Raw genomic sequence first — 284,824 nt, 5'->3', positions numbered from 1 at the left:
TCCAGAGTATTCAGAAGGTTTGAAAATATACCACGACATATTCCATTTTCATGTCAAAATGACTCTAAGTGATAACTTTAAAAAAAATGATTTACTTTTTAAAAGCTTTGCCCAAAGAACTGCATTTGTTAGAAGAGACAGGACAATTCATCTCTTTGCTGGTGGGGAAGCTTGACTCAAGGCAGAAAATGGGACATGTTCGATTCCAGGGGCTGTCTTCACTGCTGTTTCCACTGTGTCTGGCTCTTCGATGGACACATTTCTTAAGATCAAATGCAAAACAAGATTTGTTACAAACAAAGTGGGTAATTGTACATCACCCTGCAGGACCCACACCCGTCTCTGTTCTCACTATTGTACTCAGGGCTGGACAGGTAAGTGTGTGTTAAGGAGCTTTCCGAAAAGACAGTCTCGCAGTGTGACAAACCCTGAAATATCGTGAAATACGTTCTTACTCAATAAGATCAAGATATTTCATGTTAGGAACTAGATGACATTTCATCTGTAACAACTATGAAACATCTACCTAGCCACGAAAGTAAATATGTTCATTTAAAATGTTCATACGGAAGATCTTAAACGCTGATAGGTGAACTGTGTGTCAATAACAAGTCGGACTTCATAAAATTTAATGTAGGTGTAATTTTGTTAACATTAATTTTTTGTAATTTAATAGTTTCAGTTTAAGTTAAATTTATTGCTCAGTGTTTGCATGTTCCTTTTGTCCCAAATGGAGGGGCACAACTTATTAGTCCCAGTGCCTTGTATAAATAGTTACACTTACTCTAATATTTAGAATATAGACAAAAAAAAATGTATGCTTTCCTGGCTTAGTTTTCTCCAAATAAGGAAGAAAATTGAGGGTAATTATTGCATTTGGAATCAGCTTCAGCAGGTAAATGAAAGTTAGACTTTGAGTCTCCTGGAATCCATCTTATGGCCACACATCCATGAGGGGTCAAGGTGCTCTGTTTGAGAATCTGTACACACGTCTCCGAATGCTTCTTACCCACTGACGTCGGAAGTTCTTTCCTATGTTATCAGTATCGGTACATTTCTTTTTTTTTTTTTTTTAAGATTATTTATTTATTTATTTGACAGACAGAGATCACAAGCAGGCAGAGAGGCAGGCAGAGAGAGGGGAGGAAGCAGGCTCCCTGCTGAGCAGAGAGCCCGATGCGGGGCTCGATCCCAGGACCCTGGGATCATGACCCGAGCCAAAGGCAGTGGCTTAACCCACTGAGCCACCCAGGCGCCCCAGTATCGGTACATTTCTTATGTCAAAAATGGCCTTTTTTATTCAAACTTGAATATGCTTTCTAATATACTGCTGTGGTCCTTAAAGGTAAATTTGATAAACCTCTCTTCTTTTTTTTTTTTTTTTAATAAGATGTAGTTCAAAATAAGACCTTGAGGGACACTTGGGCGGTTCACTGAATGAAGCGACTGCCTGCGGCTCAGGTCATGATCCCAGGGTCCTGGGATGGAGGCCCACATCGGGCTGGCTCCCTGTTCAGTGGGGAGCCTGCTTCTGCCTCTCCCTCAGCTCATGCTCTCTCTGTCTCTGTCTCTGTCTCAAGTAGACTTTGCCTGAGGAAAAAGGAATTTCAAAAATGTGCTTCTTAATCTGTCATTTCTTTACTCATTCACTTCTTAATCTGTCATTTCTTTACTCATTCACTTAATCTGTCATTTCTTTACTCATAAATGCACTTGTGACTCACACGTCCCTCTGCATTCGGCGTGCGGTCACCGACCCACTCCCAGCTGCTGGACAGGGAGCTGGGGCTGGGGACACAGCTGAGACCAGACGGCCAAGGCCCATCCATCTCTGTCGTGCTGCAGACGGACTCACAGGAGGAGAGGCTGTAACCGCCGGGTGGTCATGCGGGGTTTCTCTGAAAAGGGCCGGCCGGCCCCGAGATGTGCGAGAGTCCAATCTGGCGTCCTCCTGCACGAGGAGGACGGTCTTCCCGGACGAGTCACGTGTAAGCCGCCCCACGAAGGGTGGTGCTTCTCCTTCAATCCTGTTTCCGTTAGCACCTCCCAGGGAAAGAGGCAAGGGCTGGTGAGCGTTAGGCACTGCAGAAAGGCCCTCCACGTCTTTATAAGATGACATCAATCTGCTAGAAATACGGGCTGGTGCAAATTCCTCCACTTATCAGAGAATAGGGTCTGATCTTGACGAGTGATTTGTGTTGATGAACGGCTCTCGAAAGTCAGAGGAACCATCAGTGACCGTTGGGATGATTTTGTAAAACCTCTCTTGGCATTTCAGATGAATTGCTCACAGTCACTTAAAAGGGTGTTTGGAGAAATTGAGATGAATGAAGATTGCTTGAATTTTCCCAACAACGTTGTCATAAAGTTCAGAAATAGGTCAAAGAGGTAAATGCAATGACCTTTCTCCTTGTTACCAAAGCCATGTTTTAATTAAAAAAAAAATGGGAATGCAAATAAACAGAAAGAAGAAAACGAAACTCTCCCTCAGTTCCACACTAAGAGATAAGCCCTGTTTTCATCGGGTCAAGCTCTCCAGATTTGTTCATCTGTGTTTGCTGAAGGCGGAAGAAACGTGTCCCCGAGGATAGGTGTCACTTCACTGCCCTCCGGTCTTGTGCAGGCTTCCCAGGTGTTTTGCCTTTCTCTGCCGCACTTACTTTCTCTATTAAAGGGGATACATCGTAACTGCGTGATAGAACTGTTGCCAAACTAACCGCTTTAATCCATGCCAAGTGCTCAGAATCCCGTGCTTCCTGGGTGGTCGGGCGCCCGGACGTGTCCCTGATTCTCTTTCTCTATCAGTGGGTTTCCAGCTGCAGGTTTTGAGGCATCTTAACTAGACATGACCATGATCTAGGTCTTGTGACAGACATTAAAAGGGAAGAGACGAGACAAGATAGTAGGGATTTCATAAAGCTCTCATTTCAAGGGAGAAATACGGATGTTAGGGGACAGAGCTTTACAGAATTCTTCCTGCAAGTGTGTGTGTATTTGCGGTGGGGGGCCGCGCACCATGTCACCAGTGTGCTTCTCAGGGTGGGGCCCCGCCAGCCAAATTCAAGAAACACTGACCTTGTCCATCACACGGCCTCTGCCTTGGAGCCCCTTCTGCTCTCTTGGCAATCAGTGCGCCACAGACACCCCTCCGTGCCATCCAGAATGCGTCTGTTCAATCTTAACGGCTGCGTAGTATTTACTTATATGAATAGACCTTGCACTGTTTAATCAATACCCTGGTATTTGGGCTCAAATAGGGATCTTTTTTTTTTTTAATACAGAAGATTTCAAATAATTTATAGATTTTGTAGTCTTTAAAAAGACAATTCCCTGAGTGCATTACTATACGAGATTTAAAGTGTATGTTCTGGAGGAAACTCTATTCAAATATTTTCGCAGATGAGAAAAAAAGAAAAAGGAAAAAATATATATATATGAAACCACTTATTTTTTAATTGAGACTACAGAGAATCAGAATAAATAGGGTGTTTAAGATAGAAAAAAGAAAAGGTTGGGCAAGCTTGGTTTAGCTACTGGGTTTGGCATAGGTGGGAAAAAAATGAAGATACAATGTTTCTTGTCGGAACACGGAAACACGGAGACTTCTTACAGCCTTGCCATCCTGCGCAGTGCATAGATGAATGCAGTTAGCAAGCCAACCGGCTATGCTTCAGCGTGCTTTCTGTTCCCCCTTCCTCCTCCTCTTCCTCCTCCTCCTCCTCCTCCTCCTACTCCTCCTCGCTTTCTCTCTTCCTCCTTCTCTCCCCATCCCCCACCTTCAAAGTATATTTACAGAGGAACAGTCCTTTCTCTACCCCTAGATGAACATTCCAGCAATCTCAAGACTTTCCTGCTCCAATAAGATAAACATCAAGCGAACAATAAAAAAAGGACAAAATCGTTTGGTTCCTTATGATCCCAAATATAATCCCAGTTTAGTAGTTCCAATGTCTCTTCTTATGCAAGAATCAAAACTCCAAACTAGAACCAGAATGGAGCCTTTTCTGACTGCCCCCACTGACCCAGCGGCTCGGCACTGGCCGGCCGCAGCGGGGGTGGGGTAGAGTCATCCCCTCTTTACCCACAGTCCTCCCTGGAGCCCCACTTCAAGCTTCAGGCCGTCAGAGCTGGCGAGAGCCGACCACGCCGCACATCCCGGGCCTGCTGGCTGGATGGCTTCCCCCGAGAGTCTGCCTCCCCGGAGTACACCGTGGGTTTGACGGACACGCCTTTGCATATTCTTTTTGTTTGTTTGTTCGTTTGTCTGTCTATGTTCAGTCAGCCAATGTATAGTTTTGCTCCTGTGTAGAACATGAGGAACAACACGGAGAACCTTTGCTCATTCGTGATGTGGCTGAGTCACGCAGCCACTTTCCCCCGTGCTCCTGGACGCTGCCTGTAGTGTGAGGTTACGGGCATTGATGTGGCAAATAAAGGCAAAAGAAAAGTTATTGGATTTCCTTACTAAGTACAGCCCATTGACAAGTCCCTTGAAACAGGTGGAGTGACCTTCTGCTAAGGACTCAGCTGCCTCGATGTTGACACTTTGCTGAGGGCCAAAGACTATCTTACCTCGATCCCCAGGATCCTGTAAGTCGACTTTAACATATAAATGTTCCTTTAGAAATTTCCTTTGTCAACAAGTCCCCCGAGAAATGTGGTGGCCATCATCCCCCAAGCATATGGCCCCCTGGAATACACTGCAAGTCTCATGACTAAGGCTTTATTAGACAGTAATAAATGACCTTTTCCCAACAACAGCAAGCCCCCCTCAAGGTCCTGGAACCCTTGCTCCCAAAATCCCTTAGAGACCTACGCTCTCTCTAACCCCTTCCCAACTTGAAAGTATGTAATGGGCCAGGCCTCATGACCCCGGTGCAGCTCTTTCTGTCCCCAGGTCCTGTCCCAGTATTTTGGGAAAAAATCACTTTTTTGCACCAAAGACATCTCAAGAATTCTTTCTTGGCCATTGGCTTCGAACTGTAAGGTTCTCTCCTACATCAGGCGTGTGTCTCACGTTCACTTTGGCAGTGGTCAGTGCATCATCTCAGCTAAGATGGAGAGGAAGAAACCCATCTCAACCCACCACAAGGCTGGGAAGAAATATAAATGAGGGTGAATGGAGAGTTTGGGTGGGGACAGGGGTGGTCAGAGAAGAGGAGAATGGAAGAGTAGGCTCTAGCGGCAGTGAGCCCCGTGGACATCTCTGGGGAGAAGGCTGTAGACACGAGGAACTGTATGTGCAAAGGCCCTGAGCAGAGGTGGTCGGGAAGACACCAGGAGAAGAGTCCGCAGGACGGGAGGCAGACACCAAGTGAGAAGGAACGTGAGGAAGCAGATGAGTCACAGAGAGCGGCAGAGAACTAGCTCACAGACGGCTTCATCGTCCGTGGTAATATTCCTTAGACTGTGTTTGAGCCACAAGAGAAGCCTTTCTTCTTTACTTCAAATAGCAGGAAAGCCCAAGAGAGGAACTCTACCCCCGGAGCCGAGTATAAAGCTTAGTAAAACGCGCTACAAGCTGGGACACGAGCCCAGTCCATGAGCTGGCCACTCGGAATGTGTTCCAGCAATCTCATTAGCACATAAAAGAAACTCTTGACACAGGAACGGAGTAAGCAGGTGCTGTTGGGCCCAGGTGACGTCCTCTGTGGTTTCCCTTTAGCGCAGGAAGATCTTGTAGGGAGGCTCCTTCTTCTGACTTTATATGTTCTCTTCCCAAAATAGAGGCTACTGTTCTCTCATGCCTGGGCCATCTCCCTCTCCTGAGCATCTGAGTCCCAGGCAAAATGAGTTGTAAGTGTTCAAAGCTTTTTTTTACTAATGTGGGAGTAAATGTGGATGTGACAGAGGGGACCCAGCAGCGAGCTGGGGTGGCCAGCATGTATGTCTGCACAGAGTGTGTGGCGGAGTGTGGGGGTATGGACAGGGACGCTGCCCCAGGGGTCCAGCCCCAGCCGCTTGTGGAGCCTCTGCCCAGCTACCTACAGAGCCCGCGACACTCTGCCCGCTGGCCTCTCCGAGCCCGGCTCTGAGGACCGGCAACCGCATGAAGGCAGGTTCAAGGGTGTCCATCAGCTGGTTCAGCCATGGAGGTCTACCACGCTGTAGGGCTGGATGAAGAGAATGCCAGCATGGGAGGTCGCCTCCAGGACTGGAAGGAGCCCCTTTTCAGTTGCAGTGAGGGGCCAAGAGGGAGGAAACAGCTGGTGGGAGCAGCAGGGGCAGATTATGGGAGTCTGTGCGTTAATCTAAACATGCGTCCTCAGGTGTGGGGCAGACATGAGCTGCGTCTTCCGTATTCCCGTGAGGGCCCCGCGCTCACAAGAGGAGGGACCTAGGACAAGCACGCGGGGTTCTCGACCGGGTCCCACCCTGGCATCACCTGCCAGCTGGGACCCGCCGGTGCACGATCTACAGCCCCAGAAATTCAAACTTCACCAGTCTGGGGTGCAAGCTGACGTTGGGGACTTTTTGAAGCCTCATGGGTCATCCTCGGTCTCGGTCAAGGTCGGGACCCGCAGCTCCAGAGTCTGCCAGTGGATTCAAACTCCGTTTGCCAGCTGTGTGCTGAAGGCGCCCAGCGGAACGCTCAGGGCCGACTTCTCCGTTAGGCACCGTGGGCGCAGGGCTTACTGCTGTGACCATCTTAAGGGGCACGCAAAATGTTACAATTTTTTTTTTAGGTCAGAAGAAGAAAAAGTGAATAGGGTTAAATTTGCCTTTATACCCACATAGTTGTAAAATAAAATTTTTAGGATCTTTTTACTGGAGGAAGGGGCCCATGCAGGAGAACGTCCCCAGAGCTCTCCGAAGTCCTGACGCAGCCCGTGCTGGACCTCACCCGGCAGATCTGTGAAATGGGTTAGCACGGAACCACCGACCCCACAGTCAGCTATGAGAATACACAGCACGCTTCTCCTCCCTTTCCTTCCCTGGCACAGGAATCTGTCTGAAACCGACCTCACCCCTTTACAGCTACTCTCTACCACTCTTTTCCCCAAGATCGCCTTGAGGTCATGCAAAAATATTTTATTGTTACAGACTCTTTTACCTTGTATGAATTTGCGGAAGAAAGAAAGCAAATGCCATGCAAAAAAGCCAACCACAGTGCTTCGTGCCCTGCAGATGTTCAAGCAGCTTTAGTTCTTCTGAACTGGGCAGCAGGCGGGGAGGGGGCCCCTGGGATGAACTCTTGAGATCAAATCTTCGCAGCCCGTGTGTTGGCACCAGATGTATGACAGGCCGGGGATGGCAGAGCTTTCAAAGAACATCTTTCTGTCGTCACCAAATCTGTATGACCAGCAGGTGCACCTGGGGAAGCTCAGCCTAGAGCCAGATCTCCTCCATCAGCATACTTCAGAGCTGGCTGGACCCGTGCTCAGCCCCAGATGTGCGCAAGCATCAGCCACACTTGGGAACCACTGCTTTTTAGTGTCCCCCGTGCCAATATTCTCCACTGGCACCTGCAAGCCCCCTCCCGTCCCCACTTCTCTGTCCTGCTTAGCATCCCAGAGGCAGACTCTTAGCAACTGCATGAGTGGGCTCTCTCTCTCTCTCTCTCTCTCTTTTTTAAAAATTCTATTTATTTATTTGACAGACAGAGATCACAAGTAGGCAGAGAGGCAGGCAGAGAGAGAGGAGGAAGCAGGCTTCCGGCTGAGCAGAGAGCCCAACATGGGCTCAGGACCCTGGGATCATGACCTGAGCCGAAGGCAGAGGCTTTAACCCACTGAGCCACCCAGGCGCCCCATGAGTGGGCTCTCTTGCCCTCTGAGGTCTGGGTGGGTCTCACCCAGGCAGGCACCGGCAGGGAGGGAACAGGGCCTGTGTCTGGGTGGGAGGGGGAGCCGAGCCTTCATCTCCCTGCCCCACCACCACCCCCAGTTCCACTTGTGCCTTCAGCTCAGGCCCCCTCCTCCAGCTGGAGCTGTCCCAGGTTCTGGCCAACACGCCTTTCCTTGCCCCTGTCAGCAGCTGGACACCCCGGGGATCCCCTCCACCCCTCCATCGGGCTCCACGACCTACAGGCACCTTTGTCAACAGGCTCCTCACCAGTCTCACTGCATCTGCCTCTTCCAGACGGTGCCATCATTCCCGCTGGGACTCTGCGTACCTTCAGCCTAAAGGGTAACCCCCTGCAGGGAGCCCCGCAGTCCTAGTGGGGTCACCCTCCAGGCTGGGAGTGCGCATGAATCCCCAGCACTTAAATTTCGTTATAACACTATACTCTCAGCGGATTTTTCTTTCTTTTAACTCACATGTTGGCTCTGCTTTCTTGGACTGCTACTGTCTGTCCTGTCCCGACAGCAACTGTGGAGATGGTTAGCGGCAGCAGGAGGATGTTAAAGTGCCACCGAAGGAAGGTCTCGTGCTGCAGGTGCATGGCAAGTCCGTGCTGGAGACAGCTGCTCCCCCGCCCCCACCCCGTGCTGATTCCTGGCGCCCCGGGCACTGGGGGGCGGTGCATGGCATCTCACCTGGCACCTGGAATGTACTTCTCACCAGCTGGCTCACTATGGCTTCCGGATCTGAGCCTCCCTCAAGGGTACCCTCGCCTTGCTTCGAATTCTGAGTAGGGCTTCATTGAAACAATATTTTCCGTGTGATCGATGGGCCTGAAACCCCTGCCATGTATCTGGGAGCAGCCAGCTCTTCTTGCTGCCAAGGCAGCACCATGAATACCACGTGCCGCCACCCCTGAGTGGGATTTTTCCAGGAAAAATGCTGGCTTCTACTTAAGGTGCATGGGGAGCTCCTCTGGAGAGCACATACAGCTTTCCCGGCTGAATCTTTCCCAGAGAAACCCAGCCGACCGAAAGCCACATCGTCTACTCCAACAGGTGAAGGGGAGGAGGGATTCTTCTGGGAGAAGCAGTATGCCTTCCCCTTCTCTGTGACTGTCTGTGGGCAGACAGGAGGGTGGCAACAATTACATCCCTTTCCAGGAGCCGTGCGTAAACCCGGGTGTTGACCCGCAACCTGGTCCTTTTCCGTTTTGCACAAGAAACACCGGACAGGATCTCAGGTCTGCCTTCCTTCCCTATCCTCGGTCCCCTCTTGCAAAGCTTGAGCCAACAATGTCCACTCCGAGGGAGCCCAGAAGGATTGTGTCAGGTAATCAGAGCGGACACTAGCTTCCACATGCGCGATCTCTTGGACCACATGATTTAAAAAAATATTTTTGTGTTGAGTTTTCACCTTGGATTCAGATCACATGGATCTGGTCCCTTGAGCACGTTTCAGTCTTTCCCCTGCCAGTACACGATCCCAGGGAGGCTGAGCCCACATCTTCGCCCAGTCCCGTGACTAGGGGCTGATGTCAGCATGGCATACAACTCCCTTCTTATGGGCTGTGCAACTGGGACTGGCCCCTTTCCCAAAACCTGGTAAGTTCTTCAAAATGAGGACAGCAGAGCAGGAAATGAAGCATAAACAGGGTACTTCTGAGTGTGGGGCCCCATGCACCTACACGTGACCTTGTGCATGACTTTGAGGAGTTCAGTGAGGTGCCCTGGACCTTGTAAATGAAAGCAGAAGGACTCTCAGGGCCAGTGGGCCTAGCACCGGCCTTGGCACAAACAGCAGTTTGTAATGCAGAGCTATTCCTCCATCATTCGTGGTCCTTGCTGGTAGTGACCTTTGGCTCCGGGTCACAGGCAATGCTGAACCTCCCCTCCCATCACTCAGTCTACTTCTTACGTGAGTCTCTTGTCCTAGCACAAGGAGCAGTGGGTTCCGTAGGACAATGGGATACTAGATCCAGATGGGGTGGGGTTGGGGTAGCTGCCATTGCCAATGTTGATTATTATGAACATTTAGGGCTGAGTCCATGATAACTAGCATAAGAAATTAACATAGGGACACCTGGGTGGCTCAGTCCATTGGGCATCTGCCTTCTGCTCAGGTCATGATCCTGGGGTCCTGGGATCAAGTCCCACATCAGGCTTCTTGCTTGGTAGGAATCCTGCTTCTCTCTCTGCCTGACACTCCCCCTGTTTGTGCTCACTTGCTCTCTTCCTGACAAATAAATAAAGAAAATCTAAAAAAAAAATTATCATAAAAATCCTTTTTAAAATGAGTTAAAGTGTAAGAAGACTAAACAAAGAACCAAGACATAACCTCTTTGAGCGCCACATTCCCAATGGGCAATGTCAAGTCACCAGTAACCAGCGGATTGTAAAGTACCCCCTGTTACCTGCTTTTACAAATAAAGTTTTATTAGAACACAGCAGGTGCATTCATGTACACATTGCCGGGGGCTGCCTTCACACTACAACAATAGGGCCGAGTAGTTAAAACGAGGACCATTCGACCCCCAGAGCCTGAGATAGCTGTGATTTGAACATCCACATGAAGACTCTGTCAAGCCCTGCTCAACACCGTCTTGGCCGCGTGGTCGTGTGCACGGACAAGGGTGTCTTATGAAAGGAACCCCTGGCACAAACACAAGAGTCGATGGGTTCTTAACAATGATCCCCGGGCTGCTGGGTCTGCTCTATGGCAGCTTCCAGCATGAAAGAAATGAACACTCAGGATGTGAGTAAGTGACCGACCCGCCAACACCTTCTCGGGCACCACAGGCGACACACCGTGAGACCTGTCACATCAGGGATGCCGTTCCCGGTTCCCCTTGCCAAACCGCTGGAGAGCCACGCCAGGGCTGATGGGGACAAAACAAAGGAAAAAGAAAATCAAGGGAAACGGGAGCTTCTTTCCAAAAAACCAAACCTTGTCAATGTCTTATTGTAGCTTCTCCAGCTGCTGAATAGTTAAAACCACAACTGGGCGTTCTGGGGTCAGGGGTGGGGGTAGGAGAGGGTAGCAGGGGACATCCCAGTGTTCCCAGTGCTCAGGCAACACTGCGAGTCTCTGACCCTGGAGCCCTTGCAGTCTGGGAGTGGCGATGAGGAGGCCTACATTGTCCTCCACCAGGAAAGGTTAAATTTCCAAGCTGCACTTTTTGGAAGGGCATATTTAATGTGGCCGCTAAGCCCCAGAAATGCTAGAATCCCTAATCAAGGTATTTCATGTGTAGTTTTCCAGCTCCCCCCAACCCCCACCCCCTGTGTGCTTCCCTGTAGAGCTCAGGGTGAACGTTCCGTGGCGCACACAGAAGCCAGATTGCATGAGCGAGACGTCTGCTGTGGGGTTCTGGGCAGCTTTCCGTCATTGTTAGGACCAGCAGAGCCCCACGGGGTGACTTGCCACAAGGAGGCTGAAGCCAGGGTTTCCACCCAAAGTACATAGAGTTCTTCCATCTCCAGTCACTTGACCACCACCGGCTCCTTCATCTGCACACCTGGCACCCCCGCGCCCGCGCCGTCCACCATCCAGCCAAGCTCAAGTCACCAGCGCCAAAGCAGCTGCTGGTGCTGCATAAAGCACACTTTCCTCTAAGCGGGGCTCATATTTCCTCTCCGGGCACAAAGCCATGAGTGGAAACCTCCTTTATCCTGAGAGGGGGCTGTGCCCACGGACGGTGACAGCTCGCTTCTGAGTCTCCGTCGACGTATGCCAATGAGATGATTAAATTCAGGGAGAGCCACAAAAGTGATCGGCTTTGTCACACGTCTCACAGTCCTGTCTCAGTGATGGTAAGTCTCTTGTATTTAAGAATGCCAATACCTCTCTTTGAGACTCCGTCGACCTTGGAGGTCCCTAACCTACCTTTCTGTGTCCCCGATTACTGTAATAAATCCCCACCTCTCAGGAGAGGGCTTCTGACCTCCATGGACCTCCATGGACCTCCATGGACTTCGTCTCTCTGCCAAGGTCAGATGATGATAGCCACTTTCTGCTTGTCTTACGAGGATGCTATAAACATGTATGAGGTCACGTCTCTGAACGGAGCTCCAGAAGTGAAACTCAGAGCCTGTTTTTACCTCCCCTTCTTCGCCACTCTCTCCTGACCTGTTTTTCCCACTTGTGCTCCCAGAAGTCCATTCCTACTGAGCAGCAAGTCCCTGAGGCCATCTCAAAAGGCTTCCACAGGGCAGAGACCCTGCATCCTTCCCGGGACTTGTTCACTATAAAGCAAAGTTGCACCCCAGCCGGAATGCAGGAACCAGCACTAGCATGCTTACCCCAAAACAGGAAATCTTTGCTCTTAGCCATCTTAATTGTAAGACGAATAAGCCACAAGTCTTATTCGTTTTCTCCAAAGCTACCCATCTGGTTGTGCCTTTGATTCTAACAGGAACATCACCAAATACATTGTGTCCTGTGTTCTTGGAATCTTAACCCTATCCCTCCCCACTGAGCCATCCGTCCGGCTGACAAGCAAGCTATGAATATGCACCTGCACTTGCTCTATTCCCACAGCTAAGCCTGTACCAGGACCTTCTGGAAAGTTACAAAGCTGATTTAGGAGAACAACGTGAAGACGTGTTAAAACACTGAAAAGGGGGTGTATTTGGGGTTGATCACACTACCCGATAGAAACACATGTTCTAAAGCAGTAACGCTTGTCTAATAAGACGACCCTATAGCCCACAAAACTGTCAATGAATTGTGCCAAGTGGACGGATGGATGTCCATTGATACAATGTAACCAATTAGGAAGAGAATAAATGTGGAATGCGTTGTCACTATTAGGGCTGCTGGATAAAGCCAGATCGCATCTGATTGCACACAAAAGTAATTCTAAAAGTGCTGACGGGATAAATTCTCAGAGTGAAATTATAGAAACTGCAGAAAACAGAATACTTCCGAACTTCTGAAAAGATCAAATTGACCATCTGATTTCTAGAAACGATAGAGAAGTCACAAAGCTAGAGCTCTCTGGGGTATGTTTACATAAAACTAAACTATTATCTATTAGAAACAATGAAAAATGACAAGAAAATTGAGGTAACTGAATATAAGACATATAAACAAACAAGACAGAGAGAATCCCGTACATATCATGAATAATTTTTGTTTCTTTGTGTCTGAGTCGAGTTACTTTATACGCTCTGTAAAGCCAATGGCTACATTACTCACCAACGTTTTTACATTTTCCTTAATAATTTGAAGGTGCTTCTAATAAGTGTACTGAATCCTTGTCTACCATATATTTTACAATTTTTTTGTTATTGGAATATATTTTTCAATTTTTAAGAAAATTACTTCATAGTTCTTTAAATGATTATGAATTGCAAATCTGTGGGGCGCCTGGGTGGCTCAGCCATTAACTGTCTGCCTTCGGCTCACGTGATGATCCTGGAGTCCGGGGATCGAGCCCTGCATCAGGCTCCCTGCTCAGTGAGGAGGCTGCTTCTCCCTCTCCAACTCCCCCTGCTTCCGCTCTCCTGCTGTCACATAAATGAATAAAAAATCTTAAAAAAAAAAAGAAATCTATCAGTCATTTTGTTTATGATTTCTGCCTTAAAGTCCTGCCCTACTTCATTATTATATAATTCACTTATATTTTGTGATTTTGTCTAAACTTTACTTTTAATTATTTAATATATTATATCGTATTTTGTCTTGTTGCGCTGTTGAAGAGACACGCGGCTTCAGTCTTCCGCTGCCGTCTCTGGCCTGATGTCTGCTTTGCCTCCCTGCTATGAAATTCCATCTCTAGCCCAAGCTGGACTTGACCGACACACGCACTCAAACACTCAGACGAGTCTGATTTTTAGGATTTCCGTTCTGATAGATTGATTTCGGTGCAGGCACAGTTGCTCAGTGTTTGAAGCTTGGTGATAAATTGTGACACCCCTCAGGGAAAGTTCTACTTTATGCTGAACGCTCATCCATGCTTACTTAGCAAATTTAGGTTCATTGTGTAAAATTCCTCCAAAGATTCCTTTAGGATTTTGAATGGGATTATGTGGATTTAACGGATTAAGTGGGGGCAGAACTGAAGAGAACGGGACGTGTTTACATGTTGTCGGTGAGCACAGGACTGGCTGGATTTTCTGGAGTTGTCTTCGGCACTGGGCCCGGCCTGACCGCCCGGCTTCCCCCGGTGCGGTGGGAGCAAACTTGGGAACAGGAGCTTGCAGACCCATGGCCTCATGCGTCTTCACTCCCCCTCCTCTTCCATGAGGCCAGCTTGCCCGCAGCGGACACAAGACCAAGCGCCTTCATTTGAGTGTGCGGACACAAGCAAAGGCCCTGACCCATTTTTGAGGAAAAAAGACTAATTGAAAAGTGAGCTTCTGGAAATTTCAAGTTTAATATTGACCCTCAGTTCCAATCCCCTCCGCCCCCACCAGCACAGATGACCTTGCCCTCCAGCCTGCTGACCCTGGCAAGCGGAGGGACCCGGGAGTCCCGTGGGTCCTGTTCAGAGACCTGGCAGGCTTGGGATGGGGTCCCTTCTGCCCTCACGGGTGAGCCCCAGGGCGGTTGCCCTGGGAAGCTTGGGAAGTGGCCAGAGAGATGTGCTCATCCTTGTGACCTCCTGTGGTATGCGGCTGTCCCATTTGGGTGACACACTCAGCCATCGATGTGGCCCATCTCCTTGACCAGAGCGTGCGCTTCCGAAGGGTCGAGTCCAGGCTGTGCGTCCCTCCCCAGTGTCTCTGTGCCTATAGACCACTCGCTCGAAGAGCTGAGTCCTTGCCAGTCGGAGAAAGGGGCTCTGCCGCCAGATTTCCTGCTCTGATGCCCCCTCTGCAAGGTCCTAGCTGTGTGCTCCTGAGCACTATGTTTGTCTACTCTGAGCCTCGATTCCTCATCTGTAAAATGGGCTGAGAAGACGGGGCTGTGTTGTGTGCTTCTTTTAGTGTTTGTTCAACAAATGTTCCCTTCTTATGAAGACTGACAATCTAGCTTTTCTCAGGTCGGTGAGAGTGTGTGTTTGCTACTGTCTCATAATTAATGAAGGGCTAGCAGGTTATCTCCAATGTAGAGAGGATACGATGAGATTTATTACGTAAAGTACAAAGGACAGTACTAGGACGCAGGCACTGAAATTTGTTCACTCATTTACAACCCAGACAGTATTTACTGGAGAGCCACTGGGCCAGCCTCTGGGGTTAGGACACCGAAGAAGCAAAGGAAAGCCTCTACCTTCAGCAAGGCATCATGTGGAGGGGGCCAGGGGTGGGGCTTGGAGGGAGAAAATGAACAGGTAAGTTAAGCACCTTTACTGTTAGATGGACGCAAGTGCAAATAAGATGAATGTCAGGGAAGGGGAAGAGTGTTGGAGGGCCAAAGACGGAAAGGTCTGCTTGGAGAGGCAGAGCTCCGGGAAGTTGTACAGTTGTATGCGAACCCTCCACGCAGCCCAGGCAGCCCGCCATTGCAAGTTCAAGGTCACTGCCTCCCTGCACCTCCTGACCTCGGATGAGAGGTCCTGAGTGAGTCTCAGCTTTTGCATGCACCCAAGCTATGCCTGTAACTTGGAAATTCTTAGAAGAACATGGCTTCCGGGCCAGGATGGGCAAACCAAAGGGACGCAATCTACAAACTCCATTTGGAGAGGAGATCTTCATCTCAAGTGAGAAGGCTAAAGATTCCCCCTGGGGGGACTGCTGACCGAGCACTGCAGGAGGAAGGGAGAAGAGGGCCAGAGCAGAGGCTGCTCATGACCTCTCCACAGTGCTTGCACTGTGCAAAGCCCCAGGTGCGTGGGAAGAGGGAGACTCTGGGCACAAGGAGCACAGTCCGTGGTAGAGTACGCTCAGCTTGGGAGACTAAGAGGAGCCACCCCTGCTGTGGCGACTGGCTCGCTCAGGTTTATTTATGATTATTTTTACAACTCACACTCGGATCCCAGCTGGAGAACCTCTGCTGTTTGTGGTTGAGACGCAGAGCTTGTGGGAGGGGAGCCTGGCTGACGGTGGACGGGCTCCGAGGAAGGGCTGCTTGCGCTGGTGGGGGTGGGGCACACGGCGCTCTTCCCCACCTCTGCAAATGGTCCCCTCTTCAGAAGTCTGCTGAGGAAAGACAACAGCAGGACTGGAGCGGAGGTTGGGGGCTCCCCTCCACAGAGGTAAGCAGAGCGAACCCCCAGTTTGGCAGAGATAAACACCAGGTCTATGTCACCTAAAGCAGCAATTGGGTCTTCCTTTTTGAGAAAGCACAAAATTATCTTTTGAACACACGGAGCATATTTGCATCTTGTACCTTTAAACGCCATGAGGAGCTCTGGTTTCTAGCCGGGTGTGTTGGTGGCAGAGAAGGACACGCAGGGCTCCCTGGAAGGACCCGGAAACTGGGACGTCACGGCAGCAGATCACACTTGCCTCAGAGACTCAGGAGGTTTCTTGCTGCTTTCCTGACCGGGTCTGCCATTGTCTGTCAAATTCCATCTAACGTAACAAAAGAACTCACATTCCTTGGTTTTCTTTATAGCTTTTTCTTTGATTCAGGAACTCTGAATGGGATTCCCATTTTCTCTAGCCAGCCAAGTAAAACAAAGCCTGCATCGCACCTGCCCCTGCTTGTGACCCCTGCACATCCCCTGCACCCTCTGTCATGAGTGCCGCCTGCAAGGATCCTTTAGAAACTCTCGGGCAGCCCACAACCAGCCCAACGCTGGTGTATCCTGGACACTGCCTGGGATGGTTCACTTTGTGTGTCAAGTCAGCTGGGCTACAGTGCCAGGTACTTGGCCCACTATTATTCTGCCTGTTTCTGTGCAAGGGTTCTTTGGATGAGATTAATGTTTGAATTCAGCAGATTTTGAGTAAAGCAGATTGCCCTCTGGAATGTGGGTGGGCCTCACCCAATCAGTTGAAGGTCTTCATAAAACAAACACCCGCATCGTCTGAGGAAGAAGGAATTCTGCCAGCAGATGGTGACTGGACTTGCTTGTCAGCTCTTCCCTAGGCCGCCAGCCAACTGACTTACCCTGCAGATTCTAGGTCTGGGCTTCTATAATCATGTCAAGTCGGTCTCTAAATTTCTCTCTCTCTCTCTGCAGTATTCTGTTGGTTGTGTTCCTCTGCAAAGTTTTTATAAAAATGGCATGCACATTTGCTGTGAAGAGTCAAGACAACACATGAAGTACACAGGAAAACATCACAGGTATGTGTTAATCTTCGGCGAGCACTGTTCCAGACCATTCTGCGTGGATGTCTGCTCTCACTCACATATGCATGAACCACAACTTGTGTACTACTGTTCCAGAAGTTGTTGCACTGAACAATGCACGAACCCCTTGCCGTGATGCCTATTACTTTTTACTAGATGGTTCCCCATATATCATTATTTGAGTTTCATTTTAAAGAACACATAGATTTTTTTTCTAATTTTTAACTATTAAAACCTAATTCCGCGATGACCAGCTTTTCACATACGCCTCTCACATTTGTGTGCTTATCTGCTTAGGGGAAATTCGCTGACGTGGCTTGACGGTCACATCACGAGTGTATCCATTTTTCTTTTTTTAAATTTTGAGGCATGGCACCAGACCATCTGGAAAAAAAAAAAAAAAAGTGATGGTTTACACACCCACAAAGAGTACAGAATGCCTAGTTGTCCACATACTTTCTAACACTGGATAACTTTGATAAACCAAGTAAAGCCCATATCTTGTCCTGGTACTTTTTTTTATTTAATTTTTTATTTTTTATAAACATATATTTTTATCCCCAGGGGTACAGGTCTGTGAATCACCAGGTTTACACACTTCACAGCACTCACCAAAGCACATACCCTCCCCAATGTCCATAACCCCACCCCCTTTCTCCCAACCCCCCTCCCCCCAGCAACCCTCAGTTTGTTTTGTGAGATTAAGAGTCACTTATGGTTTGTCTCCCTCCCAATCCCATCTTGTTTCATTGATTCTTCTCCTACCCACTTAAGCCCCCATGTTGCATCACCACTTCCTCATATCAGGGAGATCATATGATAGTTGTCTTTCTCTGCTTGACTTATTTCGCTAAGCATGATGCGCTCTAGTTCCATCCATGGTGTCGCAAATGGCAAGATTTCATTTCTTTTGATGGCTGCATAGTATTCCATTGTGTATATATACCACATCTTCTTGATCCATTCATCTGTTGATGGACATCTAGGTTCTTTCCATAGTTTGGCTATTGTGGACATTGCTGCTATAAACATTCGGGTGCACGTGCCTCTTTGGATCACTACGTTTGTATCTTTAGGGTAAATACCCAGTAGTGCAATTGCTGGGTCATAGGGCAGTTCTATTTTCAACATTTTGAGGAACCTCCATGCTTGTCCCGGTATCTTGACACAGTCCCCTCCCTGCCCGCCACCACGCACACACATCCTCGCTCTGGGTTGCAGCCACTCTCTGTCACTCCCCGTTGACCATGTGCCACCCCAAGTGTGACTGTCATTCCCCTTGGCCTGTCTTTACTCTTCTCCCCTTTTCAAGATCTTCTCCTCACTTCCAGACCTCCCAGGTCAAGGGAGGCTGATGGATGTCTCCTGGCTGCCGCGGCCGTGTTCTCTCCTAGGTCCTCCAGCTCGCTCTCCGTTTCCATATTTGAGTCCTGGGTTTGCGGCCTCATCCTGAAAACTCCCCAAGGGCGGAAACCTGTCTCCTGGACCCAGAAGCTCGGCAGCAGCTCCTCCCTGGGCCGGGGACCAATGAATATTCGATTCATCTTGACGGACGCCTGTCCCCAGCAGCCCATGCAGGCGTTGGAGGGTTTCTGAGCTGCATGAGTGGCATTTTCAGAGGGAAGAGTGGGGGCAAGTGTAGGCTGGGGAGGGTACAGCTAAGCACACTCTCTGGAGAGTGGAGCCCTGTTCTGACCCTTTGCCATCACCACAAAAGTAACTTGCCAAATCCCCAGAATCTCTGGGCCGTCCATGCAACCTGGAGATTTGGTCTGGACTCAGTCCGTGGTACGCCCAGGGGTCCTGGCACCACCCGGCAGAGTGCGCTGAGTCTACAAAGACTTCCCAGTCGTAGGGCTTGCCAGGTGCCCCCCGGTGCAGCACCTACTGGATTTCCAGGCATCTTTTTGAAAACCACCAGTGAAGATAACCACTCCAGTGTGGAGGTAAATTCCGACAGACGTCCCTGCCCCTGTTTAAGGGACAGGAAAAGAAAACCAGTTAGTGAATGAGGCAAAACCGAGGGCATCAAACTGCAGCCGGGAAGCGTTCAGCCATCAAGACAAATGTGACCAAAGGACCCAGGAAAGCAGATGCCCCCGTCAGAGGTGGCCCCTCTGGCTGGAGGCTCCAGAGGCGGGGCGAGTGTCCCCTCCAGGGCAGCTATGGGCCCAGCGACCAACGCCTCTGTGCAGGCCACTGTCCTACCTGCTGACACCGTCGTCCTCTGCAGAGATGGATTCAGGCTTCCAATGACAAACCCCGCAAGTCTGGACCCAGCTCTGCATGTGGCCAAGCTTCCTTTTGACTATGCAAATGCTGTCCCCTGGTGGGGATTTGTGACAGCACAGCACACAGGGCACATCTCTGAAACCACCCACCTTTGTGTTTATTCTGGGGATCCTGTCCCACACAGCCGAGGGAACAGACGCCCGAAGAAGAAGAGTGACCATCACAGGCTCACACACTGAGTGGCAAATTGGGGACAAAAGCGGACAGCTTGATTTCCACCTTGTGATCTACACCGCCCTTGGTCACGATGAACGAAAAGGTTCTCCTGAGGCAACTGCACATTTCCTGGAAGAAATACTCTAGAAAAGGCCACGAGCCTTTTTTTATGCTCCGTCTCAGTGGGAAGCCTCTGGGGTTTATTGCCTCTGTGTGTGTGTGTGTGTGTGTGTGTGCGCGCGCACGCGTGTGTGTACACGTACCTTCAGGTACAAATTCTCTCTGTGAACATCATGGTGCTTTTGCTGGGTTCTTCAACTACACGCTCGATTTTTCAGAATACTAATTTCTCATCTTTACAAAATCCGTAAAGGGTTTTCAATAAATACGTCACAGTAAGCAAAGAAAACCGTATCACCTAACACACTTGATTTGTGAAAGTCACCATGGTTCAGCGTCTAAGGTTCGGGATTCAGCCAGCGTCATCGGAAGCAGGAGAAAGCAGAAGTCAGTATCCCGTGGACTCGTGTCTTTCGCTTTTCTCCTTCATTTCCCATCATGGGTCAAGAGCAATGGAGACAAGCCAATTCTGTTGTTGTCACTTCTCTTTCCTGCTGCTCTGCGGAGGTGCTGGGAGCAGAGGGACCCGGCCTGGGCTGGGGGCAGCGGGCTCCAGAGAAGGAAGGGGAGAGCTGGCTGGGTCTCTGCCCCACTCGCCCCAGCCTGGAGGGGCCCAGTCCTGGCTCCGTCTCCCGCTCCCCAGCTCGGCAGCCCTTCAGCCCCCCATTTCAAACCACATGGCAAAGGAAACAACCCCCCGTCCTAAACCTTCTCCCCGGGTCTTGCCAGTGTGTTCGATCCTCTGCTCTCCTTCTGGCTCTTCGAAATTTTCTCTTCTCTGCCCCGGCCCCGCACTAAACCACACCTGGGCTTTCCCTTCAGGATTAACAAGTCCCTCAATAAGTAAATGCAGAAAAGCAGAAAATCTACATCCAGTTGCTTTTGCTTCAGAAAACCAGCGAAAACTCTTCTATGCCCTTAGGAAATTGTAGCTCCTGGTGAGCTCCTGATAGAAACGTTGGTGTCACTTGCCAATTACTGTTTACCAGGTTGCATTAGCAGCTTGGAGTCTGCAAAGCATATTGCAAAGCACATTTGGCCAGCACGCCGTTCACTGTTTGTTCTGGAGAAGTCACGTCTATGGAACCTTCTTGAGGTCTCCTCCATAAGGCAGTGTCATTGGCTCCTTCTACAGGGCACCGGGGACTAGGACTAGGAGGCGTCCAAAGCCACATCGCAAGTATGTGGGAGGCCTGAGGCTCCGGCCGGCCCCACTGCACCCCTTCCTTCTGCTCCCCCAGCTCTGAGTCTGCCCGGACGCCGAGGTTCGGAGCGCACCAGGAGGGGTGTCAGCATTTCCGTTCCACGCGCTGGGAAATGAGTGTTCAGAGAGGCTGGATCTGCTGTCAGACCTCAGACTCCTCCCATTTACGTCCTTGTTTAAGCCTTCAAGAGCAACTAGAGCTGGAGATGCCTTCTCTGGGACTCCCCACGCCCAGGCCAGAGCTCCCACCCCGCCGCAGGCAAGAAGGCTGGACACACAGACTGGCCTCTTGCTCCCCCAGAACAGGAAAGGGGAGTCTATTAGGCACAACCAGCCTTACTCCCAGCAAGGCAGGGACAGAATTGTGGGTTTTCCCCCCTCCTCATTGCAATTCTGGAAATTCTAAACTTAGCGAATGGCTCCAGGACACAGCCAGCCTCGTATATGCTTAATTGCAATGCAACCCCAGTCTCTTGTCTTTTTTTAAAAATGGTTTTATTTATTTATTTGTCAGAGAGAGAGACAGAGACAGAAACAGAGCATGGGGGGCGGGCAGGCAGAGGGAGAAGCAGACACACTGCTAAGCCAGGATCCTGATGTGGGACTTGAACCCAAGACCCTGGGATCATGACCTGAGCCCAAGGCAGAGGCTTCATCCACTGAGCCACCCAGGTGCCCCTGCAACCTCACTCTCCTGCAGCTTGCTCTCCTGTAAACCACACCATGTTTCAAGGAAAAAATATGTGTTGTTCATTTTTTGTTTGGTTTTCAATCCAGCATTTTCAGCCTGCTGCGGTCTTGTCGAAAAGAAAACTCTACATTTCTTTCTGATTTTCCCATATGTTCACTCTTTTGTTCAACACGTCTTCACTGAGCTGGTAGAGGTACCTGTATTTCTTGCCATAAGTAAATGGGAGGTACAGTTTTGTGATCTCATTTTATTTGTTTGCTCCGTACATTGTGGACACATTTCTCGGTTGTTAAATACTCTATAAAATCGTTGCCATGACTATGTATCATTTGTTTTTACTCATGTTGATAATATACCCCATTCCGAATGATTAGAGAGTTGGATTATCTTTAAAAGTGGCCCTTACAGCAAGACTTATAAAGAACACCGCGGGGGTAAGACCTTTATGCACAGATCGCTTGCACAAGAACAGTTTTCATGTGACATGTGTGTCCTCAATGGGTAAAATCAAAGGCCAAAAAGATGAAAATTCAATACATGTGAATGCACTCATAAACTCATAGAATAGTTCTATTAGTTGGAATGGGGAGAGATTTTCTGTGAATAATTCTCAAGAAAGCAAAATTAAAGAAAAAGTTTGATGCCAATGACTATAAAAATAAAAAATGTCTTGGGTTTCCTGGGTAGTGTCTGCCTTCAGCTCAGGTCATGATCTCCAGGTCCTGGGGTCCAGCCCTGCATCGGGCTCCCTGTTCAGCAGGGAGCCTGCTTCTCCCTCTCCCTGCCGCGCACTCTCTCCTCCGTATCTCAAAGAAATAAATAAAAAGTTTTTAAAAAGAAAGAAAGAAAGAAATTTGGATTTGGCACAAGTCAAAAATGTGAGCAATAAATGGGTCAAGTTTTTCCAGCCATGCAGGCCAGGCTCAGGTCATGATCTTAGGGTCGTGAGATCGAGCCCCACTTTGGGCTCCACACTCGGCAGAGAGATCCTGTTTTAGATTCTCTGTCCTTTCCACTCATGCTCCCTCGTTTTTTTCTCTCTCTCAAATAAAAAAAAAAATAAATCTTTTTTTTTTAAAAAGAAATAAAGCTGATAATATAAATATATTAACAAATGATAAAAATGATATATTTTCAAAGAGCCTGAAGTGTTGTGGAGATGTTAAAAATGACAATAATGCACCATGTTGGTTTGGGGGCTAAGGATATCGCTGGCTGGGAGACTTTTGTCTGCGGTCCTCAGCAGAGTTCATATCGAGCTTGCAATCCTTACAATCGGGATGAGTTTGTCGTGTTTGGAGCAGATAGAATTCATACCACAGTGAAAAGCTAAGTGTGATATTGTCATATGTATCCTCCTAGTGTTATATTCATCAATGTAAAAACAGTTGCATTTCCGTGAACAATAACAGGTGGAAAAAGATTCTAGTCTATATATGGCTACCTAATTTAGTTTACTTAAGTATACTTCTACATTTAACAATCGCTCTATAAATTACTTAACACATTTGTTAAGTTTGAATAATTTGCTTCTGCTTTTGATTATTGTCTCCCTCACAACCTACAAAAGAAGGGCCTTATAGGTGACTCTTGACTTAAGGATCTTTTGTGGGAGGCAAAAAGTCTAAGAGGAGGAATTGCTAGATCAAAGAAAACTCCCAAGTTTAAGGCTGTTGGCATACATTGAGAAACTGAGTTGGAGACAATTCACAGCTATCTGTATTCCCTCTGGGAATGAACTTGATTGCCCATTTCCCTTAGTGCCGTGAAAACATTCAAAGTATGCTCAGTGTGGTGTGGGTAAATGTTATCTTTCATATTTTAGTTTCCTTGCTTTTAGTTCAGGTGAAATAACACTTATTTATATGTTTATTTGTACGTCTCCTTCTGAGAAATTTTTTTTAAAAGCCTTTGCTTAGTGTGTTTTTATATGGTTATTGATTTGGAAGAGCTCTTTACATGTGAAAGATAGTAACCTCTTGTTTTCAAATATTTTCCCCAGTTTGTCATTTCCCTTTCATTTCTATTAATGATGTTTCTCAACAACAAAGTGAGTTTTTTGTGCAGTTAACCTAAACTGTTTTTATCATGATCTCCACCTTCGATGTCATTGTGGAAAGAACTTTCCTAAGTAGATTTTATTTTCACTTAATATTTTCGTTATAACTTTACTTTCTGTTTGAATATTATTTTAAAAAGGACTCAGTACTCTTCTAATTTGGGCTGTTTTTAACCATTTGTTATTTGAGATAAGGTTTTGTTTTCCTTCATTTTTAATTTCCAAAATAATTCTATTAAATTGTTAAATTTTTATTTATTTATTTATTATTAGAGACAGTGTGTGAGCAGGGTTGGGGGAAGAGGGGAGGGGCATAGGGAGAAGCAGTGAGAGAATCTTGAGCAGGATCCACACCCAGCACAGAGCCTGACAAGAGGCAGGATTCCAAGACCCTGAGATCATGACCTGAGTAGAAATCAAGAGGCAGACATTCAACCAACTGAATCACCCAGATATTCCTGAAATTCTATTTAAATTACAGATTTCTTTGGAGCGGATTGAGATCTGTATATAATCTCCTCAGGAAAAATGTCCATATATTCTGATCTTCCACATTCCTCAGTGAATTTTTTTTTTCACTAAAGCCCGACAGTTTTCTGTCAATGTGACCACAGGATGAGATTTTTTTAATGATTCCTGAATGGAATCCTTATTCCATTATACTTTTCAATTACACATTCCTGACATATAGCAAGTATATTCTTTTTGTACGTTCTTTTCGTTTCTTTCACAACTTTCCCTTTATTGAAATTTTTCATCAGTCTCCCTCAATTTTGCAGTAATTATTTTTAGTTTTCTATGCAAATAAGAACACCATCTACACAAATGTAATTTTTCACTTATTAAACATTTTATATTATTCATTTTCCTTGTCTGATCACAAGGGACTGAAATTCCAAACCCGTGTTAAGTGATAATATTCACCAGGAGATATTTATACCTTGTTCCTAATTTCAGTGGTAACCTCAGTGGTTCTTACCATCAAATAGGGAGCTGACTCAATTTAAACAGACCTCATTTAGGTTATAATGAGAGTTTCCTTCCATTCCTACTTTATCAAGAGCTTTTAATCAAAATGAGCTCTGAATTTTATACAGTGTTTTGGGGGGAGAGGTGGTTTGCCTATCAAGCTAATTGTATTATTGTATATCTATGACCTTCTAATCTGACCCATTATATTAACCTTGTGAAGCATGTTTAAATGTTCCTATCCTGGGGCAGCTGAGTGACACAGTTCATTAAGCATTTGACTCTTGGTTGTGGCTCAGGTCATGATCTCAAGGTTGTGAGATCGAGCCCCACATCTGGCTCCGTGCCCAGCAGGGAGTCTGCTTAAGATTCTCTCTCCCAGGGTGCCTGGGTGGCTCAGTGGGTTAAAGCCTCTGCCTTTGGCTCCAGCCATGATCCTGGGGTCCTGGGATCGAGCCCCCCATCAGGCTCTCTGCTTCTCCATCTCCCTCTGTCTGCCTCTCTGTCTACTTGTGATCTGTGTCTGTGAAATAAATAAATAAATCTTTAAAAAAATAGATTCTCTCTCCCATGCCCTCTACCACTCCCTCCCTCCCTCTCTCTCTCAAATAAATAACTAAATCGTTTTTTTTTAATCCTATCTTCATAAAATAAAACCTACTCAATCATGGATTCCTTTTTTTTTTTAATGAACTCTGCATTCTGTGTGATATTTTATTTAGGATAGTTCTACATTACTTTTTTTTTTACACAATCTTTAATCCGTTTGGAATTTGGTGTAAGATATGCAGTAGAAGAAAACGTGGTGTGTGTCTGTTTAATAAAAATGTTTAGTCAACTGTCCAACAAATGGGTACTCAATAATCCAAACTTTTGGAATACCAGATTTTCATGGAGTAGGAATGGGATTGCCTTAGTCAGTTTGGGTTGCTATAATAAAGTAGCACGACTTGGGGGCTAAGACAACAGAGTTTTACTTTCTCCGCATTCTGGAGAGCAGGAATCTGGGATGGAAGTGCCCACATGATTGGGTTCTGTGAGAGCCCTCTTCCTGGCTCGTAGATGGCCACCTTCTTGCTAAGTCCTCACGTGGCCCATAGCTCTCTCCTCCTCTTCTTACAAGGCCAAAGTTCTCTTAGATTAGGGCTTCCCCCTTATGACCTCATTTAACCCTAATTCCTATCTCCAGATAGTCACAGTGGGGACTAGGGCTTCAACAGAGGAATTTTGAGGGGACACAATTCAGTCCATAGTGATGAGGTGATGACGATATTTGGATCCAACTCATAGAGATCTGAGTTAACAGACTCCTCAGTCCGTGACACATTGTCATCGGGTCTGTGTCTGGTGACTCTGATCTTCATCTTTTCTTACTTTTGGTGCCATTTCCCCAGGTCTAAAGACACACGAGCTAATGTGTGTGGCTAATCTTTCCAATGCGTATTCTTCTTAAACCCGAATATCTCATACTGTCATTATTTAACATTGGCTTGGAATTTCCTTGTGATTAGACAAGGAAAATGAGTGAGAGATAAAATATTTAAGAGATGGAAACATTACCAGTTTTGCATACATTATCCTCTACATGTCTGTTGTGTATCGAAAGTATATAAACATGTATGTATCAAAGACACTACACATCTCTAGAACATGTGTGTATGTTTATCAAAGAGGCTACACATCCTTATAAAATGTTAGATTAGTTACATATAAACATGCTTCTAATTAATTTACGTAAATGGTATTAACTTGCAGATCTTACTGTGTTCCTTATTTTGTAAATCAACATTAGGTGATCGAGAGCTTTCCATTTCAATAAATCTAAGAAGAAGTTACTGTAGGAGGCATAAGGACTAAGTTTGAACATAGAGCATCATAATCTTTATAACTATCTAAAAAAAAAAGGTGAAGGGAAAAGAAAATGGAGAAGCACATAACTTGGAATGGAAATGGGCTAGCCAACATGGTAGCCATTAACCTCATGTAGTTATTTAAATTTAGATACAATAAAATTTGAAATTCCCCAAGCATTACATTTTAGATGCAATTCCTTAGTCACACCGCCCACATTTCAAGTGCTCACTCATCACATAAGGCCAGTAGCTTTCGCACTGGACAGCTCAGAGCTAAGACTTTCCTTCATTGCGAAGCATTCTCCTGGAGAATTAGGGATGGCTCTACCTAGACAGCATCAGTGCCGTGGAGATGGGGAGGAGGACAGTGTGCAGAACATGTGTCTCATTGTCAGAGATACAGTGTCTTCCATGTCAGTTTAAATTCAGAAAAAAATACAGAATTTCTCAAGGTTATGTCCTTAGAGTCTGTTGGCTGAGTTCCCATGTATGCCTTTATTTATCCCTTCACTCGTGACAAATATCTGGGTTCCTGCTCATTTGAGGTCTTCTTCTGAGCACCTGGACCAACAGTGAACTTGTCAGGAAAAAAACTCGCTCTGCCTAATGCCTATATTCTACTGAGAGGAAACAGGTAGCGGACGGAGAGACCAATGACAGAGTAATTTTAGAAGGAGATTAAATGCGATGGAAGCTAGCGTAGGGTCAGCAGATGCAGAGTCAGTGTACGAGGTGAGAGGGTCTCTCCCAGTCTGGGGCAGGAAGGGTGCTTCTCTCTGCCATGATATTTCCAATGAAGCATGAATGATGAGGAAGTGTCCACAGGTGTGGGACCGCTGGAGACATCTCAGGGAAGAGGGGACTGGAAAGTGTGAAGGGCTCCAAGCGATAGAAAGTGCTAGCAATTGGGGAATCCACAACGTCCAGAAGGACTCAAACCCTGTGAGAACAGAGAAGACCAAGGGCCAGTCACACAGGGTCTTGGAAGCCACAAGGAGGAGCATCGATCAGGTTCTTACTCAGTGGATAGAATTCCTGTATGAGTTTAATAAAGTTCCATATAGAACCCCCTTGGTTTGAATTAATCATCTTCAAGTTTACATTGAGAAAGAAATGTTTAACATAAATAACATGGCTTTGAAAACTAGGAGAGACCATTCTGACCCAGATAAGAAATCCAGAGTGTTCAAAGAACAATGGGCATAGTTGGTCACCTGCCTTTCTTAACTGCGAAAGTTCTTATACACAGTTGAGTGTCTCACGATAACCTCTTAGACTACCAGGCCATCCTTGAAGGGAGAGATGGCCAACCACGGTCTTGCTCTCCTGGGACTCTACATCCAATGGTTACCAGGAAAGCCAGCCCTGGTGAAGAAATATGGCAAATCTCACAGGACGCCCCAGGGAAGGGATTCTGCTTTAGACGGGTGGTTGAGAAAAGCCCTTCTGAACCCATGGCATTTCCTGGAGACCAGTAGGATGAAGGAACGTAGCTGAGAAAACACGTGAGGGAAATGGAACAACGGGTCAAATGACCAGACCATGAAAGGGCTCAGGGCTCCAGGAAGCAGAGTGAGGCAAGTGTCCGTACGGCCAAACAGGTGTCGAGGGGTGCCTTAAAGAAATGCCATCCCAGTAGCAGTGAAGGCTAGAACATTGCTTGTTCTTGGTCGACACCAGGGTTTCTCAAATTTGAACTATAGGCGTTTTGAGCCAGATGATTTGTTGTCAGTGGAGGGGAATGTCAGGAGCATTTTAGGATGTTTTGCAACAACCTTGGCCTCTACCCTCCAGATTCTGGCAGCATCCCCCTTGATATGACAACCCCCAATTATCTCTAATTCTAAACATCCCCTGGGGACCAAGCCACCCCTGGTTGAGAATCACTGTACTGGAGTGTTTTAGTCTTTCCCTTCAAGGTCATGGTATTGGCCCACACTGGTCTATGATTCCGGTGGGCAGCAAAGCTGGCGGCACACTTGCCCTGGGGCCAGTGGTTGGTTTTATTTCTCCTCCTTCACTCCCCACAGCTGGGGGACCGTTGTAGCACATGCCAGGACAAACCAACGTATTGGGGTTGTTAATCTGCCATTTTAGAAGAAAGAGTAAAACTGACCCAGAGCAGGAGTCTACTGGTGTGGCCTGAGTCAGAGACCCTGGTCCACATCCCCGGGAGGCTGGTTCAGCTTCTCTTTCTTGGCAGCACCCTTAGGAACCTCGCATCAGCTAACACACAACTTACGGGCATAGAAAGAGGAGAGACCGTGAGGGCCCTCTCTGGCTGGTCTTCTTACAGTGGCAAGGGTTCGTTTGGTAGAAACCAGTGAGAGTTCACTTCACGGACACAGGATCGGTGCGATGTTAATCTGATGTGTCAACCTGGCTAGGTCACCCGGTGCCCAGACACCCCGTCCAGCATCACTCTGGGTGTGTCTGGGCAGGCATCTCTAGCTGAGTAAAGGAGAGATCCCTCCCCAAGGAGGGCGGGACCCATTTAACCCCTTAAAGACCTGAATAGAAACAAAAGGCTTCCCCACAAGTAGAGAAACTCTCTCTTCCTGACTGTCCTAGGGCTTGTCCATCCGTCATGCCTGCCTTCAGCCCAGACCCAGGGTGGAACTTCTACCAGCAGCCGCCTCCTTCTCAGACCGTCCACTCTGGATGGAACTCGACGCTTTTCACCGCATCTCCAGCTTGCCCAACGCAAGTCTGAGGTCTTCTCAGCCTCTATCATCTCCTTATTATATGTATATATACTATAGACACACACGTACATACCTGTGTAATAAGTCTACTAGAGATAACATAAAAAGCAAATGTAGTATATAATATTCATATATGAAATATATCTATTTCATATTATTATATAAATATTATATTTAGTATGTTATATGTAAATATTATATGTCATAAGATATTATTATATGCTGTCTATTATATATATATTTCTAGAGATTTTATTTATTTATTTGTCAGAAAGACAGAGGGAGAGAGAGAGAAAGAGCAGCAGGCAGAGTAAGAACCAGACTCCCCACTGAGCAGAGAGCCCGATGAGGGACTCAATCCCAGGACCCTGAGATCATGACTGAGCTGAAGGCAGATGCTTAACCCACTGAGCCACCCAGGTGTCCCTATATTATATATATTATATATATAATGTATATATACCAAATTATGAAAGCCCTAAGATCATCAGTTGTCAACCTGGAGACCCAGGAGACAAGATAGTTATTATGCATATTATGTAATTAATAATAATATGTAGTAACTATCATATATATGTGTGTGTGTGTATATATATATTACATTTATACATTTATACATATTATATTATATATATTACAAATCTGTTTATTTTATATATATAAAATATATATTATTGTTAATAATAATATATATATAAAATAAACAGATTTGGGAAATGTTTTTATATATATATTTAATATATTTATATATATTATTTGTATTTATTTATTATATATTTATATATGTGTTTATTTTATATATATAAAATATATATATTAATAATAATAATATATTATATATATATATAAAATAAACAGATTTGTAATATGTAATTGGCTACTGTTTGGGTTTCTCCGCAGAATGAGATGTAGATAGGAATGGAACTTAGGCATTCAAACCCACAAAGAACCACGTAAGGGACAGACTAGAACACGTTTGTGGCAGAGTCTCATCTCTGAAATGTGGACACCTTTGTCCCTGCCCTGTCAATAGTCCCTCCATCTTTATGTTTCGCTGCCAGCTGGATTATTTCTTATTATTTCTGAATGAGACTGTGACCACAGAAAGAAAGAGCTAGAGGTAGCCGCTATCTGGCTTTGATATCAAAAACACAGGTCATGGGAGACCAGGGAAAGAATGAAGGACAAGACAAAGACTTCAGGAAAAGCAGGGTCATACAGGAAGGACAACGGTCTGTCCTCTGCTCACGCCCTCTACACGTCCAAGCACGTACACACAACGCCCTGCCCCTGAAGGGTGGGAGTGAGCCAGGAGGCAGGAGGAGACAGCAGGGTCTGGGTCAAGGAACACGCCAACCACACAAATGGGGTCACTTTACAGATTGTGGTGGCGAGAGCCCCGAGGCAATGCCCATTGCCCTTGCAAAAGGCAGCCCTTTGGTGGCTGCCAATACTTGGCTCACTGGCTATCACACAAGTCGGATGCCCTTTTCCATCTGGCCCTTCAAAACGCGTGGCAACTTCCCAGGACACTTATGGGTCCACCGGAGCCCATGACGAAGGCCCCCAAGTTCAATGGGGTTGGCACTGCCTACACACCCTGACGCAAGGCAAGAAGGAGGACCCAACACTCCTCAAGGTCACAATGACTACTCGGAGGCTGCTGTCTGGGCTTTCTGTAGACTAGAAGCCCAGCTCTGAATAGTCCACTTCTTGTCAGCACTAAGGATTTCGCTGAGGCCCTGGAAAGTACTGCCTTGCCCAGCCCCCCTTGGTAGCCGACTGCCTCCATCACTCCCCAGCTATGCTGCTGTGACTCCAGGCTGCTCAGGGGACAAGGTAGTGACTTCTCCTCTATGTGTCAGTCCTACAGAATTTCCCTGTGGTTTCTGGAAGATGGATGAGAGTTTCCCCTCTTAAGTATTAGACTGGTTTTTCCCTCATATTTTCATATTGCTTTGGTCATTTCAATGGAAATTTGGAAGGGAGAGGTCTTACTCAGGCAGACTGAATTACCTCTCTTGAAATTCTATGCATTATCTTTCCCCAGTGTCCTCTTAACTTCAGTGTTTGTAAAAAGGTTTTGATGTTTCTGGAATACCAATGATGCTACAGACCTTTCCTCACGGTCACTTTAAGAAGAATGTGTGAGGGGAATGTATGTATGGGTAGATGACCTCAGGTGGCTGTGTTTTTACCGGAACAACAGATTTTTTTTTTTTTTTTTAATTCTAGCTCCAAGTTAACTAAGTGTGAAATCTCTGTTCTGGGATTATTTCTGCTGTTTTAGGCATAGCTCATGGATGCTCTATGGGGGATTTTGACAAAGGAAGGAAGGAAGGAGAAAGAGAAAAAAAAGAGAGAGAGAGAGAGCGGGGGGAGGGAGGAAAAAGAGAGAGGAAGAAAGAAAAAGGAAGGAGAGAGAGAGAGAGAGCGCGCGAGGTCCTCTAGTGTACCGCCAATCCACACACCTGCCTTCTTAATTTTCCCCAGTGCTGAGCAGACAGCAAACCCGCATTTTTCCTCCCTCTGAACCCCCTTCAGTTCTTTAATTTTCTTTATTGGCAGTTTACATGAAAGAAAATGTAGAGAGTTAAGAATGCACTTTAGGATCTCTTCCTCTGCCAAACTGGCTTGCAAATGTGGCTCCCGCTGGAGGATAAAATGGAACACTCTTGGCGTCGCCAATATTCCTGACTGTAAGATCACTTAAGATATTACTTTCCGCCTTAGCAATCCCTGAAAGTTGTTCTCCTCTGTGATTTGATACCGACCATTGCCAATTTGCTCTCTCTTTTTTTCACTTTTCACATATTGCCATGCGATCTACACACGCCGTCGTGCAAACCACCCAGGATTATCCGCGTCCTAACATGCAGCTCCGCCCGCTCCCTTCTCGCCGTGAGATGGTAACGCGGAACGCAACGTTGGGGAGAAACAGAAAAAACCCCAAACGCAGACAGATTGTTTCCATTGGTCTCCAGGGGCGCTGGGGTCCCAGTGAGGACCTCGCAGCGGGCCCTGCCAAGCGCACCGGCCACCTTGATTAAACGGTGGGACACGCGGGCCGACCCTGAGCAGGACATTCCAACGAACACTTGGGAATGTCGGTTTGAGGAGCTGAGATGCCACGGGGCTCCCGTCCTGAGTTCCGCTGCCAGGGCCGGCGTGCTCTCCTACATCCTGATGAGAAGAGGCCCCAAGGGAGATGAAACAGACTCTTAGCGGGCTTGAGGGGTTGGGGAATTGGGAATCTACAGAGGGCTGACCACCATTATGGGGGGGTGAGGGGTGGGGACACTGGGCAGGGCCTCATGTCCGCCTCTGAGGATCTCAGAAGCTGGGGTAGACCCCAGAGGCCCAAACCTTGGGAAGCTCCCAGGCAAGAGAGGTCAGAGGTTATGACCTTCCGCTGGGGTCAGCCCTCTGCGCCCCCCATCTGAGGTTGGCTCACCACAGACTTGATAGAACCCTTGGCTGCCTTTCCATGGACTCATTTGCTTTCCTCAGTCCTGTAGTCTCCAAAATTCATCGCTTTGGCTTATTTTAGGGGCGCTTGGCTCCTGCGCAGGGAGCTGACCTCAGTCAGATGCTGGGCTAATGGCCTCCATTCGTGATCCCCCTGGATTCTCACCAAGCCCTGCCCCACAAGGAACCTTCCTGATTCCCGTTGGATAAATGGGGACCGTGGGAGACAGAGCTGGGGAGCTGGGGCTACCCCGGGGAGGAGACAGCACGCCCTCTGCCCTCTGCCCTCTGCCCCGAGGCCTCCTGGTTTCTCAGTGTGGGACCCAGATGCTGCTTTGAAGGCAGCTTAATGGGTTTTCTCCCATATTAACCTTTTACTCGTTCAGGATTCCAAGTCCTTTTCCTCTCTCATCCTCACAATCATTTAAAATTGGTGTCTCTTTGTTCCTTAAATATTTTATATCTCATTACTTACTGTGGGATAATTGAACACGGACACGACTGTCCCGTCCTTTAATGTCTGAGCTTTAATGGCTGGTAGCGAGCACTTTTCCTGCCACACGGAAAGATCGAAATTCACCGTTTTTGGAATAATGAGGGACCGTCCAGCTTTCGTTGTTTTGATTTGTTAATCTGCTCTGTAAGTGACCTTTAATTATTTATCTTCTTTTCATTCTTACTAGTCACCCTTTTTGTGGTTGAACTTTGACCTAATGAGATCACTGCAAGTTCTGGGCTAGTACGGTGGTGGTCGACTATGATGGTTTTAATGTTTCCATCGATTGTTAATACGTTTTCGTTTTCCTTTCCAAGGGCTGATTGATATTTCTTCTGCTCCTTTTAATCTCCTTAGACTGAACCCCTAAATTCTTGGACCTCTGGTTTTCTTACACTTTCATTTTCTTTCTTTTTCCAGGCTGACTTCCTTATGTCTCATCTTTTTATTTACTCATCTTTCAGTGAGATTTTTAATTGCTTCACTCTGAAGATGGTCCTCAAGCTGATCATTTTAGGGGGAGTGGGAGATGCCATGTGAGACCTCCATGTGCTTCTTTTTGTAGGTTCGCTCAGTCCACTGAGTTCCACCGGTGGGAGGGAGGGGCGGATGGAAGGAAGGAAGGAAGGTGGGAGGGAAAAGAGAGAGAGAAAGGGAGAGGGAGGCAGGGAAGAAAGAAGGAAGGAAAGTCATAATAGCAAGAGGATAACTAGACGACAAGTATATACATATCAGGATGAACCTGAAACTCATTCACTTTCAGACTCGCCTCGGGCACCAGGCTGCCCTGGGTGGTGGTGGGGATCCACAGCCATTCAAGGACGTGGAATCCAACTCTGTTAGCCACAAACGTATGCATTCTTTTTTTTTTTTTAAGATTTTATTTATTTGTTTGAGAAAGAGAGAGAGAGAACAAGCAGGGAAAAGGGCAGAAGAAGAGGGATAAGCAGGATCCCCGCTGGGCAGGGAGCCTGATGTGGGGCTCGATCCCAGAACCCTGGGATCCTGACTTGAACTGAAGCAGATGCTTGACCGACTGAGCCACCCAGGTGCCCCAAGCATATGCATTCTCAAACAATATATGATTTAGCTTTTCCACTTTAAAACAACTCATTATAAATGGATTTATAGACCATGCATTGGTTCATGACCACCTTTGATTGACCAAGACTAAGCGCCATCCCTGTTCCTGTCCACAGCCGTGGCTTACCTGTGATTTTTGCTGAATCCTATCTCCCACCGTGTTCATTCTCCACAGTATATTTATCTGGCCTATTGGTAAAGTATATATGGATTTTCCTCAGTTGTTGCTTTTTGGGTTTGGTTTGCTTGTTTGTTTTTTGCTAAGCTGTGGACGTGCTGATTCTTGTGTCCTGATGTCCACTTCCAAGAGCGTCTAATTGTCTATCTAACTGGACAGCTAGGAATGGAAATGGTGTTCAGATTAGGTTTCAGTAATCTACCAGTCCTCCAGCACACTTACGTGTTCTTATTTTTCCATGGCCTTGTCAACGTTTGATCTTCCCCATTTAAGTTTTTTGCCAACGTGATGGGTGAGAAAGGAGATATCACCCTAGTTTTGCTTTGCTTTTTCTGAATCACAAATAACATCACACAACTTTTCATGTGATTTGTTGTTCATTCATTTCTTCTATGTGATGCCTGTTGAAGAATTTTGCCGATTTTTCTGCTGAGCTGTTTTCTTTTTCTAATTCATCAGTTAAAGTTATTTAGATAGTCAGGATATTATACATTGTCTCCTTTTACTTAAGGGCCTTTTGTTAAACATACGTTCTTAATTTAACGCAGCAAAATTTATCAGTCTTGTTCTCTGGAGTATACTGTATGCGTCTTGCTTAAGTATTCCCCACCATGTGCCAAAGCCATAAGCATATTCTCCTCCAAAAGTTTTATAGTTTTATCTTCCATAGTTAAGTCTTCATCTATGAAAGATCTTTTATTAACTTTCCCATCCCCTCTATTATATGTTTTATTTCTGCTACATTAATCTTTCCCTTTCTTGTATAAACACTGATAATCCTAATCATATTTAGGGAAAAAATGAGCATATGCATTAACAGATATTTTTTTCAAATTTCACAGTAGTCATTTGTTGGAGGACATAAAGGGGCATGTCCTAGTATACACACATGTGCAGGTGATACCTCTCTTAATTCTGCAGACCTCAGAGAACTATCAAAACCCATCAAAGCTTTTGATGGTCAGAACTCTGGCTGAAGTAGGTGAGATCGTGGGATTCTGAATGATGTCATTGACAACAGGAATTCAAGAAGAGGGTTTAGCTAGGTCTTACAGGGTGTGAGGGACACCAGAGGATGGGTTTAGGATCAGGGTTCAGTTTTAGTCTTCGTAGAGTACGTGGTTAGTGACTATTAACTGAGATAGAGAGTATCATAGACGGAATGTTTATGTCACCTCTAAGATCCGTACGTTGAAACCTTCTCTCGAGTGGGATGGTATTTGGAAGTGGGGCCTTTGGGGGTGATTAGGTTGTGAGGACTAATGGGCTTTGCGCCTTATGAAAGAGAACCTAGGGAGCTCCCTCGCCCCCTCTGCCCTGTGAGGACACCGCGAGAAGTCAGCCATCTATCTCGTCGGAAACCAAATCTGCCAGCATCTTGATTTTGGAATTCCCAGACTTCAGAGTGCGGGAGATCAATTTCTGATGTCTATAAACCACTCAGTCTACAGTACTTTTGTGACGGCAACCAGAAGGGACTATGGAAATCCATTCCCGCCCTTCCTGTCTCTTGCTAATGCTCCTCTTTTGCCAAACCCAGGTGGAAGTCGGAAAGAAGGGCAGCTCTGACATAGACCGAGCTACGTCTCCCCGGACACAGAGCAAAGAGCAGGAGCTTAGGCAGTGCCCTTGAGGAAACAATCAGATGCAGTGCCGCACTAGAGACCAAAGGCAGTGCAAGAAACACGATGGAAACATAAAGGAAACAGTCTGGCAAGATTGTTGAAAGCCATGGGATGAGCTCCTCCCCAGGGCTGGTTATACTCCTCTCTGCACTTTTGCGTATGCTGGAAATTTTTAGGACTAAAGAAGTAAAGGCAGAAGAAGAAGAGGAAGAGGAGGAGGAGAGAGCTGCAATTCTAGCAGGTTCCATTAAAAGTTAAAACCCACACATACATCAAAGTCAATATGTGTTTTGCTTTCTTGCTGTGGGAGTCTCCTGTGAGAGCACAATGAGAACTGTAATCGCTGTGGGAGTGGACAGGCAGCTTCGGAAAAGGTGTGGGGAAGCAGAGACACCACGGAAGCTTGTCCATTAGACTGGTGGGGAGCAGACGGGGAGGAGCTGGCTCGCAGAAGCGGGGGTGACCAGCAGCCCCGTTGAGCAGCACGGCTCTCGCAGACCAGATCCAAGGGAAGCAGAGAGACCGCTAGGACCAGGGACCAGGACCAGGGACCGGAGAAGAACAGCAGCCACAAAAGGTGCTGTCCTGCGCTCCCAGGTAAGAGGTCCCGTGAAGCCGGAGTGACAGTCCCTCTGGTAAGACTCCGCAGGGTTGTCTCCCTCCAAGCCCCTCACACCCACCCTCACAGGCAAAGCCTGGAGGATCCCGCCCTCTCTCATTATTGGTGTTTGGCTTTGAACTTTCCAAAAGCTCGGCTCTCTCCTTTAAGAAACAGGATGCAGAAGCCGCGGTTGTCTCAACATCCGTTATGAGTCGGACTGTCCTGAGATTGTGTTCTGAGCTCTCTGGGGGAACATGGGTCCCTGAGGTCCGGGTCAGACTCCCAAGTTGCTCAGGCTTTTCCCAGCTGCACGTGAACACGCACCGCTGCTCGTTCCGTAGCTTGGCCGCTGTGCCTGCAGGACTTGGCGTCGGACACACTTGGTTGTAGGTTCCAAAGGCTGACTAACCATCAGCAAGTTCTTTAATCAGCTGAGAAAAGAAAGAGCATCATAAATATATACGTACTTTCCAGAGCTGTTGAGGAGATTAAATGCAGACAAAGATGCAGGATACGGTTAAGACCTCCGCGAATATGAGCTACGATTCTATTTGCAGATATCCCTGATGCCGACCTCCCAAACACTGTGCTGGGCATCGGACCCCCGTTTTTTTTGTTAGTCTTCACAAAAGCTGCTGAATTACTCTGAATTCCATTAATATTCAGGGGATGCCATTTAATTTGTGAACTAATCTCTTCCATGATCATCCAGTGAGTAAATGCGGGAACCGTCGTTTAAATCTGGGTTGATCTGATTCAGAAACGATGGGGAATTTTCGCGTCCTGAGGCTGAATTGTGTTTCAGAGATCTCGCTTCCGCACGAAGCAGTTTCTAGAAAGGGAGTGATTGATGAGGTATTAAGTTCAAGTTCTGTCTGCATATCGGTTTCGCCGCTTGGTCCTTTGATAAAGACACATGTTTTTAAAGTAAAATTGAGTAATGGGGCCGTGGAGGGAGCAAATCCCATGGGTTAATACACAAGCCAAGTGAATACAAACTCATTCTCTAAAACATGCTTTTATTAGAAAATAGTTCAGACCTTCAACAGATACAGAGAAGAATATGCTCGAGTACCTATACCCAGATTCATTGCACGTCAATGATTTTCCATTTTTGTTCTTTTTTCTACCCCACATTTTCTTAAGAAGCAAGCATTTCCAATGGAGTTGAAGCCCTAACCCCGTTGTCCATCCCACATTTCTTCCCCAGTGGGAACAACCCGAACTTAGTACAGATCCCTGTGAAATAGGATACAGAAATAACAATACATAATATTTTTTCCTTGATTGGGACACCTGGGTGTCTCAGTGGGTTAAACGTCTGCCTTCCCCTCAGGTCATGATCCCAGAATCCTGGGATCGAGCCCCGCGTCAGGCTCCCTGCTCAGTGGGGACTCTGCTTCTCTCTCTGCCTCACTCCCAAGCTGCTTGTGCTCAGCCTCTCTTTCTCAAATACATAAATGAAACCTTAAAAAAAAAAACTTCCAGAAAATATTGATTCCTTGATTTTAAATTTCGTATGAACTCTACCATACTGTACCTGTTCTGTGGTTTGCTTTCATTTGCTCAGCAGGGTTTTATAGCTCATGTATGTTCTTCTAGGTCATTCTAATTGTAGTCCTTTTGTAACCTAAGGAATTTTTTATAAATTTTTTTTATTTTTATGATAATATCTGTATGAAAACATAGTATATTCAGACACGATGCTACAACGTTACTTATCCATTCTATCACCGCTGCCCTTTGAGGCTGTTTCCAGTTTTTGCTGTGAAGAGCCGTTGTGGTGAGCCCCTGGGCACATTCTCCTTGAGGTCCCTGTCTCCGAGTGTCAGATTTTAGAGTCTAGCCCTCTCCAGACTAACCGGGGCCTGACCTGGGTGTTGCAACTCCGTTCCGATTTTCACCCTTACAAAGAGAGTTGGTGACGTCTGTTTCCATGCGTCTTTTCAACGATTTTAATTTTGCTTCTTTTTCTCCCTACCTCCTAACTCTCCCCAACTGTAGATCTGACTTACTCCTCTTATTAACTAATAATATCCCGTGTTCTATTGGTACCACAGTTAATTCAACTGTCCTCCCTTGGAGGAGAAATTAGGTTGTCTCCATGTTGCATTGGACTGCGTCGTATAAGCCAATTTAGAAAAATGACCATGCTTAATTCCGCTGACATAATTGATCTTCAGAGAGTGGTATGAGATTTCATTTGAAGAAATCAGAATGTGTCGCCCACTTTTTCCTATGCCTGTGCCATCTGTGGCCGTTCAACACGTTCTAGATTGGGGCAAAGTAAAACGGAGACGCCCCCGTGTGAATTTACCCCTCATGGGCAGCCTGACAGCTCTGTGCCTGCACAGCTCAATCTTCTGGTTTCTTCTGGAGCCAACCTTCCACCCTGATAATATGTGACTTTCAACTTTATTAACAAGGGTGACTTACCAAACAAAAGCCTTCCAAGAGCAGTAAAATCAATGGCTTTCCCTTCCCCCTGACTCCTGAAGGCTGACAGAATGGACCCTGATTAATTGTGCTCCTACCATGCGTACTTCTTGGAACCTCCGGCAAGGGGTGTGTCAGACTGATCATGGCTATTAGGGAGAGCGAGGGCGGATCTCATCTGCATACATCACTGATGCTAATGGAGGCATTTTCTGCGCGTGCATTTAGCAGAAAGCAGGTTGAACTGTATTGGTGGGATGGATACAATCAGGACATCGCTATGTGGCACTTTGCTTTCCTGCCGTTTCAGGTTTGTCATCTAAAGAGCCGAACTACTTAACGATGACGGAATGCATGCCATGTTGCAAAGATAATTGCTTTTACGTTCTGTCTGTTATGTGTTAGCATAAAGCTTCCTCATGGGTGGACTTCTTACCAAATGACTTCCAAATGGGTATTTAAAGTCCCCGCTTGCCGTGAACTCTGAGCCCCCACTTTGATGCAGTCAGGGGATACGAGAACCCGTGTTTCTCCTTCAATCTCCTCAGTCTGTCACTCACTGATCGTTTTTGGAAAAGTCTAAGAAATGTCAAAAATTATGGAAATGAAACTTTAAAAGTACAAAGTATCATCTCTAGGGTTGTTTAAAATTTTTAGGTTAAACAAACAGAAAATTGCTCACTTGGTCAGATACTACGAAAGTTCGAATTCTGGATTCTGCAGTGATGTCCTCGCGGACCAGTGGCAAGTAGTTTCGGAGGGAAGCTCTTCACAGAGCCGTCCTGGGTCGTGGCGCCGTCCTAGATGATAATTCATAACAACACCTGCAACTTCCAAGTTTCCTCTTCGTTCGAAAGTGCACCCTGTCTTTGTCTAAACTGCAGGGGTTTGTGGGAACCAGTAATGGGGCTTGGATTCTATTTCTGAAGAGCTGATCCAGAGCAGAGAACCCAGGAGTCTGGGATTTTCTCTTCAGTCACATCTGGTTAGCCGTCTGAGCATAGAATAAATCCCTTTAAGACCCTGTTAAAGAACCAGAATTTAGGAAATAGCTTCCTGCGGACACTACTCTCGGGGTCCCCGAAGGACCTCTCCCCAGGCAGCCTGCTTCTCTCCCTCCCAGCTGCCATCGCTGGTCTAAACAAGCACCATCACTCCCTCATCTGAACTTCTGCAAAACCCACCCCCCGTTCCGCTCAGCTTCCCTTCCCGCTCCTCCTGTGCTCGCATCCCCGCCGTGACGTCCCACCACCCTCTTCCTATCAAGGTGGCTAAGCATGGTATAACATCTTGTCTCCCAGCATCTTCTTCTCACTCTTTCAACCCTCTCTGAATACACGTCATGTCAGAAAAACTCAGAAGCCAACCGGTAAGAAGTTGCCCTTACCAAAGAGAGGCAGGTTTGAGCAAGCCTGGAAATTATAACCACTGTAGACCGAAGCGTGCCGAACGTATTTAAATCCGCGTGTTCACAATAAGACTTTAAAGATAAGAATCTTTAAAGAAAATAATAATACTTTAAAGATGGTCATCTTCGGAGGGTCCTAGGGAACAACTCATTATTCAGAGAGTCAGCCAGGTAAGGAAAGACAAGCATGTACCCTCCCTTGGCTCTCCACAGCTATACACAACTGTACCTCAGGACAATCAAGTCATTGACGAGGGAGATTTTCCTTAGAGAATTATTCTGGCTATAGATGACAGAAGAATATGGGCAGCTGGCCACTCCCAACAGACTAACGGATCTCGGGAATAATGAGCAGTGGGAGTATCCTTGCTAAAAAATTTAACCCGAATCTGAGCAAGCTTCTAGATCCAACGACACCTTTCAGGAAACGTATGGGGTAGGGAATTAGACTCTGCACATACCACGAGAAGGTGGCCGAGAAAATCCAGACCTCGGGGGCCCGGCAGGATGAACATTCCAGTTTCCCCAGCAGATAACGGACAAGGGACAGATGGAGACAGGAAGCTGGCGATTCATAGAGTGAGAGGCACGTAGATGGCGGATCAGCCGAATGCCATTTGTTGACCTGGCTTGGCTTTTGATTTGAGTCCACGAAACCTACCTATCTACACGTGAGATAACTGAGAAAATTTGAGTCTCTAATACGGATGTTGAGGAGGACTGTCAGTGCCATGAATGTGATAGTAGTAGAGGTTCTAGATTTTTAAGACCCTCTACCTTTTAGGGATGCATAACGAAATGTTACAAATAAAATTATGGAATGTCAGTGTTTACTTCAAACTACACCAGTAGGGGAAGGGGGCTTATATGAGAATATAGACGAAACTGGATTGATCAAGGGCTAATAATTGCAACTTGATGGTGGGTCTATGGGGTCCCTTGTTCTATTCCTCATAATATTATGTTTGAATTTTCATGATAAAGTATTTTTTATTAAATCATCTCTCATTTCAAGATCCAGAGGTATCAGCACTTTAACCTCTCAGCCGGTACTTTTCTATGAGGATTTATAAATACAGACATATAATCTTGTCTAATTTTATTTTAAAAAGAGACAGTTCGATACCTATGTTTCTCATGCTGCCATTGGTGCATAAATAGTACCTCATGAGAATTTTACGTATCATTAAAGAGTCCTCCACAGTGTTATTTTAATGACTTCAAAGGGTCGTTAAAATTACCATTCTATTATACTATATTATAAAATTCTATTGTAGTATATTATAAAATTACTGCTCTATTATATAGAGTAAATTTACTATAGCTGCTTTCTATGGTTTTGATCATTTCTGTTTCTCCTCTGCTGGTATTCTAAGGAATGCCACATAGAACTTCCTCCTATGTTGATTTTTTTTTTTTTAATTCTCATTTTCTTAGGAAGTATTTCAGGTAGGCTGAAATAAAAGATACGAAGGCTGAAGAGTCCACATACTTGTCCACACGTGGCCTCTGTGCCCACTCGCACGCGCCCTCGCCTCTCCTCCTTCGGCAGGAGGTGCCATCAACTTCAAACAAATAGAGAAAACCCTTTTTACGCTTAATGTTTACTTTAATCGGGTGCAGAACATTCTCTGCGGACAACTTTCATTCTAGTAGGGACTTCCAGGGGGGGAAGTCCGTGGCCAGTTATTTCCCGTGGAACCTTATCAAGCAGCAAACTTTGGGGCATAACACCTCCGGAGCGCTCAGAAGTAAAGGAAGCTTCCAGATACACTGCAACATGCCACAGACTGTGCAATGCATCTTGATCTGCAAGACCAAAACGTGTGGACATGTTTGCACTTTACCCTCAACGAGGGTCGGTTCTCTTCCTACCAGGACCATATTGACTGACCCAATTACTTAGCATATATTCCCCCCATTCGGAAGTGTTTTTCCAAGCCCCTAATATTCGCGGTACTGTTGAGAATGGACACGTAAAGATAGGATAGGAATGGATTCTGCCTTCGGGAAGGCTGGGATGTGTACAATTCAATATTCCTGCACGAGATCAGAGGTAAACAGGAGATATTATAGGAACAGAGAAATTCACTCAATTAATATTTTTCTGGGGAGATTGGAAGGCACTGGCGGAGAGCACGCACGCCACCTGCCCTTGGAGAAGGAGCCCATCTGTCCGGGCAGACCCAGGCACATACACGGAGGCACACGTACCCAGTCCCTGACCTCTGGTCCCAGCTCCCCGCACCCGCGCCCTGCAGAAAAGTCTGCCATGGTTAGGCGGGACAATAAGGACTGCATTTTTCTTGGCTCCAAAAACTGCAGAAGCAGGGTTTTTTGGGTTTTGTTTTTTAAGCGTCTGAGGAATTCAGGACTACAATGCATGGCCTCTGATGCCAGAGTGAGAATCTAAAATCAGTACAAAGGTTTGTAAAAGAAAAAGTGTGTACCTAAATCTGCCCTGGGGCGGGGGGGGGGGGGGGGGAATTAAGTCTCTTTTTAAATTACCTGGACTTGGGCCCCTGAAGTTCTGAAGATGTGGTGTTTTTTCCTTTCATTGTTCTCTATGTTTAAAGTCATGGCTTTTTTCTTCTTCTTCTGACATTTGAGGAGAAGTCCTTGGGAAGGACAAATGAGGTAATAAAAAGCTGTCTCTCTCTCTCTGCCTCTGTCTCTCTCTGTCTCTGCTTCTTTCTTTCTGCGTCTCTCTCTGTGTGTGTCTCCAGTGTCATAGCTGACTTTGCCCGAGTGAGAGGCTCAGACACGATTCCACTCCGATCACCTCGAGAATTAAGGCAAGTAATCATTTTAAATGGTTAAAGAATAGAAAGCAAGTAGCCATTGGAGAAGACAAATAAGAAAAAAAGCCACAGACCAAAAACCCAACGGTAGACGACGGTCATATAGCAGGAGCAAGGCGTACAGAGCAAACAAGGACACAAGATAAAACCTTACACCAAGTGTTTGTTGTAAGTGATTCTTTAACACGAAGATGTGAGCAGAGCTTTGAAACTAATCAGATGCGCTCCTGTTAGATGCAGCTCCAAGCCCCACACCCGCTCCAGCTTCCGTCCGGTAGAGACCGGTGCTGTGAACCTGTTGGCATAAATACGTCGGTGTTTTCTGTTTCCCCATAAGAAACTACACCACGTATAGGATCACACCGCCATGTGCTAACCGCATCCCCTGTCCCATTTCCTCCCAGGCGATGCCCGCCTTTCTGCAGGAGGACCAGGACTTTCATGAAGGGAGCAAGCAGGAATAAGTCTCCCACCGGGGGAACGGCAGGCAGAGTCGGGATTTGGGGCTCCCAGCAAGACGAAGGTTTGTCTGTCGTGAGAGGAAATACCTTCGAGACTCTGAAATGTCATTAACATTCCCGATCCGACCTCATCGCTCTCCAGATAACCGTTCCGGGACCCAGGGGAGAGGGAGCACGGGCGTGCGAGCACAGTCCCACACCTGTCCTGCAAAATCCGCTTTCCTTTCCCAAGGGCAGGAGGTCAGACTCCCGCCCACTGGCATTCCTGCAGGAAGGAACCTGATGGGGTGGGTCATGGTCATGGCCACAGAGTGAAGGAATCAGGAGCGGCGAGACGGAGGCCTCATTCCCATAGGCCACACTCCTGTAGGAGTGTCCTTTGGCTCAAGGTCACATCTGCATGGCTGTCCCGGGTACATGGTCAGCAGAGCCGTGACCAGGCCTGTGCGCTCGGTGGGCAGATCTCGTGGCTTCCTGGTCCCCCCTATTGGAGGTTCTGCAGAGGGGACAAAGAAGCCCCAGGGTTAGGGCTTTGGTGATAAAACACCACTGGCCAGAGTGGTGTGAGGCTTAAGATGGTGGTCCGGCGTCACAGGCGGCCTGCACACGGGGGCCACACCGACCTCCCAGCAAAGCCCCCTTCGTCCACTCTGCTCCCGCACACTGGGCTCCCTCTTGTCGTGGGGATGGGGCGTCACTCCTGCTCACCCCGAGTCATGGGCTCCCTTTCCTTGCCGGCTCACGGAATTTCTCAAGCAAGTCCATCACGGCCTCCCAGGACCCAGGGGTCCCCTCGGTCTCCTGATTCTCCTACAGACCCTGAGCACTCGCTTGGCTCTGGGGATAAGGCCTGGTGGCCCAGATGGGGTGTGGTGTCGTCCCTTCCGGGCTGGGGGCGTGTGTGACTAATAGACCGCAGAGACTACCGGGTGTCACGTGCTCAGCCGTGCTCTTAACCCTCAGCCAGGGTGTCCCCCCCACCAAGCCCGGGAAGACCAGGTGTGAAAACGGCGCACACAGCCGTCCTTAGCTCAGGGGCTGACCCCGGCCTCCACCCCAGCCTGAGGCACTCTCTGCCGCCCCCAGAAACCACCGCCAGACTCCGAGCATAGTCCGGTCCCTAAGGTCCCCCAGTTATACTGGGATCCAGGATGGAATCTCCCATGACTGAACATTTAATCAAAAATGAGGGAAGTCAGTAAAATTCAATACCTTCTTGACCTGCCCCCACTATTCAGTAAGAGTGGGACATTCCTATGAAGACTAGATCAAAAATTAAAGTAGTTCAATTTTTTTACCGCCGATCTGAGTGTGAGTAATTGTGAGACCTAATACACACACACGTATACAGAGCCCGTTTTTAAAAATATCCGAATAACAAATGTAAGCAGATTAAATGGTTTTTTAAAAGATTTTATTTATTTATTTGACAGACAGAGATCACAAGTAGGCGGAGAGACAGGCAGAGAGAGAGAGACAGGCAGACAGGTGCCCCAGATTAAATTTTTTTTTTTTAAACAAAACCCATGGAATGGGGGGAGGAACCCACCTAAGTTCATGCGATTTAAAAATGAATATTTAGGGGCGCCTGGGTGGCTCAGTGGGTTAAAGCCACTGCCTTCGGCTCAGGTCATGATCTCAGGGTCCTGGGATCGAGTCCCGCATCGGGCTCTCTGCTCAGCAGGGAGCCTGCTTCCCTCTCTCTCTCTCTGCCTGCCTCTCCATCTACTTGTGATTTCTCTCTGTCAAATAAATAAATAAAATCTTTTAAAAAAATGAATATTTAAAACCAAGTAAAACAAATCAATTTAGGTTAGACACATGTCTCTTACATTTAACAATAAATGTGAAAAATGATATAAAATGACGTCACAGAATGAAAAAAGGAGCAACTGACATGAGGCACTATTGTCACAATCCTTTATGTAATGAATGACATATTCTTAAAAAAAGAAAAAAAAATTTTCATTTTATCAAACATTCACACAAAAATGGGATGTCTTGATTTTACTCTTTTTCCACAGGAAAAAAAAAATTCCCCAAGTATATTTCCTTCCTGATATCTGCAAGTTGTGTGTGTTTATGTCCTAGGATGCTTCTGTCACTTCTGTTCTGGGATGTTCTGTTCCTAAACGTGCTCAGCCCCAGCTCCAGGCCCAGTCTTTTCTCGAGAATCAGTGTGTCACGTAAGCACAGTTGCTGAGCTCCAGGCCCTATGCCCTTTGACCAACACAAGGGGAGGACATGGAGCTGGGGCATAGGGAGAGGTTGGCGGTCGGAATTCCTCTGGGCAGTTTCCCCTCGCTATTGTGCTCTCCCTGAAATGGCCAAGCCTCCCTGGTGCAGGAAGGCTGCACCTTCCTGTGCCGCCACGTGTCCATCTTCACAACCAAAAAAGTCTCCTAAGTGTCCATTGACAGATGAGCAAATTAAGAAAATGTGATACACACATGCACACACACACACACACACACACGCGCGCGCGCACACACACTGGAATACTATTCAGCCATTAAAAAGATGGAAAGCTTACCATTTGCCACGACTTGGATGGACCTTGAGGGCCCTGAAAAAAAGACAGAAAAGACAAACACCCTATGATCTCCCTTATGTGTACTTCTATAAAAAACAAACAAAAGCAAACAAAAAAAAAAACTGAATTCATACATACAAAGAACAGATTGGTGTTTCCCAGAGGCAGGGGACAGGCATGGGGGAAATGAGCAAAGAGGACCAAAAGATACAAATTCCCAGTAAGACATAAGTAAGTCCTGGGGATGTAACATACAGCGGGGAGACCAGAGTTAATAATACTGGACTGTTTATTGGAAAGTTGCTAAGAGAGCAGAGCTTGAAAGTTCTCATCACAAGAAGAGATTTCTTATAAGGATCTGTAGTGATGAAAGTGGCGGGACTCACCGCGGTGATCGTTTTGCAATATAAACAAATATTGAATCATGATGCCGGATGCCCAACATTGATACAATGCCAGAGGTGAACTGTGTTTTAATTTAAAAAATAATAAAATAAAATGGAAGGAATCCCGGGCCCAGCAATCCTGATTCAAGAGGGAGCTGAAGCTGCTGCATTTTTTCATAACCAACCTGGAGTTTAAGAGTTTTGGGTCCCAGTTCTCAACCTGGGCAACACGTTGGAAACGGCTGGGAAAATCTGTGGGGACTATTCTACTGCCTGCATCCTTCTTCTGGAGCTGCTAAAGTTCTGGTGCCCTTGGGTGACTAGGACATTGTGATTTTTACAAGGTCTCGAGGGAGTCTAATGTGTAGGCAAGGCTGAGTACTCCCTCGATAAGCTGGTGATTCTCAAAGTGTGGTCCGGGGAACCACAGCATCAGCATCACTGGGAACTTATTAGAAATTTATAAACAACAACAGTAGCAACAAACCCAAGAGTCTCATGGAAACCATTCTCAAGAACCATCGCAGCAGTGGCTTCCCCTCGTTCCCAGCTCTTAGCGCTTCGTCCTCTGATCCCACTCAAGTAACAAATAGAAGTGACCAAAGATAACACGCAAGATGCACAACTTCATTGAATGCAAGAATCATACAAGACTGAAGAGGAAAAAAATTGAGCCTTTTGCTGGAGGACATAAGAAAAAAATTGTGGGGGAAGAAAGGAATGATTTTTGATATGGATATGGAATGGTGTGCCGTAATCCTGTGTGGGATAAGTCAGTGTTTTTAATCAGTTCCCGTTTTCAAAAATCTACCAACTAATGCAAGTCCAGTCATGGTCTCAGGTATTATTTCTTGGTGGGGGTGGATAACGGAGAGAATGGAGGGAAGTCACATACAACCGTTTTTACAAAAAGCGAAATAATTGTAAATTGTAGAATTGTTAAGGCAACAGAAAGAGTGCAGAAATTTTAAATGAAAGAAACTGAGAAAGCTATGACAAGGAAATACATAGAACAGAAAAGAAAAAGGCTAGGACTGCGTGAAAGAGATTTCAAGAGAATTTAATTTTCTGAGATAAACTTGAAAATGAGGGTGGCATATTCATACATCTTTGAGTGAAATGGACTCACTTTCAAGTGCTCCCTCCGTGAGAGTGCTCCCCAGTCATTGTGATCGCGGTGGTGCGTGTCTTGCCAATTTCAGACACGTGGTCAAGGGCAGTCTTTGGTTTGATTCCCCAGCTGACTAGCAATCTCCTGTGTGTGTGTGTGTGTGTGTGTGTGTGTGTGTGTCCATTCCCAAATGCTGAGGAGGTTCCCTCTTCGCACTTGCAGTTACTGACAACCGATGTGAAGCACATTGGTTTTTTTCCAGAATGCCGTTGCCTTCATGGAATGGATTGATCGATCAATCCATCAATCAGTCTTTGGAGAGTGTCAACACAGGCTGCACAGCCTCTCTATGATTTCTTCTGAGTAGGAAGAAAGGAAACCACGAGGAAGGATGGCTAGATCTGGAAATCAGCTCAGCAGCTCTGCAGTGACACTGCTGGGTTAGGACAGTGCTGAGACAGGCCAGAGGGAGTCAAAGGAAGAAAGGACAGAGTTATCTGGGATTCCCGGGGAGGGGGCGGCTTGCAGGCAGCTGGATCCTCTGTGTAGGGGACACACACCGTGCCTTTAGCAATGGCCATGGACCTAGTCTTCTTTTGCATTATTAAAACATGCTTGGACAGTTGTTATTGCTGAAGTATTGGACAGTAGTGGACCAACTTGCTGCAGGAAATACAAGCATGAAAAGGGAACAAAACCCACCATATCTAGGTTAGGTGATCACTTAGTTTCAGCACAAAAAGAAAAAAAAAAATCAGAACAGTGAAAGAACCATGCTGGTCTTTTCATCCTTATTCTGCCTTCTGTGGATTCAGCCATCTCTAAGAGTTATTTCAAGAACTGTTTTCACACATCCACGGATTTTGTTTCTTTTTTTAAGCTTTCTGGAAGCAAAACCCAAGCTGTCGATTGCAGCTATGGAGATAAACAGAAATCTGAAAGCCATAATTTTTTGAAGTCTTCTTCTCTTTTAACTATTCTTAACAGGCTGGAGCTACGCCGACTGCATGACAGATCACCTGGGAGCTTTTCAAAAACTCCAGATGCTCGGGATACATCCGAGGCCAATTAAATGTGAACCTTGTGAGGTATGCACTAGGCATGGCTGAAACGGGTGCCTCCTGGAAGCAGCATTGTCTTGGGACCCAGATTCGCAGCTATTTTTTAGGTCATCGGAATAAGGCTTCATGTTGAAACAACTTTCGCTTCTCTCGCAAATATTATCTCAATTAATTCTCACCACAAGCTGCGGGCTGGGTTTCTTTCTCCGCATTTTACCGATGAGGAGATGAATGTTCCAATGCACCTGTAAATGGCAGACCCAAGTGTGTAACCCAATGGCCTGAATCCAAGGACAAATGACATCCTCTTGAACTAGGCCCTCTCCCAGTTTCCCCTGTGACTTAACCCCCAACGCAGAAATCCTGTAGCAGAGAAAGTCTGCATCCATATTTTCAAAAATCGAGGAGCCCGGGGAAAGGCTACCCTTGTCATCTGTATTGTTCCTTTTCTGAGAGTCCTATAACTTGCAAGGAGCATTGATTTACTAGTATGATTATAATTCCTCAGACAATAGGAATTGTATGGGAAATGGTATAGGAAACATTTAGACTCACATAATCCTATGAGATCATAGAAAATGCATGTTGATTTCTTCCCCAGCGCCTGACATGGTGTTCCTGAAACCCTTGTTATTTCCTGGGCGATAGAGACATCTTTTATTCTAGTGAAGTGATTCTGGGTGGCTCTCAGATGGCTCCTGGGTAGGGACTGGTCATGGGAAAGACCCAGCCATGATCAGAAACTTGAAATGCTTGACTCCCTCCCCATTCTCTTTAGAAGGAAGAGGGGCTGAAAACAGAGTTCATGAGTAATCATGACTATGTAGAAACCCAACATCAAGCCTCCATAGAAATCCCCAAAGTACAGTGCACCCCTCCCCACCCCTTACCCTATGGATCTCTTCTATCTGGTGATCATTGTATCCTTTATCAGATCCTTTAATAAGCTAGTAAATGTCATTGAATGTTTCCCTGAGTTCCAGGCCACCCCAGCAAATTAAGCAAATAGAGGGGTTCGCTGGAACCACCGATCTCTAGCTGGTTGCTTCAGGTTGCTCAGAAGGACAGGTGACAATCTGGGCTCGTGGTTGGTATCTGAACTGGGGAGTGCAATCCTGGGGACTGGGCCCCGAACCTGTGGGATCTGATGCCGTTTCTGAGTAGACAGTGTTGGAATTAAGCTAAATTGTAGGACACCTAGCTGTGCTGCAGAGAATTGCCTGGTGTGGGCCAAAACTGTTCATATCTGGTGACCAAAATATCAGAAATGAGGTATCTATGTAAAGTTAAAGGAGCCATAGGAAAGAAAAACTGGGCAAATTTTTCCTTAACAAACTCATAATTTGGGGAAAGAAAAATACACAAAATTGAGAGGTCTTCAAATCATCATGTGGTCAGACAGGGTCTCGGTAATGTATATCATTATCTCTTATGATAAGGCAGTATGAGCCCGATCGTGTTTGGTCCATTTTAGTAGCTGTAAAGAACTGTTAGCTTTATTATGATTATAGATATGGAAGTTACCTTAAAAAAAATCTACCATTTCTGGGGCGCCTGGGTGGCTCAGTTGTTTAAGAGGCTGCCTTCGGCTCGGGTCATGATTCTGGGGTCCTGGGATCGAGCCCCGCGTCAGGCTCTCAGCAGAGAGCCTGCTTCTCTCTCTGCCCCTCTCCCTGCCACTCTGCTTGCTTGTGCTCTCTCTCTAGCTGTCAAATAAACAAATAAAATATTTAAAAAAAAATCTACTATTTCTTTCATTGTCAACATTGATTCAGTAATTGGCCAGACAGGTAGAACTTTCCTGCATACCAAGTGCTTGTTTGCATGATAAAGAGGTATGTCCTGGGTTGAGGAGGCGGATTCTTGGGCAAGAATATTGACATTGAAGCCAATCAAAAACTTGGATGGCTCTTAGAATGATAATATGAGACACGAGTGGGAATGGTGAACTAAAGAGCTCTGAACACCCCTGCCATAAAAGCAATGACAACGTTGAAAAAGAAATGGAAAAACCAACTTCTTCAAAACTCTAGAAATTAACCAGAGGCTTGCCGTAGACTATTTACTCAAGAAAAATGGTGGATGTTACCCTGTATGTTAACTAACTGGAATCTAAATAAAAACTGAAAAAGAAAAAATGGTGGAATTGTGGTTAAAAATTGTGAGCTTTGTGACATTTTAACTTGCCCTATTACCATGACCTTCTCTTAAAAACTCCAGGTACCCTTGAAAACCACAACAATCGCAGTGAAATCAGCAGCCTAATCAGAGGCAAGAAGGGCCAGACAGGGTTGACTCTCTTACAAAATACCATTTTCAGAATTACCACTCTTCGCCCCATCTAGAAAGTAGCACACACAAGGCTTGTTTTTATTTGACTTGCCTCTGAGATCATCTAGGGCTAATAACCTCATGCCCAGTGATAAGCAACAATTGTTTCACATTGCTGCTGATTGTTTAACATTATTACTGCCCATGGTGGTAATAAAAATTAAGCAAGGAATAAGCAGGCCAAAAACTTGAAAGGAAGAACTAGGGAGTAAGAGATTTTCGTGGGATGTTTTGAAAAGCTGTGTTGCATTCCTGGGAATCTGGAAAGCCTTTCCTACACATAGGGCTGTGTACACCTGCTCAGGAAAGACAGAAGAAGGTTTAAGCTCTCACATCTGGCCGTCATCGAGTCTCTGTGCAGAGAGGGAAAGAAGATTAAGGTGGAATTGTGAGCTGTGTGGCTTCCCTACCACGCACACAGAGCTCTCAGCAAAGACGAGGGACTTATTAACTCAGGGAATTTAAGAAATCTGTATCCAGCCACTTAGCTGGACACTAAGCTAGCCTAGCAAAAACTTCAGTGATCACATATGACAAAGCACCCAGACTTCACAGAATGAGTTCTGGAGAGATTTAAACACACACACACACACACACACACACACACAACAATGGCAACACAACAAACAGCAGCAATATTAAATACTAGAGAAGGGGAGAATCTGATTTCAAGAGTTACTCTTTATTATTTAAAATGTCTGGTTTTTCAACAACGAAAAATAGGGGATGGGTCAAGAGACAAGAAAGTTTGACCCATACAGAAGGAAAAGAAGACAGTCAACAGAAATGGTTCTCAAGGAAGCCCACGTACTGAACTGACTTCTTTAAATCATTCATTTAAAATATGTTCAAAAACTAGGAAGACAAAAAAGCACAGTCAATGAAAGAAAAAAAAATTTGTTAAAATTAAAACTGTAAACACTTTATTGAGAAAAGAAAAAGACAAGTCATGCCCTGGGGAAAATATTTGCAAAATACAGACCTGATAAAGGATGGCTGTCCAAAATACAAAATGATTTCTGAAGCCCAACAACAAGAACATTGAATTTAAAAAGTTTAATTTCTAAAAAAAATTAAAAGATGCAAACAGACACTTCACCAAAGACAACATACAGATGACAAGCAAACATATAAAAACATATGTCATTAGGGAACTGCAAATTAAAACAACACCGAGATAGCATTGCACAACTAATATCACAACTAATATGAAAAGCTAATATGCTCCCATCAAGACCACAAATAGGGCAAGGATGCCTGTTCTCACCACTTTTATTCAACATTGGGCAGAGGTTCTAGCCAGGACGGTTAGGCAAGGAAAAGGAAAATAAAGGCATTCAGACTGTAACATAAGTAAGACTGCCTCTTTTTGCAGATGACATGATCTTGTTTATAGGAAATCCTAAAGAATCAAGAAAATATATGTGAGAGCTCATAAATGCATTGAGCAGGCTTAGAATATAATATCAACATGTAGGGACGCCTGGGTGGCTCAGTGGGTTAAGCCTCTGCCTTCGGCTCAGGTCATGATCCCAGGGTTCTGGGCATTGGACTCTCTGCTCAGCAGGGAGCCTGCTTTGGCCCCTCTCTCTGCCTGCTGCTCTGCCTACTTGTAATCTCTGTCTGTCAAATAAATAAATAAAATCTTTAAAACATATATATCAACATATGAAAATCAAATGTCCTTCCATATGCTAGCAATAAATAACTCAAAAATAAGAAGGCAAAGAGATCTATTTAGAAGAGTTTAATAAAGACAGTGATTTAGAGTGAATTTTTAAAAAGTGTATTACTTGAACTCCAAAAACTATAGAACATCATTGAAAGAAATTAAAGAAGCCTGAAATAAATGGAAATCTACCTCATGTTCATGGATCTGAGGATTTACTATTATTAAGATGGTAATACTCCCCAAATTGATCTACAGAATAGTGCAATCCCTAGCAGAATTCCAGCTGCCTTTCTTACAAAAATTGATGGGTTCATGATAAAACCCACAGGGAAATTCAAGGGACTCAGAAGAGCCAAAACAATCTTGAAATGAATATGAGGATAAATTTGGAGGACGTACAGTTCCATGTTTCAAAACCTACTATAAAGTTATAGTTAAACAAGACTGGGTACTACTGAAATAAGGATAAACAGATGATCCATGAGGTAGGATTGAAAATCTAAAAACATACCCTTACATTTATGATAAATGGATTGTTGACAAGGACTCCAAGACAAGCCAGTGAGGAAAATTTCAACAAATGGTTCAAGGGTAACATGCAAAGGCACGAGTTAGATCCCTACCTCACACTGTGTACAAAAATTAACTCAAAATAGATTTTTTTAAAAAGCTGAACAAAATGTAAGAGGTAAAACTACAAAAATCTTAGAAGAAAACATAGACATAAATCTTCATGACTGGATTAGACAAGTAGTTTCATAGCTACAACACCAAAAGCATGAGCAACAACAGATTTAAAAAAAGATAAATCAGACTCATTGGACTTCTTTTTTTAACTGAATTGTGCATTTTTCAAGAATTATATGGTATGTGAATTATTTCTCAATTAATAAAAAAATATTATACTGCTGAATAAAAGAAACCAAACACAAAACTTCCATTTGTTTCAATTTCAAAGGGTGAAACTGAACTGTGGTGTTCAAGGATTCATACTTGGTCGGTAAAACTATTACAAAAACACTTGTGTTTCAAAGAGTGTTATCAACAAAATGAAAAGACAACCCAATAGGGGAAAAGTATTTGCAAACCATATGTCTCTTAAGGGACTAGTATGCAAAATATATAAATATCTCTTACAACTCAAAACGAAGAAGACAAACAACCCAATAAAAAATGGACAAAGAATTCAAATAAGTATTTATCCAAAGAAGACATACAAATGGCCAACAGGTGCATGAAAAGATGCTCAACATCACTAGCCATCTGGGAAAGGCAAATCAGCCACCATTATGAGCTACCACTTCATACCCACTAGGACGGTTAGAATCAAGGTGATTGATGGTTATAACCAAGGATGACCCTATGATCCAGCAATGCACACTCGGGTTTACACCTAAGAGAAATGTAACCAGACATGGACACAAACACTTACGTGCAAAAATCCACAGCAGGATTATTTTTAATAGCCAAAACGTGGAAGCAACCCAAATAAACACCCATCACCCCATGAATGGGTAAGGAAAATGTAGCTCATCCTTACACTGAAATGGTACTCTGTTATAAAAAGAAACAAAGTTCTAACACATGCTACTGTGGGACGACTTTGCAAACAGTATGTGAGGATGCTTGGGTGGCTCAGTCGTTTAAGCGTCTGCCTTCGGCTCAGGTCATGATCCTGGGGTCCTGGGATCGAGTCCCGCATTGGGCTCCTTGCTCTTCATAGAGTCTGCTTCTCCCTCTCCCCTTCCCCTCTGCTTGTGCGCGCGTGCTCGCTCTCTCTCTCTCTCAAGCAAATAAATATTTTTTAGAAATGAAAACAATGTGTTACATGAAAGAAGCTGGGCACAAACCCGTGTGCTGTATGATTCCACTTGGAATAACAAGAAGAGGCAAATTCATTGGGACAGAATGTTGATCAGTAACCACCAGGGCTGAGGGAGGAAGGAGTGGGGAGAGATGCCAAAGGGTACAGGGTTTCTTTTTAAAGTAATAAAAATGTTCTAGAATTAGACTGTGTTGAAGGTGCACAGCTCTGGGATGATCTGAAAAACCACTGAGTTGTGCACTTTAGATGGGTTAGTTTCGTGGCGTATGGATCATTCCTCAATTTTTTTTCAAAAAGGAAAAACATTAGGCGCCTGGGTGGCTCAGTGGGTTAAGCCGCTGCCTTCGGCTCAGGTCATGATCTCAGGGTCCTGGGATCGAGTCCCGCATGGGGCTCTCTGCTCGGCAGTGAGCCTGCTTCCTCCTCTCTCTCTCTCTCTCTCTCTCTCTGCCTGCCTGCCTCTCTGCCTACTTGTGATCTCTCTGTGTCAAATAAATAAATAAAATCTTAAAAAAAAAAAAAAAGGAAAAACATCATGGTGAGCAAAAGAAGTCAAACAAAAAATTCCATTTATGTAAATTTCAGAAGGCCTAGCAAAACCATAGGGCTCAAGAATACATGCTTAGGGGGCGCCTGGGTGGCTCAGAGGGTAAAGCCTCCGCCTTCAGCTCAGGTCATGATCTCAGGGTCCTGGGATCGAATCCCGCGTCGGGCTCTCTGCTCAGCAGGGAGCCTGCTTCCCCACCGCCCCCCCAACTGCCGCCTGCCTCTCTGCCTATTTGTGATCTCTGTCTCTCTGTGAAATAAATAAACAAGATCAAAAGAAAATAAAAGAATGCATGCTTAGGCTCTAGCGAAAATTTTGAGTGTTATTATAAAATCTGGGAAAATGATTCCTTTAGGGGTTTATAGGTTTTGGGTTGAAAGGAACACGGGAAAGAGCTAATGGGGTATAGGTAATGCTTTGTTCTGGGTGTGAGTGCTGGTGATCTGGCTGTTTACTCTACGGTGGTTCGATAAGCTGTGCCTCATGTGATGTGCACCTTTTCTATTCCATGCTGTTTCACAGTACGCCTTCTTTTACTTTACTAGGAAAAAAAAAAACATGAATTAGATGCAATATAGTTTACTTAATCATTGCCATATTGTTGACATTTAGATGGCTTCCAATTTTTCCTGATTCGTAACAACATTGCAATTAACATTTTTGTGCAAAAATCTCTTTCCATAGTTTTATTAAGTCAGGATGGATTTGCGTATGTGGGGCCATAGAGGCAAGGGAATCCAGTATTTTGTAATTCGTACTAAGAGCCATCAAATGTAGTTGTTTGGGTTTTTTTTTTTTTTTTTTTTTTTTTTTTTTGATGTTGCATGTGGTTTATTTCAACCCAGCGTTCCAGTTTTCCAGGGCCTTTCTGAATTCTGATTCTGTCCCTAGATACGTTAGCGATCCCCTACCCCCCTACCCAAACCAAATCCTCTCAATCGGGCTCACCTGTCTCTCACTGCATGCCTGGATTTTGGCCGTGAGCTCGATTCTGCCTCCTCGTGGTTCACCATATCAGCCCGGGGCACTGCACTGAGAGCCCTCCTGATAAGGAAGGAGCTCCTAGGCTGGAGATCTGTAGTTGGGCTCTGCTGTGTGTTACACTCCTAAAACCATGGTGCAAGGTATCCGCATTGTCACGTCACCATGTTCCTCTCTCTCACACAAATATAAACGAACACGCCCCTGACATTTTATGCAACTCAATTAATGAGGGACCAGTAGGCTGGAAATGGTGGTTCAAAGCACAGTTTAAGGAATGAAGGTGGCTGGACTTGGTCTAAGGAACACTGAAATGAATTTGCTAACAGATAGAAAACTGTTTCGTGTCCCAGGGGATAATTAAAAAAAAAAAAACAGTCTTTGGATGTATCTTTTTACCAGACAGTAATAGACAAGGAGTCTGTAACTTCACGGTGTGTGTCCGTCCTAAATCAAGTGGTAGCAATGTCAGACTTCCCTGTGTTCGCTGGATAATAAATAACCTTTAGGGGAAGATTTGTGCAAACCCTGCCCCAGCAAGACATTGGAAGGTCATTCGGTCATCCTTTGGCTCTGTTTCCAAGTGCAGCATTAAGTTCCCTGACACCACACTTTCCAGTGGTCCTGGGGGAAAAAAATCACTGGCTTTTTGTCTTTTGCTATTTTGAACATCCTAAAAAACTTAAGTAGCTTTCCCTGTACAATCCAAGTCGCTGCACAGAAGACTTCTTTTTTTTCCCTTAAGGCCAACTCAGTTCTATCTTTTATCTGAAAACTCACCAAAAATATCCGTTCTCTTTTGCCTGAAGCCGTTGCTGTTTTGCAAGCTGTTAAGAACTAGCCCGTCTCCAGGTATGCGCCGGGGGAGTGAACGCCCACGTGTCTCCTAAATTTGCGGTCAGGTGACGGGGACAGGTGCGTGAGTGCCTTCTGTCTAGAAAGGACATAAATGCTGGTGATTGAGAAGGGTTAAGTGGGGCTTCTGCAGCCCATCCTTCCGTGAAACCAGCCTCCACAGGGCAGGTGCCTGCACTCTCTCCACAATGTCTTGCTGCTTTCTTTAAAACCACGGGTTATAAACTCGGCGCTGTCACATCCCTCCCACCCACCAGTCTGGGCCAGCAGTAGCCTTCTCGGGAGCGTAAAGGGTGCCCTGAGTACCTGGCGGGACTAATCTGTACATGCTCGGGGTCCCAGCGCCCGAAAGACAGAGCCACACAAAGGAGTCACATGCGTGTCTGTTACATTTTGCAAAACAAACAGAGAGAAAGCCTCGCTGTTCGTGAAGCAGGGCTCACTGTTCACATAATTCCTTTTGCTCTGGAGTTTATTTGCAGCCTTTCTTTATTAAGAATTCAAACACACCCTACCGTACCATTTGCATTATGCGAATATATGTTTAACTTAAAGCTATTTCGAGATACCAAGAGGAGTTGATGGTAAAATTAGATCTCCCATGTCAGCTGTGAAAAAGTCCGGACCCCAACTCATAGCAGGACCAAGCCCCCGAGGTGTCCGTCGCAGGTGCACCACACCGTGGGGCCCTTGGTCCAGTCCAAGACCAATGCCTCAGGCAGAGCCAGGAAAGGCCGCTTTCAACTCCCAGATTTCACTCCCATGAGAGGGGAGAGCTCCTGGTTACAGGAAGGCGTTGTCCCCATAAAAAGCTTTATATTTAAATACACGGTGAGATACTATTTTTACCAGCGTTTTTTGTCCCTATTTGAATAAGAGGGACAACATTGTAAGGGACAAAAAGGGGATAGGAAAGAGAAAAAGACAAAAAGCGAGATTTTCAAGCTCTCTGCAATGCTGGGTAGGTAATATCCCACAGCACACGAACAGAGGCTGTTTACCGAGGACCTCGTTCGTATGCACCGAACCCTGAGCTTTAAGCCTGACAGACCTTTGTCTGAGTAAGAGCACGTCACGTAAGATCGACCTTCTTGGCAAATGTTTAAATACGTTATACAGTATTATTAACTGTGAGTGCTATGCCCTACGGTAGATCTCTAAGATGTGTTCATCTTATGTAACGGACAGTCCCTGCCCTTTGACTAATACCTTCCTGTGCCCCCGGCCCCCAGCCCCCGGCAGCCACCATTCTCCTCACAGCTTCTAGGAGCTCGACAATTTTAGATTTCTCACGTAAGTGAGATCAAGCAGTGTTTTTGTCCTTCTGTGTCTGGCTTATTTCACTCAGCGTGATACCACGAGGTCAACCCGTGTTGTCACAAGCGGCAGGATTTCCTTCTTTACGAAGCCCAAGTAGTAATATTGCATTGTACGAATACACCGCATTTTCTACTAAGTTCATCTGTCGATGGACTTTTAGCTGGTTTATGGGTCGGCTGTTGTGAGCAAGGCTGAAGGTGAACCCAGGAGGGTAAAATCTTTGAGGCTCTGGTTTCAGCCTTTGCCTACACACCCAGAAGGGGGCTTGCTGGGTCACGTGGTAGGTCTGGTTTTCGGAAGAGCCTCCATACTGTTTTCCATAGTTGCCGCATCGGTTTACTTTCTTATCAACGGTGCACGAGCGTTCCCTTTTCCCCACATCCTCACCAATGTTTGTTATCTTTTGGGTTTTGGTAACAGTCATCTTAAAGGGAATGAGGTGTTGCCTCCTAATTTTTGATTTGCATTTCCCAATGATGAGTGATACTGGGCACCTTTTCATGTAACCATTGGCATTTATGTACCTTCTTTGGAAAAGTGTCTTCTGTTCAGATCCTTGGCCCATTTTTTTAAATGGTTATTTCACTTTATTTCATTTTTACTATTAAGGTGTAAGAGTTCTCCATATATGGTGGACACGAACTATCAGAGTTTTGCTCTGAATGTTTTTTACATAGTTAGCAAATATTTTCTCTTATCCTGAAGGTTGCCGTTTCATTTTGTTAATGCAGTCCCACTTACCTAGTTTTGTGTTTGTTGTATGTGCCTTTTTTTTTAAAGATTTTATTTATTTATTTGACAGACAGAGGTCACAAGTAGGCAGAGAGAGAGGGGGAAGCAGGCTCCTCGCTGAGCAGAGAGCCCGATGCGGGGCTCGATCCCAGGACCCTGGGATCATGACCTGAGCCAAAGGCAGAGGCTTTAACCCACTGAGCCACCCAGGCTTCCCTGTTGTATGTGCTTTTGATGTCATATCCAAGAAATCGTGGCCAAAACCAATGTCAAGAAGCTTTTCTCCGTGGTTTTCTTCCAGGAATTTTACTGCTTCAGGTCTTGCATTTAAGTCCCTAACCCATTTTGAGTTAAATTTTGTGCATGATGTAGGTAAGGGTCCAGTTTTGTTCTCTTGTATGTGGCTGTCCAGCCCTCCCAACACCATTTTTTTAAAAGATTTTATTTATTTATTTGACAGACAGAGATCACAGGCAGGCAGAGAGGCAGGCGGGGGTGGGTGGGGAGTGGGCTCCCCACAGAGCAGAGAGCCCGAAGCCGGGCTCGATCCCAGGACCCTGAGATCATGACCTGAGCTGAAGGCAGGGGCTTAACCCACTGAGCCACCCGGGCGCCCCACCCCCAACACCATCTACACTCTGTAATCTCTTGGTGCCCTTGAATAATGGTGCACCTTTATCAACACTCATTTACATATATAATTTTAAAACCTGAAATGTGGCTTAAAGAAAATAGGCTAATAGAGTACAGAGGTACCAGGAGTGGGCTGGGGGGAAACTGTTTTGGTCAAATGGTCAAAGGCCTCGCCAAGGAGGTCCCATGAGTAGAAGACCTGGGGAAGAACTTTCAGGGCCAAATGTAAGTGCAAAGCCTTTGAGGTTGGACAGAGTGTGGCATGTTCGAGAGACTCAGAATGCCCGGTGGTCATGTTGGATGGGGCTGAGGAAGGGGAATGCTGAAGACGGCATTTCAGGGTTTAAGTAAGAGAATAATGTCTCTGATTCATTTTTCAAAGATTATTCATGCTTAAGAAATAGGAGGCCGTTGAGTTGGTGCAGACAATAGATGGGTGTGGTCACCTTTCTGACCAGCGTGCATGGAAGAAATGGCCGGTTCTGTTTGTATTTTTGTAGAGGAGCTAATAAGAGTTTGATGCTGGATTGAAGACAGGGGGTGAGGTCTAGGAGGGGTCGGAGATGAATTTTGAGTCAGGAGGGAAACTCTGTTCTCCCTTATCCCCTTTCCCATAATGGATAAATGAGCAAGAGATAGCAAAAATTCACCATACTAGCCAAACAAGTGTCCCAAGACAGTGAAAAACACGTTCAACATCATGAATAATCAAGTAAGTGAGTATTTATATATTAAAAAAACCTGTCATTTGGTTTGCCCAATTGGCAGAGTTTTAAAAGATACATATCAGGATTATCGAGGAATGTAAATGAATCCAAACACTCTACACAGAGATTTGAAGTGTATTTTTTTCTTCTTTTAAAAAAATTATTTCTTTATTTATTTGACAGAGAGAGAAAGAGAGAGCACAAGCAGAGGGAGCGGTAGCAGGCAGAGGGAGAAGCGGGGTCCCTGCTGAGCAGAGAGCCCAATGCAGGACTCGATCCCAGGACCCTGAGATCATGACCTGAGCGAAGGCAGAGGCTTAACAACTGAGCCACCCAGATGCGTCTGAAATGTAATTTCAATTACCTTCATAGTACACGCTTTCTCTAGCAATTCTATCTCTTGGAAAAGAATCTAAGGAAATAATCAAATATGAGCAAGATTTATATTTAAAAAAATTAACTACAGTAACAATAAAGGGAAATTAGAAACAATATAAAGGCTCAATGATTCAATATCAGATGGTCCCACGGGTATGCTGTCATTAAAATCATATTTTCGAGTAAATGGGGTAATTATAAAATGATCATGATGTAAGCCATATTGAGTTGAAAAATATGAAAAATAAAAAAAAATGTAAATATGTAAAAAAAACTTTACATTCAAAAATACGACCATACATGCAAATAGCAGGAAGGAGAGAGTGAGGGTTAATCATGTTTTTTTCACAGAGGCCAGATGATAGCTGATTATTTTCAAAATCTCCACAATGAACATGTATTATTTCTTTTCCCCAGCTTTATAGAGATGTGATCGACAAATAAAAATTGTCAGTTTCAAGGTGTACAACGTGACACTTGATAAATGTACACACTGCGAAATGACTGAACTTCCATCATTACAAATTCTACAAACCCTAAGAAATCCAGGGAACTTTCTGGGCTCCAATATGTGGTCCCAGCAAGATGGGACAGCTTGGGAACATGGGTGGGGTCTCCTGGGAATTCCCTCCGTCGACTGTTGTGTTGGATTTTCTTTGTCCTGTGACTTACAGATTTGTGGGACTTTGCCTCCGTCTGGTCTTGGCTACGCAAGGTCATCCTCAAATGTCTAAAGGTTGGAGGTCTGCTTCCTTCATGACTGTGCTGGTACAATACTTCCTCCTGCCGTGTTCCTTTCACGATTGCAGTGGGAATGCGTGAGAGGTGGAGTTACTTTGCCAAACACAGAACCCTTGGTAGCCGGGGGTCCTATATCGGCCGCCTTCCCACACGCCAGCAGTGGGAGACTGGAAGAGAAACCTTCCAGTTTACAGACACTCAAGACCAGTAGGGACCCATTTGAAAGGCAGCCAGCGCACTGGGTTTTGCCTCTCTCTCTGGGTTATCCCACCAAATCTGGGTGCCTTTTCCTCTAAGTATGTATAAAGCCAAGAAACGAAAAAACCCGAGATACACTAGTAAACTTTTTTCTGTCACAATGGCCATATCTACCCAGTTACAGAACTCGCGCACACTGATCAGTTGATGTCCAAACACAACAGACTGCATTGTCAACCCACTGTGGATACAGAGTCTGCCTTCCAGGACTGTGAAGGTAAGCTGGGGGAGGTTTCCCAAGGGTTGTCACATTCAGGGACTCTGATCGTCATTAGACCAATTCTCAAACTTTATGTAATTCCATTTTATGAAAGTCTTTTATGAAAAATATTGCTTGCATGAGTGTTGCGTCCCTTGTGGTTATGGCGAGGTTTGGCGGAGAGAGGCAGTACTGGGGAGAGGTGGTCGCTGACGGGTGATTTAATCAGCAAGCTCATAAATTACACGTTTGCCATCTGATTTGCATGGAGGGAAATGTCTGAGGGCAGAAAAAGTGTCTTCCCCATTTTAATTTGATTTCCAAACCTAATTGCATTTGCTTAAACTCAACACACTTGCGATTTTACGAGGAGGACGGTTTCAGCTTTTTTAAATGTCTAAACTTGATGCTCTTTCCTAAAAATTAAACTCCTGCTGTAGTTTAAAGATCTAGGCATCAGAAGGAACTTATTTTGATTACATATTAAAAAGAAGGTAAACTCATGACAGCCTCTTTGCCAAACCTGATCATGTAAAATGTAGCCAGAATTTTCAAAGACAAGCAGTGGGATAAGAACGTGCCTTCTGTCGAACTTTCCAGGGATACAAGCTCACACCTTCTCCCTAAATGTACTAGTTACAGCAAAAAAGGTTTTCAAATCCCGTCTGGGTGGTTTTTTTTTTTTTTTTTTTTTTTTGCTTTACACAGTTTTCTTCTAGACCAAATTTGAAGTCTTTTTTTTGGACAAGCCTGAAATACTGCAGTCTCTCTCTCTCTAGTCCGCCACCTACTGATCTATTCAACACCTAACCGCCACTTTTATTATATAAATTACCTCGCTGAAATAGTCATAATTATCTCCTCAGTCAAACTCAAGCTCTTGAGACTGATAGGAACGTAAAAATAAAAAACAGCAATAATTATATATTAAGAACGACTAATTTCTACTGAGCATTTACGTCCCAGATGCTTTTCTAGGTGTTTTGCCTGGATGTAACTTACCAGCTCCCCCAGTAACCCCACGGGGTGGGTGAGGCGATGCCTGTCTGCGGGATGTAGAGATGGAGGCTCAGACCAGCAAGGTCCCGGGCGGGAGCTGGGGAGCCGGCGTCCTTAGAACCACCTGTTACCCTAGGCTGGAAGGGGAAGCCAGTGGGTCGTGTCAGAGAGATGACCAGAGTCTTCATTATAAACAACGGACACAGGAATGGATGACCAAGGAGCCTGGTATCAGAAACCATGCAGCATCTGATGCTTCTGGAAGCCACACTGATCCAGATGTACCCCAAGAAGAGAAGCAGAGTCAGCACGGCGACTCACCGGACGGTCCTAGGCCAAGCCAACAGTTTCAAGGCTTCAAGGAAAGGCAGAGAAGTCATGGCGCCATTTCCTCCAGGGCCGTCTGCACGTGCGTCTTCCTCCTGCTCGCGGCTCCCATCACGTTTGCTCTGGAGGCTTCCCCGACGTGCCCCTCCTCGTCCTTCTGCATCCAGCATTCATTCTTCATAAAAGATAAACTATGTCGTGATTTACTGTTGATACTGTATGTAGGTAGGTTCGTACGCGCCTCCTAAAGGATTGAAAGAGGGCGATTGAGCGTCACCATCAAGCTCTTTCTGTGTCCATACAGGGATTCCCTTTGCGGATGGTGCGATTCCGTCCCCCGATGGGCCCGGCTTCTGGAACTCAGCAAGGCCCTGTTCCTTCCCTTCTCGCGAGGCCCTGGCTTTGCTCTGCTTCCCAGCGCCCCTCTGCAAGACGGGAGAATGGGACCTCCACTGCCATGTCCCGGGGGGAAGGTCCTGGGGGACTGACACCAGTCACGGGGGTGCCTCGGGGCAGCTGGAGAGGGCGTGCTTGGTGGTGAGTGGGCACGGGTGAGGTGATGGCCAGTGCCGGGAGAGGGAACTGTCTGCTGGGAGGTCCTGGAAAGTTCCCACGCTTGCAAGAAGGGCACGAGAGAAGAGAAGCCTCATGTCGAGCCCCCTTTCCCCTCTGAGCTCCGGCTTAGGAAATGACAAACACCCTTAGAGCTGTGTGATTTGGGGCTGGCTGTTGCCAACAGCGTTGTTCTATTTTTTTTTTAAGATTTTATTTATTTATTTGACAGAGATCACAAGCAGGCAGAGAGGCAGATAGAGAGAGAGAGATGGAGGAAGCAGGCTCCCCGCTGAGCAGAGAGCCTGATGCGGGGCTCGATCCCAGGACCCTGAGATCATGACCTGAGCTGAAGGCAGCGGCTTAACCCACAGAGCCACCCAGGCGCCCCCCCCAACAGCGTTGTTCCAACCCACAGTCGACCACCTTTCCTGACACACAGGGGCGTTCTGTTCGCATTGCTTTGCTAACTTCAATCAATAGTTCAATGTGTAGTTTACGGGTGGGTTCAGGTCACTCCATCACAAATTAAGAGAAATCGCCACGGGACACTGTATGGGATGAGCTGTCGTGGAAACGGGAGTCTGATTTTAAAATTTTTAACAAGGAAATGACCACAGTGCTACACAAACGTCTCGAAAGATAAAACACGGTGACCTATTGTGATTTTTTTAGGTGTTATGGTGACAGAGTGTGGTTTCATACTAAAGCCGTGAGTACGGGTGACAACCAAATTCAACACATGCCAGCTTTTCTTCTTCATTTTTCTTTTCTTTCTTTACTTTTTTTTTTTTTTTTACATTTTTTTAAGTCTTAAAAAATGTAGGGAGTCGACGCTTTCGTGCGTAACCTGGTGCTCATCTCGGATTTAAAATATAGATCGTGGTGGGACGCCTGGGTGGCTCAGTTGGTTAAGCAGCTGCCTTCAGCTCAGGTCATGATCCCAGCGTCCTGGGATCGAGTCCCACATCGGGCTCCTTGCTCAGCAGGGAGTCTGCTTCTCCCTCTGCCTCTGCCTGCCATTCTGTCTGCCTGTGCTCGCGCTCTCCCCCTCTCTCTCTCTGATAAATAAAAAAAATCTTTAAAAAAAATAAATTAAATAAAATATAGATCGTGGTGTCGGCGTGTTACCAACTGCAACGATATTTCCCTAACAATGAAGCTTTCAAAAACCGTTTTGTATCTACATCAAGTTTATTTGTTGATTGCTTCCTTGTGTCACGCCCAGAGTCGTTGGTTAGAAAAATGAGGAACTCTAGGCGTCCCTTGTGGAATGAACAAAAAAAGAGGACATGAGTGTTGCTAGGTTCTCCCGTGGCTTGAAATGCAGCTGTTCAACAGCTCTATTTTTGTCAACCTAAAACAGGTCAGATATTTTTTCACAAATGTCTGCAAAGACCGACCCCCAGTTTGGAGGATTTTTTAAGGATCTGAGTCAATGTTTCCAGGTTAGCTTTCTAGCAGGGAGGTTAAGAGACAAGCCCATTTATTCCCTAACTAAACTCACAGCTCGGAGACCAAGAGCCCTCGAGGAATTCATTCTACCTTTAGTGTCGGGGAGCCACAGCTCCAGCAAAGGGACACATACTCTGTCTGGCCTTACTTTTGGAGCATGCAGACACAGGACAGCCACCTGCAAGGAATGCACAGCTCAGAGGGGCGAGCCCTTGCGAGAAAACCATCATGGGCTCAGTTCTCCGTGGCCGGCGTGAACTGTCTGAACTCTGAGCCGCACCGCCTGCGGGGACCGATTTCGCACTTTCTAGGTCTCCTTGGAGCGGGGGAGCATGTAAACCAACACCAGGAACTGTCCTGCTGAGACCATTCTAAGAGTCAAGGGTAAAGAGAGGTCAAGGCACTCGGCTGTTTCCAGAAGCTCCAGTTATGGTTCAAAGAGAAAAGTGCAGCCAAAAAGGGCAGATCCGCAGAGCCCAGCCTTTCCCTTGCTTGTCCCAGGCGGGGCCCGGCCGGAAGAGGCTAGAGCGACTCTCCTTTTGAAATCACTTCAAGGAAGTGAGGATTAAAGAGCCTCAGGGAAGGACTTGCTGATGCCCCTACAGCGCGCACGGCAGACTGGGTGACTGTTCCGTGAGACGACATATGGGAACCACCTGGCCAGCCCCAGCAGGTGTCTGCTTCGCGTCTTCGCTTGCGGGGGCGACCACAGCAACACAGCACAGCCCGGCTGGCTCAGCTGGTGGAGGAGTGTTTTCTCACGGTCCTGGAGGCTGGACGTCTGGGATCAAGGTGTTGAGATTTGGGGTGACTGCCGTCCCACCAGCCCTCGGGTGGTCTGTGCCTCGTGCAGACCCTAACCTCCTATTTCTGGTTAGCTAAGTTAATTAAGGTCATGCTTTAATCACCTCTTTGAAAACCTTATCTCCAAATACAGTCACGGTTGGAAGCCGCGGGGGTTAGGACTCCCACCCAGGAACGGCGGAGCACAGAGCAGTCCGTACCAAGAGAGCAGAGGCACCAAAATCAAACAAGCCGTACAGAAATAAAAATCGTTCCGTGATGGGCATCCGTTCATGGTAAAATAGACGCAGCTGGCCGGGGAACGTGTCCATGAGACTTGTCCAAATTGCCCCAAATCTGTTTCTTTTTTCCCGTCGTCATTTCATGGGCTAAATAATTTAAAGATTGTACTGGAATATATAGCGGTTTTGTTAGTGTCGGATGCTGGTGTGTTGAGGCAGTTCCTTTTCTTTATATCTGATGATTGAGTTTTTCAACACCTAAGCCCGCGGTGCGTTTCTCGTTAACTGTACGTTATTGCTTCTGAGCCTAATTACGCTGCGGTGAGACAACGTACGCTGTATGGAAATAACTACCTTAAGTGCTTCTAAATACATTGAGGTTTGCATTGTGGATGAGATTAACATCCAAATGTTATAAGCATGCCACGCGTATGCGAGAAAAATTGGATTCTTTGATGGTTAGGTACTAGCCTCATATATATGCATTACGTCTACTTCATTAACTGTATTATTGAATTTTCCAGTTTGGGAGACGTGTGCGCCTGTGCGTGTGCATGTCTGTGTGTGTGCACTTGTGTATGTGTCTATGTGTGTGCACCTGTGTGTGCGTGTCTATGTATGTGCCTGTGTGTGTGCACCTGTGTGTGTGTCTGTGTGTGTGTGCACCTGTGTGTGCGCACCTGTGTGTGTGTCTGTGCATGTGCACCTGTGTGTGTGTCTGCATGTGCACCTGTGTGTGTGCATCTGTGTGTGTGTCTGTGTGTGTGCACCTGTGTGTGCGTGTCTGTGTATGTGCCTGTGTGTGCGCACCTGTGTGTGTGTCTGTTTGTGTGCACCTGTGTGTGCGCACCTGTGTGTGTGTCTGTGTGTGTCTGTGTGTGTGTGTGTTTGGCCTACAGTTACTGACACGGGTAGTGAAATTTCCTAATATAATAATAAATTGGTCACCTTCTCCCTGTGTGATTAGTTTCGTATATTTGGACGTGATTTTAGACAATTGTGCACAGAACTGTTCCTGACAAACTGACACTTTTATCAGAATTTAGTAATTTTATACATTCATGGATGATTTGTCTCAAAAATCATTTTTTTAAAAAAGATTTTATTTATTTGACAGAGAGAGAGAGATCACAAGTAGGCAGAGAGGCAAGCAGAGACAGGCGGAAGCAGGCTCCCCACAAAGGAGAGAGCCCAATGCAGGGCTCGATCCCAGGACCCTGAGATCATGACCTGAGCCGAAGGCAGAGGATTTAACCCACTGAGCCCCAGGTGCCCCTCGAAAATCATTCTGATGCTACTATAGAAACATCAGCTTTCTTTTGATGAGCATTGGTCTGGCGTGTGTTTTGGCAGCTCTCACTCTGGGTATTTGTGTAGCTCTCTGCCCTCATCTAATGTATTAGTCTCTCATAATCAGCAGGTGGCTGAATTTGGAGCCTTTATAAATCTTAGAACGTGATTTGTGCCCTTTGACGCATGTATGGGACCTGTTGCCTTTTTGCATTATCAATTATCCGATTGTATTGATCTGAAATCATCTCGTGCTATTCCAGTAAGTGCTTAGCTTGCCGTGGCCGGAGGTTTTAGAAAATCTAGACCACCACCGCGATGCGAGCACAAGTGTAAAAAGTACTTTTAAACATATCGGACATCCAATTTGATCGGGTACATTTTTCTCCTCTGTGGAGAGATGTTTTCTCTCCCTTTTCACTTACTAATTAACAATATTCATGGAGGGGGCTCCTGAGTGGCTCAGTTGGTGAAATGTCTCCTGACATTCTGATCCACTGGGCGAGGGAGAAGTCAGTGAAGACAGAGGAACCATGGCTCGGATTGTGATCTCGGGGTCCTGGGATGGAGCCGCGTGTTGGGCTCCCTGCTCCGTGGAGAGTCTGCTTCTCCCTCTGCTCCCCGCTCCCCCTGCTTGTACGCTTGCACTCTGTCTCTCTCTGTCAAATGAATAAATAAAATCTTAAAAAGAAAAGACTAAACTCTTGTTAATAAAAATTTTTTAAAAAATAGTATTTATGGAGAATTTACAGTATCAAGGCAGTCTGCAATGTGGTTTATAGGTTTTATCTTTTTTTTTAATTTTATTTATTTACTTGAGAGAGAGACTCAAGGAGAGAGGGAACAGAAGCAGGGGCAGTGGGAGAGGGAGAAGCAGGCTCCCCGCTGAGCAGGGAGACCGATGCGGGGCTCCATCCCAGCACCCGGGATCATGACCCAAGCTGATGGCAGACGCTTAACAACTGAGCCACCCAGGTGCCCCTTTATGTTTTATCTTCTCTGGTTCTCAAACCACGCTGAGAGCACCGATGAAGATGCTACTCTCCAGTGATGAGAAGGGCCTCCAGGCGTGCCTGGCGGTAATTCACACCATTCAGTGAAATATTGCTTGACATGGGCAACCTGTTATAGATGATATTGTTCAATTATGTTTCATTACAGTATTTAATCTTTTTAAGCCTCAGTTTTTTTAAATCTGTGAAACAGGGTTTTTTAAATCTGTAAAACCAGTGTCTCCCAGGGGCACCTGGGTGGCTCAGTGGGTTAAAGCCTCTGCCTTCAGCTCGGGTCGTGATCCCAAGGTCCTGCTCAGCAGGGAGCCGGCTTACCCCCCTCTCTCTCTGCTTGCCTTTCTGCCTACTTGTGATCTGTCAAATAAATAAATAAAATCTTTAAAAAGGAAAAAAAAAAAAAACACAGTGTCTCCCAGACAGGGTTGTGTGAGCTGAAGTGCAAAACATAAAAAGTGTGAGAGAAGGAAGCAGAGGGCTCGGAGCATACCCACCCGTTCATTCAACAAATATTTAATTAACAAGTTTTGATTAATCGGGTACCGCACTAAGGGCTGGGGATGCATCGTTGACCAGGTGCACACAGCCCCTGCCTTCGAGATGCTTCCCTCTAAGGGAGGCCACCGCGAGGCCAGACGACAAAGCGCGCCGCTCACCACTGGGTTCTGATTCTGATCTACTGGGCGAGGGAGAAGTCGGTGTGAAGGACAGAGGAACCAGAGCCGATCCGGAAGTCTGAGAAAGCGTTCCTGAGGTGCTAGCATGATCTCTTCCAGCTCTTCGGGAAGCTGCATAAAGATAATGCAGTTCGCAAGTACGAGACTATAAACACAGCCCAAATTCAGGGACCCCCCCCCAACTTTCAAGTGAGTGACTTCGTGGCGATCCCACGTGGTGGTACAATTCTGAATAAAATAGCAGATAAACCTGAGATTATGGCAACTTCATTCTGCTCTTTCTGAGCCTGGACTTACGAATTCTCGTGGAAATCGTGTGCCCTTAATGTTCACCAGCAGGACTCCTGTGCCTTTGAGGAATTTTTTTTTTTTTAAATCACTATTCAAAAAATGTCCCAGGGCCTTATCACTGAAGAGAATATCTTCTTTTAGGTTATATACAATCCCCTCTTGCTATACACCGTGTTTATCTAGGGCATAGTCAGTTGTTGGTGTTTATATAATATCCTCTGCTAATTAATGGCTTTGATCCCAAGCTCTATTTTTTTTTTTAAGATTTTATTTATTTATTTGACAGAGAGATCACAAGTAGGCAGAGAAGCAGGCAGGTAGACAGAGAGAGGAGGAAGCAGGATCCCTGCAGAGCAGAGAGCCCAATGCGGGACTCGATCCCAGGACCCTGAGATCAGGACCTGAGCCGAAGGCAGAGGCTATAACCCACTGAGCCACCCAGGCGCCCCATCCAAGCTCTATTCTTTAACCAGATTTCATAACCAGAAGAAAATAGAGAAATGGACTGGCCTATCGGTCATAATTAATGCATTCATTCACCCCATATTGAACCGTCCAGCCCGGGCCACACTGTCTTCTAACGGCTAACCAGTGGGAGCCCGACCGAACACGTTTCTGCCTGCTTTGACCATAAACTCTAGGGAAGGAGGGACACTCATGAGTACAGGAGGAGACTTTTCCGTTGGAAAGTGCGAGGTGTCTGTGAGCGGAGAGATGAGAACGCGGCCGGAAGTCGTCTCGGGTAGAGCGGTCAGGGAGGTCTCTCCAGTGCGGTGACGTATGACCCGGGAGCTGAGACAGAGCCAGCAGATGAGCTGGAAAAAGTGCCTCTGGGTCTCCAGCCGAGCTCTGGGCCCCCACGGCAGCAGGAGTCTCAGGGTTTCAAAATGAAAGCATCAACTGTAGGATTAAAGGGGCAGATATCGATGGGGGAGTGTCGGGACAGGACCCAGGCTTCCCCAGACCGTGACGTCCTGCCAAGGGCTCCAGTATAGTGTGGGGGGTGGGGACACCACTGGTTTCTCCCAGCAGAACCTGCTCCGCGATCAGCTAGTCACCGATGGAGAAGGTAGGGTGAGCGGCAGCTGTTGGCAGGAACCATCAGTCCCTCAGGCAGCCCGGACGCACCTTGTCCTCTCTCTGTTTAGGGGACAGTTTAGGGGACAAAGTCCGAGTCCGTCTCTGCCTGCAGGGTGATGCTATCAGATCCGCCCAGAGGTTCCCGAATCGTCTCCTGGCTTCTGTTTGTTTCTGTGACAGTTTCTCTGCTTCAGTTCAAGCCGGTCGTCTTCTGCCGCTTGAGAGCCCGTAGCAGCAGAACGTGGTGTCTCCAAAGACAGCGAACCACAGAACTACGGTCCCTGCTTTTCTGTCCCTGCTTTCCCAGCGGTGGCTTTGCATTGCAGACTGCGCTGCAAGAGGAACTTGAACATGGAAGTTCTGCGGTTTACACGTCTGGGAACACTTGTCCAGATTCGCTCCCCGAGATGGCCAGGGACGGTGTGTGTCCCTCGGCGTCTCCTGCAAGAGCACGAGGCTGGCGTGTCTGCGCCAGCGATGTCCACCGTCGAGGGTGGGTCGCGGCCTGGGGCATCACCAGGACTCCCGCGCCTCCCTCCCCGGAAGGAGGTCCCAGATGGTGGCTTGGTGACTTGGTTTTGCCTGTCTCCGGCCAACGACAAACACAAAGGCTCGCCGGACCTGGGGTTTTCCTTGTTCTTTGGTGCCATCTGGAGGTTGGATGTTAGAGTCACATCCCATAACTGAATTCTGCAAACCACGTGCAAATGTGGGGCAAAGAGAATGAGTAATGATTCACCAATTAAGACTCTTGTCTGCATCCACACATGTGCAGTACGGGCTGGAACCGAGGAGTGAGGTCGGGCTGGACGGAGGCCAGTGACGTTGCTTCCAAACCCGGCTGCTGGAGCTCGAGCTGCCCGTGGTAGTCACACCAACGCTATTACAGTCGCTTCAACCCTCGTGAGCCGGGTGCTGGGAGGTGGGCTAGATCTGGCCCTCCCGGGAATGGTCTACGTACTTTCCAGTCCGTTGGAGACATTATACCAGCACGTGCATAACCCAGGCTCGGTACGGAGAACGCGGTCACCGAGGCACAAGGACAACTTTGTGGACACGCACAGGAGGGAACCGAATCTCCAGACTCCGGAGGGAAGAAAGGGAGAGGGTCATGCTCTGAGGCACGCCCTGCCGGAGAGGGAGTGGGTGCAGCGGGGCTGAAACGCGCCCCTCATGGGACCCCGTGTTCCTTTTTCTTCAGGTCACCCTAACATCCTACAGGGGAGCTGAAACCAGGAAGCATTTGTGTTAAGTTAACGGTTATTCCCGCGGCGTCTGTCCTACCCCTGCTAATGATGCGGCGTCTTACAGTTCACAGAGAACCTTCACATTTGGGAGAACGTGGGAGGGTTTGATCTTTTTGTGCACAGTGAGCTGACGTACGTGCACACTTCAGACGGCACTGGACGCGCGGACGGGGCTGCAGAAGTTACCACCACCATCATCATCATCACGAGAGGCAGCCGCTTCCGAAAAACACACGTGCCAGAGCATGTCCTGGGCCCTTACTCAGAGGCTGGCGTGGGAAGATGCCGCTCACCTCGGTGCTGGAAAGTGTCCAGGAAAAGAATTTCGTGTCACGAATAGTCCCGGGAGCTCTCCAACCAGAGTCACCCACGAGAACCCGAGAGAACAGAAAAATACGTACTGTCAAGGGTTAGGTTGGCTGCTTCCTTCCTAAGAAGCCTGGAATATATCCAAGTTGAGCAAGAAAACATCTAAGGCAAGCCGAGAAGACCAACGATGTCCTCCCAGTACAGCACATGAAAAGCATTGCCCGGGGTCTGCATACTCTGGGGGCCATGCATGCAGAAGTTTAATTAAAAATTTAAAAAAATACCAAAGCTGAACATATTCTGAGGAATTGTCACCCCCACTCCGGAGTCCCGTGACCTGCGTCAGCTGCCTCTTGTGCATCAACTTCTCTTTTCCCCGTCAAGGAAAGAAGAAAGCGCCAAGTCATTCACGCACATTTGAGAAGTCAACTATGTTACTAGGTTTACCGTCCAGGAAAGGCTGCGATCCATGGGGCTTCTCTGTCCCCCTCCAGGAGGAGGGACGTGGTCCAGGACGGAGGACGGCCCTCCTCCCACAAGCAAGGAAGTGGGCTTGGGGGCCCCGAGCTGGTCTGAATTACGAATCACTTCAAGTCACCATTCCTGAACACAACACTAAAATCAGGGGGTTGGTAATAGTGATGCCTCACGCCCGCGAGAGGACACTCCTGATCTTGGATGAAGGTGCCCCCTCACTGCTGTATCCCACTGGGGCCGTAGCAGAATGGATGCTGGACAGAACCACATCAGAGCCTCGGTGACACCTTTCTCAAGTCCCCTTCAGTTCCTCCCCGGAGCGACCCAGATGATAGTCCCCAAAATGCCCACGTCCTAATCCCTACCACCTGCAGAGGTCAAGGATGTGATTATATTAAGGATCCTGAGAGGGGAAGACTCTCCTGACTTTTTCAGGGGGGCCCTGAGTCACCTCAAGGGTCCTTGTGAGGTGAGGCAGAGAGAGACGTGAACACGGGGCAGAACGGGGCCGTGGGTGGGGGCCGTCCCGCCGGCTCGGAAGGCGGAGGGCAGGGACAGAAGTCGGGACATGCTAGGAGGGGGGCTCCGGAAGCTGGATTCGGGAGGGAAGGGTCTCCCCGGGGCCCCGGCCGGGACCTGGACTTGGGCTCCGTGGAAGCGAGTCAGCACTTCTGACTCCGGAATGCTGAGAGAGTAATCGCGTGTTTTTAGAAGCCACCAAGTACTCCGCGATTTGCTCCAACTGTCACAAATAACTAATGCTCCCCCCATTCCCTAGTTATTATTATTATTATCATTATTATTATTATTATTTTGATCTAACACTCAAATCTCCGCTCTTCCTCAGCTTCCTAGCCCACCTGCTGTCTTTAGGACACAGACCGTCCCAGCTCGGTCCCTAAGCACCAGCACCCCCAGGCTCCGCGACTCACCCCATCGAGGAAACGTCTGCTTGTGCAGCAGAGACGCCTCAGTACTGGTCCCACTGGTGGGGTTTGGAATATAGGGGAGCTTCGGTGGGCTGGAATCCAGAGCCAACGAGCAAGGAAGAATTCTTCAGACATCTTCGGTGCAAAGCATTTTGTTATAGAGAGGAACTTGTCGTAGATATGGGGGGCCTCGCCATTGTCAAGGTTGTTTTCCCCTCTAGTGAGGTATTAACATTAAGGCAGTGGGGAAAATTTCTGGAAGAATGTCGCAGCGTCTCACCCAGGAGAGGGGGGCCAAGGTGGGGGGAGGTTGTACGGGGTCCGCTGAGGTTTTCCTTCCGCCAGCCTCCTGCTCCCTCCCGGACACTGGGAGAGCCCCCTGGGTCTGCAGCGGGGGAACCAGCTCTGCCGATGCAGATTCTCTGGGGACTGGAGTAAGCCCAGGCGCCGCCTGACCGTAATGCTTGTATCTTGTCCCAAATGGCCAGCAGCACAAATAAATAAAGAGACAGTTGTCCCAGTAATAAAAGGAAATACAAAGAAACAGAAACAGAATTGGCCAGTAAACCTGTAAGAGATTATAGGCTTAGTTTACCTGCAAATACACACGGTGACTGCGTTTTTCACGTAACGCATCGTCCAAGATTAAAATAGTTGCTTGCTGTTTGGGGGGTAAGTGTTCAGTCTCTAAGTGCTTCCCGGGGGGTAAATGGGGGCATCCCGCTTAGGGTATAATTTGTAATTCCGTATCGAGTCTCTTTAAATGATGCGTCCTGCTGACTCCGCAATTCCAGCTTCAAGCCTGTGTGCAACGTTTGCCTGTCCCTGTAAGCACGTCCTCAGCAAATTCTTATAATAGCAAAAAAGAAAAGGCAATCAGAAGGTAGAACTCATGTAGGTGTGTCATAATTTATGCCGCATCCGTAGCGCGTGCCTTGTCAGACTTGAACTCAAGCCAGAGGACAAGAAGTCATTTTCCTCACTGTCTTTCCAACGGACCTATTGTCCATTGGTCTTAATGTCTCAGTTCTCTGGCTCTTACTTTCTAAACTGATCATCGGGATGCAGTTTAATGACATGTCCAAGTTTTGTGCTCATCCCCAAAGAAAGGCTAAAACCCGGGGTGGTCCACACAGGCTCACAGCGTCATTGGGGAGACTCGTGCCTTGTCAATCCCGCACAGTTCACAGCCATCAGGTTCCCTTCGAGACCTCTTGGAAGACCTCACGGGCCAAGGGTCCCCTTGTCCGGTGGCCTTGACTGCGGCTCCTACCCGGTTTGCATGATTTGCCTTGTGACGTGGGCCCTTGTCTCCATTTCAAACTGTCTGTCCCTTACAAGCACGACGGCCACCTTCGCTTTTGATCCGACGTTGTGTTTTTCTCTTTATAAATTAAACACGTTGGCGTACGTATGGCACATTTCGTTGGAGTTCTGTCGTGCTATGGTACAGTTTCTGTTCGATCATTTTAAAAAAGCCTTTCACCCCGTGTGTGTACGTGTAGGCTCCCGGGTCCTGTTCTCTCATACCTGTAACAGTTTATTTGTAAACTCTAGTGCTTACCAACCTAATTTTTTTTTAACAACGTTGTTTCTTGGTCTGTTTAGATGGCATCACCATGAATGGGGATAAATTCGCCAGTTTCTTTTTCCTTCCTCTGTTCTACAACCACATTTTAACTTACAATGTTACGTCGCTGGCTGGATTTTGAACTGTTTTCTCGGTGATCGCTATGCCCAGCGTGGGGCTCGAACTCACAGCCTTGAGATGGAGAGTGGCAGGCTCCACCAACTGAGCCAGCCAGACGCCCTGCTTTTGGACTGTTAAATGATGTCATTACCTGATTTAGACTAAGATTTAGTTGATGCTTTAAACAAAACCCTTTGGCTGTAGCTTTTACAAAACAGTCTCCGTATTTATCTGCCCGCCTCGACCTGCTTTTCCCTCCAGGTTCTGTGGTTCTGTCATCGCTGTGTCACCACATGATGGTCCGTATATTCTGCTCTCAAACCCTCACACCTTATTTTAGTCTTAGATCTACGATTAAGAGTATTTCTCGCTCTTCTCTGGCTTTTCCGTGTGTCTTTTTTCACGGGGGTTCAGCCTCTGAGAGCTTTCTCCAGAGTCTGAGCTCTTCCTGACTCAAAAGCCGGTCTGCGGGCTTTGTCCACGCAGGACGATTTACGTGGAGATAAAACCCTTAGATTAGCCTTTCTTCCGCTGAGTATCTACGAGCGTTGTTACATTATCTTCTGGCTTTAAACGTTGTCGTGGAGACATCTGAAGCCGCCTGGCTTTCTTCCACGCGTTCAGTGAATTTATTTTGCTTGGACGCTTGAAAGAGGCTTTCGTGGGGCACCTGGTTGGGGCGGTCGGTTGGGTGTCCTCGATGTCAGGTCAGGTCTGATCCCACGGTCGTGAGCTCGAGCCCCGTGCTCAGCGTGGAATCTGCCTGAGTTTCTCTCTCCCTTCCCCTCTCCCTCTTTCAGCTGGTGCTCTCTCTCTAAAATAAATAAATAAATAAATTTGTAAAAAGGAAAAAGAAAAAAGAAAAGAAAAGAACGAGTCTTTCTTCATCTCTGAGATGCGCTACGTTTATTCCGAGATAGCCTCATGTTGTTGGCGTGAGGTCACTTGTCCCTGCCACACGGTGAGTCGTTGCAGGGCGTAAACGCGAACTTTAACTTCGGGAATGCTTTCTTCAGTCACGGCTTTAAATACCAGGTCGGTTCTGCTGATTTGCTTCCCTCACAGGTGACCCTCCCGGCGCATGGGTGTGTCGTCTTCCCCGGGGTCCCCGTTTGCCGCCTTCTCCCCAGCCCTACGCTTGGGCTCTGAGTGCCCACCATCCACGCCCCTCGTCCTGGGCGTCCGCCGTGTTTGCCCGATGCCTGCTTGTCCCCGCCGTGCCCTCTTCCCCGTGGCTCCTGCCCTCGAGCCTCGTGTCTGCTGTCTCTCCGGGTCCCCGCTGCATCCCTGCACTTGAGTTCTCTGTGGTCCTCTCCAATTTCCTCTTTTTTTTTTTTAAGATGTTATTATTTATTTATCTGTCAGAGAGAGAGAGAGAGTGAGAGGGACAGAGAGGGAGAAGCAGACTCCTGAGTGGGCAGCCTGATGCGGGGCTCGATCCCAGGACCCCGGGAGCATGACCTGAGCCGAAGGCAGACGCTCGACTGAGCCCCCCCCCTAGGTGCCCCCACTCTTCACCTCCTAACAGCTCACCCCTGCTTCCTCCCACGGTTTGCTCTCCTGTGGACGCTCCCCCGTTCCTTCGTTCCTTCTCTCCTCCTCATATAATCATTCCCTTTGTTAAGACGAATCCTTCTATTTCTGTGCTGAAGGGTCACTACTCTGCCCCCGGCTCTGCTGCCCCGGGACGGGCTGCATCCCCGGGGCTGAGGCTGCCCTGGGTGCCTCCTTGAACTCCCCCCCACCCCCGCGTCTCTGGAGCCGATCAAGGCCGGGAGCGCTCCCGCCACCTGCCCCCTCCCTGCGGTCCTGCGCCTTGCCCACCACGCGGGAGTCATTCATGATCCAAGGACACCGAGGACCCCCCAAGAGGGATTCTTGCTGCTGCTTCCTGAGGCGGCTGTCCCTGGGCTGCCCCACGGCTCCCTCTCTTGCTTCTGTGTCTCCTGTGTGTGCGGCTTCTGCGAGGTCCCAGCCGCTTCTCAGATTCAGGCAAGCGGAGACAAAACTCCCCCTCGTCTTCCTTGTTCGTGGGGTGACTTCCAAAGAGATCTTGGTGAAATTTCTGGGGGAGGGGAGTCTGGTTTGCAAAAATGGTTTGTGCAGAAGAGCATTTTCCATAGTGCATTCTAGAGACAACTTCTTTATAGGGCGAAGGGCTACTTAAAATAAAAAAACACTGGTCAGAAAAGTTGGGAAGATACTGGACTTTCTGACTGCAGAAAGTGCTCAGAGCCTTTCTCATGCTAATGAACCTGTCCCTCTCCGGGACATACTGTAATATTTCCCTCCACACGCCAACACCCCTAATAAACCACTAGGTATGATTTAGGAAGCCCTCATCGAAGACCTTTCTCTCCGATGTCACTTGACTTCTCAGCCTTCGACACAGGGGCTGCTAGGGACATCCAGGGAGAGAGGAGTCCGTGCCTGAGAGAAGCTCCCTCCACCAGGCCTACGGCCAAACCCTGGAAGAGTCCAGCCCACCGTGTGGGACCGTCGGGGGCTGGGACAGCAGGGACAGGGCTCTTCTCCAGGAGCTGAGAGACCCGTGTCACGGTAAAGAGAGCCCAAGGCAGGAAGTAATGACGCAGACACGGGTGTGGAGGTGTGACATCGCACGTGCATGTGGGGACAGGGCTGGTTCACAAGAAGCAAAGAGGGGTCTGAGTTCAAGGTCACAGAGTGAGGCGGATTTCGTGAGGCTGAGCGCCTACGTCCTCATGTGTCCTGTCTCCAGGGGCTTTTCCTGTGGGCGAGCGGGAGTCCTGACTAGGAACAGAGAGGAAATGGGGCGACCCAGAGGAAAAGCAGAAAGAGCTCGAGTCTCTCATTTCAGAGGCTCCAAACCCTGAAAGATCACACCGGGTCTCCGTGCTGGGGATTTCGTCCGTGTGGCCACATTCCACGTGGGGACGCAGGGAACATTCCAGCAAAGGACACACGTGGTTACGTGGAGACTATTTTCTCTTCGGAAAGAGGTGGTGGAGGGTGGCAGAGGACAGGCCTGAGCCGAGGGCGCAGGTCGCCCCGAACAGCGGCAAGGGGCGGATGTGGACAGCTGCGAGGAGGGGCAGAACTGCCGGCAGCGGGGTCGTCTGTGCTCCCAGGGCCGCAACATCACGAGCCCCTAGAAGAGAAGAGTTTTCCGGGGAACCGGGCTGGCTCAGTCTGTGAAGCGTCCGGCTCTTGGTTTGGGCTCAGGTCATGACCTCAGGGTCTCGGGACTGAGCCCCGTGTCGGCCTCGAGCTCAGCCAGGAGTCTGCTTCTCCCTCCGCCTCCGCCGCTCCCCGGTTCAAGCGCTCATTCTCTCTCTCTCTCAAGTAAATCAATAAAATCATAAAAAATAAAAAAAATAAAAAAATAAAAGGGAGGGAGGAAAGGGAAGTGCTTTCAACCGTCTTGCTTACTTCTCCCAGAAGTAAAGCAGCAATTGGACGCCCCGTTCCTCGTGATGGAGCACCGGCCCTCGGCCCGCGGAGAGCCCTGCCGCTTCCTCCCACACGCTGCAGACAGCCACGGGGCCGCCTCCTCTTCCCAGCCGTCTCTCGGGACCTGCCCCCTCCTCACCTCCTGTCTTCCCCCCAAGACCTCCGTGGTGAGCAGAACTCGGGGGCGGGCCCCAAGATTCCGGCCTGCCGGTGCACACGGCTGGACGACCTTGGCCTTGAGCGTGGGCAGGTCCCGTGGGTTTGTCGCATCAGCGGGGGTCAGGTGGGCACAGCCCAGCTTCCGTCACACTGGGCCAGTCTCCGCCTGAGCAGACTCCGAGGAGGGAGAGACTCTCCCGCCGACCTCAAGGGCTCTGCCTGGGGAGGGGGCAGCGTGGCCTGGGACTGCAGATGGCCCCTAGAACCCAGCATTTCTGTCCTGCGGATGCAGGGAACTAGGTTCTGCCAGAAACCACAAGAACTTTAAAAAGGACCCCAAGGTAATACATATATGTTTATAAATTTTTTTTAACTTAAAGAAAAAGGACCCCAAGGAAAAAAAAATAACAAAATAAGATAAAAAGGACCCCAAAGTCCAGGGGAGACCACAGCCCAGCTGACACTTGATTTAAGCCACAAGATGCCCTGAGCAGGAACCCAGCTGCACCCACCTTGGCTTCTGTGTCCCAGATACAGTGAGGCGACCAGTGGGTGAGGTTTCAATGCCCTGGGTTGTGGTCCGTTGGGCCCAGCAGCAGGAAACTGATGTAACCCTGATCACCGGGGTAGCCCACACCCTGCCAGAGTTGCCCCCAGAGCCACCGGCCCGTCACCCCACATTCCAGGCCCTGAGACCCTCGTGATCCCCGTGACTTTATCCCACGCGAGCCACCGCTAACACAAGAACCCCCGGGACCCCATCGCGTCCGGAACCTAATGCCCGTCTCGCTCTTCCCTTCGCCCTCCTGCCCCATGTCTATGGGGCCACTGTCACCTTCTAACCTGCCCTTCCGGTCCATTTCACGACCCCCCAGAGTGTCCTCTCCAAGCACACGTTGCTTTCTCCTCTGCCCCCAGTGCACTTGCCCTCTCCTTCCCCAGGTCAAGTTCTGTACCTGCTTGGGGCGGATGCCTTCTGCTCTAGAACGTTCTGCTCTAGAACGGCTGCCTGACTCCCTGGCCCTCCCCGGGGTCCCACCGCCCACGTGCATCCATAAGCATTTCCCTCCAGGTGCCCCCGTTCTCTTGTCCGCTGCCCACCCCGGACTGTGAGCTCAGCCCAGCAGGGACTGCGCCGCGCTCGCCGACAGACCTGCACTCCCAGCCGCAGCCGGCCCTGTCTTGGGCAGAAGTCCAAAGCAATGTTGAGATCCCCTTCCCAATGGAGTTTCGCAAAGAAGCCTTGTGCTGAAGCTAAGCTGCCCCTCAGGCTGACTCTGCGGCTGCTTCTTGTCAAGAGTTCATTGCAGGGGCGCCTGGGCCCCTCAGTGGGTGAAGCGTCCCCCTTGGCTCCGGGCATGACCTCGGGGTCCTGGGATCGAGCCCCGTGTCCTGCTCGCTGCTCAGCAGGGAGCCTGCTTCTCCCTCTTCCCTGCTCCTGCTCTCTCCAGTTCTCCCGGTCTCTCTCTCAAATCAAATTTTTTTAAATTAAATAAATAAATAAATAAAGTCTTAAAAAAAAAAACAAACGTTCATTGCAGACCTGGATTCCGCCACAAGATGGAGACTTCATCCTGGTCCTGGGGATTTATGGAGCACCTTCTTCAACGTCTAGCCCAGCCTCTGGCCCGACCTGGAAGACGGAAGACCTGAGCCGCAGAGAGGTCACAGAGCCGTTGGCAGCCATGCCCGAGTCTCCTATCATCCCCGAGGGTCGGAGTCTCAAGAGAAAAACGCCGCCGTGTGCGTCCCGTGCACACACACAGACACGCACAGTCTGGGATCACATCATTTCATCTCTCCTGCACGAGAGCAAGCCTCGCTAGTCCTGCCTTGAGGTACCGGGAGCCGGGGAGGAGCCAGAGGAGGACGGGACAAGGTGAACAAGAAAGGACGAGAGGGGGCGGCTTCATGCGTCACGGGCATCTCAGCGGTCGGTGTTCTCCCGTTTCGCCCTCCAGGAAAGCAGCCGCGATGGTGCCCCCTGCCTTTCCACGGTCCAGGGACAGGAACGGGTCCGTGCTGGAGAGTGTGCTGGGGCCTCCATCCCAGCCAGCCCGCGTGGATCGCACCCACTCTGTGATCCAGAACACAGTTCCGCGGCGCCGGACTCAGGACGGGGCCCCGGGCTCCCACAGAATGGCAGAGGCTGGAGGAAAAGTCAGCCGGCCACAGCCGAGAGGGGGGGCCTCACGGCCACGAGACGGTCTCCCAGAACTCGAGAGAGCACCACACTTCCAGCTGCAGATTTAACATCGCAGAGAAGACACAAATCAGAAGCAAAGGGAGAGAGAGACGCCTAGAGTGAGGTCTTAGAGGGTCCCAGCACGGAGCCTCTGCTGTGCTGCCCCCCAGCAACCAGACGTGTCATCTCCGGAACACTGATGCATGACACTCTGCCGAACATCACCAACCAGGAAAGCTCCCCCTGGCTTTGGCGTCCAGAGTTTTTACTGAAGTTTCATTATGTAGACGTGACTGATGGGATCATTAGCCACGCGGCTGAACCCCAACCCCAGGCTCGGGCCTCCCTGGAGATTGGACCCCTCTCACCTGACTCAAAGCCCGAACCTGTGATGCTGCTGGGTCTTCCCGGCAGGACCCAGTCCCTTCTTGAGTCACCTGCTTAGAATAAACCACCCCATGGCGTCCCAGGGGCCCCACCGTGAATGGACAACAAAGACACTCCTAGCATGCAGGGAATTCCAAAGGTCTGGAGGCTGCCTCTCAGGAACTGAGGGGCCATGCTCACTGTTGCACATCAATTAAAATAACAAGGAGAGTGACATCAGCTGGTGGGGGGAGGTGCCCCTTTCCAATGTCGGACCACAGTTACAGGGGGAGCAAAGGTGCTAAGACAGACGCTGTGGGCCCGGGGCTGGGGGTCAGGTGGCTCAGGCCTAACAAGGTCTCAAAGGATGAAAGAAAAATGGGGGAAATCCTGCCTTCTGGTTTAAGGGACCAGAATCCTTGGACTTTTTCACTGTCATCTACCACCTTCCAGGAGGCTTCCCAGCACTGCGACCTCCAGATGGCACCCTTAGCTTCGCCCACAGTAGCTCGGTCCCCATGCACTGACCACCACGTCCAAACACAGATTGGGACACTCTGCATCTACCCAGCCTGCGTGGGAAAGCTCCTGTTTCTGTGCCTATCGGGTCAAGACTGAAGACCGTGGGGAGGCTACTCTCTCCACTGGCACTTTGTCATGAACTCGTTTGAAGAAACAAGTTGCTTTTATTCTCCTATTACCAAGCAAGAACTCTAAGAACAAAGGAGTTCATTCACTTACTCTTTATTTCAACTCTTCCCCCTCGAGAGGGGTTCAATTCCACAAGCTGTGGAATGAAAGGATAGGTTGGAGGTGTCGTTCTGAAGACCGGCACCCTGTTCCAAACCACGCGGGCATTTCGTTTCTCCTGTAGATGACTCTGGCTGGCCCGTGTCACCAGCCCTCCCGATACCCCTTGTTGTGACTCCACCGTGCAGAGGGACCTGGCCGCCAGCTGGAGACAAGGCCTCCTGGGACACAGAGAGGAGGGAGGTTACACTGAAAGGTTGGCTGTGGCCTGAAGATCCTATGGATTATTCCCTGGGAAGTCAGAACTCTAATATAAATTTATCATAGCTCGGTTCCAAAAGGAGCTTGGTTTGTGTTGACCGATCACGTCCATCTGAGACGGCTTTGTCGGGATCCCTGTTCTCCAGGCGCTGATGCTGTCATTGGAGCCAGGCCAGGCTATGACTAAGGTTCGTGTCTTGTGTTTCAGCGAGGCCCAGGCCAAGGGCTGAGGGCTGCCCTGGGGAGGCACTTGTCTAGACGTCCAAAACCTATTTCTCTGGGTCATCGCCAGCAGACACGGTAACTGCCTTTGCTCCATTTCCTAGACAATATAGGAAGATCATTAAGCAGCAGGAGAGAGCAGAGGTCAGAACTTGGAAGGATGGCAGGGAAGGTCTCGGCTGGCCCCCAAGATGAAAAGGAACCAGAAAGATCCGCGGCAAGGCTGCCATACGGGTGAGAGGTGAGGCTACAATCCTCTCCATGATTCGTGATGCCTTGAGCCAAGATTCATTGGGAGATGTTATTTTATGTTATTATTATCAAAACCAAGACCACCAACCCTATCAATAAGGACGGTGTGATCACTGTCACTGCACAATATGTAGGTATGTAATATACCAAGTCTCGGCATCATGGAGGTCAGCAGGGAAGATGTTATGATCAACACAGTGAAGGTTCCTCTGTGACTCCCGTCAGATGCTGCTGTGGATCCAGGGACCCTCCAGGGAAGCCCTCCTCTGTGCACACTTAGAGACCCTGCTTCCTTCCTTCCTTCCTGCGGCTCTGCCATCTCAAACCGTGACCCCCATGGTCACGGCCAAAGGGGACATGACAGGTGGATGGGTCTCCCCAGCTGTCACATGTCTGGTTCTGCATATGACACCTTTTACTTCCGCTCACACATCATGAGAACCAGGCACAGGACCCGGCCAAATTGCAAAGGTGCTAGAAAATGTAGTTTTCTCATGTATCCAGGAAAAACATAGGTGGCTGAGCCCGGTTGCCCCTTTCTTAGTGTCTATAACTGTTGTCATTATCAGGATGATAACACAGGTCTGCTAGTGTAGTTAGTAGGTGTAAGTGTGGAGGCACAAACTACCCAATTAAAAAATAGGTAAATTGGTTCCTCCCCTAACGACACAGGAGGTCTTCAGTCCACGCTGCTGTTGTCTTTATTAGGTACCCCATACCACTAGTGTAAGCACGTAGTTCGAGCAAAAGAAATGTCAAAAAAGCAGAAGCAGGAGACATTTGGGGGTTCCTGGGGGGCTCAGTTAGTTAAGCGGCTGCCTTTGGCTCCGGTCATAATCTCAGGGTCCTGGAATGGAGTCCCGCATTGGGCTCCTTGCTCGGCAGGGGGCCTGCTTCTCCCTCTGTCCCTCCGCCTGCCTGAGCTCTCTGCCTCACTCTCAGATAAATAAAAACTTTAAAAAAAGAAAGATACATCTAGAAAGGCAGCTCAGAACTTTCTTTTTCTGCACTTGACACTATTATATTCTTTTTTTTAAAAGATTTTATTTATTTATTTGACAGACAGAGATCACAAGTAGGCAGAGAGGCAGGCAGAGAGAGAGGGAGAAGCAGGCTCTCCACTGAGCAGAGAGCCCGATGCGGGGCTCTATCCCAGGACCCTGAGATCATGACCTGAGCTGAAAGCAGAGGCTTTAACCCACTGAGCCACCCAGGCGCCCCAGACACTATTATATTCTTAAAAATCCTTTATTTTAGAATACTTTCAGAAGGATGGATAAGTTGTGCCGGTAGTCTAGGAAGTTCTCATATATGCCACACCCACTTTGTCCTGTCACTAGTCTCTTACATCTGGATGGATCATCTGTCACAATTAACGAACCAATATGGATACACTGTTATTAGTTAAAGTCCCTAATATATTCAGATCTTCTTGGTTTTCACTGAATGACCTTCTTCTGTTCAAGGATCTCATCCAGGATCCCACATCTTATTCATGCATTATTTCTTTTTGGACTACTCTTGGCTGTGATCATTTTTCAGACATTCCTTGTTTTTGAAGACTTTGATAGTTCTAGGGGTTTGGGGTCAATGTATTGTAGAATGCTCCTCCCCTGGGATTTGTCTAGTGTTGCTCACAATTGCATGGGGAGCAATGAATTCAAAGACTACAGGAATCATTCTTATGGCTTATGACTCAGGGTAAGATTGTGTTCACTTTTGTAGGAAAATGTTGACCCATCTTCCAAGGTGGCTGCACCATCATGCATTCCCACGACCAAAGAATGAGCATTCCTGTTTCTCCACATCTTCACCAGCAATTGGTATTGTCAGTTTTTTGGATTTTAGCCTTTCTAAAGGTTTTGGAATGCTATCTCATCATTACCTTAACATGTGTTTCCCTACTGATGAATGATGTGGAGCATTTTTTCATACACTTACTCGTATAAACCATCTGGGTCTCTTCTTTGGTGAGGAGTCTATTCAGATCTCTTACCTATTTTTTTTAACTGGGTTGTTTGTGTTCTTATTATTGATTTGTAATAGCCTTTTGCATATTTGGGGCACAGATCCTTTACCACATATATGTTTTGCAAATGTGGTCTCCTGCCTGTGGATTATATTTTCCTTCTCTTACCGCTGTCTTTCCCACAGCAGAAGCTTTAATTTTAATAAAGCCGAACTTAACAAGTGTTTCCATCCACAGATCATACTTTCAGTGTTGTATCTAAAAACTCATCACAAAACCCAAGACCATGTGTGCTTTCTCCTTTGTTTTCTTCTGGAAGTTTCATTGTACTGCATTTCATTCTTGGGTCTCTAATCCCTTTTACATTAATTTTGTGAATGGTGTAAGGTGTGTTTCTACGTTTATTTTTTTATGTATGAACATCCATCTGTTTCATCACCATCTGTCGAAAAGACTGATCTTTCTCCAATGAATCGCCTCTGCTCTTTTGTCGAAAATCAGTTGACTCTATTTCTGTGGGTCTATTTCTGGACGTTGTTCTGTCCCATTAATCTGTACGTCTGTTCCTTTACCAGCACCGTGCTCTCTTGATTTCCATAGCTCGTAAGTCTGGAAACTGGGTAGAGTGAGGCCTCCAGTTTTGTTCTTTGGTGTTGTGTTGATTAGTCCAGATCTCATGCCTTACTATATAAACTGGAGAATGCGTTTATTGGTACATATAGAACAGCTTGCTAGCATTTTAGCTGAGATGCTGTTGAATCTGTAGGCCAATTTGGTAAGAATTAACATCTTCGTAATAATGTGTCTTCCAATCTTTGAATACGAAATATCTCTCCACTTATTTAGATCTTTTATTCCTTTTGCTAGTTTTACAGTTTTTCACATACAGTTCATGTATCTATTTTGATATATGTACACCTAAATATTCCCTTATTTGGTGCAATCATAAGTGGTATTGTTTCTTCAATTTCCAACTCCAGTTATTCATTGCTGGTATACAAAAACGCTTCTGCGTTTTTGTCAGGACCTTGTGTCCTGCAAGCTGGCTATCCTCATTTGTCAGTTCTCTGGCTCCAGAAAATAATAATCAGATGCATGGGTAGAAACTTTAGAACGATGATTTCAGATCCATATAAAGAAGGATTAATGATGAGGGCAATCTGCAGATAAGTGGACTGCGTCAGGAGAAAATGATCTCTTAGCCCCTGATGTGTTCAGGCGGGAGCCACAGAATCACAGAGGGAAATGTTAATGATGTTCCAATACCAGTAGAGGAATTCCAGTAAAGGCTCTGAGATCCCATCTTCCCTGAAGACTGTACCTACCACGCTGATGGAGAAGCTAGAAGAGAAAGGAAGGGCGTGCTTACTAAATACGAGCTCACTTCCCAGTCTCCGCTAACAGAGGGGGGACGGCACCGTAATCAATGAAGAGGCACTCATACATTTACTAATATCAAGTTCAGACTCTTCGAAATTTCTCATTCCATTGCAACTTCAAACCCAAGCTCTGGAAGGGGGCCAAGGCTTGGTCCTTCTCTCCCCTCCCCATTATCACAGACCTAGAGATGCCTCCTCGAGAAACCTGTGTCTAGAGCAGTTTTCCTGCGATTCCAGGAATCTTCCTGCAGGTAAGGCTGGGAAAGGGTGTGATTGGTCGGGCTGGGGGCCTAAGCTTGGGGGATGGAGCAGGTGGGGTCATGAGAGAAACGCGGCAGCAAAGGGAGGAGACCTGGGGAGAAGGGCTCCCTTTGGGGTTCTGCCTGCACAGACACACTTAGAGGAGGACAGTGGTGAAGGGCCATCTGTGTTTGGTTATGCGGGGTTCCAGGAAAGCGTGGGGGACCCAGATCCCACAAGTAGAGGAGAAAAGGCCGTCCTCGTGAGACGATCAGGCCAGCAGGTGAGGCAGCAGGGAAGAGACAGGTGATTTGGAAGGACGGTCCCACTGCCTAGACGGAGGGGACAAGTTTTGAGGCCCAAAGGGGACGGATGTCACAAGTTCTTGAATGGCAGACTGAGAAAGAGAAATACCAGCTTCTTGTATTGAGGATGGCGGGGGGCCAGGCGCGTTTTCTCAGAAGCGTGGCGGCACAATCCAAGCTTAGGACTCACAGTCGACCCAAGCCATGACTCCGAAGAACAGACATCAGACCCCAACCCCAGTTACCTCGGATGGTTTCCCATCCCCCCGCGTCCCCCGGGGCTCGCGAAGGGACTGGCACGCTGTCGATGTCAGGAAGTGCTAAGCACAGGATGAATTATTGAATGCGTGAGGCTCGTGCTTAATTGGCAAAGGGGGGGGGGGTGGTGGCTCACTCCGAGTGAGGCTTGATGGCTTCACTTGACTTTCGTCCAACACATCTCCCGGACGCTAGGAACGCACCGGGCAAGAAGCGTGTTAGGTTCCCTGGATTGCCAGACCTACACCTTGGACTCCAGCTCCTTCCAACTGTGTCTTCTCAGGGCCTGGGGTCTAAGCATCCACGCACCATCCCCCCCCCCCCAGGCCCTGCAGGTGGTTAGGGGCCCAAAGGTATTTCAGTCTTGAATGGCTTATCCGTGTCCCTCTGCCAGCCGCCACCATGCCTTCAGAGCAGGGATTTACCTTCCAGGGCCCCAACAAAGCAATACTCCTTTCTTCTCTTCTACCCTCTAGAGTTCCAGGCCAGCTGAGAGGGCGCAGACCCCGTCACTCTGAAATCGGCCACTTTGGCAGAGCGATCACTTTGAATTACAGGAGCCGGAGAAGCCGCAAGTGCCAGAAGGACCCTCTGTGCCCCATTTGTTCCCAGGTAAGACACAGACATTGTTGCTTCGTCACGATTCCCGACCCACAGCCTTTTTTTTTGACTAAAAGGCATAAAAGCGTCCTTCTCTGAGCACTTCTGCAGCTGCTCATTCTCCTGCAAAGATGCTTGCGTACGTGCAAAAATTCGGTCAGAGGTATAGGCTCTCCTCCTGTTAATCTGTCTTGTATCAGCGGAGTTCTTGAGCCGAGCCAAAGCCCCAAATTGCGTGAAGGGAATGTTTCCTCCCTCCGTAGCACGACTTACCACGCTAGCACTCCTCCTGGTCTGCTTGTCATCCCGCCAGGCCCACGTGGCTTTAACTAAGGAGAGGGTCGTGCATTTCTTTTTTTCTTTTTTTTTCATTTCACCCCCAACGGAGTGCACAGGACCAGGCACAAGCCAGCCTTCAATGATGAATGTGGTCATTGGTTCCGTACCTTTCCAGCACCTTCGCTCATACTCCCTGACCCCGACGTGCCAGCTCATACCAGAACCGGCCAAGCCGGGACGTCTCTTTTGGCCTTGACATTTGGATTGGAGGGGACAGAGCAGACAGGCTATGGACAAGAGGGGGGGACTAGAACAAGTTTCAGTGAGGACGCCAGAGGGTTTCTGCCGGAAGGTAGGAAGGACAGGAAGGGGTCAACCCAGCTTTCAGAATAAGCCATCTCAGATTTTAGCCAGCCGAATGTTGTTCGTGCTTTCCTCCCATCTCGGTGATCGGCCGTCTCCACTTTACGACCATTCGGAGATCATTGGAAGTCCATTTTGTAATTGTTCTCTTGCTAAGCTTCCTTTATGCAGAAAAATGATAATGTAGTTAGGAGGCTTTCAAAAGTCCTGGGGGAAATTAATTTGTTTACAGGATGGTGTATCGTATGGTTAAACCAACAAGGAGAAGCAGCCGGCCGTTTCTCTTCTCCGCGGAGCTGAAGGGGGGCTGAGTTGAGTCGCTAGGCAGGTGATGTTCACGGGGTCCCCAGGAGCCCCGCCATGGCTCTGTCTCCCACTGCCCCCACCAGACAAATGTTCCAGCACCATTCTTTGGAGTGGGTCATTCTCCAATGCTCCCCACCACGGCTCCTCACAGCTCCCCACCCCCACTGATGTCTGTCTTCCCAGGACTGATGGTTGCTGGGCAGACAGACGTCCCTTCTGCACTCAGTCCTGTTGCTTCCTGATCTCACCCTCCTGAACCTTCTCTCTCTGCTCTGCCACCACCCAGTTCCCGGCACTCGGGAGTTGTTTCTTCTCCCTGAGCATTGAAAGGGAATCACAACCGCATTCAAGCAGCTGGCGGGGGGGGGGGGGGGGGGGGGGGTGTTAAGTCTCAGTGCCCAGAAGAAAAACACAGTCAACGTCATTCAGCTATAGGCCTGTGTCACCCGGCCGCACCACCCACGGCCGAGGGTCTCTGCTTGGGACAGTGTTTGATGGCACACTGACACGTCCGTCGCACGTGCCGACATCATCACAGGTTGCAGACCAGCAGCGTAGAAATGTAGTAAGGCCCCATCATAACCAGTGAGGGTCTGTCTCAGAACTTCGAGAAGAATACCACTTACCAAATGTCTCCTCTTCCTGCAATCAGGCGGGGACCACATGCTCGGTTTCACGGTCCTGGCCCGTTGGACGGTCAGCCGGCTTCCCCGTGAGCTCTGGGAAGGAAATCCCTGTGCCTCCGAGCCTTGGCGGCCTCCTCCCCTCGCCCACAGCTGACCACCATGAGTGCAAACACCCGCTTGGACTCCGCACGGGTGATCGGCCTCCGCTCGGGCTTGTCTGTCTGCTTTTCAGAAGGAGGAAGGCATTTCTCAAAGTCTCACTCGTATAGACCGGTATACCGAAGGGAACACAGAGCATGGCTCTCCTGGAATTAACAAGTAGCTTCGCAATGCGCCGTACACGAATCCGGTCCATTGTCAGGAAATAAATAATTTCGATGCCGTTCTCATCAGCTTTCCCGCTGAAGTTAAAATAAGGTTGATGATCGTGAGAATGACGGTCCTAACAATGGTTCGGATAAAATGACTGAGCTCAAGCCATTCCAGCTGAGCTTTCATAGTGGGGTTGGAATGTTAATACGATCAGAGACACAACAGTAAAACCTACCTCTCAGTTTGGGACTCTGACCACGTTCCAGGCTCTGTGCTAGACCCATCGTCCACACGAGCATCTACAACCTTACAAGGTTACTTCCGGCCCACAGGAGGGGTCATAAAGGCTCGTGGACAGTCCGTGACTCCTCCAGAGTAACCCGGTCGGTCCACAGTGACACAGTTATTAGTGACCAGAATTTCGTGCTCCCAAGGTCGTTCGTTGCAAATGATCTCAGTTGATGAGTTGGAGTCTTAGGAGAAAAAGAACAAATGATAGACTCAATTTTTTCCATTCATACACGTTAGAGTAAATTCTGTCTATAAGACAAAGATGCAATACGCAAACCTTTGTTTTTAGCTTTTGTGCAAAAGTATAAAATCCGTGATTTGTAAAGAAGACCCTCGCGACCTTTGTATGTACTGTATTTTACGATGAGAACAGAACTCACACGTGAACACTCCTTCTGGACGCACATGGGGCAAAACTGACCTTTCCTCTTTAAAAATCGACAGAGATGTAGATAGACCTGCGAAAATTCTCTTTAATCACAAGGAAGGAAACAGAGTTCTAGAAGAAAAACGGGGCGGGGGGGGCTTTCAGGTTGTTAAGTCTTGCTTGGGGGAAGTAAAGTAAGTGTTAAGGGAGAAACTGCTTTGCACTTTAAGGAAAAAGACTTCAACAGGAAACGGTATGTCAAAACAGGATGAAAAGGGATGTCCGTGAAACTGAGGGGAAAAAAATGGAGGTAAGAACGCCACACGCAGGCCAAGGCGGGACCCCGGTTCGCCTCGTGGTCGGGTGGTGGGTGACAAAGACACTCCGTCGGACCTGCCCAGCTGTGTGGACCTGGCCCGCAGAGGCTCTCGGGCCCGTTCTCTGCCGTCTGCTCCCCCGCATCTCCACAGGGACCTGGAGAAATGCCGGCAGGAGGCTGCCCTGCCCAGAGACGGCGTCCGCTGGGCTTTCTACTCGTCCCCGAATATTCGGGAGCCCGCAATCTGAGAATCATTAAAGAGGAATCACAGCCAGATCTTAAGTGCCTCCTTGATGAGGAGCTCAGCTGCTTGCTTTCATCCGACGTTCGAGCAAGTTCGATTCTGTTTTTCGTGTCCCAGGATGGAGCATGCATTTCGATGGCGTTCTCTACACAAAAGGCCTTCTTTCCTCAAGGATCCACGACCGCAGAGCAGCACGGGGGGCGGGGGGGGGGCGGGGGGGCGGCTCTGGAACTTGTGTCTCGACGGCCACCCGTCTGGCCATCAGCATCTCGTCTGCAGGGAGTCTGTGGGGTGGGCACAGTCCGTCTTCACTGGGTGTGGGGGGCCACCGAGGCCAAGACCAAGCCGGCCCCCCTCCGCTGTGTGAGGACAGGCTCATGGGCTACATGAGTCACCGCCCAGCACGCGACCCCGGATGGAAATCTCAGGGTGTCTGCTCAGTTTCAGACTCAGCCGCAGCCGCTGCGTGCGTGAGAAGCTCACCACCAACGAACACCCGCTCCGAGTCTGACTGATTCGGTTGTCACCCAGAGAAGTGGAAACAATCGTTTCCTGAGGCCCCCGCCTGCATCGCCTCTTTCCGACCCAAAACGGAGCTCTCGACTTCAAAGCCAAAGCTTCAGAGTCCCTGAAGCAATATCCTGGGGCTGTGGGTATGTCTCCGAGACAGAAATGTCTCTCTTGGAAAAGGCAGAGAGGAGGACTTGATGCCATTGAGAAGGGAGGCTGGCGTGGCCCGAGGGACGCCTACCTTCCTCGGAGATGCGCTCAGGGGCATTGCTGTCTCTGAATAGAACTCCCTTAGCGGGGGAGAATATCATTTAATCGATGACATAGGTTATGAACATTTTTGTTCCTGTAAGCTAAGCCTCTGACCGTTTCTATTAGGACCTCCTGGGATGTGTAACCAAATGAGCTGGGCTCTTCCCCCGCCCCCGCTCAAAAGGATTTGTAGGTTCTGCAAATAGGTCTTCTAGGGCTCCTTCTCTCCCTCTGCCTTCATGACCTTGCTTTTGCCCCCACAAAGATTCTAAAAGCAGTTGGTCTAGAAACAACGGTTTTTAGCTCACTTTGACATTGGATTGTCTCTGGGGTTTTACGTTTCCAACCGTGAGCGTTTGAGGGGCTTGTCGACCTTCTGTCTGCAGACGCCGATCTAACACCCAGAGCCCCTGAAACCTCTGATGAAATCGTCGGAGCGTGTGCGACGCGCAAAAGGTGATTGATCCCCTCACATTCTGGAAGCGGCACCCCCCGTCTGCACTTCCTCTGCCTGCCCCCGGGAGCCTGCGGGTCCCAAGTGCCCGGCTGCTGTGGAGGAGGAGCAGCAGCGAGCCGCAGCTAGAACTCGCTAGAACTCATCGCCAGGATGGGCGGCAGGTGGACCTCGAAGGGAGTTTTAAAAAATCAGATCACGGAAGCCAGAGGGAGACCACAGACAAATCGGACCGCATTAAAAACTCATGTTTACTGGTAATAATAATAATAATAAACCATTAAATCCACATACAGGGGAAAGAGAGCGACTTCAGCTTGACAACATGACAGAATTTTGTAAGGATTCTCCCTTCGATCCAGTCAGTTCACTTCTGGAAAACTAATTCTGAAGAAATGATGGGAAAAGCCCAAAAGTCATTGGTGGCAAAACCAAACCAAACCAAACCAACCAACCAAACAAACAAAAACACGTGGACGGATAACATGATGTTTGAGAAATGGCGCAACATTTGAGTCTTTCGTGTTCTAAATAGAATACCCACTAAATATCGGTGAAACACATCCACAAACAATTGAAAAATAACATGGAAATTGCTTTAGATACGAAACTAATGGAAAGTCAGAGATGCACATTTATATTAAAACCGAAAAATGTATAAATAGTCACGGCACCCAGGAGGCTCAGTGGGTTAAGCCTCTGCCTTCGGCTCAGGTCATGGTCTCAGGGTCCTGGGATCGAGCCCCGCATCGGGCTCTCTGCTCTGTGGGAAGCTTACTTCTCCCTCTCCCTCTGCCTGCTGCTTGCCCTCCTCATGCTGTTTCTCTTTCCCTTTCTCTCTCTTCCTGATAAATAAATAAATAAATAAAACCGTTAAAAAACGAAATAAATAAATAAAATCTTAAAATGTGCATGCACACACGCACACACGCGTATCCGTACACATACATATGCAGGGAAGAGACAAAAATGTTCAAAATGTTAATGCAGAAGGACCTTCAGAAAAAGTAGGATGGAAAACATCTTTGAAATGCTCAGAAATAATCCCTTAGGTAAAGATCTCTAAAAGAATGCAAAAAAAAAAAAGAAGGTGGGGGAGAGGGTTGGGTAGAAATAATCGTATTACATGCACTATTTTGTCGGTCTGACAAGCGCAGATGTTGTGCAGTGTTACCAAACAGAGCATCAGACCACATGGCCCCGGGGAAACTGGCAGACAGGCGATCTGGTCTCCCAGCCCACCCCCCCCCACCCCCCACCGGGGACCTGCTCTAGCACCGGCCTCTGCTTCATTCCCCTGCCCTGAGCTCTAGGTCTGAGCACCCCTCTGACAGTCCCTGAGCCTCAGGACCCTGGCTAGGGCTCCAGCTTGCCTTTGGCCCTCCAGCCTGGGGCAGACTTTTAAGAGCTATCTCAATTAAAAGGAAAAAAGAAAAAAAAGAACGATCTAATTGATTTGCTAATGAGTCAACGGAGGAATCCATACAGGGTAGAAAGCAGCCTGTGCCCAGCCCCTTACCTAGAGCTGCCCACGGATGTGTCTCTTTCTCTTGCCCGGTTGCGTGACCCCTGCCCGCTCATCTCTCCCCCTGCGTGCCGAGTCTCTAGGGCACCAGGCGGGCTGCTCCGCAGAAGTGGACCTTTCTGTTCCAGTCCTGCGCCTTCTTGTTCCGTGAGTCCAAACTGCAAACAGGCCGTTTTGTGTGTCAACTGGAGAGAGCCTCTGCTCTCTCCAGTTCTTGTCTATGAGCCCAGGGGGCCTCGTAAGCCTCCTCACCCCATGCCTCAGTAGGATTATCCTGCTGATTAACAGGGCCACACTTAGAAAATGTAAACTGTAAGAAAATGTTACTCTGAGTCTTGTCCATATCATGCTGAAATAGTTGGGGGGGCGTGTCTTTATTTCTGAAATATGCTTATAAACGATGTTGGGGGGGAAAGTGAATAGATAGAAATAGAGCAGAGAGGGCAGAAGGTCGGCGACCCCTGGGTCCAGGCTGGGAGGAGGCAGTGCTCGTGCTGCAACCTGGGCTGGGGGGTGGGATTCGGCTTCTGTCCAAGCGGGAAAAGAAAGTTGAGAAAAAATTTAAGTCCTCTCCTGGACTTTGCCATGCGAGCACAGGCAAGGTTCTTACTGCAAGCCTCTTTCTTGAGTGGTAAACACGAGAGAGCAAAGAAAAACATCTGTGCCTGCATTCTATTTCGTGAGCACCGGTCACAGGAAGAGACAAAAGGCAGTTTGCAACGCGCAGAGCCCCGCTGGGTGTGAGGGTCACAGATGTGAGGATCCGGGCAGCACCTAGCGGTCCCTCGCTCAGCCTGGCCAAGCCTCCCGCCCAGACTCCAGCCAATCTGAGCTGCCGAGGCCACCTTAGCATTACATATGCACACAGGCCTCCTTGGCAGGGGACTCGCTGCAGACGCGCACTCCTGCTCCTGAGAACCGGCGAGACCAGCACCGAGCAGCTCCCCAGCAGAAGCCTCCTCCGTGGCGGGAGCGGACCCCTGAGGCCGGCCCCAGAGGTCACTGGCAGTAGGTCAGCCCCCATGAAAGCTTCCAAGGCATGTCCGCGCCACCGAAGCCGGAGGAACACTGGCCAGCACTACTTGTACCAGGAGTCCCTGCTGCTCAGGTGAGTGGGTCCCCGCCCTCCGCCCGCAGAGAAGGCAGGTGTGTGGAGGAAGGGGGTGCCGAGTCCCCAGAGCCTTGCTGCAGCTGCCCCAAGGACAGAGCCCCCAACCCACTCCCCACGCCTTCAGAACGGACCCAGAAACTCCCTTCTCCGGGCTTTTGTACTGCGGGGCTGGCCACCTGCTCATTGCCCGGGGGACCCGAATCCAAGCTACCCCAGCCTGGCGGAGCCCACGGGCGTGCGCTCTCCATTTCCCCTCTGTTGACTCGGTCGGCAACGTCAAGCGAGAGCCGGAATCCATCCGTCCGAGTAAATGAGGTGTCTGTCGGAGCGGGCTTCAGGCTGGGAAGAAGGGGGTGGAGGTAGTGCTGTTTGAATCCGTTAGATATTTACAAAGGTATATTAAAACCTCCATTAATTTGGAGAAACTGGAGAAAATTCTCCTCTAAGTAAAAACCGTCTGAACCCGGGAAAAGCAAAGGAGCGATTTTGTCTCACTTGTTGAGCCAAGACCACAACACCCCCCTCATGCTGATCAGCCGTCGTCGGGTTAACACGGTAATTGTTCCCGGGAATAGATGCGTCCACGTGTGGAACACGGTTCCCCTACACAGTAACTCTTGCCCTGCGGTATCTGCCACGTAAACCTGCTCGGCTGCAGTCTCGTTTCTAGGCGCTGCTGGCCGTTCTGCCTCCACTGTCCCGGTTTGCGAGAATGGGAGTGAGCGCGCAGGGAGGGTCTCTGGAGGGCAGCGCGTGGCTTTGCTTTCCTTTGCCTCCAGAGCGGGGGGACAGGAGGAGCGCGGGCTCTGAAATGAGCGGGTGATCTCGATCGGCCTGAACAGAGTTGCCCATCCGAGATGCGGCTGCTCAGGAATTGTTCATCAGCGCCCTCTTGTCTCCTTCTGTGGTGTCCTCTGAAGACACCTTTCCTCCAGGGAAACCATTTTTTTTTTCATCGACCCATCAAAGCAGCAGACTCCGATGGGTGTCCTTCCGGGGTTGCCCGAGGCTGCCAAACTCTCCCTCTGCCTCCCTGGGTCCCTGTCCCCTGACATGTACAAACCTCACACAGACGCAGACGACCCTGGGGCAGCGAGGGGCTAACGTGCCCCAGGCAAGCGCTTTGCTGGAAGCAACAGCACTAATCAGATTTCCTCCTTCATGCCCGATCCATTCAGCAACCTGGATGACAGCTTTAATGCTGAGGAGGCAGGGGACAGCGCTGATCCGGAACAGATCTTCCAGAATATCCAGTTCCAGAAGGATCTCATGGCGAACCTTCGCTGCAGACCCTGGACCATGGGCCAGAAGCTGGGAGCACTGAGGTGAGGGCTACGGCGGCCGTTTTTGATTATTGCGAATACGCTTCCCACGCAACCGCCCTGACCTGCCCACGGAAACAAGCACAGAGACCCACGTGAGAGTGGCGGGTGGGCGCCTCGACCTGACTCAGAGATGTCACAAGGGCCTCAGGGTGGCCAGGATCTCTGTGAGGGTCTGTGTACGAGTGTCTGGGTTTGTGTGTGTGTGTGTGTGTGTGTGTTGATGGAATTGGTGGTTTTCTGCCTCCTTTCAAACACTAGATTTAAGAAATCTAAAAACCCCCTGCTGGGCAGTTACTCCCTCTGGGGGGAGCCGGACTCTATGGGAAACCAGAAAACCATGCTATCGAGTCGCACTACAGAATCCGAGAGAGAATTCGGAACAGCTGAGGAGTGGCCGCTAGGTTGTGAGGAGCTGACCGCCACCTCCCAGTCCTCAGCTGAGCGATGCTGGGTCGCTCTCTTAATTTCTCAGCCACTTTCTTTCTCTTTAAAGTTGAGGGGATGGGGCAGAAAGGCACCTGCCACCTGCTTCCAAAAAACGTGCCCTGTTAGGCAAGCAGGTGTGTGTTGAAGACTCAGAACCCCAGATGGCCCTGAGAGCTGCCCCATCAGAACGTGCGGGAGAGACGGGCCCGTGTTTTCAACACACATTCAGGTAGATTCTTTCACTTACTGAAGTTTGAGATCCACGGAGAGGTCCGAGGTTAAACGGATGAGTGGTGACAGTGCCCCCACTGTCTCGGGTATGCGGAAGTCACGCCCCCGCCCTCGGGGCCCGATGGATGGGGCAGAGGGAGTTCACTGCATGGTCTTAATGAGCTACTCTGACCTGTCAAACGGACCTTCCTGGAGAGACAGGCAGCAGCCCCACTGATCCGGCGCCCCACGGAGACAGGATCGGAAGCTTGTTAGCGCCCCTTTCCCAATGCCAAGCACACAGCCCCTCAGGCTTCCCATTTGACTCCCATCAGATCATGGCTTTGTCGGCTTCCCCGGCAGGCAAGACGCAGCGGGCCCCTGGGTTGGCTCAGCAGATGGCTGATGTTGTTTGTAGTCTCAGCAGTTTCTGGCTAACCCCCCGTGTCTGCTGTCGGCTCCCACCCTGTGTGTGTTCCCTTGGGCAAGGGCAGCAATTTCAGATGGAAGACTGATTCTCAGAGACGTGAAGTGACTTACCCCAGGACACACAGCCTCTGAGAGCTGGCCCTGAGCTTTATTTAAAGCCAGACTTTCTGACCCTGACTCCGATGTTCTATTGAAATACTGGAACTCAGCCAAAGGAATCATGGGGACAATTTATCCTAAAACCAAAAATAAGTTGTGTGTTGTATCCAAAATTTTTTTTAAGATTTTATTTACTTATTTGACAGACAGAGATCACAAGCAGGCAGAGAGGCAGGCAGAGAGAGGGGGAAGCAGGCTCCCTGCCGAGCGGAGAGCCCAATGCGGGGCTCCATCCCAGGACCCTGAGATCATGACCTGAGCCGAAGGCAGAGGCTTTAACCCACTGAGACACCCAGGTGCCCCCAGAATTTTTAAGAATCATGCAGAAATGCTCCTGCTGATTCCTGATCACTGCCTAATAGGAGTCATCAGTAATTACTAATTAGTAATTAATGATCATTAATTATTAGTACGAGACTGAGGCTTTTCAACCTGCAGGCAGAGCACAGCGAATGATAACTGTCCCATCAAAAGGGCAAACCAGGCCTTCGGGGCTGATGCCTGGCCAGGACTCAGCCTGGTGACAGCCCCCCCCACCCCGTTTCCCTGGGCCACCAGTCAGGCTCCCAGAGGAGTCTCGTCCTCTGAGCACCTCCGTTTATCATTCCCTGGTCCCCACGTCTCCTCCCTCATCACCTTGAGAAGCTACTGGAGCAATAACTCCCTCACTGGACTTGCTGAGGCATCTGGAAAGCACGGTGACCACTGAAGCCTGACCGCGGGGGGAGCCAGCCAGGGGGGCCGACGCCGAGGAAAGCAGGGAGCCCTCGCTGAGTCTGGAGCGACAGACACCTGTCTGGGAGGGCATGGCGCTGGTTCATGGCCCTTGCAGGGAAGCAAGTGGGAGGGACCCTTACGTCAACATGGGTCTGTGCGGAGGTCTGGGGGAGGTTGTCCTCCCTGGAAGCCCAGGTCCAGGCCCACCCTCGCTCATACTCTAACCGCCGCCGCCACTCTCTCCCAATACTGTCACCTCGGGACCCCTTTACCCTATTAGTTAGGGGCTCTTTCCACGCAGCGACTCTGTCTACGTACCTCTGTGTCCTGCTCTGCTTGGCCCAAGTCAGGGCGCAGAAAATGTTTGCAGGAAGAAAATTGTAGACAATGAGATGAAACAAATTATTCCGCTTGTATAGGTCTCTGCCTTTCAGCTGCCGGGCAGGGTAGGACGTCAACCCTCACCCTCGCCTGCAATTTTGGTTCTGACTGGGATGAAGCCAGGGCATGGGCGAGGCCACGGAGCTGGGATGATGGCAGGGAGGGCACAGCGCCCCAAAACCCAGCAAGCACTCTGATGAGCTCACGTCTCACTCGGGGGAAGGGAGTCCACTCGTTCCTGCGTCTCTTAGGGAAAGGCTCAGCCGCAGTGGGTATTGTTAAGAGGCTATTGGGGTGCACACGTAAGACCTCCCTTGCACGAACGGGGCAAACTCGAGACCGAGGGACTCCAAAGAACCAAGCCCTTCAGCACTGAGCATACTCAAGTGGAGGGGGCTGGCCACCCGTCACGAGGGTCTCATCAGCTCAGTGTCTGAGGAGGTCGCCTTGAAAGTGACATTCGCCTCTAAGCGTCCTTGACTGCTGTCCCTCCCACGGGTGCTGACGTTAATTGTCTAATCCAGCTACTCCTGTAGGTGTGGATTGAACCACTTATCCCAGTAAATTCAGTGCATTTCAAGGATCGGCCCACTGAGGAGGTCAGTTAGCGTGCTAGTAGTTGGTGTAGGCTGAATCGGGTTCTTTGTGGCCGTGTAGACAGCACCCTTTCCTCGAGGCAGGACTCGTAGGCTCGATCTGACTTTCTCTTCCAGAGACGAGGCCGCAGGAGGAAGGCTGCTGAGGTTAAGGGGAGGGGTGAGGCCCCCTAGTGCTGCTGCCAGGAGCCCCCCTCCCCTGCCCCTACCTGCTCACGATTGATTCCCAGGCAACAATCTAGGAAGGGCTTTAAGAAATTCACTGAAACTCATTTCATCATTGATTCATCATTTTCTAAGAATTTAATCCATTACATTTTTTTTTTTCAGAAAGTTTTTTTTTTTTTTTCAGCGTAACAGGATTCACTGTTTTTGCACCACGCCCCGTGCTCCATGCAATCCGGGCTCTCCCCAATACCCACCACCTGGTTCCCCCAACCTCCCACCCCCCGCCTCTTCAAAACCCTCAGGTTGTTTTTCAGAGTCCATAGTCTCTATGGTTCACTTCCCCTTCCAATTTCCCCCAACTCCCTTCTTCTCTCCATCTCCCCATGTCCTCCATGCTATTTGTTATGCTCCACAAAGAAGTGAAACCATGTGATACTTGACTCTCTCTGCTTGACTGATTTCACTCAGCATTTTTTAAGAGCGCTTTCTGGTTGCTGGAGGTCAGGAAAGGAACGATTTGCCGACCTGCGTAGCCTCGCCTTGCCGTGGCCGCTTCTCCCTCACCTTTTGGCCGCCCGCTCCTGTTGCACTTTCGCACATTTAGCCAAGATAGCGGGTGGGATAAGATTGTGCTCACCGGCGTGTTTTTGTCCTCTCAGGCGAGCGAAGGAGATTGTGCTGAAGTTCGAAGGGCGGCTGACCAGGACCCGCGGCTACCAAGCAGCCGGCGCCGAGGTGAGAGCCTGCGTTCGCGGACACCCCCACGCCCTCTTGTGGTCTTGGGGCCGGGAAGTTGTGAGCCACTGCTCTGTCACTGCACACGGGCTGCACCATCAGTCACAGCAGCCACAGAGAAGTGCTGCGAGCTGCAAGGTCCCCGCATCCCAGAACCTGGAGCTTAGTCCCGGATGTGGTCACCTACTGATGGGACACAGCCCTGGGGCAGCCTAGCTCATCCGAGAAAGGGCGTCTTCCCCTGAGAAAATGATCTAGCATCCTTCCTGACATGCTCCCATCCATACACGTGGGGTTTTGTTTTTTTTCAGTGCACATCTTGTAATGAGAAAGTTCCAGATAAATCCCAACGGTCACTTTATAATCCAATGCTAAGGTTTTTGCTTGTTATTTTTTCCATCCAGTTCCTTAAAACTAAATTTTAGTATATATTGAAGTTATCTGTCTGGAGAGATGTTACAATAATTTTCATAAATGTTTAGAAGGCAAGGAAAAACCATGCCCTTAGCATCTTTTTTTAAATCTCACATTCCAGTCACTGAATATATAATTTTCACGGAGAGGATGTGTCGTATACAAGCCTTTCTCTTTTTTCTTTTTTCACTTAACCCCACACATAACAGAAGGATTTTTCCATGTTGCTCCTATCATGTTCCATAACAGACAAACGCATATTAACTTAATTAGTTATTTGTCTGCTGCTGAATATTTAAGTTGTCTGTAGTTTTTCATTATCATTACTAACCCTGCAAAGACTATCTTTGCACATATTGCTTTTCCTACTTTTTATTTGTTTATTTAAAATATATATATTTAGTTATTTATTTGAGAGAGAGACAGCACAAGCAGAGGGAGAGAGAGCCCATGATCAGGGAGAGGGGCAGAGGGAGAAGCAGGCTTCCTGCTGAGCAGGGACACTGACTTGGAGCTTGACCCTAGGACTCTGGGATCATGGCCTGAGCCGAAGGCAGACACTAAACAGACTGAGCCGCCCAGGCGCCCCCTTTCCCTACCTTTTAAAATTTCTCTCCTAGGATAAATGCCAGAACTATAATCACTATTAAAAAAATGTCATTTTTTGGCTCTTGATAAATATTAATAAATGATTCCTCAACCCTTGATAGTTGATCTTACCGTACATGACAAGTTTATGATTTTCATAATATCCTTTCAAATACTGGATATTGTATTTTTTTAAACTTTGTTATACTTGAACAGACAAAAGCTGACAGATGCCCTTTTCAGATTTTCTGAAACAAAAAGTGTTCTTCCTGAAGTTTTCCTTAAAGCTGACCACAAATTTTACATACCTGAAAAATTATAAAATCTCAAAGGATCCCCAAGGTCCTGCCCTGGCTGTCCCCTCACTTTCCTCAGACCCTGCCTAAAAACTCGAATCTAGTCCTAGGACCAAGATTACCCATGACTGCCCACGCCCGTCCCACGATGATGTGGCTTACAGATGAAATACAGAAAAAATTATCTTTTGAATAATTAGCATATGCGCTCCCTCCTTTTTTTCCCTGCGTAGTATGAAATGCTGTGGGAAAACACTTGGGAAAACTGGAAGGTCCTTCTGTTGGGTTCAGACAAACTGTCGTATATGAGAGTGAAAGTTACCGCCACTTTTTGGTCACAGTGAGACCGGTGTCTTCACACTGTGCTCCTCCCCCGCCCCACATTCAGAACTCTGCTTCTCCACCTTATTTTACACTGGAAATGCTATATTTTTATATGAACAGCTGGGGACCAGCATCTGCTCCCGCTGCCGGGTAGAGAAAGCCGAAGGCATCTAGCCCGTGGCGTACTGCCTGCAGCCCGTCTGTATATCGTCCTCGGTTTATAACCCGAAGACGGTTAACTATTTTCCAAATAAGAAATTTTGTGAGCTCCCCATTCTCTGTGACTCCCAGCGCTGAGATCCCATCCCCACTCAGAGCAGCCGCACAAGGCATCCTGGGGAGCCCTCCCCTGTTTCCAGCCCGCATCCCCCGTTCACGTGGGTCTCCACTCACTCGACTCCAGCTCTTTAGGGACGGTCTCCCTTCGGCACCAGCATGTGTCTGTGCTTCTGAAGGAAACCAGGTGTGAGTGTGTGGGACCCCTGGGATCGGAGGAGTCACACCGGCACGAGTCAGGACACCCAGGTCCCTCTGCCATTGGTTCCTGGACCCCACTCCTGGAGCGGGGTCACATGGGTGCATTTGGACATTATTTGACTTTGGCTTTCATGTTTGATTCTCAAGGTTCCTTCTGGTCCTAGTAGTCTGTGTCCTTGTGTCTCACACGATACCAATGAAGGAGGTCACCGTTCCCAAGAGCCTTCGTGATGCAATTGGGCACCTGCCCATGATGGTATATAGACTCCGTGAGCTCCTGGCAGGTCCCCCGGCTTCCACGTACCGTCTCCTGCTGTCCAGGCTCTTCCACAGTGACCTGCTCATGCCAGCCCTTACTTAAAATAATGGTAGATGAGAGAGAGAGAGAGATACAAAGATACAAACACAGACAGATTCATGGACACATGGATACACAGATAGATACACAGACAGATACACAGATACATAGATGCGCTTTCATCACACTAAGAATTAAATCTAAGTCCTTCCCATGACCCACCTGATCTGGCCATTGCTTACCTATTAGATCTCCCCCCCCCCCCACCTTCCTCTACTGTAAAAAGCCCAGCACAGTTTTAACATCTGTGCTAACTCACAGACGCGACTGGGCTGCCCTGCCCTCCTGGACAGCTTCTCTACCAACTTATTCTTCTTTGAAACATCAATTCCTTTTCATTCAAGCCTCCACTCACATGTGACCTCCCCACATGGACCTCTCCTGATCCCCTTGTTCAGAAGAGGTTTTCCTCCTCCTGATGGACTGTGTCCCTCCCCCTGTGGCACTGACTCGTCCACTGCTTCCCTCCCTCTACTGGACGTAAGCTGTGCAGCAGCTGACATCTTAGCTGTCTTGTCCGTTTGCAATCGTGGTACCGGAAACACACGTAGGTGCTCGGTACATACTCTGAATGAACTCATTTTTCACAAACTGTAGTATGTGTTGTTAGAGCATCTTTATTCCAATATGTACAGGCCATCCCAAAAAGGAAAGAACGAGCTTATTCTTTCTGATAGCCAGTAGCCCGAGCCCACAATTAAGACCTATTTCCTCTAAGCCCAGCTTTTGTTTTGTCTTTGCATTGCTCTTAAAATCTCAGATCGTTTCAGAGTTCCAGGGCTTTCCCTGGAGATGCGGGGCAAACAGCAGAGAAGTGTGTGTTCCCTGCCTTACTGAGTCTTGCCATCAATAAATCACGTTTTTCCATCTCATCTACCTCTAGGAAGCTCCTGTGGGAAGCTAGAGTAGACTTGCTTCACCAGCGTGAGTGTTGAGGGTGCAGGGCCCTAGGAGCTGCATTGGGGGCCCCTCAACTTCCTGCATGAGCCCAAAAGGCAGGGGAGGAGGCTTTGCATCTCTTACCTCCAAAAATTGTTCTGCATTAGTGTGTTCGGGCATTGACATTCTCATTGAAATTTAACCAAAATTTAAACTGAAAAAGGAGTTCTGCCTACCTCTGATGGAATCCTGCTTCTCATGCAGACAAGGAAATTGAATCCTAAAGAAAGAAAATCCCTTTTCGCACGGTAGGATAGCAGTGGAGCTGGAACTCCGGTGTGGGGCCCCCACGCGGGACCCCTGATACTTCGGGACGTCATTCGCAGTGGGCTAGAGACTCAGAGCTCTCCAACGCCAAACCCACCCCCACGGGTGTCTGAGCCCCCGCTTCTGCGTGCTACAGGGCATGAATGAGCAAAAGCTTTGATGTCCCCTGCGTGCCACAGCGTGTGCGCCATGGGGAAAATCCCAAGGCAATGGGAGGCAGGCTGTGATCAACGTGACAGGGTTTCCATGTGGGGGGTTTACAGGGAGAAGGATCTAGTCCTGTCTCCGGAGAAGCCGGGTGAAACACTAGGGGCATGGCTAGGTCTGAGCTGGGTCTGGAATTCGGCTCAGAGGATGAGCAGTTGCGCCGTCTGATAAAACTCGAACAGCTTCTCATTTACAAGCAGCCGTTCCGGCCTGAGCAGACACATTCCCGAAGGACAGTATCACGCACGTCTGCCTCAGGACCACGTGGCGTCTCTGGGTTCAGAATGCTGTAATCACATTTGCGAGCTTTCCTTCGGCAATGAGATCATTGGCTTTCAACACGAACCCAGATTGTTTGTGTGTTAAGAACGAGCAGCCCGCCAGTACTGTGGGGAGCTGACCCGGGGAGGGCACATTCTGCTTTATTCTCCTTGGAGGAAAAAGAAAGAAAAATAAGGATTTTGAACTCTTGGCAAATGCATCTTAAACACACAAGATGAATTTCCAGAGCTCACCGCTGGCAGCAGTGGCCAGGAGTGAGGGTGGGAGACAGACACGGTCGCAAGACGGGAGGCACACGAGGGTCTCTCATTCAGCAACTGTTCTAGACTCCTTGTCCCCCAAACAAGGCACTGTGATCCCGGGGTGGGGGGCAGTTTGCTGGTCACACAGATTCCTGGACCCCACTCCTGGAGCGGGGTCAAATGGGTGCATTGGGACATTATTCCTCAAGCAATTTCGGGCACTTATTTTCGTGCCCGGAGCAGAAACGGGAGGAATAAGGCAGGTGCGACCCTGGAGCGTGAGCCTCGTACAGTCAGCACAGCTCAGAGCCTGAAGCAGGGCCTCCTGCACAGAGGAGAGGAGGAGGCTGCTTTGGCCCTCGTATTGCCCAGAGTCCTGCAGAGGCGTGATTGAAGGCATCAGACAGTGTGTGGGAGCCCGTACTCCACTCGGGACCTTAGCATCCCAGGGTCACTGCCGCGTGGACCGCTGTGAAGTTCTCTAACCCTGCTCTCTCCTTTTCAGCTCTGGCGGAAGTTTGCACGTCTGGCCTGTAACTTCATGGTCATCTTCATTCCCTGGGAAATGAGGATAAAGAAAATTGAGAGTAAGTGTGGGCGCTCGGAGGAGTGTGGCGGGGATGGGGTGCCCGCGGCCTGAGAAGGAGGGGCCGGGCGTCCCGGTGCCCGCAAGGCGCCACGGGGGCCATGCAGACATGATGTGGAGCGCGGCTGGATGTGGGACCGTGGGAGATGGAAGACATCTGTCCCACCGCGGCCGGCAGGACGGCAGCAGCCCCACATCCCTGCGGCTCTGCTGTCCCGGCCTTTCCTTCCGAAGTCGACCCGGCGCGGACCCCAAAGCATCAGCTGAGAAACCGTAGGAGAGTGGGAGGGTCTTGTGTGAGCCACGGCCAAGCAAACCCGCAGCAGTCCGCGTTTTCTCAGACGCAGTAAGGTCAGCTCCGAGAGCATGTTCGGAGAAATAAGTAAGTCACGTTCACAGCGTAGTCACGAACGTGTACACACAGCACATACCTCATAACGCACAGGGAATGAGGCCAGGGATAAACCCAACAGTGAGCCTACAGTGAAGAAAACTGGAAAACTGGGCCACGGGCTGTTTAAAAAAACCTGTGAAGAGACACAGGAGGACGTAAGATTGGAAGAGGTGGATTCCCTCAGTTTGTAAGTTTCATGCAATTCCAGGAGAAATCTCGTGTCAATTTTTTGTTCTCCGTGAAATGATCGATCACGGAAGAAGCCCATCCAAAAGACTCACCTAAAAAAAAAAAAATCTTTTTACAAAGAAAAACACAAATGAACTTGCATAAGAAATGTTCAAATACATTGTAAACCCTAGAGCCGTGGAAAGTGGAGCGCAGCATCAGAGATGGTTCTGGAACAGGTGGTTTCTCTGTTGGAGTGAAACCCTTCACCGTGAGGCTCTGAGCTGTTACAGGAGATAGGGAGCCGCTCGGAATTACAAGAAACGATAGAGCACGGAAGGCGACCCTGTCTGAGAGAGGACAAGAGGACATCACCAAGGAAAGGAGCACTGTGTTTAGTGACCTGTAGAAGAAATCGTGCATACCTAGAACAACAAAGCGAAAAGCCCACAAACGGGGAGAACACAATTTTCAGCATTTCAATGGAAGTTAGCAGTTTTTTTTTTTTTTTTTCCTACACCGTGGGTGGGAATGCACATTGCAACGGGCATTTCTAGGGGAAAGGTACCATTTGTAACCAAAGCCTTCCTAATGTTTGTACTCTTTGATGAAACCCTCCCACTCCCTAACAACCAGAAAGAGGAGAGCCACAGCAAAAGCAGCACGCCAGGACCCAGTGGGTGCCCCACCCAGATTTCCTGGCTGGTCAGGCTGTTCCTGGCTGCGCTGGGTGTCAATGCTGTGACTCACCGCTGTCCCCTTTCCTGGAGAATGGTCCTGGGCTTGCACTGTTGCAGCAGTTGGGCTCACATCACCTGCCCTGCCTCCCGGGGGGGCCGAGGGAGGACCTAGACGGAGGGAGGGCCTGAGCAAGGGGGAGTCCAGTCGGGTTCCTCGTGCAAGGTGGACCAACTGTGTTGTGCAATTTGCCTTCTGGGATTCCCCAGGGATCTGGAGAAGCCAGGTCCTCGCAGAGACCACAACCTTGCACCCACCCTGACCCTTCAGCTCTCCCCCTGCACCTGCCTGCCCCTTCCTCCCTCCCGCCCCCCTCCCCACTCCCTTTCTCCAGAGTGGGGTCCCTCCCTTAGGCTCTGCTTCTAGGAAACCTGCCCTTGGAGGGAAATTATTTATTGCAGACTTATTTCCCCTAGTGAATCCCCTACCTAGCGAAAAGTCAGAGGCTTAAGTCTCAAGCAGGTTAAATAAATTATGGAAAATCCAGTTGAATAAACAATAAAATTTATTTTATAGAATATTTTTTGCATGAGAAAATACGTACAATATATTAAAAACTCAAGATACATATTGTAGAGAGACACTGATTTTATACCCAAGATCTATACATACAGAATAAGAATGGGGGGGCACACTAAAAGTTTACTAGAAAGTCATTCTAGTAGTGGTTTTAAGTTAGTGGGCTCAGAATAGGTAAGTTTTGGTTTTCCTTGTGATGCTTTGCATTTTTCTAGTTATTATGATAAACATAAGCTAAATTTGAAGTAAAAATTCAAGAGGTATCTTTTTCTAAGGATGGTACAAATCACCCACGTTCTCATCTAATGTCATTTGGTCTCGAATACGCTTTCTTTGTTTTATTTATTTATTTATTTTAAATATATATATTTTTAATTTATTTGACAGACAGAGATCACAAGTAGGCAGAGAGGCAGGCAGAGAGAGAGAGGAGGAAGCAGGCTCCCCGCTGAGCAGAGAGCCCGATGCGGGACTCGATCCCAGGACCCTGAAGATCAGGACCTGAGCTGAAGGACGTGACCTGAGCTGTGTCATAAGGGAAATGATTATTTGTGTGCTTATACGTGGAAAGCCTCATGAGCCTCTTGACCCCCCATAAATGACTATTTGGGGGGATCACCCCGATTGGTACAATCACGGCGTTCTCCGTCTTTGTCCTGATACACAAAGGATCGCAGGGCTGCGGTACAGAGAACTTTGCTCTTTGCGGATTTTATACTGTTCATTCCGTTGTTGCCGCGTTTCACTGTTCTTATCGTCCGGCCTTTTTTTTTTTTTTTTTTAGGTCATTTTGGATCTGGTGTTGCCTCCTACTTCATATTCCTCAGATGGTTGTTCGGAATTAATATTGTGCTGACGATAATGACAGGCGCTTTTATTGTCATTCCAGAGGTAAGAACGAGTTGGGGGAAAGTAAGGAGGCCCTTTCGTTCGAAACGTGCAGCCTCGTAAAGCGATCGCCCCCACCATCCTCATGGAAAGGATGACCCATGCATTCAAGCAGGACACAGCTGACCTCTTCCGTGAAGGGCCGGGTAGCGAAGAGGGGAGGCTTTGGGTCCCACCCGCGCTGTCCCCCGTGCAGCATGAAACATGATACACGAGCTCATGATGGTGTCTGTGTTCCCGTCGAATTTTATTTACGGATATTTACGGATACGGGTTTGACTGTCACATCATTCCTAAGTGTCCCGATGTGTTCTTCTGCTTTTGATTTTTTTTTTCCAACCCATTAAAAATGCAAAAACGATTCTTAGCTCTTGGGCCGCGCAAGAGGAGGTGATAGGCGGAGTCTGGCAACCGGGCCAGCTCGCCGGCACCGTGATAACACGGAAGCCGCTTCTCAGCTAAGCTTCGTCCTCACGAAATAAATGGGGCTATTTCTCATGCAGAAACCCAGTGACCTCAGAAAGCCGCCTGTAGAAGCCCAGTGAGAGGACTCCCAGGAGGGCTGATCAAGCAGGAAGCTCGGCCCACGCAGGATGACTGTGCCCTCAGTGAGGATCTAGCAGAAAGGCAGCCGCTAGAGACCCGGGCCATGCAGGGCGTTCCCAGGACGTGGGGATCTGGGCATCCGCCGCCCCTTTTCTTCTGGTCCCCTCCCCGCCCCAGAGGATCACAGGACATCCTGTTTTCTCTGCCAGCTCATCGCAGGCCAGCCCTTCGGAAGCACGGCCCGCAAGACCATCCCCAAGGAGCACGTGGCGGCTGCACAGGACCTGGACACCGTCTGGTCCCTGGGGGTGAGGCTGAGGCTTGGCCGGGCTCTCGTCTCCAGGGAGGGCTGACCGGGCGGCGAAGTTCCGGAAGCCGGGGCGGGAGGTGACGCCGGGCGCTCTCTTGGCAGGGTTACCTGCAGTACTCCGTGCTCTTCTACGGCTACTACGGCAGGGAGCGACGGATCGGAAGGGCTGGTTACCGGCTGCCCTTGGCTTACTTCCTGGTGGGGATGGCCGTCTTTGCTTACAGCTTCATCATCCTCTTGAGAAAGTACGGCTACTCCGCCTCCCTCCGTATGCCAGGGACGGTATGAGGGATCGCAGTCCGGTCGGTGATGGGTACGGGTCAGCCGTAGCTGGACCCATTCTGCAGATGAGGAGACCGAGGCTAAAAGAGATATGCTCATTTTAACCGACACGTATCCAACGTTCACTGCTTTGTGCCAGGTTCTGGGTCGGGTCTGGAGAGACAAGAATCACATGGGCTTGGCAGCTAGCGTAATTTCAGGAGATTTAGTCCTTACGCTCACAGAGACAGGAACAGCGTGGTCTCAGTGACCAGAGGCTGCAGAGAGCAAAACGCGGTCCTTCAACTGTACGTATGCCTGCAACCTAGCTACAAGCCCTGCAAAGGCCAAGCTTATCTGTGCCGTGATGGGGTTTGCACAGCCAGTTTCTCACCGAGAGGAGGCACAGCGGGTGGAAAACAGAGTGGCTGGGGGCCAGGGCTCAGGCACCATCCCCACACGTTCCGGGCTTCTATATTAGAGTTGGTTAATTGCACAGATGGGCAGGCTCTGAGCCGGGGGAACGCAGCCCTCCCTGCCTGTTGCACCTGCTGCTTCTGTCTGCTTCCTGGGTGTCTCCATCACCCGCCCCGTGGGGCATCTTAGCCCAGTGCACATACAAGTGCTTGGGGTAAAAAAAAAGACCATTAGCATCGTCATCCCCATCAAACCACAAAATTCCAAGGAGGTACACGGGGTCCTGGGGGCCTTTGGTTCACAAGAAGCTTTCTCAATTAGCTTCTGTGGGGGGGTCTCAACACCCCACCTGCAAGACAGACCGTTTGCTACTGTTACAGTTTAGGGACAGATGGAGGCAGGCTCAGGACAAAGAACTATGGAGGGAGAAGATAACCAGGGAGAGACCGTCTGAAAGACGGGGAGCTTCCACCCGAAGGGGGTGCAGAGCCCTGCCTTCTGGTGCATCTGAGCAGCACCACGGGCTGGAGGGACCCGGCTGGCGCCCTGAGGTGGCGTTGCTGCCCCTCCACGGGCAGGGCCTCCAGGAAGCTCCAGGAGAGTTTGATTTCACAACCAGGCTGCACGGCGATGGGACGGACTGGACCCCCCAACCCCGGGCGCACACAACTCAGGGACCTCCTGGCCACCACAGCATCGAGTCTGCTTGTCAAATGGGCTTACCCCACAACCGTCCAGTGCCGTATTCCCCATGAGGGGGGCTGAACCCAGCCCGCTCAGTCTCCTTCACACCAGGGCCCTGCAAGGATGGGTGGCAGCTCCGGGCAGACAGGACCCAGCCCGACCCTGCTCTCACGCTCCCGGCCCGGCCCCTCTTTCACAGGATGGCTAAGAACTCCCGCACCAGCCTGGCCAGTGCCTCCAGTGAGGACTACACCTTCTGCTGGCGGGTGTTCTGTGCCTGGGATTACCTCATCGGCAACCCAGAGGCCGCTGAGAGCAAGACCGCGGCCGTCGTGAACAGCATCAGGGTGAGTGGGCACCATGGTGGGACGGGGTTATCAGGGCTCCTGCCACCACGCCGTGGCCCTCACTGTGGAGCCACAGGGCCGCTGCAGGCATCAGCAGTCCTCCCCGCCGGCGCTCCCTGGGCAGGGCACTACCAATCCCATGGAGCACAGGAGGAGACACTGAAAAACTCCTTCTTTTAATTCTTTCACTCTGCCCCCCTAAAATTTCAATTGGTGTATTTTGACACTTTGCATAATGGGTTGGGACCATATCACAGGTAACTTGTAGGAGACGGACACACGTAACATGCTGGGGACGTGAGCTTTACCTTTAACTCTGAGGACGAGGTCACCAGACACACCGGGGACGTGGGTCTCCTGAGCAGCACAGACTGCTAAATGCTGCCCCTTTGAGGGAAAAAAAATCTAGATTGTTTCACTTATATAAATGACGCGCCCTTTCTCCTCCTCTGCCCAAGCCCCGATTTCTTCTGCATCCACTTATCGTTAGGCGAAACACTGATGTCAATAAAAGTCTCAATTCAAAATAATAAATCATGGGCGCCTGGGTGGCTCAGTGGGTTAAGCCGCTGCCTTCGGCTCAGGTCATGATCTCAGGGTCCTAGGATCGAGCCCCGCATCGGGCTCTCTGCTCAGCCGGGGAGCCTGCTTCCCCACCTCCCTCTGCCTGCCTCTCTGCCTGCTTGTGATCTCTGTCTCTGTCAAATAAATAAATAAAATCTTTAAAAATGATAATAATAATAATAATAAATCATGCCTTACCGTGCAATATTTCTGAAGATTAATGCTCAATGGCAAGGCTAAGCGTTTACTTCGGTTGTGTCTTTTCTTAAAGGAGGCAATCCTGGAGGAGCAAGAAAAGAAGAAAAGCAAAAACCTGTATGTACGAACCCTCCCTCCCTTCGTTCGCTGACGCGCTCTTTTAGTTCAGTGTAAAACTTACCAGGCGATCTCCGCCTCGTCCCGCACATTGTCAGGCAGCTTGCTTTCTCCTTCAATCGGTCGTTCTAGTAAGGTGATACGTGGGAAGCCGGTAAAGGCTAGAGAGCGGTCCTCGGGACTGGTTCCTCCCTCCGTCCATCGACGGACGACAGTGCGAGAGCTCTGAAGCTGACCGACTTCTTTCACTTAGATGATAAAAGAGGTATTTGGGGCGCCAATTTCTAGTTTGCTGAATGAAGCAAAAGTACTTTATTTAGCAACAGAGCCTTGAGGGCGTAAGACACAAGTAGCATCCAGTTCTTGCTGACAAGCCTTCCAAGGTGATGTCTCCGACCTGAACTCCTGCTCCGGGATCTGAGGACCGCCTTGGTGTGGCGAGTCCCTTCCGCAAGAGAGTCGATGACGCGGAAGGGCCGTTCCCTGGAAGGGACGGTGGCCTGTCCTCATGGGATGGCCACGTCTGCCCTCTGAGGTTCTCACTGGTTCTTTACCCCCGGATCAGTTCCCGTGATGCAGAACCTGATTGAGCAAGACAGCGGACATGGGGCGAGGGGGCGTGAGGAAGCAGGGTGTGGGACCGGAAGGACTCTCCATAGGGACACGGATGAGGGTCTCCAGTTCCCCTTTGATCATTAGCTCCCATGACCTGGGAAAGTTCCCTGGCCTTTCCAGGCCCTAGTCCTCCCCCGTGAAATGAGGGTGGGCTCCAGCCGTGCTTCTCAGAGGGCGGAAGGGAAACGCGGACCCGAGTGCACGACCTGCCTGACCCTACCCATGGCAGCGTGGTTGGGGACAGGAAGGAGTGAGGAATCCCCGGCATGGGATTAATGGTCCTCGCTGTCGCTCCGAATTTCCATCTCCGGGCACCGATTCTTTAGGTAAAACTCTCCCCAGAGAGACCAGGTGATGCTTATCTCTTCCTTTGGGAGTGAGCTTCCTCCTTGAAAAGAGAAAGGCCCAAGAGTCACGTAGAGAGACGTCATGACCAGTCCAAGGTCACCCAGAAGATAGACTTGGGTTCTGCGGGCAGGATGGTACATGTCTGCTGTGCCCTTCAGATCCTCCTGCCCCACCTGTTCCTCTAGTCCCTGCTGCCCGGGGGGCCCATGCACAGGTCCCCGGCACCCCTGACCCGTACCTGTTGCCCCGGGACACCCACCAAACCCCCATCAGCCCCGTCAGTGCGCACGCATGCAAATCAGGGCGGCAAGGGCAATGCGGGGGTTCGTGCTGAGGGAGGCGCCCTTGACCAGTAGGGACGGGAGGGATGACCAAAGCCTCCCTGCTTCTCCGTGGACGGAGATGAAGCTGTCGCTCCCTCAGAAGGCCCTGCCGTTGCCTCCAGCCGGGGCCGTGTCCACCACACACCCTTGTCCGGACCCCTCCTCCCCCTGTCTGGCCCCTAGACCTTGTGGGATCGTGTCCCAAATATAGTACTTGCACACAGGCCGTTGCCTGAGGCTCCGCTTGAGGGGAAACCCAATGTAAGATGTCCTAAAGGCCAGCTGGTTGGTGTCCGTGAGATTTCCCCAGCGTGAGGAAGGACAGGGCAAGCCCCGGTTCCAGCTCAGGAGCCCGCTCGTCTGGACCACAGCTCTGATGCGCGCGTACGCGGTGGGCCTGTCCTGGGCGCCGAGCCTGCAACAGCAGCCCCCGCCCCCGCGTGAATCTGTGTACGGCGCAGGTTCATGGCGCCAGCTTCAAGTCCGACCCGCGGTAGCTGGTCAGATTTTAAGCGGCTGCGGCTCCCTGAGGAAATGAGGAGTTTGGACCCGGGTAGAGGAGGGGGTGGTAGGGAAAAGCACAGACCCTTGGGGGCCGAGGATTCCCGCGACAGCAGGCAGGTCCCGTCGCTACCTGGCATCCGTGCGTCTCGGGGTCCTGAGTGCAGCCCGGCGGACCCGTGCTCCCGCTGCCTGTCCCCGCAGGGCGGTGACCATCTGCCTGAGGGTCGTTGCCAACATCCTGGTGCTTCTCTCGCTCGCGGGGAGCATCTACCTGATCTACTTCGTGGTGGACCGGTCTCAGAAGCTGGAGCAGTCCAGGAAGGAGCTGACGCTCTGGGAGAAGAACGAGGTACCCGCCCTGCGCCCCCACGTGCGCTCCCAGAGCGATGTGAGAGCTGCCCACCCTCTCTTTCATGTTGTGTCGAAGGGCGGGGGCTAGCTAGACTTGTCTCCCTGGAAGGACTGAGTCCTCTGCTCCTAGAGCATGAACTACAAGGGCTTTGAGCCAGAGGGACGACTCCAAGACCTGGCTGACCTGTTTTACTGGTCCCGATCGGGAAGGTTCTCGTACAACATGACCCTCAGCACTCATCCCACTGCTTGTCTTTGGGTCTTGCCGATGGCTTGGTTGTTCTCCCACGGTGCCTTTCCAGAAATAGACTTCACCTGCTATAGTGCCTGGACAGTTTCCACGGCACGTGCCACAGATGACCGTGGGCCAGCTCTCGGACACTTAAGTTGTTTCTGTTTTTCTGAATTACAAACAATGCTTCCCAAACCACGTTGGTTTGCTAAAAGAGCTCTTCCCTTTGTTTATGGGACTATCCCCACGACGGAAAGTGGCCAAGAGGAGAGTTGGGAACAGTCTTACAATTCTTAATATTTGCAATAAGACGGCTGTGCTCACTTTTCCTGCAAAGATCTGAAAGGCAGACAGACCAAGGAGGCCAGCTCGCTGCCCACGGAGGTGGGAAGGAGCGTCCTTCATGAAATTTGTAAAGCAAAGCGTGTAGGGGACATGATGCTTGTTTATCCCCAACGTACGGTGGTTGTTCAGAATCTGAGGCCATGTTAGGTTGCCTTTTCCCAGACCTCCTTGTATTTCATGCCAGTTAGGTGGTTCATATGAGGACGTGCTCGTGTGTCTGCAGATAGGTCAGGGTCTTAAGGGCCTATCCAGGAATTCTGTCTTTCTTCAGCTCACGCCTCCCAGTTTCGGGCAAAATGTCCTCTTTCAGTTACCGGAAGGGCAGACACACCAGAGCCAGGAATAATCCTCTCGATAACTCTCTTCCACGCACAGGAAGAATATCCCACCCCCCCTCGGCCCGCCCCCTTCCCTGTGTGTAACAGTTGGGGTCCCTCCGTCTGCCACCTGAAGTGAGCGGGACGGCAGGGCGGTCGGGGAGATGGGGCCGGACCGCTCCTCCTGAATCCCAGCAGCCGGTGGGAGCCTCTCGGATTCCGGATGGTTTCCGCCAGGACGAAGTGGCGGGGGCCTCCGGGCAACAGCTGACTGGCTGTTTGGGGGTTTGGGGGAGGTTTTCTGTGCCGCCCTCGGAGCGCCCGCTGACCAGGAAGCCGGCATGAGGGAGGGCAGGGCAGGCCGCGAGGCGGGGACTCAGGTGGGCACGCACGCTCTGGGCAGGTGAGCGTGGTGGTGTCCCTGGTCACCATGCTGGCGCCATCGGCCTTCGACCTCATCGCCGCCCTGGAGATGTACCACCCGCGAACCACGCTGCGTTTCCAGCTGGCAAGGTGAGACCACCCCATGGGAGATACCCATGGTGGGACCCCTGTGTGTCCGCCGCACCCCCCCCCGGGAACCCACACCCCTCGAGAGCCAGGCTTGCCCCGCAGCCCCCCAGACCTCACACGGAGCTTCCCTCAGGATGCACCGCAGGGATGACAGGAAAGCAGGATGCGGCAGGAGAGAAGGGGAGAAGGAAGATGGCCGGGGGTGGGGGAGAGGAGTGGTCGCAGGAGGGACCGGGCAGCAGGTGGCGCTGGCGGGCCCACGGGATGGCCTGAAAGGGGCCCAGGGAAATCCGTCCACCAGTGGCAGTGGCCCTGTCCCTCACAACTTTATTTACAGAAACGGGGAAGGCTAGCGTTTGGCCTGGAGGCTGCCGTTGGCCCCTCCCTGAAATCCAACCGTCATTTCAAAGGCAGGAAAACAGGACTAGAAAGAGCCAGGGGTCTGCGGAAGCCCCCGCCCTGGGTGGCTCCGGGCTGAGATTCTGGCCAGCCCCAACTGGGCTCCGCACCACCTTGACCTGCGGGAGAGCGTCTTCCTCCTCTCCTCCCTCACCAGCAGACGTGGGAGGATCAGTTCTGTGACTTGTTCTAAGGGCGACCCAATCACACAGACTCCTCTCGACATTCACGTCTAAAACTGGAGAAACGGAGGCATCAAGAGACGTGCCCCCGACGACTGAGGACTCATTCTAAGCCAGACGTACTATTTTAGTTCCATTAAGTTCCATTTAGTCCACCCGCCGCTCGTGTCCCCTTCTGTCCAAGACAGTGAGGACCAGAGCAATGGGAGAGCTGGGCAGGGGGTGGCGGGGGGGCGGGCATCAGGGAGCATTTCTAAGCACACGCCCAGGGCTCAGGGACCCCGAATGCAGAGATGGGCAGGTCCCTGCTGGGTGTGCAGGGAGTCACGGGGAGAGCCGGGGCCGGCCGCAGCAGTGCCCCCGATGCCCTCTGCTCACTCCTACACAGGTGTCGGCCCTGGCCCTCTGGAACGTCAGGACCTGTGGGCACCAGGGGCCACACAAAGCTTCACCTTGGAGTCTTGTCCTTGGGATAAAGCTGCTCTCTCGTTGTCCTCCACCTGTATTGGTTTCCTGACTCCCTAAGTTTGCACTTAGTGTCCGTGGGGGGGCTGTTGGTGAACCTGCACTGTCCATTCCCAACTCACTGTCCCAGACATGTTTCTAGTAAGATGCAAGCTACGTCCTGGGAAACTCTGGGATGCTTCCAAAGCCTTCCCGCCCCGGGGAGACGGTAGCAAGTCTTGGCCTGCTGACCAGCGGCTCCCACCGACTCACAGCTGTCCGCAGCCCCCCTGCCCGCTAAGCCTGCATTTCAGAAGCAGACTTCAAGATCCTGGAAATGTGTCTGCCTCTTGCAAACTGTGCAGACCTGAGAGGTTGCCCTGCACGCCCCCTGCCCCCATGTTTCAATCTCGTCCGTCCACGGGGGTTGTCCTCACGTGTGCCTCCCAGAGCCGTGAGGGTCAAATGAGATCCTGCCTGGAAAATCACTTCTGCCACCGGAAATCAAGGGAAGAGCCGAGGCTGCTGCCGTAGTGCCCGGCATCCTCAGCAAACCCTTTTGCTCTGACAAAGTGATTTTAAAATGCTGAGCTGAGCATGGACTGCAGCGGGATCTTGGGGGAAGGCTAGAACGGGGTGTCCAGACCCCATCCAGCCTGAGGGTAACAGAACGGGTTCTGGGATTATGTATTTTTTAAATGCCCCCCACCCCACCATGATTCTGAAGGAAACCAAGTGTGGTGGCCGCCGCTGGCTTAGCAGGACCCTGAGAGTACCCCCTCGACGGGTGGCACATGTGTCCCCCAGGGCTCTCCCACGTGGTCTTGTCTCTCCAAGCGGGCTTGTGCTTTCAGGGTCCTGGTGCTGTACCTGGGGAACCTCTACAGCCTGATCATCGCGCTCCTGGACAAAGTCAACAGCATGAGCCCCGAGGTGAGCGCTCCCCAGCCCCGCGGCCACACACGAGGGCACGTGTGCACGCACCCACACCCACACAGGTACATGCACGTTCACATGCACACACATGGACACGCATACACGCCAGGGCCAGCCTTGTGGGCGTCCTCACAGCTCATAATCATGCTCCACACATCACGTTCCAAACTCAACTCAGCTGCAGTGGTCTCGACGTGAGGAGAGGAGTGTCAGCCCCGCTTCCAAGGTAAAGAAACCAAGGCCGGGGTTTAGGGTGAGTGAGTGACCCTGCTGGGATGAGAACCGGGGTGGGGGGGTCTCCGGAGTCCATTGGTGGGTGAGGCACCGCTCCGTTCCCAACAGCACCAGGGGGACAAAGTGTCCGCAGTGATCACCGGTGATCCGAGGACAGGAGGCAGGCTGTGGGAGTCTTTTAGCAAACTGGGAGAAAATGAGCGCTGGTGGGAACAGCTCGGAGTGGATCCCCCATCCCACCCCGCACGGGTTTCGGCTCCCATCCTAGGGAAAAGCGCCCGGCCTGTGAGCGCATCCCACGTGGCGGGGGCGGGGCAGGGAGGGAGGAGCCGGGGGTTCCCAGGGGTCTCGGTCCACGCCGCTCTGCGCCCGAGCGTCCCCTCCCAGAGGCTCACAGGGCAGAAGAGGCGGTGCACAGGGCAGTTTTGTATCCGGGTGTCACACAGCTGGGTCTCACTGCCGCCCCCTGGCAGAACCCCCTGCAGTGGTTCCCCTCCACCGGGCTGAGCTTCAGCCTCTGCGTTTGTGATGAGGGGTGATGGGTCGGACCCGAGGCACTTGTAAGGACAGGGAGAACCAGCAGGTGTTAACCTAGTGTCCCCGACATTCTCTAGGGACCGACAAATGCTGTCCGTCAGGACCCTGTGTTCATGGTCAGAGACAGCTGCAAAGTGACCATCCGCCGAGCGGAGACAGAAAGATCCAGTGAGCACGACAGAAAGGGGCAGAGAGAGGTTGCTCCCAAGCAAGGCAGAGGTGCCCTCGGTGGCTGGGAAGTTTGCGAATATGTGGACAGCCTTTTTTCCTTTCTCTGTCCTCCCACAGGAAGCTGGCACCCCAAATAACACGAGCCGCTGGACAGATCTCATCACCTTCTCTGCCACCAGGACGGCCCCTGAAGAAGAGACATGGTCCACACCCGGGCCAGGGCCGGGGCTCCCGAGGCACAGCACGTGGGCCCCTGAAGAGACCAGCATTCCAGCTCCCACCTTGCCCTTCTCTGAGGCCAACAAGACCAGCGTCTACACCCAGCGTCCGCAAGACCAGTGCTGGGAGACCTACGTCGGGCAGGTGGCTCCCTTTTCTGCCTTACAAGGCACTTCCCTCCACCCCCATCATCCTTAATTCGGGAAGGTCGTCATCTCTGTTTTGTAGAAAAGGAAGATAATATCCGGTAATGGTTTATGGTTTCCCCAGATGAAGAGTGACCTTCGGCACAAGGGCCCGCAAAGTGTGAACGACATGTTGGCCCTGGTTTTTGTTTTGTTTTGTTTTGTTTTGTTTTATTTATTTATTTATTTGGGGGGGGGCGGGAGCAAGCGGGGACAGAGGCCAAGCCAGGGGGAGAGAATCCCAAGCAGACTCTGTGCTGAGCAGGGAGCCTGATGTGGGGCTCGATCCCGGGACCCTGAGATCATGACCTGAGCAGAAATCAAGAGTCAGACGCTCACCCGACTGAGCGCCCCAGGGACCCCTGCCGGCCCTGTTTTAAGAGCTTAGTCCTCATGAGAATCTGAGCATCCTCCTCACAGGCACAAATGGGGAAACTGAGGCACAAAAGGGGACGTGAGGACACAGACGGGAGCACAAGGAAGGTCTGAGCCCAGGCACCTGCTCCAGACCCTGTGTCTGAGCGGCTCTGCCTTCCGCCTTCCACACGGGATCTCGTGCAGAGAATCTCTGCCCCTGAACTGGAACCACTGACCCCGCGTGGTCTCCGGTGGCTCGGGCTCTCTCCTGGTTTCATGTAAAGTTGGCCTCAGACATCAAAATTCAGTTCAAATTAACAAATATTTACTGAGCCCCCGTGATGTGCCAGACGTGAAGACGCCGCGGGTGAGACCGTGGAATTGGCAGAGGGGGCCCCGCAGGAAGGTGGGGGGGACGGTGGCGAGCGGGACGTGGGGGCGCTGAGGCTGCTGTGTGTCCAGGAGATGCTGAAGCTTTCCATCATCGACATGCTGTTCACCGTGGCCAGCACGCTGCTCATAGACTTCTTCCGAGGACTCTTCGTCCGGCACTTGAGCGACTACTGGTGTTGGGACCTGGAAAGCAAGTTTGTGAGTGAGATGCGCAGTTCCCCCCACCACCCACCCCGGGGGACCTTCAGACGGCTGGATCCCCTCCCCCCTTTGCTGACACAGCTGAAACTCAGGCGGGAGCGGGGGAGGGGGCACAGAGCTGAGTCTTCTCGTTCTGACCCTGCTTCCTGGGGCGATCTCTCCGTGGCTGTGGGAGCAAAGGGTCCTCTGCCTGGGACTATCAGCACCTGGTTTGTGCAAAGAACCCCGGACCCTTTCTTTGATGCAGTTCATTTTCTCTTGTAGCCTGAATACGGGGAATTCAAAATAGCCGAGAACGTGTTACATTTAGTCTACAACCAGGGAATGATCTGGTAGGTACCGAAGCTGCTTCTTACCTCAGCTTGCGTCTCATCTGGGCTAAGATTTTGATTTACTTGGTCTGGACGGGACATGCCTGTAGTCAAGCCATAAGAATTAGGGAGGACGTACACTGTTCCTAAGGAAACCATTTGCTTGCATAATAATTTAGTAATGGCTTTCCGAGCATTTTGAGGAAAGGAACAATGAAAGAAATAATATGGGTTTAAGCCACTATAGGTCATATCCCCCCCCAACCTTTTTTTTTTTTTAATGAAAATAAAATCTTTATTTTCAGTTATTACCCAACAATAAGAGAAAGTTAGGTTCACAGTTTTAGCTCTTGACACAAAGTGAACTAGGAAGCAAATTTACATCCATCAGATACAACTAATGGACCAACTTTTTAAAGTTCAGGCTATCTTGAAAGCTTGCAACACACCAGATATTGCTGTATTCTCTAGTGACAGAATGCCAGCAATGGCTGACACTAAGTAGAACTTGTGACGTGTTTTTAATAGAAGGTGTTTTCTATATGTTGCTAAAAATCAAGGTTTACATACATGTTACATGCCCAGAAACAAGGTAAGATACTCAAAAGTCAAAGTCAAAAGGAATCATTCAAATAATCATTCTGAGTAAGAATCATTCAGAAGCTTCTAAGCTTAGACCCTCCCCAGAAGCTTATTCGAATGATTCCTGTTAGAGGCACGTCCCATCTATGGTTATCATGGTTCTCTTTTATTATGAATTATTATGAGTTTGTTAATTTCCTACTGTGCCTAAGTTACACACACAACGTTATCATAGGCACGTAAGTGTGCACAGGGAGAAGCAGCTTTGGCTCTGTTTTTCCGGGCATCCCCCCCTGGGGTCTTGGAACAAACCCCATAGGAAAGGGGGCACTGTTGTACCATTTTGTAAACACAAAAAATGCCAATATCCTCTTCGGATTTCTTTCCACTAGCGAGAACAGGTAGGAGGTCAGTCTGCTGTGAGTGGGTTGACATAGGCGGACTCTCAGACGGGCTGGGGCGGGGGAGACGCAGGGGCGGAGGGAGAGACGAGCTCGGGGTGCCGGGCAAGGGGACCCCGGCTGGAGGGCTGGGGCCGCACACCTGTCTGGGGCTTCTCTAGCTCTTCAGGCCTAGGGAGGGAACCCCAGAGTCGCAGACGCACGGTGGGCGGGAGGAGGCCGGACGCTAGCCCGCCTCCCTCTGCGGCTGTAGGATGGGGGCTTTCTTCTCCCCCTGCCTCCCGGCGTTCAACGTCCTCAAGCTGATCGGCCTCATGTACCTGCGGAGCTGGGCTGTGCTGACCTGCAACGTGCCGCACCAGCAAGTGTTCCGGGCCTCCAGGTAGCGGGGACCCCGTCCGCCCCGGCCAGGGAACCTAGGCCATGTGCACCCTCCTCACCTGCCAGGCGGGCTCCGGCACGGGGCTCTCCCAGTGGCCTGCCCCCCCCCCCATGTTATCCCTTCCAGAAGCCACTCCAGTGCCCACCCTCGGATTGAATCATGACCCCCCTTTTTATTTTTTCCAACTTTCTACTGGTTTAATAACCATTTAGAAAATGCACGAGGAATGAACGTCCATCAGGATATTCACAAACCAAAGATTGTAACCAGCGTCCAGATCAAGACATGAAGCAAGAATAAGCCCCAGAGGCCCCCCTTGGCTCAATTCCACAAGTACCAATTCCCTTTTTTTTTAAAGAGATTTTTAAGCTTTTTTTTTTTTTAATTTTATTTATTTATTTTGACAGAGAGAGAGAGAGAGACAGAGAGAGAGAGCACAAGCAGGAGGTCTGAGCAGCAGGCAGAGGGAGAAGCAGTTCCCCACCCCCAGCAGGGAGCCGGATGCGGGGCTCAATCCCACGACCCCGGCATCATGAGAGCCCAAGGCAGACACTTCACTGACGGAGCCCCACAGGCGCCCCGGAAGAGATTTTTAAACTATAGTAGTATACAGTATACAATTCTATGTTTAAAAAGTTGAGTCATAATAAAATAGACCTTTTCATGCAAAACTAAAAGCTGCCAAGATGACTCATGGGGGAAACTAGGAAGATTAAGGATCTTGGAAATAGACGGGAAAGAGAAACATCTCCCCAAAGCCTTCAGCTTTACAGTGTTTTACAAACAAGTTTCTCAAATTTCTAAGTAACCCTTATTTCTGATCTTCATAAGCAGTTTTTTAAAGCCCAGAAAGGGAGGTGAGGAGAATCGAAATGGGATTGAGACTATTAAAAAATGAGGCTATTAAATTAAAATTTGATTGAGACTATGAAAGAATAAGACTATTTAAAAAAATCAACTTTGAATGAGGACTGCCTCCTAACCTATGTGCCCGTGCTACTATCCTATACAAATCACTCCTAAAAACACCGTAGATTTATTGTCTCACAATGCTATTTCATCTATCAGGTTTGGAATTTAACTCTTCGTAACCACCTGGCCCTCACTCTTGAGGACTGAGGACCACTCCGATGTAAATGTAGCTTTCCAAAAGATGCTCTTTGCAGGGCACGCGACACACTGAGTAAGAGATTGTTAAAGTATGGCTTTCCCTGAAGAATAAAATAGTTCAAATTTATATTCGTTCCAAAAAAAAGTCTACAGCTTCTTTTCCATAATTGTAGAAATCTAGCAAGGGTTTCTTTCTTCCTTCCTTCCTTTCTTTCTTTCTTTTTCTTTCTTTCTTATTTTCAGAAGTTCTGAGTATCTAGCTAAAGCAGCCAGGTCTGTCTTCTCAAAGATCACAGAGTCATGACCAACTTCTAAAGGTATTAACGGTCCGAGGTTCTTTCCCATACTTAAATGCCGGCGCGCACACTCTGGGCCCTTACGTCCCAAGCTTCTCCGCCTCAGCGTTCTGTTGGGGAGACTCAGCTAATGAAGGAAGACCCCCCCAGTGTCCGTATCCACCCCCCTCCTGGTGGGTGCATGGGTCGCTCGCTATCACAGATAGCGCTGCCTTGACCACGCTCCTCAGCGTCTCTGCTGGGAACACACTTGGGGTACAGCTGCCGGCTCGGAGCATGCACGTGCTAAACTCCCCACACAGGCCCAGAAAGGTCCTCAGAGTGGTCACGCCTTGTGTCCCCTCTCCCAGCATCGTGGGAGCGTCTCGGATGTCCCACAACCTTGTCAGCACTTGTTCTTTTCTGTGTTTTCCTTTGAGCCACTCTGGTGAACTTGTAACACAGTTTGAACACGTTGGCTAGAGCCCCGTTGCTTTCTTTGGATGTAAGAGCTACTTAGGCGGCTTTATTTACATTGGTGGCTTTCAAACTTCGGACCATGAACTACCTACGTGACAATGTATCTGGTGACCAGGACACACATTCAGGCATACACTCGTACATATATGTATATTTATATGTTTTTATATGTCTCGCACATACATGCATGCATATATTTTATGTGTACACACACATACACACACACACACACACACACACGAATCCGGATAACTGTGGATACACACCCTGTCCGTGTACACACTATGTGTGCCCACCTACCGCGCTCCTCATACTTACATGTATGTGTAGGACACAGAGAAAGGTTTCACAAATGAACAATCAGTGTTCACCTGCTTACTCCCTTATACGAGCTCTGATATTTTCTATTCGCTTCTAGGCCAGTCTCTTTCACTAAAGAGAGAGAGACACAGAGCAGCAAAGGGCGCTAGCTGACCATCTCTACACTGACCGCTCATGTCCTCTTTCCAGAGCCGTGTGCAGGGCCTCGCACACTGAACAGACCAGAGCCGTCCTCGGGGACGCCCCGCGGGGGCCAAGCTCCCTGATACCAGCGTAGCGCTCAGGGCCCAGGGCTTAATCAGGCAGAACAGTCACCCTGAGCAGCCAGGACCAGAAAGGATAAGAAACTGGGCACAAGCCACATCCCAGTGCGAGAGCCAGGAGTCGCCCCAGAGGACCCTAACTGTCCTTAGACACAGGAGGCAAGTTCAAGGCTGGGAACACGACGGGGCAACCATCAGGCAGGGACGCAGGTGGACGGAGGAAAGGCGCTAAGATTTTTCGATGAGTCGAGCTCATTCGGGGAGGACCGAGGGCCCGCCACTCTCTCGGTTTGAGGGGGCAGGTGCTCGGCCAGCGCGGAGCAGAGGACCGGGCAGGGCTGGACCGCCTACGAAGTCCTTCTGGGCGCCCAGTTCTAGTTCACGAAGCTCCCCACGACCTCATGACAGACCCTCTGTAGGTAACCGCGGGAGGAGTTCTCTGTGCATAGTCAGAGCTACGGCTCCGGGGTCGGTCGTCCGGGCATGTGGGTCCTCGACCACAGGCCACGGAGGGGACTCAGCCCGCGGCGGTTCCTCTGCAGATCCAACAACTTCTACCTGGCGATGCTCCTGTTCATGCTCTTCCTCTGCATGTTGCCAACCGTCTTTGCGATCGTGCGCTACAAGCCGTCCCTGAACTGCGGGCCCTTCAGGTGAGTTATTTTGGATCCTTCTGCTCCTCCTGGAGCGACGGCCAGCTCTAGGAGAAGGGCCCCCGCACACAGATGAACTCTCCTCCCGACCGACAGAATGCGTCCGCAGCAGAGAAAGTTCTCGAACCCACAGACCAGGGCTCCTGCCTCGAGAGCAGGCGGCCGTCAGAGAGGCGCTCCTCGGGGCTCATCCTGCAAAGCGGGAGCTCCGCTAAAAGCAGCAGGGGCTGGGGCAGAGCTCCTGGGCTGTGGAGAAATTCCGGCTGGGCACCGTTTCCCTTCCAGAACTCGGGAAGCTTTTACTAAAAGATAACCTAGGTCGCTTTTGATACATTATTTCTCAAATGGCATCAAGGCAGCGAGTTCTAGACTCTCTCCTCCTAGCGTTTGCTTCAGGTCAGTTTCAAAACTACATACGACATTGGGAGGCTGGGTTTTATACAGCATCAAACACACGCACACACCGGGATCACGGACGCCCCCGTCAAACCTGGTGTTAATCGGACAATCAGCTCCTAGAAGATCTCCTTAGGGGCCTTACGTATCCTTCCCGTGGGGGTGGGGGGGTGCCCTGCCTCTGCACCTGACCTTGAGGGCTGGACCTCCAGCCCCGTGGCTGTTTGGTGACGGCTTTGCGGCACCCTCCCGCCCAGAGTGATCCAGTCTGGGTTTTGCCTTTCTCACAGTGGACAGGAGAAAATGTACGACATCGTGTCAGAAACGATCGAGGACTTCCCCGCGTGGTTTGGCTCCGTGGTGGGCTACGTCAGCAGTCCCGTCGTTATCCTGCCCGCCGTGCTCTTGCTTTTGTGAGTACCGCCCACGGCCTCCTGGCCTGCTCCGGCCAACAGAGGAGCACTGCTTTCCAGTCATTCCAGAAAACCAACGAGCTCATCGCAAAGTCGTGTACTGAGCCTCATGATACAGGCGGGGACTGGATCACACAGTAGCCAGGGAGGTCTGGGGTCCTGATTCGTCAGTCGTGTATGGGCGATCACTGGGACCACAGTGATGGGGCTGCTTGTCATCACCATTGTCCTGTCTGACTGAAGTTAAAATAATCTCGAGAAGGGGTTTCACAGAGCAGCTGGGTAGCTTCTGCTTGTTTTCGACTTAGAAGCAATGCAGCAGGGAGCAGGTCCAGCACTCCTAGTGCGATGCTCTGTAAAACCTCTCCCCCTGTCCCTACCCTGGCCTCGTCCTTATGACCCTGCTGATGTCCAGGTCAGGGGATGTCACTGGGGAAACCAAGAAGCTTTCCTTCTAGAGCAGCACTCTCCTGATGCTGGCCAGCTTGAGCACTCGCTCATACCTCCCTCCCCGGCAGCAGGGTGGGAGGTGGTGGGGACCCCTGGCTCCTGCCCACCAGCCTGGCAGGGAGCGTGCCCTGAGCCCCAACCCCGGGGAAGGGGCTCACTCTTGGCCCGTGCTCTCTTCCAGCATGCTCATCTACTACCTCCAGAGCATCGCAAGGTCCTTAAAACTCAGCAACCAGCAGCTACGAATGCAGATCCAAAACGCAAGTATCACATCATCTTTGCTTTGTCCCGTGTGAGGGCCACACGGCAGGTCTGGCCAGCAAGGGAATGCAGGTGAGGTCCCGTTTTCAAATCACTGGTCGTACCCAGGGAACATAAGGCCATGCCTGCCCCAGGTTCCCCAGAGTTATTTCTAAGAACACCCAAGGACATCTCCCATCCGCCCAGGAACTAGCGGAGTCCAGCTTTTCCTACCCCAGGACCCTTGCTGATGCCCTGAGCACTTTGATGCCCTCTTGTGGCTGCACCAAGGCTTTAGGGCATGGCAGGCAGGGGTAAAAGTGGGCTTCCCAGGCCTGTGTCAACCTGGACATCTGAGCCCACTCTGCTTGGACCCAAAGACACACCTCTCTCATGGCTTAGACTCTGGTAATCATTATCTTATCTCCCATCTGGGACTTCGCTCTTGGAATGGTCAGAGGGAGACCGACAGGTCCAGTCTCTGCACACCGCGGGGGGCCCCTCCACCCTACCCCAGGCCAGGACGGGGACAAGGGAGGCACCTGTCCTTGGGCTCGCACTGACCCTGCCCCACATGCCTGAGAGTGGGTGCGACCCTTTTCTCACCCCAGTCCCAGAACCCCGTGCAAGAAGAGATGCCTTTTTCAGTTCTTGTAAGCATAGCTCCATGAATAATCAATTCACATAAAGAAACAGTTCCAGAAGCAATCAGAGAAGAAATGGATTTGGAGCTGCGAAGGGCATTTTTGGGGAAACATACATTTTCCATGTTGTCGATCTATACTTTCTCTTTTGTGTCACAAAGTTTCGGCAGAGTCTAAACATGGTCTAAAAACAAACCTTGCAAACAAACAAACAAAAACTTCCTAGGTAAAACGTCAGCTCTGGGTTTGAGCATTTACTTATTCAAGTAGCAGGTCCGAGTCCGGAGTACGCCTTCCCCTAGTGACAGCAGGTGTAGGGTCATGGCCTACGACAGGAGGGATGACATAATGCCCCCTCCCCACTGTCCACCCAAGATTAGTATTATTATGTCTTCCTGCTAAACCCAAAACAAACGTACACTTATCATTTGTATTTTAGGCCAGATCTGAAGATAAGAAGAAGGCTGCCCAAATGGTAGAAGGTAAGTATAAGCGAAGACATCAGGTGTCTCGGTCATGCCTGTGTTTAAAACTGCGGCAGCTTACGGTACACCACCAATGGTGAACCGTGGTTGTCACAGTTAACCAGGCACAATAAAATAAAATCTACGGTTTAATAAATATTGGTTTAAATATTGGTTTAAATGGACAAGTTTTACATCATATTCAGGCCTGTGAATAACACCAAAACATGTCTGTAAAGAGAAGGAACTTTTGAGGTAGAAACCCAAAAATCTGGAGAAAACCCCCAAGAACACCCTTGCTCACGTTTGTCTACTTCTCAGTGGCCGTTTCTTCCTGGCAAGACGCCTTCCCCAGGTCTCTACCCCAGGGTCCAGCCTCCGGAGGGCACGCCCCTCGGGTCCCCTGTGGCAGGGCGATGCCTGATGGACACGCCCAGCCACCCACCCACGGACACACCTGCTCTCCTATTCCCCAGCAGCACCTGGAGAAACTTGCTCCCACCCAGGCTCCTTGAGGGAAGAGGAAAGAGCCTCGTGGAGAAAGAAGGAAAAAGGGCTCGTGTGGCCAGAAGGGAGGCAAGCGTGCAGGGATAGCTCGAGGGAAACTGCCCCTCCCTGGGGGCCACTCCGAGACCACGTCATATACGGAGCTGGAAAGAGCAGCCGGCAACGTTAAAATGACCGACTGCCTCATTTTATGAGCTAATGGGAAGGGGGGCATGGAGGGGAGGCCTGCGTTGGAGCCACACAGACCAAGGGTTAGGTTTGCCCCACCCCCTAGCAGGAAGGCAGCCTCCGCACAGAAAGGGACTAGAGCTCACGCCATCAAACCCCACTGAGAGTCATAGGACATAGTCAAGTTCAGCTCATGTTGTCTTCAAACCCAAGCATCTCCGGGACCTCTCTTGGGATGGCAGGACCATTGTCCGATGGTACTTACCTTAATTCGGTCTACATGTCCTCTCGGAATGCTCCGTGAACCGCTTCCAAAAATAATCGCAATTGTCCCATCGGCTTTAATAGATACCTGGGACAGATCAACCATCAGAGCCCCAAAGCTGGGGAACGACTCACTTTCTCTCTAGGGGGCATTCAATGGTGCATGAGTAAAGCCTCGGGGTTCATGTGAGTCCACGCTGGCTTCCTGTTCCAACTGACCGTGAAGAAATGATTTGAGTGGCCGAATGCTCGTTGCCCGTGGGAGGGGCGTCTCTGCAAAGCTCGCGTGATTGTTTGCAGACCCAGCAGCTGGACGTCAGCCCGCGCCGGCCGCCCGGTCAGCTTGAGCGTGTCACCCCCTCTTCTCCCACCCCACCCTCTCCCTGCAGCCCGGATCCAAACCCAAGAAGAAAGCATCAAGAGGCTTCCAAAGGAGAGTGACCTCAGCCTCCAGCTGTCCTCGGCTTACTCGGGGACGCCCCAAAGCAACGGCATCCTGGTCAACGCAGGCTCCTCCAGCAGCAAGAGTGGCAGGATGGAGACCGGCACCCCGGGCACACCCCCGAGTCCCCGGCCAGGCCTCAGGAGCCCCAGCTCGCCTCTTCCTGGCACCTTCAAGCCCAGGCCGGAGCAGGACCCTAACAGGTGAGCCGACCCTCAGCAAAGCAGAAAACCCGCCTCCCTGGCTGAGACACCTGTCGTGGAGGGCCCAGGGCCATAGAGCTCGGGATAAAGAGCCTTTAGGGATTTGAGGGCCTCGGTGGTTTTGGGGGGGCCGGGGTCATCGAATTCCAATTCTGCCAGAAAGCCCCCCGGGGCCAGCTGCTCCTGAGAAGAAATGGGGGAACACAGAGCGTGTCCAAGTCCAATGGGGCAGTCTGCTTCCTAGACCTTCTGCCAGATAACCTCCGGGCAAACATTCCTGCCCACCTAGGGTGTGTATTTCTTTAGCCCAAGGGGGGAGGGGAATGCTTTTTGTAATTGTTTTGTCTTTTATTTTTTAACTTCACAATGGCTGTATTATTGCCAAGATCTTTTATATTTTATATATTTTATTTTATTTTATATATTTTATTTTATATATTTACATATTTTATATATTTATTTTATATATTTTATTATATTTTATATATTTATATTTTATATTTTAATTCTAGACTGTCCGAGTTGACGGCAGGATCAGCCTGCCGTGATCGGACACGGGGTGTGTTGTCTCGGCCTTACTTGCCTGTTAAGACAGCAGCGAAACCCTGGATCTCCTTCACGGAGGAGGGGCTTCTGGAAGGATGCAGGTCCCCTAACCTGCCTGGAGAACTGGATCTCAGTTTAACACAGAGAAGGCCACACAGATAAGATACAGGTGGATGGAGGGTTGGCGTTCCGTTCTGGCTTTTTTGTTAAAGCCGACGGCTAGGTTAACAAAGGCTTGGAAAGCTTGCTGTAGGAGGGTTATCTTTGTATATCTGTGGGGCCTTGACACAGAGGGATTCCATTCTGGTGGCTGGGCCCCAGGCCGGCCGCGTCTGAGCCGCTGGACAGCTGGGCGCCTGGCCGAGGGGGTGAGGGGCGACACTCCTAACAGGTTTTCCACACATCAGTCCCGCTACGTGCTCCAGGATGAAAGGGGGCTCCCTCGCGAATTATATTAGCACACCCTCCGTGGAGGGTCACTGGGCACACCATTCCGTGAAGGGCTCTAAGAATTCCAGGAGTAAAGACATCTGTGTAGCCGCGTCCCCAAACCCTCCTGAGTGCCACCTGCAGAACCTGTGCTAACACTTAGGAACGTGGGTCAGGGAACACGCAGAGAGCGCCACTGCCCTCGCTCACTGCACGCAGGAGGCCCGGGGCTCAGAGGGTACCGAGGGCACGGGAGACTCACCCCCTGCCTTACAGGTGTCTGTGTGGTCAGAGTGCGAGGGCAGGTGACCGGCGCAAGAACAGGTCCTACTCCCCGGGGACGCGGGCGAAGCACATGGAAGATGTCTACTCACAGCCCCTTTGCCGAAGAGACTTCCAGCAGATCGACCCCCCTCTTCGTGGAGTGGAGCTCTCGGCCGCCGTGCCGCGTGATCCCAGGTCCCGTGCCCCCAGATACTACATTGTTAATGAACGAGACTCTCGCCAAAAAACCCATCCCACTTTCTGGCCAGAGAGACGTTTCAGGATGGAAGCCTCAGGGGACATCGTGGCGATGTGCCCCAGGACCCCGCGACCAGGTGTGTCCTGGGCCCACCAGCAGGGGCCCTCTCCGCTGCTGAGTGAAGAAGAGGAGGGTGTCCTGAGGAGGGAGCTGGTCCATCGGTCTCTCCACCCCCTGTCCCTAAGAAGCCTCCAAGGCGCTCCTCATTTTTATGTCGGCGACAGGTCAGAAGGTCAGAGCCCGGCTCCTGAGCGCCAGGGAAGGCCGCACTTCAGGTCCCTGGATGATGGCTTTGGGGCTCCACTAGACAGGCCCATGGCTGGGCACAAGAAGCCGCGCTCCCGCAATCTCCAGTCCACACAGCACCCCCCGATGGTCAGGGGCAAGCCTGAGATTGAGCCATCCCTCTCTGAATCCGATTCCATGTCGGCGGCGTCCAGCAGCGACCAGCAGACCAGCGGCAATGACCGGCACCTCCAGATCGCCCCCGGCCAGCCCAGATTCCCCAGGTCCGTGAGCCCGCCGGGCGGGAGGAAGGCCGTCTCCAGGCAGGAGCTGATCGTGGATCTGAATGACTTGATTTGTTCCAACGTCTAGGGGCGTCTTCTGGTGTCGCGGTCACCGCCCGCGTGGTCTGACACCATGTGCTCCCAGGCCTTCTGGAAGGAGACGCAAACACACAGCCCCGAGATAGGACCACAGCTCCCCCTTCTCCAGCAAGTGCCTGCCAGGGAGCTGCGTCCGGCGGGTTCTTTGTGACCAATGCCTCTGGAACATGAGGCTGTCCGTTCTAAAACATCCGTCCCCTGCCTCCATTCCGGGTGACCACAAATCACAGGCAAGTCGGACCCCACTCATGAAAACGGATGGCAGAGGCCCCTTCCGAGATGTCCGCGCCCACCTTCATCCCAGGTGTGCTTTGTTTGGACCATCCTGCCTGGGACTCAGTCCTCCCCAGTAAGCACCCGCGACCCAAGTGCCCGCCCTTCAAGGTCTCACAGGGCTTTGTTAGTTCCCATGGATAATCGGTTTGGGGGATGACAGCAGTAACTAAAACTGGGGAGCTGCTTATACTGGCTGCGTGCACGTCGTGTTAATGAGTCAGGACAGTCGGATCCCTGAGGTTTACTAGTTCCTTGAACTGGGAAGGACGGGATTCAAGCTGGTTTCAGGCTTGGCTGGACCTGGGGGTCCAACGCCTTCAGGATCCTCTGCCTTCCCCTGTCAGCTCTCCTCGTCTGCTGCCCTCAGACTTCCTCCGGGTGGGAGGAGGAAGAGGAATGCATAGCCGCAGAGAACGGCAGGTCTATGCCACGCAGCCGACGAGCCCGGGGAAGAGCGGAGGGGTCCCGCCTCACCTGGCGCAGTCTTCACCCGTCATGGCTGGAGCCCCTCCCGCCGGCGCTGGGCAGGGTTCTGCAGGAGCGTGGGAGGGTCTGCCGCGGTCAACTGAAGGGCACCCCCTTATTCCCATCTCCAGGATCCCTCTTCCTGCTGTAAACTGTGTCTTTCCCGTTTTCTCTCCTTCACCAGCCCGAGTGCTTGCGGAACAAAGTGCCCGTTTGTTCCTTTCTGCGCCCCCAGCAAGCGACACATAATGCGTATTGTCAGTTTCTACGGCGGCGCCGTGGCTTAGAGCAACGCACATTATCATCTAGCACTTTGTGTGGGTGGAGGGTGGACCCAGCCCGGCAGGGTGCTCTGCTCGGGATCTGCTGTCGCCTGGCATCTCCTCTGAGGCGACGGGTCCCCTTGGGAGCAGTGCATGGGCTTGTTGGCAGATTTCATAGGCCTGGGGCTGTGGAGGCCTTATGCTTCCCTGCTCCGTGGCCCGTCCCCAGCACGGCTGCCTGCCCCTTCAAGGCCAGCAAGAGAAGGCCCTCAGCTATGACTCTCCTTTTCTGGGGAAATCCTGGACAGGCTTATAACAGACCCCACCTGATCAGGTCAGGCCCACCCAGGATAATCTCCCTTTCCGTTACTTCAAAGTTACCTGGTCAGAGACCTTAATGACATCTTCCCAAATCAGTTCATCTGGACCACATAAGAGAACCAGTCGGGAATGAAATCTCATCTCATTGGCCGGGGCCAGCACGCTCAGAGGGTGGGTCCACGGGAAAGGTACGTCAGGGAGCAGGAATCCTGGGGGCCGTGTGGAAGCCCTGCCTAACCAGATACCTGTGGAATGTCACCGGGTGGGTGAGTAAATGAACGAGCTATACTACGAGCCAATCGCAGATGACGGCGTGATAGGATTCCAGTCCAAGATGTGCTGCCAGTTCTGACCAGAAAGGAAAGTTCTGTGCAAATAACACCACTCTGAAAGCAGACACACACGAATGTTCCTCTTCCAAATTCGTGACAAGGTACGCTTACCATATGTTGGGAGGTCGCCGTCAGTCCGCTCCGAACAAATGTTCTGCAATGCCACGGGAACACATGCTTGTGAGAGGGGCACCCACTGCAGGGGACGTGCGTCCCCTCTGCTGAGTGCTTGGTCTGGGGCTGAGGCTCGGGGCTTCCAGGGACACCAAGACACACGTTGGAGAGGCTGGTCCTCCAGCTGGGGACCTGTCGGAGCAGCTGTGTCTGTGAGGGTGGGAAGGTGCTCCACCAGGACGAGAGAACCGGCAGGCTCTGCGTCATAACAGAGGACACACGGGCATCGCCAACACACACCCACGGCCGCAGGTGTGGGTAGCACCTTTCCCTGCACAACGTAGCTCACCTGCGTGCCCGCACTCAGCATTGGGCTCCGTCTTAAAGAAATTTAAAAGACGCAGAATAGTACCAAGCCAGGTGTGACAAGCACCCCCCTTCCTACAGTGTCAGCAGCTGCTGTGATTTCACGTCCTCTCCACCTGGTCCCTTTATTATGATTAATAAGAAAATATTACAGATATAATCAAAGTACACAAAATCCCCACACACAGATCCACGCCCCTCCTACTGCCAAGAATTCCATGTATGTCCATTAAATTGTTTAGACTTATATAAGCTGCGTGCCTGTATGAAATAAATGTCTAAATAAATGTCTAAGTGTCTAAATAAATATCCATAAATAATGTGCAAGCAGGTGTTACTCCATAAATATTATCCTTGTGCATGTATCATTGTACCTCTTTGTGTGTTTGAGGTCTTTCGATAAAATGTATCGATCAAGCTCACTTAGAACAGATGCATGGTATTTAGCCGTATGAATAAACTAGGTATCTCTCCATCTCCTGCTGGTGGACATTGAAATCATTCCCACTTGAGTGAAACACGTCGCACTCAGCATCTTCTATAAGGCTTCATCCACACACATGCTGGTGCTGACCCAGGAGTGCATGCTGGTCCTGCCGGAAGGGGGATCCCCGGGGCACAGGCCAGGCGTGTTCAGCATCACAGGCTGCTCCTCCGTGAGTCTCTAGGCACCCAGACCCCCATGCAAACTCCATCGGCAGCTGACAAGGGCCATTTTGCTTAGAGCCCCACTCAAACATGGTATCACCGCACTAGGTAAATCCTGCCAATGGCTGAAAAAAAATTTATTTTAATTAATTTGCATTCCCCTGATTTTTAGCATGCTCCCCTGTGTGGACTGGCCACCTGCATCTTCTCTTCTGTGAACCGACAGCCTGCCCGCCTTTGCTCAGTTTTCTGTCCCTGGAGGCCACCAGCTCTGGCCCCCCTGTCAGCTGTGTGCTGCGGGAAGTTTTGCGTCTGCACGGTCGAGCACCTTCTCACTGATGCCGCACAACATTCCTTTGGCTTTCAGTGGTGGTCCTTTGGCTTTCGGTGGTCTGCCCTGGGGGGCAGTGATTCACATCTGTGCTTTGGTCAAACCATCACAGAGAACATGACTCATGCTATTTTTTAAAGTCTTTCCTATAAAAGCCTGTGTAACAAACTCCTCTGGGGTCGCAGAAATTGTCATAACGATATCCATTACATATGACATGTGAAATTCTTTCTCTCTTTTTTTTAAGATTTTATTTATTTATTTGACAGAGAGGCAGGCAGAGAGAGAGGAGGAAGCAGGCTCCCTACTGAGCAGAAAGCCCGATGCGGGGCTCGATCCCAGAACCCTGGGATCGTGACCTGAGCCAAAGGCAAAGGCTTTAACCCACTGAGCCACCGATAGGAATATTCTGGTAAACATTTTACTAATCTCAGGATACTCCCTTGGGTCACTGCTTATGTTTCTAAATTTGCGAAGGTCAGAACTTTTACGGAAAAGTTTTCTATACATCTTTAAAAGACTCACATCTACAGTCCAAGGTAGAATTCCTGCTTTCCCGCTACTTGGTATATGTGTCTCTCCTGTGTGTGTGTGTGTGTGTGTGTGTGTGTGTGTGTTCCGTCTTTTAGGGTCTGTAGATTGCTTTGATTTTTGATTTTCACTCTCCGCCCATTTCATGCTAAACTGTATGTCATTACGGGGAGGAAGAGGCAGTAAAGCATGTAAGCAAACCCGTGACCTTCAGAAAAAGGAACTGGGTGTGGGCCACAGCTCTGCTCCTCACTAGCTGTGTGATTTTCAGTTTCTTAACCTTAAGATGGGACTGTGGCCGCACCTCCCACTGCTGGGGTGTCGTGAGGCTTTGAAGGTCCAGTACGGGTGCAGCGCCCAGGATGCTGGCCGGCGAGTAGCAAAGCTCAGTAGCCATCAGCTGCTGCTAAGAATAAACAGACAGACACATGCTTCCAGAAGGCGATTCGCCCGTGTGGACAGCACCTGCCTGAGCTAACGTATTACAGAACAAACATCACGGTCCACATGAAAAGCACATACTCCATGCAGGAGCTTTTAGGGCTGGACCACTTGTGCACGTGGCTCCACCCCATGTCCCTGGTGGGTTTGGGGTGGACACTCCTGGGCCCCCTCCCATACCGTATACACCTATTTAAAATTCATCTGGGACATTGGTGAGGTCTGCACTACAGCCGGGTTACTCCGAGGCCCTCGAAGAAGGGGCTCTGATCGGTGGACACGACAGACCCCTCCCCTCCACCCTCCTTCCCATCAGCTCTGAACTGCAGCCCCAGGTCCCACTGAGCACCTGGCCGTGTGGGCGGACCTCCTGCCCCCTGCTCCTGCCCCCTGCCCGGCCTCCACAGGCAAGAGACCAGAAGTTTCCCAGGGGGGATGCCCTGACCTCGCCGTCCCCTGCTGCCATTTCTCCCAGACCTCGGGGATCCGCACTTTGCTCCTGCAAATATCTCATCTACCAGGGGCTTCCCACTTTCTGAGAGCAAACATTAAAAGCTCTTACAGGGATAAAAAAAAAATTCATAAAATAAAAAAAATTAAAAAATAAAAACAAAAATTCAAAACCAATGCACCATTTGATAAAAATAGAAATCTCTCAAGTGTCGGATGTCTAATGGAAGTCACTTTCTATAGCAAGTCTTAATTTCCCCCAGCTTTGTTTTCAGAGCATTTTATCTCCAAACAAAATTCTGCGAGGCCCCTGCCTGACCGGGTGTCCAGCCATAGCTCTACAGAGATAGTCTACATTGAATTTTTCAATGAGGCTTTTTTTTTTTAATTTAAAAACTCTTTCATATCAGTCATTAAAATAATTAAACAGTATATGATGAATTAAAATAAATAAGTAATCTCCTTTGGCATTACTCCCTACTGCTCACAGTTTATTCTGTACCTTTCTGTACCTTTCTAGAAGTCTTCCAAACACCTAGATGTATAAACATGCACAGACATCTCTAGATATTTCTCGCTCACTCAAGATATTTATGGATATCTTACATGTAAACATGCATTGTATGCCAAGCACCATTCTAATTGTTACTCATCCATTGAAACCTTTGACCCATACTTCAACCTTATGAGTTAGTACTATTATTTTTCTCATTCTCCAAAGGAGGATGCTAAGGTCTGCATGGGCCAGTGACTTACCAGGGTCACAGCTAGTAAGTGGTGATGCTGGAATCTGGCCCCGGGCCATCTCAGCTGAGCACCGACTCACCTACAACACTCCTGGCCTTCAATTTACACATTTGGAAAATATATGTGTGTGTGTGTGTGTGTGTGTGTGTATAAATATAAATATAAATATATATTTATATATGAATATAATAAATATAATAATATTAATATATTATATTATAATATTATTATATTAATTATATAATTATATATTAATGTATAATTAATATTGTAATATTATTATATTATGTATGATATATGGTATTATATATTATATAATTATATTATATTTAATAATATAATAAATATATATATTTAATATACACACATATATACACACACATATATATATACACACACATATATATATATTTATCAATATCATATATATGTATATAATATTGTTCCCTGTCAGTACACATATAAAACATTTTAAGGAGGGGGATAAGAACTTAAATAATATTGAGCTATTTTTAAAGTTGTTTTAAATACCATTTATTTCCTTTGTGGAGAATAAATTGTTCTTGGTTAGAACAGTCTCTTCGTAGCAAGTCCTGCTTCTAGATGAGCTCTAGAGAACATTTCCTGTTCCAGCTCCATGTTCCTTTCATCTGTGTCACGATAGCTACATAGTATTCTACCAAGTGAATATCCTGTTACTTTCTTTACTCCATTGAGAAATAAATCCTTCCCTATTGCAAGATCCATCCTATGCATCTTGGCGCAGGAGGCTTTGGGTCAAAACACAAGTAAATGCAGATTTTAAGATAGGTTGTTTTCCTCCTGTAAAGTTACATAGACTTACACTCCTGGTTACAGTGTATAAAAAAATTTGTTTCTCTCTATATACACTTGCCAACACAGGGAATCAACAAATCTCTTGCTATCTAGGCATCAGATAGCTGTGAATGTGCTCCCTCGTTTTAATTACAAATTCCCTAGTTACGAAGGGGTTCTGCATCTTTTCATGTCTCCATTAGCCCCGTTAATTTAGTTTTCTGCCTAGTATCTGTTCATTTCTGATGCATTTGTTTTGTCTGTTGGGTTGTTTGAAAATTTCCTAATAATTTATAACAGCACTTTATACATGGGAAAAAAAATAACCACTTTCAGTCAAAGTATGGCCCAATTTTGCCTTTAGACTATTGCCTAACTTTTTGTGGCATTTTCGATGTGCTTAAGGTTTTTTTTTAAAGACTTTATTTATTTATTTGTCAGAGAGGGCACAAGTGGGGGTGAGTGTTAGACAGAGGGAGAAGCAGGCTGTCCACCGAGCAGGGAGCCTGATGAGGGGCTCAATCCCAGGACCCTGGGATCATGACCTAAGCCAAAGGCAAACACTTCACCTACTGAGCCACCGAGGTGTCCCATGCTAATTTTTTTTTAATGTGGTTATGTTATTGGTCTTTTTTTTTTTTTTAATGGCTCCTAGGAACACCCACATGTCTCTTCACTTGCCCATCACAAGCATATTACTGTGATGTAATACACACAGTGACACAGAGACACGTGTTACTGTCCCCGAAACTGAGGCTCCGGGTTAAATGACTTGCCCAAAACCACAGAGTCACTACTGCGGGAAGCTGGGTCCAGAGTCTGGGACCCCCTAATTCCCCACTCACGGCTTCTTTACAACCCAGCAGCCCATCACATCCTCGGAAAAGGGTTTCCAAGCAGTCCTTTTGTTTACACCATTTTTCAAACCTTTAAATGAAATGATAAGCCAACAAACAGAAACAGACTTCAGTGAGGACCTTTTTAAATTTATTTAGTTGGTTATAGAAGAGGAGGAAACTGAGACTGCCCTAGCCATGCACCCGCAGGGGATGGGACCCCACTAGCTCCCCAAGACTGGGGACACCTGCTCCCAGAGAAGCCTGTACTTAGCCAGAGCCCAGCTCTCCCCGCAGATGCCTGGGCATCTCAGCCTCCTGGACACCCCCACTGAGGTCTTTCAGGCCCTACTGGCCACAAACTAAAGAGAACAAACCGAGGGTTGATGGAGGGAGGTGGGCAGGGGCTGGGCTAGATGGGGGACGGGCATTACGGACGGCACTCGTGATGAGCACTGGATGTCCTGTGTGCGCGATGAGCCGCGAATCTACTCCTGGAACAAACCAGTCTTGCACTGGGAAGTTAACTAACCAGATGTGAGTAAAAATTAAAACAACAACAAACGTGCCCAGTACTGAACGCGCCCGGTGTCCACTCCGCCGGGCCACCAGGGGCTCAGGCCGCAGGACGGGCCCCCGAGCTGCCCGCTGCCGCAGCCCCCAGGTCACTGGCACGGACCTCCGGATCCCACCCGGGGGGCACTGCCCGAGGAGCCTTCCGCTGCCCGCCGCCGCCGCCGCCCGCGCTGCAGGCCCCACCGCCTCCCCCACTCCCCGCGCCCCTCCTGCGCCCCCCAGGTCATCCCTGGCCCTGCGACAGCCCTCTGGGCGCTCGGAGCGGAAGTCCCCGCTCTCGTTCGCCTCTGCCACCGGGACGCCCACCCCGCCCCTCCTCGGCCGCGCGGGGCCCCTCCCAGGCCGGAGGCGGACCCCGCAGGTCTGCACGGCCCGCCCAGGACCGCCCCGCCCGGCTCGGCCGTCTCCCGCCCTGCCAATCTCGGGGCGGGGCGGGGCCCGCCTGCCAGCCGGGGCCAATCCGAGGCGCGAGGCGGGGCCGGAGCTGTGGCTCCGCCCCCGGGGCCGGGCTCCGCGGCCTCCCGGACCCAGACCCAGAGCCAACCTAGGCCACAGCACGGCCGGGCAGGGATCCCGTAACCGCGGGGACCGCTTGGCGCGATGGACCCGGCGCTGGCCGCGCAGATGAGCGAGGAGGTGGCGGAGAAGGTGCTCCAGTACCGGCGGGACGAGTCAGGATGGAAGATTTGCCGGGAAGCCGTGAGTGCGGAGCTGGGCAGGAAGGGGTCGCGTGCTCCCTGGGGCTGGGGTCTCCGAAGACCCCAGGCTCCTCCTCTTCCTGCCACCTTTCTGCTCTCCAGTACCCTGGAGCTGGATAGGGTGGGGGTAGATTCCACTGAGGGTCGATTCCTTAAAAAACCCTGGGCCTGTTTGCACCATGACCCTGGGAGATGCGGATCTGTCCCTTTCAGTGAGTGACTTGCCCAAGGTCACTTGGCCAGCAGCCGGTGGTTAGGCTCCAGAGCCTGCCCTCTTCTTGGCAGGAGCCTCTCCCGTCCCCAGGAGGGCGGCATGGGCATAGTTTTGCTTATGCGAGGCTTCTGATCCTTGACAAATAGAGGGAAATTGCTTGACGAGATAAATGGCATGGTGGCTTTTAGGAGGTTTGAAAATCACCCCAAGCTCTTGGAATCAGCCGGTTCAGAACCCCTGCTCCACCACGTTCTACGGAGGGAAAGCTCGGTCCCAGACCAGCCCCTGCCCTGCCGCACAGGAGTCGGTCGGCGTGGAGCAGCCCATCTCTTGAGGCTGCAGACTCCTCTTCTGTAGCACAGGGGACCGGGTCAGGTGACCTCCCAGAGCCTTTCTAGCTCTAAATTCTACGATTCTGTGCCTTTTGACAGAATGGAGTGTCAGTTTCCTGGAGGCCATCTGTGGAGTTTTCAGGGAACCTGTAAGTGCCTGCCTCGCCCAAGTTTGTGTGAGGGGCCACTCCCTTCTTGATGTCTCTGTGGGTTTGCTTCCTGAAATCAGGCCGATCTGCCCTAGCACCCTGGAATCCACTTGTCGGTTATTGTCCAGAAAAGCCTCTGTTGTTAGGTGAATCCTTTCCAGCAGGCTGTATCTCACGAATGCTTAAGGTCCGCTCCGGCAGGTGTGAGGGAGGGAGGCCGGTTCACTCGCAGCCCCTGACCGCAAGGCTGTCTCCAAAGAGCAGGGACAGGTGTGACGTCTAGTCCTTGCCTATGATCCGGGGATCGGAAGCTTGGGTGGATGCCCCGGCTCACGTTCCTTCTCGTGCTCCAGGTACCGGGGAGAAGGCATCGTGAACGCGCCCCCAGAGAAGGTGTGGGGCTGCATCAAGCCACTTCCTGGGACCCTTCGAGCCAAGTGGGATGAGAACGTGAGCAGCTTTGAAATTATCGAAAGCCTCACTGATGTAAGTCTTTCCAAGCATGGTTACTCTAGGGGCTCTGGGTCACCTTTGGGCAAGGGCAGCACCCCGCACGGCCCCGGTACCGCGGCAGACACGGGCTGCCCGCTGCTTGCCATGTTCAGGCCCAACCTTGGCCCGGGCGCAGGTGGGAAACCGTGTGACCAGATGGGGGGAGACGCCCTAAGCAGTCAGAGAAACAGCACTGGTCAAGGCTGGCGGCATGAACGTGCTCTGAGGTCACTAAAGCCTGGACTCGTCAGCTCGGGTTTGAAATGGTGCCCCTCGATGGGGCCGTGATAATGAGTCCAGAGCTGCAGTCAGAGTGAGGACCTGCCTCGCCGGGTATCCTCCCTGGATTACAGTTTCTCCGCTGGTGCCAGTGTATGTCATTCGAGCTCGAGCTGCCCGGGAAGAACTTTCTAGAATAATGGAAATGTTCTGTCAACCCTGTCTGCTACAGTAGCCCCCGGGCCCCATGGGGCCACAGAGCACTTGAAAGGTGTCTCGTTGGAGGAAACGAGTTGTTCGTTTTATTTACTTTTTATTACTCTCGGGGTAAATTTAAACAGACACGGGGAGCTAGTGGCTATCGTATTAGCGCAATTCTAGATGCTTCTGTCTGAAGAACAGTAAGCTTTAGGAACTTGCAGCATGAAGAACCCAACTCGTTTGATTACAGAAGTTAGAAAGGGGGGAGGGGAGTCGTAGCCAGAACTAATAATAAAGTTGCCCTGAGGGAAAGTTGCCAGTCCGATAGTTCTGAGGTGTGTAGATGTGATGCCCTCTTGCCTGTTTACACAGATGGTGTTTTGAAACCTCAGGCCACAGTTCTATGCTGGTCCATCTGGACAACCCAGGAGCTCTTGGCCTGGCCCAGACTTCATATTTGAGTTCATGGTCTAGAGTTTATATGGGTGTTTCCTGAAGGGTGGGGCACACACCCCTGAGATACAAGGTTGTTAGGCAAACACTGACCTTGAATCATGCATGGTGACATCACTGGGATTCAGTTCTTTTCTAATTCCTCTCAGAGCTTGAAAGGGGAGAGTTTCAGTTAGGTCCCTGTGACACCCATTTAACACTTGCTAATCTTTATAACAAAACCCGATGATTTCAGAATCAGAATTAGAAGCAACAATATAAAAATCCTATATTTTACAGATAAGTAGCTTCCTTTTAAAATAAATTTATCCAAGTTTATGAGAGGGAGTACATTTGGATAAAAATATTGTGAACAACAACATAGGAGCCACCAGAGAGTAAAAAAAATTAGGAAGCCAGTAAATAAATAGACACCTATGCTTCAAGTTGGGAAACCAGGGGCTAGTGGCCTTTACAACAGAACACAGATGTGACAGAATGACTGGTTATGGAGTTTTCTTGAAGGTCACAGGGGCTGCATTTCTGTGGGCTGTTTAGACTTGGAAGTTGGGGGAGGTAAGGAAAAGGGAAGGCGTCCAAAAGGCCTTTCATAGGCTGGGATCCTGGAGGCTTGGCTCTGACCAAGCTAAGGTTGTTTTAGCCTCTTACAAATAGCGGCCAGTGTCCTGGAGGAATGTCACACACACCCACCCAGGCGGGGTGTGGGGGAGGTTGTGGGTGGTCAGCTCAGGCTTTGTCCTCTGCTAGCCTTCTGCTCCCTCATCAGTGCCACAGGGTCTCTCTCTGAGCACCCTGGTTCTTCCCGGAAAGGCATGCCTGCTTCCCTGCCTGGGGCCCGCACGGACCCTCGGGTCCTTGGCCCATGGCTGAGCCAGTGTGGGCCCAAAGCAGCCCCCAGGCCCTGCCCCCTCCCCCTTCCCTGCCTGACCCTGTCAATCCTGTCCTGCAAGTTTCCAAATGTTTTGCGAGCATATGCCCTCCAGCGGAGTTCCAAGAAATTCTCCATCCTCCTCATAGGTGAAACATTTCGTGAATGTCTAAAATTTTCATCATAAATTGCAAAGCAGAGCATATTTATTTAAGATTTTTTTGTATTTATTTGACAGACGAATGAGAGAGGGGGCATAGGCAGGGGGAGTGAGGGAGGGGGAAGCAGCTTCCCGCCGAGCAGGGAGCCCAGTGCGGGGCTGGGTCCCAGGACCCTGAGAGCACGACGGGAATTGAAGGCAGATGCTTAACCCACTGAGCCACCCAGGCGGCCCTAGAAGCATGGCATTTTTACATGGGATAAATCAGACAGTTTTAGGCAAAATAAGGACGTCATTCTTCCCAATGCATCTGCAGGACATGAGGTTTTATTTACTATCGTTTATTTTAAAAGTATGATGACAAGAGGTGGGCCAGGAGTGAACGGTGTAGAAAGATTTCTTGAGACATGTTAGGCGCAGAAAGGCACTTTTATTAAAGCACAGGGACGGACGTGGGCACAGAGATCTGCACTGGGAGTGAGAGGAGCCGGTGATTCTACACTTTGAACTTGGGGCGGTGGGTAGAGATAAAGGAAGTTTCCAGAAGGGTTTTCATATGCTAAAGAAGACTTCCAAGATCCTGGAGGCCTGCCTAGCCCTGTTCAAGCTAAGGTTGCTTTTTGCCTCTAGCAAGGCAGTCCTGAGTTCCTGCAGGGGTATCTTTCCCGACTCAAGTATTCATCTTCAAGCTGTAAGGAAATTTAATTTTATCTACTTTCTTTTGTCTTTGTTCTCCTCATCACACAGGAACACGTTTTCCTGAAACAAAAATTTTATATTATTTTTTTTTCTTGAACTCGTTTCTCCATGGCTTGCGGGCTACAGAATTTCACCCTCATATATTTATGCTTCAAAGACATCATCCTTCATTAATATGGCTATTAATTATATGTACATAATACATCTCCCGGGACTGCATGTTAGGAAGAATCTGGATTGAGATACGGTTGTAAGTTATTAAGACAGTACGATTGTATTACAGATGTGGGTGAAGCACTAGTATATGTAAAAAGTAATATATTTTACATCTCTTGAAGAGAGGAACAAGAGGCCTTTTATCACGCGAATTCCCAGGCCCCTGGAAAGATAGGACTTCCTGCTAGGAAGAGAGAGGGGCGCCTGGCTGGTTCCAGTCGGTGGAGCAGGTGACTGGCTCTCGGGGCTCCCTGAGTTCGAGCCCGCCATTGTTGGATGCAGAGATGACTTAGAGATGAAATCTTCAAAGAAAAAAAAGGAGGAAGACGAAAGGACGGAGCCTTCGGTGGACGGGGACTGTGAAAAGAGGAAGACCCAGGCTGCCGGTGAGCTCAGGTTTCGGAGAAGGGGAGGCACAGCCGACCTGTGGTTCCTCCTTGCCATGACGACGACAGTGCGGAGAAGGAACCCTCCCTTGCGGACTGGTGTTGATCAGCCTGATTTTGAGCACTCCCAAATCCTGGAGTTCCGCGTCGGAGAGAGAGATGGCCGGCGGACAGCAGGAAGGATGAGACCCAGATCCGTGCGCGACTTTTGGGATTTATCGCACGTTGCCACCCTGGGTGTTTCTTACCAATGCTGTCCGTGCTCCTTCAGGAGGGATGGATCCTGCAGCAGGAATCAGGACGCAAAGCCAGCCGTTACTAATAAAAATACAGATAGATAGATATCACTTCTGCCATTCCTGCTGCAAAATAGAATTCAGAAGTGTCAAAACTGCCTTGTTTCTAACAACAAGCTTTGGCCTTTAAAAAGAGTAAGAGGGTGGACATGGGATCCTAACTGTGGCCGTGTTCAACTGGTGGAACCAGCGTCCGGACCTGTCCCTTTGGTGCCCTGGGGGATGTGGCCGCCGGGACCGTGCCTGCTAGCAGGATTCTGGGTGGGCAGCGTGTGCTGTGCATTTGTCCCCAGCGGAAAGGGAGAGCCTGTGTGGGGGTGACCCTGTTCCAGGGCTGGTGTTTTTAGGAGGAACATAGGGAGGCCGCATCGTCAGGAAGTGGATTCCCAGTGCCCTCCTGAAGGCTCAGACCCTCAGGGCACAGGTGTCTGCCAAGACACTCCGTGCCTCAGTCTTCAAGCCCAGTCCCTTAAGGGCAGCCCTTCTTGCCTGCGCCTGGAGAGGTCCGTGCCATCCTGCAGCTGATCTGCTCTAATCCACTGTGCCCCGGAGAGGGCGGCGGCCCGGCTGGAGGAGGGAAGGGTGGGGTAAAGCCTGGTTGGGTTTGGGGCGACCTTGCCTTCAAAGCGGGAGGGTGGCCTGGTGGCGTATTCTGAGATTGGGGTGTGGATCAAAGGGGGCTCCCTCCAGGGCCGGCCCGGGGGGACCAGAAGGCTGCCCAGGCACAGCACTGAAGGAGGCCCTTGCTCTGAAGGCCGGACTCCCCAGACTCCCCGCTTCCCAGACGCCAGGTGTGGGGCAGGGCAAGGGGGCCTGTGGCCATAAGCGCGACCCTCTGCTTTGACAGACATTGTGCGTGAGCAGAACCACCAGCCCCTCGGCTGCCATGAAGCTCATCTCCCCCAGAGACTTCGTGGACTTGGTGCTCATGAAGACGTATGAGGACGGGACCCTCAGTTCCAATGGTGAGTGACAGCGAGACTGCCGCGGGGGACTCACAGCCTGGGTCCCCTGTTCTGCATAAATCCGGCCTCGGCAGCTGGCAGGGGGATCACCCTGGGTCTCCTATTCCACGTGCACCTGGCCTCGGCAGGTGCAGGGGCATCGCATGTCGTGGGGGGCCATGGCAAGGGAGCGCACAGGCCAGTCATTGTAGGTTGACGTCACAGATGTGGCCAGCATCCCTCGTCTTTCCCACTGAGGCTCGTGGTCTACACTGTCACTGCACGGGGTTGGGACCCTGTCCCCTCCCTCCGGCCCCTGCACGTGTCCCACCGCCTCCTAAAAGCCACAGCCCTGGCCATTCATCTGGATCCTCTGTGTGGGGACAGGTGGAGATGGGAGCCTCCCTCCTGCCCCCTGGCCTTACCCTGTGGAATGTTCTCATCTCTGATGCCAGCAGGTTTGGGAAGCCGTGAAAATGGGTGTGTGCATGTGTGGATTTGTGTGTGTGTGTGTGTGTACGCGGGACAGGTCCCAGGGCACTCGTGCTGACTCCTCGGGCTCCAGGTGGTGCGGTCTGCGTGCACAAGAGCTGAGGTCGTAGCTCACTTCCCGTTTGGCTGTCTTCCAGCTATCAACGTGGAGCACCCGTTGTGTCCCCCGAAGCCTGGTTACGTGAGAGGGTTTAACCACCCCTGTGGCTGCTTCTGTGAGCCTGTGCCAGGGTAAGGATCCTCGGGGTTGAATGATGTGCCCAGACCTACGTGTAGCGTAACTGTGGACCTTCTGGGCCATGGGTGCGTTAATCACAGTTTGCGGTAAGACACCAGCCTGTGGGGAGCCCTGTTCTGGACACGTCGTGACGCAGTGCGCCCAAACACCAGGGGAAGGCACAGTGGGAGGCCTTGTTCTTACTGTTTCCAGTGTGGGGCTCCCCTCCAGCCCCGTAAGGCAGGCTGGGCAAATGTCATGGTCCCATTTAGCAGATGAGAGAACGCGCTCAGGGAAGTCGGGGGACCTCTCCCGGGTCAGAGGCGTCAGAGGCTGGCAGTGCAGGCCCGGAGGGCCAGGTCCTCCCTTCTGCGCTCTTTGACCTCTGTCCGCCAGCCCGGAGCAGCTGAGGGGGGCGGTCCCCACCCCATGTCCCACGCAGGGCTTGTCTCTCTTCCATGAGTAGAAAAGCCACAGCCCAGAGCAGCCGTGCTGGGTTCCCAGCTGGTGCCTGTGCTCACCTGCCCACCGTGTCCCACCCCAGGCCTCTGTTGCCCTGTCTGTGCGGCTGGGAGGAGGCCGCCGTTTGGAAGGTGCAGGCCCTCGGGCTCTGTGATGGGCAGGTGCCGTGCTGGGTGGGGTTCCCGATGACGAATCTCGGTGTCCTGGCCTTGTCTGTCGGGGTGGGTGCTCCTCTGTGGCCTCGGGGCACAGCCCCCATGCCCCGCTCCCGACGCGTGACGCGGCTCTGCCCCTGTTTCCCTAGGGAGCCCAACAAGACCCACCTGGTCACGTTCTTCCAGACTGACCTCAGCGGCTACCTCCCGCAGAGCGTTGTGGACTCCTTCTTCCCCCGCAGCATGGCTGGGTTCTACACCAACCTGGAGAAAGCCGTGAAGACTTTGTACGACTGATGTTTGCACCTGCGAGCCGAGGACTCCCGGGCCTCACTGCAGAACCCCGATGCCGGGGTACCAGAGAGCTCCAAGAGCCAGTCTTCACCCTATGGGACCTGCTTGGGGACAGCTTGTCTTGGCAGAGAAACCGGTGGGAGTGGCCCCCACCATCCCGCTCCCCTCTCCGAGCCGGCTTCGGGAAGTCGCTCCTTGGCCCTGGTTGGCTGCAGACCCCAAGGGGTGCGCTCCGGTCTGAGGCCTGCGTGTGCCAGTCACCGCCAGAGGCCTCCTGCCCCCGCCGGTTAGAAAGGACCCCCACTGATGCCGAAAGCCAGGCCCTGCTGCCTGGTTCGCACCTAGTGCCCTCCGACCTGATCACACGGCCCCAGGTTTTCCCCCTTAAAAAAATAACAGCTTGGAAAATACTCTTTTAACAAATGAGCTGAGCGTTGGGGAAAAATACATTCGCTATTTCTTCTGGTTGTAGCTTCCATTTGAATCTGTCCTTTCTGCTCTTTTCCACTGAGTTAACTCCCGTGTCCCCAGCGGACCCCGGCGCCCGGCAGCGGCCCAGAACCAGCTCTGCAGCCTCGGGGCTGGCGTCCTCCGTGCTCGAGCCACTCTGCTGTCCCCATGAAAGATGGGAGGGCAGGTCCCCTCCAGCGGCGCTGGCTGGAGTCCCCGCTCTAGACTGTGCTCTGAGATCGCTCAGGTCTGGCCTATTGTGTGGGTCGTCAGAACGGGGGAGCACAGCTTTGCCACCTGGAAGGGGCCTTGGCAGCCACACCCCTCCCTGTCTCGGGTCTGGACCACACAGCCTGTCACAGTGCGCGCCATCCCGTGTCTGACCCCAGTGTCCTCGAGTTGCAGTGATGACGGTCCGCAGGAAGTTTTCAGAGTCCCCCCAGGGAAAGACAGCCCCGCTTTGTGCGTAGGACTCACTTCCCCACCTTCGAGTCCTGGGGCGTCTGTCTCTGGGTGTGCTAAAGCATGAGCCAGCTTTGAAACAGGAGGGGTTCGGGAGCCCCCTTCTTACAGGTCGCGGTGGGACCGCAGACCTCATAGTCCTGTCATTGGGACCATCCCACTGACTTACCGAGAAACCTTCATCAGTCTCTCGGGTTCGTTAGATCGCATCCCTCGGTAAGTGCGTGGCAGGGCCTGACTCCGCCGGGCGGCAGCTCAGGAGACCCTGGAAACCACCTCTGCCTCCCTGTCTAGCAGGATGGAGAGCCCGCTGCGCCGCGGACCAGAGTCGCAGGGTCCTTCCGGGGGAGCCGTGCTGCCCAGGAGACTGAAAACGTGCCCCTGTCCCGGTGCCTGCCTCTCACTCAGAATTCCTTCTCCCGGTCAGCGCCCTCACCAGCCCCTGCTGCTCCTCCTGTCTTGCAGGGACAGCGTGGGGACAGGAATAACAGTCCCCAGGTCGCCTGCTGCTTCAGGTCCCTGCAGATGAGATGGCGTACCGACTGGCTAGACGGGGCTCAAGGCGAGGAGCCAGGGCGCCCTGGGAGAGGCCCTGGGGTGGCTGCAGCGCCCACAGGGTGGGAGTGGGTCCCTGACGGCGAGCTGTGGCGCTTGCCATATTTGGGCGTGACCGGAAGCCGTTCACTGAGACGCTCTCCTCGGCCTCTGCTCCCTTCTCAAGACGTCGGCCAGGGACGGCCAAATCTCCCGCGTAAATCCCAGCACCGTGACTTCAAACGGATGAGCACTTGTGTCGAGACCTTGCTGGCTCCTCGACTGAAGACACGTCCCCCACCCCCCAGCACCGAGACTGGAAACGACCAGTGGCGACGTCCTGAGTGGGGAGGGTGGGACCTTCTGAAGCAGGAAGAGGGACTGGGAGGGCCGCGGGCCCGCTGTGTCCTAGGTCTGGGACAAGCCTGCTGAGACTTGCCTTGCCGGGTGCCTTCTGTTCCCGGCCCACGGCCAGCCCTGCGCTCATGTGCGTCCCCTGCTCCAGTCCCGATGGCAGGCCACTCCTTCTCTGGGCTGGTCCGCATGCCTGACCCGGCTACTCGCCTGGCAGTTGGTTGCCACGAGATGGCGGGATCTGGGTGTGCCTCCCCGGCCAGTCCGGGGTGGGGGCAAAGGCAGGATCCCGTGGAGTGACCCAGGGAACTCGGGCACATCTTCCCGTGCTGGGTCACAGTGATCTTCAGTGTCTGTTAAAGCTGAAGAACCAGTCCGCCCGGTGTCTGAGACCTTGTCTCAGTGTGGGGCCGGGCAAAACTCACAGGGGAACACGCCAGGCAGCAGGCAGGACGCGACCGCTGTAAGCCCGCCGCTTCCTGGGATGAGGGAATGGGCCAGCTGGCGCCCACTGCGGTGATGTCGCACGCGGCGATGGCGTGAAGAGGACCCCCCGGTGAGACTCCTAGGAGTTCACTGCCAGGAAACAGTCTGCCTCCTGCAGACCCTGGAGAAGCCACCAGAGTCCACGGATGTGGCCCCAGTGCTCCTGGCCTGGGAGGAACTCGCTTGTGTGTTGTCCCCAGACTCCACCAGTCACGGGGCTGGGGCAGGGCTGGGGCGCTGCGGGGGCTGGTCGGCGGCTGCTGCTTGCTGCTAAGACGTCAGTCTGCCCTGAGCGTGGCCGTCAGGCATTAAGAGATGAACAAAGCAAATACGCGCTGGTCCATACGGGCCCGTCGGTCTGTACCGAGTCACAGAAAAGAAGGACTTAGTCCCGGCCGCATCGTTCACCAGCCTGGACGGGCCCCTTGCCGTCTCCAGGTCTTGGCCCCCTCATCAATTCAGTGGCCCAAAACCACGCCCTATAGACCCCCACCGTGATTAGCACAGACCGTGACTGCTAACGCCAGCCCGGTACTCGGCCCGGGGTAGGTTGACGGTAGCAATTTCTAGTTTACCGTGTCATACGCTGCTGGTCCGTGCTGTCGGCACACCTGCCCACGCTTTGAGTCTCACCTGTACTCCCCTCGGCGTCCTGGCCCCACCACCCGGTTCCCCCAGGCCTTGGACCGTGTCTCCCACCCGACGACAACCAGCTTCACAAGGGTTTTGTCTGGTAGATGGTGTTTCCCCCGTAGCCCAGCAGCGGCTGCCCTCGCCTCGCACCTGGGCCGGCTTCCCCGATAGGGTCCAGCGGAAGATGCTGTGGGGCTCCGAGGCAGGGTCAGAAGAGGACCCCCGAGCTGGCTCTTACTCTTGCCCCAGCCGCCATGTGTGAGGAAGCCGGGGCCCTGGGGCGAGCGTCCAGGCCAACCACTCCAGCTTGGGTCCCACCAAAAGACCACAGCAGGCTGACCCTTGGGGGCAGTGATGGAGCAGCCTCCGAGCGGTCGGGCAGATGCCCAGGAGAGCAGCACAGCCCATCCCCACGCGGCAGACGCCTGAGAAACGCAAATGCCGTATGCGGCGTGAATCATGCCACCGTTGGAGGACTCGGGAAATCTGCCAAGCAGGACATGGTTTTCATACAAACCGGGACACAGCCGTTTTATTTATAGCACCACAGTATTTTCTTTACGCTCTCTGTGCATCGTCTGTACGGGCCTCCCTGGTGTGACTCTGCCCTTTCCTTTCGGGACCGCGTTCTGGCTGGGTGACTTCCCGGAAGGTCAGGACCAGGGCAGCGACACCAGGAAGCACATCTCTGCTGTCCCCTGTCCGGGCGGGGAGCAGCAGTGACCCTGAGAATTAGCGCTTGTGAGCAGCTCTGGGCTTGCCTATGGGTCTCCCGCCCCTGCGGTCCCCTTGGCCTGATGGCTTTTCCTCCTGATGACAATCGGGACGGGCCCATCGGGCAAGGTCTTGATGATGTTCCAGGCTTCAAACCGCGTGAGGCCCTGCATGGCCGTGCCAGCCAAGTGGAGGAGCTCGTCCCCTGGCTGGATCGTCTCGCTCTGCTCCGAGGTGGCCCCTGAGAGGCAGAGGAAGAAGATAACGGGTTGCACAGGTGACCGGGGAGCAAGGAAAGTCACCTCCCAGCATCAGTCTCCCAGGAGCGGGACAGCTCGGGAGAGGACAGGGTGCCCGTCCCTCAGGAGCTTGGCGGTGGGCCTTTGATGGGGCATCTCATCCGACGGTGACCTCAAGGTGGGCACGCCAGGCTCCAGCTCCGTGGCCCTTGGGAGAGGTGTAGCCTGTATGTCCCCAGGGAAGGGAGGTTCCGGGCAGCCCCAAGCCCAGAGCCAGGTTGAGGAGACTTTCTGGATCCTAGAGGCCTGGACAAGACCCCTGCGTCCGTGGGAAGAGGACAGAATCGCGTACGGCCCCCACTCTTTCAAAGGACTGTTGCTTTACTGTAACGGATTTCCCATCCGTTTGCCACCATGAGATTCAGAGATAGTGACTGAAAGCTAATAGTAATGAGAATTTAAAAACTGCTCAAGTCTTTGGGTTCCTTGTGCCCATCGGGTGTCCGACTAGCACTGCAGGAGGAGCACTCGTCCCTCTGCACCTGCCGGGAGCACGAGGACTCGGGTAGCCAGCCAGGCCTCAGAGCTGGTAGTCCACCTTCAAACGCTAAGAACGTCTTTCCCAGAGTCGGAGTCAATGAGGATCCCCGGGGAGCCCCCGCCCGAGGGAGCTCTTCACACCCGGGTCCAGACACACCCCACAGCTCTGTGTCGACAAGGAGCCCCGGGCCCTGGGGGGGCAGCGGTCACTCAGCAAGTGAGAGGCTGAGCTGGGACCCGAAGCCAGGTCCCTCGACCCCTGCCCGGGGCTCTGCCCCAGCTCCCCGTCCTGCTGTTGGGGCTCTAGCCTGAAAAGCCCTGGGAGTGCAGGCCTCCCACGGCGGTCATGGGGAATCCTGAGTGACCCCCACATTTGGCCAGCTTGCACCTCAACCTACGATGAACAAAACGTCAGCGTTTTGAATAAAAACAAGAGCTGACGGGTCCAGGAGTGGGGGGAGCCGAGCGAGGCTGAGTGTGTCCAAGTGGGAAGACCCTGCCCTTATTTTAAACTTTGATATTTTGCTCATTATGGATTTTGTTTAATTTTAATTCTTAGACCTAGTGCATTAAAACTGGCAACTGTGGGTCTGGGGACCCCCTTCAGGGCCATGTCCTGGGCTGTGCCTCTCTGGCCTCACCTTAGTTCTGGGCCCTGTGCGGCTAAACCAAGCCCAGGGCTTCGTCACTTAGCAGGACCCAGCGAATAAGAAGGGGAAAGGGGCTGTCCTGAGGCAAGGAGAGAAGGTAGAAAAAGCAGAACTGAGTCCCTGAGTAGACTGCCTGACTCCAGAAGGGCACAGGGTTGTGGGAGACCAATGTGGCCCAAAGGTGCCCAGAAGCTTTGTGAGGGCCTGGCCCGACCCCCCCAACCAGAGAGAACACACAGACGCAGACGCACACCACACCTTTGAAAATCCGGTTCACGGTGAGAGGCTTGTCGCCGAGCAGGGAGCCCTTGCCGCCCTCCAGGCTGAAGCCCAGCCCCGCGGAGGTCTTCTCCAGCGTCACTGTGTGCACCGTGACCTCTGCTGCGGGGGAAGCACAGGGACGTTGTTAGGGACGCCCTCCTCTCCGGGCGCCCACGTGAGCCAAGGAAGGCTGCCTGCCCGCCTTGCACCCGTGCCCACGCACATATGAACACAGACACGTGCCCCCGGCAGTGTTCCAGGCAGGCCACGCACGATCGAGGAGCCCCAGCCGCGCTGGCCCCACGTGGCCAAAGGCGGTGCGACCCCCAGCGCCTCCTGCAAGCCTGGAGGCACTTACTGGAATCTGCGGAAACGTCGCTGGCCACAGAGGCTGCTGTCGTGGAGTCCGAGGAGGAGTTCAGGTCGGGCGTGGCCTCCAGAACTGGCTTCCTGGTGACGATCACAGCTTGCCTGGGGTCCCGAGCTTGGCGGAGGATGGCCAGGGCATCGCTGTGTGTGGCCCCTTTGAGGGACTTGCCGTTGATGGATAGAACCTCGTTGCCCTTCTGAATAGTTCCCTCCTGGGAGGCCAGCCCGTTGGGGAACACTCTGTGGACCTACAGAAACCAACGGAAGTCAAGACCCCGGAACCAGCCGGCGTCAGCTCCAGACGCGTGCTGGAAGAGGATCCAGACCAGGTGGTCAAACCCAGACACCCAGAGCAGAGATCCCCAGCGAGAGTGGTCAGACCCATCCTCAGAACCCTTCCCAACACAATGCCCTAGCCGGTCCGGCAATCCCAGTAAACAACCCAGTTCAAATCTCTCGCCTTCCCTGCTCGGCAGCGCCTCCTGGAGTGTTTTCCCGAAGCACAGGTTCTGTGCCTCCTGCGGGATCCTTGTATAGGGAAAGGCTCTAAGGTCTGGGTGCAACGGAAGGTCTGAAAAGGTCTCCAGTTGGTCGGAAGACGTATTAGAGACTCAGCAAAGCCAGTGTGCGCCGCACTCCTGGAGGAGCGCGCCGTGACCCCCGAAAGCCTTTCACAAACCATCCTTTTTTTCCGGGCGCAGTTCTCAGGCCCCCATCTTCCGCAGGATGATTTTTTGAGAAATGCTTTTCTGGGAAGTCTGGGCATTTTTAAAGCTCCTCCCGCAGAAATTCTGACCCAGAATTTCTATTTTGCTGAAAGGGGGCCCCTCCCGGTCCCCTTTCTACCCAGTTCTACCGTGCACAGTGCGAAGGGACTGCGCGACGGCGTGCGGGGCTGTCACTGAGACGTGTGACAGCATCGTGCAAACCAGGCTCTCAGCTTCTCTCCGTTATTTTGGTTTCCGAAAAATTCTGCGTCGCAGTCAGACGTGGCGAGGCTCTCCAGGCTCTGTAGGAGACCCAGGTACGAAGCAGAAGTTCTGGTGGGCATCTCCGTCCCCTGCCGGAGTCCCTCCTTGTCCACCCCCGCTCCCTGAGTCAGGGGGAAGATGGTTGACATGAGCCAGTGAGTGTCCGGCACGGCCCTCGGTCACGGACGGTGCTCAGCATCGGTTCTCTTGCAGTGACGACTCGGGAAAGGAAAGGACGTATTCCCGTCCGGAGGGTGAGAGAGGGAGTCTGGTGCCCGTGCCTGGCCGACATGCATTGTCTGTTTGGTGTCCAGGGAGGCTGGCCAAAGGGGACAGAGACAGGTCACCCCTCAGGGCAGAACCCAGGATCCCAAGGGCTCTTCTCACAGGCCCGGCTCTCACTCCTCCTCAAACGGAAGGTCAACCGCACAGCCGGGGGCTCTTTGCAGTCCGGGACTGGGTGCCTTGGGACAGAAACAGGTCCTGGGTGGTTTTCGGTGCTTTTCTTGGGGCAGAGAGCCTGCTTCAGAGAAGGAAGTCACCGCTCACGCGGGGGCGGTCGGAACAGCCGAGTCACCGGCCGGGAGGTGGGTGCTCCGTGCAGGCAGGTGGTGAGCTGGAGGGTCAGCCTCCGGCCGGGCAGGGGAATGCACATGCGCCGCACCAGGAGGCCCTGCGACAACGCAGCTGTCACGTGCAGGTGTCCGGTCCCAGCTGCACAGCCTTCCGTGGAGGCCCCGAAACCATAAACCATCCCGGTCTAAATGTCCAGCCGTGAACAGCTTCCTCATCTCCTTGTCCAAAGCAAGAGACGTTGGATAAAATCTGCTTCAAATTGTTGTTGTTGACTTGAAATTCGCACAACGCACAATGAGCCGCTTCCAGGTGTACGATCCCGTGACATTCGCTGGGTTTGCTGTTTCTTAGAACGTCCCCTTTGACGTCGAGAAATCCTGGCCCAGCGGTCCCGCTGTGAGGCTGAGACACCTGGGAGTTTTTATTTATTTAGTCATTTATTTTGCGTTTCCACAAGTGATTCAGGTTCCCTCGCAGGAACCTGTGCAGGTTGTCTGGAGTCCGCAGAGACCTGCTTGTTCACTGAAGGATTGCGGTGAGGGTCGAATGTGCAGTCCCGTAGGGGACATCACTAAGCTCCTTATAAAGGGTGAGGTCCCCACAGCTCCCCTCTAGGACCCTGCCTGGCGGCCCAGCGCCAGCCGCTCACTCGTCGGAGCCCCAGAGTGAGTCCCTTCCTGGCAGGTGTTCTCTCCGCTGGGGCCGTTGCCTCCGGCGCTCCCACCCCCCCACCCCCCGCCCCGGGCCACTCACCGTGATCACTTTGTTTTCTAGATCCGCTCCCCCTGCCAGGCTGAACCCCAGGCCGGCCCCTTCCTCCTTGTGCAAGACGGTGACGTGGATGTTGTCTAATTGCTGTGGAAGGAAACACATCTGTTAAGGACATGCACCAGGCCAGCCCGAACAATCTAAGAGCCACGTCAGGCTCACTCCGTCCCCGAGCCCAGCGTGGCCACAGGCCAAGTTCTAGCTTTTCTTCAAACCCCGTCCATCACCCGGACCGGGAGCACTGTGCTTTCTGGAGTCGTAGGAACTTGAGCAGGGAAAAGACGTGTATAAAGTAACAGGTACCCCTCTTTCCCTCTCCTGGCTGCCCCACCCCACACCCACAATGGGTTTGGACAGGGCCGGGTGCTGCTAAGTTGGCTGGAAACCCGGCGCTTTGGGGAACACAACTCTGCCATTTTGGTGTGGAGCGAGGCCAGCCAGGGGGCTGCGGGGACGGCCAGAGGTCAGGACTAGTCTGCACAAGTTGGCTCTGCTCCTGCCCTCTTCCTCCTCCTCACGGGCACTGCCGCACGTGGAGGAGCTCGGCCAGGTCCCAGCCGCAGCCCACGCGGGCGCCCGTGCACACACACGTGCCTGCAAGCGCGCACACACACACGGCTTCCCGCTGTGGGCTCACAGGAGCCAAAACAACCCCTCTGACCGTCGTCTGAAATCACAGACACTCTTTCTGGTCTTGACCTGAGGCCTCAAGCTCAAATGCGTAGTGATGGGGGAGGGGGCGTCGCAGGCAGATCATTAAAGGAGCAAACCGGACCAACTGAGGCCTTGCAGGGTGACCTGAACCGCTGAGAATGAGGGAGCCCGTCTCCCCTGCGCCCTAGCCACACAGACCCAGGGCTACCCGGTCACCCCCTTTCAACGAGGAGAGAAGCCCGACCACCAGGTATCAGTTCAGCTCTTTAGAACGTAATAGTTCAACAGTCCCCACAAAGACCAAATTCAACACACCGGCGGGCCCATGTGGCTCTCGGGCCATCACTTTGCCCCTCGGTGCTAGGGATGACCCTGTGCCAAAGGATTCCCTTGCTCGGACACCACGAGAGCTCCTGGTGTGCAGCTGACCTGTGATGCCTCTTGGGAGTCCCCGAGACCCAGAGGGATGGGGGCACCGCTCCACCCCCTCTATCATCCCAGCACTGGCCCAAATCTCCCCACTTTGACCCAAGTATCAGGTCACCTGCCCTTGCCCAGCACAAAAGCATGTGGCCTCCCAGGGACACCCTAGACAAGACAGCTCTTTGTTTTTGACCCATCATTCTGTGTGAATGAAGCCCTGGGGGACGGTAGTCCCGGGGTCTGGGAGACGCGCAGGGCGTCTTCTGTTGGCTGGGCTGTGCCAATGCCCTTGACCTTGGGAATTTCATCTACGAGGCCTCCTTAATGCTTTCATCCCGGTCTGGACGATTCTGGGGGCAGAAAGCCCTTGCCGATCCGGGACGACCCAGGAGGGCCACGCCCGTGGGCCAGTGCTCGCCCGCTCACCCGGGCTGAGCCGCCACTTCCCCTCCCCCCATCCAGGGGGTGTGCCCAGAAGCAGATGGGAAGTGGGACTTTCACAATGACTTGAGTGAAATGGGGGGCCCCTTGCAAGCCCTGGGAGCCGTCCCTTCCCCCCGTGCAGGGGAAGTCTCCGGCGTGAGAGCACGCGAGCCAGGCCGCTTACAACAGCGCGTTTCCGTTAACACAAGCTGGTCCCTGGACGCGCACGCCCGGCCAGCGGCCCGTGGGACAGGGACGGGGCACAGAACTTGGAGAAAGAAAACTCGCACCCCACCTTTCTCATTTCCAGAATGGCTGGAAAGATGCAATAAGCCAGAGGTTAAAGGCATTTTCTGAGCTGCCAAGCATCCTTCGAGGGCGGGTCTTACTGTGGGCCAGTGAGGCAATGTCCTTCTCCCATGGGGGCAGGGGGACCCGCCCAGGGCCACTTCTGCACCCGCTCTGGCCACGGCTTGGAGTACGGCCGTGGTCACTCTAAGCGCTCGCCAAGGAAGCCTACCTTCAACGTCGCTTCATCCAGAACCTTCACTTCCTCGATGAGTTTCTTTAACTCCTCGGAGCTCAGCAGGGAGATGACCGACTGGCCAGGCTGAGGGGAGCCGTGGTCCCAGCTTTCAGCTTCCGTGGGCTCACCGAGGCCCTCTGTGTACTCTCTCAGCTCTGAAAGGCTTTCAGGGGGAAACAGCACAGGGCACCGATCAGAATATTACAGACGCTTGTGGTCACCGCATCACCTTCTGTTCCAGGCACGGGGCTGGGCACCCACGCGCGTTCCGTCATTTGATGGAGTAATTCTGAGTGGACACCAGCGTCCCACCGCTGAAGCATCAGGACTGTGGGCGTGCGGAGGGCGAGCCCTGCTCTGTGCTCACGTGGCCGCGGAGGGCCCCGTCCGGGGGTCACGGTCACAGGTCGTGGCGTGTCGGACTCCGGGTCGGGGTGTGCAAATGTCAGCACCTCACCCCGGAGGACAGTGGGGTGGACGACTGGCACCAACGCTATGGTCGGACCGCAGCCACGGCGCCTCGCACACACTCACCCCTGCGCTCCTTCACGGCAGCCGTCAGCACCCGTGAATCCCCCGCTGTTAGCACGTAGTAACTACAAGCGGCACCACACAGCCGGCGACTGCCCTTCCTTTCCCTTTGGAACTTATTGGGATATTCTGTAGCCGGCTTTTTTTTTCTTTTTTTTTTCAGCTACACCTCATTTTTGCAGGAAACTGTGGTTTCAGCGAGAAGCCGTTTCCCCGCCCTCTGGCCGGCAGAGCTCCGATGTGAGCAGGTGAAGCCGGAGCAGAGCCCATTGGAATGGTGAGCCTCGCCGTCGCGACCAGAGCGCAGCTGCTCCGCCAGAGAGAGCCGGATCCCGGTCACCCCCGCATCAGCCCGGCTCCCAGGAGCTATCCGTGGGGCGTCCAACTCTGGAGACCCTGTCCCACACGCGTGCTCGGGGCTCACGCGGGGTCCCTCCCAGGCTGTCTGCTGGGGCTGGGACATGGAACTGAGGGTCAGCGGGTCTCAGACAGGTCTCGGCAGTCTGAGAGTAAGAGCTAAAGCTCGGACATGCAGGGTGGTCCTAATTCGAGACAGGACCTCGCCCCCCAGCAGGAGCCCCCAGCAGGAGTCCCCCGGTTTTTGGACCAGGTCCTGCCCATCTCCTAATCTCAGCTGAAGGGCAAACGGAGAGTGAGGAAACCACACACGGTCCCAGACGTCCTAACACCCAGTCCAGGGACCGGAAGCCACGTACGGAGTACGTGTGGATTCCTTCGGGGGTGATGGAAAAAACAGGGAGAGGGTCGTCCCCTCCTGTTCCAGTCGGGTCTTCCTGAGCAGGAGCAGGACGTATCAGATGTGCATTCATTCCAGCCCCTCATGGACAGCTCACCGGGGACCACCAGCACAGCCCCGTTCCCCACCCCTCCCAGACCAGGGGTCGGGAAAAAGTCCTCCTTCCTACGGAGGGTGTAACGCACATGCACGTGCCCGGGGAAGAACAGGTAGAACCATCCCTCCGGGTACCCGAGACATCGTAAATAAAGTTATGCCCAGTTACGAAAGAGAAGACGAGAAAGAACGGGAAGACAGACAGGACGCTGCGGGAGGTCCCGGGCACACTCACTTGAGGGAGAAGCCCGTGTCCGAGGCAGGGGTTTCTGCAGAACTGTTGGCGGCTGGGGTGTCCCCGGCCGACGACGCAGGAGAACCCCCTTCCTTGGGGCTGCAGGGCGTCTGGCCCCAGGAGACGGAAGACGGAAGGCACAGCAGGGACTTCATGACCGCCGACGACACTTGGCTGCTGATGGAGTAGAGCTTGCTGGTCTTCTCATCCAGCGGCTTCACCTCCCAGGACTGGGTCCGGGACAGGGGGAAGCTCCGCGCCCGCTGGCCCGGCATCTTGACGATGGGGCCCTGGGGCTCCTCCGTCTGTGCGGACAGCAGTCTCGAGAGAGGGTCGGGGTCACGGAGGGGGGTTTTCTGACCCGACTGCCGTCCAGACAGAGGGGACGCTGACACAGCAGGCTCATTGTTCTCGGAGGAGCTGGGGGACCCCCGCGACGGCGGCTCTCGCTCTGGTGGCTGTAGCGCGACGGTGTGGGGAGCTCCTCGCCCCAAGCTGCCGGGACCCTGTCCTCCCTCTTGTTCCCCCGGAGCTTGTGCTGCTTCCCCCCAGGAGGCCTGCAGGCTCTGTCTCTGGGCTCCTCTGCTGGGCAGTGGAGAGGAGCCAAAGGTCTCAAAGGAGCTGATCCTCTGTTTGATGGAGGAAGAGAAGGTCCGAGTGGGGGGCCCCGGGCGCTCCCGGGGAGCCGGGGTCGGCTGGGCGGGGGAGGCTGTGTCGGGCAGCCGCCTCGGCTCCTGGGCACGCGTCCTCAAACTTTTCAAACTTTGGCGAAACCAGGCGGGCTTGGGGGCCACGGGAGGGCCCTTCTTCACGGTGCCGCCGTCCGCCGACTTGTAAGCTTTGGGAGCACCGCCGGCGGCCTCCGGCTTGGACGGCGTCCCATCGGGGTGGCCCCGTACCCCGACTTCTTCACCCAGACTGACGTTGGGCGGCAGAGGCACGTGGCCGTGGTTCTCGCTCATGATGGGGCTGAACAGGTTTTTGATGCAGTCGGAAATTCGAACCCAGGGGTCTTCGACGGTGCTATCAAGGCTGTAGTCCATCCGAGCCTGCCTCTTAAGGAGAGGGTGCTTCACGGCGGAGGCTGGGGCCCCTGGGGAGCACAAACAAGACCAAGGCCGAGCATTACACTTCCGTCCTATTTTCAGAGCTAAATAGCAAGGAGCCTTCTGCAGGAGAGCAGCTCTGGTTGGGGGAGCAGCTGCCCCCGCCCCGGTACTGTTCCCTGACAGCAGGGCCAGCAACAAGCACCGCAGAACCACAGTCAGCTTCTCCACGTTTCAGAGCTGGAAGGATCTGCAGAGACGGTCTGGCTCCTTCTCTGGCCCTTCTCAGTTGGGCAACATTAAGGGCTCCCCTCCCGGCGACAGCCCCGTCTCCTGACTCTGCCCGCTTCCCGCTGCACTACAGCAGCCTGCCTGTAGTCGTGCAAATTTAAATGCCAAAGCAATGTTCTTACCCTTCCAAACGCGTAAGCCAAAGGTCACAGAAGGGCGGCCGTATTTGCTTTGGACCACTCATGCCATTAAACAGCACTGGGGACGAGCGTGCCTTCCGATGGGGACCCCTAGCTCTCCTCGCGCCTTAACCCACTTCTCACTGCTCAGCACCTTACGTCATCTGTGCACCCCCGCCCCCACCCTGGAAAGGTGGGGAGACTCCCTGACCTGGGGACAGAGGGAGGCCGGCCCCCCGAGCACCAGCCAGCAAAGATGCCAAGTGGACGTGTGACCATCTTGTGGCCCCCGGGTCCGATCTGTCCCCAGATGCAGAACGTGTTGCTCTGGATTTGTGTTCTAGGGGCTGCGTGGTCCCCGGAAGCAGCCCAGCGAGAGGAGCGCTGACCCCTGCTGTCCCAATCTCGGTGTGGGGCTTCTAGGGAAGCCTCAGGGAACCAGAGCTGCTCTGCACAGCTCTGTGGGGGGACTGGATTCCAGGCTTGGCCAGCGGGCCCAGGCCTCTCAGCCCGGCTCTGCCTCTGTCCACTGCTCTGCTGCAAGGAGCCGTCCGGAAGCTCCGCGGTCAGAGTCAGCAAGCCCTTTGCTCACAGGCGTGAGGCACTCTTAGAGCTGAGCACCGAGGTGTTCTGTCCTGTGTTCCTCAACTGGAGTGGTGAGGGGGAGGGAGCATGGAGGAGGAGAGCCTGCCGCAGTGGGACACCTGCTCAGGAGAGATGAGCCAGGTGTAACCCACTCCCGACCTGCTCAGGAGAGATGAGCCAAGTATAACCCACTCCCGACCTGCTCAGGAGAGATGAGCCAGGTGTAACCCACTCCCGACCCTCCGGGAACCCCTCCTGTGCTCTCCACGGAGCGTTTCTCCAATAGGCATGTGGTTTGCAGCCACCGCTGGGAGCACCTCGATGGCCCGAACGGGTTTGTGCGTTCTCTGTCCCGCGGTCCCTCCCTCTCTCGGCACCTAGCCCAAGCCCCAGAGGGCCAGCATTCAACACAGGTTGGGGTGACATGTGACTTTCCACACCCCACTAGTGAGCGACAGGGGCTCAGAAGAGCAAAGGAGGTCACCTGGGGGGTCAGAGCCAGGGGTCCCACAGGGGTCCTCCCGACCCCGAGTCCTATGCCCTGACCCCACACCCAGCCGGGGGCACGGCCACCCTCCCGGTCACAGCGCCCTCCAGGATGCTGCCTCAGCTGGAGGCCCATAGGACGCCACATGCGAGAGGGCGTCCCGCTCCGTCCCGCGGCTGACTGTCCTGACCGAGACCCTCCGCGGCATCGCCGGTTGGACCATGGGGCCCTGCCCCCCCGAGCACCTCAGGGCTCCTGCCCGTTCATCAGCCTGTGTCCAGTTGCCCCGTTGGGCACAGCCTCCATCCCCGGCGCCAACACACGTCCTTGCCCCGGTCCTGGACCTTAACCCAGAAGGTCCTTCCTGCCTTTGGGAAGCCAGAGCTGAGCGCCTACCTGGGCTGCCTCCTCTCCTCCCGGGGTCTGCCTCCGAGGAGGGTGCTGTGGACGGGCCGGCCGCAGGCCCCGGGCAGCAGGCAGGGGCGCAGGGGACTCTCCCTGCTGTGTCTTCCTGCGGCAGCGTCGGTGGCAGCCGCTCTCTGGCTTCCTGTGGTGTAAACAGGAAGGGAGACCACGTGAAAACGGTGGCCTGCTGCCGTGAGAGGCCGGGCACACACAGGCTGGCACCAGAGAGCCCGCGCCCCACTGCTCCCCCGACGGGCTCCCCGGCAGCCCTGTACGCCGGCCCCTTCCTCCCCAGGGCTGTCCGCTCCCCAGAGGCCCAGGGTGCTCCACGGCTTCCAGGGAGCCCGCGTCCTGCACAGAGCTCCTCCTGGCCAGGCGTAAAGTCCCTGGGTGCCCTGAGATGGGGACTAGGAGCTCTGGGTGTGGACGGTAGCTGCCTCCAGGTGAAGCTCTGGCCTGGGAAGGGGGGAACAACAGGCTCCTGGTCTTAATGAACGTAAGGTTTGGACACTCGGAGCCATATGCGTGTCCGTCACTTCCCGCACACCTCTCCGTCACAAGCGTGCTTCGAGGACACCAGGCCCTCAGGACCTGCATCCCAGCGGCCCTCTCCGCACCTGCCGTGGCCAGATCAGTCCCTGGCAGGCGTGTTTCTCCCCACCAAACCTGGGATGCAGTCTTAGGCTCCTTCCTCACGGGCTCAGACCAGCCGGACCAGCCCCAAACACCCGTCTCCAGCTGGCCTGGGGTTTGCATTCCCACAGCACACACCAGAGGCCGCCGGGGCCCTGAGGAAACGGACAGGTGAACGAGGCTTCCTAGAGAGATGTTTTCTGTCTGGTTCTTGAGCAAAGAGTGAGAATGTCCCAGGCAGAGAGGCAGAAAAGGAGCGAGCAGGACACAGTGAGAGGGACAAGCATGATGCCAGCCCAGGCGAGAAGAAGAAGGAGTAGGGTGGCATTATTACAGGGACCCCCCGTGTGGGTTCGTCTACAGGTGCAACACTTCACGGCGCCGTGGTGGCCCCGTGTCCACTCAGTCCAGAGGCAGGTGGTGTGAGGGCTGGCTGTCTGACAACGCTGCAGGCTTCCTCCGCAGAGGAAGGAAAAAAGGGGCAATAAATGCATCATTTGCGACTAACACGGAAATGGCAGATGTCTGTGGCCCGAGGTGAACATCTCCGTTGGCAATCAGCATTCCCTGACAGAGGGCTCCCGAAGCTAGAAATGTGTTCACAGAGCCTCATCCCCACCCAAGGTCCCCATCAGAGACTTTAGCTTGGGGAGAGCGTTTGGAAACACAGGGAGACCAACCAACCTAGGAATCACTGGGCTCCTTGAACTAGTCCTTTGAAGAAGCAAGACTTGGCCGTGGTATTTGGAGCTTGAAACACTAGTCCAGAGGTGTCTGAGACCCTCATCACGCAGAGAAAATGACAGGGGGCTGGGATTCAACTTGGCTCAACCGGGAGCTCCGTGTGGGGACATCTGTCTCATCCATGGATTGCTGGCCGTCTTACAGGCTGATCTGACCACTAGTCAAAGCAACGTTGCCTCTCAGAACAGACATGAATGTATTTTGCTGTTTCGTTAACACACCTGCTATTATTAGGGTTTTTTTTTTCCCTTAATTAGCCCTCGAAATAAATCCAAGTTGACTCAAATTTTTCTGGAAGCTACTTCGAGCTCCTTCCCTAGCACAGAGCTCAGCGAGTGAGGGAGAGAGGGGGGGAAGGAGACAGGCAGACGCGTGGGCTTACAGGCCAGACAGTGTGTTTCCGCCCGAGGGATGGTCGGAGCTGATTTTCTAGAAGGGAACAAACTGGTCTTTGGCTGAAGGAACTATCCCCGGGGTCGTTTCGGTTGTGGATCTGAAGTTCCCGTGGGTCTCAGGTTGGGAAAGATTCGGGGCTGACCCCGGAGAGAAAGGCTGCAGGGGGGGGCAGAGGGAAGGATGGGGCCAAGCAGAGACCCATCCCGTGGGAAATCCCCAGGAATGGTCGAGGGGACTCGAGGAGGGAGGTCCAGCTTTACTTCTTGGTTTTGTCCTTTCTCTGCGACTCCCACTCCCAGTAAAAGTAGGTCCTGCGACCTGTGCTGCTGAGAGGGGCCTGCCGGCCGGCCACACAGGACTGAGCCAAGGGACAGAGAAAGGCAGCTGCGGGCAGGGGTGGGGAGGCCGGACAGCGGACCCCCACGGGCCCCCACGGACCCCAGCGGACCCCCGCCTAGGGAAGGCTGCTCAGAGGAAGCGCCCCAAACCGCGGCGGGCCCTTCCTGCAGAAACCCTGCTTCTCCCTACAGCCGGCTGGCCTGGGGACACCTGCCTCTAGGGCCTGGCTGAGCAAGGAACCTGGCTGAGGAGGCCCCGCAGACCTCCTCCTTCTCGAAGCCTCCGGGAATGAAGCCAAAAGCCCGGCTTCCAGGCCTGCCGGCTCCTCACTTGCCCTTCCAGACCCGCAGGAAAAGAGCAACATTTGCTTCAAGCGGGGGGAGGGGAAGAGACCCACCGCGACAAGCCCAGAAGCAGCCACATCCGGCCTCGCTCTGCAGGACCTGCTTCCCTCCCAGCACCTGCTTCCTCCTCCGCTGCCTCCCCTCCTGCTCACAGCCCCCACCCCTGCCCGGCTTCCCACCCCACCGCTCTGGCCTCCTCCCCTCCTGCATGGTCAACCCGGATGGCAGGCGGTTGGGGGATTTCCTGGGGTCCCCCTGCCACCTGTGTGGCCATGGCTGCTGCAGGGGTCCAGGGTGGGAAAGGTGGCCGGGCCGCTGGCAGAGGGAGCTGGAGCTCGGCTGCGTCTCCATGACCAGGCCCCTCGCCCCCAGCAGGGTGGGGCCGAACCCGGGCGACGCCTGCATGGCATGAAGACGTCCACACTGCGCAGCCCGGCTGGCCTCAGGGGCTTTCCTCTGGGGGGCGGCCCGGACAGCGGGGGAGGGGCACAGAGGTCATGCACAGACGTGCGGGAGGGACCATCCCAGCCGCGAACCCGTGTGCACCTGAGACGGGGCTGGGCTTCAGCCTTGTGGGTCCACATACCGAGCAGGGAGCCACCTGCGAGTCCCGGGGACCAGGAAGGGAAACTGAGGTTCAGAGAACTCCGGTTCCCCCCAAACTCCACCCAGAAGGAAGTGAGAGTCAGCGAGAGGAGCTGGCAAAGCCCCAGGAGCCGGGGTCTCGCCATCGCTCGGACCAACCCCCTCTCAAAGCGGGGAACGAGCTCCGCTCAGAAGCCCCCAGCCAGCGCCTCCCCCAGGGCCTTCCGGGAGCTCTGCTGGGGCTCCGTCGGCGCCAGCCTGACGAATGAGCCCCGTGAAAGCAGCCGGAGACCCCCGCGTGTTCTAGAAGGGTTCCCGCAGCCCCTCAGCGGGCGTGGGGCTTGGGTTCCGGGCCGCCCAGCTCGGATTCAGCAGTCAGCCCGGAGCTCGTGCTGAGGGAGCCAGAGACCCTCCCCCAGGGTGAAGGCTGCACCCGCGGTCAGGAACAATTGTGCACACGACGAACACCAAACCAACAGCAACAAAACCACGACCCTGGCTCTGGAGCTCAGGAGGACATTCGGCCCGCCAGACCCCTCTCTTACCTGGCCACACGGGGACACAGTGTGCCCAGAAGGGCCGACGGTGTCTTCGCTCTCTACCAGACTCTTCTGAGGGTCACTGTCACTTTTGAAGTATTTTCTGGGCGGAGGCTTGGGCTTGGAGGTCGTGGGCTTTCTCACCAAAATCTCGAAGGACTTCTTCAGCTTCAGGGGCGGGTGGCTGTCCTGCGTCCCAGGGAGGGGTGGGCTCTCCTGGGGCGGCCTGGAAGGAGCTGTGGGAAGCGTCCCCGGCTCCTGCCCCTGGGACAGGCTGGGGCTGTCGGTGGGGACTTCCGGGTCAGAAGGCTGCTGCTCGCAGCCGCTAATGGGACTCCCCCCGGGGGACCCAGACATGTAGCTGCTGTCGCTGCTGGAGCGGATCATGACCTTCTGAGCCCTGCGATGCGGGGGTGCTGAGTTCTTCTCTCTCTCCTTCTCCAAGGTCGGCCGCCCGTGCCAGCTACTCTCCAGCCTCTTGACACCTGCCGTGGGAGCACAGGGGACCCCCTACAGCTGAGCTTGGAGGGCACACAGAACCTTGGCCCCCGTGCTCCCAATGACCCTGGGTTGCCCACTGCACCCCCCAGACTCTCTGCTGCTCATCTGAGGTCCCTTTGGATCTGGAGCCCAGGAGGTGTCGGTCTGTCCTGGGTCGAGCTGTACGACTTCCACTTGGGAACATCACGCGACCTTTCTGAGCCTCCATGCGATGGAGACGGAGGTGCATCCCCGACTTACTCGTCAAGGGAGGGCATGCTGTCCCACCCGTGGGGAGCACTGGCGGGGGGCACCTGCCGCTGTCGGCCTCTCCAGGGACTGCCCACAGGGAGTCTCTCACCCAGGAGGCTGCTCGTTTCCAGTGACTGAGGGAGATGAGCTGTAAAGGCGGGCCGCTCCTGCCAGCCAGACATCGGACGTGAGGCTTAGCTGCCCAACTCCCTCTGCCCAGCCCCTGCTCCCCTCTTCTCCATGGGCTCTGACCCCTGGGACTCCTCCAAGGTCACATCCTGCCAAACATGGTCTCAGAGTTGACTTCTGGGAGAACCCAGCCAGCAACACCCCATTTTCTCATCTGCTAAATGGGGATAATAACCCCAGGGCCATGGAGGTGGTTTCAGGGCTCAGTGTGACAAAGAGAAAACACCTGTGAATGTGCATAGAGACTTGTCCCAAGAGGCTACCATTTCTTTCTTTTTTTTTTTTTAAGATTTTATTTATCTATTTGACAGAGACAGAGTGAGAGATCACAAGCAGGCAGAGAGGCAGACCAAGAGAGAAGGGGAAACAGGCTCCCCGCTGAGCAGAGACCCCCCCTCCAATGCAGGACTCCATCCCAGGACCCTGAGATCATGACCCGAGCTGAAGGCAGAGGCTTACTCCACTGAGCCACCCAGCGCCCCGAGACTACCATTTCTTCCAGCTGAGCTCGAATCAAGACCCAAAACCACAGTTTCTTAGCCACAGCCTCCGTTTAACTTCCCTCCCATCCAGCCTTTCTTCCTGGGTCATCCCCTCAACACACCCATTCTCAGCACCAGGGACCATCCACACAACCTTCCTCTAGCGACAAACTGTTCCAGGTGTTTCTTTCCTCGAGTCAGTGCTCCAAGGAGTGGGAGCCGGCTGAAACCCAGCCTTTTGCTCAAATTCCTGCTCATTCTGGAAGGCCAGGAGAGCTAGGAGAGCCCCAAGGAAGAGAATCCTAAACTTTAGGAGAAAATCACAATCAGCCAAGCTCACAGCTGGAATCCTCTTTCAAGAAAAAAATTTTCTTTTTGCTTTATCCTGGCCGTAAAATAGCGCACCCTCATTAGAAAAAAAATTCAGCCACAAAAAGGAAGAAGTGAAAGTGAAAATTCAGCAGCAGTCCGACCAGCTGGAGGGAACCGCTGTCAAAACCCTGGTGAGCTTCTCGGCTAGATTTTCCTGAGCATAAATGCATGTCGAGTGGGTAAAGATAGTAGAACAGAGTTGACATAAGATTTTGTGAGCCTTCATTTCTTGGATCATTTGCAGAGAGATGAGCCTCCTTGTTGATAATTTGCATGTTGTTCTACCGTTTGCTCCACAGTTGAGCACTGAGCAGTTAGAGCCCAGCAGCCCAGGCACTGGACTCAGCTAACCCGGTTCTGTCCAGATGCTCTGTGCACCACACAGAGTGATTACGGGCAGCTTGGTGTCAGGTAACAGGGGACACTGTGGACTCCAGAGGCTGGGAACCTGCCTCCCCATTGAAAAAAAATCAAATTCAGATGCTTCTGTCATCCCGTGCTTCCCAAACAAAGCAAAAATGTGAGTCTGGCGTAGCTGGTGGGCAGCTAGCCTTCAGCTTTTGTCCACGCATCGTGCTTGTCTGTGGTCACTGTTACGTCGCTGGGGTAGAAGGTGAGTGAATGGCGAAGCCCTAAGCTATCTAAGAAGGGCAAGATGTTCAAGTCAGAGCTTGCTGTCTCCCTTACCTTCCAGACTCCACTGATGCCTCTCCTTTCCAAACTTGACGTTCTCCACAGCCTGGGCCACAGCTTCTTTGAGTTGCAGTTCAGACACCTGGAAATACAAGTCACTTACTCAAGTAAAACAGCAGAAATGTGCGCATCGGGCTTCGTCATCCTTGTCATCATTGTCGTCGTCAATGTTGTGACCGTCGTCTTCGTCATCACCATCGTCATCATCATCATGGTCATCATCATCATCCCCACCATTGTATCATCTTCATCACCATCAGCACCATCATCACCATCCCCATCATTGTCAACATCCCCATCCCCATCGTCAACATCCCCATCACCATCATCATCACTATCATCATCATCACCATCACCATCACCATCATCGTCACCATCATCATTGTCATCATCATCCCCATCATCGTCATCATCTTTATCACCACCGGCATCATCATCACTGTCCTCATCATCCCCATCACCATCACCATCAGCACCGTCACCATCATTGTCATCATCACCATCACCATCGTCATCATTATCACCATCATCGTCATCATTACCAACATCATTTTACTGTCACAGGTCACTAATCACCTTAGAATTATAGTTGAGAGTATGACTTTTGGAGCCAAACAGACTTATATTCAAGTCCTAGTTCCTCTACTTTCTAGTCATAGACTCTTAGAAAACCACTTAGCCTCCCAAGCCTCAAGTTCTTCTTCTGTAAGGTAATAATACAACCTATTTCCCATTGAGGTCAGAGGGTTTTTAAAAAAATAAACCATTTGACACTAAAAGTACAGGCAACAACAATAAAAATAGGTAAATCTGACTATGTCAACCTTAAGATCTGTGTGTTAAAGACACAATCAACCAAGTGAAAGGCAACTTATGGAATGGGAGAAAATATTCATATATCTTCTAAGGGATTATGATCCAGAATATATAAAGAACCCCTACAATTCAACAACAACAACAAAATCAAACAGCCCAATTTAAAAAGGAGCACAGGACTTGAATGGACTTTTCTCCAAAGAAGACATAGAAATGGCTGGTGAGTACATGAAAAGGTGTTCAATATCACTCATCATTGGGGAAATGCATATCAAAACCACAATGAGGTACCGCCTCACACCATAACATGAGTGCTATCAAAAAACAGGAAACAACATGTGTTGATAAGGATGTGAGTGCCACTGCTGTGGAAAACGTTGTGGCAGTTCCTCAAAAAATTAAAAATAGAATTATCCTATGGTCTAACAATTTCTCTTCTGGACACATACCCAAAGACGACGGAAAGCAAGGACTCAAATAACAGCATCATTCACGATAGCTAAAAGGTGAAGCAGCCCGAGCGTCCGTTGATAGATGAGCAGATAAACTACGGTGCGCACAATGGAGTATCAAGCAGCCTCCACGAGGAAGGAAAGGCTGACACCTGCTACCACGTGGATGAAATTTGGAGACCTTTACTAAGTGAAATAATTCAGTCACAAAAGGACAAGTCCTGTATGATTCCACTTCTACGAAGTACCCGAGGTCGTCAGAACCACAGGGACAGACAGAAGAATGCGGGTTTCCAGGGGCTGGAGGGAGAGAGGACAGCAAGCTGTTTCGTGAACCAGAGTTGCAGCTTCACGAGGTGAAAAGAGATACAGAGATGGATGGCGGCGCTGGTGCCGAGGAGGAGAAGGTCCTTCATGCCACCAAACCATACGCTTAAAATCGTGAGGATGGTGAATTTATGTTGGATGTGTTTTACCACGATAAAAAAAATAATAACAAATCATTCAACGCGCTGGACACAATGCCCAGGAAACGGTCAATTCTCAACGCAGGGAGTTAGAATAAGCAGCCGTCCTGCCGGGTCCAGAATGCTCCCCGATTCCAGAATTGAGGAACGAGAGGTGCTGGGATGTCCCAGGAGTCCCCGAGAGTGAGGAGCCGAGCTGGACAGGGCCAGGTGAGCACGCGGAACTTGCCTGCCTGCGTTGCCTTTGCCCCACCCCCTGGCTGTCCTTTCAAGACCTGGCTCGGTTTTCTGGGCCACTGGAACCCTGAACCCTCGCCCCCATAGCCCTTACCCCTCGTGGCCTCTCTGTGTGCGTGTCCCACCCCCTCTGGCCAGAACCAAGCGCCACGAGGCCAGGGTCCCCAGCTGTGGTCCCACACCCGGGTCCTAGGCCACTGTCCTCTCCCCGTGGTGCCCCAGCACAGCAAGACACACTGAGCGGCTCTCTTTTCTTCTGCCTCCGGAGGTTTAGATGAATCCCTTGCTGGCCTTCCTAGGAAGTCTGCTTTTGCCTCGGGTCCTCACCACGCAGCGCTCCCCAGAGGAACGGGGAACTGGGTCTGAACCCCATGACCCAAGGAGCGTCTGGATCTGGTCCGTGATCCCGTCTCTGCCCTGTTTCCACGGGGAGTTTGCAGTCTGCTGTCAAGAGACAGGCTTTAAAGCCGAGCTCCTCACATGGTAGCTCCACCAGGAGCCAAGTCCCTTGGTTACCTCCCCTGTGGCTTGGAAGGGAGAATTGCACTGACTTCAGAGGGTGTTTCAACAACTAAATGCACCCGTGCACGTCACGTCTTTCGGCAAATACGCCCGGTACCTACAAAGATTCCGTGAGTAGAGATGGGGACCCACCAGGCTCCCGGAGAACCTCACCGGTGCCCACAGCCTCCGCCCCGGAGGCTCACTCCGAACTTGACCCCACGCATCAGCCATTGGATCTGACCATCTCCTGGGCACCCCATGGCACCCCAATCTCTTTATGCCCCTCGTGAGACCCTTTCCTCCCTCCCAAGCCCCCTTCCTCCTCCTTGTCTTCTCCTTACTGTGGGTGCGGTTGTCATAGCTCAGTCTTCCGACCTGCCCCCTGCCGCAGGCTAATCAGCCAACAGCTGGACCAGTTCTCCCCGAGTTGTCCCCACACCCACTTCTCCTCCATCCTCTGCTCACATCTACCGTGTCGTCAGGCTCTCGCCATCTGTTTCCTTCCTCTTCCAGACTCCCGGCTGCACCCACCCCACCCCGTCCCCCACTGTCCCCCGCCCCATCCCGCACCCTGTCGCCTGCCCCGTCCCCCACCCTGTTAGAGACACTGACTTCCCCCACCCCGTCCCCCACCCCGTCCTCCACGGCACCATCAGTGGTTAAAAGACAAAATGTGACATATTCCACCCACGGCTCCCGTCGCCCTGCAGCTCCTCACCCCCACAGAACACAGTGTGAACCGAGCACCCCGAGGGAAGCCCACCACCGTGTCGCTCCGGGGCCATGCCGACCTGGATCCTGGGCCTCTCCACTCAGTCCCCACATCCCAGCCGCACGAGAACACGCCACTCCCCTGTGACAGGTCCCTACATGACTCTGCCAAAGAACTTTGTGTCCCCCCTTCCAGGAAGGACCCCCTCCAAGCTCCTCGCCCAGAGCCAGCGATCTCCTGGTACTTCTTGCTCTGCCAGCTTTCCTTTCTGTCTCCCTCCGTCCCCAGCATACTCAGCCCTTTGTGCTGCAACCGTCCCCGCGTCAGTGTCTCTAGCAAGACCCCGAGCTTCCAGAGGGCAGGACTGGGCGCTAGGACGTGTCCAGCTTCGTCTGCTCTGGGCTGGACTGTCACGCAGCAGATCCCTGCGAGACGTGCAGGTGAGCTGTCTGACTCCTGGCCTCTCTAGGAGAGATGCCCTGTCTATAGTCTCTTGCCTGTGAGCTTGCAACCCAACCTCAAGCCTCCCCCTAAGCTCACGCCGGTTGGCCCTGCTGTCTAGGACTCTGCCGGTGGAGCCCTGCTACGGACACATGTTATCACACTTGGAGCAGGTTCTTGGAAATTCAAGTCCAAACCCAACCAGCATCACCTGCTTTTGTCTATGTCTTGTTCGAAGCTGAATCCTGGAAGAGGGAGCCTGGGTGGGGACGATGTCCCGGCGGATGTTACCTGCGGGTCTGGGTGTCGGCTGACGATGATGGGGACCGGCCCGGGACTGCAGCGACTCAGGATCGCGTAGACCTCGTTGAGAGTCATGCAGTGCACGGGGGAGTCATTGATTTCCACGATCTCATCACCGCACCTGTGAAGGCACACACGGGCCGCGGTCAGCAGGCCAACCAGCGTGGCATTCAGACGCCCCCTTCCCGGGAGCCCCACTCCGAGCTGGGCTGTTCGATGAGACCTAAAAACTCCACCAACAAGAAGAGCTCCTTCGCCACCCGAATGAGCCTCAGAGCAGGACGGAGCAGAGCCGTTCACAGCTCGCCCCCTCACTGCGCGGCCACGGTGGGGGGCACCTGTCATGCCCCGCGTGGGACACCGTGAGCAGAAGGTTGTCCGTAACCTTCCTCCTCCTTTTCCCCCGTTAAACTCTGCCTGATGGAGACTGAGGGCGTAGGTGAACCAGCTGACGTGACTGACCCAGTAACCGTGATTTAACCAATCACAGCCGCTCTCTGGGCCTCGGCGTTCCCATCTGTAGAATGGTTAGAGGGAAAGAGGGACGCTTTGTGCGCTGAAGGCTAGAGAAGAAATGACTGTGTGGGGAGCAGCTGAAGCCCTTGCAAGAAGTAGGGAGAAGAGGCAGGCAGCGCATTCTGGCCCTGAGATGGGAAGTGAGTCATGGAACATTCACATTTGTTCTGTGACATGACCAGGAAAAAAAAAAAAAAAAGAAAAGAAAAGAGGGATTTATCCATACACAGAGAATGGTGCAGTCCAACGCCCTGTGCCTCACAGACGGGGAAACGGAGGCACAGAGTGAAATCGTCTCCCCAGTAAGACCTAGCTTAGAGCTAAAAAAAAGCTTTCTCTGAAAAAGGCCAAATAATAACTACTTTAGGCTTCACTGTCTCTGCCACAATCAGCCAGCTCTGATGTTGCCCATGAAAACAGCAGTCACAGGTATGTCGACAAATGAGTGTGACTGTGTTTAAATAAAACTTTATTTAAAAAAAAAAAAAAAAACCAAGCAGGTGGTGGGGCCCGGTTCGCTGACCACTGGCAGGGCTGGTCATCAGCATGGCCAGGATTGAAACGCAGGTGTCCTGGGACGGGTGTCACTGACCCCCACCCTGTGGTCGACTGCCTCTTGCTGCAGTGTTGCTGAGTGGGTCCCCCTTGACGTCGGCTGAGAAAGTACCCATTTTCATCGACATAAATGAAGACCACAGACGTATAGCACCAGATGCCGAGGAGAGCAGGGGCTTCTGGAACAATCCCTGCCCAGCAACACGCCTAGGAGGAAGGACTGTCATCCGAAGGGATTAGGGCGAAGGCAGTTGCTGTGACTCTCATTATGTCCCAAGTGACAGCACAGCAGCTCAGCCAATCAGCCGTCACCGCCCTACACCTGACGGCAAGTCCGCCTCTCACTCGAAGCACCGCCAAGACAGTGTCTGAGCCTGGCTGGCCCTTTTGCCTCCACAGCAATCGTAGGAAAGAAAATCTTGGAAAATATGGCAAAGCCTTCCTGATGTAGCAAACCTCAAACCCGGAGGGAAGACAGAGGAGAGAAGACACCTGAGCCACAAATATCGTAACCAGTCAGACTGGGAGGAATGTACCCGAACCCAATCACGTACAGAAAGGAAATGTAGTCAGGGCTCCTGTCACAAGTACTTTGCCCTGAGATATGTCTGCGGTGCCTGCAAAGATTTTGTTTCTCCCATCCAGAAACTGATTGGCTTGGTAAGCCTCCTTGTCCACACAGGGTCCACAGGCAGACCGCACCGGAGTCCCTACAATGTCACTGTAAATTCTGGGTCAGCTCCATTAGAATTAAAGTGTGGTCACTTTGTGTTTTCCGTTTCCGACTGGAATTCCCCGAGGTGATGCCTATTGAACTGCCACGTGCCCACAGATCCCTGAGGATCTGGTGAAGTTGTGGATTCCATCGTAGGAGGTCTGGAGAGGAGCCCGAGAGTCTGCATTTCTACCGAACCCCCAAGTGATTTCAATGCCGGCGGTGCAGAGGCCACAGTCTGAAGACGGAGGCTGCGAGCCACGCTGGGTTCATTCTAAATACCTCGTCTCCAAACGAACCTCCTGGCCTTCTAAGGAATTCCTTCCCTCTGCTGTAAATCAGGGTGTTTTGTTTTGTTTTGTTTTTTCCTTTCTGAGAACAGAAATAAGGACCTACCGGAGCCGTCCATCCAAATGTGCCACGGATCCCGGAGAGAGCGTGTGGACGAAGATGCCGGAGATGCACTGGAAGTAGGGCACGCTGCACAGGCCGATCCCCAGACCGACGCCGGCCTCTGCCAGGGAGAGCGGAGACAGCCCGGGGGCTCGGGAACGAGCTCCAGAGGACCTCGGTTCTCCTGCCACAGGTAGGAGCACAGGTGCCCGCGGGGAAGCGCCCGCCCCAGACCTCGCGGTGTCTGAGCTGCTGTCGAGACCCCAGCCCTGCTCTCCGTGCGCCCGGGGCTTGCCTTGCTCTGTCCTATTTTCCCCGCGGCCACAGAACCCCTGGATGGAAGGTGCCTGGTGTGTCCTGGGCTTCGGCCGACACACAGAGCAGTGGCCGCAATCTGCTCGCCGACCGCACCCCGCCCTGTCCTCGGACTGACTCCAGAGGAGGGAAGCGCGGGGGACCCCTGGGTGGCAGGAGACCCAAGCAGGAAGGTGACGGAAGAAAGGGGAGGAAGAGGCACTGCCCCCCTACCTTTCTGCAGAGAGACCTCCACCATGACCCTGTAGTTGGCCTTGGCCGTGCTGGCAGGGGCGGCCGGGCTTTCCAAGCCGAAGGAGCTGCCGTCCTTGGTGGCGCAGGTGCTGGAGCTCAGGGAGCGGCACAGCGGCGGGGACAGGTGGCTGCTCAGGGAGTGGGGGGCCGTCAGGCGCGTTCTCACCGTGAGGGTCAGGAGCCCCTTTTTGGCTTGCTGAAAGGAAGAGAGAGTGCAGCGTTCAGCAGCTGTGTGTGTGATTGTGTGTGTCTGCACGTGTGCACGGGCCTGTCGCCGTGTGTGCCTACGCGAGTGCGTGTGTGCCTACGTGTGTGCATGCGTGTGCAGGTGTGTGTGTGTGAGCACATGCGTGTGTGCCCGTGTCTGCATATTTGGTACAATCTACATCCATCTGGTGTAGCCAAACGGCTATGACACATCACGCACGTAACCCGCACGCGTGCGTACACAGACGTGCTGAACGGACCCAGCCTCGAACTGAACTCATTACATGGGGACTTAAAACCATCCGGCTGCCTTAAAAACTACGAGCAGATCCGTAAATATGTCACCATAAACACATTGAGCGTTTTGAAACCATCTGCTAATCTTAAATAGAGGAAACATCCCGACCGCAACCCGGACCACACTTGTATTTTCCAAGCAGGGTCCTTTTTTAACGCTGGGCCCAGGCCCGCATCAGCGGGGCGCCCCACGTCAAGGATCCCACGGTTCGAATTTGCAGGTTTGAGTGGAGGAGGGTCGTAGCTTGGTTCCTATGCCCGAAGCCCCGGCGTCCGGCCGCGGACGGTCACCTTGAACTTCTGCAAAGCATCCTGATGTGTGAGCCCGGCCATCGATTCGCCATTGAGTTCCAGAATTTCATCCCCTGTCGGGAGAGGGAGAGATCACAGCAGAGAGGAGTGTGACCCAGTGAGGGGACATCCACGCACCCAGTCTGGGAAGACGGCTTCCCGGCCCGGGGCTCTCCCCGTCGGGGGCAGGTGGGCAGCCGTGACCGGGCTTCCAAGGTCCCTCCCCTCTTCCGAGGGCAGATCGAGGGTCCCTGGCCGGCCCACAAGGCCTGGCCTGACCTGTCCTGCCCACCTGGGGTTCAGCCCCTGCCCTCCTGCCTCCCCGACCCTCAGGCCACACGCTCCCACAGCTCATTCCCTGATGCCTTTCCCACAGCGGGGTCTGCGCTCCGAGCCTCCTGCGCCCGCCTCTGTCAGGGCCCTGCCGCCTTCATCTCCCGCGTCCTCCGCTAACGATCGCAGCCCGGGCGGCGGGCGCGGACCCTCCACTCCGGCTTTCTGCCGCCGGCTGCTCCCCCACTTACGCCCTCCTCCCCGGTTCATTGAAAGACGCTCTTGCTCTTGTCTGGGACGGTCCGAAGCTCCGCCGTGACGTCCCAGCGTGCTGCCCCGTACAAAGTTTCGCGCCTTCAAATGACTCTGGGAAGTGCTTAGCCGCCATCCCACGCGGCTCGCCTCGCCTCTTCCTCGCTGACCTCGCTGTCTAGAACTTGCCCTCCCTTTGGTCCCGCTCACCCCCCACGTGTCTCGGACGCTCGCCCGGTCCCCCACCGCTCCGGGCAGCCCACCGCGTCACGCCCAGCCCCGGTTCTCCTTCTAGCCGCGGGTCATCTGGGTTTGAGCTGGTCACGGACTTCCCTGTTTCCATGACTCGCCTTTTGTTCCCTCCAATTCATTTCTCCCCCCACCGCGTTCTTTTCTTTCTAGGTCATTCACGTTCCCTCTTGTACCTTTTCAACGATGTCTTTAGACACAGCAGATCTAAAACTATGAAGATAACCAATGCAAAGGGATACATGAACCTCTATGTCCAGTCACGTGGCTATCGACACTAGCCAGATTCTGGAGGCGGCCCGAGCGTCCACGGACTGACGGACAGGTAAAGACGACGTGGCGTACACACGCCCAATGGACTATTACTCAGCTGTAAAAAGAACAAAATCCTGCCACTTGCAACAACACGCATGAAACTGGAGGGTATTCTGCTGAGTGAGGTGAGTCAGTCCGGGAGAGACAAATACCGTATGACTCCACTCGTGTGCGACGGACGTTTAGGAAACAAAACAAACAAAGAGAAAAAGAGACGAACCAAGACACAGACGCGGAACCCTCGGGGACACAGTGCTGGCCCCCAGCGGGGACGTGGCTGGGGGACGGGGGGACGAGGTGATGGGGTGAAGGAATGACGGGCCCCGGTGATGTCAGGAGGTGCTGAATTTCTCTATTGCACACCTGAAGCAATTGCAAAGCTCTACATTAACGGACTGGAATTAAAATTTAAAAACTTAATTAAAAATGCATAGTTAAAAGTGGTCGTTCTATAGTGTCTTAGATGGTTCCGTGATCTTGGGTTTTTGAGGGCTTATCCTCCTGTTATTCCCACCGACGCTCATTAATTAGCGATGTTTCCCCACCTCCTGCGGGGTCTCTGTGTCAAGCTCATTTTTCTGTGGCCCGTTTTTCTCAGGGATTTCCCTACACCCCCCGCTGCTGAGTGGGAACATTTCCTTGCTCTCTGGGGGCAGCCCGAGGTTTTCCCTCCTCCAGGACTAGCGCTGAGGTTAGGTTCTTGGCTTGGGGTGTCCTGCACCCAGTAGGGATGCCAATGTGCCCAGGACATGCATACGTGATGCAGGCTTGGGTCTTCCTTTGCCTGTGGGGAGAAGTCTTTCCTCACGGCCAAGAGTGAAGCTTCCTCTCTGCCTCTCTGGGTCCCGATGACCTCTCACAGGGGAACTCTTTGGTATCAAGGCTTCAAACAAGTTCTCCGAGGTTCCTGGGGACACAAAGCTGCGTCTCCTGTCCTGTATGGGCAGGTAAATCCTGTTCCTGTGGGCTTCAGCCCCACGGGCCACTGTATCATCAACTCCTATGTCTGCTGTACTTTAATTCAAAGTTTAAATGAGGTACTTTATCCAACACGTCCTTGGGTCAGAAATAAAGGGCAGAAGTGGGCTGGGCAGAGAATTCAAATCAGCATCATCGGCGAAGCCACCAGAATTTGACCAAAAATGGAAGAACCCACCCAAGGAAGAACCTTGGACTTCAGAGAGTCCAAGCGGAGTAGAAACAGACAAATTTTTTTAAAAATAATCAAAATGTAACTAATGTGTCCGAAGGAAGAAGAGACAACGTATTTCAGAAATGACCATTCCTTTTTTCCGCCATGGACAAGAGGCTGATGGGTCGATGACAAAGATGTGAGCCTCATCGACGCTCTGCGTGCACCGGCCGCTAACGCCGTCCTCTACTTACGTCTTCATGTCGAAGGACAGTGGACACACTAGTTTTAGGTCTGCAGCACGACGACTCGACAACTATGGACGTGACGAAATGCTCACCGAGGAAAGCGCGGTCGCCATCCGTGCCACCCAGAGTCATCCCGACATCATTGACCGCGTTCCCGACGCTGCACTTTTCTCCCCCGTGACGTCTTTATCTCGTCACCGGAACTTCGTCCCTCTTGACCTACTGTACCCCATCACCTACTTCACTCCCCCGTCTCCCCGGGCAGACCCAGCTCGTCCTCTGCGCACACGTCCGTTTCTCTTTCTGTCGTAGGTGTTTGTGGGCTTGTTCACTGGTGTGTAGTTTGGGTTCTGCCTACGGGTGAAATCCTACGGTGTTTGTCTTTCTCTGTCTGACTTATTTCACTTATAATAATGCCCTCCAGGTCCATCCATGTCGTCACAGACAGCACGATCGCATTCTTATTGTATGACTGAGCAATAGTCCATTATGTGCGTGCACACGCACACACACACACACACACAGGCCAGTTTCACCCATTCATTCATCCATGGACACCTGGGTTGCTTCCCTATCTTGCCTGCTATAAACAACATGGCAGTGGACATGGGGCCGCCTTTCTTCACTTCTTGAGACATGGCCACTCTTTGACCAACCTTCATGACCGAATGGACTGACCTTCTCCTGTCAGCCCTAACAGAACTACATAGCCCAGCTCTGGGCTCTTTGGAGAGTCCCAGTGCTTCTGTGGCCATATCTGGTGGGAAGTGATTAAACTTTGTTTTGCCAAATCAATCTTACATAATCGTTTGTGTATTGAGAGTTATGCAACTAAAACATGCTGAGCCTTGATCTGTGCACGAAAGTTTGGTTGCAGTTGGATGTACCTCATGGGCTCAAGGGCAGATTCTAAAACTTGACTTTTTTTTTTTTTTAATTTTTTTTTTTTTTTAATTTATTTGACAGACAGAGATCACAGGCAGACAGAGAGGCAGGCAGAGAGAGAGGAGGAAGCAGGCTCCTTGCTGAGCAGAGAGCCCGATACGGGGCTCGATCCCAGAACCCTGGGACCATGACCTGAGCCGAAAGCAGAGGCTTTAACCCACTGAGCCACCCAGGCGCCCCTAAAACTTGACTTTGAAAGAGATACAACAGGGTAATCTGGTCAGTCATTTGGGGCTAGAATCAGGGGCTGTGGGAAGACTCAGTGTCTTTCCCAGTGAATTTTTAGGGTCGGTATTCGCGAAGTGAGACAAATACTCAGTGGGGATCCAGAAGCGTGCCTCAAACGACTTGCATTCTGGAAAGAAAACAGAGCACGGTACCCTTTTTCTTGCCGCCCAGCCCCTCCCCCGCCTTCATTTAAACCCGGGAGAGCACAGAAGCTCAGGAAACACCGCAAGATTCTGATTCCGCTTTCCACCCTTCGTCTCACGGATTCTCGTCTTTACTCGCCTCTCGATTAGGCGATTCCCCTAGAGCCGCGCCTCTGCCCTCCTCTCCGCCCGCCTTCTCCACCTCCTTCACCTGCCCTATAACTTTCCAGGTGTGCAGACCCCCCAGATCTACACCAGGCCCTGCTCCCTCCCAGGGCTGACCCGGCTCCGCCGCCTGCAGCACAGCCCCACCTAGTGGCCGCCTGCGTGGCTGCCCCGCACGGCACCCTCTGCACGCCAGGGCGCAAACCTGGGCATCCTGCTTGGCCATCCTTGGCCTCCTCCTCTGTCACCTGGTCCTGCTTCTAAGGCCCGAGCATTCTCTCTGGCCTCCCTTCACGCCCGCCTCGGGGAGGCTGTCTCCTCTGCTCCTTCCTCCTCCCTGGGAGAAGCCTTGAGAGCTGAAGCTGGAGCCCGGCTCTTTCAATGGCCTCTCCGCGGGCTTGCCCACCTCTGCTCTCCGGCCAGCCCGCTGCATCCCACACCCTGCTTCCCGAGTCCCCTAAGAACCCTGGGCACAGCTGGTCCCTCCCAAATTATAAGAACCTTCAAAGACTCCCCCTTGCTCCCTCGACAAAGTCCGAATGCGTTATCTTGCATAACCCTGATATCAACGAACTCGTCCTAGGAAGGGCCAGAGAGCAAACATGGTGGGCTTTGCTGGCCACCGGCCCTCCGTCGCAACGACACAAGACTGTGGTCACAAGCCCAAGCTTCAGACCGTGGGTGAGCGAGACAGCCGTGCCCGCGGCTGTAGCCTCCTACAGCTTTTCTGGGGATCCTGAAATTTGAATATCATGCAGTTTTCACTTGCCACAGAAGAATTATAAATCCCTTTGACTTCTTTCCCAGCCATTTAGAAGCAGGAAAACCATTCTTCAGTTGGGAACGGTATGAAGACAGGAGGCCGAACAAGTGAGGTTCTTAAAGGGGGTCAGGCTCCCAGCACAGCCTGGAGACTGGCCTGGCGGAGAAGGGTGGGGACAGCTGTGACATCGCCTCTCCCAAGCATCCCGTGTGTAACCCAGTGTCTGGCCAGCAGGGGCTGCCCTCGGCTCAAGAGGTGCCTGCTCCCCTTGAATTTTTGCCCCTGGTTGCAATTTGTGGGTATCTTCAGAACAAGACTGTTGTCCAATGCTCCAAAAGTTACTTTGGGGGGGGGGTGTTGGGGTGGGGAGAAAACCCAGGCCCTCCAGGACAAGAAGATGGGAAGGGCCCTCAGGAGGTAGCTCTGCTCCCCAGGCCCCTTACCCAGTGGACTGTGAGCTCCACAGAAGAGAGATCATATGCGGTCATGACCTCTACTCCTAGAGCCGGGAGCACCGCCCGCTCTCAGAGAGTGTTTCTCAGACGCATCAGAAGCACAAGGCCTGGTTTCCCTGTGGTTGTGGTCAGGGAGGGCAGGACGGAAGGAGAGGGGCCCTTGGAAAGGAAAGGAAGGGAACCAGACAGCTCGGGCCTCTGTCCCAGGCCGGCCACAGGATCCGGACTGAGGGCAAACACACCCAGCAAAGTGCCTGTCCCGACGGCATGGGCAGGGACAGGGACTGCGGACCCCAGACGCATGCAAGCCGGATTCTGAAGGCTGCAGAGGCATTTTGCTTTCCACCCTCTCCTAGGGCCGCGCGAGTCTGTCTGCCGGTGAGACACGGGAGATCTACCTTCCTGCAGCCTTCCGTCCGCTGCCGCCGCTCCCCCAGGAAAGATGGTTTTGACATAAATTCCAATGGGGCCATAAATGCTATCCTTTCCCCCAACGATGCTGAAGCCCAGGCCCTGGGGAGAGAAGAGGAAAGTACGCATCAGGAGTGGGGTCTGCGCTATTCCCTGGGCTGGTGTTTGCCGAGGGCCTGCCCCAATCCTGAGCCAAGGCCCCGGGGAGGAGACAGATGCCTTTGGCCTCACAGACCCCTGGCCTTGGGTAAAACCAGGACTTCCGGGCCACACTGGGCTGCGTGGGGTCACCGGCTCTCCTGCGGGTCTGATGTCCTGACCCAGAGAGCCAGGGATGTGGCCCGAGACCCCGTCACGACGCTGAGCCCTGGCTCGGCCGCTCTTTCCGGCAAGTCTGTCTCCGAGCCCCGGGTCAGCCCCGTGGGAAATGATGCTCGTAACCTAACCCACAGGCTGGGCTTGGACCTTCAAGGAGATCCAAGCAGCAAAAGCCCGCGGGAGTAATTGCAGCAGCTTGCACCGGAGGAAGCCCCGTTCTCCCACCAAGGGCTGCTCACTTCCCTTCTGCTTTTGCATCCCACCCTCCCCTTCCCAAGGACATCACTGCGACCCTGAGCCCCCTCTACTGGGTCACGAGCTGACAAACGCCCCAGGAGCTCACAGCACTGGCCGGCGGCTCTGGTGGGAGCTCAGGGGGCTCAGGAGACAGCCCCCAAAGCAGGAGCGGCCGGGAGGCTGCAGAGACAAGGCCAGGTCAGAGGCGGAAGAGCAAGGGAGAGGTGTGAGTGGCGTGTGCACCGTCAGAGCGAGGAGGGAGCCCCCAGCCTTCCCCGCGGACCCGCCCGTGAGTCAGGAGAACCGCATGCAGACCCAGAGAGCAGCCGAGGAAAGTCACACATGCTGGCTCGGTTTGTAGGGGACCGAGGAGCTCCCCGCTTCCCAGGAGGGCTTGGCTGCGGCCTCGATGGGCTCCCTTCTAGACTCTCAGCTCCTGAAGGCAGGGAACGCATCAGACTGGTCGCTGCCCGGCCTCTGGCAGGTGCTCAGGTGACGTGCGTCATGGAGTGAAGCCACGAGTCCGGGGACAGCTGGGTCTTTGGGTCCACCTCGCAGGGGCATTGGGCAGTGGCTCACAGCATGGCTCCTGGACGGACCCCACGGGGACAGCCACCGTGGTGACAGCCTCACGGCTCCGGGCCAGTGTCCCTTTGGCTGGCAGCTGCTCAGAGCTGAACCTGTGTGTCACCGGGTACCAGAGCGATGGCAGGCCCCAGCGCCCATCCTTGCCCAGCCCTGAGCACGATGCCTGGCCTTCCTTCCAAAGCTGCTCTGTGGCCCCCTTTGATCGTGACCCTGCCTCGAGCCCTTACGGAGCCTTCGAGCTCCTCTTCCTACTCCCCAGCTCAGCTCTGCCGCTCCTACTCGCCATCCTCCACCACGGGCCTTCCTTCCAGCACCCGTCATGCGAGGCAGCCGGTGGAGGTCCTGCTTGCGTCGGACTCGCCACCCTGCTGTGCACCCAGGCTTCCTGCACCCAACAGCTCACCTCGCCCCGGCCCCTGCCCCTGCAGGCTGGCTCGGTCGGCCCCGTGACCCGTGATGTGCAATCACATGGGATCTAGTGAAGGTTCAGACACGAGGTCAGTGGACCCTCTCTGCGTGCCCGTTGCTTTCTTCTGAGCACTGCAAACGACTTAAAAGCCACCGATTTTCTTAAAAAAATACTGCTGCCTAAGTCCAGGGGGAGGGAGGAAGCATTGGGATCTACGAGTCAGAAAGCCGGACTGTTAGCGAGGTCGGCGAGGAGAGAGGGCTTCTCCTTGCGCCGAGAGGAGCCGTGGTGTCGGCATTTGGTGCTTCTGCCTTCTCATTCGTGTCTCTGCTGAGCTCCCGGGAGAAGGAGGGTATGGGGAGGAGGGAGAGAACATCCGGGCGCAGGGGGCCCCTCCGGACCGACCAGAAAGGAAGCGCCCAGCAAGGACATCTCCTGACACACCACACGCTGCGTTGCAGCAGGTAGATCAAACGAACAAACAAAAACCCAAAACCCACTGTTTTGTTATTTAAGCATCTCGGCTCCTTGGGCTCCTCCGTGAACTTGGCAACCACTGCCCATGTCCACTCCAGAATGTTCTGGAGGGAACACGAAGAAACATTTGGGATGTTCCCCCACCACCGCTGCCTTGTCCCTCCTTTCGGGATTCCGCAGTCGTGGGCAGAACTCAGGGTGGGTGTATCAGGCGGGTGGAGACACGTGGATCGAACCAACGTCGTGTGTCAGCTGGAGCCTTCGGGAGGGGGGTCAGGTCATGGAGGGGAGCTCACAAAAGGATGAGCGCCCTTAGGGAGGAGACCCCAGAGCGCTCTGTCACCCTTGCCACGTGCCCTGTGCCCACACAGCGAGACGGTCCCGTCCACCCACCAAGAAAGCTGTCCTCAACGGACACCTTAGCTGTAGACGTCCAGCCTCCCCAGCGGTGAGACCATGCTGGTTAAGCCGCCTCCAGCAGCTTGAACAGACACAGACACAACTGAAAGGATTTTAATTTAATCATCGGGGGAATTCACTTCTAGAAAACACCACGCCAAGAGCAAGCTGGCCGACAGTCGCCCTGTGGTGACCTGCACGGGGACATCGCGACGCTCACATTAGCAGCCAGAACCACCAGACCTGGTTCCTTCCTTCCCTGAACAGGACAGCTCCTTGGGAGCGTGTGTCCGTCCAGTGGCTTCTGTTGGCAGTGACCCTTGCTTACCTTGGCCTGGCCCTTCATCAGCACGATGTTGGAGATGACGGAAGCCTGCAGGCCTCCCGTGGGCTGTGCGAGCTGAGCTGTGCTGAGCGACCGTGTGGGTCTCGAGGTGCCCTGCAGGAGGGAAGCGGCATGGGGAGGGTGAGCCGATGGGACAGCAGCACACACCTCACAGGACAGGAGAGGGCCAGAGCCCCTCTCTCGGGGGGCCCACGGCATGGCCCCCACGTGTGGTCGATGAGGCACAGTGGGAGTCTGGTGAAGAGGGGCTGTGTTTCATGGTCTGCATGGTTTCAGCCTTGCTGAGTAGTCCTGTGTCCCTGCAGACCAGCACCTGGGAGCCCCCCGAGACCTGTCCAGTTGGCAGGTGCACAGCAGATCCCAGACCACACGGCCCTGGGGTGATGGGTCCTACGGCCAAAGTCGCAGACAGAGGCGGGAACCGCAGCCACCCAGAATGCCCTCGGCAGACCCTGTCTGATTCAAGACACATGTGCTGAGAGCCCTTCTTGTGCGGGGTGTGGGTGGTGGGCAAGGCACATGAAGATTTTAAAAAAGCAGAACATAAATCTCAGGGCAGGCCCACAGGTGACTTGCACCCGAGAAGCAAAGTGTGCCCGAGAGACAGACGCCCTGTGTGCCTCAGGAAGCCACTCGGGGGGGGGGGACAGTGGAGCCTGGCCCGTCGGTCAGGGCTGAGACTCGAGCCCCCACTGCCTTGGGCTCTTCTGGTGGCTCTGCCCAAATTCAGCCGGTGACCTTGAGGAAGTGACCTCACCATTCTGTGCCCGACTCCTCTTACGTGAAATCATCGGCCACTTGGAAAGTCATCTTTTTCCTAACCCTGGGACCCTCGATGCTCCCAGTTGGCAAATGAAAGACATACTAAGTCCACGAAGGGAAGGGGCGAGGAAAGTGAGACTTGCGGGCATCTGCCGGGGGCCCGAGTACCGTGCGGAGAGAATCAGGCATCACTTGCCTACGGAGCCCGCCCTCAGAGCGCTCCTGCTCTGCTGGGACGAGGCTATAAGAGGACAGGCGCCCAAGATGGGCACTGGGAAAAGTGTAAGGCCCACGCAGCTGGCGGGTCAGTGGCGCTCCCAGCAGAGGTGCTGTTAGGCAGGTGTCGGAAGGATGAGGTGGGCTTTCCAGAGCTGGAGACTAAAAGGGGCTGGGTGCTACAGACAGGGCTTCTGGGTGGTCATGGGGCCGCACGCGGTGTGCACTCCCCACGGCTTCGGGCAGGAGCAGGAGGAGGCTGGGGACACCGTGTTTCATGTCTGCTGAGCCCCCGACCTGCCAGCTGACGTCCGCAGTGGGAAGGACACATGATGCACAGCGTGCGGGCTGGGCTCAAAGTCTGCCCGGTCCCTTTGGTTCTAAGACATGTAAACTCAGACAGCTACTCACCTGGCCACGCTCCTGCTTCTTCACTGTAAAACGGGGCAAATGCTACACATTCATTTCTGAGCTTATGAACTGCAGGCACTGCATGTAAAGCGCATTGCCGTAGCACGGGGTTAAGAGCCCAAGGTTTCGGAGTCCTGAAGGTCTGACTTCAAGCCCCAGGGGCCGTCGGCTACCGGCCGCATGCACGTGTGTGCGTTCCCTCCCCTGTCCCAGCCCGGTTCTTCGGCGACCCGCCGAGTCAGGGTGCAGGTAGGGCACAGCCGCGCCCCAGGCTCCGCTCACGTTCACTGCCCATCGGCTCCTGATAGCGCGGACGAGGCAGCCGCTGCACGCGGGGAGGCTCAACGGGGACCAGCCCCCCTGGGGTTCTTCCTTTGCCCAGAGCTGCCCACACCCGCTAGCCGGCACCCCCCACACCTCGGCCACTGCTGAGTCCGGGCCCTTCCCCCCTCCCTTTCCCCCTCCGTTCTTACCGCAGCCCTGCCTGCTAGACAGTCCAGCTGCTGAGACAGAGACTTCCGGCTACTGCAGAGGGAGTAGGGCTGTCTGTCTGCACAAACCGAGGATTTCTTGATCATCGGGAAATCGATTTCTCCTGTGCAGTAGGGATTCACACCTGAAGCACGAGAGGAGGAAAGGGAGAAGTCATGTGTGCTCTCCGCACACAGAGGTCCGGGGAGAACACCTCGGAGCCACCCCAAAGCCACAGGCTAGCGCAGGGGCAAGCTCGGGGCTCTGCCCCCCAGTCCCCTGCCACCAGGCAGCCCGAGGGCAGTTCCCGCTCCCAGTATGGAGCTGGGACCAGCACAGACCCAGGCCCGGGGTCTGGACAGAGTGGGTCACCGAAGCACCGCTGGTCTGAAAACAGCTCGTGGATGTGCTCCAGCCACAAGGTCACCATCGCAAGTTGTGTGTTGGGGCGGGGGGGGGGGGGGGGGGCGGGCGCAAAACCAGTTAAACACACGGCACTGATGGAGTTCATCGAAAACATGGTCGTGAAAGCGGGTGCAAAGGCCCAAGTAACTTCTGAAAGGGAGACTGTACCGTGAGGCTTGCACAGCAGTGACGCACGTCGGTACTTGACGGTGAAGCTGAATTATGGGATGGAGACATAGACGGGAAGAAACGAGGGATACAGGAAGCCATTTTCCAGGGAGGGGGGGACACTTGGAAAATCGAGTCTCAGGTGTTCCTTAATTAATGAAACCCAACTGATCAGTTAATTAACATCCTGTGAAGGAAACCAGAAGTGGGGATAAAAGTCGGACACACCTCTCGAATCGCTGCCAAAATGAAGCAAACACACAGAGCAAGAAGCAGGGAACCAACGAGCCACGCGTGACCAGAATCACAGCGAGCGAAACGCAGAAAAGCGAAGAGAATATTCTCTGTAAAACCAACACCCACCGCCGGAGCGTCTCTCTTTAAAGAGACGGCCCTGTTGGCTTTTGAGATGGAACCGCGCATCGTTTGCAAGAGATAAAACAGACGGGCAAGAAGAGGACCTCGAGAGGCGGGTGGAGACCGATCCCCGACCAGCGGAGAGCAATCGTCCATCAGCCGCGCTGGGCCCGGCTTCAAAACATGGTTAGTCCTGCTTCACACCAAACAGCAAACATGAATGACAAACAGAGCAGCCTTTTTTTTAAAAAAAAAAAAAAAAAAAGGCAAGTTGTTTACAAATTAGAAGGAAGTTTGGCCAAATATTTCATCGTTCTCTGGATGTGCAAAAAACGTTAACATTATTAGGAAGGAAAAAAAAAACATACGTTTGATTATGGAAAGATATTCTCATCTTTCTGTTAAGAAAAGACTTAAAGAGAAAACAGTAAACACAGAATGTACCTCCCACAAAAGACAGCCAAATATTAACACAACTGAGAGGCTCTTTATAAATTAACGCTAAAACTGATCACCCGGATAAAAAGATAAGAGGAACTCCTGCCAGAGGGAAAGGAAGAAACCAGGAACATTTAAGGTCAGCTGTGTGGAGAGGCTGGTTTTCGGGGCCAGCGAACCAGGCAGGTGGGAGCCCACAAGGCCCCTGAGAGGAATGAATGAAGGGCCGTGTGCAAAGTGTGGACAGGGTTTAGGAAAAGAGCGAAGCCCTCTGGGTATCTAGGAACTGGCAAAAACTGGAAGCTGGCGCCATCTCGGGCCTGAAGGGGCAAGGGGAGGAGACCGTCTTCTCAGAGCCCGGTGGGTGCTAGGTCCACGGAAGGTGGGCCACCCGGACCTGGTGTCTGGTCCCAGCCAGACAAGGTCTGCCAGGACACAGCATGGCGGCAGAGGGAACCAGGAAGACATGCTCCAGCAGCTTCTCCTTCACTGCCCAGTCTCCTGCTGGTGCTCCTCTCTCATTGAGCTCCATGAAAAAGCAGAGAGCCAGGGGGGCAGGAGGCCGGGGGGCTAGGGGGTCCCGGGGGGTCAGGGGCTAGGGTCTGCTCGGTGCCCAGGGTGCAAGCAGGGCTGACTGCGTGGGCATGTGCCCTATGGAGTCACAGAGCCTCACACTCAAAGGGGCCTTGGCTTGGGTCTAATGCCCCACCGACTCCCGTTCTATATTTGAACAAGGTTCCCACACTTCCATTTCACACAGATCCCTACAACTCACGTAGTCGGTCCTGGGTGCGAAGCAGACCAGAAGAAAGCAGAGGTGAGGAAAGAGGGGAGTAGAGAAAAATCTGCAGCAAATAGATATTGTTAAATGCTCATATGGCGGCTATGAACGAAGAAGGAGGTACACATCCACGTCACTGGAGTCTTCGCTTCTTAAACTGGGCAGCACGGATCAACTCTAAGGCATAGTTAACCTTTTGAAACTCCATTTCTAGGAAATTGTTCTAAAGGGGAAAATAAGCAAAAACTTACGATAAAAAAAAAAATAATAACTAGCAGCCCCAAAATAGGAAATGAGTTTGGGAAATCATGGTTTAGAGATGGAATGAAAGGGACCAAAGGTCACATGGATCGTTGGTTCTGGAAGCAAGTGTGAACTCCTAACCATGCTTCTATCCACGGCCCCTCATGCTTCCCTAAGAAAATCATCACAAACGTAAGCAAAATTTCACGGACGAACTTAACACTGCTGCTTATCCTCGTGAAAACCTGAGAATGACGGGAATAACTTAGCTCTCTGACAGTAGGGAGCTGGTTGACTAGGTTAGGTGTGGTCACACAATGAGATACAAGGGACCCACTGAGCATGGTGCTTGCAGAAGGATGTTCAAGGACACGAAGTTGTGCCGTGTGCGCGTGTGTAGACGTGTGCTCTGTGGGCATATAGAGGCCTCAGAGGGGAAGAACAGAAAACATTAATATGGGTTATTTCTAACATCAGCATGTGGTGTGGTCTTAATCTCATCATGCTTTTCTGCATTCTTCAAATTCCCTGACTTTGGAGTAGAGCTCCTCTCTCTGCAGCAACCAAGAGTCCTGATGTCCTCCAGCCTCCACTCCCATCTGGTGACAGAGAAGGTGACAGGGAGCTGGGGAAAGCCAGTGGCCTTCCTAAAATCAAGGAGCACATCAGAAGACAGAGCTAGAGCAAAGCCCTTGCCTTTTATCCTCTATGTCGGCTCTTCCCAACATGGCACCTGAGTCCATCACGAGGCGGAACTGCCGAGGGAACCCTCCAGCAGACCACAGCCGTGTGTAATCCAGCTGGACCCACCGAGACCTGCCCTCCCCCAGATCCCCCCACATCCCTGATGTTCCCAGTCCTCAGCAACAGCGAGGCTCCGTCCCGGGGACAGGTCCAGGACGCACTTACTGGTTGAATTGCTGCGAGTCCTTTGGTGACAGGCTTTGGGAAGCAGGAAGGTACTACTCTGCGCTTCTACTTTTCCAGACTTTTCTCGGGAAGACGTTGTGGAAGCTTCCTGCAAAACAGTTCCCACCTTTTATTCAGTAAGTCGGTTAGAACAGAAAAACCTGCGTAGACAGCGGCGGTTCAGGCACCGACGTTGGAAGTACTGGTTGGATTCTCTGTGTCCCCCGGTAAATTATAGGCTCTATACAGGCTGGGATTTAGAATCACCATCATCGGCTAAGCTATGGGTAGAGTCACCCATTTAATAAAAATTGAGAGAATAGATATATTTGCACAGACACAGATCTAAGGCAAGAGATGATGTTGAATAACCATGTCAGCCAATACACGTCTGATTCTTTGTCAGGCGCTGGGGAAACGGGGGTGAACGAGCCGGATAGGACATCGATGGCGGAGCAATGCTGTTCTAGCAGAGGAAGGCCCCCAGCAAGTGAGCAAGCCAAGATGAGGGGTCAGTGATGACAGAGGACAACAAACGGGGGAAAGACCTTCCCGGGACGGGAAGCCAGGGAGACGCATTTGAGAGAAGAGCTCAGGTCACTTGCCCTGTTCTACGCATAGGAGGCACTTAGGAACTCTGTCGAATGAACGTTATGTGAATATTTTCTTAATATCGAACCGTCCTTGCATTCTTGAGAGTATTATGATTTTATTATCTTGCTGATTTCCTTCTCTGAAGATTTAATTCAAAGCCTTAAAAACCAGCGTTCTCAAGTTATGGTTCTTTTCGTCTTCTTTACCTTGTCATACAGATCACATTGTCCTTGTGCCTTTTTTAGACTAATAATCTGGAGCACTCTCCCATGGTGCTGAGTTTATAAGGCAATATGTTGAACAGTTACACTTGGACTCATTTCTCCATCGGGGCGAAGAATGAAACAGAAAACATACAACTTGGAGATTTTAGGGACAGAAGACAGGAGGACAGAGGGACAGAGGTCAATAATGAGGATCATGGAATTATTTCATTTCTCTCCCTAGAACTGTTTTTATATAACTTTATTACCTACAATGATTTTGACTGAATTCTTGAATTATGTTGGTTACACTCATCACTACCATCATCATTGAGTGCATACGCATGTGTGTGCGTGTGTGTGTGTGTGTGCACGTGTTTTCTCTCAAGGAAGTTATGCAGATGGAAAGCTCTGGATATCTGCATGTCTGAGAATGTTATTTTGTGGTTGTCACACTTAAATTATCTGCTGAGTGTAGAATCTTTGGGTATTTGTCATTGGACCTGGAAACCATTGTCGGCTCAAATGCTACCTGGGATTGAAGTGTTCGGGGGAGAGGTCTGTAGGGCACCTGCTGCTGTCTTCTAACTGATACGCCTGCCTTGCTTCAAAGCCAGCCTTGTCGGTGCCTGGTTAATGTCCTGGCTCCAGGGGTGTGTGTGTGTGTGTGTGTGTGTGTGTATGTGTGTGTGTCTGTCTGTCTGTCTGTGTGTCTGTGGCGGGGGGGACTTGAGCACCTGGCTGTTTTCCAAGGGTGGAGAGAGGATCTCCCCGGGCCTCTCACTTTGCACCCAAAAACCTGCCCTCCATCCCAGCCCCTGGCACTGCGAGTGAGCGGGTTCTGCGGGAGCGGGGAGGGGTCTGCGGACATCTGCCGGGCTCACTTCCTGCGTGGCCAGCGCAGGTGAGTCAGCCCTGCCCTCAGTCCTGAGTCACCCGCACTGCTCGTGCAGGAAGTTCTCCGGGGTCCCAGAAGGAGGCTGGCCTCACCCGCGGCTCTTGTCCTGACATGCACGTCTCCCCATGAGTCTATCTATTCTTTGAATTTTGGTAGAAATAGACTTTTTTGGTAGAACGTCTAAGAGGAGAGGGAATGACTAGAAAGTACTCTGTAGGGCATAGTCCACTCCCAATCCCTTTCTAGGCCTACGGTTGTTTCTAGTTCTGACCCAAGAGGATCCTGCCAGAAACCGCATCTCCTGCCAGAAACCGCATCTCTCTCTCCTTGTATTTCTTGCACACGTCAGGGGTTAAAACCAGCGCTCATCTCCCTCGAACGCCTTCTCCTTTTCAGCAGCAGGTGGTGCTCTATGAACCTGAGCAGAACCATCTTCCGCCAGACTCCCCTGAGAGCCCTCAGAAGGAGACGGAGCAGGAACTCTCTGTAAGGTGACGCAGTTCATTTGAACCTTTGAAACTCTCTATTTCTAGGACTTAGCATCATGACTCGTTCTTTGAATCAGTCGCTTCATGCACTGTAAGAGTCAAAAGATATTTCTTAATTACCAGAGTCCCTGAGGTCGTGTCCTCTGATATGATTCCCACTTCCTCACGCTTTCCAGGGAAACTGTGCAAGCGAATGCTGACATGTGAACTCAGTAGCTCTTTGGGTTCACGGAACATAGAGAAACCTCATAAAACAGCCAGTACGTCTCCTCGTCTAAAGCCCAGGCTTCCCTGAAAAGTACCTTGGAAATGTGAACCTTCCCTGAATCTCTAATAAGATGAAGATAAATAAGGAAGTGAGCATGGAGCGCCTGCATGGCTCAGTGGGTTAAGCCTCTGCCTTTGGCTCAGGTCATGATCTCAGGGTCCTGAGATCAAGCCCCGCATCAGGCTCTCTGCTCAATGGGGAGCTGGCTTCCTCCTCTCTCTCTCTGACTGCCGTTCTGTCTACTTGTGATCTCTGTCTGTCAAATAAATAAAAATCCTTAAAAAAAAAAAAAAAAGGAAGTGAGGCATATGCAAACACAAATCATCTTTAAAAACTGCTTCTAGAGAATTTTTGTAGTATATGTAAGCCTCTACTATCATGGTAGGTAAAAAAAGAAAAAAGGTGCTATGAATAGAGTTTCACAATAATCATGCAACGTAGGCAGAAGGAAAGGACTGGAAATAAATACACCAAGATAGTAATATTATCCATTCACTGTATGTTTGTTAAGCACTTCCTATGCATGAGGTCGTATTCCAAGTAGTGAGATGATGTTCGCAGACAGGGTCCTGCTCTTACGGGATGGCAGGGCATGTGGTGTGTCACAGGGCCACGAATTCTTACTCTCCTACTTCCCCCTCCCCTGTGTGTTCTGCGTCTCCTACAACAAGCTTGGGTGACTTTTACCATCAGACCAGAAACAAAAATGCCATTTTACATGCATTTCAAGGGTCATGTGAGTAAACTTAAGACAGTGTGTTGACTGGTCATTATTTTTTCCCCTTCCCATCCTCTCTCCAAAGCTCCCTGTCCCAAACAAAATGTAGAAATAGCTCAGCAAGCAAAGCTAGTTGATGCCAGGAGAATCATAAGAAGCAGAGACTTTTTCTTTTCTTTTCTTTTCTTTTCTTTTTTTTTTTTTTTTTTAGTCCAGATGGCCTGAAAGTCGTTAGTGTCATGTTCAGAAGAACGAAGCTTTCTTTCAGGGTTTCAGGGTTGGCTGTGAGAGACTTTATCCAGAACGAGCCAGATGAACCACTGGACCGCTCTGCTCTCTGCACACCGGGGTGCAGCCTCTTCTGGTCAGGACGGTGGGAGCAGTGACCTCCCGGTGTACAAGCAGGACATGCCCCCCCCACCCCACCGCGGCAAGCACAAGGCAGCACAAGGGTCCTTCCCTTCATGGCTCTGCGTCCTCTGACCAAAGACACGGGGGCTGGCAGCTGGTCCTGTCCCTCTGCCGTGGACCCTGTTTCTGAAGCAGCCGGAGGCTCTGACAGCCTGAGTCAACTCGGGCAAGCTCCAAACTCTTGGATACGTGTGTAGACTTTGCTCTGACCTGGCTGAGGCGGGAGCGGGCTCCCTGGACTGCTAGTGCAAGGAAGAACGGAAATGGACTACTCCCCACCGAAGGCGGGATCCAAGAGGCGGTTTTCTATCAGGCATGTGAACAAAAAAAAAAAAAAAAAAAAAGCCCAACTACATGACCCTGAAAAGTTCCCAAAATAGAGGCAGCAGTGCACAAGTTTTGTGGGTCTTCGACTTCTGGAGGCCCACGAGGATCCAGCCCTCATCCACACTCTGGGATTATCTCAAGGTGTGGTTCGTTCTCTGCAATCCCTACAGCTCAGAGCACGACAATCCTTTAGTCGAAATGCACTGTGGGATGGAGTGGGTGGAGGGTATGAGACCAGCAGCAATAAATCATGCATTACCCTGGACTTGTCACCTAATTGTTTGGACTCAGTTTCCCCCTTTGTAAGCCAAGGGGGTCGATTTGACAATCCCGGTAAACGCTTTCCACTCCACACTTCTGAACGCAACGGATGGTTATGTTTAAAGATCTGAGTGGCTACTGTCCCCTCGGAGATGACCACTTGGCAGAAGATGGTTCTCGAGAGTGAAACAGCTTTCCTTGGCTGCTGGGGGCCTGGCCGCTCTTGAGCAAGACGTCCTGGGTGGAGTGGTTTCTCCTCAAAGGAGTCTCTGTGGGATCCGCTGCGAGCGTCTATACAGTGCGGCGCCCTTCGTGGCACTCAGAACACAGCTCTTCTGTCCCGGCTCCCAAGGTGGGGCAGCCCTGGAAAGGGGGGATGCATCACTGAGGTCAGGGGCTAAGGGACACGTCTCCAGACACATCTCCCCTCATTACCATGGGAGACGGCAGCCGCAAGTAGCAGCTCCAGGGGGAGCGCGCCCATCGCCCTGGGGATGGCAGTGTCCACGGCAGTCGGTCCCACCACAACCTGGGTGTGGAATAAGGCAGAACGGCCAGGAAGCTCTTTATGGGGTGTTTCCCGACGTGACGATCAGCCATGGGGCTGCAGGGGCTCCACAGCCAGCCCTCTCCCACGGACGGAGCCCAGGACCACGGGGGAGCGAACCCAGAATGAAGATGCAGAGTTCGGGATGCTGGGTCCTACAGGCACCTCCCTTCTGGAGTCTGAAGTCCTCCCCAGGGGCTGGAAGGATCCACCCACTGCTTCCCCAGAGATGCTCATCTTTATCAATGCCCGACGGCCGGCGGGAGCTTCGGGACTCTGAGTTTGCTGACCGCCCTCCACTCACGTGGGCGTCTTCCCATTTTCTCCTGAGCTGAGTCACCAGAGCGGTGCCAACCTAAGGGAACCGCAAGGTGCCATCCAGCTGTCCTCCGGGTCGAGGCTCCCGGTTGGGCCGACGATGGAGCAACAGGCTTTGATCTGTAAGTCACGGGGATGAGCCGCGGGGCTCAGCAGATCGGCCCGCAAATGGTCACGCGGGAAGCCAAGGCCACACGCTCCTGACGCGGAGAGGAAGGGAGGAAACAGAAACGAGGAATCCTTCTCAAGCCTCCCTTCCACTGTGCTCCCCGCATGACCCCCGGCACCTTGGATTCCAACCTTTTCAGATGCCTCAACGTGTCCCCTCGTGCTGGCTCTGCCTCTCTTCAGAGGACTCCTCCGGCGCCGGAATATTCCCATGGCTGGAGGTCTAGGAAGCGTCTTTTAAAAGACTTTTTAAAAAGATTTTATTTATTTATTTGAGGAAGTGAGCTCAAGGGGGAGAGAGGGGCAGAGGGAGAAGCAGATTCCCCGATGAGCAGGGAGGGCCGACGCGGGACTCGACCCCAGGACCCTGGGATCATGACCTGAGCCAAAGGCAGACGCTTCACCAACGGAGCCACCCAGGCACCCCTTAAAGATTATTTTGAACAAATGACTCTGGGATGAGTAGACGTCCACACGTCAAAGAATGAACGAGACCACTTTCCCACAGCAGACACAAATATTAACTCAAAATGGATCAGAGGGCACCTGGGAGCCTCAGGGGGATAAAGCCTCTGCCTTCGGCTCAGGTCATGATCTTAGGATCCTGGGATCGAGCCCTGCATTGGGCTCTCTGCTCAGCAGGGAGCCTGCTCCCTCTCTCTCTCTCTGCCTGTCTCCCTGCCTACTTGTGATCTCTGTCTGTCAAATAAATAAATAAAATCTAAAAAAGTAAAAATAAAAATAAAAACCACCAAAATGGATCATAGACCTCCATACTAGCTACAACTGAAAAAATTCTTAGGAGAAAACAGATCCTCATGATCTTGGGTTAGGAAAACATTTCTTAGATATGACAGCAAAAGCACGAGGGACCCCAAAAAAAGTGGAAATGGGCTTCCTCAAAATTACAAAATTTGTGCTTCAAAGGACACCATCAAGGAAGTGAAAAGACAGCGCACAGAACTGCAGAAAATATTTGCAAGTCATGTATCTGATGAAGGATTTGGATAGAGAATATATAAAGAGCTCTTCCAAGTCAAAAATACAAATGATCCAACCGTTCAGACGGACAGAGGATCTGGACAGGTATCTTCCTGAAGGAGTTAGGTGAGAAGCGCAGAAGCACATGAAGACCCCCAGTGTCATTAGCCATCAGGGGAACGCGATCCAGAGCCACAGTGACGAGGCTCTGGTTCCAGACGGCGACCAGGGGCTCCTGAAGGCACCTCCCCCCGCAGACATCAGCCATCGACGGCCACGTGTGGACCAGTTTGCTCCAGGAAACAAACAAACTACAAGCTGGGGGAGAGACCCTTTGCCATCAGGCAGATGAGAGAGGGGAGCAGGACGGCAGGAAATTCTGAGACACAGCCTCATAATCCCTCCTCTCACGGGGCAGCCCGAGATCAGCAGGGACCCTGAAGCTTGAGCCTTGGATGCGTCTCCTTAATTCCTGGGCATTTGGTCTTTGCTTGTTTGCTTCTCTCGTAAATGTCATCTTTCCTTCCATTATTTTATTTGCAGTTTGTACATAAGGAAAATACTGATTTCTTTATTGTTAATTTTGAAGCCACACCCCTTACAGAATTCTTTTATTATTTCCTCTAGAGTTGTTCTTTTTTTTTTTTTTAATGAGTCTCATGGGCTTTCCATAAGTAAAATCCTTTTATCTACAAAAAATAATTAAAATAAAATAAAATCGTGTAGTGACGGTTACGCGACTCTGCAAATAGGCTAAAAACCATTTACTGCTACACTTGAAATGGGCACATTGCATATTATATCTTAATAAATATATTTATATATATAAAGATAAATATATATTATAAATATATAATTATATATTTTAAGTATATATTACATGTAAGTAGAAATATTACATAAATATGAATAAATATATATATATAAAAATATTGGAGTTATATCTTAATAAAACCAATTTGGAAGGAAAATTCATTTTTTTCCTTCGGAACGCCCCTGTCCTCGACCACTTCTCCTGCTGGTGATTTTGTAAAAATGCAAATGCTCCTCAGAGACACTGAATCTCTGAGGCATCTGTCGCTGATGGAGTCAAGATCCAATCTGAGCTCCCGGCCTGCGCCTCCTCGGATGTTACTCAGACGGACCCCACGCCTCCCGCCCCAGGGAGCCGGACCCCCGCCCCGCGCACCTTTGCATCCTGTCCCGTCTTACAGTGACCCATCTCTGCTCTCCTTCCCTCTTCGAGAACACCTCACCGCACGTATTCTGCGGGAATAAACTCGGGGCCGCCCGTCTGTAACACCGTCTCTGCGCAGAACAGCCACCGCCTGCGAAACCCGGGGGCTCCCTGTGCTCATCAGACCCAGGGAAAGCTTCACGGCGGAAAGGCATGACGCTGCGGGCGGCTGTCTCAATAACCCGTGCGACCGCCCTTCGCCCGTCTGCTCCCAAGCTAGTCTCACCTGTCTGTTTCTCCTTATAAAACTAGGTTGTCTGGTCAAGGAGTGTTTCCTCTTACGAGTTCTGTATGCGCTCCTAAATGTAAGAACAACTCTGGGGAATACCACTTTTCCAAAAAAATCTGAGTATTTTTCTGCCAGACACGGTTTCTATTTCTACTAATTTAGTAGAAATGACCCTCCGTCCAGTTTTTATAGTAGGTCCCGCAGGATTTTCAGAAGATGTACATGGAACCCTCCGGGCGGAGCATCTGCACTGACAGCCAGCGAGAACCCTACTGATCCCGCCGGTCCCCGAGGAGCGCCAGTCCAGCTCCCGGAGATGTCCCGCTTCTGTCACATCGTTTTCGTACTCTAGAAACTGGTTACAGGAAATAATTGGACAAAATGCACAAGGACATGTATAGAAATTTGTTCATCCCGGGGTCTGTAATAGAAAACACCGACAAGGCTGTACTGAGGATGTTAAGACAGGAACGCGTTCCTTTGATCCTTCTGCTAAAACCAAGAAAAAGCGTGGGATGGGGCGGGAACCTATCAATGAAATAGCGAGGGAGTAAGGAATTCTCAGAGGCCACGAAGTAAATAACGGCTGCGCCACCATATTCCTGACAGGGGAGCAGCTCAGAGCCTGGCTGATGCCCCGAGATCATTTTATGAACCGTCTGGTCTGGACGTGAACTTCACCTTCTAAAGCTTTCTGGGATGTTAGGAGCAGAGAGTCCCGATTTCTTCCCAGGATGCAGGGTTCAAGAGGACCCTCCCCTTGCACAGAGGGGGCCTTAATAATTACATCCTCATTTGAAACGTACACTGGAAATGAATCCCTTCCACCCTCAGGAACTGCCTGAAAATCATCAGTCTGGAAATGGCCCTAATGGAATGAGGGGAAGCCTTCCTGATTTGCTGGTGATTAACAGTAACCAGATGGCTCTCACAGGACTTGGCAACCCTGATTCATACCACATGCATGTCTTGAAAAACCTCTAGATGAGAATTTAGTTCAAAATGCTCCTAGGCTGATGGTGCCCCAGCCACCTGGCAGAAACCAACTCGAAACTTCTCTGCAGGACCAAGCTTTAACGTGGGTCACAAAGATTCCCGCCGAGAAACTAACAAGACTTACAGGATCTCAGAGAAAAAAAAGTTAAATAATAATAATAATAAAGAGCAAAACACATATTGGAACAAGGTACCATGAGAGAGAGCCAGAGGGAGCGATACACACCAAAATCAGGCCTGTGAAGGCTTCGAGTGCTGGGAAAACGGACACAGAAAGCAAAATAAATATATTTAAATTTCTCAAGAACTAGAAGAGATGACTGAGCCGTTTGAGGACAGAGGAACCATGAAAGTTTCTGAGCAGACTTGGGGAGAGTACCAAGAAATTTTAAAAATCATAAAATTATTTATATCTCAAAGGAAATACGTGGGTTGAACCATGGGTGAGGGAGCACTGGGGAGGGGACAAGAGGACTGATCAGAAAAAGACACCCGGACGGCAAAGAAAGGGGATGGAGAGGGTTAAGGAGGGTTTAGAAGCATTAAGCTGGGGCGGGAATGCCTAGATCTAACCAGCCTTCCAGAAAGAGACGCACTGCACATGCGTGTGAATACGGTTCTTCCGATCCTGATGAAATCATCCATCCACAGCGTCATGAAACCCAACAAATCCCAAATAAGGTGAATAAAGAGAAAAGTAGGCTTAGCTCCTGGTTGAACTATGGAACATCAAAACATGTAGAAGATCTGTAAAGCAGCCAGAGAGAAGATAGACCGTTTTTTTTAGTGAGCAAGGATTTAACCCAAAGCTCCTGTCTCCGTGGCAATCGTGAATAATTGATCCATTGTGGCAAGAGAGAGCAACCATCAGTGTAAACATGGGGGCCCAAGAGTGAGTAGAACGAAGGCCTTTCAGATGGAAAACCTGAGAGAGTTCACCACCGTTATATCCTCCCCGAGGACATTCCAAAGAAAAGTGAGGAGGCGGGGGAAGGGAGGAACAGGAGATAATATATATATCTATATCTCGCTATGGAGATATATACATAATATATGTAAAAATAGAGCTAAATTACCTGAAAGTAATAGGATATAAGAAGCCAAGAGCACTACCTTAATGAAAATATTCAGTGGCTTTTGTACCATTCAGAAAGAGGGTACAAGTAAAAATTAATAAGTTTAACACTGAAAACCTAGATGTACATGCCAGATTTTCTGGGGTAATCATAAAATTACAGACACAGAGTTATAAACAGAACCAATAAAGGAGAAAAAGAATGAAAAAAATGTAACCATCGAAAAGACCAAAAAAAAAAAAAAAGGCAGAGAATAAAAAACAAGAAAAGTAGAAAAAATATTTAAAATGAAATAATTTTACATGCAGGTGGGTGTGCATAATTTAAGAGGCTCTATGAACCAGCTAAAAGACAAGGACTGTCAGGATAAATTTACCTAAAAATATTTTTTTAGACACGTCACTTGACTTTTAAAGAGAAACTTAATTTTTAACAGCAGTTTCAGGCTTAAACAAAATTGCGAGGGAGCCTCAGAAATTTCCCACACACCCTCTGCCCACACGTAGGGCACATTCCTTACCAAGGATGAACCTCCACAGACACATCATCATCAGGCAGAGTCCACAGCTTGCCTGAGGTCCCCTCCCCATTGTGTGCAGCCTGTGGGTCTAGACGAATGTGTAACAGCAGGTACCCATCCCTGTAATCTCATACTGAGTACAGACTTCACCGCCTCTGTGATCTGCCTATTTACCTCTCCACCAGGCCACCCTGGGCAACCACCGATCTTCTCATTCTCCCCATTGATTTGCCTTTTCCAGAAGGCGGTGTGGATGGAATCCCACAGTGTGTAGGCTTTTCGGACCAGCCTCTTTCTCTTAGGAATATGCATGCAAAGTTCCTGCATGTCCGTTCAGGGCCTGGCAGCTCGCTTGTTTTCAGGGCTGAACAGTATCCCATCGTGGGGTTGCATCCCAGTGTATGAACGCATTCCCCTGTTGGGGGCCATCTTGGTTTCTTCCAGATTTGGGCAATTATGAACAAAGGTGCTATACACACCCGCGTGCAGGATTTTGTGTGGACACAAGTTTGCAGCTCCTTTACCTAAATGCCAAGGAGCCCAAGTGCTGGGTCATATGGCGATACTCTGTTTAGTTTTCTAAGAAACCAGCAAATTGTCTTTCCAGGTGGTTGCGCCATATTGCCCTCCCGCCCTGAGACAGAGAGAGTTTCTGTTGTTCCACATCCTCACCAGCAGGTGTCCTCAATGCTCCCTATTGCTGCCAGTCTACTGTGTATGTAGTAGTGGCTCATTGTTTTCTTCTGCATTTCCTGATGCCCTCTGATGCGGGAGGTCCTTCCAGGTGCTCACTTGCCATGTAGATCTTCTCTGGTGGGGTATTTACACTTTGGCCCACTTTTTAATTAGGTTGTTGGTAAATTTTGGATAATAATCCTTCATAGATGTGTGTGTGTGTGTGTGTGTGTGTACACAACAATGTATATGTTGTATATTTTGGATAACAGTTGTGTTTTTGGTAATGATTTTATCCTACTCTGTGGCTTGTATTCTAATTCCCTTGATACTGTCTTTCACAAAGCAGTCTTTTTAAAAATTTTTTGAAGATTTTATTTACATATTTGAGAGAGAGAGCCAGGGGAGGAGGAAAGGGAGAAAGACAAGCAGGCTCCATGCTGAGCATAGATCCTGATGTGGAACTAGATCTCAGGACACTGACATCATGACTGAGCCAAAATCAGATGCTTAACCAACCAAGTCAACCAAGTGCTCCAACAGTCTTCCTAATTTTAAAGAAGTCCAAGCTAGTCAATTATTCCTTTTATAGCTAAATCAGACAAATGCTGATCAAAATAATTCTGGTATGATTTTATAGAAAAAGGAGATTTAAACAAAAAAAAATTAATACGGGTAAAGTCACCATGTAAATGTAATACCTGCTTTAGATCATGAAGATACAATTCTAAGCTTGTTTCATCTTCTATAGCCCCCCTCACGTGGACATAACAAGATTTTGTTAGAAAGCATAGATTTTTAACCTGCTCCCTAGATATTCCTAGATCAAGGAGATACACATCAGAAAGTGTGTAGACTATTTAAACAATTCAATTAACCAGAGCAGATTATAGTTTCTCCTCAAACATACATAAAAATTCTGTAAAAAATAATCGTGCATAGGGTCGTCAAACAATTGTCAGTAACTACAATGGCCTGGCATAGTACCATGCTTTCTGAGAACAATACCATCAGCCATAAAGCATGATGAAAAGACAGATTTGTGATGCCAGAGGTTAGGGGTGGTCAGAGGCTGGGTGTGACAGTAAAGGGGTAGTGAAAAGGGGTTTAGGGGGGATGGAGCTGCTCTGTATCTTGACTGGAGTGGTGGTTACACAGATGTACATGTGGGGTAACAGCACAGAACTACACATACATCATAACTGTGTTAGATTTCTGGTTTGAATGTCCTACATAGTTATCATAGAAGATGCCAGCATTGGGGGAAACTGGGTGAAGGTGTACTACTTGTACTTTGCCACCATATAGGAATCTACAATTATATCAAAGTAATTCAAAAAAACTTTGCAGAAGATTAACTGGAAAATACTCACACATCTGAAGATTAAGAATCACACCTTCTAAATAACTCATTGGTCGAAGAAGAAATTATGTTGGTAATGTTAAAGCATTTGGAACTAAATGATCATGGAAATTTAGATATCAACTCTTGTGAAATGCAGCTGAAGAGAAAGCTATACTCATAGAAGTTGCCATCTTAAATGCTTATTTTAAGAGAGATGAGGTTGAAAATAATTAATGAACTATTCTTCAAAGGAAGCAGGGAAGAAACAATACTAGAGATAAGAACAAGATTTATGAGACATGCAAGAGGCAGATGGACAAAATTAAAAGTTGGTTTTGGGAAAATATTTTAAAATATTGGTGAAATTCCAGTAAAATTAATCAAGAAAGAAAAAGAGAGAAAACAAATAGCATGAGGGGTTAGGAGGGGACATGATTACACATGTAATACAGATTAAAAAGATAAGAGAATACTATAAACAACTTTAAGGAATAAATTTGAACAATTAGGTAAAATGAAAAAATCTGAGGAAAGAAAAACTTCATCAAAATCAACTCAAGAAAAAGTTAGGAAATCTTTAGAAGTCTGTAAAAATTAAGAAATACCCAAGCAAAAGAATTCTAGGGTCAGATGGTTTTACTGAAGAATTCTACCAAACGTTTAAAGAACTAACATCAATTGCATACAGACATCTCCAGAACATAGGAAAGAATAGTTCCCAATTAATTTTCTGATATTAGTATTTCTTTAGTACCAAAGCCAGAAAAAGGCAGTAAAACAAAAAGAAAAGAAAATTACAGATCAATATTATCGTAATTGCAGAGGTAGAAATCCTTAACAAAATACTACCAAATAAAATTCACCAGTGGATAAAGACAACTATGCCTGATAACCATGTGGGGTTATTCCAAGGATGCAGAGATAGTTCATTCAAAAATCAATTAAGGTAATGTACTGTATTAACAGGCTAACAAAGAAAAATCAGATGATCATATCAATCAATGCAGAAAAGCATCTGATGAAATTAAGCACCTATTCATAACATACACTCTCAGAATACCAGGGCTAAAGGAGAACACAAAACCCAAAGCTAACCACACTCTTAATGAGTAAAACTGAATGTTTTGCCTCTGAGATTGGGTACAAGGCAAGAATACCTAATCTCAACCCTCAATCAACTTGGTACTGAAGGTTCTAGCCATTGCAATAAGGCAACGACAACAAAAATGAAAGGCTTCAGAAAGGAAGAAACCAATTTTCCCTTATTTGTAGATGACATGATTGTCTACATAGAACATCCCAAGGCATCTATGAAAATAATTCATAGAACAAATAAGTGAGTTCAACAATTTGCAGGGTACAAACTAGACATAACAAAAATCAATTCTATTTCTTTCTATGAGCAATGAACACAGAGACACTAAAATTTAAATGCATACCATTTACAATCACTCAAAAATATAGTTAGGTATAAATATAAGGAAACATATACAGGACTTGTATGCTGCAAACCAAAAAAAAAAAAAAACCACTAATAAAGAAATCAAAGATCTCAGTGGATAGAGAGACATAACCATATTCATAGATTGGAAAACTCAGCAAAGATTAATTCTCCCCAAATTCACCTATAAAGTTCATGTGATTCCTGCTAAAATCCCAGCAAGATTTTTTATAGACATAGACAAAATTACTCTAAAATTTATATGGAAATGCCAAGAGACTAGAATAGTTAAAAACAACTTTGAAAAAAACAACAATAAAATAGGAGAAATGCACCTACCTGATTTCAGGAGGAATTTTGTAGCTACAGTCACCAAAAATGTGTGGTACTGGAAGAGGGATATACATATAGAAAAGAGAACCCAGAAAAGGATGTACACCAATATACCCACCTGATTTATAACAAAGGAGCATATGCAACTTTTTGGAGGCAAGATGGTCCTTTTAACAAACAATTCTGTACCAAGTGAATGTTGATACGTTTGGGGAGGCAGGTGGAGACAGAGGAAGCTTGGCCCACATCTCTCATCTCATACAAAAATTAACTCAAAATGGAACTATGTGTAAACTATAGAAATTTTAGAAAATGTCAAAACTCTACTATCTTAATCACTACATTTAAAAATAAGCATGTTCTCTTGTATAGAGGTTTCTCTGTCTTTGCTTACTTAAGTATATGTCTATTTGATGCATAGTTTTAGGGAAAAAAAAGGAAGAAAACTTTCAGGATCTAGAACCAGGGAAAGAATTCTTAAATGGACGCCAAAAACAATTCATAAAAGGAAAAATTGATAAACTGGACTTCAACCAAATTAAAAAATTTGCTCTATGAAAGTTCACATTAAGAGGATGTAAAGACAAGCTGCAGTTCTGGAGAAAATATTTGCAAGTAACATGTACAATAAAAGATGAGTACTTGCAATTTGTAAAGAATTCTTAGAAATCCACAAGAAAAATAACAGACAATCTAACTCAAAAATGGGCAAAACACATGAACAGTCTTTTCTCTGAAGAGGCAAATAAGCACCTGAAAAGATGTTCAATGCCATCAGCCATGAAGAAATGCAGATTAACACCACAGTGAGATATCACTACAAACCTACCAGGATGGCTAAAATAAAAAATAGTGGCATTGAATACTGTCAAGAGTGCAGAGAAACTGGATCACTCATACTCTGTTTATGTGTATCTGAAATGGGGTGGTCACTCTGGAAAATTGTTGGGCAGTTTCTTTAAAAATAAAACGTGTAACTATTTGCACAACTCTTGTCCCCAAGATTACGCACCATCTGATACCATTTGTATGATGATCTTGAAATGGTGAAAGCGTAGATAGAGTTGCCATGGGTGAAGGTGGAAAGGGAGATGGCTATAAAGGGGCAACATGAAAAATCCTTGAAGGAATGGAGATATTCCGTACATTGACTGCATGGATACCGATACCCCAGTTGTGATACTAGACTATCATTATCCAACATGTTACCCTTGAGAGTAGCTAAGATACATGGATCTCTCCGTGTTATTTTCTTACAAATTTAGGTGAATCTACAATAATCTTGAAATAAACAATTTAATTTTAAAAACTGTTTTAAAATTGTATTAACAATGCCAGAAAAGAGTTAGAAAATAGAATTCTTTAAAAAGGTAACATTTAGGGGCACCTGGGTGGCTCAGTGGGATAAAGCCTCTGCCTTCAGCTCAGGTCATGATCTCAGGATCCTGGCATAGATCCCTGCATCAGGCTCCCTGCTCAGGAGAGAGCCTGCTACCCAACCCCTCTGTCTGCCTCTCTGCCTACTTGTGATCTCTGTCTGTCAAAAAAATAAAACAAAATCTTAAAAAAAAAAAAAAGAGGTAACATTTACAACTGTATCAGAAAATAAAGAATGTCTAGGAACTAAATCTAAGGAAAGATACAAAAGATTTTTCTGAAGAAAATTACAAAACTTACTGAAAGGCATAAAATAAGCCTAAATAATGAAGAGATAAGTTATATTTACAAAAACGGGAGACTTAATATTGTAGAGTCATTTATAATTTTAACATAGTATGAATCAAAATTACAAGTGTTTGTTAGAACATTAAAAACAGATCCTTAAATTTTAATTAAGAATCAAAGGGTGTCGAATAGACACATACTTAAGTAAGCAAAGACAGAGAAACTTCCATACAAGAGAACATGCTTATTTTTAAATGTAGTGATTAAGATATACAGTTTTGACATAAGGATAATAAAATGACCAACAGAGCAGAATAGGGAGCCTTGAACAGCTGCGTGTTCATGGGAGGAAATCTGATTTGTAAGAGAATTAACACTGTACTTTTAAGGGGAAAGATGAATACTCCAACAAAGGGGGCTGGGACAACTGGTCAACCATGTGGACCCAATGTAACATACGCCCACATTCGCAAACATCAGTTCCAGGTGGATAACACATAAATATAAAAGGCAAAACCATAAGATGTTCAGAGGAAAACAGAAGAAGATAGACATTACAATAAAACATGTTTACTTTAGGAAAGGATAAAAATTTGAAGCAAGATGCAAAACAGCACAAACTATAGACACATGAGTGGTAAATTTCCCATTAAAATGAAGAACTTCATGGGGGACCTGGGTGGCTCAGTTGGTTAGGTGTCCGACTCTTGATTTTGGTTCAGGTCACGATCCCAGGGTCATGGTATCAAGCCCTGCATCAAGCTCTGTGAGTCTGCTTGAGATTCTCCATCTCCCCGTCTCCCTCTGTCCATCCTACCTGTCACAGGGAGGGAGTAGGCTCTCAGCTTGGGGTTACCTTAAACTGTGATCCAGAGCACAGTCGGGCCACTACTTTTTACGCAGGGACCCCACAAGTGGCAGATCTGAGGAGATTCACCTTCCTCTGGGAGGGGCAGGGCTGCAGGAATCTGCTGGGTCCTAGGTTTGGAGACTCCAAACAGAGCTGTGCATCAAAAATAGTAAAGCTCAGTCACAGGCCAGTTGAGCTCAGAGTGCAGCCAGAGACCAGGGAGCCAGGAGGAATTGACTGCTTTTATCTGAGGGCACACTGAGGAGTGGGGCCCGAAGCTCTTGCATCCTCTGGGCTGGAGATTGGGAGGCTGCCATTTGCATTCCAGTCCTCCAAAGCAGTACAGAAAGCATTCAGGGAACAAAATCTCCAAGAGCAAACTCGAGCAGATGCCTTAGCCCAGCCCCTGGCAAGGGAGATGCAGTTCCACCTCAGGCAAAGACATTTGAGAATCACAGCAACAGGCCCCTCCCCAGAAGATCAGCAAGAACGTCCCGCCAGACCAAGTTCACCGATCAATGAGAACTGCGGAACTCCACAGCTAGGGGAACGCAACACGCAGAACTCAGGGCTTTCTCCCCATGATTCTTTAGTCGTTCAAAGTTAGATTTTTTTTTTAATTTTATTTTTTTCTTATTCTATTTTTTAAATTTTTCCTCTTCCTATTTTTTAACTTTTTTAAGCTATTTTATCTTATCAATGTCTTTTTAAAAAATCTTCCTTAGGGACGCCTGGGTGGCTCAGCTGGTTAAGCCGCTGCCTTCGGCTCAGGTCATGATCCCAGCGTCCTGGGATCGAGTCCCGCATCGGGCTACTTGCTCCGCAGGGAGCCAGCTTCTCCCTCTGCCTCTAGCCTGCCACTCTGTCTGCCTGTGCTTGTGCTCTGTATCTCTCTCTCTCTAACAAATAAATAAAAATCTTTAAAAAAAAAAAACTTCCTTAATTTTCATTGTTATAGTCCTATTTTATCCCTTCATTGTATTTAACCTTATTTTTTGTAGACAGGTTTTTCTTTCTTTAAAATTTCGGGATACAGTTTCTTCTAACAGATCAAAATATACCCTAAAGCTAGCGCATGGCTTTGTTCTCGGTCTCCAGCCTGATCACATTCTTTCCTCCTTTGTTTTTCTTTTCTTCAAACAACTTCTGATCTTATCAATTTCTTTTTTAGATTCTCTTTGAGTTTTGATCTTTACAGTCATATTCCATCCCTTCATCGTGTTTACCTTTATTTTTGTATATATATAAATTTTTCTTTCTTTAAAATTTTGGGGGGCAGTTTCTTCTAACAGGCCAAAATACACCCCAAATCAAGTGTGTGGCTCTGTTCTATTCACCAGTTGTTGTTGTTTTCTCCTTTCTTCTCTCCACCTCCCCCGGCCCCCCACCCCGTTTCAGGCCTCTTCCAATTTGGTTAGTGCGTATTTTTCTGGGGTTGTTGCTACCCTTTCAGTATTGTGTTCTCCCATTCATCTCTTCTTATCTGGGCAAAATGACAAGGCAGGAAACCTCACCTCAAAAACAAGAAAAAGAGACAGTACTGACAGCTAGGGACCTAATCAATATAGTCATTAGCAAGGTGTCAGAACTAGAGTTCAGAATGACGAGGTGCTAGTTGAGCTCTAAAAAGGCATGGAAGATACTACAGAGTCCCTTTCTGGAGAATAAAATCCCCTTCTGGAGAAAGAAGAGAACTAAAATCTAACCCAAATGAAATTTTAAAAAAGCTATTAATGAGGTGCAATAAAGACTGGAGAACATCCTACTGAAGAATGAATGGGTCAACCAGGAAATTAAAGAACTTAAAAAATTCAGGGAAACCAATAAAAATGAAACACAACTGTTCAAATCCTTTTGGGACACAGCAAAGGCAGTCCTGGGAGGAAAGTATATAGCAATCCGAGCCTTTCTCAAGAAACAAGAAAGGTCTCAAGTACACAACCTAACCTTACCCCTAAAGGAGCTGGAGAAAGAACAAGAAAGAAAGCCCAAGCCCAGCAGGAGAAGAGAAATCATGAAGATCAGAGCAGAAATCAATGAAATAGAAACCAAAAGAACAGTAGAACAGATCAACGAAACTAAGAGTTGGTTCTCCTAGTTAATAAGAATTAATAAGATTGTTAAACCCCTAGCCAGACTTACCAACCCCAAATTAATAAAATCATGAATGAAAGAGGAGCGATCACAACCAACACCAAAGAAAGACAAAAAATTTTAAGAACATATTGTGAGCAACTATACACCAGCAAATTTGACAATCTGGGAAAAAAGGATGGAGACATATAAGCTACCAAAACTGGACCAGGAAGAAATAGAGAACCTGAACAGACCCATAACCTGTAAGGATACTGAAGCAGTCATCAAAAATCTCCCAAAAAACAAGAGTCCAGGGTCAGATGGCTTCCCACGGCAATTCTATCAAACATTTAAAGAAGAATTAATACCTATTCTCCTGAAACTGTTTCAGAAAATAGAAATGGAAGGAAAACTTCCAAACTCATTTTATGAGGCCAGCATCACCTTGATCCCAAAACTAGGCAAAGACCCCATCAAAAAGGAGAATTACAGACCAATATCCTTGATGAACACAGATGCAAAAATTCGCACCAAAATACTAGCCAATGGGATCCAACAGTATATTAAAAGGATGTGGTGTATATGTGTGTGTGTGAGTGTGTGTGTGTGTGTGTGTGTGTGTGTGTATGAATTCTACTCAGTCATCCAAATAAATGAAATCTTGCCATTTGCAACGATGTGGTTGGAACTAGAGGGTATTATGCTAAGTGAAATAAGTCAATCAGGGAAAGACAATTATCACATGATCTCCCCGATATGAGAAATTTGAGAGGCAGGGTGGGAGTGGGAGGGGGAGGGAGAGAAAAGAATGAACCAAGATGGGACCATGGAGGAAGACAAACCATAAGAGACACTTAATCTCAGGAAACAAACCGAGTGTTGCTGAAGGGGTTGGAGGGGTGGGTGGGAGAGGGTGTCTGGGCAATGGACATTGGGGAGGGTGTGTGCTATGGTGAGTGCGGTGAGCTGTGTGGGACTGACGATTCACAGACCTGTACTCCTGAAGCAAATAATACATTACATGTTAATTTTTAAAAAATGGTAGAATGGATCAAGAGTGTGTTCACACAATAGAATACCACAAAGCAGTGGGACAAAATCAATAAACTACAAAACGAAGCAGAATGAGTGAATTTCTAGAACATAATTTGAGTAACAGGAGCAAGTCTGCCAAGGAGCAGTCACTGGGCGGTTCCACCTATATTATCCTCAAAAATCAGTAGGACCGACGCTCCCGAAGTTCCAGGACAAGATGGCGTCCACCCACTCTCTCTTCCTCCCGGCGAAAGACAACTAAATACCCTGGAAGTTATTCAACAGAGAGCAATAAAGTAATTCTGAAAGCCAGAAAGGAGACAGCTAATGGGGAGGGAACTCAGGACTTGAAACAATATGAGGAGTTTCCCCGGCTTGCTGCTGACCTACTGTACACCCAGACTAGGTGCTGGAGAGACCCATAAACTAGCACAGCAGATAGACAAACACAAGAGACAAACAGACAAAAGTGTTCTCTCTTGCCTGCCCAAAAGGTCAGGAAAGAGGGGAAATCAACAAGACCAGAGGAAGCCAACCAGGCCACCAGTTTGTGGCCCCAACTCCATAGAGCAATGGCGGCAGCAGAGCCCCAGGCTGACCCAGGCCCCACCGCAGAGCGAGGACGCAAGCTTGGGAGGTCCATCCGCCTGCGAGGTCTGTCCACCCCAGCAGACGGAACTGCAAGCAGCACGTGAGAAGTCCAGTAGTTCCAGAGAAATAGAGCCGACCAGAATAACACAGCAAGGGCTCCAAACACCGAAATGTCATTACAGCAGAGCTCCACAAAAATAGTCCAGAACCACACGCTCAATTTAAGTAGGTACCGCCAGCTGAAACACGAGGTTAAATCAGATCAAGGGACTGAACATACTAATGGAAATAGCCAAGATACAATTCATGGTCACATTTAGCATCTAGAACCAGGAACACGTAATTTGAACGACAGCAAGTGAACGGCTAAAGCCAACACTGAGGTGAATCTGGGGTCGGAATCCTCTGGCGAGGATTATAAAGCAGCCTACATAAAAATGCTTTCGGTGGTGGCGCCTTGGTGGTTCAGTTGTCAAGTGTGTGCCTTTGGCTCAGGTCATGATGCCAGGGTTCTGGGATCGAGCCCCGCATCGGGCTCTCTGCTCAGTGGGAAGCCTGCTTCTCCCTCTCCCACTCCCCCTGCTTGTGCTCCCTCTCTCGCTCTCTCTCTGTGTCAAATAAATAAATAAATAAATAATCTTTTTAAAAGAATGCTTTAACGGTCACTTACCAATTCTCTCCAAACAAAGGAAAAATGAGGAGATATCAACAAAGAAGTAGAAGGGTTTTGTTTTGTTTTTTTAAGAAGCACATGGAGATTTAAAGAGAATATAAGAAACCCAAAGAGATCAACCCCAAGGTACCTCACAATCCAATTCCTGAGAACTAAAGACAAAGAAAAAAAGCCTTAAGAACAACCAGACAGAAACGACACATCTATAAAAACAAAATCCAACAAAAACCCACTAACACAAATGAGGGATTTCACCTCTGAAAATGGGAGGGGGCAGAAGGAAGAAGTGCAGGAAAGTTTATGTCAACTGTATAACCTCTGTCCATCGACCATACCCCTCTGGGAGGAAGCAGAAATAAAGATGTTCTCAGAGGAAGGGAAAGCCAGCGGAGGCTCTGCTAGCAGATCTCCCCCTTACGGAATGGCTGGAGGACGCTCTCTGAATACAAAGAAAAAAACAGCAGCTGGAAAGCTCAGAGAGGGAAGAAACGCTGCAGAATGGGTAAAAACAGAATTAAAGCTAGTAGATCAGCTTTCCCTTCGTGAGTTTCTTTAACTACGCTTCATGGCTGGAGCAAAAGTTATACCCCTACCTGCGGCGGGGCCCACTGGTTGTAGAGGGGACCCTGGAGAGAGTTCTGTGTAGGCGAGGGGCACCAGGGGGCCTCCGGGGAGCCCATTGTCTGCACGCCACTCCCGGTAGTAGAACTCCAGCACCAACGTGGGGGTACGTTCAGCCCCCCGCGCTGAAAACTATCAGACCTCATAAATGAACCGAGACGGAGCTCCAGGTCATGTTCCAGGGGTCCGTGGGACGGAGAGAGCAGAGAAACGATGGAGGAGGAAGCAGAGGGAACCGGCAGAAAGGTTGGCTCCAGACGGAAGCCCTCAGGGGACCTCCGAGTTCAGGGCAAGACTGGCTTCTTAAACTTGGGGGTTGGAATGCAAGTATCCAGGGTATCTTCATTTTTTTTTTTAACAGTGTATGTACATTGTATAAATTTTTATAGTCTCAACACTTCCTAAAATATTTTTTTTTAATTTTATTTATTTATTTGACAGAGATCACAAGTAGGCAGAGAGGCAGGCAGAGAGAGAGAGAGAGGGAAGCAGGCTCCCAGCTGAGCAGAGAGCCCGACGCGGGACTCGATCCCAGGACCCTGAGATCATGACCTGAGCCGAAGGCAGCGGCTTAACCCACTGAGCCACCCAGGTGCCCCCCTAAAATATTTTTTAACGATCCTGAAGTCATCCATTCCAAGTCATCTATGTGGCGGATTCTCAACGCAGCCTTTAACGTTCTTCCTGGCTTGTCCAAAGCTGGGCGGAAGCCCCAACAGACGCAATCGGGTCTTCCTGCCGGACCCTGACACGTGTGTGTTTCTGTGATAGATTGGTGTCGTGCGATCAGGGGGCCTGGCACGCCCCTGAAATGCAGAGGGAGAAGGTGGTTTCCTGTAGGGATGGCTGAGCTCGGGGTGCAGGAGGGGGGGAGGGTCAGAGGAAGTTTCCTGCAGATGGCCCACGGATGCGGAGCCCTACAGAGAGGATGCCCAAGGTTAGGGCTCATGGAAATAAGTCGGGAAGCTACTGCAGGCGAGAGCAGCAAGGGCAGAGGCTCAAAGACAGTAACCGGCGGGCCGTGCGCAAAGAATAGGGAAGCCCTCGGTGGGCTGGAATGAACGTAAGGAGGGCCATATCGAGAAGCAGAATTGAAAACGCCGGTGGTTTACTACTTCCTCCCAGTCTCCCCTGTGGTTGTCTTCTTTCCCCCCAAACCCCTTCTCACGGACCAAAGGGGTCCCAGTAGAACCAAGGAGATTCAAAAGACCAGCTTCCAGGCCAAGAGTTCCAAATGCCCTTTGAGAATGGAAACGGGGACCAGAAGTCCCGTGGAGGTGGGGGGCCGGGCAGCAGGTGCCTGTGAATCACCCCTGCGGGCCTCCGCTCCCACTGCGTCCCCCGCATCTTCCTCGCCGCACATGGGGGCGGGGGGGGGGGGGGCTGCTGCTGCTCCGTGGGAGTCCCGGAGCCCCGAGCTTCCCTCCCAGGGGCCGCTCTCAGCCTCTCCAAGCTGCTTTTCTGTGGCAGGAAGAGGCAAGCGGCCAAAGGATTGGGTTTCCCCCCCGGCCAAGGCAGCCTGGGCCTCAAAGCCACAGGCTGAGCGGCTCCCAGGCGGCGAACGGCAGGAACTCGGCCGCTCAGGGAGGCCCCGACCACCCTCCCTCCGCCCCCGGCACCAGCCCCGACTCAGACGCTCACTCTGACCTCACCCAGCCTGAGTCACCCAGCGGGAGTGCTGACTTGGCCTGACCGATATTTTGAATTTGTGAAGAAAAGCAGGACAGGCCCCACTACAGAGGCCTTTCCCACGTGGATCAAAGCATGTTGCATTCTTCCAGGAGGGCCGCCCTGAGGGAGGACCTCCCACACAACTGCTCTCCCCTGCCACAGCCCCCCTCCCAGATGGGGCGTCCGGTGACCCCAGCCGGCGGTGCAGCGGACACCCTCACGGCGGGTCAGAAAGCCGAGGCCAGCTCGGGCTCCGTCAGGACACTCTGCCTCAGCTGTCCTCGCCGATGCGACCGTTGTTTCCACAAGTATTTCTAGAGCTGTGCTGGGTGCCAGTTCCCAATCCCACCCAGTTCCATGAAAGGACCGCCTGCTCCAAGCTGAGCAAATGCAGGGCCTGAGGCCAGGGTGCCGATCCGGTAATATTCAGCCCGAGAGAAAGTCAGAAACCTGAGGTAGGAGGCATCAGACTGCACCCCGTGGAGCTTGGGCCCGCACCTCTGCTGGTCTCCCCTTCTACTGTCCTGTCAAGGGCAATCACACCCTTGGTGTGCACACCCCTAGGCTGCCCCCTGCTGGGGGCAGCGATCACAGAACTGCAGGCGGCCCCACCGGACAGGGCTCTGGGCAGTGCAGGAGCAGCAGGACAGAGGACACAGTGGCCAGTGGCCCAGAGCCAGGAGGCGGCTCTGCCCTGTGTCCCCTCACTCTGGCGCAGAACCCTGAGCGCCCCTCTGAACTTGACTATCCGCGTTCTTATGAAGGGACATTTGTCCAGGTAGGAGGGAAGATCACATGTTTTTAGACAGGTGTGACCTTGGTCTATAACTTTTAAAGACGTAGACGTTTGGCATGTCGGGCCCCCTCTGAGCTCTGGCCCCGTCCTGCCCGGGTTAGAGGCAGGTCCGCTTCCTGCAGAAGGACGGTCATGCCGGGAGAGACGCAGAAGTGGGGGAAGGAATGATGAGTAATGGAAACGTAAACACGGGCACTAACGTAAATGAGCACTGACTGGACAGAACAATAATAAGGACCTGTTCTTGGGATTCACGTATACAGAGAATGAAAATGCATGAGAATAATATCAAAAAAGTGGGCACGTGTGTGTTCTAAGGCCTTGGTATTGTCTGAGAACGAATAAAAGTACTCATTTATATGAGACTCAGCCACATTCAGGATTATGTTTTATATTTTAACGATTAAAAACATAGTGAAAAAATGTATAACAGACAAGACAGTCGAAGGGGAAAGGGAGTAGTGAAAAAATATATTAACCTAAAAGAGGGTCATGGGAGAGAGAAAACCAAGTGTAAATCAATACTTTTTATTAGAAGATAAAGATTGTAGGTGAAGAAAATGAACCGATTATATGCTGCTTACATGAGATACTCCTTAAATACACAAACACAGGTTGATGATTTAAAAAAAAAAAGGAGGAAATAACCAAAAGACATTAGGTTAAGCTTTACTAATAGCAAATAATTTTTTTAGCAAAAATCTACCCCTAGACAAAAGACGGAGATTTGTCGATTATAAAGTGATAATACCCCAGGAAAATATTTTTTTAATTCTAAACGTCTGTGCACATAAAATATATACCTTCAAAATGTATAAAGCAAAAACTGACGGCACTGAAAGGACAAACAGATCCACCGTCATCGCTGGAGTCTGACACACGACTCCCAGTAACCAACTGAAGAACAGGAGCAGGAAAGGGAAGCAGATCTGGAAAATGTGGTTGTTGAACTTGATCTAAGAGACATGCATGAAACACTGCCACAGAAATAACCTGCATACTCTGTCTCAAGAAGTTTCCATGGTTAAACTTATTTACAATACGCTCTCTTCTCTGACTCTAGAATAATCAGTCTAGGAATGAGTATAGAGAGGGACACACTAGAAATTCCCCAGCTGCCTGAAAATTAAACAACCCACTTCTAAATAAACCACGGGTCACCCTAGAAATCACAATAGAACACATATACTATCTAAAATAATGAAAACATGGACTATCAGAGTTTATTGATGACGCCACTAAATTTTGAAGGAAATTCGTAGCCGTAAATTACCAAAAAATTAAAATGCTGAAGATCAATTATGCAAGCTGCCATCTCAAAAAGCTAGGGAAAAAAAGAATAAAACATTGGACATGAAGAATGGAGAGGAAAGGAATTGTAAGGATAAGGGCAGGGGTTAATTAGTCAGAACCCATGGACAGAGAAATCCAGCAAAATGAGGAGCTGATCCTTGGGGAATGGACACGCTCTGGAATGGCAGATGGGTTAAGGGGAAAAGAGAGAGGGGGGGAGGAACAGGCAGCCACACCAGCTCCTGCAGATCTCTGAAAGGTAACACGCACACACCCATAGGTGTGCAGGGAAAGCTGGGGCCGTCAGAATCGGATGAATGGTTTGTGTCGATGTCCCAGTGCTGGTTGTGACATTTTACTACCGTTTTACAAAACGTCACCCTTGGGAGAAACTGGGAGAGAATACACAGCATCTCTCTGGATTCTTCTTTAAAAATATATATTTATTTATTTATTTATTTATTTATTTGAGAGATAGGCTGAGAGAGAGCAAGAGAGAGAGAGAGATCACAGAGACAGAGGGAGAAGCAGACTCCCCACTGAGCAGGGAGCCCAATGCAGGATTCGATCTCAGGACCCTGATTTATGACCGGAGCCTAAACCAGACGCTTAACTGACTGAGCTACCCAGGCATCTTTCTCCAAACTATTCTTTACAACATCATGTGACTCTAACCATTATCTCAACAAAAATGCCAGTGAAAATGTACTTCGATTTACAAATGACTTTATGCTAATAAATTCTGAAACTCGGTTGAAAAAATTTCTGGAACGAAATGCATGTTACCAAAATCAATACTGGAAGAAACTAAAAACAAAACAAAACAAAAACCTGAATATTCTTGTAGCTATTAAGTAGATTTGGTGAAAATTTAAGACCTTTCCACAAAGAGATCTCCAGGCCCAGATGGGTTCGCAGGTGAATTTTCCCAACCGTTCAGAAAAGTAGAGTGCCTGTATTAGTTAAACCATCCGAAAGATGAAAAAGAGGAAATGTTTCCTAACTCATTTCATTAGGCCAGCATACACACTCATGATGTGAAAACCAGACAAGGGCATCACAAGAAACAAATTTTAGGTCACTCTTTCCCACATACAGAAATGGCAAGACTCACAAGCGAAACATTTCCATATCAAAGCCACAGTTGCACCCAAAGGATAACAGATCTTAGCTAAGTTGAGTCCTGGGTTGCCAGGAGTGTAACGTTGTCTTAAGATTTTAAAAAGTCAATCAGTCCAAGTTACCACATTCATAAGAAAAAAGCAGGGGTAAAAAAAAAAAAACGCACCATATGATTATCTCAATAAAAGCTGAAAAAAATCATGTGATAGAACTGGACAACTGATGTGGGGAAAAATAAGACTTCTTGTCTAAATACAAATACTGAGAAACTTCCTCAATCCAATAAAGGACACCTACAACAAAACCAGGGCAAGCATCATACTTAATTGCAAAATAATGAAACTTTCCTCTTGAGATCAGAAGGAGACAAGGTGCTACCGGCAGTGCCGGCCAGTGAAACAGAGGAAGAAAAACTATAAAAATTGGAAGGAGGAGACAGAAATCTGATCATTCAAACACAGTGGAAACACGACTGTCTCTTGCAAAAAACAAATGTGAACTTTAGAGTCAGACTTGGGAGAGCTCTATCGTGCCGACGGACGGGGGGATTCAATACTTGGAAGGTATCAGTTCTCTTCAAATAAACCTGTAGGGTCAAGGCAATCCCATAAAAGTCCCAATAGTATAACCAAGTCTAGTTTGAAGAACAAAGCTAGAGGACTTACCAGATCTCAAAAAAAAAAAAAATTATAAAACTGTCATAATTAAAACTGTGTGATATTAGTGTGGAGGAAAAAAAAAAAGACTAATGAATCGTAATGAGAGAACAGAAAGACTCGGACAAATGATAGATACGTGTGTAGGCAGATGACAGATACGGTTCTTGACTTTTTTTTAATGATAGTACCGCTCTGCAGGGAAGCCTGTGCAGGCTCATCAAAAAATCGTGCTAGGGGGAAAAAAAAAATCATGCTGGATCACTCAGATATCCATACAGGGAAAAAAGGTTTAAATATGTATTTCATAATGCATACAAAATCGACTTCATATGAATTAAAGATTCAAATGTGAAAGGTAAAGCAGCACAGCTTCTAGGAGAAATGTGGGGAAATGCCTTCATGAGTTTGCAGCAGACAATGACTTCCTTAAAAGGATCCTGTCATCCTGCCCCCCCCCCCCCCCCGGGGAGACCCGGACCAGCCAGGAGCAGTCCGGTTTAGTTTTGCAATACTTGACTTGCTTTAGGCATTATTCAACTTCGAAAACTATAAAATAAAAAAATAAAAATAAAAAGATCCCATCGTGAAATGCAAATCAGCACAATGAGGCATCAGCTCCCACCTGTCGGAAGGGCTAAAATCAACAACACCGGAAACAAGTGTCGGCAAGAGTGCAAAGAGAAAGGGACCCTCATGCACTGTGGGTGGGCGTGCACACTGAGGCAGCCTCTGCGGGAAACAGTATGGGGGCCCCTTGAAAAATTAAAATTAGAGCTACCCTACGGCCCAGCAATCACACTACCGGGTATTTGCCCCCAAAATACAAAAATACTGATTCAAAGGGATACATGTACCCCAGTATGTATAGCAGCTTTATTTACAGTAACGAAGATATGGAATCAGCCCACAGGACTATCGATAGAGGAATGGATAAAGAAGATGTGGTGAAGACACACAGTGGAATATTATGCAGCCATGAAAAAGAATAGACTCTTGCCATTTGCAGCAACAGGGCTGGAGCTAGAGAGTATTATGCAAAGTGAAATAAATCACTTAGAGGAAGACAAATACCATACGATTTCACTTATAAATGGAACTTAAGAAATGAATAAAGGGTAAAAGGGAACTTAAGAAATGAATAGGGTAAAAAGAGAGACAAACCAAGAAACAGACTCTTAACTGTAGAGAACACACTGCTGGTCACCAGCGGGGAGGAGGGTAGAGGGTGGGGGAAACAGGTGATGGGGACCAAGGAGGGCACCTGTGGTGATCAGCATGGATGAGGTATGAGAGTAGTAAATCACTACGTCATACACCTGAATCTAATATTACACTGTATGTGAACACCATTGGAATTAAAGTATTAAAGAATAATAATTTAAAAATGAAACAGGACTCCTGGGCGGCTCAGTCAGGTAAGCATTTGCCTTTGACTCAGGTCATGATCCCAGTGTCCTGGGATCGCGTCCCATGTCGGGCTCCCCTGCTTAGCGGGGGTCTTTTTCTCCCTCTACCCCTGCCCCCTGCTCATGATCTCTCTCTTTCACACACTCTCTGTCTCTCAAATAAATAAATAAAATCTTTTGGAAGAAATTTCTTTCAAATAAATAAAATCTTTTTAAAAATGTGTTTCAAAAAATGAAACAAAGAGGTTCCCTTTCGGGTGCCTGGGTGGCTCAGTGGGTTACAGCCTCTGCCTTTGGCTCAGGTCATGATCTCAGGGTCCTGGGATCGAGTCCAGCATCGGGCTCTCTGCTCAGCGGGGAGCCTACTTCCTCCTCTCTCTCTGCCTGCCTCTCTGCCTGCTTGTGATCTCTGTCTGTCAAATAAACAAATAAAATGTTTAAAAAAAATTAAAAAAGAGGTTCCCTTTCGTGCACCTGGAGCCAGGCTTCGCGAGCAGACGCAGACGTGTCTCCTCCCTCCAAGATCTCTCCTGTCTTCCCGCCCTCATCCGACCTGCACACCCGCGGCCGCTCTGGTCCCTCCTTGCACTCCCTATGTTCTTTCTCCACACGGGCCGAGCCTCCGGGAGGGGCGGGCAGGAGGACCCCCTGCTCGACCTGAGCTCACCCTCGCCTTCCGGGATCACCGAGATTTCACAGTCACTTGGCAGGACTCATTCACCCATTCACCTCCAGGGAGGTGCCATCGGAGGAGCATAAACCCTGCTACGGCGCAGAGCTCCGGGGACATGGAAGACAGCCCACAAGGCTCCTTCGAGGATCTAGTTCTGCTACTCGTCCTCTGCGTGAGACCCTCCCCTAAGAAGGCAGAACAAGAAACGCCATGGCTTGGACGAGGGGACAAGGGACAGGATTCACTGGGCTCACACCTGTCCCCTTCTCCAGAGCACGAGCTCCCTGAGGGAAGGAACAGTAGCCAATGCTACTTAATGCGTTTCTTAATCCCCAGGGGGTAGAGAGCTAGCTGTAGCCCAGGGGCAGCAGGTGCTTAGCCAGCGTTTGGGGAAACCGAAGGAAAGGGGAGGAGGGACACGGGAGGGACACGGGAGGAGCAAGTCCGGGCGAGGCCTCAGTGCCGCCCGCCAGAGCTTCCTTCCCTCTGGCCCAGCGTCCTACCCAAAGGGCATTTTGAAATACTCTTTCCGCTCGGAAAAAAAGTGGGTCTGGAGTAGCCAAAGGGTCTGAGCATTTCTTCCTTTTCAAGGTCTAGGCCTGATAAATGGAGTATTTTTGTTCGTTGGGCTAGAGTCTAGTTATCAATGTTCTTCCGCTTGAATTCACCTCCGGGGGCCTGCAAGCTCCCCCTGAGGCAGGAGCCTCACCGGCGCCTTCTCGCACGACGCGGGTTCGATGCCCGCCCCGGACTCTGCGCGTTCCTGCCCCGACGAGGGTTCGATGCCCGCCCCGGACTCTGCGCGTTCCCGCCCCGACGAGGGTTCGATGCCCGCCCCGGACTCTGCGCGTTCCCGCCCCGACGCGGGTTCGATGCCCGCCCCGGACTCTGCGCGTTCCTGCCCCGACGCGGGTTCGATGCCCGCCCCGGACTCTGCGCGTTCCCGCCCCGACGAGGGTTCGATGCCTGCTCCGGACTCTGCGCGTTCCCGCCCCGACGAGGGTTCGATGCCTGCTCCGGACTCTGCGCGTTCCCGCCCCGACGCGGGTTCGATGCCTGCCCCGGACTCTGCGCGTTCCCGCCCCGACGAGGGTTCGATGCCCGCCCCAGACTCTGCGCGTTCCCGCCCCGACGAGGGTTCGATGCCCGCCCCGGACTCTGCGCGTTCCCGCCCCGACGAGGGTTCGATGCCCGCCCCGGACTCTGCGCGTTCCCGCCCGGCCCTGGCACACCCCCGGGCACTCACTTCCTCAGCCCTCATCGTGCCAAGCACAACGCCTCCAAAAAGGCTTTTTTTTTTTTTCATTTGGCTGTTTGTCTAACTTCCTCTTTAATTTTCTTATGAGGCGTTTCTCGAGGAGAGACTGATGTCACGGGGCCTCTTTCCAGATACTGTTTTGAAATCAGTGTAACCACGGCGCTGCTGGACACTGAGGAGCCCATCTGGGCCAACTGAGTCACACCCGGGCACAGGGCGGGGCAGGAGCTGGGGCAAGCACTAGAGCGTCCCTCCAAAAGAGGGAGGGAGGGGGGTGTTATTCGACACTGAGGCACCCCCAGGAAGAACATCGGGACCAGCTGTCACCTTTGCCCTTACGTCCTGTCCTGGCGCTCTTGATAGGAGACCCGCCCAGACACTGAACCCTCAGTTGCTTAGAACTCGAGCCTGGATGGCTCAGGATCACCTGTGCTCCTCAGAAGGAAAACAAGAGCTCAGGTTGGGTTCCAACCTGGCCAGTAGCCCTCCCGGGCTTCCCGGGCCATCCTTGTTCCCCGCCGGACTCAGCTGTGCACATTACGCGCTCCCCGCCTCCCAGCCTCGGTCCACGCCCCTCCTGTCCTATTGGGAGGGCTCAGGCCATACCAGCAGAAGTCATGTCATGGGTGACAGAGCAGCCCGTGCTGAGTGAGGCCCTTGGGGAAGCTGCTTAAGTCCGGAGACCTCCATGGCTATCTCATCTCTGGAGCCCAACAGCCCAACCTGTGGGGGGGATGGTCCCTGATAGTGTTTACTGTACGCATGCTAAGCAATGGTTTTCCTCCTCAAGGAACCAAGCTGTGCAAAGATCCTGGATCCCCTCCACGGGCACTGGAATGTCTTCCCGACTTTCTGTTGACAATCGTGTGCCGGTGCCAGTAGGGGTGGGACAGACCCTTCCCGGCTGGCCCGTTGCCGGGTAAGCTGCATGAGCTCCAAGGTTCTGGGCTGCTTGGACCCTTGAGAAATCCCACCTTGGATGGAAGGCTGAAGGCACAGTATTGGACAGAGAATCAGCCTCTAGTGCCTGGTGCCTTGCAATTTCCATCTTGTGATAACACAACTTGAAATACGTCCTAATGGAAGAGAAATCATTCTGAATTTTGGCCGAATTTTCAGCTTTCCTTGACCCCTCACCTCTGTTTGCTGCAGCATGCACACCCGTGTGGGGACCGGCAGGGGCACCTGGCAAACGCTCATGGCCGGCACTGAGGGAGCAAACGCACTGATCCTCTCATCCTTGCCCAGAGTGACCTGAGGTCTGTTCCCCGCCCGGGCCCCGTAAGTCAGTGACCTGACATGCGCGTATGCCAGAGAGCGTCTGCCTGAATTGAGAACATGCCAGTGTACTGACCCCTGCCCAGCATTTTCCAGCAGGGACCCAGACTCAGTTTGCCTCCTACCGACACAGCATCTCACTGAATCTCTCAAGTAAGAAGGTTGACTGAGCCTGGTTCCCTATCACGCTCCTTATTACCATTCCGGTGAGCCCTGCCTCAGCTTCTTCCTTGCTTTTGTTCAGAATTAGAACTCTCTGCCTTCCTGACCTCCGAGTAAAGGGGTTCAAAAACCTTCATTCGGAGCCCCCGAAACCAACCACAGACTCTTCCGACCGTGCCGGCCCTGGGCATACCTTCATGAAGAGTAGCCTCCGGCAGCTCTTGCCTCGGTCGCTCCCGGCTGCTTGGACTTGAACCGCCTCGGAGGCCAGCGCCAGATCAGGAATGCTGCTGGGCCCAGCCTCCGATGTGTCTGCCAGCTGCACAGACGAGTGGAAAATCCCCTCCTTGCCCTGGCCCAGGGAGATCTCGAAGGGATCCGGGTATCTCTCATCGGGGCTTGAGCCATCGTCACTGGTCTTAGCGTTACAGAGCATCAGGGACCGGGAGATGGACCGCAGTTTTGTAGATTTCCTGCTCCTTCCAGAACGGCCGTGCGGGTCCATCCTCAGAGAGGAGGTGAGGCTGCCCTTCTTCTTCTCCTGGTCTGCGGCCCTTGGGTGGCGGGTGGTGACTGGACTGGGCTTAGCTGCCACGTCGTGGGTCCCTGGAGGAAAGAGGAAGCAGAAAGAAGCAGTGTGACTCGCTACTGACAAGTGGAGTGGGACAGAGGCCTGGAGCAGAGCCACGGGAGCCGATGCCCATGTGGCAGGGCACGGGGGAGATCAAACTTTGGTGGCACTGGCCCGCCCACGTGGCCCACCTCATGGGGTCTGGGGGACCCAAGTGTTTACCACCCCCTTCCACTCCCCAAAGCCAGAGCTTCTCTTATCCAAACCCTCACACTGCAGACAGGGAAACTGAGGCACAGAACAGGGAACCGCAGACCCAAAGGCCTACAGCGCCGTGGCAGAAAAGCCCCAGGATGTCTTTAGAGACAGAGGTCCAAGATTTGTGACATCTGTGCTTCCAGCCAGTCTGCAGGGGCTCCAGTCTATGGAGCAGGCTCGGGCTGATGGGGACAAGGATGTACCTGCCTGACCCCTTGCATCACCGCTGGTGAGTCCTGAGGCATCTGCAGAGAAACCCCAGAGTCCAGGAGCCCCGTCTGAGGACGGCTGCTGCCTTGTCCTCCTTTCCAGATGCAGAGCCTATGACCCGGGTTGGGAGTGTGGCCAGTGCAGACCCTCCAGGGCTGATTGCATCTAAGAGACGGTAGCGCAGGGGAACACCCTCACACAGCAGGTGCTTGGCAAACCAGTGTGCCCTTCCCTGGGCCCAAGGTCACACCCCGGCCAGGGGCTCCTGCTCCTTCCTCCATCCTCCTGCCCCCAACTCTCCCAGCCCGACAGAGGGAGGACTGGCCTCAGACACCTGTCAACCCCGTCTCTCGGTTCCCAGCCTGCCCTGCTCGGCGTCACCGTGAGGCCCCTCCCTCAGCTTCAGTCTCCGCGAGGCAGGTGGTGAAGGGGGTCCATCCAGATCTCCTGACTCGGGCCCATGCCACAAAGGAGAGCCGGTGTCAGAACAGCAGACCCTGGGGCCGCTGCGGGGGCACAGCCGGGGTTGAATAAGGAAGAGCAGAGCCTTTCCAACATTCCTAACTAGAAGCGCTTCCAGAGCCCCCCCAAGGAGAATTCCTTCTTAAAGGAAGATTGTTTTTCTTCAACCCCCATGTGGCACCCAGCGATCGTTTTCTGTATCAGCTCCTTAATGTCATCCAGTTACTCACCATCTACAGCAACCTCAGCCATGACTGCAGAAGAATGAATGAAAAAATGTGGGAAAGCCCAGTATATGTCGGCGTCGCTCTTGAGACGTTAGTACAAACTAACCAGATATTAGGATATTGGTCCATTTCGTCCAGCCACCGTCTTCCCAGCATCTCAAGTCCCATCTGTGTCCTTCCAGCTTAAGTAAGGGAGAACCCCCTCCGCAGGTGGAGTCAGCCCTGTGCTGAGCCCCGTGCCTGGCTGCAGGTGCTGAACCCTGCATGGGACACCCCCACCCCCGAGCACAGGGGACACTCCAGCCCCGAGCACAGGGGACACCCCAGCCCCGAGTACAGGGGACACCCCAGCCCCGAGTACAGGGGATACCCCAGCCCCGAGCACAGGGGACACTACAGCCCCGAGCACAGGGGACACCCCAGCCCCGAGCACAGGGGACACCCCAGCCCCGAGCACAGGGGACACCCAGCCCTGAGCCGACTGCTGCCATGGGACACCCATAGCTGCCCACCAAACCCTCAGCTCTGGCCAACAGCTGCCCAGAGTTTCCACAGTGAGTCGGATCCTACATTCTCAGGAACGACTGTTTCAAAACATTCCCTTCTTAGAAACTGGATTTCCCTCCTTTTTGATCCTAGACAGAGAATGTCTCCTCCTGTCTCGTGCAGATGCAGAAGCTCTCAGAGAGCGATCCTCCTGGCTTCCTACTATCGAATTAGCACGTGCCTTTGCCGTTCACACATGCTGGCCACACCCTCAGTGGTGGACACCTGCCCTCCCATTGAGGCTGCACCCTTCCCCCACCCCCATCTGTTCTCTGGCTCCCACTCCCCCAGAGTGTTGGTGCACAGCACCAGCAAAATAATAACAGATAATAATAATTCCCCGGGCTTGTGACGCACCCGGCACAGCTCTGAGTGCTTTTAGTATTTCATCCTCACAAAAATCTACAGCAGGCTCCCTTAATATCCTCAGTTCACAGAAAGGATCGTCGAAGCACAGAGAGGTTAAGTCACTTTCTCGAGATCACACAGCTAGGGCTCGGTGACAGCAGGAATTAAACCAGGTAGCGTGAGTCTGGAACCTGCTCCCTTCCACAGCTTCACACGGACACTGGTTATCCCCCCTCTGGAGGGCAGGTTCCCTAATCACTCCTCCACACCGGGTCTCCCGCAACAGGGTGGAAACACATGCAGATCGCTTCTGTTTTAAAAAAAAAAAAAAAAACTGTGTCGAGGGGTGTCTGGGTGGCTCAGTCAGCTCTTGATTTCGGCTCAGGTCATGATCTCAAGGTCCGGACATCGATCGCCGCATTGAGTTCTGCATTGGGCATGGAGCCTGTTGAAAAGTCTCTCTCTCTCTCCCTCCGCCCCTGCCCCCTCCCCTCAACCTGCTCAGGTGCACGTGCTCTCTCGCTAAAAAAAAGAAGAACAGCTATGTGTCAACTGCACACCCTCCTCTTGTTATCTCTTTCTTATCCTCATCTTTCCTCTTTGTCTTTTGTTACAGTGAGAATTCTTAACACAAGATCTATCATCGCAACACCTCGTAACACTAACCCTAACCCTAACACATGCTGACAAGGGAACACTGGTCCTTCTTATCTTCTTGAACAAGTGCTTTACACCCTGCACTTTCTCTCCTCCGGCTCACCTCCGCTTCAAGCCACAGCCCACAGTCGGCTTCCTTCCCCTGAAACCACTGAAACTCTCATTTTATCACTTCTGCATTTTATGTGACCCTAAGTCATGAACCCGGGTCCAGAGGATGCAGTCCGCTTACCTGGAACCTGTTCCGTTTTGAAAGGATTTGTTAAGACCAGACTGGCAGGGCGCAGATCTACTGGCTGTAGAATACGTAAAGTTCAAGTTTTTAGTGTTTTCTTTTTCCCTTCTCGTTACTCACCTTTACTCCAGCTGTCACCTTTCAAATCCAAATGCTGAATTCTCTCCTCCCTGCCATCATCCCCAAAATGGGAGTTCTTTTGATTCTGTTGGTTCAACTCCCCAGAACTAGTAACTCACAACGCAAAGGTCACTGTGAGTATTTACATATTTAGATCCAAATTTTTTTGCATTTTTAAAAAATATTTTAGTTATTAATTTGACAGAGAGAGACACAGCAAGAGAGGGAACACAAGCAGGGGGAGAAAGAGAGGGAGAAGCAGGCTTCCTGCAGAGCAAGGAGCCCAACGCGGGGCTCGATCCCAGGACCCCGGAATCACGACCTGAGCCGAAGGCAGACGCTTAACCCACTGAGCCACCCAGGTGCCCAATAAATTACTTTGCATTTTTTTCAAATTCATGAGGACTCCCCATAGCTTACCTGAGCCTCATGGAGATGGAAGGGTGTGTGTGTGTGTGTGTGTGTGTGTGTGTGTGTGTGTATGTGTGTGTGTGCGTGCATGTGTGCACACACACATGTGTTGCTCATAGCCAGCCCTGGTCCATCAGGCATTTGGAAAATTGAAAGATAATCAAAGTTGTGTGTTACGATCCTTCTGCACATGCACTTGTGTTATAGGGGAAGGATATAAACACAGAGTTGCTGAGGGCTGCTGAGTGGGGAGAGCTACTTTCTATACACAGGGTGTGTAGAGCTCACAGAGGTTAGGAAACAGGTAGGGAACAAGAAGAGAGAAAGCAGGGAGGACAGAGAGAAAGAGTGAGAAGGATAAATTTAAAGGATGTAATATGAGCACCTAGATCCAGCCATACCTAATGCCCACTATGCAAGTTTCTCTTTTTGCTTAAAAAAAAAAAAAATGCTCCTGAATAATCGTTCTCTCTGATGCTACTGGCACACGTAAAGTAAAACAGTATCATCCAGGGACAAAGAGTCTTTTCGAAACTTTCATCCCACCCCAAGCCTAGGAGAGGAGCCAGTTACCAGCAGTCAAAGCCGAATCTCTCCCCTCCAGCGTCAGTCTCTCATATAAAAGCCTCTGCATTTTTTCCCAACAAGCTCTGTCGCTGTGTGCCTGGATTCGTAGAACGCAAGTCCAATCCTCCTTCCGGTTCCCGTTCTCTCCCAGCCCGCCACAGCATCCCAGCAAAGATGGGCTCCCTCGCTGGCTGCTTTCCAGGACACAAACACTTGGGGACTTCAGGACCAGGTGCAAGGCTGTGTGCCTCACTCAGTGGTGGAGAAGTTGGCGGCATGCGGGACTTAGGAGAACAGAAGGGTCACATTCCTCCACGGACACTCTGCTAATCCCAGGGGACCATTTGCAGGAGTGTCTAATGAGTACTGTCAGTTTTTTAAAATAAGCTTTTCTGGAGGGAACCGTGACTTTGCGTAGACTTGGCTCTCCCGTGGGGATGGCAGCGGCCGGGAGATGGGACGCTGGTGGTATGCTGGGGGCAGGGGGCTAACCCTTGGGTCCAGAGCAAAGATGGTTTTCAAAATGAACCTTGCTTTTATGGCAAATGTAACAAAAGGAGGGAGTAATAGCAAAAGGGCTGTAGAGGAGGGGCCAGAGTTGGACTTGGGTAGGAGGCTGCTTTCCCTCTCGGCCTGGCGTGGAGGGCGAGACAGAGAGAGAAGGGAGAGAGAATAATTGGAAACACAGCACCGTGGTCACATGGTTCCGCTTAGCTTTGGTAATTGTGCTCAGGACATTGGAACCAGCTCTGGCTCCTACTGGGACCAAATGTCAGCAGAGCTCGGGGGCAAGCCCGTGCCTCTCCCCGGGGTGCAGCAGCCTTCCAGCGGCCTGCAAGGCCTGGCCAGCGGGTTTTCTGGGATTTTGCTCTAGGCTCCAGGCTCCAAGGGTGTTTGCCAGGCTCCTGTCGGTTTTTCTCTGCCGCTAGTGCGTTCTCCGCAAGACGACCTTAGGGGTCTCTTCCAGAAGGCTTCCTGGGGACGCGCAGAGAAGCTTTCCAGCATGGCTATGCCCACAGAACCAGCTACTTTCACTTCCTGGCAGAAAAACCCAAAGGATTTGCTTTAGCCCAGGAAACGGCTCTCCCACTCCCTGGGGGCCTTTTCCTCCCATCTGAGCTCGTCCGCTGCCCCTTCCACAGAGTGCTGGGGCTGGAGGGCTGTCCCCGCACACCCACGAGGCCACCGCATCCCAAAGAGGGATGAAGACTACGCACCGTCACGGTCCTCGGCGGACCTCAGGACTGACCTTGGCTGCCATCCCTATAGAAAATACAAAAGCCAAAAGAGTAAAGCCAACGTGCAAAGAAATGTCCAGCTCCTCCTTTAAAGGAGCTTGAACGACTTCTGGACTGTGCCAGGGAGCAGGGCCGGTAAGCCCGCCCGCCCGCCCACCCTTCCCATTTGTTTCATTCAGCACTTGCTGAAAAGCATGACGTGTCTGTTGCTCTGCTGGGCACAGTCAGCCCTGGAGGAAAGGCCACGGAGTCTCCATCTGGATGGAGTACACTTAATTCACTGGAGAACTTCGAGAGGGTAAATAACCATATGGAGAAAGGCGAACTCGCTGATAAAATGTGTTTCAAATTTCTGAATTCCCCGACAGTGTCTTATATCAAAGGCAATTTTTCAAGCTGGGTCACTGCGGCCCAGGGGGTGTTTTCTGTCCTGAACCGAAGAGGGACGCGGAGGCGGGATGAAGGGGAGGACGTTCAGGGCCCTGCTCTTTCAGGGCCTGTGGCTGGGACCGGTTGGGCGTGTGTGTCTGGACGCGGGCACGGGACCGGGCAAACGGTGAGACACCTCGGGGCTGTTTCCCAGCCGGTAGTGAGGATGGGAAACTCCTTTCCCTACCATTGGGCTAAGGTGAGACGTGTGACGGATAATTCTCCGTGACAGCCCAAGGGGGCCGCTGGATGCCCAGATCGCTGGTCAGACGTTCTTCCCGGGGGGGCCTGTGACAGCGTTTGCAGAAGACACGAGCCTTGGAATGTAGACTGAGGAAAGTCTGTCGTCCTTGACGGTCCGCATAGAACAAGGCAGAGGAAGGGCAAGCGTGCTCGGCTCGTGCTGAGACAGACCCCGTCCTCTCCCGCCCTGGGCTGTGGTTCTGGAGGCTTTGAACTCGGACTAGGGCTTACACGTTGGCTGTCCTGGTTCTTGGGGGCTGTGGGCTTGGCGTAGAGTACGCCCCGTGGTTCCCAGGGCCTCCAGTTTGTGGGTTGGCAGATCGTGGGACTTCTGCACAATTGTGTGAGCCGACCCCTCAGAACACACGTCTTTCTCTGTGTTTCCCTGTCCTTGTCTCTCTCTAGCCATCCGCCCCTCCCCCACCCACGGGTTCTGTGACTCTAGGAGAAGGTCCCCCACCTGGGACCACAGAATGAAGGACTCCAGGCAGCCGGCTGACGTCGCAGGGACAGGGAGCCCCCGGGGCCGCCTCTCAGAGTAGCTGACAAGGCCAAGCCACCAGAAAGACATTTTGGAAACTGCTGCTCTGGAGGAGCCTAGAAGGCGGGTATGTAAGACGCTGGAGGCGCCCCTCACCTGGACGGCCGCACTCTCAGCTCCCTGGAGGAAGGTCGTCTCAGCCCTCAACATGCAGGCACGAGCGGGGTCATCAGGACACCCTCCCCAACACCCAGGCCTCTGAGACAAAGGACAAAGTGGGGCGGCCCTTTCCCCTTCAATATACGGATTCCCTCCAACATGGTAGAGGCTGAAGGTATAATTCCTCTTTGGAAGTATCTGGACGCATTCACCAAGGGCACATCGACCCGTCCCTGTTCGGAAGGGACCAGCTAAGGACACTTAAGAAGTGTCCTTATGGAACCCGGTGCCCGGAGCTCGGCTTTGCTCATGGGAGATGCTTGGGAAACGCTGCTGCCACACACGAGGCGGCCTGTCATGGGGAGGAGGGACAGGCAGGGGCACAAAGGTCCCGGCTGCGGCTGGGACACGGAGGTGACCACATTGCCTCAAGTGCCAGGTGCAGCCCCTTTACGGCTTCACGGACGGCCCCCTGAGGGCAGACAACCGTGCTCACCCCCAAGGAAACCGAGGGAAGTACCCCCAGGAGGTACCAAGATGAAAGGCAAAAAAATCAAAATAGTGGAAGCAGCCTACGTGTCCACCAGTGAGAGATTGTGTTATGTTGTGCGCAGTCAGCGGTGAATTGTGCCGCCAATAACACGCGCATAAGAAATCTCCGTATGAGGAGCCAGGGTAGCTCAGTGGGTTAAGCCTCTGCCTTCAGCTCAGGTCATGATCTCCAGGTCCTGGGATCGAGTCCCGCATCGGGCTCTCTGCTCAGCGGGGAGCCTGCTTCCCCCCTCTTTCTCTGCCTGCCTCTCTGCCTGCTTGTGATGTGTCTCTGTCAAATAAATAAATAAAATCTTAAAAAAAAAAAGAAAGAAAGAAAGAAAGAAAGAAATCTCCGTATGTGGGCGTGGAAAGAAGTCCACCGTATACCACAATGCTGAGAAACACTGTAAAACGGTTCTAAAGACCAGGTTTGTTTTCAGAAATGTACTCATATTAGCAAACACCAAACTGTTTATGACTTTTCCGGAGGGTACATAAAGTGCCAGGGCATGGTCTTACAAGAAAGCTTTTTATTCCTACTTAACAATTTCTTTGCCTGATCTTTTTTTTCTTATACCGTGTATCACACTCAGAAAAATAAAGGTTCCTGTTTTGAAGAACAAAACTGAAATTTATGGCAAATTTTTGCCCACAAGTAGTTCTGGTTAACTTTACAGCGATTTTTCTCAGGCTCTGAAATATCTGGTTGAAATTTTTATTAAGATCGCCTGCGGTTTGCAGATGAACTTGGGGAGAAAGTCTTCCCACCCAAGAACATTTCATTTTTTAAACATTTTCTTTTCAAATTTTATACTCTTCATTTAGGCTCTACATATCTCTAATTACATTTATTCCCCAGTGCTTCTGTTTCTACTGACAATGGTACCATTTGTGAAATAAGTTTTCTAGTTGGGTATTGCTTGTCCATAAGTAAGTCGCAGATTTTGCATATTCAGCTCATAATTGACAACCCTGTAGATCTCTCATACTCCCTCAAGCCCTAGATCCTCAACAGCTTCTCTTGAGTTTCCAACTGATTCCAACTGAATGTTAAAAATTTCCTTCATTTAAGAGTGCCTGGGTGGGTCAGTCGGTGAAGCATCTGTCTTCGGCTCAGCTCATGATCTTGGGGTCCTGGGATCGAGTCCCGCATCAGGCTCCCTACCCAGTGGGGAGTCTGCTTCTCCATCTCGTGCTCTTTCTCTCTCTCAAATAAATAAATAAAATCTTTTTAAAATTTATACTTCATTTAAAAATGCATATACTACTTATTTCCTTTTCTTTTTTTAATATCACTGAAGTTTCCATGCAGGACATCAGTAAACAATGGTACACACGGGCATGCCACGTCTTTCTCTAGACAGTGAGGGAAGTTCCCTCAAGCATTTGATGGTAGGGAGGATACGGACTGCTGTATCAAGGAAAAAATTATTTTTTATTATATCGAGGACATATTCTACTATTTCTAACTTGGGAAGCATTTCCACCAAGAATGGGTGTTTATTAAATGCTGTCTCAGCTGCTTGGCATACGCACGTACCTTTCCTCTTCCGATTTGTCTGCAGGAAGGAACCTCTGGCTGTCGTGAGGCTGGGTCACCTATACTCTGATGTTATTTCACGTCCCACTGGCTCACAACTCGCAGTTTTTACTAAACACCAGGACTCACTTGCCCATATTTTGCTCAGGATTTTTGTGTCTATGTCCCCAGACAGAAACAGCCCATCATCATCCTGGGTCGTGCTGGCATTATAAAGGATGCGGGATGCCGACATCTCCTCCTACCCTCTGAAATGGTTGGATCATCTAAGATACACCTAGTAAAAGCTTGAAGTAACTTTTCCGTAAAATCTTCTGGCTCTGCATTCTTCTGGCATTGCTTTTGAGGTGGTTCCTTGAAGCTCTCCTTGGTTATCGGACAACTCAATTTTATCCAAAAGTCTTTTCCTTCGTCAATTGCGACGACTTGCTTTTTGTATTTATTAGCAAGGAGTTGCCCATGAATTTGCAAGGTCTTCTGCAGAACTCTGTGCATGGGCTCTGTCGGTCACCCTCCTCTCTGCTCTGACTCGACGAGATGGTGCCATCCGCACTTCCAAAGGACTGAGCCCAAGAGCCAGTGCAAACTTCTCCTCTTTTTGGTTTGCTTTCTGTTACATTTGTTTCTGCTTGAGTTTTACTCCTTCCACACACCCCCAACCCGTGTTTCTGATATTTTCTTTTTTCTACCTTCTACAGCTTTGTATTTGATTGCCTCAGATCTGTTCTTCCTGTTTCGGAGAGGACAGAATGGCATGCCGTGGTCACCTGCTATGACTTCAGAGCCCAGCTTGACCTGGGTTCAAATCCCGGTGCAATCATTTACTAAGTGTCTGACCTCGAACGTCTGCTTGACCTTTCTGTGACTCAGTCCCATTCTTGGTAAAATGCAGATGATGATGGTGGCCACTCCACGGCAACTTTGTGAGAATAAATTAAAATGCTGGATGTCAAGCCCATCACACAACTCATGGGCTATTTGTGATTCCCAGTAGTGCTGACATCATCGCCGTTAGTTAAAGCTAGAACTCCTCCTCCGAGTGCCCCTGTGGCTGCAACCCCATGGATTTTTGAAACGTGACATTCAATTGTTGTTTCATAAATGATCTGTAATTGTAGTTTTGATTTCCAACTTGGGCTCCGTCCTGCAGGGGACTGCTCTGGTCCTCATTCAGGTCTTATGGTCAGAACTCCAAGAGGCAGCCTTGCTGTTCTTATAATTTTTTTTATTAGAAAATTCCAGTTTAATTGCATCGTGGCCACAGGATGTGTCCTGGACATTTTTTACTTGGTGGAATTTATTGAGGTTTACTTTGCGAGCCAGCATGCGACGTGACTAAGTGTTTTCAATGTGGCGTGCACATTTCCAAAGAATTAGAATTCTCTGTTTGAAACTTCAAAGATGTATGTGTCCAAATGTGATATTACGATACATGTATATACATATATACCCAGTCTTGACTTCATGCAATTCAACACATCTATTTCCTTACTTATATTTCATCTGATTAATCTGACAAGGGTTAGACGGCTGTGCATTCTAATTTGACATCGCATTTCTCATATCCCAAACGTTTCTGTTTTGTGTACGTCAGGGGCTTTATCGGGTGTGTGAAGTGCTCTGATGTCCGTGTCTCTGTTTTGTGTTCTCCGTTTTGTCCTTTTGTGGGAGGAACTTCTTGATTGACCCCATATTTATCTGGTCCGCTACCCCACTTTCTTCTCATCTGCATTTGCTCTGTCCCTTTTCATTTGATGCGCTTATGTTTTAAATGTGTCTCTTTTTTTTTTTTAAAGATTTTATTTATTTATTTGACAGAGAGAGAGATCACAAGTAGGCTGAGAGGCAGGCAGAGAGAGAGGAGGAAGCAGGCTCCCTGCTGAGCAGAGAGCCCCATGCGGGGCTCGATCCCAGAACCCTGGGATCATGACCTGAGCCGAAGGCAGCGGCTTAACCCACTGAGCCACCCAGGCGCCCCTTAAATGTGTCTCTTAAAAGAGGGATGGAACTAGATTGGGAGGGAGAGTGTGGGGTTTTTTTAGGTTTCATTTTTTAATTCTTTTTTCATTTATTTTTTAAGCTGAATCTGGGAGTCTTTCTTTTTTAAATACACACATGACCCTTGAACAACAGGGGGGCTAGCGACACACCTGGCTCTCGACTCCCCCCAAAACTTACCTACCAACAGCCTACCACTGACCAGAAGACTTACCGACGACGTAAGCAGCTGATAAGCACACATTCTGTGTAATTTATGTACCACAGAGATTCTTCCAATCACATAAGTTTGAGAAAAGAAAATGCGGTTAAGAAAATCGTAAGGAAGAAAAAATCCACTTACACTACCACACTGCACTTTTTTTCCAAAAGAATCCACATATATGTGAATCCACGCGGTTCAGCCCCACGTGGGACAAAGGCCAACAAAGGGATGATCTCATGTCTTATGTTACCCACCGTACGCCTCGCACGTATTTAATGTAGAACGTTGTCTTCCTCTGAATCCAGACATCTTCCTTCTGCCATGTTTTCTCTAGGCGTGGCTCCTCAGTCACCTCCTTCCCTTGCTTCCCCAGCCAGTCAATCTCCCTTTCTGGTCCTCCTCAATGACCGAGAGGACAAGCACTCTGATTCTAGGTTGCTGGCGGCCCCGTCGAGAGTCTCTGAGCGCCATGCTGGGACTTCGCCTTTCCTCTCTGTCCATTCCGAGCGTGCCGAGCGTGCCGCCATGTCTGATGGGTCTTCCCTCGCTCCCTCCCGGATGCCGACCCCCCAGTCCCCGTGCTTCAGAACACATGACCGTCTGGGGACAAGGACACACCGCTGCTTCACAGGTGGTTTTTCTCATGTGCGTCCTCTCGGATGGTCTCGCTAAGAACGTGACTGGTTGAACGGACGGGAGTCGTCTCGGTGGCCCGCCGTCAGCTCTGATGTCATCAGCCCAGTGGGCCCATTCTTGCTCCGCTCCTTTCTGGAACCCTCACTGGATCACTGGCCTGGGAGCCTCCGAAGCGCCCCCTGCCCCCAGCCTGTGGGCCCCGCACAGGCATTGCCCATGCCTCACACGTCCTCGGTCTCCGTTGACTGTGCTAGATTCTCACCACTCTCCATGCCTCCTCCTTAGTTGACACTTGCTCAGAGCCAACCACGCCGATCTCCAGACCCCAGCACTGTCTTAGCTGGCGGGGAGGGAGTCTGTGCTCTCTGAGAACCTGCTCTCCCCACAGCGCAGCCCAAGTCTGATCCCGGCAGGCGCTTGTCCCCGTGTTCAGAGCTGGACCGCCGGACCCGACTCAGCCAGTGGCTCCTACCAATCGCTCGATAATTACCGAATGACTGGGGATGCCTGCATGTGGTGTGGGAAGATGCTTCCTGTCCACATAAAATGTGTAAAGTCGAATCAAACATCTTACGGACTCTGTGTGGTAACTTGGCCTGGACGACCTCTAACGGGGGAAAGTTCGCCCACTTATCCCTATCCTGGGACATACCCAGAGAGTTGTCCCAGCTACTTTGTATCGATTCTGACCTTGAAGATACAGGGACAGCTCTTCATGCCCGGAGAAGAATGAGGTAGACTTTTTTGTGCTACATGAAGCGGGGAAAAAAAAATTGTGGAGCAGTGTGTGTGTGTGTGTGTGTGTGTGTGTGTGTTTGGAAATAGAAAAATTAAGAATCCCACCAAAATGTCATCAGGGATCATTTCTGAACAGCAGGCAGGGGCATGGGGAAAAACTGGTCACCCAGTTAACTACAACATCTTCGTCAAAAGATTTTGCAGAATTTATGGTCCCGCCGCTGCCTCTGTGTGCATGGGTGCATGTGTGCGTGTGTGCGTGTGTGTGTGTGTACGTGTGTGTGCGTGTGTGTGCTGTGTCAGATGACGGGTTTAGGTTTGCCTTTTGGTAAGAAATGACATATCTTCTATTTCTGTCAACACACCCACACGCACCACACACATACACACGGTTGTATTATCTGTGTTTACTAATCAGCCCAAAACACCCACATGCACCACACACGTACACACGGTTGTATTATCTGTATTTACTACTCAGCCCAATGCATGGGGAACAGAGAACAGGGACATGGCTCGAGGACACGCCAGGGGTCTCCTGCTCCAGGGGCTGGACCCACGCAGCTGGCCACCGAGTGCTCAGAGGACAAGGAGAGGAAAAGTGCATGAGGCTGGGGACCTGCCAGCCCTCCCTGACCTTTCCATTGCTCGAGCCCTTCTGATCCATTTAAGAAAAGACAAGAACAGAAAGAGACAAACTCAGGGCTGACTCAGTCCAGGATCTCTGCCTCGGCTGATGGGGAGAAGGCCACCTTGCTGGAAGAGAAGATCGGGGATATTTGGGGTTTAAAATGGTCTCCCTACCCATCTCCGTTCCAAATCCTATCCATTGCTTTTTGAAACTTTGTAGATCCTGTCTTACTGTAAAAATTTACATTTCGCACACAATACGTACCGCATAAACACATAGGAGATGCATGTGTATATAAAAGTTTGTAAACACACAGACGTGCGTAAACATAGATCACTAAGACAAGCGTTTCGTGAAACGATACCCTTACTACGGCGTAGTGAAGTAAAAACACGACAGAAACGATATACAATACGCCTTTGCTTGGAGCCTGGTGCATTCTGATATACTCTATTCTTCTCATATTTTTTTTTTTCTTTTAAAAGCAATGCTGGTCTCAAGGCACTAAACTGATTTCCAGTGCACTCGTGGGTCTTGTCTGAAAACCACTCTCCTAAAGCCTTCCCTGACTGCCCACAGCCACTTCATAAGGAACATTTGCTTTCATTTCCCACTTGGCCCCATTCTTCTGAGCCACTGAATGTTCTCGCGGACACGGTAATGTCCCTGCCCTTGCTTGTCTCCCCGCAGATTTAGGAGCCGGGATGGATTCTGAAATCCCCTGTTCTACTCTTTGGCTGCAGAGAGAGGAAGGAGGAGGGGCCTCGAGTTTGCCCCAGCGTCGCTTTGCCAGAAGACGGCTGCTGTGGTCCTCAGGGGGCCCGCACAGGTGCCGGCTGTCCCCGCCATGAGGATGTGTCCACGGCGGCCACCTCCAGCCGCTGACTGGCAGAGCAGCCGCGTCCCGGCTGCTGGAAGAGCCGTGAGAACGTGTCTGGCCAGCTGTCCATGCAGACTACAGAGCAAGAGCAGGACCCAGAGCAAGCCCTAGGAGAGCTCCATCTGTGGGTGGTCCCAGCTCCGGGGTCCCCATGCAGAGGCGCCGCCAGCCCAGAGCCACTCCCCCGGGGCACGCCCTGCCCTCCAGCCTCTCCAAGGGTGCGCAGCCCAGGGGCTCCCCTGGGCTCTGGCTGCCCCCCAACCTGCCCTCCACACGTGGTGCCCTGTCCCCCGTCTGCTCGGCAATCTCTCCCGCGGAGACCCTCGGCGTCTCTGCCAGACACTGGGCAACCTTGCCGAGCCGACGGGGCCAACAAAGGTTGAACACAAGAGAAAAACGAGAAGCGTGTTCCTACTTCAAGCCGCCCTCTTACCCACACCTAGAACAGTTGGTTTAGTTTGCCTCCCGGGATATTTTTTTGCACCCGGGGATGAGAGTGTGTTGCTATCCTCACTAATTCGTGCCTTAGGATCAAAAAAAAAAAATCTTACGGGTGACAATTTGTTGCCAGCCTGAATGGACAGTGTAAATACAAGGTAAGATGGTTGCGGCTAAGGTTATATCCGTGCTGTTCCTCCCTTGTTCAGGCAACAGCTTCCTGCCGTTCACCACGTGCCCCGCGCGGACGGCGCGTCGAGGAGGAAGGCACGGACTTGAACTCTGCTGGAGAAGGCAGATGTGGGCCCGGAGACGACTCCGAGAGTGGGAGTGTCCTAATGCGGGTTTGAAGGGGGAGCCACTGCCTGCGGTCACTCGCTAAGTGGCCTCACCGAGGAATGGGCCCATGAGCTGGGGCCAGAAAGCCGAAGGCGGGCTTTCCACCTGGAGAAAGGAAGGTGGGAGTTCGAGAGAACACATGTCCGGTCAAGATAACAGCGGGCACGAAGGCAGGAAGGCTTGAAAGACCTTCTGTCCTCATGTCGGAGCGAATCTCTCAGTGGCCCCGGAGCCGGGCTGCGAGCAGGAGCCAAGACGCCGAAATGCCGGCTTGGGCTGACGAGACTGAGGAACCTGTGAGGAACAAGGGCCTCATCGCGCTGGCGAGTGGATTTCAGTTCTGGGTGTTCCGTCCCCACGTTACCCCGAAACCCTGGGGTCCGCGCTGGGCCCCAGAGAGGGATGGCGGGGGAGGGGGTGGCAGGCTGGCGAAGGGCGCGTCCCACGCTCCTGGCCCACCTTCCTCCTGTACAATTCTGCTTTTGACAGTTTACATGTGAGTTTTCATGAACGATTTCAGTTCTGAAGAGGTCCCCCTGGATAGAAAGAGCTAGAAAACACCTGCTGTAGCTAAGGATAACCCAATTTCACCCAGGAAAGTTAATATCGTTTTCATGTTTAGTAAATACAGACATTTGCTAGGCGCGTATCAGAGCTGTGGAGAGCGTAGATTTTGGAGTCAGGCTGGGGTGAAGGTCCCGGGAAGCCACTTTCTAGCTGAGTGATCCTGGGCACGTTACCTTAGCTCTCCGTTTTGGGGACACACTTCCTAAGCCAGGGACACTGAGAGGTTCCAACAAGATGCCACCTGCAAACATTCTAGAACGCGGTGCCTGGGCCAGGAAGACGCACAGGGACGGGCTGGGGTGTTGGGTGTGACTCGGGAGCATCACTGGGGACTGAACAAACCAACAGCAGGGCTTCCGTGGAGGCACCTGGCCCGGCCTGATAGCTTCTGTCCTCACCCGGCCTGGAGGAAAGGGGCGCCTCTACGGGGGTCGTACCTGCTGAGCCACTTACAGTAAGACACCAACGGAGAACGGAGGAGCAGGCAAGCCGGGAACACTCCGGTCCTTCCCAGGGGGCCCCGAGGAAAGGGAAGCAGAGCCACAGATAGCGGCTCCCCGGGCTGCCTCGGGGCTAGGCTCCTGGGACAGAGCTGCTGTGCTCGGGGCAGGGCGTTGGGGGGGCGGGGGTCCGCCTACAGGAGAGGATTTGTTTGTGAGGAGAAGGAAGGGTAGATGCTCCCCATGTCCGCAGAGAGAAGGAGATTTCCTCCACCCACAAAGACGCAAGCGTGTTCATCAGGGAGGACCACCTCCCGGGGAACTGGCGGTGGGACCCCGACCACGACAGTGGAGAGCCTGCCAGCCAGTCAAGGTCAGAGAGGGTCAAGGTCAAAGATGTCTGTGCTCCCAGCGCACTTCAGGAGGAAGAGCCTGGCGGCAGCTGGAAACCCTGCCCCGGGGCCTCCACCTCTCTCCCTCCCTCTCCCTTCTGCTCCCTGCCGCAGACCCTGCACTGAGCAGGAGGTCCCACAGCCCGACATCCCAGAACCACAAACTCCCGGGGATGGCGAGCCAGGGCTGGGGACACAGCAGCCACGTCCCCTCACCCCAGCGACTCCCAGCCAAGCACTGTGGCTTCCGTTCCTGCCCAGGCCCCGGCACAGCTTCCAAACGGGCCATGAAGCCCCTCCCCCAACCAAGCCGCTCCCCCACACAGGTCAGCGAGGTCAGCCTCCCGGGCAGAGCAGCTGTCCGTCCGAGGGACATTCACTCACCTGGGCCCAACTACCTCCCGGTACACGGTCCCCAGAGCGGCCACCTCCCTTATTTTCCTCTCCAAGCGCCCAGCAGGGACCGAGACACCATCAGTCTGGGCCAGCCTGGGGCCGCGGCCTGGGTCCGAGCCGGCCGGCAATGAGAAACGGATTTCCTCGCTCGCACGGAGGCTGGTCTCTGGGTCGGATCCCCGGCCCCGGTGGCTAGGAGGCTCCGAGTCAGATGCTGCTTGACCACCTGCTCTGGACAGGTGACTTGGGGCAAACGTGTCCAGGCTGGCAGGGCTTTGCTCAGAGACTCCCGGCCTGGGCCATCTGACTTCTCCACGTGAAAAGGCTCGGTCCGATGGGGCAGCTGCCAGCACTGGGCTGCTCGGCCCTGGAACAGAGTTGACCATCTGCTGGGCTGGAGAGAACACCCAGGAGGCCAGTCTAACCCAGGAACCCAGAACCTCAGTAAGGCTCCTTGTTCCTGGCGTTGCCTTCCTTGGACAAGCCAGGAGAGGCTGGAAGGGTGGGAACGCATCGAGTGTGACTCAGGGCGCACGCTGTGCCCGGGGCACGGCTCGGGGCTCTACAGAAACATCAGCTCGCACAGGCTTGCCACCGATGGAGCAAATATTTTCATACCCATATCACAGGTGAAAGCTATCACCACCCGAAAATTCGCAGAGCTCGAAGACCCAGTGGCCTGGGGTCACAGCCCATCGCTGGCTCAGCAAAGTCCAGCAACTTCCCTGAGGTCACCCAGCCAGGACCTACCAGACCCACCCAACGCCGAAGCCCACGCTCTGCGGCACCGCATCTCTGCGCTAAAAAATGGCTCTCGGGCGTAGGAACGGATGCTGCTCAGTGCTTTTCAAAGTCTGGTGCCCAAGCCAGTGGGATCAGCCCCGGCTCCTAGAAATGCAGATTCTCAGGCAGGGCCCTAGTCCTCCTGCATGGGAGGCTGTGCGGGCGGGGCCTGTCACTCTGCTTCAGCAAAGCCCCACAGGGGACGCAGGCAAGAGAGCCGGGCCGGGACGGACACAGGGCGAGCGGAGCGCCACAGCCCAGAGGGACAAGGCGCTTCTGTTTCCGCTCTCGGGATGACTGCCGTGTGATCGGGGTGCTTTGTCCCCACGTGTCCCCTTGCGGAGCTCAGTCTAAGGGTGGCATTCAGCCCATCAGCCCCCTGAGGGGCCTCCTCCCACGCGTGTCCTCAGGACAGGCTCTGTGAGCCGATGGCGTGTGCCAGGCCGGGACGTCGGGGGGGGGGGGCCTCTTACGAAGCGTGGAATGTGCCCTGGCGCCCCCCAGCAAATATTTCAGGACTTCCTGGCGGCTTTAATGAGGGTGTAGGTGCATCCCGTGGGACGCCCTTGGAATTCCAGCGGAGCTGGCTGCTGAGGCTCAGCCGCTGCCGGGGCCGCCAGGCCCACGGTCGCCGGGAGGCACGTTGGAGACAGAGCTGTCTTTGTCGGCAGGTGCGGGGGACAGTCGCACATTGCAGGGCTGAGTCTGGAGGGCAGCAGAGGAGGAACTTCTCATGGGCAGGAGGTGGAGGCCCCAGTCAGTGCTAGCTTTTCTGTGCACACGCACAGCCTCTCTCCACTTCCTGGGCACCGTGCAGGTGGGGCCCGGGCCCAGGCAGCAGTTCCTGGGGCTGTCATGCTCGTTCTGGCAGAAAGGCTGGGACTGATGCAGTACCCCAGGCCTCTGGAGGCCAGCCTCACCCTTCCTAGACCCCACAGCCTCCCTCCTACACTGAGCCTAAGCCCCCCACTTCCGGCCGCCATGACCCATGCTGCATCCGGTCCCGCCTTGTCCTACTACCAGATGACCTTTCTTGCCTAACTAGCCGATGGTGAATTCGTTCCAAGGTACGGGTGAGGTCCTGCCCAGATCCTTACCGACACAGGGTGCTTTGCACCTCAAGGTGGAAACCACTCCATCTGTGCCCTGCAGGACCCCCTCCAGAAAAAGGACAGACTTCCCACTGCCGCCCGACACCCCATAGGCCAGCTCGCCGCGTACCAGCAGAAAGGGAGCAGAGAGCCGGCGGGAGAGCCCGCGCTGCTGGTGTCAGGCCGCATGTAGCCCAGGTCATACTGCAGGATCTGGGTCGTGTCTCCGCTTTAGCTCGTTCATCAGCCGGATGGGGTTAAAGACTCTGAGCACAGAGCTCGTAAGCGATGGGCCCGCAGGAGAAGCAGCCCCCAGCACACCGCACCCGTGCGCCTTCCACCTGTGTCTTCACCTTTCCGTAGCATGAAAACCAAGGTTGACCTCCACGTGATCGCCTCTGTGTCCTGGAACACGCGCACGCTTGCACACGCAGACACACGTGTGTTCCGGTGACGTGAGGACGGGCAGGCAACGGCAGACAGCTGTCCGTGCGTTCGCCGCCGAGCAGCACTCTGTTTCACTTTCCCTGTCCTCACCCCCGTGGAGCAGGTTCTATCCCTAGACCCATTTCACAGATGGGGAGACTAGAGCACGAGGAACGAGCAGCTTGTCTTCCTAGAGCGCACAGGTGCTGCGGGCAGCGCAGCACCTGAAACCCCCGTCTGGGGGCCTCGCAGCCCTCAGATGCAGCCACACCGCCTGCAGGGTCTGGGAAGACGCACATGTTCCAGCGGGAAAACAGCACCTTGCTCTTTCCAGCCCGTGGAGCCCAGAAATCTTCACCAAGCGATTCCGATCCTTGCTAGAGTTTGACAACCGATACCCTAAAATGTAATGCACAGAGCATGTTCACATGGTGGCTTAACGTGCCCAGACACCCCTGCAGGTCCGCTCAGGATTCAAGCCCCGGGACCAGGAGGCCTTTCCCACGTTTCCCCGCAGAGCCGGCATCTTCCAGGACTACACGGAGAGTTCAACTTATGCACTGATGTTTTCATCCATTTTTTTTTTTAAACTCTATGTCCACAATTTCTTCTGATGCTCCCCTTGCTTTTTTTAAATTGTGAAAGTAGTACACGTTTGCTATCACAAATCAAAATATTCAGAAGGCAAAACGAAAAGTGCGTTCTTTTTAAAACACTGCAATGGGGGTTGTCTGTTCTGGTCCAAAAGCAGCCAGATCAAGAGGGTCACGCTTGGCCTCACAACAGATGAGGGACCCCAGCTTCTGCGCTGCTCCCCCCTTGAGCTTAGCCCGGTCCCGTGCCCTTTCTAAGCCTCACTGTTCCATTCTGCAGAATGGGGACAGCAATCCAACAATCTGACAGGGCTCCTGGGAGGTCCAAGCACAGACCTAGCTAGCATTCTTTAAAAACCCTGAGGAATTCTTCACAGTGTGAACTTGAGGTCGTGAGGACGGGACCAGAGGTCTTACTTGCTGTGACAGTTGTCACTGACTTCTGCAGAGACGTATTGTGCTCCCACCGGCCTTCCCTTCTCTCACTTGTCCACTCCGGGCGTGCACCCCTGCCATGTCCCAGAGCCTCACTGAGATGCCGTGAGGATCAGGTCCCGCCGCATGCAGGCTGCCCCTGGGCCAACAGCTCCCAAACCCACGCCTCCAGCCGCGGACTCACTTCTGACTCAGAAACTCTTTTTTCTGCCTCCTGCTCAGCATCTCCACCTGGAGACTGACCAGGGACCCCCAAGACTCCCCCCCGCCCGAGCAGCGCTCTGGGTTTGCCCCCTTCCCATCTCTTCCTCCCAGACTCCATGTTTGCAGAACTGTCACCATCATCCATTCATTTGCAAAAGCCCAGGAATCCAGGGTCCAGCACTGAAGAACCAGGCCCTGCCGCCAGGACTCCCGCCCCTGGCCAGAAGCACAATCACAGGGAAAGACGGAGGCAGCTCCCTGGGGACTGGCCGACTCCTCTGCAGGCTGGTCCCCCTCCTAAACCTCTCTGACAGCGTCGCGGGAGCATGAGCATCATTAGGAACAAGCCGTCTACGGGCCTGAGGCCCCACATATTCACCCAAGACTTTGCGTCACTTTTTCCAAATCACATCCCAAAGCCTGACCATATCCCCAAAAAGTTACACGACCTTAGGCCCGGTCGTCTTCCCTTTCTCGAACACACCGAGCCCACATCACCCTAACGTGCTGGTCCAAAGTGCTCGCTTCTGGGAAGGCTCTGCTTCCAGATCTGCACATGGTGGGCTCCTTCCTGCCTTGATGCCCTACCTGTGGCCATCCCTGTCCACTCCATCTGCACCGGCCCCCGGGCACTCCCCGGTACACCTGCGCCTTTCCCTCTTCGGGGAACCTGCTGCTGCCCGGAGGTGCTATTGGACTGTCTGGGTGCCTGTGTGTCAGCGGTCTGTCCCCCCAACAGACATCGCCAGCCTCGTTCACTACAGGGTTTGCAGCTCAAGGACACGTTGGGCCCCTAAGGGCTCAACAAACAATCAGCCCGCGACTGAACAAGTAAATAAGTGACTAATGCCCTGTAACGAGCTTCCGCATTTGTTTGCATTTCAGAGCCTACAAAGATCTCTTACAGATAGTTTCTTAATCAAAGGAATCTGATTAGGCACAGCTTTAAACTCCAGAAGCGTGGCCACACTCTCCATCCTAGCTCCTCACCAGGATTAAGAAATAGCGGGACTGTCTCTCCAAGGGAAGAGAGTTTATTTCTAGGAGCCCCAACAGCCCCGCGGCCTGGACACGCAGAGGCTCGTGGTTTCGTCCACGGGCATGGCGTGAGAAGAAAGCACGCGGGGCTGCAGGCTTGGCTGGTGGACACCTTCTGTGCGCACACCCGCCGTAGGCCGGACGCTGGGCCACGCCGTCTGGCTCCACGGTGAGGCGGGTGACCTCGGTTGTCCCCATTCCCCTGCCTGGCCAGGGAGACAGAGGAAGGGCGGTGGTAAAGCGACAGTTCTGAAAGCTCAGAGCCGGGATTCGAGCCCAGGGCTGTGTGCCCACAGGGTCCCGGCAGCCCTTGTCCCTGAGCACGAGCTGAGTCAGGGAACGGAAATCTCGAACCAGGCAGCCCAGCACGGGCTTAGAAAGGGTTAAACGCCCACTGCGGGAGGGAGCGGTCTGGGCTGCCTGGTGCTTTTTCAAGGCCAAGATTAGGAGGACTGTTGGCCTGGCCTCCCCTCCACCTGGCCCCCTGAGAAGGCCAGGTGTTAGTCAGCGACACGCGGGGGCGAGGGCAGGGGTGAGGGACGGGGTTTCCTCTCCGCGGGGCGTTGGCAGGACCCCTGGGTCTGCGTGCTCGCACTGGGGTGTCGAGTCCCTGTCTTCGGGGTCTCTGACAGGTCGCCAGAGGCCCCGCCAGCCTGGGCGCCCGCCCACCCCACCCCCACACCGTGGAGCCAGGCGGTTGGACCCCACTCCTCTCCCAGCCCACACAGTTATCTGAAGAGCGCTGCTTCCTGCCTTGCAGCATAAAGCAATATTTGCAAAGATGAAGAAATCCTGACTCTCTTTTCTTAATTTGTTGTTGTCATGACATGACTGACTCAAGAAGCAAAAATTTAAAATTCCTGCCCAAGGTCACGGGCTGGTCTCGCCCGCGCCTGATGTTTCCCCAGATGCTCCCGCTTTCCTCTCCCACCTCTGCACCTCGCTGCACGCACCCCGCGCTGCCCTGTCTCACGCCCAGACCCCTGTCTCCTAGCCAGCCCTTGGAGAGTGTTCAAGGTTTGGCTCAGCGTCACCTCCTCCAGGAAGTCCTCCCTGATGCCCCTCCCAGCTCTCCTGAACAGGAGCTGCCCTCCTGCAGTCCCGAAGCCCTCCACACGGACTGGCTCGTGCATGTCCTCTCCAGCAAGCGTGAGCTCCTCTGTGCTAGGGACCACATCCCCCTCCTCTCTGTAGCCCTTGCTGTCCCCCAAACAGTGCAGGCTCAACAGCTGTGCGAAGAGAGGAGGAGAGGGGAAAAGGAGCAACAGAGGGAAAGGCAGGGAGGCCAGAGGGAGAGAGGGATCTGGGGCTAGACGCACAGGCTGGGATGAAATACAGACCGAGACAGAGGGACGTGGCGCGCTGCGGGGCTGGAGGAGGAGTGTGCCCTGACGGAGCACTGGACCAGGAGTCCGGGGCCGCCGCTGCTCACCCGCTGGGTCACCCGTGCCAACCCCTCATCAGAACCCAGCGCCCAGCCGTCATGCCCACCGGGGGACGCCCTGCTCCAACAGCAGAGTGTCTTGCTTCCCTTCAGCCCCGAGCAACCTGCCACTGGGGTGCGGGGGTCCCTCCTGGCAGCCCCCAGCTGAAGTCAGCCCTTGAGCTCATCAGGAGGCCAGCCTCACGCAGCGGGGGCCGTTACGGCCTAGAGATCTGCCCCACGCAGAGGCAAGACAAAGCAGGTACTGTGTCTTACTAAACTCCATGTTTAAATTTAGTGACACGTAATATATTATTAGTAAAAACCGAACACAACTGAGAAGGGGCTCGGGAGAGCGTCCTGGGCGCAGCACTCCGCAGGGTGCCGAGAGCTGGGCTTACTGAGCTGCGTCTGCTTTTCCCAAGACAAATCGCACGGCGCCCTCCAGATATGCGCCTTCCAGGCTCTGTGCATTCTACCTACAAGAACAGTGAGCGAACACGGAACTCAGATGGTGACACACTTGCTGGCGTGTTTAGACATGAAGGGTAGGGAATGCCTAGAACTCATCCAGAAACGTATCCGAGAAGTTAGGAGGATGCACGGACAGACAGACGGTTGGCAGGATGGACGGACACGTGGGAAGACAAGTAGCGGAGACTGTTGCTGGCAGAATTTAAATAGTGGGCTATGCTCCCTGATGGCAACCCTTTCCCCTTTTCTGTATGTTTGAATGATTTTTAACTGTAATATTTCAGAAGAAATACAATGGAGAGCAGTTAGAGAAGCCATTATTTGGGGAGTGTTTAAATCAGTTGTGGGTTTCTGAGCCCATACAGGTGGGGGTCCCGCTGACTGCAGGAACCAACGCCACCGCGTGGAATGAGTCTGTGCGCATGTGAGGGTCACCGTCGGTGCCGCTCGGCCACGGTCCCTACAGCACGCTAGCAACACGGGCTTTAGAAGGAAACAGACCACTGGGAGAAAGTCCCCAGGCCTCATTTCTGTTCACCTAGAGACACAACCGCGTTTGCCTCCCAGAGCTGCAGGGAGGGTCAGAGGAGTTGGTGTCTGGTGCTGGCGGCTGCTCGGGAGGGAGAGAGGCTGGTGTCACAGAGACACTCCCGGGGGCTGCCCTCCAGGTGTGGGGGACACAGGGGACGGGCTCACGCTCGCAGAGAAGCGTCTTGAGGCCTCAACCCTCCAGCAAAAGCTTGTATTTCCTGAGCTAACAAGTCACCCTGATTATTTTTATTTTCTTAAGATTTTATTTCTTTATTTGTCAGAGAGCAAGAGCACAAGCAGGGGGAGCAGCAGAGGGAGAAGCAGGATCCCCGCTGAGTGGGGAGCCTGACGTGAGACTCGATCCCAGGAGATCATGACCTGAGCCAAAGGCAGACGCTCAACCGACTGAGCCACCCAGGTGTCCCCATGATTATTCTTCTTAAATGCTGCAAAGAAAACAGATGGTGGAAGTACCCTAGAAATGCTCGCGGTCGCTCGTAAGCTGGTGAGATCTGGGACAGTTCTCTTCTCTCATGCCTTTCCTACAAGGCTCCATGCCCTTTACCTAGAGCTGGTTTCTCCACCCCTCCCCCACCGGCCTCCCAGACGCCCTTCAGAAAACAGCTCAAAGAGCACCACCTCGGGGAGCCTCCCTGGCCCACCAGACCGGTCAGTGCTCCATCAGAGCACCCCAACACACACAACCCTCCTTTGTTCGTACAGTTACGTGTGGGTGATCGTCTGTCTCAGAAGTCCCGTTTGATCCCCGGAAACCAGCCTGGGGTCTGCAGCCTAGAACGTCCCAAGTACGTGGTTGAAAATGAGTTCCGAGTGTTTGAGAAAGTGACTTCATTCTTTGCAGATTGAAAAGTAGGTAGAGGGGCACCTGGATGGCTCAGTGGGTTAAGCCTCTGCCTTCAGCTCAGGCCATGGGGGATTGAACCCCACGTCATGCTCTCTGCTCAGCGGGGAGCCTGCTTCCTCCTCTCTCTCTGCCTGCCTCTCTGCCTACTTGTGATCTCTCTCTCTGTCAAATAAATTTAAAAACAAAGAAGAAGAAAGAAAAGTAGGTAGAAAATGGGCGGCAGGATGGCGGTGGGCAACAGACTCAGTGCACGCACGATTGTCCTAGACACCACCACGCAACCTTTGACTATCCAAGAAGTACGGCGGTGCGCCACGCCATCCGGCTCCTTCCATGGGCACAGAGCCCGCTCCATATGCCCCAGCTCCATGCCGAGCCTCCCTCCTCGAGTCCTTCCCTGCCGACCGCGGGGCGTGGGCACTCAGGAGGCCCCCCAGGTATGGTGGCTCCATTCCCGGCAGGAGGAGTGGAAACACCTGTGGAGGACGTCACATGACCTTCGGGGCTACAAACAACCGCTGCATCACGCGTTCAAAACCTGTGAGATGGCAGGACTAGAGCCTTCCTAGAGGTCAGCTGGACTCCAGCAGCCTGCTGTCCACCGTCTAGATGGGGACAGTGAGCCCCCACGATGGGAAAGGGCTTCCCCAGGTCATGTGGCAGGGTAAGGCCTTAGCTGGACAGGTGTTTGTGCTTTTAATCTCCAATTATCCTGCAGCTGAACTCAGAGAAAAAGGGACTTACTCATCGCTATTAAGGGGATGGAGGGTGTCCCCCAGATTGGCCCCCAGACCCAGGACCAAGGCATTCCTCCCCACAGCTGATGAAGGGCTGCCCGCAGCTGTCTCAGCTGAATCTCTTTGCAAGAATTAGTCTCTGCTGAGGACAGCTGCCTTGCCGAAGTCTGTGCCCCAGACCTGGGTCAGCCCACAGGCAGCGATGGGTCATTACAGGGGTACAAAACCCATGGGATCAGCTGGATCACAGCTGTATCCTGTGCAGCTTCTCCTTCTGGGGGAAGGAGACACAGGTGGTGTCCCTAGGGACACTCTCCAGTGACCTTCCTGCACAGATCTCTGCCCCAGCGTCTTACCAGGAAACCCAGCCAGACATGGAGACGCAGCCAGGGACAGGAAGTAGCAAGGCCTCCCCAGAAATAAAATGGTTTCCCCAAATACTGAGCACCTACTGAATACCAGATCAAGCCCAGCCCTTGAGGACTCCCCAGTAAAGCATCCAAATGACCTACGGCCAAAGGGAGACATTCTGACGGGTGGCTGGACCCCACAGCTCAGTTCTTGGTCCCTACATGCCACTGCCTTCCTTCCAACTTCAGAGATGCTTTGAAGGAACCTACCCAACGGGCCCCCGGGCTCTCGCCCTATCTTCCGTATCTCCCTGCAGCTGGAACAGTCAGAGGGTGCCTTTGACTTGTCTCATTCCCCCTGTTAAAGAAAACCATGTGTTTACTCTCTTATGCCAAAGTTACAACAGAGCTGAGGTTCCGCCAGTGTTGACTTTAAAATTTGGGCAGAAGGGTTAACATCCTTCTCCCTGGTGCCTGTTTGTTTATGTTTCCAGAGCAAAAGGAGGTCGCTGAAGAAACGAACTCAGATCTACTGGGCCATACCTGCAGAAAGGCAGTAAGGATGGCCCTCGGGCTCCGGCCCCTCCCAGCCTCACCTCTCCCCCACCCCGTGCCCAGCCCTGCAAGGCTCAGAGGTCCCCTGCTCCATTGTCCCGGGGACAGAGACGCTGAGCAGCCCCCTCTTCTGTTCTGTTTCCTGCTGGGACCAGAGCTCAAAGCGGGGGACCCTGACAGCTATGCGTTTAGACAGGGATGCGTCTGCCGCGCCCCCGCCCCCCTCCAGCGCTGCCAGCAACGTTCACAGAGGAAGCAAGGGCTCATAAAAACCCGCTGCACCAGCCCAGACTCCCTCTCGTCCCCTCAGGGGACCTGGGACACCATCACTGCTCACCTCTCTGCCAAGCACCCTAGTGTGCACACAGCTGGCTCGCAAGGACAATGCAGATAGACAGGGATGTGTCCTGCTGCACCTCACAGGGGCACGCACACGCACGTGTGCGTGCACACACACACACACAGACACACACTCTCTACATACGGCAGAACCCAAGTCGTGATTTTCCAGAGCCCTCCTGGAGGATGCGAGAAGAGGCAAACTGTCCATCCCCGGCTCCCCCAGGAACCCCCAGAAGAAGCAGCACTTACCATTCTCCCTCCGAGGGAAGATTCTCTTCTGCAAACTCATGCCGCAGGGCTTTGAGGATGGGGCTGAGCCGCAGAAAGCCCCTCGGAGCCCCAGCCCGATGGAGAAGTCCCAGGGATCGCCGGCAGCTTCTGGGCGGGGAATATTTGAGTGTGACTTAAAACTACGAAGTAGCTAGCTCCTCGTTAGGACTGTTTTCCCCAGCCGGGAGGGAGGGAAAAAATCCCTTTCCCTCTGCCAGCAAATCTTTAAAGTCTCACAACGGTTGCTTCCAACCCCTGCCCTTCTTACGAAGCAAATGCTCACGAAGGCAATGTTATTTCACTGAATCAAGCCCTCCGATCACAAGCCTTTTCCTGTACCGCAAACAGACATGTGAAACCTCAAACTTTCCTTTGGACTCAGGCTCTGTTGGGAGCGGACTGAACACAGCCCTCTCTGAGGTCGAATGTATGGAAAATGTGCTAAACTGTTTAGATCATACCCAGCACTAGGCTCTGCTCCCCACCTCCTGACTTTTTTTTTTTTTTTAATGAGTTCTGGTGTGTTTATGTAATTGCGAGGGACAAACACAACACCTAAAATCCCTGCCCAGAGTTGAAGTGATTCATTTTCTCCTTCACACACACCACACACAAACACAGCGCCTGTTTAATCCAAGTGAAAACGCCTTTCATAAAATCTGCTAAGGGCTCGGGCAGAGCCGCTCCTGGTGAATGCAGGCTGTGTCCCCAGAAGGGCAGTTGGGCCCCGGGGAAGGTGGAGGCTGGCTTTCATCAGGACAAACAGAAGGCGCTCTGACTCCCGCCCATGTTGGGGCAAGCAGGCAGAAAAGAAAAGTGGGCGCGAGCCCTGGTTCGCTGGGCTATAAAATGCATTCTGCCAACTCTACTCGATTTCCCCTGTTTGCCTTCTCATACCAGGAGATTTTATTTTTAGACTTGGACAAGATGTACTATTATTTTAAGTGACCAACTTGATTGCTGGGTTATATAAATCCTTGGATTCCCCACCGAAGAGACCGAAAGAATATACAATAAGTGAGCACAGAGTCAGAGCTGGAAACGGGAAGAATGTGGTCGTTCGGGGGACGCGGCCACAAAGGGTCAGACTGAAAGGAAAGGCTGCTCCATCTGATAGAGAAAAGGCCACTGGGGAAGCAAGTGACACAGACCTTGGTCCCGTTCTGGGGTTACCTGGCACCTGCCCCAAGCTCCCGGGGCTTCCTGGGTTGGGTCTCTGGCGTGGCCATGGCCGGCCCCTTGACCAGTGTCCATGCTGCCACCGCTCAGGACCTTGGAGAGTCGAAAGCGCGTGAATTACCAACCCTTTGCTCAAAACGCCTCTGGGTCACTTTGGCCCCTCAACCAACACACACAGTCCATGTACCTCTTAAGTGAGGGTTTCTTAGGCCAGTGCCTCCGGTTGCCAGGAAAACCTCTACTATCAGCACCTGAAGTGGGAACAGCTCCCTGAGCGTCATCCCCATCCCGGGGCCGCAGGCCCTACCTCGCTCCCAAGAACCATGTAACCGCCCAGGCCTGGAGCTACGGGAAAGCAGCTCAGACGTCCACACCCGGGGCCGGACCTGGCCTTCCAGTCTAGCGGGACCCAGCCGTAGCCACAGGGAGAGCCCAGGCTACCGAACCAGGGCGTGCTTTGCAGAAATTAAAATAACGTGATAGAGTAAGATTTATTGTGCTAGAAAGAGGTCTGCACTACACGGCCGAGTGAAAAAAAGATGCACGTTGCCGAGTGCGGGGTGTGATCTACATCCACGGAAGAAGACTAAACTCGGAGAAGGAGAATTCGGGGTGTTTTCTTCTACGAACTTCCCCGAACCCACGATGATCCTTCACAATTCGGCGAGCAGCGGTAGCTTTCCACTCGTATCATCTAGAGGATGAGAGAAAAAGATTTAATTAAATAGGCTTTTTTTTGTTTTAAGTTAAGTCACTGTCTTTAGAACCCCTAAGTAGGTTTTTGTCAAGTCAACAGCGAGGACTATAATTTTGAAAGTCATGGCTTTTGATCAGATGCAGTAAGCCTTCGACAGAGGAGTTTTTATTTGCTGGGGTAGGCAGAAGCCTGGTCCCTGCAAAAAGGTCCGCGTCCTGCCCCAGGGATCTTTGAATGATTGAGTCCTCCAGCGGGTAGTTAAGGCTGCCGATGGAAATGGATGTGCTAATCGGCTAACTTGAAGATAAAGGGATGATCCTGGAGTATCCAGGTGGACCCCAGGTCACCGCAAGGGTCCGTAAGTGTGGGAGAGGGAGGCAGAAGAGGGGGTCCGAGGTGGACCAGGAGGTCCACCGCCGGCTTTGCTGAGAGAGGACGGGGCCGTGAGCCACGGACGCAGGCGGCCCCCAGAAGCTGGAGGAGGAAGAAAACGGGTTTTCCCCTCCAGGCTCCAGAAAGAAACGCGGCCCCTGCCAACCCGGTGACCTCAGCCGGGTGAGACCCTGCTGTGTTCCCGACCTCAAGAACGGCAAGGTAACGACTTGGTAGTTTCTTAAGCCACCATTCCCGGGGTGAGCCCTGCAGCAGCAACAGGAAACTGGCCTGCTTGGTTTGTTTCTATTTTGTTTGCTTCCTTGATGCCAAAACCTTGCCTCTGGCTACGACCAACAAAGCGGGGAAGATTCAAACACAATGTTTACCCCGTGGAGCCCAGGATGAACAGCCGTCTTCTTGGGGCGCCTGGGGGCTCCGGCGGTGGAGCATCTGCCTTGGGCTCAGGTCACGATCCAGGGGACCTGAGATCAAGTCCCACACTGAGTCCCGCGCTGGGCTCCCTTCTCCCTCTGCCTTCCCCTCCACTCCTGCTCTCTCTCCAATAAATAAATAAAATCTTCAAAAAAAAAAAAAAAAAAAAACAGTTGTCTTCTTATCCAAAAGGAGATGAAAATCTGCCCAAGGCCCACGTGTTGGGGCCTGAGAAGGAGCCCCCACTCCACTCCCTCCTGGATGACAGCAAGAGGCCGGGGAGGCGTGGGCTGGGGACAAGAAGGAACACACTTCCCGCCTGAAATGCCTGCCCGAGTGGAAACGTCCTCCTACGGAGGGAGTGTGGCTGAAGGTTCCCTGGGCCTGGAGCAGGTGCCCAGAACTGCCTGACCGTGCCTAGGTGACCAGGGAGCTCTGGACAGGGGCACAGAGAGGGAGGAGAAGCCCTTGCACCGGCTGAGGAGGGAGGCCTGGGCGCCCAGCTTGGGGGGTGCAGCTTGTGGGCTCCACGCACACTGAGAGTTCGGAGCAGCGCCCACAGATGGTTTGCACCCTCCCCAGCACCCCGGCACTCCTCAGCCCCCCGTGGGGGACGCGGGACCCCGAAGGGACTGAGCTCGTAGGTACCCAGAGGAGACTGAGCAGAGCAGGAGTAAATCAGAACAACTAAGTACACTTTGCATTAGCAGAATGAGTATCCGTCCGCTGCTGAAGTGACGGTTTACAAGTGAGTTCGGTGCAGAAAAATTCGGAAGGCTCCGTGTCCATACGTCATTTTTTTCTCCTGTAAGTAACCTATCAGTTCCATGCCAAGATGGGGACAGATGCTATTTCTGGCCAGTGGGAGGGAGGATTAGCACTTTTTATTTCTTTTACTTCGTATTTCCTAATTCGTTCCCCCCCTCAAAAAGAGCAAGTTTATTTCTTAGCAAAAAAAAAAAAAAAAAAAAAAACAGGAGGGGGAGATACCCATAGAGGAAACCATAGTGCATGGGAAGCAGAGCTCTGCCCAGGGGCACAGACTGTGTTCATCAGGAGAAAGAAGGCTTTGTTTCGGTCACTGATTTATCCCAAGTGCCCAGGACAGTGCCTGGCACAGATCCGAGGCTCCAGAAATTTGCAGAATGATTTCCTCAACTGATCTGCCGATCCGCACGCCTCCGAGGCAGCCCGCTAGCCCGGTTGTCTACGCTCTGTGTCCCCAGGGCTCTGGTGGAAAGCTCGAGAGGCTGGTGCCTAGAGGGCACCATTTCCAAAGTGTGCGGCAGGGGAAAAGCCAAGGGCACTGCGGCCGCCCCCGAGCTTGAGGCCCCCGCCTGCGCCCTCTGTGTCTGCCCCCGCCAGCTCCCCCGGGAAGCCCCCAGGCCGCCCGGCTTCCTCACACAGCTACTTCCACTCAGAAGGTGCCCGAGTCCGGTGCATGAGAGAGGCCAGGTAGCACAAAGTCAGGTATAATCACAGATTGTAAGGCACGAGCCAGGATGTGGGGGAAGGGGTTTCACATGCGGGGAGTCTTCTCTCTGTGTTCTCTGTTCTTCCCACGTAGCCTCCTCCTATAAACAAAGTCTCCTCCTCGGCCCCAATCACCCCATGAGGGGACTGAGGGAGCATCTTTTCGTCACACAAGGTCGGGTTTTGGACCAAAGCACCCCGAAAGCGCCCGATCTCGTCTGTCACATGAGGTCTGCCCCAAAGAATGGGAGGCCCCGTCTCTCACTAGTTAAACTACCTGAGGGGAGACGTGACCTCAGCCCCCAACATTCCAGCCCACCATCCTCGCGCGGCCTCTGCCTCTGCTCCCGGCAGCAGGGCTAGGGTCCTGGGACGGGGACGTGTGCGAACCCCTCGACTCAGCACGCCCCCCCGGGTGTGCTCACTTCAGAGGACTGCGTCTCCTTCCTTAGCTGCAAAGGGGGACCTACGCGATCCTGAGCCAGTTCTGCCCAGGGAGCCTGGCGGGGGCAGCTCTGTGTGCGTGCCTGGGGGCCCGGCGGTGCTCCTGCCGTGGGTGCAAGGTCTGCCATGCCTGCCTGAGCCCTGGGCCTCCAGCTCCCATGTGTCAGCCGCTCTGCCAAGCCTGCCTCTACTTCCACAGACTGGCCTGTCCCCTCCCTGCTGCACCCGGAACCCACCCTGAACCCGACCCTGACTGTACACCCCGCCTAGTTCTCACCTCCGACTTGGATGCTGGACCACGCGGCCCGTGCCGGCTCCTTCCCTCCAAACCACACACGGCTGTCCCCACCGGGTTCCGGCACAGGCACCGCCCCAGGCGCAGCCCCATCCACATCCGGCTCTCCGCTCCCTAGGACACGGTTCAGTGCCAGTGTCCCCGGGAACCAGGTCCCCGGCTCCCCAGACCCCTCCCTCCAGCTCCCCTCGGCCTATGCCTCTAAGTGCCCAGTGGCCACCGTCAGATCCGATCTCACGTGTCAGAAAGAACAGAGCCCCAATGTCACAGACCTCCCCTGCTCGGCTTCCTGGTCCTCCGCCGGGGCCCCGAGCAGCATGTGGCCTGCCCTGTTGTCCGAGGAGGTCAGCATGACCTCCCAGATGGGGCCGCCCCGCTGCCCGGAGGGACACGTGACCACCTGAATGACAGTGACCCCAAGGGAGCCCGGGCTGGCCCAGGGGAAGCCAGCAGACTATTTCTCAGCCTGATGTGTAACGATTAACCTGGATGCCTCTATGCCCTGGGTAGTTAAATGCACCAAAGAATCAATTTCCTTGGTCAACCAACCCACTCGTTTTTAAATGTTCGCTGGCTTCAACATTTACTTTTGGACTCGGAGAATGATAGAGTCAGATAATACACCAATTCATGGCGTTTAGGATGTTTGGGCATCAATTTTAGGGACAAATTGGGTCTCCTGAGCCTACTCAGAAAAGGCAAAACACAGACTGATAAGCCCAAATCTCATGGAAAATTGCTGAGATTCTCTCCATCGTCTGTGGCAAGTCCAGAAACCACAATACCTGCTTCATTATTAACCTCCTGATGGGGAGGGTCCCGCCCCTCACTCACCTTACCCTGAAGACCTCCCGTCTTACCGTCTTACGGATGTGGAAACGGAGCCTCAGAGAGGGGGGTGGGGGGCTCGCTCGGGCCCCAGAACTGAGAAAGGATGAGAGCCACACACCCAGGGAAGGGGAGTTCTGTAAAGACCGAGAAAGGGCCTGTTTGGTGCTCGATCAAGAACGAAATGGGTCGGTGACTGCATCGGGACAGGGGACCTTCTCCCGGGTCCCCAGCTGGGGAGGTGGCGATTCGTGGAACCCACCGCGAGCCTGAGAGCGCAGTCACGGAACTGCGCAAGTCAGAGCTGGCAGGGCTCAGGGACGCGCTGATCTGTGTGGTTTGCAAACTTTCAGGGGGGGCAGGTCCCCTGCTCTCAAACGTCCCACAGGGAACTTTAGATAAGACAGTGGATGAGGGTGACGTTGCTCTCTCTGAAGGGGGGTGACGGTCGGTATCTCTCCCGTATCACGCCTCGGCAGCCCCCCAAATTCAGCCGAGCACATCCAGAAACCTCTGTCCCGAAACCTGGCTCCGATCCGCACACAGACCTGCCACGGTCTAGGGGGGAAACAACGTGCCCAGAGACAAACCATCACGGGAACCAGAGGGTCCCCAAGGTCACCCACTCCGACCACTCCTTGCTCCCAAGGCCCATGTTGGCCCCGCTCGGTGACCAGTCTGCTGGACGCTGAGACCAGAGAGAAGCCCGAGGGTGCCCCAGTCGGTCCGTTCGCAGTCTCCTCAAGCGTGAGATCTCCCCCCAGGTCGCAGAGACAGGGGGGCTGCAGAACGGGCTTTACCGACCTTTCGTGCGCCTTGTGCTTTTGAAAGCACATCCCGGAGGCTCTTCTCACGTCCTGCGTCTCTAAGTTATCGGGAAGTCTCTTCTGCAGACTCAGCGTATGGAGTCTCATTTGATGCTGGAAGTTTCTATCGTTTTAATGCAAAATCTTGCATTGCATATGTGTGTGTTACATTACATGTCTACACACACATGGAGACACACTTACATACACACATGTGTATTCACACACATACACACACACATTTATCATCCCTTGCCCACGGCCCACACAACGTCGTCTCTGTGAGTCCCCAAGGGGAACCAGCAGCAAGCACAGGTCACAGGGAAGGTCACGGTAAACCCTGGCATCTGGAAGTCCGTTGGAGATGACCAGTACTTCCCCAGCAGACCCCAGCACGGAGCCAGGCGCTGCGGGCACCAGCGGCAGGCACTCATGTGCCCGCCCTCCAGCAACCCCAGGTTGGACCCAGGCCACCTCCCCGCAGGACGAGGAGCCTCCCCGTGGCAGCCAGCACTCAGGAGGCCATCCAGAGGGTCCCTCCGTCTGCTCCTGGGCTCTGCCCCCGGGGTCCCACCTTACTCTTCTCCAACCTCCTCCCGACTCCAGACTGACCTCGCAGAGACAGAGCTCAGTGGCCCCTAGGCCTCGAGCCCCCTGGATGACAGACACCGCTGTCCGCTGCACGGATAGCATGTCACAGGACGGGAGAACTGTCTAGGCTGGGCCTGGACAGTGCATGTCGGAGAGGTTACACACCAGTGGCTGTGACCGACGATGGGGATGGTGGGGACGGTGGTGAGGACGGCCGTGTCGTGCGGAGCATTTCCTCTGTGCCAGAACGGTACCCGTCGCTTCCTACACCTCACCTCGCTCAATCCAGACCGGCGCGGTGAGGACCACATCGCAGAACGCCTCCGTCAGAGCTCGCTTATTCCTCCCACTTGGACAGGAAGGCAGGGGAGGAACAGACAAGCTCCCAGCGGGAGCTGGTGGCTGCTCTCCGGCTGGCCGGCGGACCGTGGGGGTTCGGCCGGGCCATCTGTCGTGGCCCAGGGAGCAAGCAGGACAGTGACCCCAGCACCAGCCCATGCAAGGGCACAGGACGCATGGGGAGACTCAGAGAGCGGGCACAGGAATGACTTGGGACCCAGGACCAGCGCAAAAGCTGCATGGTAAGGCCCGGGGCGTCATGGCGTCACTTGCCCTTGGAGGAGGGAGAGGTAATGAGCCCGCCACTTAGAGGATGAACGGTTCTGCTCCTCGCGTTGGTCTGGTCCCGGGTGGAGAGCGTCCCCGGGGGCCCCAGCTAGGGAGAGCTGCGGGGAGGCGGAGGCTGCGTGGGCACGCTGAAGGGAGTCTGATGGAGGAGGCCCAGCCAGGGGGTCAAAGGGCGACTGTGTGAGCCCCACCTCTCCATGGGGAACTTCTCCTGCTTGCAGGGACCTGACCTGAAAGAGGCCACCGACGCCCCGGTCTCCTCTCCAAGGCAGTTTGGAGTACGGAGAGCTGGCGGCAAAGGTCAGAGCTCGGTTCTCAAGGAAGACCCGACAGTCAGGTTCGAGGTCCAGGACCGCCGTCCTCAACGCCGTCCCAGCAGCTTCGTCTCCCCCTCCTGTCCTTGTCCTCCATGAGGATCCCATTTGCAGCTGACGTTCCTCCTGCCCTGCCGAGGAGCAAGGGGAGGCCTCCGATGTGAGCCCCCGGGCTGTGGCCGTCCGTCTGTCTGCTCGCGTGTCCAGCAGCCCCCTCCCCACACTGGTCTCTGTCTCCAGGCTGCTGGCCATTCACCGTCACCTGCGGAGGTAGAGAGTGCCCAGAGAGCTGACTCCAGTCCTAGGCCACCCGCCCCAGGCCACCGGCCCTGCAAACCTGCCCGAGACCCCCCTGGTACCAGGTGTCTCGAAGTCAAAGCTCAGACGTCTTCCCGTGATGTCCCCCTTTCTTGAACACACTGAATTTCTGTTCCATAACCAGAAAGAACAACTTCGTCCCTTGCCAAGACAGACTGCATTCAGCAGACAGCAAGCGAAGGGGCGCGGGGCCGACCTCGGGGCTCTCTGAGGGAGAGCGAGCGGGCGGGGAGGGTTCGGGGTGGCCACAGGGCAGTGGCACGCGGTGGAGGACGAAGTCTGCCCTTGGCAGCAAGAGGGGCCCGGCGTGGACCGGTGGGCGGGTTCCGAAGGTCGGGGGCGTGGGAAGGGGGCTTGTCTGAGCCCGAGGAACCGCGGGGCAGAGACGAAACCAGACGCGTTCAGGATCCGCCGTCAACTCAAGGAGACCGTTTCTGAGACGTCCCCTGCTTGCTGTCCCGGCTCCGCTGCTGGCTCCCCGTCACCCAGCCCAGGATCCACTCCCATTCCCCACTCCTGCTTCTCCTTGTTCCTACGTTTAGTTCAATCCTGCCGGTATCCATTCCAGACATCGCTCGAGCACACTGACCTCGCTGTTCCCTCTGCCGCTCCCAGGCCTCCTAGGTCCTCCTGCCGTCCAGGGACCCCCAGAGCCGCTTCTTGGCCTTCCTCTGCGTCGCACGGGTCCTCCCCCATAGCTACAGAAACCGGACCTTCATAGCTGTATCTCGCACTTTTCTGAGATCCCGCACAGACCGTCGGATAAATTCCAAACCCACGAGCAAGGGATGTGAGACCTCCACACTCTGACCCTGTGCGCCCCACAGCCTCACCAGAACCCCTGCCTCAGACCCCCTCCCCCAACCGCACTTCTTGCCTCCAGACTTGTGCCCCGCTCCCCCCCACCCCACCCATTTACTTTGCTCATCTTTGATGTGCCCCTGGGACGCGTCTGAAACCCCCAGCGCCCCCCAACCCCACCCTGCCAATGTGATCTGTGGCCCTTTCTCGTGCTCTGGGAGGTCCCCTGTGCACTCCCAAAGCTATGCTTCCTGCTGTCCTGTGATCATTCCCCTCACACCCATCCACCCCACTGGGTTGTCAGTATGTCGAGGGCAAGAACCGGGTCTTAGTCCTCTCAGCGTCCCCTGATCCAAACCAGCGGCCGGCCCGCCGTGAGAGCTCCAACTTTTCTGAACTACTTAAATAACGGCCTTGGCAACCGAATGAGCGGTTGGCACTTCGGTGACTAAAATCACAAAGGCGGGGAGAATGGCTAGAATGGGGAGCAGAGGAAGCGTGGGCTTTGGACACGGTTTGGGACCCCCGGGGAGTCCAGCGAGGAGGGATGCCCGCTGGGTGCATGGACCCCAGGACTGGAGCTCAGGACAGAGCCTGGAGCCCGGGACAGCCATCTGACCAGCATCAACATGTAGAAAGTAGCCAAAGCCAACGGCTCAGATTGAAAATAACCTAGAGAGTGCGGAAAGAGAAATGACAAAGGAGGGACTCTCAGGGAATCCCAGCACATAAGGGACAAGCAATGATGAGATGTACAACCGCAAGGCAGGGGAGATACTGAAGACACAGATAAAAAAGTCTGAGAAGTTCCCACACAGAAGCCAAGGGGAAGGGAGGGTCCATTTTGCATTTTATTTTCAGCCTCCACTGGCTTTGGGACAGAACAAATAAACCCCAGGAACCCTTTGGCAAACGCGTTTGGCTTCTCATCTTTCTTGGAGGCCCCTGGAGTGAAACAGCTGTCATTTCTAGGGTGCTAAGGCGGCTATGTGGGGGACAGCAGATGGACAGAGCTACACTGAGGAGCCGGTCAGCCATCCAACCCATTTCCCAAACCCAGCGCTCCCCGGGGCAGCCCACAGTCCATTTCCCACAAATCGAAGTCCCTGTTTATTTCACCGGAAATACAGTCCACGTGTTTGTGATTCATCTGCACTTTATGTAACCAAACGCGGGGCTGTCACCGTGTGATGTCCGAGAGACCATGTGAAGCGTCTTTGCAGCCAGATCATGGCCGGCCGAGGGAATGAAAAGGAGGCAAAACTCGGCCAGCCTCCTCCGTCACTGGAGGCGCCCAGCGGGGACTGACTAGGTAGAGCGCCGGAGCAGGGACCTCCCATCTGCCGTTCTCAGCTCACGCCCACGCCCCACGTCCAAGCTGCAGCCCCTGATCCCAAACCAGCCACACCCCCAAGCAGGCGATGGCTATGGCTTCTGTACCTATTGGGTTTCTGCCATATGTTTAAAGCAGCACCAATTCTGATACTGTAACTCAAGCCAGAACGAAAACCTTCCTCTGCGTTTTCTTGCTACGTCTCTGGTCCCGGATGGTGGGTTTCCAGAGACAGAATTACTGGATTGAAGGGGATAAATATGTTAACTTTTGCGTCTCAGAAAAGCTGCATTAAATTATGCTTTCGCTGAGAGCAAATGAACTTGGCTTTCTTACCGTACCTTTCCCAGCATCGCACCTGACCCACGAAGTAGTTCAGACAAATACAAGGAGGCTATTAAAAGTCGCGTTTTCAAGGACTCTGTTACACAGTACAGGAGCTACTAATAATACAGATACTGTGTTTTTTTCAATTATGTAGGGATATAAACTCAACGTTTCTCTAAATGGTGAGGTGGGCGTGCTGTATTCTCTAGCGGTCCCAAGAGCAATTTGAGAGGGAATGATGAATTAATCCTCAAATCTCGGTATTTTAACCCAAATGAAGTTAGTTTTTTTGTGTTGTTTGGTTTTGTTTTGTTTTTTTCTCGTTCCCACAAAGTCTGATACATGTCAGACTCCTCTTCCAGGCAGGTCACAGAGCACGGAGCTGTCCTTTCTGGTGCCTTCGACACCACGACGTGACGCCTCCAGTGCTCCGTGATGGGGACGCCACCGGACAGGAAGCTTTCAGGGTCCCGGGCCTGAAGAGACACGTGTCATTTCTACTCAGCACGTGTTTCCTGGAACCCTCCCTCTGACCAGGCACAACACAAGGCAGCTAGGATGGGCACGTGGATGCTCCTTGCCTCCTGGCTTCGTTGGAAGCGGGCTTTGGAAGCCGGGTCCTCCGTGGGGGCTGCAGACGCACCTCCCGCCGCCCGCGGGATGGTCGGGGTCTTGGGAAGCCGCAGAATTCACAGGCTCACATAATCACAGGCTTTTTCAGGCAGGATTTATTAATGTTCTTTTGGCAGCACAGCTCTCAAACTCAGTAGTCCGCTTCACGTCCAGAAACCACACCCGCTGTTCTTTCCTTCCAGACTGACTTCCCAGATGTGCTTCATGTCTTCCTTCCTCGCCCGGAGCCTCTGTCCCTCTGCGTCCTGGCGGCCGGCTTCAGACAACCTGCAGCAGTAGGCGTGACCCTGACCGACCTTGTTCTCAGCTCTGCTCTGCAACGCTCTAGCCAGAGGGGAGCCCTACACAGTGTCCAAGCCAAGCCTCCCGTCTCCGCTCTGCCCGGATTCTGTGCCTGGGACTGGGCACCCTGCCAGGCGCCGCACCCTCAATCTGACATTCGTCTCTGGACACTCAACGTCTTCCTGAATCCTATTTCTTGCTTGATCATCTGGAGGCAGTGAATTTTTTTTTTTTCCATTTTCCTTCTTTCGATTTTCTCTTGGGAATTAGTCCCTTGTGTTTGCTCCTGTCTTTCCTGTTACACCTTGTTAAACGGCCGGTGACAAGCAGCTCACACTCGCGGACTCTGTGTCCCAGCCTCTTCCCCCAGGGGCGGCAAACTCCTCGGGAGCCCAGGTGCTTTCCAGCTCATCACAGCCGACTAGCCTTGCCGGTATTTCACCAGTGCGCAACAGGGGCTGCTGGTCTCCTGGTGGACGGGTCAGCGCCTGTACTCCTGGTGTTTGTCCTGACAGCGCCTTACTCCTACTACCGATTTCTACCTTAGTCAGAAGGAGCTGGGATATATCACCGTCCCAGATTAACCTCACAAGTCAGGAGCTTAGCTGCACAGGTCCCTCACTTGCTCCCATCAGGTCTGCCTTGAGTCCCTGCGGCATTCCACATTATCTAAAATACACGTTAGGGAAACACACTGAAAATTAACAATACGCACTTTGTTGCCCTCAATTTTCCACATCGAGTATTTATCACTTGGTGATCAGAGAACAATAAACGTTCACATCAACGGACAGGTCAGCTGGTTGCAGGATATGGTTCTTGTGTTTGTTTTTGTTTTTTTTAAGATTTTATTTATTTTTTTTGATTTGGAGGGGCAGAGGGAGAGGAGAGAGAGAGACCCCCAAGCAGACGCCCCACTGAGTGCCGAATCCAACGTGGGGCTCAATCTCACAACCCTGAGATCATGCCCTGAGCTGAAACCCAGGCACCCCAGGATATGGTTATTACGAGGTGAACTGACTTTAGCCTTGGCGATCTGTACTCCCCATACGGACCTTCCACGACGCTCTCTCACGGTTCCACGTACCGTACAGCCGGTGCCCTCGGGGTGAGCCTTTCCCGGGTGACGTCTTCCTCGGTCCCCAAGCAGTTGAGAGTACCCCCCACCATCTCGCTCTGCGTCACTGCTGTTGACGCAATGCTGACATTTGGAGATGGTAGTAACGTTCTAAAAATACATCTGTGTGCTTTCCTCCCTTGGATTTTTGTTTCCATTGTTTCTAGGCAGCCAGAGGCTCGCACCTGTCTGGGAGGGAGCAAAGTCAAACGGCCAGGAGCGTGGGCAGAGCTAGTCATCCCGCGTGTGACGTGTCCCATTGGGCACTGGGGTGTCCTGCAGTCCCGTAAGCCAGATTTGCTGCAAGAAAGGGAATTCTGGACTGGTTTTTCTCCCCTACTTCTCCCTGGCTTGGCGGCAAAGCACGTTCAGATGCCAATTTCCTTAGTTTATTCCATAACGTCGAAAGACGACCTCTGGCCCCAGAGGAGATGCTGTGGTCTCAGACGTGCCCCATGGGGGGAGAGGGCAGAGCGTGGGGAAGCAGGTGAGCAGGAAGTTGCTCTTCTGTCCAGTCCCAGAGGACAACTGATGTGAGGAGATTGGCACGTCAAGGGAAAGGGGTCAGATAGGTGGGTCCTGAGGTTTAGGGGAGGTGAGGGACATGCTTCTGCCCAGTTCGTGCTGGGCTCTTCACAGGGAAGTGACAACCCACACAGGGAAACCACATCACAGGGAACGGAGCTGCCTCCGGGCTAGGGATTGGCCCTTCGGTTACGCAGTCACGAGCGGCGTCCCCTGCCTTTGCGCCGTGTGTGGGATCAGAAGTTCCAACGTCCTGAAAAGGATAAGCTGAAGTTGGCTGAGAGTTTGTCTGGGGAGCTTGGTCAGAGTTTCCTGCTTCGGGGACAAAGTCACCCCTACCTAAAGGCCTCAGGCCAGCCACAGCGCTGTCGAGACCGGAGGTGACACCAGGTCAGCCAGCAAGGACCGTGAAGTCCTGACCAGGTAGCGGAGAGACCGATCGCGGATCCCTCCGGCCACACGCACCTGTCACCGGGGTCCACGGGACGCTGGGGAGACAGCCGGTCACCTGTCCGCAGCCACCAGGCCGGGATGGTGATCGGGGAGGGCTCAGCGAGGATCTGACGGGGCTGCCACGGATCCCAGGACCTGTCTTCTCGCTGCTGCCGGACACACCCAGTGACCCAGTGCACCCCGAATGCCGTCTCAGGGTAGGGAAAGACAGCAAGGACAGACTAAGAGATCAACCTTCCCACCTGAAGGGACTCTCGGAATGATTGCATTGGAATAAAAGGCAGGGCTGGATTCTGTCTGATTTGCCACGTCCTGACCACCCCTTTACCGGAGGGCAGGCCTCCAGGAGGAAAATCATAGTGGAAACAGAATACAAGAGTCCTCCACACTGTTCTACTGAGTCAGTGTTCCGACCCGGCCACCGTGGTCCATGTTCCACAAAATCGTGATCCCTTACCCTCAGGAGCAGCGCATCACTTCGGAGAGCAGGGAGATCCCGGGGAGGGGCAAGGAGGCAGGAAACTCTGAACCCTTGCAGACAGGAGGCAAGGTTGAAGCCGGCATCGGGACCAGGCAAGAGTGCGACGGAAGCCCCCACCGTGGGCGGCCGGCAAGGTGCAGAGCAAGCCGTGGGGGGAGCGTCTCCACGAAGAGTCACATGGGGGGAGCGGGAGCTCCCCGCTCCGCCAGGTACACACGTATGTGGCGAGGACACATGCAGATCTAAAAGGGACACATCGGCCACGGTCTGTGCCGCCCCTTGTGTCCCCCACGCCTATGCCACAGCCAGGGGCTGGAGGAGCGACTGAGATCGTGAACCGCCCTCGACACGGCACCATTTGATCGAAACAGCTATTTTGCTCCAACATGTGGATGTCAGTTAGTCCGTCTCCCCGCCCCACGTCGACACCGTCCCCTCCAAGGGCTTCCCGTGAAACTCCATGTCCTCGGGAACCTGCGGAAGGGAAGCCTGAAGGCTTGGGGGACTGAGGAAGACGCGGCCTGAAAGAGGACGAAGAGGGCGTGACAGGAAGGGACCTCCGCTTTCGGAAAAGCGGGACTTGCCCAGGGGTGTCAGGTCACCCCTGAGCAGAGCCAGGAATGAAGACGGTCGCCGGCAGCCCACTCGTCCCAGTACCCGAGGGGCCCGGGCCCGGGGCAGAAGCACGGCAGAGCCCAGACCCCGAGGTCAGTGCGTCAAACTCTCCCAGTGGCTCCTTCCTTGTCGCACACTCAGGGCTGCTGGCCCAGGGCTCAGTCCCCCCCCCCCCCCAATTATGAGGATCCGCCAAACCCCCGGGAGCTGGGTCTGACCCTAACCCCCTCAACGAGCGATGCCTCCCAGGTCCTCCCACGAGCGTCCTGCTCGGTCAGCGCACCCCGGCGAGAACCTCCCGGCCCAGGCGGGGTCCCTGCCGACCCCAGAGGACGCGTTTGGCCTCTCGACAAATGTGCTGAGCCGTCGCTAAACCCAGACACTGGGCTGCTCGCGAGGGACACTGCCGTGAGGAGCCCACAGGGACCCCTCACCGGACCAGGGGCTTATCCTGGTGTCCATGTGCTGGGGTGCTAGGCAGGGGAGGGGACATTGAGGAGAAAGCCCCCCCTCCCCGGCCGCCTTGATGCTACGAGAGGGAACGGCACTGGGACGGGTCTGCCCTCAGATGGGGCTCGAAGAAGCCACAGCTGCCCCGGGGTGCCAGACAGAGCCATGCCTGAGACAGGATGGGGAGGGCTTTAGAGGGTGTCCCGGAACAGTAAGCAGACCTTGGCAGGAGGAACCCCGAAGCATGGGGACGATCTGGGACTGAGAGGAGGCCTCGGGTTTAGGGGGGCACATTCCCTTCAGCAGGAGAGTCTAGGTAGGACCCCAGGAGTGCGCGGTACCCCAAAGCCTCACCGAACTCCTCAAGACACACCATCACTTGGCCATCCGTCGCCTTGGCCATCCGTCAAGGCCAGAGAACCCAGAAGCAGGGTGTCCCTGCAGCGCCCGTCAGGAAGAGACTGTCCCGATGTCCTGAAACCCTTTCCGCCCCCTAAACTGCAACCCCAAAGTTCGGTCAGCACCTTCGGTAAGACAGAGGAGGGTCTGTCTCCCTCCCAGGGTCTGACTGACTGACCCCTGTCTGACCTCCAGGGTCTCCTGCCAGCAGGGAGGCAGGGGCGGGGGCAGGGGGGGCTCCCTCTGCAGCCTGCCAGGGTGTCAAGGGGAAAGTCACGGTGCACCTGCTGGACGGAGTCCGGTTCAAGTGCTCAGCACCGTCGAGTGCCCAAAGGACACTTGCCCTCCACAGGGACAGCAGAGCATTCACGCAAGGGTCTGGACAGGATGGAGGGAGAGGGGATGACCCCATCCCTGGCTCGCTCGGGGTCAGGGCCACATGGGGAACGGAGGAGGAGAGGCAGGTACGAAGGGGAAGAGGGAGCGAGCATGACAGACTCCGGAGGACGGAGGCAGAGCGGGTGGGGGTGGGGTCACCGAGACGGGGTCGAGAGAGTGAGAATGGGGGTGTGGGGGACAGACCCTATGCCGACGCCCCTAAATCTTCAGACAGGCTTTCCCTCGTGGTGCGGGCTGTCGCATTCTGCCCACGGTCCCTCTGTGTCCCGACCCCAAGCCCTGAGGCTTCCTCCCCACCCGCTCCACGCTGGGGGCCAGGAAGGAGGGAGGCCGGGGGTCCGATGCCTGGCGCTGCCCTCCTCAGTGGCAGGTGGGGTGACCGTCTGTGCTCATCCTTCAGGCGTGTGCCTGAGGCTCACCCCGTCTTCCAGGTCCCTTACTAGGATGGGGTCCCCCCCCATGTCCGTCACCCGCTTAACTGGGCCCTTCTCCTGCTTCACAGCAGCCCACACACTCGCGTCACCGAAGCCACTCGCCCTCCCGTGGTCACCGGGTGTCCTTCGGAGGGGCCCCACGCCTGCGTCCACCCGGGTCGGGCTGGGGGGTCTAACACCGACTGCCTTCCAGCCCAGCCATCTCCCGCGGCCTCTCCTCTGCCGCACGTCCCTGACACGTCGCTATGTCCCTTCTGGAGCCGAGAGGCCTCTCCGGGCACCGTCCTGGCTGCCCCCGAGATGAGCTCTCAGTTCGGGGGCTCCCACCAGCCCCCAGCAACCCTGGCAGTGCCGGGGGCAGCGGGGCTGCTCATAGGGCCTGGCACTCCAGTTCAAGGGTGGTGCCGCTTCCTGCCCGTCTGTTTGGGAGAACATTCAGGAGACATGACCAGATGTTTGGCAGAGGTTCAACCGTGCTCACGTCAGCCAACAACAACACAGCACAGAGACATGCAGGGAGGGCGGAAGGGAGGAGGCTCCTGCCAGCTGCCGGGACAGCCGAGGAGACTCCGTGCCCCCTCGCCCGGGGGAGGAGCTGTTAGCTGTTCCTGTGCGCCTTGCCCGCTGTGAGCTCCAGCATGGAGCCCTCCGTGCCAGGGTCTGGGCTGGAGCCCTGGGCGGGACCGCCTGCTGTGCTGGACAACCAGGCAGGGCCCAGAACCCCAGGGCCGGGCAGCCTGGACGCCCAAGGGAGCCTGGAGAAGCTTTGAGAACTGGGGTCTTTCAGAAAGGGCAGGCCTGGGAGCCAACTACCTGAAATACGGCCTCCGGCCCTCTCACGGACACACGGGGCATCTCTAAGCTCTGTCCAGCAGACTGGGCACAATCCCAGTCTCACGGGCTCCAGAACGCCCCTGCTGATCCACAGAGCGGGTACCCGCAACAAGCCCCACACACCATCCACCTGGGCTCGCGGAGGCGGCCAGGCGACGGGCTCCCGGTGTGCCAACCGAGCCTACAGGGGCTCAGAGCTGAGCCTTTTCAGAAGAGGCTGCCTGTGGGCCTGCCATGGGCTCCTGGCAGCTTCCAGTCCTTCTGCAAGGCTCCTGCCCCTGATCCCCCCGCCCGGGCCTGGACAGCTGCTGTGCTGGGATGCTCTCCCCGCACCCTCCTCCCAACCATCCAGGGGTGCCCGGCCACAGACACACACGTGCACACGCGCACCTGCAGGTGTGGACGTGGACTTGAAGGCACACCCTGGTCGCTCGCCGCGGGCACTGTCGTGGGGGTGGGCTTCCCATTCCCGGCTTACTGGCTCCGTCCCGTCCACAACCACGCCCTGCAGCCTCCCTGCCCGGGAAGCGCCGCGAGTCGGGGTACAGTGCTCTCGCTCTCCCTCTCGCTCTGGATCCAGACCCCCCTGCGAGTCGCTGGGCATTATATGAACCTTCCCGCATCCCCGCTTCCTCACCTGTCAGACTCAGGAGAGGACGGTGCCCCCCTCACCGCTGTGTGCGTGAGCTCGCACGTTTGCTACAGGAACGCATGCTTAGACATGGGTCTGGCACCGGATGTGGGACCCATGCACAGCAGCCGCATGGACACCGGGGACCCACTCGGGTGCGCTCTCCTGCCCTCGGGGAGCTCACCATCGAGCCTGACGGACAGAGATGCCATCTGGAGGCCCAGGCGCTGTGGCTGGGGGGCACAGCTCCGCGTGCAGGGCTGAGCGACACGTCCCCCCGTGCCGTGCAGGGACAGAGCGGCCGCGGCTGAGCCTCAGGTGTCTGCACATTGGGGGGCCCCGCAGATAGGCTCAGCCTCTGTGTTTGGAGAGCTCGCGGTCACGCAGAGGACAGGGATGCTAACAAGCTCTCATACCGTGAGACCGGGTGGCCCTTGAAGCCACAGAGATGCCCACCGGGTGCCCGAGGCGTGGGGGTCAGCACCGTGGCTACGGCTGAAGGCTGGATGCTGCCCGGGAGCCTGAACACATGGCACACGTGGCCTCACTCCAGAAGCTCGCGACACAGGTGACTGGGGTGCCCTGTCTTTAGCCCATGAGCCAACGGAGGCTTGACGAAGTGTGGTGACCTCCAGGGTCCCCGTGGAGCTGTCGGACCCCGAAGGCAGGCCCAGAACCATGACCCCGCCTGCCTCTCTCACCTCGTTGCACTTGACCTTCTCAGCAAGGCTAAGCGGAAGTCAATAGCCCCGCTGAGGAAGCCAGGGCTTGGCACCGGAGCTCGGGCAAGGCTGGAAAGGAGCAGAGAGGCCTCGGACTGGCTCAGACATCACGTTGTTGTCACTCCAGGAGGTTTGGGAGCCCAGAGTCCCCGGGCCTGGGCCCGGAGTCCAGTGTCCTGGGAAGAACTCCAGCCTTGGGAGGGGATGTCGGCCTGGAGTCCCAGCGGGCTGTGCTGGGGGGCTGGGGGGGGGATGGGGGAAAGGACCCCGTTGGAAAGCAGATGCCCCGTGTGCCGTTGGGAAGGAAATGAACAGATACCCTGGCCACAGCGCTCTCATGGTTTCCCCCCGACCTCTTAAAATGTGCATTTTTAAAAATGGGAAACTCCCTCGTGTTTTGAAATTTAGCTCAACAGTTGAGCAATTGCTGAGCATGGGCGGGTTTGCGTTTTTTCACATTGACCCCTTGTGGCCACTCGGGGAACTGCAAGACCAGAGCCGGGGGAGGGGAAGCGCGGCTCCCCCAGGAAGTGGGGCGGAGTGGGGCGGGGTGGGGGGGGGCGGCCTCGGGGACTCCCGCCCGGACTGGCTTCCCTCACCCTCCCACACCTGCCCTCCTTGGTCCCTGACCCCCAGAGTCAGGTGTCAGGCTGCCCTGCCGCGTCCTCCCCGCCCCTGGGCTGCGGCCCGTCTCTGCTCTGGGTCCATCTCCCCACCTGTAAGAGGACGGCGGGAGCCCCCGCGGGCTGCGGTCCCCAGCGGGCTGCGGTCCCCAGCGGGCTGCGGTCCCCAGCGGCCGTCCCGTCACGGGGGCGAGCACGGCCCCCAGTCCTCACCCGAACATGCCCTGGGACGCCCCGTGGGTGCTCTCTCGCGCCGGAAGCTTCCACACGTGATCACCCACCTGTGTTTCCTCCCGGGAAGCAGCCGGGCTCTCCACACGCCACATTCCTGTGACGACTCAGTGCACATTGCGTTATCCAATTACGATGGTTCTAAATGGTTCTTGTCACGGATGAAACAGCTGCTGCCCTTTTAAAAAGCTCCAGGTGACCGCAAGAGCTGTTGTGCGAAGTCACGAATGGAGGAAACGCGGATTCTACTAGCTTTGCCTTCGGGGGAAGGGACAGTAAAAAAAATGAAGTCGTCTGCCAGACCCCGCGGGAGCACCCGCCAGCCGCGTCCCAGTGCAGGCCTCCGGGACTCTCACCGACTGGGACTACCGACTCCAAAGTCACCTTTTGCTCCCCCGTACCTCCCGCCCAGGGAAGCTTTCCGCTCTGGTCCTACCAGCCGCCTCCTGCTCAAGACGGCGCAGTGACCCCTCGCCCGCCTGCTGAGTGGACGCAGACCCCCGCCCTCGGGCCTTCCCCTTCCGTGTCTTACATCCCTCTGACCCCCCCACACCACGTTCCAGCCAACGTCAGCTGCTGTCCGTTGCCAAGCACATCCTGCCTTCCCCCAAGTCGGTAGCTTCGGCTCTCGCCGGGGTTTTGTGGGGGATCCTGGAGCTGCTGCCTCTTATCCACGGAAAAAGCCGCTCTTTGTCCCGTAAAGCATCACGTCGCCAGTGGCGGACCTGCAGGTAGGGACGCGTCTATTCCTCCGCGGAGCAGTTGATGAGCTCTGCTGGACTCGACGGAACACGTCGAATGGGAACAAAGTGGGGTCCAGTTCAGGCTTGGGAAGAAGCGTGGTGACAGAGACAAGGTCACTCCTTGGCTCGGACCCACACCTGGCTAAGCTCTTACACGAAAGCAGAGGGAAGAGGACACGCCCACGCAGAGCACCTGCTGCCTCGTAACTGGGCACACCCTGGGCTGCCCGAGTCACAGAACGTACCCTGATGCTCAGGAAGGTGACCTTCTCGCAGCCAGGAAGCGGCCAGTCCTCGCTACGGGGCGTCGGCCTCCTCCCGGCTCGCGCTGCTGGGGAGTTAAAGGCACCACCAGTCCTGACGCTGTATTTGCTGCCGAGCACGTAGCTCGGGTTCAGTGGGGCCACCATCCCACCCACGGCTGCACTGGGCCCCGGGAGAAGCCGTAAATGCCGCCACGTCCACGGACGTAGCTTCCACTCCGGGCCAGACATCCCCAGGTGCCGCCTCACCTCCCAGCACAGCCGCTCAGCCCCCCGTGTCCTGACTCTCCAGGACGGGCACCTCTCCAGACCTGGGGTCCACCTTCTCGTCCTCTCTTGTCCTTACTCTACCGAGGTACGGCGCCATCTCCGCCCTCCCCACCCCAGACGTCTCTCCCTCTATGCGTCCGACACTTAGCCCGGAGCCTCATCTCGGCCCCGGGATGCCTCTACATCCCTGGTGCTTCCATAAGAATCCCTCTAAAGTGAAATCGTGCCGGTTCCCTCCTCAAGCTCTTCCGGAGGCTGACCATCGCCCTTGAGATAAATTCGAATCCAGTAATTTGTTCCACACAGCCAACAGCGATATTCAGAGCACTGCACGGCCTGCCAGTTTGTCCTGAACGTCACTGGGCACCAACCAAACCAAACAGACTCCAGCCACCTGTCCCGAAGGACCCTTAAGGGGCCAGATGTTAACTCTTCAGTGGCTGGGCTGTCATGGAGGCGGGGGTCCCTGCAGGGCACCTCTGGGACTTGGGTCATAGGCAGTTTGCAAGCAGTGCAGACACACCTGCAGGGCGTGCTAGCTGGGCCCCAGGTGAGCATCCGCTGTGCACACAACCCACAGCTACTGGCCTCTCACTAAGTCCCTGCTTCTGGGCACAGCTCCAAAGGCCACACTTCAGGGACACGGAATGCCCCCCCACCCCCAGTCGTGCCTGGAAGGTTTTCTCTATGTTCCTGCTCCAGGGTCATCCAGTCCCTGGGCGTGGGTCATCTCCCCGCACAGTCTCCCCCTCCCCGCCCTCCCTGCAGGGTCTTGGTCTCAGTCCTCACGGCGTCCACCCCTCCCCCCCACCGCAAGAGAAGGGACACTCGGGGCACAATGCACAGACCTCATGCAGGTGAGCTGGTGCCCTCTGGGGCCAGGGCAGCCTGCAGACCTCGACTCCGGGCAAAGTCATGCAAATCACCAGCCGACTCTGGGACAGTTTCTGTATGAAAACCAAGCACAGTGCATAGCTCCCCATGACTGCCACAGTAAACCCCTCACCGTGAGTTCTGATGCAAATCACCAGCCGACTCTGGGACAGTTTCTGTATGAAAACCAAGCACAGTGCATAGCTCCCCATGACTGCCACAGTAAACCCCTCACCGTGAGTTCTGAGCACGAGCTAGACACACACACACACACACACACACACACACACACCCACACCGAGCTGAATTCATCAGTTTTACTCAGGCCCATTAAACTTCTCTGTGCGTTTAAAAAACTAACATTTTGAACACACTGATGCAGTTTAAAGGATAAAATGGTGATACCCATAGAAGTTCTAAGCTTCTCTTTTCACGTCTCTCTGGGCCGTGCTGGGTGTCGCCCGTGCTGGACGCCGCTATGGAGATGCTCTGCGCCTTCCGGGCGCTGTAACCCCCTCCAGACCGACCTTGTCCAGGGGGCCACGCAGCACAAAATTCTAGGTTTCCACCAGATCGCAGATTCGATGCTAGAAACAGGTTATTCTTGTGCCTGGAAGTTACCTTGAAAGCACATAGTGTGTCCTCTGTAGAAAAAATATATAAATAGAAGAAAGAGCCTTTTATCGCATCTTCTGTAGATGGAAAAGAACCTAGAAGATGGAGGGCAGTAGTGTCCAAAGTTGTGCCCCGAAGGGACGTGTAGCCATGTCTGGAGACATTTCCGGATATGCAAGAGCTGGGATGCATGGTCATCGTCCAGCGGGTAGAAGCCTCGGGTGCCGTCAAACGTCTCATAGTGGGCGGGACAGCCCCCCACCCTGCAAGAGAGAATTATCTGTGCCGACCACCAGAGAGCCCTGGGTCGTCTACCCGGGTGCAGAGGAAGGTCTAAACCACCTGACGGGCTCCCGCCCCACCTGCTAAGGAGGAGCCACGACCTTGAGCCGAAGACCTGATCATGCCCCCCTGCTGCTCCCTCTGGAGGAGGACTGGACACATTCAGCTGCACGTCCTGTCAGTCAGCGACACGGCGATGGACAGTGTCTGGTCTAACCCGGAGAAGCGTGACATTCAGTAAGGAGGTTGGTAGTTTGTAATGTGCGCGACAGAGCCCGGGCGGCAGTCCGATGTGACCGCGCGAGGTGAAGCCAGTCGTGCTGGGCCCCCAGCAGCTGGGTGTCCTCCGTCCACACTGAGGTGCACGGGGACAGCTATGCCGTAGTTTAACGCCTCTGCATTCCAACGACCGTGTTTTGCTGTCACATTCAGCTGTTACAGATGGTAACTGCAGTCACCCAAACTTGGTGGTCAGTTCGGGCACTAAAACCCTACGGCTCGTGGCGGGAACGTGAGCCCTGACGTTGATTGGAAGCCGCCCGTGGGCACCTTTCACGATAGCAGCACGAACGCCACAGAACTTCCAGAACATGCAGAACTGGCCCAGTTGCTCTCGGAGAGCTTGAAATGTGGAGGAACTCCTTTCACCGGATGGAGCCCCGCCGACCTGCTCCCCGCCCGCTCTCGCCCTCCGGGCACACGCAGGTGAGCCTAACTGGGCTCGCCGGTCCGCAGCGCTCAGCCCAGTCTGCACTTGGAAATAAAACAGTGCGATTTTTAAAATATTGTGACTTCCGCACCGAGGCACTGAAATGAAAATCCCAAGAGGCAGGCTGGGGCGGCGGAACTTTCTAAAGTCCCACCCTGGGAAGTGACTCCTGAAAGAGGTCACCGGCTGGAAGCAGCATCTGTTGAAACCACACCTCCACCACCTGTGACCGCCTGTCTCCTGGTGCACTTACGGCGGGACAGCCTGACCCATCTACCTGCGGGCCAGAGACTCTGCATCCTGCCATGAGACCTTACCTGACACGGCACGGGGACTCCACAAAGAACGAACGGACAAGCAGGTTCGTGGAAGGGGATGTGTTTATTTTGTGGGGAACTTTCAGATCACACGGGTGCAACGGCTCGTGTGCCCGTTTCAAAAAGTAAAGAGTCTTTGCGCTTTCAAAATCATTAGTCGGTAGAGTGACCTGTCCGGGGCAAGTCCCGAACCCCCACCCCCGCCAAGTCAGAGGTAGAAACAAACACACAAGGGGGAAGACGGTTAGGTCCAAGGTCAGGCCACAGCTCACAGCTACACGTTGCTGATTTCTTGGTCGCCGTGCAGTGGGGGTGGGGAGGACGGGTGACAACACCCTGCGTGGTTCTGACAGCTTTGTCCCACACTCGGGCTCCTTGTCCAAGCTGCTGCTGAACAGCAGCTCAAGTTCTCCAGGAATTTAGACTCAACAAAGGAAAGTCCTCTGTCACCTTCAAATACCACTTAGGAGCTCTTTCCTGGAGCCAGTGTTTCCTGTGTCCCAGGCCCCACCACGAAGTCAATAACCTTCATATAGCCTTTGCTTCGACCTCAGGTTCAGGGACGTCAACACCCGGCTTAAAGAGAGCTTGGGGCATGACCTGGCTAAGCCAGGTGTTTTTGAGCACGCGCGCCCAGGGTCACTGCCCCCCGGGGTCCGCGCCCTGTCCCGGGGCTTGGGAGTCCTGCTCCGGGGCTCGGGCGTCCTTCACCGGTGGCTTGGGCACATCCAGCATGGTGGACGAGTCTCTCCGGGGGTTCCCAGTCACCAGCATCCAGTGGTTTTTCGGCTTCTCAACTCGGTGCGAATCCAAGTGTGTGTGAGCGGCCACTTCCACTTCCTTTCCGAAACGGCCGCTGGGTCGGGAGAGAACAGACCCCGGTTGGAAACGGAGCAGTGGCTCTGGGTAAGTAACTCTGTCCGCCCCCGTCCCAGCCCCAGGTCCAGCTGACTTGGGCTCGGGGACGGTGGGCTCTGGGATACGTGTGTGCCGGACCTTGCCCCCGCCTGCACGGTGATGAGGGGCACAGGGTCCCACCACAGCTACAGTCATCTCGTCGGGCAAGGACCTGTGGGACACCAGGGCTCGGGCAGGATTTGCCACACCTCTGAATCGTTTGTGACAACACTTCATCATCAAAGCACTCATGTGTATGGCCACACTCTGACTCAAGCTGCTTGGGGTGCCTGGGTGGCTCAGTCAGTTGAGCGTCTGACTCTCGATTTAGGCTCAGGTCATGGTCTCAGGGTTGTGAGATCGAGCCCCACGTAGGGCACTGAGCTGGGCGGGGAGTCTGCTTGAGAGTCTCTCTCCCTCTCCCTCTGCCCTCCCCCTCCAAAATAAATACAGAAATACAAACACATCAGTCGAGTGTCTTTGTGCCCCTATCCGTGGCATTTAGCTGAATTGAGCAGCACGTACACATACCTTAAGAACAGGTGTCTGTGGGCTGCCAGCCCCCGGTTCGTTTGGGAGTGATTGAGGATAATTTTTGCATTTGCCTTTAAAGATGAAGAGAGTGTGTTATTTGCATTACGAACTAAAACCTCCAATTCCTAAAGACAAAAAGTTGAAAATATACTATATATTCACTTAAATGTAGTTCAGTGAAATAGAGAGATGGAAATAACCTAGAAGCCAGACTTTAATGGACGGATTTCATACACCGTTGCAGGTGCACAGGGGATGGAACATCCTAGAATCCCTCAGAGCCACACTGGAAATCTTTCACAACATGAGACGTAACCAGCAGTGTTTCTAAGTGGAGAACATAAGGATGTCACTGATGTCCTATTTCATTAAAAAAAAAAAATTGAAATTAAATAAAATAAAGAGACATGCATGGAAAAAGACAGAGGTGATAAACGCCAGCGGGGCTCTCTGGAAGGTGGTGGAATTACTGGTTATTTTCATTTTATTTGCTTTGCTTTGCTGATTTTTCCTTCAGCGAGCATATATTCTGTTTATAATCAGGAAAAAAAAAATACATATGATTTCAAACTCCTGGCTCCTGGAAGCTAACCACCGTGAGGAAGCCCCCGCCGCTCCCGTGGGACTTACACAGCATCAGAAATGCCCACGTCAGATCGGGCCACCCTGCAACCAAGGAGCGTCCCACCCGAATACAGACGAACCGTGCGCCCTGACCAAGATGCAGGTCTCCCCACAGCCGCCCTTCCCAGCTGATAGAGCAGGAGCCTGGCCCGGCCTCCCTCCCACAGCTAACGCGTGCTGAGACAGCGGCACAGAAATACCCCTGCTTCCCAATGGCATCACGAGCAGAGCCCGCTTCCCAGGAAGCTCCCTAGAGCCCGGCCGCACTCACCGGCACGGGGGAGCCTTCGTACTCCAGGCGGAACTGGGGGTCCAGGAAGGCGGCCTGCCAGCAGTTCAGGTAGGAGGCCTCATCGGTCAGATACACCTCCTGGAGCCAAGACCTCTTCGACGACCTCAGCAGGGTCCTGTGGTCACTGGATAAATACAGCTGAAAATGGCAATGCAGGGGTGAGCTACGTCACACGGCTGGAGAAGCTGGGGGCGGTGAACCACCGACCAGCGGGGTGTCAGGTGTGGTCCAGCGCAGTTCTGGAAAAGCCCCTTCTTGCGGGCGGTGTGAGAACACTCGGGTTTCCTCCACTTAGAGACGTCATCGCAGGAGGCTGAGGCTACACCCCCAGCACCTCCACTGCTTTGCCTTCCTTTGGGTGCCAAACCCGCTCTCTCTCCTCCTCATCTCGTCCCTGCTCCCCCTCCTCCTTCCCAGGGCTCAGGCCAGAACCCCGGTTTTGCTTCTTAGAAACAGCGTTGCACAGAGTTGCCGCATGAAGGGAAGTGCCTCACAACCGACACCGTCACCGCCGACATTCACCGTGGGCCCCTGAGGACGGATCTCTGGAGCTGACGTCCCCGCAGGGGACTTACTTCGACAGCTCTCGGGCCCCTGTAACCGGGCCCAGAAGCACCCCAACCTGCAGAAGAGTCGGAAACGTAAGCTACTGCTTAGTTCTTTAGTGATTGACCTTCACCCCGAACCTGGAGGCTGTTTCTGCCTCTTTCGGTGGGTTCTCATGGGCAAAGCTGGGCCACGAGGCGCTCGCTGCGGGGAAGGCAGAAGTGAGTTACTCTCTTCAAGGCCTTTCCTGGCGAGCCAGACAGTGATGGAGGACAGGCCCGGAAGCACCTGTAGACCCCAGGAAGGTTGGACAGGCCAGCAGGAGTGGGAGGGGCTGCCGGCAGGCACAGGCAAGGACACACACTTACCCAGGGGCTCAGGAGAGGCTCTGAGGGGGAGGCAGTGTGGGGCTGGGCACCTGAGGGGCTGGCTGCACGTAGACAGGGAGGGCAGGGACATATCACAGAGGACCTTAGATGCCACCGTGGACGGCAGCGCTAACCAGACCTGAGCTCCTAGAGCATCGACCTGGCAGCGTGCGTCTCCTATGGTCTGAGGTCAGGACAGACTAGAGGGATCCAGCGTGGACCAAGGTCCTGGCACTGGGGACGAAAAGACAGGCCCAAGAGCACTAGGAAGGGAGAGCCATGGCCATGACCATGAGCAGGATGTGGACACGGAAGAGAGACAGGCCCAAGACACACTCGGATTCTCAGTGATCGGGGAAATCCAGGGCAACTGAAAACCTGCCCTTCAAATGGCAAAGACTGTCTACCTCAGACCACAAACTCCGTTGTGTTAATGTGAAGAGAAATAATAGTGAGCCAGGCACAACTCTAGAAGGGAGGCATTACCTGATTATTTTAACGAATGCCCCGGAAGTACTTGCTAATTCACAGACGAGGAACGGAAATAAGAGAATTTGAGAAGAGACTGAACGATCGTCCCTTGAGAATGAAAGCACCGTGGACCTGAACATCATAAGAGAATTAACTGGAAAACCATGAGAGAGAATAGAGTGAGGCTTTCACCAGTGGTGAGTCTCAACAGCAATGGCTTTCTTACATTTTTCTTGCAACTAACTTAGGGCCCCCCATAAGGGCCATCCATAGCAGAAGATACCGGGGGACAACCTCAGCGGGATCAGCATCGAATCCCCAGGAAAAAAAACCACAGAATTTCACGGAGAGATAAGAAAGAATAAATGAATAAATGAGGAGACCTCACAGAAAAAGAAATGTTATGAAGCATCAAATACGTGAATTTATGGAATTTTCCAGTGCCAATAAAATGCCACGTGATTTTTTTATCACACCCCCCCCCCAGGGAGAGGGACTTGCAGAAATAATTACATGTAACCGAGAGGTTAACTAATTCCTAATATAATTCAAAAAAGTGTAATGAGAGAAAACTGGCCCAACGTGCCGTCAAAATACACATTATACTGTAAAGCGTAATTCTAGAATAAAAAGACACAATTTGGGTTGAAAGGGTTAGAACGGGAAGCTCAGAGACAGCACACAGGCTGTAGAGTGATGCTACGCGGAGATCTGCGTGTCAGAGAGGAAAGGAGTCATCGTTCAAGAAACAACACAAATGCAGCTTATTAGTCGTTTAGGGGAAATTGCACGTCTCCACAGTGCCTGCACCAAAATAAACCTCAGGCAGATAAACAACAAACAGGAACAAACGTGAAGCTTCAGCCACCGAGAAGTCGATACAAGGTTGTCTTTTCATGGTATTTCTAGAGCAGACTTTATGGGGCTCTGAGCAATGGAGGGATTGCGATGGAAAACACAGATACACGTTACTCAAAAATATGTTAGAACCACTCGGACTTCAAAGCCACATAGCCAGAAAAAATAAAATAAAATAAAATAATAAAAATAACAAAATCCAAGAAGCAAATGGGAGGGAACATGACCAAGAAAATGGCAAAATGTTATAACCTACAGAAGAGCAGATATCGAACATGGGTCAGTACACGGACACAGGACGAAGGATTTACAGGAGACAAAGAAGATGGGACAGTCGAGGACAGCGTTGGGGGAGAGAGTAAGGGAAGGGGGGTCGAGGAAGAGAGAGAGAGAAACCAGAAACGGTGCATCTACTTCTTGTGGGGCTTGTAACTTTCTCTGTATTTTATTTTTTTTAAGATTTTATTTATTTGACAGGCAGAGATCACAAGTAGACAGACAGGCAGGCAGAGAGAGAGGGGGAAGCAGGCACCCTGCTGAGCAGAGAGCCCGATGCGGGGCTTGATCCCAGGACCCTGGGATCATGACCTGAGCTGAAGGCAGAGGCTTAAACCCACTGAGCCACCCAGGCGCCCTTCTCTGTATTTTAAATCCATTCTGAGAGAACAAAGTGTAAAAGAAAATAACGTTAGTAACATTAACCTCTGGATAAGACAAGGGTGATTTACCCCCCCTTCAACAATATGGTATTTTCTCTAATTCCTACATTTTTTTCTTAATTCAGGCTGCGGCTTACCATCTAAGGTGTGTAGGGGTTTAACTGACAGCGCTGATTTTTCTTAGCAGCACACAAGGTAATAAGTAACGTTACCTCATACCATTATGGAAGCTTTGATTCAGCAAGAAATAGTTATGTGTTACCCCTTTTGCCACTGGACCCCTGAACGGCTTGGAGCAAGATCACCTGACCTCGTGCCTCAGTTTCCCCATCAGTAAAATGGGGTAAAACAGTCCCTAGTTCAAAGACCTTTTTGGATGATTAAGTGTGTGTGTGTTTGTGTATGGTATGTAGTAAGGTTTACTAATCCCCATTTTATAAATGAGAAAGGCTCAAAAAGTTAAACAACTTATCTGAGGTCCCACTCCATAGAGAGACATCTCAGCTCGAGTTAGACACAGATTTATCTAGTTCTGTTGCCCTCCTAATCTCCGAGGGAAAGAGAAAGATCAAGTTAAAAAAAAAAAAAAAAAAAAAACGGGCGACACACCTCGCTAGCCTTGGTGACACTGACAGTTATCAGACGACGATTAGTTAATCCAACTATTAACTTAGGGGTGGAGGTGGCAGAAAGCTATGCTTGATGTCAGCTGCATTGCAAAAAGCTTTTTCTCCCTTACTCCGTAGCGCCTAAGGGTCTGTTTCTGTCCTTTGGAAAGCTAGAAGGCAAGAAATGGCCCAAGAGCCGCGGGCGGAGGTTCCAGAAGCCAGAGGCAAAGCCCACACCTACAGAGTCCTCTATCTGTCTCCACAGGTGACCGTGAGCCGCACAGAAACCATCCTCTGGCTCCATACGCTGTGCACCGTGAGGACTCACCATTCTGTCTTCAAATCCGCCCGTCGTCGCGAGGCAGAAGTTCTGTCCGTATCTAAGGACCTGGCCCATGGCGTTTCTGTCTGCACTGTCAGGGAAAAATAAGCATCATGTCAATTCTCTATTAGAATTTTTCTACATTCAGGGCACCTGGGTGGCTCAGTCGTTAAGCCTCTGCCTTTGGCTCGGGTCATGATCCTGGGGTCCTGGGATCGAGCCCCGCATCAGGCTCCCTGCTTGGCGGGGAGCCTGCTTCCTCCTCTCTCTCTGCCTGCCTCTCTGCCTACTTGTGATCTCTGTCAAATAAATAAATAAAATATTCTAAAAAAATCAATATTCTTGATAATGTATTTCACACACATTAACTGATTTGGTAGCTAAACATTTACAAAATGGTCATTTCTCTGGGCCTTCAAATCTGGCTGACATCCTGTCCCTGTACCCCTGCCCCACCCCTGCTCCCGCCGTGGCCAGTGTGCGGAGTGTCCATCCGTGTGAGCACGGCGTGCTGTCTTCCATTGAGGGATTGTAGCCAGGGGCATGGGCATCTGGATAAAGAGCCCTCCTGGCCAGGGAGGGCTTACACACTTAACACAGTCTTCCCTCCTAATGCTCCAGGACACAGAAGCTGTGGTCCATTTTTAGTTGTCTTGACAGAACTTCTCAGTGTTCAAAGGAACTCTAAAGCAAACACTCAAAGGAGGGGTGCCTGGGCGCCAGTCAGCAAACCACCAGCTTCGGCTCAGGTCATGATCCGGGGATCGTGGATGAGTCCCACATCAGGCTCCCTGCTCGGCGGGAAGCCTGCTTCTCCCTCTGCCTCCCCCTTGCTTGTGCTCTCTCTGACAAAAAAATAAAATCTTTAAAAAAAAAAAAAATTAAGACCTAAAGGACTGGCTGTACTCTTGCATCAAAACATTGCTATCATTGTTCAATTAAAGTAAAAGCAATCCTTTTTTGTTGTTACTATGTATCTTTAAGGATTTAATTGTCTATTTCAAGATCTCAGCTACAGTTTTAGCGAATAATTACAAAGTAACAAATCCGGCATAGTGCCACCTTGCACCGGACTATTTCTGTCCTAAAAATAGCGACATTGAGAGACACTCCAATGAGCTCCGAGCATCCTGAGATGTTATTAGGAAAACCCAGTTTGTAGGCAGAACGCGATTTTAGTTTCCTAGATCCAATACTTTTGAATGAAGCATTTATAAGGGAACACAAATGAGCAGTTGTCCTGATGTTTAAGAAGAAGGGCATGTGAAGGCCACCAACAGTAACCCCCGGGGGGGAGGCAGCAGGACAGGAAGCACAGAGAGCGCCCCATCCCCTTCACCTCCAGGCGACAAGCCCTCCCAGGGCTTCCTGAAGCTGGAAGTGAAAACATATTTATGATAAACATGAGCTGAAAATTCAAGTGTCTGTACCTCAAAATGATGAAAGTGTTTCTGCCAACGGGGATCTTGGTTTGAGCTGCGCTCAGCCCACAGGGCACCTCTAACTGGTCACTCGGGGGCGATTTAATTTCATCCAGAGTCATGCAGAGGCTCAGGTCCCCGCCCAAAACCAAATCAGCTTCCGTCTCAGGGTAATCTGGATTCACAAGCATCACTTTGTAGCCACAGCGAAGGTACCCGTCCTCCGTGATGGAAAGCTGCATCTACAATTTAAATTGTTTTTCAGACAACCCTGGTGTGTCCTCAACAGCCAGTGCAGAGACCCCTTCCCCCCTTCACCATCGAGAACCTGTCCCAGGAGGGGGCACATCCCTCAGGGACCTTGTGATAACTTGCATACCCTCAAGTCCTTCATTCTCTTCCTTTTCCCGCGGCCGAACCCCTCCCACTTTGCCAGCGTCCCCCCCAAATCCCAAACGGAGTCAGAAAGCCGATGAAAAATCATGCGCTGACCCCACTGTTCTTAACTGATTCAGACTCACTGGAAATGTCCTGAGCACCGAGTAAGGGGCGTTTTACAGATTCCTGTACTGATCCTGGAAAATGCGGGTAAATGTAATTAAGAGCAGATTTCTCCTACGTTTCTAAAATCTTAGGGGGTTATAAACATCGTGGTTTTCAGCTCTAGAAGGGGGACAATGGTATCTTCCAGACGATAATTCATTTATGGAACGTTTGCTTGCTTAACACACACTCACACTTAATTCGATATAATTTTGAGGATGGCGCTCAGATTTAAAATTACCGGTCTCAAAAGATTCTCTTTGAGTCTCCTATTTCTCTGTATGAGAAGCTGTCCCTTTTCTCTCTTCTCCAAGAAGTCCTTCATGCGCTCCTGGTGAAAGAGAAAATGAAAAAAAACCCAAAGGTCAACAATGGTCCTCAATTTACAGACCCCGGTAGCTTCTAGGTCAGAAGCATGTCAAGCTGAAAAAGCAGAATCTGAGAAAAAGAAAGGTGAGCCTAATGGGAATGGTGCAAATTGTTTTGGCTTTAATATTCTTACTTCTTTGTAGAAGGCTTGAAAAAATGACACACACCAAAAAAACAAACAAACAAACAAACAAAAACAGCCTCACCCTCAATTACCCCATCCAGAGACAATCATGAACAACATTTGGAGGCCGTGTGTCCGCAGTGGAGGTCTCCCCTGGCTGTCCACCGCCGCAGTCACCAAACCCTCCCCCACCAGCTAGATGGATGCCTGATGGCTCAGGGCCTTGTCTGAGTGAAAGGTCCGGGAAAGGGACATCACCGGACGCCTAGGAGGGAACTTGTGGGGCTGAGATGGGCACCGAGTTTGGAGACCCAGGGACCTGCAGAAGGAGCAGGTGTGAGACCTGGGGGGTGTGGGACAGCAGGTGAACTTCCTGGGGCTTTCCGACCCCGGGTAGGTTGTTAGGCTACTTGGCGTCTGCTGGGTGAGGAGGCCCCGGGGGCAGAAGGACTTGGGGTGGGTGGGCGGGGCGGTCCCTGAGTAGCGGGGGGGCGGCGCCAGCTGCACCTGCCTACCTCCTCCAGGTAGATGTCCTCGTTCCAGTTGCCCATTCGCACTCCCGGACCGTACAGGTTCTGCGCCATCCTGCCCTCCCGCCAGCGGCCAGCCGGCCAGCCTGCCTCCCACACCTGCCTTGTTAGCGTGCCTTGTCGCCATGACAACCGACCCAGAGCGATTGGCCAGGTCCAGGGCCTGCTGGCCAATCAGTGGCAGCGCAGGAGCAGGGGGGGGGCGCGCAGCCAGGGGGTTGGGGGAGGGGGCCCTGGAGGGATGGGGGTGGGGAACGGCATACTCGCTGCCTGGAGTCCCTTCCGCTGTGATTTCTCTGAATTTAATTCCAATGCAGGCTGGTGGGCTAAAGCCAGCCCTCGGGCCTCGTGGTGCTAAAAATGTAAAACACTTTTTTCTTTTCTTTCTCTCTTTCTTTTTTTTTTTTTTTTTTTTAAATCCAAACAAAAAATTCCAATGGGGGGGAAGTATCCCTCGCTTATTGAGACGCAAAGAGGAGCTTTTGAACCGAAGCTCCCTAACCCTAGAACTGCGTATCCTCCTAGAAATCTGGAAACCAAAGTAACATGGAGGAAAAAGTAAGAAAATGTCGCCTTAGCATCTTTCTGCTTATGCGACTGGGGCAGTCCTGCCTCTAAGGGTTTTACAGCATCACCCCCCCCACACTGTCCCCCTCCTCCAATGTCCAAGCTAGAGGACAAGCCCATGGCTTGCAAGGACTCTGGATAAAGGTAGAATATGTGGGAGCCAGCGTATTTTGTTTTGTTTTTGTGCTTTAATGCCGGAGCCAATGTTTTTAAAGCAGCACTTTATGAACAGGCAAGTGCTTTCGGACTACTGGGAGCTAGACGCTAATGCAGTGCCTTGGTAGCTGGCCGTGCTCCTGTCTATTGAGACAGCACAGACACGAAGGACACGCATCCTTTCCTCCCTCCAGCACACCCAGTCTACAGGAGAAGGTACTTTGTGAAAACAGATCACCACAGGAGGAATGGGACAAGTGAGACTACAGATGCGCTGATGAAAGGCCACAGGACTGCAAGGAAAGATTCGTTTCTGCCTTGGGGAGGTGACTGGGGGAAAATCAGGAAGGATGCCCCTGAGTGGCAACTGGGGCAGGACACTTGGCAGCTGGCCTGGGGAGGGTCTCAGCGGCTAGGCTGCAGGTCCCGGTACGGATGGGACACTCCCTCACCCTTGCCAGTCTGCAAGCTCTGCCCCTCCACCAGCTCGCTCTAGGACACTTCAAAAGGCTAAGCAGGACGGTAGGTCACATAGTATTCTGCCAGAACTGCATTTGATAAATTAAAACGAGAGTCTCAAAGGAGTGAGTCTCTCATCCAAGTTCAAAGTGCTAAGAGTTGCGCAGGACAAAGACACAACCCAATTTCCTGACTCCAAAGTTCAGGCTTTCTCCAAGTGTTTCTGTGTTCCCTGTAAAATCAGGAATATCCTAAGACAGTGCTGGTCTCCACGTAGTTTACTAGAGTTCTCAGGAGTCGATCCGGAGGGAGTTTTGAGCTCATCTACTTCCCTTGTGCCATTATGGGGAAATGAGTTACATTGTCGGTTGTTAGAGGCCCAGCAAGACACTATCTACATGTTGTTTTGTGAAATGGCTTTTTAAGTCAGTCTGGAGACAGATACAACCACGTGATTGTGGAATTGCAGACACACTGGTCTTTGCTGGGGGTCTTTGGTGGGTGCAGCTTACCACCCAGTGTAACCTGCTTCCCGCCCAACAACTGCTGTGTTTCTGGAAGACAGGCCTAGCAACACATTTTCAGGGTGGTTACTCCCTTGATTTTTTTCGTCTTTAGTTTTGTAAGATAGTTTACTGGATGCAAGACCCTTGGTTACAAGTGTTCCTTTCAGTGCCTTAAGTCTGTCATGCCCCTGCCCTCTGACTGCCACCGAGTCTGGGGAAAAGCCAACCATCGACCTCGTGGGGGTTCCCGTGTGTGTCTGTGAAGGGTCGTGTGTGGGCTCCTCTGCTCTCAAGGTGCTCTGTGGCTTTGTCCTTCGTCCCTTGACCATGGTCTGGGGGGCCTCGCCTGCCATCCATCCCACGTGGAGGTCACTGACTGTCTGAATGTATAGATTGTTTTTTTAATCCAATGTGGGATTTGCCATTCTTTCTTTGAATATCCGTCTGCTCCTTCCTGTCTCTCTTCTCCTTCTGGGACCCTGTTGCGTGTTATGGGGGCGCTCCTCATTAGGTCCTATTTGTCTTCCTTCTTTTTTTCTCTCTGGCCTGAAGATTGCATCATTTCTGTTGCTTTTTCTCAGGTCTGAACTTTCTCCTAGGCCGGCTCAAATCTGCTGCTCCACATGTCTTGTGAATTCTTCATTTTGGTCGTAACGCTTCCCAGCTCCAGAATTTCTGCCCGGTTCTATTCTACCGTTTCTTTACCGATAGTCTGTATTTGAAGAGACATTGACAATATACGTTCCTTAACTTCTATCATCACGGTTTTCCCTTGGTCTTTGAACATATTCTTAATTGCTCTGGAGTCTCTGCCTGCTAAGTCCAACATCTGGGCCCTCTGAAAGCCTGCCTTTTCTCCAGAAGATGGATGGCTTTTTCCTCTTTGTTGGCTGGGATCATGATTTTTTGTCAAAAGCAAGACGTTTTCAGTAATGTAGTATCGTAATTCTGAATACTGATTCCAGGCCCCCAGTGCTGTTGTTTGCTTGCTTGTGAATCTGGTCAGTGAGCACTGTTTCCAACTGTGCAATCCTCTGATGTCACCATTGAGACGTGCAGCCTGACCCCCCCCCCCAAAATGACTCTTAGTATGATAAACAAAGCTCCATAAAGGAACGTCTCACAACCTAGAACACAAGCGGATTTATTTTTAAAAGACTTTATTTATTTATTTGACAGGCAGAGAGAGAAAGAGAAGGAAGCAGGCTCCTGTCTGAGCAGAGAGCCTGATGTGGGGCTCGATCCCAGGACCCTGAGACCATGACCTGAGCCAAAGGCAGAGGCTTTAACCCACTGAGCGACCCGGGCGCCCCACAACACAAGCGGATTTAAAGGTCAGGTAATAACAACAAAATGCTAAACAAACACGCAAGAAGCCTTTTCCCCTTGATTTTCCTAAATTTTACTTTCATTTTTGAAAAATTATATAACCTTTATTTCCTACATAGGTATATAAAATGTTTATTGTATAACCCTTGGAAACCCCCAAAGCTACAATTGAAACAGAAATGCACTCTTGCCTTTCTGGCTGCCATAAACTCTGCTCGGTTCTTGTTTAGCCTTAAATACCCCCTTGACATCAGGCCATTGTTCCTTCTTCTTTCCGGTTACTACAATTTTGATGTAAAGCAGGTAGGTACTAGAGAACATGTTTGCTATTTCTTTTCATGATTCAGTGAGGCTCTTGGAAAAATTTAATTGGAACCTTTTGTTCCTTACTTGTGAAACATCTCGCAGGAAAAGAAAAGCCGAAGAAAAACTTGGACACGATCGTTCTCAGAAAAGAGAAGTAGGACAAAGTTCAGATATTAGGACAGAGAAATGAGAGTTGCAGTCTTAGAAACCAGTCATTTCCGGGGTTCCAGAGAGTAAGTTTTAAAGTGCTCACTGGGTAACGGATACTGTAAGTCATCCTAATATGGGGGAACAAATAGGACTGACGCTCCTTTCACTAGGCTCTGTGAGAATTACCATCTCTGAATGGGGGTTTTCTTCCCCAATAAAACAAGTTAAGGATAACGTCACTGATAAGACTCAGGGAAGCATTTCGCAGATGGTCCACAGGGTGTTCACAGATACGGAGCTGGGAGGGCTCTAATGTGGATACATTTAGGCAATGCTGGGGTAGAGACACGTCCTGATGGTGGCCCTCCTGGGGACCTTAGCCACTGTGGTGTCACTGGAACTCTGCAAAGGAATGGTGACCCATGACTTTACCCAAGCCAGTTTCAACATGGAATCCCTTTTTAAAGAACCATCTTGTGAGACCAATGTTTTACGACGGACTCAGAGATTTTGTGAGGCTCAAGTGACATAATAATATAAAAACCAGGTAAGAGGGGCGCCTGGGTGGCTCAGTGGGTTCACTCCCTTCGGCTCAGGTCATGATCCCAGGGTCCTGGGATCGAGTCCCACATCCGGCTCTCTGCTCAGCAGGGAGCCTGCTTCCTCCTCTTTCTCTCTGCCTGCCTCTCTGCCTACTTGTGACCTCTCTCTCTCCCTGTCAAATAAATAAATAAAATCTTAAAAAAAAACAAAAAAACAAACAAACAAACAAAAAAACCCAGGTAAGATTTGGCCACAGAGATGACAGAACCCAGGACAGCTCTCTGCAGACGGGGGAGGCGGCTGAAGCCAGTGCAGAAACAGAGACCCGGGGAACATCCAAAGGGCCAGAGAGGCACAGGGGCAGGGAAGAAGGGTGGAGGGGGGAAGTGGTGAGGGGCCCACAGCGCCAAGGTGCGGAACAGGGATCCTCTTTGTTGAGTCCTAGAGAGCAGCCCGCGGAGCCCAGGCACGCCTCGGAGATGGGCGGGGTCCCTTCCTGACCGCGGCCGTAAAGCCACGATTGGAATAAAGTGAGTCACATGGATTGTTTGGTTTCCCAGGGCACATAAAAGTTATGTTTACACTGTACTGTAATCTGTCAGGTATGCAATGGCTTGATGTCTAAAAAAACGTGTATACCTTAATTTAAAAATACTTCATGGCTAAGAAAAAAAAAAAATGCTAACCATTATCTGAGCTTTCGGTGAGTCGTAATTACTGGTCACAGATCACATGACAAATCGAATAGTGATGACCGGAAATGGTGGAATAGCATGAGAATTACCGATCCCTGAGCCAGAAACACCACGGGAACAGCTGCTGTTGGGAAAATGATGCAAGGTTGCCGCAAAACTTCAATTCGTTAAAAAATAAAATAAAATAAAAAAGCCGTATCTGTGACATGCACTAAAATGAGGCAAGCCTCTAGAGCTGGGTGACGTTTTTCTGAGGCCACAGGCTGGTGCATGGACTTCGGGGCATGAGACCCGGTAGGGGAGGGGGGCAGGAGCCCCAGTTAGGAGGCAGCGTGGGGACAGGGGACACACGTGCATGAGTACGGTGGTGATAGTGGGAATAGAGGGAAGAGAGAAAAGTCGAGATCGTCGCCTCTTGGAAAATGACTGTGTGTTGGGGAATTCGTTCATTTCACTGGACAGCGATTGGCCGTGTCCCAAGCGTTGTGCTTAGCAATGGGGAGCCGGAGATCAAGGAGACCCTCCGGGTTTCGTGGACAGCCAGGAAGCAGAGAGAACTCAGAAGGAGCCGTCACATGTGGGAAGCACGTTGTCAAAGACCCAATAAGGCAGATGTCCTTGAAAGTGCCTCAGCAGGTGTTTTCTCACTTATAAGACTCTTTCGAGAAGGTGGGCAGGGCCATGAGGACCACATAATTGTTGTTTAATGCCTCATCTAAGCAGGGCCAATCCTCTCCGAAGAACAGAAGGTGGAAGCTGCCCAGAAGAGGGTCTTCCAGTCTTTCTTGTCTCCATCTGCTTTCCCTCTTGGTTCCACCAGACCCCCAGGGGGAAAGACCCCCAGCAACGCACCTATAATTCTCCGCAGCCAGACACAAGCCCAGAGCCCAGCATTCGGTACAGGGACAGACCCATAGGACTTAGTTCTCCCAGCTTCTGGTCACCTCTTTGCAGCCAACGGTCAGTGCCCCTGCGTTCAAGCTGACCTCTTGGGTGCTCTGCTGGCATGTGTCCTGAAGTCCCCATAGCAGAAGAAATTTCCTTCCATGCGCAGTCCTGACTTCTGCAGGGGCTGGACCCCATGAAGAGGAAACCTTTTTGTTCTACTCAGCACACTGATGGGGAAATGCCAAGGGGGACCCAGGGCAGGGCGTAACATCAAGAGACAGAAAGAGGCAAATGTCTTTGCCTAGAAGAGCAGAAAGAAAGCCAGGTTCCCCATGGGGAGGCACATTTTGGAGAGGCACCCAACACCCATGGTGACCAGGAGAAAAGAAGTCCCCCCACCTCGGGAAATTTGGGGAGGACTTTGGGCTTCCCAGAGGCATGAAGCTGGGGTGTCAAGCCGTCTTTTCTGGAGCTCCAAGAGCGGGGAGGCCCTCTAGCTGATATTTAGGTTTGAGGAGTATCTCTTTCTTTTAAAATCACCAGAAATTTATTTCAAATCCGCCCCCTTTTGAAAGCAGGAAATCGTATTTTCCAACAAAAGCCAGGCAAAACTACATAAAACAAATAGATTTTTTGCAAAAAACGGTAATTTTATGGTTGATTCAGTGGTGACCCCAAAC

The 284,824-nt window shown here is 51.8% G+C and overlaps 4 protein-coding genes across 14 annotated transcripts; 2 read left to right on the top strand and 2 right to left on the bottom strand.

The window, feature by feature from the left end:
- The first annotated feature begins 104,102 nt into the window (after positions 1 to 104,102).
- Positions 104,103 to 129,714, top strand: TMC3 (transmembrane channel like 3). Its single transcript, XM_032341947.1, has 19 exons — positions 104,103 to 104,669; positions 107,272 to 107,378; positions 108,131 to 108,229; positions 108,334 to 108,476; positions 109,793 to 109,940; positions 110,776 to 110,819; positions 112,811 to 112,958; positions 114,258 to 114,367; positions 116,247 to 116,325; positions 117,388 to 117,633; positions 118,494 to 118,622; positions 118,890 to 118,957; positions 120,173 to 120,301; positions 123,293 to 123,403; positions 124,090 to 124,212; positions 124,844 to 124,922; positions 125,986 to 126,028; positions 127,339 to 127,594; positions 128,846 to 129,714. Exons 1-19 carry the CDS (start codon positions 104,624 to 104,626, stop codon positions 129,687 to 129,689), a joined length of 2,952 nt encoding a protein of 983 aa, XP_032197838.1. The 5' UTR covers positions 104,103 to 104,623; the 3' UTR covers positions 129,690 to 129,714.
- A 7,993-nt stretch (positions 129,715 to 137,707) lies between these two features.
- Positions 137,708 to 145,644, top strand: STARD5 (StAR related lipid transfer domain containing 5). Of its 2 annotated transcripts, XM_032341945.1 has the most exons (6): positions 137,710 to 137,912; positions 138,557 to 138,606; positions 138,960 to 139,092; positions 143,444 to 143,561; positions 144,170 to 144,263; positions 145,016 to 145,644. In XM_032341945.1, the coding sequence occupies exons 1-6, from the start codon at positions 137,814 to 137,816 to the stop codon at positions 145,161 to 145,163; spliced, it is 642 nt and encodes a 213-aa protein (XP_032197836.1). In that variant the 5' UTR covers positions 137,710 to 137,813; the 3' UTR covers positions 145,164 to 145,644. The 2 variants fall into 2 exon arrangements, with proteins under 2 accessions (XP_032197837.1, XP_032197836.1); XM_032341946.1 differs by lacking the exon at positions 144,170 to 144,263 and having other exon boundaries at positions 137,708 to 137,912.
- A 3,027-nt stretch (positions 145,645 to 148,671) lies between these two features.
- IL16 (interleukin 16) lies at positions 148,672 to 246,053 on the bottom strand. Of its 10 annotated transcripts, none has more exons than XM_032341935.1 (19): positions 245,618 to 245,900; positions 218,819 to 219,231; positions 186,763 to 186,871; positions 183,464 to 183,606; positions 181,584 to 181,694; positions 178,815 to 178,929; positions 173,249 to 173,322; positions 172,433 to 172,649; positions 171,908 to 172,025; positions 169,714 to 169,846; positions 165,788 to 165,875; positions 163,332 to 163,810; positions 159,737 to 159,887; positions 156,813 to 157,905; positions 155,188 to 155,356; positions 153,153 to 153,254; positions 150,842 to 151,100; positions 150,481 to 150,603; positions 148,672 to 149,034 (listed from the first exon to the last, which is right to left on the bottom strand). In XM_032341935.1, exons 1-19 carry the CDS (start codon positions 245,655 to 245,657, stop codon positions 148,841 to 148,843), a joined length of 4,131 nt encoding a protein of 1,376 aa, XP_032197826.1. In that variant the 5' UTR covers positions 245,658 to 245,900; the 3' UTR covers positions 148,672 to 148,840. The 10 variants fall into 10 exon arrangements, with proteins under 10 accessions (XP_032197826.1, XP_032197827.1, XP_032197831.1 ...); XM_032341936.1 differs by lacking the exon at positions 245,618 to 245,900 and adding an exon at positions 235,510 to 235,806; XM_032341937.1 differs by lacking the exons at positions 148,672 to 149,034; positions 150,481 to 150,603; positions 150,842 to 151,100 and adding an exon at positions 151,109 to 152,910 and having other exon boundaries at positions 245,618 to 246,053.
- Positions 246,054 to 269,424: 23,371 nt separating this feature from the next.
- Positions 269,425 to 278,662, bottom strand: CFAP161 (cilia and flagella associated protein 161). The gene is made up of 7 exons (XM_032341934.1): positions 278,531 to 278,662; positions 277,764 to 277,853; positions 276,989 to 277,221; positions 275,565 to 275,649; positions 271,706 to 271,864; positions 270,808 to 270,881; positions 269,425 to 270,235 (listed from the first exon to the last, which is right to left on the bottom strand). The coding sequence occupies exons 1-7, from the start codon at positions 278,597 to 278,599 to the stop codon at positions 270,019 to 270,021; spliced, it is 927 nt and encodes a 308-aa protein (XP_032197825.1). The 5' UTR covers positions 278,600 to 278,662; the 3' UTR covers positions 269,425 to 270,018.
- Positions 278,663 to 284,824: the final 6,162 nt, after the last annotated feature.

This window comes from Mustela erminea, chromosome 5 (genome assembly GCF_009829155.1).
Source record: "Mustela erminea isolate mMusErm1 chromosome 5, mMusErm1.Pri, whole genome shotgun sequence".
Classification (NCBI taxonomy): domain Eukaryota; kingdom Metazoa; phylum Chordata; class Mammalia; order Carnivora; family Mustelidae; genus Mustela; species Mustela erminea.
The sequence above is the reverse complement of the archived record's forward strand: the minus strand, read 5'-3'. Positions and strand labels throughout refer to the sequence as shown.

Coding starts and splice junctions, on each gene's coding strand:
- TMC3 (XM_032341947.1), top strand. CDS start 104,624: ATGGTCATCTTCATTCCCTGGGAAATGAGGATAAAGAAAATTGAGA. Junction 108,230..108,333: donor ACACCGTCTGGTCCCTGGGG/GTGAGGCTGAGG, acceptor CTCTCTTGGCAG/GGTTACCTGCAGTACTCCGT. Junction 112,959..114,257: donor CGCTCTGGGAGAAGAACGAG/GTACCCGCCCTG, acceptor CGCTCTGGGCAG/GTGAGCGTGGTGGTGTCCCT.
- STARD5 (XM_032341945.1), top strand. CDS start 137,814: ATGGACCCGGCGCTGGCCGCGCAGATGAGCGAGGAGGTGGCGGAGAAG. Junction 137,913..138,556: donor GGAAGATTTGCCGGGAAGCC/GTGAGTGCGGAG, acceptor GCCTTTTGACAG/AATGGAGTGTCAGTTTCCTG. Junction 143,562..144,169: donor CGGGACCCTCAGTTCCAATG/GTGAGTGACAGC, acceptor GCTGTCTTCCAG/CTATCAACGTGGAGCACCCG.
- IL16 (XM_032341935.1), bottom strand. CDS start 245,657: ATGAGTTTGCAGAAGAGAATCTTCCCTCGGAGGGAGAATG. Junction 181,695..183,463: donor GTCTAGCAGGCAGGGCTGCG/GTAAGAACGGAG, acceptor TCCCTCCTGCAG/GGCACCTCGAGACCCACACG. Junction 150,604..150,841: donor CGACGTTTCCGCAGATTCCA/GTAAGTGCCTCC, acceptor CTTCCCCCGCAG/CAGAGGTCACGGTGCACACA.
- CFAP161 (XM_032341934.1), bottom strand. CDS start 278,599: ATGGCGCAGAACCTGTACGGTCCGGGAGTGCGAATGGGCAACTGGAAC. Junction 277,854..278,530: donor AGGACATCTACCTGGAGGAG/GTAGGCAGGTGC, acceptor CTCTTTCACCAG/GAGCGCATGAAGGACTTCTT. Junction 270,882..271,705: donor ACGAAGGCTCCCCCGTGCCG/GTGAGTGCGGCC, acceptor TCATCTTTAAAG/GCAAATGCAAAAATTATCCT.